A 288,358-nucleotide genomic window follows, 5' to 3' on the forward strand; every position below is an offset into this window, starting at 1 on the left:
GATGGTAGCAATTTGTAATATAGTGGATGCATTTACAGTTTGATGAGGATTTCATAATTCTTGAAAATATTTGGGCAAGTGTTTAACCCTTTTGGAATTGGATTCAATCAATGGATAGGGCCTAAACTTTAATTCAAGATGTCTTACTAAACTAATTTATTGATCCTTAAATATTAGCCCTAGCATTGGTTTTATGGGCTAGCAAATATTGGAAGGTGGGATTCGCAAATAAGAGAAAGGAGCTAATTCAGATGTCAAATATTCAAATATCTAAAAATACAGGCATCCAGACTATCATTTTGTTGGTACCAATAGAAGGGAGACTAGGATGTTGAATATCTAGATGTTCATATATTTGTGCATATGGGGTTTCATTTGTATTATACCTTTACAAATTCTAGATATTAGAGAGTCCAAATGGACAAAACCCTATAAAGTTGAAACCTAGCATGGGAGAACCCTAACAATAAAGTTACACAACATATCCAGAATTTGACAATTTTTGAAAAGAAATACTTGCACCACAAAATAATAAAAATGTAGATCCAAATGACAGGTGGATAGAGTTGTGGTGAATATATGGAGCCCATGTAATATGGCGCCTAGTCTATGCGAGAATGTGTGTTAATATGGCATGCTAACAAGGCATGGTGATGTGGAACAATGGCTCAACACATTGACAAGGCATGATGATGTGGCATTTAGAAGTATGGAAACCTAAAATGGATTGATGAGGAGGTATTCATCATGGAAGGTGATATGGAAATGTTTGGATAGTAGATGTTGCAGATATCCAAGAATTCATCTTTTCAATTAAATGGGATTTTTTAGAAACATGTGGATAGTGATTCTTCCAAACATCTAGGAATCTATTTTTTTATTTAATCAATTTATTGTAAACATGTAGATAGTGTATGTTCTAGAGATGTATGAGAATATGGATATCTGAATGATTGAATTGTTGGTTGGAGCACTAAATAAGATCCAAAAGTTGGATTATCAAAAAATCCATAAATTTGAAGTAATTGAAAATAGTCACATGACAAGAATAAAAGAAAATCCCAAATCCAAATATGACTTAGAAATTGAAGTGTTAGGATTGCATATGTAACATAGTATGTTAATGATAGGTGGGCATATGCTTTCCATGTTTCAACCATATTTCAACTATATAATTTCTAATGTGGCATAAAAATGGTATATCTTATTAGGACTATAACGTTTTTCCTGGAGCTAGGAAGAATATTAATTTTATGTCACTAGAAATATATTGGAGGGTAGAAGAAGATAGTGTCCTTATCAAACAAGTTCAAGATGGTCAAAATAAGAGAAAAATTGGATACTCCATCTCCATAAAGTGACATCAAGTATATTCCATATGTACCCCTTACCCTTAAATAATTTTAGAAGGGATTAGGTATGTTACACTTTAACTCCTCCCTCATGGAATGTCTAGAACATTTCTTCCTCTAATGCCCATGGGAAATAAGTTTCATGACATTGCTATATTTTTCATCTAATGTAGTTGTATCCTTATTAGAGGACTCTATTGACATCTTCTCACTACGTTTTTCCTTTAGCATTATGGTGCCTCTTCATAGAGGAAGCTTCTTTTCATTGCTCATGGCTATTCATAGATGCGGGAACTTTTGATTTTTTCGACAAAATTTGAGGCAATATAACATTTAGCTCATTATGTTTTTCCTTTAGTTAGATCAATTTTCATGTCTTCCCTATAAATTTGAAGCTATACTTTTAGAATTCTCATGGTTTCTACCACATTTTTGGGAGTCTCAACATACCTCTTTTCATTTGATTTATCTTCTGGTCATGCCAAATAATTTATTATCACTAGTCACATTGAATCTTCGCTTCAGTTTCTTCTCTATCTTCTAAAATAAGAATATTATCATATTAGTCCTATTTATCATGATACATTCATTTCATTATCTAATATTTTAATGAATCTCAAACAAATCTATGTTGCCACTTAACTCTAGTTCTTGGCCCATAATAGTCTAGTGTTTGGTTTATGTTAGAAAGTGTAGCAAGAAAGGCTCAATTTGACTTTAGCCTTAGTAAAATTGAGTAAATCGAATTTCCACATCAACAGAACAACTTGGAAGTAATTAAATAGTGTGACATGGCTCTTTTCACTCAATTAGATCAACAAATTCAAATTAGTGGGCTTGGAGTTCAATCATATATGTGTTGATTGCTAAATTTTAGCAATCCAGTTCTGTTATTTTCAGTTGTACTCAGTTAATTGACCTCTGGCAATTAATAGAGTTAGTTTAAGGTCAGTTGTGTAGTGAGACAACAATATAACTCAGAGATTTGTCAGTTAACTGATCAATCAACCCAAAATAGCCTAAACATGCATGGAATTCAAATTTCCCAACTGGAGTGGAGGAGACAAAGGCTAGTGTAGCATTAAGTGTATTCTAGTTGAGTGTACATTTGTTTCATGCAATCACGAGATCAATTCCTTGGGAATTGCACAAGGAAATAGGGACTTCCCTATTGTTTAAGAGGTAGAATTAGCTCAGAATTATGTAGGAAAATAGGAGGTTGGAGGAGGCAGGATCCAGATTTATGAAAGAAAGAAATGAAATACAGATATAAATAAAAACACAGAGATACAATGCAAACAAAACTTCAATTCATTAATAACAAAGTACTGAAAACTATTTACATGCAGAATGGAAATAAACTAGCTTCGATGATGGTAGCTTATCTCTAAGAAGAGATGTGGCGTCTACATGGCTTCTGAACTGTGTTACAATGAGGCTTGTAGGCCTTTTTGTTTTTGAGAAATAAGGGAAAACCCAAAACATCCAAAAACCTAACCCTAGGAGATGAAGCGCCAAAAGTTTTTGGGCCCCATTGGGGTTAGTTGGTACACCAACTTCCCAACATTGTAACTTTGGCATACAATCTTTGTTTGATGTGTATGATAACTCATTATAAATATCTATTATAGGACTACAAATTTATATTACAAATCCTTGCCACATCTTATCGGTTTGCCCGTTTTCCAAAAAAACTTCGTTTAGGGCCTCAAAATGGCTCCAGAAGTTTAGGACCCGAAAAACTGCCAAAAATAGTAAATTGTGATACAATTAAGGAAAATGAAAGAAACAACCTGCAATAAATGGTGTTGTGGGTCCAAGTGAAATAGGTAGGTGGCCACTAATATCCACCTAGATCATCCCTTCCCCCTTAGGAAGCAATGGTCCCCATTTGGTTGAGTGCCTCCATAAGATGGGGAAATTTCTGCTGAACTTGTTCCCTATTGAGCCACTTGCCTTGGTGCAAGATTTTGCCACCTTTAAAAACTCAATATAGTTGCATCCTATATTTGTGAGTCTTCTTGATCTGTGTGTCCATGATCTAATCAGTTTTGGCCTACTCATCGAAGTTCAGGTTGATCTTTGTTAGCATAAACTACTCAGCAATGTCTACTGTGTCCAACAATGGTAGAAAGTATAGTCGAAGGTGGTCCACATTGAATACGGAGTGAAAGCCAAGGAATAGGGGGCTACTAAGCTTTAAAGCGATGTCTCCCATAGCATTGGTAATGGTGTAACACCCATTTTGGAGTGTTCGAAGCTTACGATGGGCTCCAACAAGGCACTCTTTCTACAGATGTAACCAAACTTTGTCACGCACATAGAACCTATGGGGATCTCGATCTTGATCATGTCATTGTTTGTATTTGGAATTGGATTTTTCCAGGATGTCATGAACCTATCGACTAATGTGCAAAATTCACTCAATAAACGTGTGCATTTATCAGCTTCAGACTAAACATGGGCAAATTCTTCCTGTGTAGTTGCAAAAGGTTGTGAAACATCAAGGGGACATAAAGGTTGAAATACTAGGACCACTTCAAAGGGGTTTGTTATAGACATTTTTGTGCCTTACAGCATTGAGCATGAAATGTCCATAATCTAAGGGATCCAAAGTCCCTAAACATGTTGTTCCTACCCCTAGAGGAACAAGGCTAACAAACCACAGCAATTCACAGAAGTTCTCCACCAGAAACTGCTCAAAAACAAGTCAATGCAGGATCATTTCAGTGGCTACACTAGCTGTTTGCGCTGAATGTCAAAGCCAACACTGGCTACCTGCGCTGAATGTCAAAGGGAACACTGGCTACCTGCACTGACCGAGAGTGGACATGTGGCAAGTTCATTTCTCAAGGTGTCAAAACCCAGGAAGCTTCCAAAATAACACTTGCCTCAGGGAATTCGACTGGTGATGAGTAAGAGGTTCCAAATCTCCAAGTGGAAGCAAGAACCTCCAAGTGGAATCAAGAACTGACAGAGGGAGAGGACACTAGTCAGATCTCAAGCTGACTCATCCTCTCTCCAAACATCTATATATGGATCTCTCCTCCATGAGATCTAGAGGCTGGAATTTTGTTATTGCAAAGAATTGTTGTTGGTTTGAGATTGGAATCATTGGGTGCTTAATGCTTTTAAGGGGGTGAAGATAGGAATTCCATTTGCTGGGAAGGAGATGCTGGATTGGAGCCCTTTGGGTTGTATCTCTTCCTGAACCTTGTTATTCATCAATAAAGCTATCTTGGTTCCTCCTATATACTGATGTATTTTTGATGTATGATTGCATTAGTATGTTTAGTTTACTTCTAATCCTGAACTAGTTATGAATATGAATCCATGTCTTGTGTAGTGTTCTCTTCTTGTGATCTTGCAGAAACCTCTTGAAGCTGGGCGAGCGAGAAGGCAAGTAGCTGGGAACTCTCCAAGAGAAGAGAAACCGGATCGAGGGACAAACGGAAGACACCAGTTAGTCCATCCATCTCTCTTCATTCTTAATTCATAAAGGAAGAATGCTAGAATAGCTATCTCTGTTTGTTGCTAAGGCACTGTCACACCTTAGGTGGATAGGATCGTCCTGCATAGGCATTTTTCCCCACAACAAATTGGCGACTCCACTGGGGAGTTCTGTTTAGTCATTTTATTTGTGTTTCTATCGTTGTTTGTTTCATAGACTCAACAGCAACAATCGAACTGCATCTGCTATTCTCAGATGCAAAGTAGACAGTTGCTGCCTTGATCCAACCACTGGATTTGTCTATGATCTGAACAATGGACTCACAAATGATTTGATGATCCTTTGTGATAGATCTTAGTACTCCCTCAAAGCATCCCTTTGATTGTACCTTGCTTGTTGCTTTTATTTGGCTGGAAACCGTAGATTAAATAGCAATCTGTGACCCAGAACCCAGTGAGAAACTCTCGTTTCTCCTTCAGCGCGACAGCTGTGAAGAGGTTCTGCATTTCAACGCAGGTCCCGTGAAGGCTACCTGCACTGAATGTCAAAACCCCTGTGTTGAGGTTGCGCTGAACCAGTTTGGCCTTGTGCAGGTGGGGTTCTCTGCTCTGTTTTGCCTTGTTTTGATCTCTGATTTTTGCAGCCTGTAACCAGCATAGGTACCAGTCTGATAACTCCTTTTCTCTACTTAAATTCCGCTTCCTTTTGTACAAAAAGACTGTGAGTGTTTTTATGTGTTTGTGGCGTCATTTGCAGTTTTCCTTTGCATGAGTGAAATAATCATCCTGTAGCCCTTGATTCAGATCTGTCGATTGTGATCTTAGAAGAGAGTTCATTGGCTGTTTGCAGTTGATTATACATTTGCTTTTGCTTACTGGTTTGAGTTTGTCTCTTTTAAGTGTCGAAACAAGTGTTCATTTCGGAAATCGTTAAGTGTTGTAATCTCTTCTACCCTTTCTGATTTCGAAAAAGTAAACTTGTTTGTATTTGTCATTTAAAAGCAAATTCAAAGTTGTACAAAAAACTTTCTTTGTAGGCATCAATACTAAGAAAGCGGAAAACAAACACCTGCATTGTGCATTTGCATTTTGATAGTTTGCATGCTTGATTTAGGAAAAGTGCATTAGAGTGTGCTGATTGCTCTTTGAGAAAAGATGGTGTCCTTCTTTTCCCTTAGTAGCTAGGATTTTCAAAGTTGAAAAGATATAAAGCTTGCTTATCATCTTTAGACTGCATTTAGGAATTTTATCATACATCTCGTGGTGATCCAGAAAGGCAAACTTCTAAAAAGATCAACTTAAAATAAACTGAATGAACTTAATAACGCTTTGCAACATAACGCACAACATAGAGGTCTAGGCTAGAGACGTGTTCCGGCGTCGTAAAGCCTGGTGACTGTCGATCTCGTTGAAGGTGGGTGATTCCTCCTGAGGGACGATAGCGCCAGTACGGATTGTGCTCCCACGTACCGTCGCGTATATATTGGGAGACCCCTATAGGCATAAAACCATTATCCTTAGGAAGCCGTGTCGGCCGCCCTACTGATCGCAATGCACTGAACACAGCATTCAGGAAGATCGACCGCCCGTACCTTAAAAAGTATTCTGCGGTTTTGCGAAAAGTTTGGCACACCCTCTGCCTAGAACTCCAGAGCAGTTTCTTTTGGCATTTTTCAGACTCTATAACAGAAAAAGTCCATCCGAGCATTTGTCACTTTGGGCTCGTTAAAACATCGAAGGAGACTAGAGTCATCTTTAGCTTTTTCTCGACTCTTTAAAAGTGAAAAAGCAAGTTGTGTCTAAAGCGTCTAAAAAATTCATTCAATTCGGAAACACACTTTCCCCTTTTGTATTTTGGTTGATCAAGTAATCCGCAATCGTGGAAGAAATTCAATTGAAACCCCGTCGTTCGCGGAGGCTTACGAGTCAACCGTCTTTGTCTCCGGAATCGAAAATAGTACGGACAAAGAGAACTCGTTTAACCGGTTCGAAATCTCCTATCAAAGTTAGAACAAGTGTTCCAACAACATCTGAGATTCCGGTTACTGCAAACATTTCTGGAAACCCTGCCTCTACAGAAGAAGTTCAACATCCACAGAGGGACAGTGATACTGATCCTACTGTGAGAATAAACACTTGTGTTACTGAACCAGTTCCATCTGTAACCGGTTCAGAGAGTCTTGTTCCTCAAAAAACTGTCGTTGTCGAATCAACCCCTTCTTCGGCACCAGAAATATTTTACGGACCTGACGGTCTTCCTCTTCCACCTAGTTTGATTGCGATAGAGGAAATTGTAGAAGATCCGCAAGCAAGTACTCCAACACATTTTGGAGTCGGGGTCACTCTATTTCCTTCTACATCTGAAGTTAGTCTATCACCAGTGGAAGTTCCTGTAGAATCGCTAGGCAATCTATTGGATAGACTCAAAATGTCTGAACAACCGTCAACATCTAGGACTGTGTCGAATGACACAGCGACAGCAGAACTCCCTGCCGTCACCCCGACAATGTTTGCCGGCATATCATCTGTCCCGACTAGCTCACAACCGCTAGAAGGAGTCCACCCAGGGACTATTTCGACAGTGTGGTCTGTTCCAGTTTGTTCCTCCGGAATAATATCCGGCAACTCTTATGTTGAGACTCGACAAATTGATCCCTATGGAGGTCAATTTGGGCCATCCAGTCCCTAAGGGCAACCAATCCCCTTGAATTCCGGATTGCCACCGTATGGGGGGCAGTATGCCCTTTCATTACCCCCTCCGGGAGGATATCCATACGGGAGTTCTCAACAGTATTCAGGTTATACTGGAATTACGACAAGTGGTTGGGTACCTATGCTACCCTAGCAACCAAGAGTTGTGTATTCTATGCAACAATGTGTACCTATGTCGAACATCCCGACAACACCAGCTATTGTAACAGTGTCACAAGTTCAAACAATGCCTGTGGTATGTCAGCCTCATATTTCTCAGGTTGTAATGCAACAGCCCCTTGACCCTGTGACACAACCACAATCGCCAACTGGTGGGGCGACACAGGTCCAAACGGGTACAATTACCCCACATCTTGGTCCGCCGGTTAGTATAGCGCAGCAGAACATGGCTTCACAACCGTGGCTGGTGCAATACCAACAACCACAATTCCAGCAAGTGTACCAAGGTTCTGAGCAGCAGATCTTTGCGAACAGTGGACAACCGTATATTCAAAATGGTCAAAACCAACCACTTTACAGTGGTCAAGTCCACCAACCATATCAGTCATACCAGCATCAATTACATTATGCTGGTATGCAAAGACCAACTGCTCAGGCGATTCCATTGTATCCTAGGTATGCTTCACCTAACCTGAATCAACAGTTACCATTCGTGGAAACTTTAGAGTTTCCCGATTTACACCGGTTAACGAACGATCCAATTGCTTACGCCCCTTAGTGGCCAGCGATTCCTCACAAACTTCCATCAGACATTCCTAAATTTAATGGAAATCCAGGCGAAGACCCATCGAATCACGTGATGACTTTTCATCTGTGGTGTTCATCAAACACCCTAAACGATGATTTGATAAGGCTTCGCCTTTTCCAGAGGACGTTAACGGGTCCGGCGGCAAAATGGTATATTGAATTACCTAGAGCCTCGTTCGACAATTTCAGCTCCCTAGCCACGACTTTCTTAACCCATTTTCAATTACCGATAAGGTATGAAACGGGAACTGAAATCTTAACCAACTTCAAACAGACAACAGCCACTCACATATCTGATCATATACATGAGTGGCGTCGTCGTCGTAGGATGGTGAAGACTTACGTTCCCGATCAGCTATTAGCTGAATGGTTTATAAAGTCATTACTTCCTGCCATAACGGAAGATGTGGCCAAGGGGGGAGTCATAACGGAGGAGCAAGTTATTGCTCGTGCACAATATCTAGACTTAGTCTATACTCAGTCTAGCATGCTCTACGACAAAATACCTGACGCCCCTAGACCAGAATTCTCAATTCCTCCTCCTCCTAAATCAAATAGTGACTCTCATGCCGGCGATGGTGTGATTGGCACGGCAAACGCGAAATTGACAAAGGCTTCGTCTAAGAAAGCCTGTAAGACTTCAGATCAAAATGCAAAAGAAGAAATTCTTGCTTCGGAAGTAAATGCCGTATCAGTAGATAAAGGCAAAGAAACCAATCAACCAGGAAACAAGAAGAAACAAAACAAAGGGAAGAAGAAGAAACAGGGTGAGTCATCTCCCGGAAAAACTTCTTCAAACCCTCTTGGGAAAGGGAAACCAAAAAGTCCATGCATGATATGTGACGAGGATCATTGGACAGGTAATTGTCCACACAAAGCTGAGCTTAAAAGGTTCTTCAAAAGTTCGCAAACCTCAGTTGTGTTAACTGATCCGTTTCCCAATCCAGGTCAAAATCTGGTTGATAGTGGAAATGCTTCCCCGTCGCAAGTGCTAATGTTGTCGATCTCCAAGCAACAAAATGATGCTTTGATTTCGACAAGGAACAAAGATTACGGGAATCCGCAGCTATCGAACGACAAAGGTAAAGATCAACCAAGTAGTTCGACAACAACTTCGACAAAAGTTGTACCACCCATCATTCCTGAATTAACAATAAAACCGCCAAAGGGAGTAGTACACAAGTCGACATTTAATCCTCGCGCCAGAGCGGTGCAGCATTATAACATAGTGGAAGATTTGGCCCAATCGCCATCCGCTATGTCGACTCTTGAAGTACTACAAAATTGCCCATCCCAAAGGTAGGCTTTGTTATCAGCCATTGGTGGGGTTGATCCTAAGGATTCCAATCTTGTATCCTTCAACCACAAAGGATACGATCCTCAGTTACCAGCTCAACTAGCTTTCCTTATTCAAGTGAAAGCCCTCAACAAAACTGTTCATCGAACAATTATTGATGAGGGGGCATCTACATGTATTATGTCGATGAGTTGCTGGAAAACTTTAGGGTCTCCAACCTTGTCGCGATCTTCGACGACATTAAAAGCATTCGACGAAAGGACATATACCCCGTACGGTATCCTAAATAACTTAAAGGTTGAACTAGGGGGAAAAACAGTAGAAATAGATGTTGAAGTCATCGATGGGAATCTTGACTACAACATCCTACTAGGAAGACCGTGGATATATGCAATGGCAGCTGTTGTGTCGACTTATTTTAGGAAGATCGCATTCCCTTTTCAAGGAGGGATTACGATCGTCGACCAACAAAACTTCCTCCCTAATGGTTAACAAGTTACAGGAAGCATTCCCATGATCCATGGAAGCAACCATTCGCTTAAAGATATCGGAGTAGGCCTATTGAAAGACCCCACATTAATGGGAACTTTCGCACTTCCACCTCCAATCTATATAGGGGAAATAGTGTTGGTAGCAGCCTGCAACATGATATCTTCCACGAAGATCTCAGAAGACGATATCGACATGGATCATGCAATGGTTTTGCCCCCAAGCCCAATAGAAATATTGTAGCAATCAATGTTTCGGGCATGGGAGGCAAACCCAAATCAACGCTCATCAAGCGTTTGGGTAGATAGGTCTAGAGAATATGGTACCCCATTAGATCCTTGGTCGAAAGTGCATGGGACTGACGAAGGAATCCTACAATCAATGTTGATTGAGGGGGCACCATGGAATGATTGCCACCATCGTTCCCTTCTTCCAGATTATGAAGAAGATACTCAACATGACCTGTATCACCCTTCAGTTTTTGAGTTCCTATTAAATACTGTAAATATGGTGAATTCCGAGCGAAACTTATCCAATATTGAAGAGACTATAGCCATAAATATCTCGACAAAAACAAATGTTGTAGAGAATATTTATGTCGGCAAAGGATGTTCTCCTTCAGAACTGGAAATATATAACGCTCTCTTTCGCGAATTTAGAGATGTCTTTGCTTGGTCATATGATGAAATGCCAGGCATTGACTCGAGTATCGTTGAACATGAAATTAAGATGTATCCTGATGTCAAACCAGTAAGACAACGGCTTCGGTAGGTGCACCCCAAGAAAGCCGCTGCCATTAAGGCAGAAGTTGAAAAGCTTCTCCATGCTGGTTTCATCTACCCAGTTCCTCTAACCGATTGGGTATCGAATATTGTCCCTGTTATGAAGAAACAAGGGACAATTAGAGTGTGTGTCGATTATAGGGATGTAAACCAAGCTTGTCTGAAAGACAACTACCCTACACCCTTCATTGACCAGAATGCGCCGGATGTGAAATTTTTTCATTCATGGATGGACTTTCTGGGTATAATCAAATAAATATCCACCCACAGGACCAGTCAAAGACTGCATTCATTTGTCCGTAGGGCACATTCGCTTATCGAAAATTACCCTTTGGTTTAAAGAACGCAGGGGCGACGTTTCAGAGGGCAATGAATTATGCCTTCCATGACATCAAGAACATCGTTCAACCATACCTCGACGACCTTCCGGCTCATTCGCGAAAGCGGACTGATCATCCGCAGCATTTAAGAGCGATATTTCTACGTTGCCAACACTACAAGATAAGACTCAATCCACACAAATGTGTGTTTTGCGTCAGTTCTGGTCGTTTACTTGGCTTTGTAGTCTCCAAGGATGGGATTCGTCTCAACCCTTGCAAGGTTCAGGCAATCATTAATTTGCCTCCACCTTCAAATTTGCTTCAGATTCAGAAACTCCAAGGGAAAGCAAACTTTCTGAGGAGGTTCATTCCAAATTACGCAGAACTTGCTAAAGGTTATACTCGTCTTTTGAAAAAGGATGTACCTTTCGTCTGGGATCAGGTGGCGCAAGCTTCCTTTGATGCTCTGAAAGATTCTCTAGTAAAAGCATCATTAATGTATGCCCCGGACTATCAAAGAGATTTTAACCTGTATCTGGCTGCAGCAGATACGACCATTGCGATGGTTTTAGTTCAAGAAGTCAATGGAATTGAACATCCTATATATTATTTAAGTAAAAACTTGAATGATACAGAAAGCAAGTATTCTTATGTTGAAAAACTAGCGCTTGCAGCTGTTCAAGCGATTCAAAGATTTCGACATTATGTCCTCTTTCGGAAAACTACCATTTTATCAGATTGCAACCCCATGACTTATATATTGTCGCGACAGTTGCTGGGGTCAAATATTCAAAATGGATAGCGATCCTTCAAGAGTTTGATCTGGAATTTGTAAAATCCAAATCAAAGAAAGCTCTAGTTTTCGCAGAATTATTGTGCGATCTCCCATCGTCGTTCAACGATGAAACATCCGAAGAATCAATCGTGGACGAGAATTTGTTTCTGATATCTGCAAGCAATGAGTGGTATGGAGATATAATAATTTATCTCCAAACCCAGAAATTCAGGCCTGACACCTCACACTCTGAACGAAAACGTATACGATACCAAGCAAAAGACTACATGATCGTCGGTGATACGCTTTACCGTCGTGGTATCGATACAGTTCTGAGGAGGTGCCTAACCCATGAGGAGGCCGAAAAAGCCCTGAATGAGTGTCATTCAGGCGCGTGTGGGGGGCATCAATCTGGATATGCAACAACACAAAAAATCTTACGAGCAGGATACTTCTGGCCAACCATGTTCAAAGATTGCATAACCGCAGTCAGAAGTTGCCATGCTTGTCAAATTTTTAATAGCAAAACCAGAAGACCACCCGCACCTTTGCAGCCAATAGTTGTTGTTGGGCCTTTCACCAAATGGGGCATCGATTTCATGACATGTAACCCCACCTCGACCGGGGGGCATGGGTATATTATAGTCGTCGTTGACTATTTTACCAAATGGGCCGAGGCGATGCCTACATTAGATAACACTGGTGAAATAGCTGCCCTTTTCTTTTTCAATCATGTAGTCGCCAGGTTCGGCGTACCACAGGCTATAGTTACAGATCATGGGTCGCATTTTCGCAATCACATGATGGTTGAATTAGCTGCCAAGCTAGGGCTATCTCACGACAGCTCTACCCCGTATTATCCGCAAGCCAACGGACAAGTTGAAGCAATCAACAAGGTCCTGAAGCGTATGTTGCAAAGGATGATCGGAGTTCACAAAAGAAGGTGGCACCTAATCTTGTACTCATCCTTGTGGGCTTACCGAACATCGGTAAGGAATGCGACTGGGTTCACACCTTTCCAACTGGTGTATGGCCTAGAAGCAGTCTTACCAATCTAGTGTGAAATTTCGTCTCTTAAACTCGCAATTGATCTCCTCCCCGGAACTTCAGAAGAAGAGGCCCGTTTCTTGGAATTAATCCAATTGGATGAAACCCGTCGTGATGCCGCTTTGGCTAACGAAGCCCATAAGAAACGAGTCAAGGCGCAGTTCGACAAAAATGTCAAACCCCGTGTCTTCTCAGAAGGTGACTTGGTCTTGCTTTATGACCAAGAATCCGATAAATTGGGAGCAGGTAAATTTAATTCTTTATGGATGGGCCCCTATATTGTTAAACGAGTGTTAGCAAAAGGAGCCTACGAGTTAATGGATTATGACGGAATTCCACTGGCGCAACCTCGCAATGGGTTGTACCTTAAGCGTTACTATGCTTAAATAGTAACCTGTATGCTTTTGTTGTATTTTGTTTTCGCTAAAGTGTTTGTTTTGGTCGAGTAATCCACCTTTTTACATTTATTGTAGATGTCAAACCTTCTGGAGACATGTGTTGGATATGCCGACGGAGCGAGTCGTAGTTCGCGGAACCTGTCCTCCACAGCCTGGGCCATTTTTGATCCAAGCGGCAAGTTAGTAAGTTTCAGAGGTGTATGTATTGGTCAATCAACGAATAACATCGCTGAGTATAGCGCGTTGATAGAACTACTCTCTGATGCCATCACCCATGGTATACGCCGACTAATCGTCAGGCTAGACTCACAACTCGTAATACTACAACTCAATGGTATATATTCCGTCCACAATCCAGCTATTTATCGTATGTTTCTAAGGGTTAAGATTTTGGAAAGACAGTTTGATTTAATTCAATACCAACATATTTCCAGAAACTTAAACACATTAACCGACTCATTAGCAAACTATGTGTTAGATAGACATTTGTGACATTTATAAAAAGAGACACATCATCAATGTTGTACATATGGATCATATAACTCAACCGAAATAAACCCCGAAAATCAAAATATATATATATATATATAAGTTGTTTATCGTTTACATATAATGTTCTGTAACCAAGACAAAATTGGTCGCATGACCCAAAAAACTCAAAAATTCTAGGGGGCACCCTAGCCTAGTGATGCTCATGATAGCATGTCACGGCCTGTGCAATCATGCGCAAGAGACGAGTCCATCGTCTAGGCATGCCAGTAGTATGCCGCTGCAACTGTAAAGGTAACTCGTCGATCCGCACATCCGGAATGCCAAGAGTAAGGCTCTCAACCTGCTCCTGTACAGCTGTAAGGGTCTCGGTCACATCAAGGTCGCGAAGAATAACCCTCCCAGCAGTCTCCCCTGCTGGGGCAGCGACTGGCGCTCTCGGGCGAACTGCTGGACGAACAGGACCAACATCTGCATGCACACATGAGTTTGATTAAAAGTCTTGATAGAATAAAGCACAAGGACATTATAAATAAAAACAGTAAACAGTGATATGGTCGAAGATTTTACCAATAGCGCCCCATTGTTCGCCATCCGGCAGTACCAAATCCGGATCGCCTTGGAAATCCATACCAACATATGGATACTCGGAATAGACCATCTCTCGACGCTCAAACCACCTGAAGAAGGTATCAGTGAAAGAAATCTGAGATTGACCAGCATGCCTAGACATGTGATCAACCCATCTCTGCATGCGTGGCTCGGTAGGAGAAGGAAAGTCGAGTGCGATATACTGACGCTGCATCAGTGGTATTTTCTCCAAGGCAAAGGCAGTCAAAATAGAACCAAATCCAAATTCTTCAGCTTACCGTCCTTTACGTTGTTCAACTGACTTTTCATCTGAAGAAGTACTGCATCACACCAGTTGAATATTTTCGATTGGAGGCACTCCAAGGCGTGCTGCACATAGGACCTGTTGGCAACATGAAGAGATGCGCTATCGGCCATCCTACCAATAGTATACAGAATGGACCTGAGAGATCTGTCAGCAATCTCACGGATAACGACCTTGCCGTCTCTACTCGGCTGAGATCCTTCCCTGCAATACTGGCAGACATAATCTCTCACGGAGTCATTCCCTCGGGCCGAACCTGACAAAGAAATGGGAGCACCCCGCCTCGACAAGCCAGTCAAGAAGTGAATGTCTACTACGGTCAGGGGGATAGATTTGCCCCTAATCTGAAATAATTGGTTGATAGGATCCCAAGCATCAAGCATATACTGCAGTAAGGAGATCTGTGCCCTCATACTAGAGATACGGAAGAACTTCAGCAGGCCACAGTTCCGCAACGCGTTCACCGTGACAGGGTCATGGAGGGCAATCATGTCCTCTTCTTCATGTTCTCGTTCTCGCCATGTAAGGGTCATTTTGCTCAAAGGTCCCAGCAAAACAAACAAGAGAAAGAGTAAGATCCTGGATTTGATGAGAAACTGGCAAAATTTTCATCAAAAACTGTGCAACAGAACTGTTTTTCTATGCCCAATGCAACTGGCTAGTGTTCCACCTGCGTTGAAGGTCAAACTGCCTTCATGCAGCTTGACATTCAACGCAGGTTTCGAGTGAACTACCTGCGCTGATGGCAGAGCGCCCTAACAAAACCCCAGGGGCTCAGGGGAACAGGAAAACAGGCACAGAACGGAAAAAGGAAACCATGAAAGGAAAGAGCTAGGGTTTAGCTCCTACCTGGTCCAGACAGTGCCGAAAATCGTCCGCAGAATCTCTGGGGAATCAGCTGATGAAAATAAAGGGGGAAGAGGCACCTCCAAAGCTCCAACAAACCAAGTTCAAATGAAATGGTAAAATGAGAGGTAAAAACACTTTTTAATTGCTTTTTACATAGTTCAAAGCGAAATGTTAGGGTTTAATCTCGTTTTCAAGCAAATGTTGTTCATTTCTAACTAGTTTGATGCAGCAATTGAGGATACAGTACTATCTTTGAAAAGGGCAAAGCTAGTTATGGTAAAAAATCAAAAATTTAACCGTATAATATCGAGCAGTTTTAGCACACAGTTCATGCTCGTTAAAAAATAAACGCAAGATCCAAGCAGTTTTAACGCGGACTTCATGCTCGTTAAAAAATAAACATAAGCAATGAGCAAGTGTTTCCCCCAGCGTTTAAGCTCATTTTAAAATAAAAAATGAACCTACCCGGTAAATAACCATTGTGAATGTAACATTATCAGCCATTAAAAGCCTTGGTCGTGTTTGCACCGTCACCTCCACTTTTCATTTGGCCGATCGTTCACCTCCATATGATTGTTTACCCATTTTGAGGAATAGCTGCGAAGAGTGATTTCACTAGCCATCCTTGTGACACTGCCGTGATTGGAAAATTCCAACCTGTACCTGGAATCAGCTGCTAACCCTGTTTATCACTCGTTCCTCAAAAGACGAGTCTTCTTTAAGCTCTTTTCAACTGACTCGTAAAATATGAAAAGATTGCCGAGTCCTTGGCCTTCCAGCTCGTTAAAGGGACAGGAAGAGCTATCCCTCCTCTAGATTTTAATCTTTTTGGACCTGAGGGATTATTGCACAAAAAGATCGAACGCTTGTTTTGTTCGGCTCGTTAAAACTATCGAAAACTCATCCCTTCTGTATTGTTTTATACTTTTTCGGACCTAAGGGATTAGATGACGAAAAAGGACTTTTGGAGTTAACTTTATGTACCTTTTCAGACTCTCTAAAAATGAAAAGGACCGAGTTATCCTTGTCGTTAAACTCGTTAAAATCATTAATAGCGACAAACTTGTCTTTAGACGAGAACGAGTTTCACTATCGCTAGGCTCGTTAAAACATAGCGATGGGCTTGCCCGAAGGGCAGGTTATAGAACAAGCATATGTTATCCTCCTCAAGCTTGACAAAAATAAAGAGGTACTGGTCAGCAATGACTGGGGAAAAATTGGGAGAAACTAAAGAAAACTTTGATGGTAGCAAGTCGCTCTTGAACATGACACTTTTCCTCCGTACCACAATCGGGTTGGGTTGTTTCATTCACCGGTCACATCCATGGTCTCGCCATACCATCCATATTTGGGGTAATGCTACCGATCCATCGCATCAGTGTCGCCACATGTTCAAGAGAAGTCATTCAGAAAAGTCAACCGTGTCCCATCCACTGCCATACATTATCCTTCATCCTTTCATGACCGCCACCCTGAATCATATGTCACAGATCGTTTTCACCTCCATCAAAATCATTAGCTCCGTTCCGTGTCACTAATGTGGGATTCATTAAGGCCCTCCTTTGACGGATCGCTTCTTGTCGACATCAGCTCATTATCCAAGAAGTTGATCTAGGAACAACCCCTTCAGTACTTTGAAGCTTGCATGCCTCAATGGCAAGCTTCTCACTTCTGGCAATAGGTATCCATCAATGGCCTTCGACCGAAAGATTTTGCGTGGTGTTCGACGCCAAGTCCTTTATTCACACCACGTGAATTGTACTGCAGTACCTTGAGGGTCATTATCATTATCGGTGATTCCTCTCGCGCTTGTTAATGGTTTACATCATTGACCGGTAATCAAGCGATGTCTTTCCATGTTTGACTTCAGAACATTTCTCACATGGATCGACTTGTACTTTGAGTGAAGATCGAACGAGTTTGAAGACCCCGGATCTAGTTTCATCCATCCGGGCTGTGATATATATTCAGGAAAGATAAAGACATTGACATGTACATCATTGCAGTAGATAATCATCCTACTCAAAGGATGATAATTTCTTCAAAATTATCAGTCTATCATCAGACGATTGTCTGTTCTATGTACAGAAAAATGAATTTATAAAGTTGAGCATGGGAATGCCCGCCTCAGCTAGATCATGAAAGCAGTATGAAAAATAATGTATTGTAATGTATCTTATTACAGGTCTCCTCCCAGCATTGGATGAACTTCGGATCCCCCTGATAAAGCATTTCACCCGATAAACAGCCTCATACTTTAGGGGGCAACTGTTATAGACATTTTTGTGCCTTACAGCATTGAGCATGAAATGTCCATAATCTAAGGGATCCAAAGTCCCTAAACATGTTGTTCCTACCCCTAGAGGAACAAGGCTAACAAACCACAGCAATTCACAGAAGTTCTCCACCAGAAACTGCTCAAAAACAAGTCAATTCAGGATCATTTCAGTGGCTACACTAGCTGTTTGCGCTGAATGTCAAAGCCAACACTGGCTACCTGTGTTGAATGTCAAAGGGAACACTAGCTACCTGTGCTGAGTGAGAGTGGACATGTGGCAAGTTCATTTCTCAAGGTGTCAAAACCCAGGAAGCTTCCAAAATGACACTTGCCTCAGGGAATTCGACTGGTGATGAGTAAGAGGTTCCAAATCTCCAAGTGGAATCAAGAACTGACAAAGGGAGAGGACACTAGTCAGATCTCAAGCTGACTCATCCTCTCTCCAAACATCTATATATGGATCTCTCCTCCATGAGATCTAGAGGCTGGAATTTTGTTATTGCAAAGAATTGCTGTTGGTTTGAGATTGGAATCATTGGGTGCTTAATGCTTTGAAGGGGGTGAAGATAGGAATTCCATTTGCTGGGAAGGAGATGCTGGATTGGAGCCCTTTGGGTTGTATCTCTTCCTGAACCTTGTTATTCATCAATAAAGCTATCTTGGTTTCTCCTATATACTGATGTATTTTTGATGTATGATTGCATTAGTATGTTTAGTTTACTTCTAATCCTGAACTAGTTATGAATATGAATCCATGTCTTGTGTAGTGTTCTCTTCTTGTGATCTTGCAGAAACCTCTTGAAGCTGGGCGAGCGAGAAGGCAAGTAGCTGGGAACTCTCCAAAAGAAGAGAAACTGGATCGAGGGACAAACGGAAGACACCGGTTAGTCCATCCATCTCTCTTCATTCTTAATTCATAAAGGAAGAATACTAGAATAGCTGTCTCTGTTTGTTGCTAAGGCACTGTCACACCTTAGGTGGATAGGATCATCCTGCATAGGCATTTTTCCCCACAACAAATTGGCGACTCCACTGGGGAGATCTGTTTAGTCATTTTATTTGTGTTTCTATCGTTGTTTGTTTCATAGACTCAACAGCAACAATCGAACTGCATCTGCTATTCTCAGATGCAAAGTAGACAGTTGCTGCCTTGATCCAACCACTGGATTTGTCTATGATCTGAACAATGGACTCACAAATGATTTGATGATCCTTTGTGATAGATCTTAGTACTCCCTCAAAGCATCCCTTTGATTGTACCTTGCTTGTTGCTTTTATTTGCCCTGAAACCGTAGATTAAATAGCAATATGTGACCCAGAACCCAGTGAGAAACTCTCGTTTCTCCTTCAGCGCGACAGCTGTGAAGAGGTTCTGCATTTCAACGTAGGTCCCGTGAAGGCTACCTGCGCTGAATGTCAAAACCCCTGTGTTGAGGTTGCGCTGAACCAGTTTGGCCTTGTGCTTGTGGAGTTCTCTGCTCTGTTTTGCCTTGTTTTGATCTCTGATTTTTGCAGCCTGTAACCAGCATAGGTACCAGTCTGATAACTCCTTTTCTCTACTTAAATTCCGCCTCCTTTTGTACAAAACGACTGTGAGTGTTTTTATGTGTTTGTGGCGTCATTTGCAGTTTTTCTTTGCATGAGTGAAATAATCATCCTGTAGCCCTTGATTCAGATCTGTCGATTGTGATCTTAGAAGAGATTTCATTGGTTGTTTGCAGTTGATTATACATTTGCTTTTGCTTACTGGTTTGAGTTTGTCTCTTTTAAGTGTCGAAACAAGTGTTCATTTCGGAAATCGTTAAGTGTTGTAATCTCTTCTACCCTTTCTGATTTCGAAAAAGTAAACTTGTTTGTATTTGTCATTTAAAAGCAAATTCAAAGTTGTCCAAAAAACTTTCTTTGTAGGCATCAATACTAAGAAAGCGGAAAACAAACACCTGCATTGTGCATTTGCATTTTGATAGTTTGCATGCTTGATTTAGGAAAAGTGCATTAGAGTGTGCTGATTGCTCTTTGAGAAAAGATGGTGTCTTTCTTTTCCCTTAGTAGCTATGATTTTCAAAGTTGAAAAGATATAAAGCTTGCTTATCATCTTTAGACTGCATTTAGGAATTTTATCATACATCTCGTGGTGATCCAGAAAGGCAAACTTCTAAAAAGATCAACTTAAAATAAACTGAATGAACTTAACAACGCTTTGCAACATAACGCACAACATAGAGGTCTAGGCTAGAGACGTGTTCCGGCGTCGTAAAGCCTGGTGACTGTCGATCTCGTTGAAGGTGGGTGATTCCTCTTGAGGGACGATAGCGCCAGTACGGATTGTGCTCCCACGTACCGTCGCGTATATATTGGGAGACCCCTATAGGCATAAAACCTTTATCCTTAGGAAGCCGTGTCGGCCGCCCTACTGATCGCAATGCACTGAACACAGCATTCAGGAAGATCGACCGCCCGTACCTTAAAAAGTATTTTGCGGTTTTGCGAAAAGTTTGGCACACCCTCTGCCTAGAACTCCAGAGCAGTTTCTTTTGGCCTTTTTCAGACTCTATAATAGAAAAAGTCCATCCGAGCATTTGTCACTTTGGGCTCGTTAAAACATCGAAGGAGACTAGAGTCATCTTTAGCTTTTTCTCGACTCTTTAAAAGTGAAAAAGCAAGTTGTGTCTAAAGCGTCTAAAAAATTCATTCAATTCGGAAACACACTTTCCCCTTTTGTATTTTGGTTGATCAAGTAATCCGCAATCGTGGAAGAAAGTCAATTGAAACCCCGTCGTTCGCGGAGGCTTACGAGTCAACCGTCTTTGTCTCCGGAATCGAAAATAGTACGGACAAAGAGAACTCGTTTAACCGGTTCGAAATCTCCTATCAAAGTTAGAACAAGTGTTCCAACAACATCTGAGATTCTGGTTACTGCAAACATTTTTGGAAACCCTGCCTCTACAGAAGAAGTTCAACATCCACAGAGGGACAGTGATACTGATCCTAGTCTGAGAACAAACACTTGTGTTACTGAACCAGTTCCATCTGTAACCAGTTCAGAGAGTCTTGTTCCTCAAACAACTGTCGTTGTCGAATCAACCCCTTCTTCGGCACCAGAAATATTTTACGGACCTGACGGTCTTCCTCTTCGACCTGGTTTGATTGCGATAGAGGAAATTGTAGAAGATCCGCAAGCAAGTACTCCAACACATTTTGGAGTCGGGGTCACTCTATTTCCTTCTACATCTGAAGTTAGTCTATCACCAGTGGAAGTTCCTGTAGAATCGCTAGGCAATCTATTGGATAGACTCAAAATGTCTGAACAACCGTCAACATCTAGGACTGTGTCGAATGACACAGTGACAGCAGAACTCCCTGCCGTCACCCCAACAATGTTTGCCGCCATATCATCTGTCCTGACTAGCTCACAACCGCTAGAAGGAGTCCACCCAGGGACTATTTCGACAGTGTGGTCTGTTCCAGTTTGTTCCTCCGGAATAATATCCGGCAACTCTTATGTTGAGACTCGACAAATTGATCCCTATGGAGGTCAATTTGCGCCATCCAGTCCCCAAGGGCAACCAATCCCCTTGAATTCCGAATTGCCACCGTATGGGGGGCAGTATGCCCTTTCATTACCCCCTCCGGGAGGATATCCATACGGGAGTTCTCAACAGTATTCAGGTTATACTGGAATTACGACAAGTGGTTGGGTACCTATGCTACCCCAGCAACCAATAGTTGTGTATTCTATGCAACAATGTGTACCTATGTCGAACATCCCGACAACACCAGCTATTGTAACAGTGTCACAAGTTCAAACAATTCCTGTGGTATGTCAGCCTCATATTTCTCAGGTTGTAATGCAACAGCCCCTTGACCCTGTGACACAACCACAATCGCCAACTGGTGGGGCGACACAGGTCCAAACGGGTACAATTACCCCACATCTTGGTCCGCCGGTTAGTATAGCGCAGCAGAACATGGCTTCACAACCGTGGCTGGTGCAATACCAACAACCACAATTCCAGCAAGTGTACCAAGGTTCTGAGCAGCAGATCTTTGCGAACAGTGGACAACCGTATATTCAAAACGATCTAAACCAACTGCTTTACAGTGGTCAAGTCCACCAACCATATCAGTCATACCAGCATCAATTACATTATGCTGGTATGCAAAGATCAACTGCTCAGGCGATTCCATCGTATCCTGGGTATGCTTCACCTAACCTGAATCAACAGTTACCATTCGTGGAAACTTTAGAGTTGCCCGATTTACACCGGTTAACGAACGATCCAATTGCTTACGCCCCTTGGTGGCCAGCGATTCCTCACAAACTTCCATCAGACATTCCTAAATTTAATGGAAATCCAGGCGAAGACCCATCGAATCACGTGATGACTTTTCATCTGTGGTGTTCATCAAACACCCTAAACGATGATTCGATAAGGCTTCACCTTTTCCAGAGGATGTTAACGGGTCCGGCGGCAAAATGGTATATTGAATTACCTAGAGCCTCGTTCGACAATTTCAGCTCCCTAGCCACGACTTTCTTAACCCATTTTCAATTACCGATAAGGTATGAAACGGGAACCGAAATCTTAACCAACTTCAAACAGACAACAGCCACTCACATATCTGATCATATACATGAGTGGCGTCGTCGTCGTAGGATGGTGAAGACTTACGTTCCCGATCAGCTATTAGCTGAATGGTTTATAAAGTCATTACTTCCTGCCATAACGGAAGATGTGGCCAAGGGGGGAGTCGTAACGGAGGAGCAAGTTATTGCTCGTGCACAAGATCTAGACTTAGTCTATACTCAGTCTGGCACGCTCTACGACAAAATACCTGACGCCCCTAGATCGGAATTCTCAATTCCTCCTCCTCCTAAATCAAATAGTGACTCTCATGCCGGCGATGGTGTGATTGGCACGACAAACGCGAAATTGACAAAGGCTTCGTCTAAGAAAGCCCGTAAGACTTCAGATCAAAATGCAAAAGAAGAAATTCTTGCTTCGGAAGTAAATGCCGTATCAGCAGATAAAGGCAAAGAAACCAATCAACCAGGAAGCAAGAAGAAACAAAACAAAGGGAAGAAGAAGAAACAGGGTGAGTCATCTCCCAGAAAAACTTCTTCAAACCCTCCTGGGAAAGGGAAACCAAAAAGTCCATGCATGATATGTGACGAGGATCATTGGACAGGCAATTGTCCATACAAAGCTAAGCTTAAAAGGTTCTTCAAAAGTTCGCAAACCTCAGCTGTGTTAATTGATCCGTTTCCCAATCCAGGTCAAAATCTGGTTGATAGTGGGAATGCTTCCCCGTCGCAAGTGCTAATGTTGTCGATCTCCAAGCAACAAAATGATGCTTTGATTTCGACAAGGAACAAAGATTACGGGAATCCGCAGCTATCGAACGACAAAGGTAAATATCAACCAATTAGTTCGACAACAACTTCGACAGAAGTTGTACCACCCATCATTCCTAAATTAACAATAAAACCGCCAAAGGGAGTAGTACACAAGTCGACATTTAATCCTCGCGCCAGAGCGGCGCAGCATTATAACATAGTGGAAGATTTGGCCCAATCGCCATCCGCTATGTCGACTCTTGAAGTACTACAAAATTGCCCATCCCAAAGGTAGGCTTTGTTATCAGCCATTGGTGGGGTTGATCCTAAGGATTCCAATCTTGTATCCTTCGACCACAAAGGATACGATCCTCAGTTACCAGCTCAACTAGCTTTCCTTATTCAAGTGAAAGCCCTCAACAAAACTGTTCACCGAACAATTATTGATGAGGGGGCATCTACATGTATTATGTCGATGAGTTGCTGGAAAACTTTAGGGTCTCCAACCTTGTCGCGATCTTCGACGACATTAAAAGCATTCGACGGAAGGACATATACCCCGTACGGTATCCTAAATAACTTGAAGGTTGAACTAGGGGGAAAAACAGTAGAAATAGATGTTGAAGTCATCGATGGGAATCTTGACTACAACATCCTACTGGGAAGACCATGGATATATGCCATGGCAGCTGTTGTGTCGACTTATTTTAGGAAGATCGCATTCCCTTTTCAAGGAGGGATTACGATCGTCGACCAACAAAACTTCCTCCCTAATGGTTCACAAGTTACAGGAAGCATTCCCATGATCCATGGAAGCAACCATTCGCTTCAAGATATCGGAGTAGGCCTACTGAAAGACCCCACATTAATGGGAACTTTCGCACTTCCACCTCCAATCTATATAGGGGAAATAGCATTGGTAGCAGCCTGCAACATGATATCTTCCACGAAGATCTCAGAAGACGATATCGACATGGATCATGCAATGGTTTTGCCCCCAAGCCCAATAGAAATATTGTAGCAATCAATGTTTCGGGCATGGGAGGCAAACCCAAATCAACGCTCATCAAGCGTTTAGGTAGATAGGTCTAGAGAATATGGTACCCCATTAGATCCTTGGTCGAAAGTGCATGGGACTGACGAAGGAATCCTACAATCAATGTTGATTGAGGGGGCACCATGGAATGATTGCCACCATCGTTCACTTCTTCCAGATTATGAAGAAGATACTCAACATGACCTTTATCACCCTTCAGTTTTTGAGTTCCTATTAAATACTGTAAATACGGTGGATTCCGAGCGAAACTTATCCAATATTGAAGAGACTATAGCCATAAATATCTCGACTAAAACAAATGTTGTAGAGAATATTTATGTCGGCAAAGGATGTTCTCCTTCAGAACTGGAAATATATAACGCTCTCTTTCGCGAATTTAGAGATGTCTTTGCTTGGTCATATGATGAAATGCCAGGCATTGACTCGAGTATCGTTGAACATGAAATTAAGATGTATCCTGATGTCAAACCAGTAAGACAACGGCTTCGGTAGGTGCACCCCAAGAAAGCCGCTGCCATTAAGGCAGAAGTTGAAAAGCTTCTCCATGCTGGTTTCATCTACCCAGTTCCTCTAACCAATTGGGTATCGAATATTGTCCCTGTTATGAAGAAACAAGGGACAATTAGAGTGTGTGTCGGTTATAGGGATGTAAACCAAGCTTGTCCGAAAGACAACTACCCTACACCCTTCCATGACATCAAGAACATCGTTCAAACATACCTCGATGACCTTCCGGCTCATTCGCGAAAGCGGACTGATCATCCGCAGCATTTAAGAGCGATATTTCTACGTTGCCGACACTAGAAGATAAGACTCAATCCACACAAATGTGTGTTTTGCGTCAGTTCTGGTCGTTTACTTGGCTTTGTAGTCTCCAAGGATGGGATTCGTCTCAACCCTTGCAAGGTTCAGGCAATCATTAATTTGCCTCCACCTTCAAATTTGCTTCAGATTCAGAAACTCCAAGGGAAAGCAAACTTTCTGAGGAGGTTCATTCCAAATTACGTAGAACTTGCTAAAGGTTATACTCGTCTTTTGAAAAAGGATGTACCTTTCGTCTGGGATCAGGTGGTGCAAGCTTCCTTTGATGCTCTGAAAGATTCTCTAGTAAAAGCATCATTAATGTATGCCCCGGACTATCAAAGAGATTTTAACCTGTATCTGGCTGCAGCAGATACGACCATTGCGATGGTTTTAGTTCAAGAAGTCAACGGAATTGAACATCCTATATATTATTTAAGTAAAAACTTGAATGATACAGAAAGCAAGTATTCTTATGTTCAAAAACTAGCGCTTGCAGCTGTACAAGCGATTCAAAGATTTCGACATTATGTCCTCTTTCGGAAAACTACCATTTTATCAGATTGCAACCCCATGACTTATATATTGTCGCGACAGTTGCTGGGGGGCAAATATTCAAAATGGATAGCGATCCTTCAAGAGTTTGATCTGGAATTTGTAAAATCGAAATGAAAGAAAGCTCTAGTTTTCGCAGAATTACTGTGCGATCTCCCATCGTCGTTCAACGATGAAACATCCGAAGAATCAATCGTGGACGAGAATTTGTTTCTGATATCTGCAAGCAATGAGTGGTATGGAGATATAATAATTTATCTCCAAACTCAGAAATTCAAGCCTGACACCTCACACTCTGAACGAAAACGTATACGATACCAAGCAAAAGACTACATGATCATCGGTGATACGCTTTACCGTCAGGGTATCGATACAGTTCTTAGGAGGTGCCTAACCCATGAGGAGGCCGAAAAAGCCCTGAATGAGTGTCATTCAGGCGCGTGTGGGGGGCATCAATCTGGATATGCAACAGCACAAAAAATCTTACGAGCAGGATACTTCTGGCCAACCATGTTCAAAGATTGCATAACCGCAGTCAGAAGTTGCCATGCTTGTCAAATTTTTAATAGCAAAACCAGAAGACCACCCGCACCTTTGCAGCCAATAGTTGCTGTTGGGCCTTTCGCTGAATGGGGCATCGATTTCATGACATGTAACCCCACCTCGACCGGGGGGCATGGGTATATTATAGTCGTCGTTGACTATTTTACCAAATGGGCCGAGGCGATGCCTACATTAGATAACACTGGTGAAACAGCTGCCCTTTTCTTTTTCAATCATGTAGTCGCCAGGTTCGGCGTACCACAGGCTATAGTCACAGATCATGGGTCACATTTTCGCAATCACATGATGGTTGAATTAGCTGCCAAGCTAGGGCTATCTCACGACAGCTCTACCCCGTATTATCCGCAAGCCAACGGACAAGTTGAAGCAATCAACAAGGTCCTGAAGCGTATGTTGCAAAGGATGATCGGAGTTCACAAAAGAAGGTGGCACCTAATCTTGTACTCAGCCTTGTGGGCTTACCGAACATTGGTAAGGAATGCGACCGGGTTCACGCCTTTCCAACTGGTGTATGGCCTGGAAGTAGTCTTACCAATCCAGTGTGAAATTTCGTCTCTTAAACTCGCAATTGATCTCCTCCCCGGAACTTCAGAAGAAGAGGCCCGTTTCTTGGAATTAATCCAATTGGATGAAACCCGTCGTGATGCCGCTTTGGCTAACGAAGCTCATAAGAAACGAGTCAAGGCGCAGTTCGACAAAAATGTCAAACCCCGTGTCTTCTCAGAAGGTGACTTGGTCTTGCTTTATGACCAAGAATCCGATAAATTGGGAGCAGGTAAATTTAATTCTTTATGGATGGGCCCCTATATTGTTAAACGAGTGTTAGCAAAAGGAGCCTACGAGTTAATGGATTATGACGGAATTCCACTGGCTCAACCTCGCAATGGGTTGTACCTTAAGCGTTACTATGCTTAAATAGTAACCTGTATGCTTTTGTTGTATTTTGTTTTCGCTAAAGTGTTTGTTTTGGTCGAGTAATCCACCTTTTTACATTTATTGCAGATGTCAAACCTTCTGGAGACATGTGTTGGATATGCCGACGGAGCGAGTCGTAGTTCGCGGAACCTGTCCTCCGCAGCCTGGGCCATTTTTGATCCAAGCGGCAAGTTAGTAAGTTTCAGAGGTGTATGTATTGGTCAATCAACGAATAACATCGCTGAGTATAGCGCGTTGATAGAACTACTCTCTGATGCCATCACCCATGGTATACGCCGACTAATCGTCAGGCTAGACTCACAACTTGTAATACTACAACTCAATGGTATATATTCCGTCCGCAATCCAGCTATTTATCGTATGTTTCTAAGGGTTAAGATTTTGGAAAGACAGTTTGATTTAATTCAATACCAACATATTTCCAGAAACTTAAACACATTAACCGACTCATTAGCAAACTATGTGTTAGATAGACATTTGTGACATTTATAAAAAGAGACACATCATCAATGTTGTACATATGGATCATATAACTCAACCGAAATAAACCCCGAAAATCAAAATATATATATATAAGCTATTTATCGTTTACATATAATGTTCTGTAACCAAGACAAAATTGGTCGCATGACCCAAAAAACTCAAAAATGCTAGGGGGCACCCTAGCCTAGTGATGCTCATGATAGCACGTCACGGCCTGTGCAATCATGCGCAAGAGATGAGTCCATCGTCTAGGCACGCCAGTAGTATGTCGCTGCAACTGTAAAGGTAACTCGTCGATCCGCACATCCGGAATGCCAAGAGTAAGGCTCTCAACCTACTCCTGTACAGCTGTAAGGGTCTCGGTCACATCAAGGTCGCGAAGAATAACCCTACCAGCAGTCTCCCCTGCTGGGGTAGCGACTGGCGCTCTCGGGCGAACTGCTGGACGAACAGGACCAACATCTGCATGCACACATGAGTTTGATTAAAATTCTTGATAGAATAAAGCACAAGGGCATTATAAATAAAAACAGTAAACAGTGATATGGTCAAAGATTTTACCAATAGCGCCCCACTGTTCGCCATCCGGCAGTACCAAATCCGGATCGCCTTGGAAATCCATACCAACATATGGATACTCGGAATAGACCATCTCTCGACGCTCGAACCACCTGAAGAAGGTATCAGTGAAAGAAATCTGAGATTGACCAGCATGCCTAGACATGTGATCAACCCATCTCTGCATGCGTGGCTCGGTAGGAGAAGGAAAGTCGAGTGCGATATACTAAGGCTGCATCAGTCGTATTTTCTCCAAGGCAAAGGCAGTCAAAATAGAACCAAATCCAAAGTTCTTCAGCTTACCGTCCTTTACCTTTTTCAACTGACTTTTCATCTGAAGAAGTACTGCATCACACCAGTTGAATATTTTCGGTTGGAGGCACTCCAAGGCGTGCTGCACATAGGACCTGTTGGCAACATGAAGAGATGCGCTACCGGCCATCCTACCAATAGTATACAGAATGGACCTGAGAGATCTGTCAGCAATCTCACGGATAACGACCTTGCCGTCTCTACTCGGCTGAGATCCTTCCCTGCAATACTGGCGGACATAATCTCTCACGGAGTCATTCCCTCGGGCCGAACCTGACAAAGAAATGGGAGCACCCCGCCTTGACAAGCCAGTCAAGAAGTGAATGTCTACTACGGTCAGGGGGATAGATTTGCCCCTAATCTGAAATACTTGGTTGATAGGATCCCAAGCATCAAGCATATACTGCAGTAAGGAGATCTGTGCCCTCATACTAGAGATACGGAAGAACTTCAGCACGCCACAGTTCCGCAACGCGTTCACCGTGACAGGGTCATGGAGGGCAATCATGTCCTCTTCTTCATGTTCTCGTTCTCGCCATGTAAGGGTCATTTTGCTCAAAGGTCCCTGCAAAATAAACAAGAGAAAGAGTAAGATCCTTGATTTGATGAGAAACTGGCAAAATTTTCATCAAAAACTGTGCAACAGAACTGTTTTTCTATGCCCAATGCAACTGGCTAGTGTTCCACCTGTGTTGAAGGTCAAATTGCCTTCATGCAGCTTGACATTCAACGCAGGTTTCGAGTGAACTACCTACGCTGATGGCAGAGCGCCCTAACAAAACCCCAGGGGCTCAGGGGAACAGGAAAACAGGCACAGAACGGAAAAAGGAAACCATGAAAGGAAAGAGCTAGGGTTTAGCTCCTACTTGGTCCAGACGGTGCCGAAAATCATCCGCAGAATCTCTGGGGACTCAGCTAATGAAAATCAAGGGGGAAGAGGCACCTCCAAAGCTCCAACAAACCAAGTTCAAATGAAATCGTAAAATGAGAGGTAAAAACACTTTTTAATTGCTTTTTACATAGTTCAAAGCGAAATGTTAGGGTTTAATCTCGTTTTCAAGCAAATGTTGTTCATTTCTAACTAGTTTGATGCAGCAATTGAGGATACAGTACTATCTTTGAAAATGGCAAAGCTAGTTATGGTAAAAAATCAAAAATTTAACCGTATAATATCGAGCAGTTTTAGCACATAGTTCATGCTCGTTAAAAAATAAACGCAAGATCCGAGCAGTTTTAACGCGGACTTCATGCTCGTTAAAAAATAAACATAAGCAATGAGCAAGTGTTTCCCCCAGCGTTTAAGCTCATTTTAAAATAAAAAATGAACCTACCCGGTAAATAACCACTATGAATGTAACATTATCCGCCATTAAAAGCCTTGGTCGTGTTTGCACCGTCACCTCCACTTTTCATTTGGCCGATCGTTCACCTCCATATGATTGTTTACCCATTTTGAGGAACAGCTGCGAAGAGTGATTTCACTAGCCATCCTTGTGACACTGTCATGATTGGAAAATTCCAACCTGTACCTGGAATCAGCTGCTAACCCTGTTTATCACTCGTTCCTCAAAAGACGAGTCTTCTTTAAGCTCTTTTCAACTGACTCGTATAATATGAAAAGATTGTCGAGTCCTTGGCCTTCCAGCTCATTAAAGGGACAGGAAGAGCTATCCCTCCTCTAGATTTTAATCTTTTTGGACCTAAGGGATTATTGCACAAAATGATCTAGCGCTTGTTTTGTTCGGCTTGTTAAAACTATCGAAAACTCATCCCTTCTGTATTGTTTTATACTTTTTCGGACCTAAGGGATTAGATGACGAAAAAGGACTTTTGGAGTTAACTTTATGTACCTTTTCAGACTCTCTAAAAATGAAAAGGACCGAGTTATCCTTGTCGTTAAACTCGTTAAAATCATTAATAGCGACAAACTTGTCTTTAGACGAGAACGAGTTTCACTATCGCTAGGCTCGTTAAAACATAGCGATGGGCTTGCCCGATGGGCTTGCCCGATGGGCTTGCCCGAAGGGCAGGTTATAGAACAAGCATATGTTATCCTCCTCAAGCTTGACAAAAATAAAGAGGTACTGGTCAGCAATGACTGGGGAAAAATTGGGAGAAACTAAAGAAAACTTTGATGGTAGCAAGTCGCTCTTGAACATGACACTTTTCCTCCGTACCACAATCGGGTTGGGTTGTTTCATTCACCGGTCACATCCATGGTCTCACCATACCATCCATATTTGGGGTAATGCTACCGATCCATCGCATCAGTGTCGCCACATGTTCAAGAGAAGTCGTTCAGAAAAGTCAACCGTGTCCCATCCACTGCCATACATTATCCTTCATCCTTTCATGACCGCCACCCTGAATCATATGTCACAGATCGTTTTCACCTCCATCAAAATCATTAGCTCCGTTCCGTGTCACTGATGTGGGATTCATTAAGGCCCTCCTTTGACGGATCGTTTCTTGTCGACATCAGCTCATTATCCAAGAAGTTGATCTAGGAACAACCCCTTCAGTACTTTGAAGCTTGCATGCCTCAATGGCAAGCTTCTCACTTCTGGCGACAAGTATACATCAATGGCCTTCGACCGAAAGATTTTGCGTGGTGTTCGACGCCAAGTCCTTTATTCACACCACGTGAATTGTACTGCAGTACCTTGAGGGTCATTATCATTATCGGTGATTCCTCTCGCGCTTGTTAACGGTTTACATCATTGACCGGTAATCAAGCGATGTCTTTCCATGTTCGACTTCAGAACATTTCTCACATGGATCAACTTGTACTTTGAGTGAAGATCAAACGAGTTTGAAGACCCCGGATCTAGTTTCATCCATCCGGGCTGCGATATATATTCAGGAAAGATAAAGACATTGACATGTACATCATTGCAGCAGATAATCATCCTACTCAAAGGATGATAATTTCTTCAAAATTATCAGTCTATCATCAGACGATTGTCTGTTCTATGTATAGAAAAATGAATTTATAAAGCTGAGCATGGGAATGCCCGCCTCAGCTAGATCATGAAAGCAGTATGAAAAATAATGTATTGCATTGTATCTTATTACAGGTCTCCTCCCAGCATTGGATGAACTTCGGATCCCCCTGATAAAGCATTTCACCCGATAAACGGCCTCATACTTTAGGGGGCAACTGTTATAGACATTTTTGTGCCTTACAGCATTGAGCATGAAATGTCCATAATCTAAGGGATCCAAAGTCCCTAAACATGTTGTTCCTACCCCTAGAGGAACAAGGCTAACAAACCACAGCAATTCACAGAAGTTCTCCACCAGAAACTGCTCAAAAACAAGTCAATTCAGGATCATTTCAGTGGCTACACTAGCTGTTTGCGCTGAATGTCAAAGCCAACACTGGCTACCTACGCTGAATGTCAAAGGGAACACTGGCTACCTGCGCTGAGCGAGAGTGGACATGTGGCAAGTTCATTTCTCAAGGTGTCAAAACCCAGGAAGCTTCCAAAATGACACTTGCCTCAGGGAATTCGACTGGTGATGAGTAAGAGGTTCCAAATCTCCAAGTGGAAGCAAGAACCTCCAAGTGGAATCAAGAACTGACAGAGGGAGAGGACACTAGTTAGATCTCAAGCTGACTCATCCTCTCTCCAAACATCTATATATGGATCTCTCCTCCATGAGATCTAGAGGCTAGAATTTTGTTATTGCAAAGAATTGTTGTTGGTTTGAGATTGGAATCATTGGGTGCTTAATTCTTTGAAGGGGGTGAAGATAGGAATTCCATTTGCTGGGAAGGAGATGCTGGATTGGAGCCCTTTGGGTTGTATCTCTTCCTGAACCTTGTTATTCATCAATAAAGCTATCTTGGTTCCTCCTATATACTGATGTATTTTTGATGTATGATTGCATTAGTATGTTTAGTTTACTTCTAATCCTGAACTAGTTATGAATATGAATCCATGTCTTGTGTAGTGTTCTCTTCTTGTGATCTTGCAGAAACCTCTTGAAGCTGGGCGAGCGAGAAGGCAAGTAGCTGGGAACTCTCCAAAAGAAGAGAAACCGGATCGAGGGACAAACGGAAGACACCGGTTAGTCCATCCATCTCTCTTCATTCTTAATTCATAAAGGAATAATGCTAGAATAGCTGTCTCTATTTGTTGCTAAGGCACTGTCACACCTTAGGTGGATAGGATCGTCCTGCATAGGCATTTTTCCCCACAACAGGGTTGTGGCCAATCGATCTATGGAGAGATTTGTTATAGTTTTGTTGCACATAGGGAAGAATCTCATCCCATGTGTGGAGATGCTTAGAGTTGTACATGTGAAGTATGTGCATAATCATCCTGTTGACAACCTCTGTCTAGCAATCGACTTGATGAGCTTGGTTTACAACAATGACCAAAGGCTCAACCAAAATGAGCTTAGGAACCTATTATCGCAATCTGATATAATGGTATATAGGATCCCAAAATGTACCCACACTTGTTCAAAGAAGAGTCTTGCAATTGCCTTGACCGTGATACTCTTCTTGCAAACAGCCAATATCACCATCTTAGAAAATATGTTGACAACCACAAATACATAGTCATTGCCATGGTTGGTAGAAGGAAGGCCATACATATAGTCCATGGATATGGATTCCCAGGGTCGATTAGGAGTAGGCAAAGGAGTATATAAGCCTTGTTTCTTAATAGTTGGCTTGGTAATGGCACATGCATTGCAGGATCTGATGTCTTTTCCAACAACCTATCGGAGATTTGGCCAGTAAAAATACTTTTGTAGTACAACCACAGTTTTCTCCACACCAAAGCATCCTACGACTTGACTGTAGTGTGCCTCCCAAATCAGCTTGGCATGCTCACTTGAAGAAACACAAAGGTGGCCCAAGTAGCATAATAATGCATCCTAGAGGTGGAAGTCTGGAAATTTATTTCCATCCACTAGCATCTGGTATGTGGTGGCGAACTCTAAATCATTTTGATATAGTTGTGGTCATCCAAAGGTCTCGTGGCCACAAGAGTTGAGAAGAGTGGTTAGTGCTACAACCGGTGGACAACTGAGGCAATTTGCAATATAATTAGTGTTTCCCTTCATGTATTTGATGTTTAAATGGAATTGTTGTAGATATGTGGACCACTTTTGATGGTGATCATTCTAAAACTTCCTTGGGTTTGTATAAACGGTAGGGGTCGGTGATCTATGTGGATGATCGTCTCCTTCCCCATAATGTAATATTTCCATTTCTGGAAAGCTTGCACGATGGAATGAAACTTTTTATCATAGGTGGAGTATTTTTGAATTGTGTTGGAACTTTTTTCACTTTGATAGGCCACCAGATGCCCTTTTTGGGTGAGAACTACACCAATAGCATAGTCATAGGTGGTTGTCTCAATTTCAAATGGTTGTTGCAGGTCTGGAAATGTGAGTACTAGTGTGGAGCAGAGGCGGTGCTTCAGCTCAACAAGCGCCTACTTTTGGGACTTAGACTTCAAAAAATTTCCTTTCGCTCTGCCCTTGGTAACTTAACTCAAAGTACAAGTGATATGAGAGAATCCCAACACAAGCCTATGATAAAAATTGGCAAGACCTAAAAAATTGCGAAGCTCTATTAGAGTGATCGGGGTTGGCCAATCTTGAATGAATTGGATCTTAGTTGGATCCACATGCACATCGTTATCATCAATGATGTAACCAAGATATTGGACCTAGACCAAGGAAAAGGTGCATTTATCCAATTTGGCACATAGTTTGTGTCGTTGAAGGATTTGAAGGATCAGTCAAATGTGTCGCAATTTTGCTTCCAAACTCTTGTTGAAGATGAGGATGCCGTCCAAATATACAACCAAAAAGGAGTTGGTAAAGGGCCGAAAGATGCCATCCATCAACCTCATAAAAGTTGCAGGAGTACTTTTCAATCCAAAAGGCATGACCAACCACTCAAAAAGGCCCTCCTTGTATTTGAAGGCAGATTTCCATACATCTGTGGGCTCTATTGGAACCTGGTGATAATCAAATTTCAAATCAATCTTACTGAAATAATTGGCCTCTTTGAGCCGATCAAGAAGGTCATCAATCCATGGGATTGGATGCTTGTTCCTGACAATGATTGTATTTAGTGCCTGATAATCCATGCAGAGTCTCCAAATCCCATCCTTCTTCGATACAAGTACAATCAGACTCCCACAAGGTGAGGAAATTGGTCAAATGTGACATTTTTGCAGCAACTCTTGGATCTTCCACTTGATTTCTTCATTTTAAAGAATAGAGAGAAGATATATTGTCCCATTGAGTAGAGTTTATTTTGGAGTCAAATCAGTCGAATGCTTGACCTATTAGTGTGAAGGTACCCTATGGGTGAGGAGAAGATGTCCTTGTATTCTTCCATGATCTTATCCACCTACTTCTACTGCATGGTGGAACCCTTCGTGAGAGCCACATATGTGGTCATGATATTCCCATTACTTTGAGAATGAATCAAAAAAAAAAAAAAAACACTTAGTCTGGGAGATGATCTTAATGCATTTCTTAGCAAAGATCAAAGAGATGACGGTAGGGGGATCTACCTCTGGTATTATGCATAACTTACTACCCAAAGTAATAATAACAGTGTGATGCCTTGAATCATACACAACATGATGCTTCCACAAGTATGGTTGGCCTAATAATTCATCACAAAATTCAAGAGGAGAAACATCATATAGTGCCTTATTTGTGAAGGGCTTAATGTTGTATGGAAGGCGACATTCTTGGATGATGCAAAGATCTCTTCCTTAGTGAGGCCACCTGATGTTGTATGGTTCTGGATATGGTGTGGCCGGTAGGCCCAACCACTTCATGACCTATGCTGAAATGAGCTTTTTTGGCTCTCTTTTTCAAAAATGAATTGTAGCGATGAACCCTTCACTGACATATGTGAGTGGAAGTGATGCTCCCCCTCCTCTAGATATTCGAGCTAAATCTTTTAGATCTTGGTGGTGGCAACGGTGATGCTAGGTTGGGCATAAATAATCTTCTTCCCTTTGTCATTCCCCTTATCGAGTTATGACTCATAGTCATAACATGCATCTGACTCTGAAGACTTCAGCTTAACCACCGATGATTGCTTGGCTCAACATTCACTTATGTTGTGAGTGGACCTCTTATGGAACTCACACCACTTTCCTGTGTCCTTGTTTGTCTTCGTGGTTTCGTTCTTTTCTTGTGGCTTCGACGGGGTTTCCTGGGTCACCCCGCCTTGGCTTTGTCCTTTGTTCTATGGTTTGGGGGCTCCTTCCCCTTACTTCGGATTCGTAGATCCAAAGTTTTTCTTCTTCTATTTTAATTTATGTTTGATATTGACAACATATCGATAGGAGACACCAAGCGAGGATATTTCCAGGAAATCCATCTTGTCCTAGATGTATTTTGTAGATATTCATAGTACTTGAGTACCAAATACCACTCATAATCCTTGATACCCAAATTCATGAGAAGGGTATGAAAAATATTTGTGAACTTTGGCATGTCTTGGTCCCTTCCCTACTGCAGTGTGGTCCAATTTATGTACTTATCTTCATAGATATCGGCAAGCTATTATTGTTCCTTGATGGAATCTCGGAAAGAATTCCAAGTGTGTATGAATCAAAACAATGAAGGTTCCCTCTCATCCCTCTACTCACAGTATGTTTCCCAGGAGTGCAAAAGAAATAGTTTCCTTATTGGAAAAATCATGAACCGAAAAATATCCTTCCAACAAATTTAACCATTTATATACAACATATGCATCGATCTAGCCTTCAAATATGGGAATATCAAAGTTGAATTGTACCTTAAAAGGAGTGTCACCTCCAGGGTGGGTGTTGGATGAAGATGTGTCACATGTAGGCATATTCCAAAGGATCTGGCCAAAGTTGTCCATCATCTCGTTCCTTTCTCTTTTGAGGGCTTCTTCGAGAAATATTTTGAAAATATCTCTTGCTCCCTTGTCTTTCTTTTCTTCCACCATGGGAGGTCGTTGGGGTCGGCAAGGCCAGTCTTGCAAAGGTTCAACCAGTTCAAGCCCTAACTCCTTATAACTTGACCTCCTTGGGGACATGCACAGAAAAACAGAGAAAGAGAATACCACTAGTCCATATTTATGTAGGAACAATATTAAATATAGATATAAACATAAACACAAAGATACATCGAAAACAGAACTTCTATTCATTAATAACAAAGTACTGAAAATTGTTTACATGAAAAATGGAAATAAACTATCTCAAGTGATGGTAGCTTATATTTGATAAGAGATGTGGTGGCTACATGCCTTTTGAACTGTGTTACAATGAGGCTTGCAACCCTTTTTATTATTAATAAATAAGGGAAAACCCAGAACATCCAAAAACCTAACGCTAGGAGATGAAGTGTCAAAAGTTTGTGGGCACTATTGGGGTTGGTTGGTACACCAACTTATTGGCGTCATAACTTTGGAATACAATGTATGTATGATACCTCATTAGAAATATGTATATAAGGACCTCAACTTTCGACTGTGAACCCCTACCATAGGCTACGGGTTTTCCCATTTCTAAAAAAACGTCATTTAGGGCCTCAAAACGACTCTGGAAGTTCAGGACCCGAAAAACTGCCAAAAATAGTATATTGTGCTATAATTAAGAAAAATTAAAGAAATAGTGATGGGGGTCCAAGTGGAATAGGTGGTTGGCCACCAATATCCACCTAGATCAAGGCAACAATTGGCTAAGTGTTGGTTAGAGGCTCTCATTCATCACAGAGAATAGTTTTACTTTTGCAGGTGGTGCTCAGTGCTGTAGCATGCAAATGTAATCATTTCTCTATTAAACTGATTAATGCAAAGAGGCTTGAGGGGTTTTTTTAGTTGGGTTCCCTTAGAAATCACTTTGTACTTGTTGTTTTTCTTGTTGCATATATATGCACGTTGTTCTAAATTCTAATTTTCATTCCGCATATTAGTAGAGTAGAATTTGTGTCTCCTAATTTCAATTTGATATCTTGAGCAGTTTCAATTTCTATCAAATTTATACACAGTATCATAGCCCTAAAATCACATTAGAACCAATATTTTGAATTTTTCCCTCAAGAATATCAAATTTGCAGCTCCAGTGTAGCAGCCTTTCTTCAAATTCAGGAGAATGCCTTTCAATGGATTGAGATTGGAATATGCCTTGGAGAGTAGATTGAATTTCATAGCCCAGAAGGACCGAACGAAAGCAGTGCTTAATGATAACGGTGTGTTATAATATGTTAAAACTAACATTGTGAAACCCTAGCAATTTGATGCAAAATTATTAGCCCAATGGAAGAAGGATGTTGCAAAGGGTAGGATAATTTTTCTGGAAGGTGTGAGAGACCATGTGATCTCAAATATCCATGGAAAAGAAATGACATATGCTATGTGGATGACATTAACTGAGCTATTTTAAAATAATAGTGACCATATAAAATTGGCCCTGAAAGACAAACTTTTAAACATTAGTATGCAGAAAAATGATACCATCCCACAATATCTCTCCATATTCACTCAAGTTCGAGATGAGATTGGAGGGATTGGGGTGAATGTTGCAGAAGATGATCTGGTGAGCATAGCTCTTTTAGGCCTTCCAAAATCTCGGAACAACGACCAAGACTCTGTGAATGGAAGGGAAAAAATGCCAAATTGGGAAAGGTTTTGGTCTGATTTAGTTCAAGAAGAGATTAGCAGAAATACTAGATATGGAGTATCATCCAAAGCAGAGGATGAAGAGAATTTTTTCTTGGTTGGGAAGGGGAAGAATGGAAAAGGAAAGAAGATCCAAAGCAAACATGAATCCAACAAAAATAATGGAAAGAAGAAAGACTAGAGCAAGATAAAATGTTTCCACTGCCACGAATACGGGCACTATGCAACAAAATGTCCACACAAGAAGTCTAACAAGAATCCTTCAGGAGGAGCCTCAGGATGAAATCTTGGAGAAATTCCACTCTGATGTTTATGGACCCTTGTCCACAACCTCCATAATAAAAAATAAGTACTATGTCATTTTTATTGATGATTCTCTAGAAAATGTTGGATTTTCTTCATAAAGAAAAAGGATGAAGTGTTTCCAAATTTGTAGAATTTAAGGCAATAGTTGAGAAGGAGACTGGGAAGAAGGTGAAGGCCCTTAGGATCGATAATTGAGGTAATTTTGTTTCGAATTCCTTCAAGTATTTATGTTCCAAAGAAGGTATTCAAAGAGAACTGATAGCACCCCATAACCCACAATAGAATGGGGTAGCTAAGAGGAAGAACAAGAACATAGTTGGAGTTGCAAGAGTTATGCTACATGATCAGGGGCTTCCATTGCATCTATGGGTAGAAGCATGTGACAAAAAATTTTACTATAGAACCATAGTCCTCATAGAATACGTGGTATGAACACACTAGAGGAAGGTTTCTTTTGGAGAAATATTGATGTGTCTCATTTTAGAATTTTTGGAGCTTCAGTTTATTTTCATGTCTCCAATTATTCAAGGAGGAAACTTGAGACTACAATAGAGTTGGGAATTTTTGTAGGATACACCGAAACTCCACACAATTACCGGGTGTATTTACCCTCACTGAGGATGACAGTGGTGAGGATAAATGTTAAGTTTGATGAGGATAAGGCTATAAGATGCTCTCTAGAAATAGAGTTGAGTATCCCATGGGAGTAAGAGCTTCTAGCTCCAAAGTAGGAGCCTTGGGATAAGATTCAGGAAGTTATGTAGCATCCACAAATGGACGAGTAGAGAGAAGGCTAAGTGGAGAAACCCACTAAACCATAAACTTCTATAGAAGGGAGAAAAAGAACCAGAGAAGTTGATAGATTGATACAGGATGCATTAGAGCATGTGGGAGGTCCTACATGGCTCTCATGACAGAGCTCATTAAGCCGAAGCCTTCTTCATTTGAGGAAGAAGTTTCTCAACCTCTTTAAGTTGATGCCATGGTCGAAGAATATGAATCCATCATGAAGAAAAGTGTATGGGAAGTGGTTCCAAGGCTAGAAGTGAAATCAGCGGTTGGTTCCAAATGGATCTGTAAAGTGAATCATGCAGTTGATGGGAATATTGAGAAGTACAAGGCCATATTTGTGACCAAAGGATTTTCTCAGACTTGACTATGAGGAAACATTTTCCCCTGTGGCAAGGTTTTCATCCATTAGATCAATTCTTGCATTAGCTATGCAGATGGGGTGGAAGATCCACTAGAAGGATGCGAAGACTTCCTTTCTCAATGGTGTTGTTGAGGAGGAAATTTATATACAGCAACCAAAATCATTTTATACCTATGATCAAGAGTCACTGTGTGTAGACTCAAGAGAGCATTGTATGGTCTCAAATAGGGCCCCCGAGCATGGCACACTTAGATCAACAGTTATCTTTGTGGATTAGGATTCACCAAAAGTGAAGCAGAGGCGAACCTCTATCACATTGTGGTAGATGGTAAGTTTCTTATTCTTGTTTTGTATGTTGATGATTTAATATTGATAGGTGATGAGAAACTGATCCGCTCTTGCTAAGAGGATATTGCAAGGGAATTTGAGATGAAATACATGGGCTTAATGCCTTATGTCCTCGGGCTGGAAGTATGGAAAGGTGATGGTGAATTGTTCTTGTCTCGGTGGAAGTATTCCTTTGAAATACTTCAGAGATTTCACATGGAGAATTATAGGCCTATGGACACACCTCTAGCTACAAATTAGAGGAAGGAGAATTCCACTTCAAGAGAAGAGGTTGATGCTACCATTTACAGGAAGCTTGTGGGGTCTTTGACATATCTTGTGAACATAATACCCAACATGTGCTATCCAATAAACCAACTTAGTCAAGTTATGGTGAGGCCTACCAAGTTGTATTGGAAGGAAACAAAGCATGTGATACAGTACCTCAGAGGCAATACCGAGTATGGATTATGGTACAGGAGGATAGAGAGAGTGATGCTCTAAGGCTTCATCGATACAAATTGGGCAGGGAGTCCATCAGACATGAAAAGTACTTCAGGTGCTATCTCTAGTGTTTTTTCTGCAATTATTTCCTGATACATCAGGAAGCAGGGGTATGTGGCACTCATCTCAGTATAGGCTGAATACATGGCTACAAGTCAAGAAACATGTGAGGCCATATGGATGAGGAAAATACTTGTGGGTATTTTTAGTCAAGAGATGGATCCAACAATGATATATTGTGATAATAGAGTTGAATTAAGCTCTCCAAGAATCTGGTATTTCATGACAGGTCCAAGCACATTGATATCTGGTATCATCGTTTGTAGGACTGTGTGCAGAGGCGAATTATGTTTTTATAGTAAATTTCAACTAAGGAGCAAGATGTTGACATCTTAGCAAAGGCATTGTTAAGAGGTAAATTTGAATTCCACAAGTGCAAGATAAGGGTGGTGAAAAATCCCTTTCCTGCTAAGAGGGAGTGTTATAAAGTGTAGCAAGAAAGGCTCAATATGACTTTAGCCTTAGTCAATTTGAGTAAATCAAATTTCCACATTAGTAGGACAACTTGGAGGTAGTTAACTAGTGTGACATGGATCTTTTCACTTAGTTAGATCAACAAATTCGAGTTAGTGGGTTTGGAGTTCAGTCATGCATGTGTTGATTGCTAAATTTTAGCAATTTAGTTCATTTATTTTTAGTTGTACTCAGTTAACTGACCTCTAACAATTAATAGAGTCAGTTGAAGGTGAGAACAACAATCTAACTTAGATATTTGTCAGTTAACTAATCAATCAACCCAAAACAGCCCAAACATGCATGGAATTCGAATTGCCTAGTTGGAGTGGAGGAGACAAAGGCTAGCGTAAAATTAAGTGTATCCTTGGGAATTGGGCATTGAAAAGGGACTTCTCTATTGTTTAGGAGCTTGAATTAGCTCAAAATTACACAGGGAAATAGGAGCTTGGAGGAGGTGTAAATTGGCTAAGTGTTGGCTAGAGGCTATCATTCAACAGAGAGAACAATTTTCATTTTGAAAGTAGTGCTCAAAGTTGGAGCATACAATTGTAATATTTTCTCTATTCAACTGATTAATGCAAAGAGGCTTGAGGTTTTTTTCCTAGCTGGGTTCCCCTAGAAATCATTGTGTGCTTGTGGTTTTGCTTGTTGCATGTCTATGCATGTTGTTCTAAATTGTGATTTGCATTCCACAGATTAGTAGAGTAGAATTTGTGTCTCGTGATTTCAATTTGATTTCTTGAGTAGTTGCGATTTCTATCAAATTTATACAATTTATGCTTTGACCACACTTTGTCATTTATCCTATGCCCTTTGTTCCTAATTGAGGTTATGGGGTATAAAATATTTTCCTTCACTGGTATAATGATTAGTATTAATACAAAGTTTGTAAAATGTATCCATAATAACAAAACAAAATTAAAATTAACTAATCTATAATTATCATCACTACTAAGTAGTATATATACAAGGCATATATAGTAATATTAATATAAAATAGACCAATTAGAGGAATTATTCACTTTCTCTAAGATGGTTTAAAATTGTTGTATAGCTTAACAAAACATATACAAAAAATCTATAGTATTATAAATTTGTAGCCGTTATATAGGATTATATATCGTGGACTAGTAATGAGCCACAACGATGCTACAGATCCAATATCTCAAATTATGGTCTACTACATATATTTTTGTATGTGCATAACCATACTATTGTAAAGATTTGATATATAAAACTTCACATTGATATAGATCACCAATCTTGAGTTATTGAGAAATTAGCAAATACAAAACTTTTCATAGCAATGCCTACAAGTTCCATAGTCAATCCTATAAAATATGCATCTTCACCTAAAGGTTTAATAAATGATTTATAGGTTTTAAGTACAAACTAAGTATCTACAATTTTTTGTCACCATATTCATCTAATTATAAAGCTCTTGTATACTAAAAATCACCATTACCCAAATCATATATTTTGATTTGTAATTAAATTAAATTATAAAAGATTTGCAGCTACACCTATAAGATATATAACAATAACTACATATTTGATAAATAGCTTAAATCTTTAAAAATACAAATTAAATAACTAGAAAATTTGATGAGCATATTCATCTAATTATCAAGCTCCTACACACCAAGAATCACCACTACTCAAATCATATATTTTGATTTATAATTAAATCAAATTCTATAACATGATATGGTTATAATAAGAGCTTAAAAAAATTTAAAACTCAATAATATAAATGATTCCCATATCCAAATAAATTTCATACACTACTCCAACACATCTCATACAAATTGTTAATTAACAATAACCATCGTATAATAATCAAAAACCACTTAAGCATACATATCTCAGTCATGAGACATGATAAGATGTACACTATTAACATAGATTTAATAACTTATGTGCTTTCAATCATTCTCCAGTATAAAAACTAATAGATTATCAAATGCAAAGTACTATAAATTACCATTTCCATATACTTTGGCTTTACTCCCATCCAAGTATATGCATATTAATTGGTTTAAGAATTACATGTACCCACTTATTTTTTATAACGTTTCCATTGTAGGAATATGTAGAGAAAAATGATGAAGTTTCCTATAATAATATTCAAAGAGGCTATCATAAGTATACTTTCAAGATTTTGTTTTCATACATATGCTCTCATGAATTTATCGCTTCATTCATCACGAAACAGAAAAAAAGTTAAAATATTATTTACTAAGTAAAGGTAATGTTTATATGAAGTTGTAAGTTTATTCAATAAGCTAATTAGGACTAAGTGCCTTTCTACCCATTATAGGAATAGTTAAATTGAATCATTTTATATTTGTCCACTCTCGAGCTAGGCCATGATATCACTATGGTAAAATTCAACATCATTTAATTGTCTTGAAATAAATAAGTAATTATTTTTATGTTTAAATTTTTGTAGAGTTTTTTATTTTGTTGATTGTAGGGTTTCCACAATTTTTGGTATTTTCTTTGTTGGTTTACATAACACCGGAGTGAGCAACTTCTTTGCTATAAAGTCCTATAGCTGCTCTCCTCCCTTGTGCTTATCATGCTTTCCTAGCTAATGCATTGCTTGCTAATTCCTAACAAACTTATAAATTTTCCCATGCTAATTCATGGCCTCAAAATAAGCTTGTAATTTAAAAAAAAAAGTAAGCTTATGGTCGTACATAAAAAGTATGGATTTTTTCATTTTTTCTCTATGCTTTCTTCTCTTCTCTTCCCACAACTCAAAAATGGCTTCCCTCTCCCAATCAAATTTCCTTTTCCTTCATGAGTTAAAGACTAGTTTTCCCATACTAACCTTAACACATTACTTCACAAAATTTGAGAGACAATTGTTCAAGCATATAGGAGGGAGTTTAGGAAAGACCCCATTATTCCTTCTAAACAATTGCTTAATTTCAAGGTTATAATACAAGTGGATGAACATAAAATAAAAAATATATAATTAAAAGATATGAGTATGTAAATATAATATTTTCCCCATAAACCTCCTTACCATATCTCGATCATAGCCTCTCTCTAATTACTTATGCCTTACTTGGCTATTGGATATTTGTATTAATTAAAATTAATACATTTACATTGTCTCCATAATATTAGCGTAATATTAAAATAGTCACACCAATAATAAACCAACCAAACATAAAAGATGTTTACAAGTGGTTCAAAATTGAGATATTACATAGATGAAGAAATTTTTACCACTAAACCATAAAACATTGTTTCTAAAAATGTTTCTAAAAATCTTTGGTGGAAGATACAATTCCCAACATCTTAATAAAAACCAGGAAATAAACATAAAGCAATGTACTTAAATAGCTCCCATAAATGAAGTTTTACCTACACAATTTAAGTGGTTGACGTAATGCACTTTTCAACAACAATTTATTCATTCGTCATTTCTTAACCATAAAAAGGAAAATCTCAATTTCTTTTAATAATAATAATAATGGCTTCATTGATGTGACTAATCTAGCAAGAGTTGCTTAATGATTAGGCTTAGGTTTGGGTGAAATATTTTACAAGTGGAAAGTAGAAAACACGTTTTTTCTTTTAGATGTCAAACTCCTCATTGGATTTAAGTTCATTCATCGCTAAGGTGGTTTAGCATCATGACAAATTGGATTTATTTGATTTCATTAAAATATTCTTCAACAATGATACTTATGTGGAAGATAGTTGGTGAAATAAATATTTTTGATTATCAAGCTTCAACACAAACTTAAGGTTTACTCCACTTAAGCTTTTACATCTTAATGGTGGTCTTAGAAATCGCTGCACAAATGTTTAGGTTCTTCTATGGTTTCTTTATTTAGAGGCATTTTCCATGAAATTGGCATTTGGAGAGTTGGGTTGCAAGCTTAGCCTCCACAACATTTATATCAAATTCTAGCAAGATGTAATGTTGCTTTAGGCTTCAATAACTCTTTTATAATTCTAGTCTCATATTGGGTCAAGACTAGGGTTATTATTTGAGTTCACTATATAACTCTAGTTTCATGTTAGGTCAAGACTAAGATACTATTTAAGATTACTATATGACAATTAATAAATTAAAAGTGCTTAAGCCTTCATCATATAGTGATATGGTAACCTCATTTCTCTAATATATTAAGAGTATTTTGTGATATTAGTGTATCTTTTTCCCTTCCACAAATTATTAAATAATTTATACCCTTAATTTATCTTTCCCTTATAAGAGTCTTTTATCCTTAAACTAATTATAATTTATTTTTTTGATAATTTATCTCATTTTTTTTCTTAAATGAAACTAAAAAACATAAATGTATGATTATGCATCTTTATTATTCTTTTAACTAGTTTTCCTCAATATCAAAATATTTTTCATTATTAAATTATATATCCCTAAGGTGATTAATTTTCATAAATATCTTCATTGGGTAAGTTACTAAAAGGAGTCATCGAAAATCCAGAATAATTTTATTTGTCCAGAATCATTTTGTTTGTCCAAGTGGAAACTTTTTAAATGGAATGGATTCTATCTTAATTACGAAAGAATTAATATACAATGATGATCTTGTATGTGCCTTTTATCTAAAATGATTTCAGAATGGTGCGAAGCGAAAGGTGTATTGATGGACAAAGAAAGATAATTGCAAAAAAAGTTGACATTAAAAAACGACAGTGGCATTGGATTCCAAGTTTTTCACGATTAGAAAAGGTAATACCTCTTTTTCACGATTAGAAAAGGAATACAATGTCCCCATTCCCATCACAAAAGAAACACAAACATCAACGTTGGACCCCAAATTTGTCATCATTACTAAAGGAAATATTTCTTTATTCTCCACTTTTGGATATCCCGATTCCCAAGAACAGAAAAGTTAGCCTTACTAAAGCAAGTTTGAGAGGGGTCCAAGGCTCAGCAATTATTGACCAATGATCAAATCTCACCCAAATTAAATGGTCTTATATTTATTAGTTTAATATACCAACTATTGGTCTGAGATCAACCTCACGTAAATTAAATTGACTTTATATTTACTAGTTTAATGTAGGTCTTTATATTTATGTAGTGTATTCCAATGGTCTTGTTTTGTTTTTTTTGTTTGAGTATATCTTTTGATTAATTTTATTTAAAGTTGATAAAGCTTCATTGAAATTATATATTTAAATTATGTAAATTACAACCTTTTAAAATATAAAGATTAATTTATATATTTAAAAACTACAATTTAAATAACAAAGAAATTAAAATTTTGTTAAAAATTATATTAATATACTTAAAAAAATATAAACAAATAATATATATGCACGCATTTTTTTGAATGAGGGTTTGTTATATCAATTGTAACAGTGGATTATTATTAACTTATTTTTTTACATAATAGCTCATTGACTTGTTGGGAAGCACTTATGATTTAGCCAATTCGAAGACTAAGATTGATTTTCAAAGGTTTCATGAGGACACTTCACACTACCATTTCTAATGGAGGTTGAACAAGGTTTATTGTCAAGCTTAAGAGTTGGGTGTACATTTAGCTAGACATGTAAAATGGACAACGTTTCCATTGCATGAAATGTGATGTTTATGTCACATGAAATGTAACATTATGAGGATTTTGATCATTGGCTTGTGTATGCGGAAATATGTTTGGATAGGCAAGATGAGAGACAAAATGGGTCTATATTGGTGACAATATGCGGATAGGTGACTAAGTTTGAAAAGAGTGGAAGAACCGAAGAGGTGCAACAACTCAGTGCATTAGAACGAGGGCACGCATAATTGGGTCATGTCGGCTTCAGACATGAACGATCTACATCAAGTTAATCAGTTTTGGTTTTGTTGACGGTGTTGGATACCGCCAAGGTTGTAAGGGGATTTCCCCGATGTGAAGTATCAATTAGACCTCACACCGTTTGGTGTAGGAGTCTCATCCGATCATACGGTTCGACCACTGTTGGAAAGGTTTCATAGATATGCCTTGGTTACGATTACACACAAGAGAATGTAACACCTTTTTGGGGCAACAAGTATGTGAGCTTTGTGAGACACCCAATGTAAGGTGCATGAGGGAACATCCATGACTAGTAAAGGGAAAACAAGCCTTCGGTTAGAAAAGTAATAGTACTACCATTAAGGGGGGACCCAAGAAAGAAGAGAAAGACTTGTTGGATACCTGCAGATTAGTCCACGTGATAAACAACAATCGTTAAAACGTAATAGCACCCATTCAATAATAACCATAGCTAAGAAACAAATTAGTTCATTAACTTAGTATGTAATTAAAACAATGTATATCATAAACATAACCAAAATAGTCCAACTACATCCACGATACATATATGAAGAAGTGTTGGCTCATAGAGCTTTCTGATTAAGAGTGAAAGATCCCAGGTACACTACTACATGAATGAAACATTATATCCAACAGCGGAACGTAAAGCCACAACTTACTTCTCCAAAGAATGATCTATCTCCTCTGTGATACAAGAGAAGTCAAAGAAACACTCTAGGAATCCAAGCCCTTTGCTTGAGTTATGAGGAGCTATTTATAACAACCATGACTTTTGAGCTTCCTCGTGACTCTTTGAGTCCTATCACTGTTCATATTCTATACATGATTCATTACATTCCAATGTGACTATTCACATTCCACATGTGTCCTTTGGACTTCATTACATATCATTTATTACATAAGAAAAATTACAAATGAGACAACGACCTAATAAGAAAAAACTGATAATGGGACAAATGCTCATTAAATGGATAAATCATTTGCTTCCTCATGGAGCTCATTTATAATGTAAGTGTGTCATACCTTGAATTCCGTCAAGATGTCTTTAGCCTGAACTAGTATGTCCCCTATATACTGCATCTTCACCTCTAGTGCCTCTGTCAGTATGGTCTTGGAGCTTGACTATACATTATTGTAGATCCATGACAGTTTCATATGAGCTTTGATTGGTGCAAAGGTGTACTATAGAACAATGTATTTGGTAACCTCCAATCCTTCCTGTTTTTTTTCCTACTTGATTTGCTCAATATATTGTTTGATCTCCTGGAACATGACTTCTCTCCCTCTGATTGCTTCAAGTGTTCCTATTGCGAGCATTCCATGCTTTTGTGTTAGAGACTCAAAACCATTATGTAGTCAGTTATAGGTAGTAATAATACTAACCAACTATGTTCCAAGATGCGAGTATTTTTGTAGGTGGAGTCTCAATTGAACTCTGCCCATCTCTGCAGAAACCTTGTCCTTCTTTTCCAGATGTTTTGGAGCATCCAAATACTTGGCAACCCACTCCTGAATTTTCTCGATCGCTTTGTTTGCTACTTTCAGGAGTTTTACACTTATTGTGCTTTCTTCTGGATACCAATGATAGGATCCACCACCTGTTGTATAAGTATCATCTCATCATACATTCGTGCCATGGTGCCCTCCATTGGCCCCAATTATTCCTGCATGGTTGATTTCCATTTTGCGGTGCTTAAAATCTATGATGACAATCATTGATTCTTCACTACAAGATGTTCCACCTATTGCTTCACCGCAATAAGTTCTCTTCTCATCTTGCCATTCTCATTTAACAAATTCTCAGAATTATCCTATGCCATTATAGCGAATGCAACATTTGCTGCCATGACTGCCCTAGGATTCCTTCTGGTGTTGGCAATTATCACCTTCTTTGTAGAAATCGAGACTAGATTTTGAGGATCATTAGGAAATTATCTATGCCTTTGTTGCACGATCCTCTTCTTAAGCTAATCAAACGTTACATTGCATACATCCATGACTTTGTCTGTTAGTGAAGGTGTGATGCCCATCTCCCTAAATGGAATATGACCACCTCTAAGGGGATGTTCTTCTAGAGTATCTGGTTCCTCCTACATTGGTTGGATGGTATCCTCTTCCTCCAACTATTCCTCTTCTATCTCTTGAGTCAACTATTCTTCTTCCAATATCTTTGTTGCTTCTTCCTCTCGGGGCTGCTTGTGTTATTCTTCTACTATCATTCTCCTCTTCTTCTTTAACTTATTGCTTCTCCAACAACTCATCTTGTTGCACCTTTTCCTCTTCTTCTTCTGCTTCTCTCCACTCCTATTATGCTTAAATAGCTCCTGTGTTCAAAGGATCATCTTTCCACTTTATGTTGCTCTCGCTTGCCAAATCATATCTCATCCTCTTCTTGGGAGCTAGTTTCCTTACTTGAGTGGTTATGTGTTCTTCCTCCTGTACCTATAAGTCTTGAGTTGGTGGATCTTGGGGTGAACTAGTTTCCATCCTTAGATGTGCCTTCATGTTTTCATTGTACCAGTTCTATATCTTCTCATCTTCTATTGTAGATATCGAAGAATACCCCATATGGTGACCTATCCTTTCACAATGTTTCCTGCATATTCTCCTCAAATCATATCCATGAAAATACTTGGTGATGAAGTGTAGGCGATCCAGCTCTTGTATATGTGTTGTTTCCGCCTTGTGGCTCTTTAACTCATATAATCAAATCAACAACAAGAAGGTGGGTCAAGGGGCTTTCTTCCTTTTGTGAAGAATTCCTGGCAATCCCTTGTCCAACTGATTTTCCACTTCTTGCATGACCACCTTATTGGTCACATATCGTGACATGAGATGAGGGGATATCTGACAACCAAAACATCTGATGTATGTACCCTCAGGCGCTGCAAACCAATCCGTGATATCTTGTAGTGACTCCTTCACCTAATCATCCATGCAGGGAGGAACAATCTCAAATATCATATGAAAGATAACTGTAAAGAAGTGGTCGACCAATTTGTCATATCCTCCTCGCTTGATTCTGATAAAACTTTGCAGTGAAAGCAAACTAGGAACTTGTTCTTAGGTGTCCAGTTCCAATACATTTTCAGGTTATAATGTGAAGTTAGGTTACACTTTTATGAGAATTGCTCGCAAAAAAATCATACTCATACTTTTTCAACCAAACTAAACCAATTTTTGGCCAAATTATTTTAGATTTTTCGACCGAACTTTTTTCTTTTGTCGAACAATTATATTTAACATTCAGCCAAAAAATTGGTCATTTAAATTAACTCCAACCATGCAAAAAAAAATCGTCGGGGAAAAATCTGATGACTAGTTTTTTTTAGCCGAAAAAACTTTTCAGCTGAACAAATATTTCAACCGAAAAAATGTTTATATAAATGTTGGTCATGAGACCGTTGCATACTTTTCTACAATTTTTCATTAGACAATTGTTTTTCTTTCATTTGCAGTTGCTTTGGCGATGTTGTGGTAGGCATGTTGTTTCACTGGAGGAATTTGTGAATGTTGTGGTAGGCCTGTTTTTTTGGATTGATTTTTTTTTGGGTTCATTGTTTTTGGTTTTTAAATTTTGGTTTTTGTTGATTATTTCTTGGTTGTTGCAAGACTTTTGGGTGTAGGAGGAGTTCATGCACCTTGTTTGCACTGGAGGAATTTTGTCTGTCTCTCATCCGACTACACAGCTAAACAACTAGATATGTCATTGCGTCCTCCTATATCTTCCATCACTAGGCGAAAAGATTTCAGTTTGGTTTACGTATATTAATAGAAATGGCTATCGTTATCACATACACTCTATGTTTCATTTTTACATTTTTACATTCTGTTTTTCATTTTTTATATTAAAATACTCATGGTTCTTTCTTTATTTTATTTCACTTCGTTTTGAGGATGCTTTTTTAATAAACTCCTTTGTCCTCTCTTTCTTCTTGTCTAACTCAATACATTGGGTATAAGTAGCAATCGAAATTATGTTTCAACCATATACTTAAAAGGTTTTACCTTCAAAAAATAGTCAAAGGTTACTGTTGTTATTTGAATTTTCCATCTTCCTCTAATAAATTAAATAGAGGTGAAAGAGGAAATTTCTCTATACATCTGGACTTACAGTTTTCAAATCACCAGATGAAACTGAAGCGATAAAAATGGAGGATGGAATGCAGTGTAATTTAGGATTACCTACAGCATAAATTACAGATTGCAAGCACTTTTAACAAATTTATTGTGACGCCATGATGCATTGTGAACCAAACCGAATTTTAACGTATTATCGACTGAATTGAACCATACCACTGAATTTTCGAATTTTTTTTCCCGATTCGGTGGAATTTGGTAACTATGTTCTAAAGAGTGTCATGGATTCTGGTTCATACCATTTCCTAGTGCTTTCATTGAATAAGATAAGCATTGCCCAAGCAACGGAACAAAGCAAGTTTAAACAAGAAATTATAATGGAAAAAGTTTTGAATCTTAGAACTCTACTTGTAAATTACAGCACCTGGCAAACATAAATGTTTTTAACATTATATTTGACTTGAGATTTTTCTAGAAATGAATTACAAGCAATCCCCCTTTCTCTGATGTCCACAATATAGTCTCTCATGGCCCTCCTAGCTATTCGAGCACGGGAGAAACGATGTACTCTCAACCAGGTTGTAAGTATAACATTGACTAATGCTTCTGTGAATCTTATCACAATTAGCAAGAGGATGTCGTATTCTTGCCCATCATTGCATACTCCAGACTGAGACCTGTAGTTTTCCAAAGCCTCGAAAGTCAGGTTTTTGACTCCTCTCACGTCCTTATCTTTAGTTTTCAGAGTTGTGATAAACATCTCCGTCCACTCATCACCTTCTACTCGGTAGGTTGGAATACAAATGTAACTATTAGGTTTTTCAGGGATTGCACCTTTATCAAGTATTTAATTGACGGAAACAACAATCAATTCGTTGTGGTCACCCTTTTTCAATATCAACTACTAATAGTGTTACGTGTTTCATATTATGTTACAAGTACATTATAACCATAATCACTAAGGCATTGGAATGTGTTATGATAGTTATTATAGATAATAAGGGCATTGAACACGTAATGATGATTACCAACTTGTTTGATCTATGTATTACTAATATACAATACCACATATTACACATAACTAGTATTAGTGCATTGTGAGGTTAGTCTCATTCCCATTAATCTATGTAAGCAAATCAACACAAGTAACCCCTATCATGCTTATTAGTTACAATATATACTTACCATTATCATGCTTATTAGTTACAGTATATACTTACCATTATGTTATAGCATTACTATGGAATGATTTGAGTACTAACACCATAAGTATCTATAGATCAACTTTGTGTTCATAAAGGTTAGACATGTCTATGATTACCATTACTAAGTTGTAACATGTACAAAAGGTGATATAAGTGATATGTATAGGGTAAACCACTTACACCTAAGCTCTAAGCTGAGTTTCTTACAACCTATATCAATATGAAGCAATATGCAAATACTAGTGATTACACTCTTCATGCTATAACTAGTAATAAATACTAAGAAAATGACTGGAATGATAAAGATCAATGAATACAGTAAGCTGAATATGACTTAGTACAACCACTTTAATCATAGTATCCATGTATCATAGGCTACTTGATTTCCATTGCTTGTTAGTTGTGTTTTACTTAAGCTGGTGATCCAAAAATGGATCCTGGATAAACCTCTGAGTCTAAAAGACTTCATATAAGAGGTAAAAGGTGCCAAAAGGCACAAATCCTTTGTAAATCATAGGAAAATGAAAGTCGCAGGCTACTCTCAGAAATAGTCTCTTTGCAGAGATCCCTTCATTCTGAATTCAATGCAACTTGAATGGGCGAAAATGGAATTCAGATTGAGAAGTTATTGCTTAAGGAAGATGCCCTTTGTTCGTTAGAAAAATAGGAAAAATCCTTTAAAAAGGCAAAAAAAAAAAACCCTTCAAAAGAGGAAATCGCATCGAACCAGGGCAAAAGAGTGGATTAAGTGAAAAAGGGAAGCCACCCCCAATTGCCGATCCCTGACATATCGAGTCGGAGGAAGGCACATGTGATATAACATAGGGATCGGGCTGAGCGATATGCCAATCGCCGATATCAGCGGATCGCAATCGGCGTTGGCATCAGTCATGCCATATGGAAAGACCCCGAGCTTATGCGATATGCGATTGTGACTAGTCGCATCGCAAGATCGCATTGGAGCTACACAATGGAGCGAGGCAACACATATATATGTGTGATGCAATAGCGAACCCAACGAGGCTATAAGCGATATTGGATATACTTTGAGATCCGTCAAATGGAAAATTTATATGTATTTTCGCCTTTTCCGTTAAATAAAAAAAATGAAGGGAAAGCGCCAATGCGATGAAAGCGGACCCAAAGGGGTTTATAAAGACCAATGCATATTATTTCAAGTCCGAAACAAGCGAGATTTTGGGAGGACGAAGGCGGTAAGTGGTTTGGGCTGGGCTCCGCCCGAGCCCATACAATGGCTGCCACATGTCTAGGCCGAGGAGAGAGAAAACCACCCTCATCAGGCGGTTAACTCCCATACGAAAGGGCCACCCGAAATGGAACCACAGCCGTTGGATCTGGATCTCCAAGATCAACGGTGGCGACTTGCAATAGCGGATTCAGGCGGACTCGATAGAAATATAAGGTGGAATTCAAGATATTTGAAGTCCGGTAAACGGCAAAGTGGCGGTTTTTCCTATGTTTGAACGCATCTCTCTGTGTAAACAAAGAATGGCCATTTCAGGGATTTCAAAGGCCCAATGCCCTCATCCATTGCAGATTAGGTGGCCACCTCCCCTGAATGCATTATGCAATGATTATTCCACACTACAAGAAGGCATTTTGGCCAACGATGATGCATTTGAAGCCACAGAGACCGAGAGCCAGATGGCAGTCGAAGACACAACGCGCAGGGAAGCCAAAGAGCCATAGAAGGATGTTTGCACACAGAGAAATGGCTGGGGTAGCCAAAAGGCCGGAAGACAGAGAGCCCGAGAGGGAAAATGAATAGGCAATGCTGATTTGGCTTAAAAGCCACAGAATGACAGGGACAAGGGCTGTTGAAGCTAAATGCTGAAAGCAATAGCTAAGGGAGCCTTTGGGGTCACTTGAAGTTTAAGTGAAAAGACAGAGAGCTGAAGGTTGCAGAGGGCCAAGAATCCAAAGCCAAAGGGCCAGAGCCAAATCCAGAGCCGAAGAGCCGGAGCCAGAGCCAAGAGCCAGAGCGAAGAGCCAGAGCCAGAGCCGAAGAGCCAAAGCCAAAGTCGAGAGCCATAAAGCCGAGAGCTTCGAGAGCCATGGATAAAATAGTGTCCAAACCCATCGTTTCTCTGTAAAACGGTGGAGTTGAGCCAAGATCTTGTAGAAAGGACTTTTCCATAATCCCAAAGAGCCTAGTTGAGCTAACTAGAGCTCACAGAGATGTAGCCCAAGAGTTGTGGGTGAACTCCTAATTAAATTGATGTTTCTGTGTGATTGTTTGCATTGTTTACTGTTATATGCATTTATATATCAGTCTAAGCATATCAACTTACAACACAACAATATAAATTAAAACATATAATCAGTTTAAAAAACAAAAAAACAAATACCAGCATACACCTATATTTTCAAGCATTTCTTAATTCCACATTGGTTAATCAATAAGACTTGGGAATATTTAAGCATTGAAAGTGGGAAAGGTTCTTGTAAGTTGGACAAGAAGCCTAAGTGCCCCATTTTTAGATCAGGTGGTATCAGAGCCTGAGATTGATTGACCTCACCTTCAAAGAAGGTTATATCAGCATGCTTGATTAACAGAGCAAAGACTGCTTGTCTAAAAGGTGTTTAAACAGTCAGAGGCTGGTTGTATGCTTGTTTTGCATACTGACTATTGTTTAAGTTTGCAGAGGTGAATAGAAAGCTATAGATAGCTCAGTCCAGCAAGTACAAGAAGAAAGAAGAAGTCATTGGCATAATGACAACTTCTACAAATGAGTCCTCGAATTCTTCTTTCTTCATCACAAGACTCTTTGATGAAGACATGAAGCAAGAATTGTGCACCATGATGGATATGGTGAGAGAAATGTATGAGGATGGAAGGAAGAGCAGCAAACTTAGAGAGCAGTTGAATTCCATGAAGGAAGAGAAGTAGTTTCTTTCTGACAAATTGCAGGAAATGGAAAGGCAACTTCATATTGCAAATATGAACCTGAAAAGGATGCATGAGTTGGAGACACTGCTCTTTGTTGGCCAAGAAGCCTTGGTCAAGTATCAACTTGAAGAAGAGGTAAAGCATTCCAGTTTGTCTTCAAATTCCTCTAAGGATGCTTATATTGGTTCTTTTGAAAAACTTACTAAAGGCATAGGTTCCAAGCTAATGTCCAAGATGGGCTATGAAGGAAGAGGCTTGGGAAAGCATGCACAAGGTATTGGTGAACCAATAATGGTTGAGGAAAGGCCTAAGTATTTGGGTCTTGGCTATGGACAGTCTCATGGTAAGTATTCCAAAGCTTCCATGAAGGCCATTGAAACAGCTCCAAGAAGGGGTTGCATTACAGAGTGTGAAGGTTGTATTAAGGAGGAATGAAATAGCTTGAAACATCATTTGCATGATGCAAGCGTTCAAAATCACACACTTGAACCAGAGAGTTGGGGAGACTCCAACAGCCTTGAAGAGATTGATGGTGTTCCTAAGGGAACCACTTCTTCATTTGCTTCATCTCCTCATGAAGGCAATGAAGGTGAAAGAGAAAGGTATAAATCTGGTTCTAAACATTTTCCTTTTGATTTTACAAAGCATGGTAAATTTCCACATATGTATGGGAAAAGAATTGCATGTTCCTTTTGTGGTTTGAATAACCATCATGTTTTTAGATGTTGGAAGAGAATGGCCACACGTAGGAAACTTCTGAAGGAAAGGAAGCAAGAAGCCAAAGGTCCATTGGACAAGGAAAATCATGATGTCAAGAGGATGCACATGCAGTGCACTTACTGCCATAAGCAAGGACATCTTGCTGCAAAATGTTGGACTCTGAATCCAGCAATGCTTGCACAAAATCTGAAGAAAGTGGAAAGAGAAGATGGCAGAAATGGAAAGGAAGATTCTATCAATGATGTGTCTCAGGATGATTCACATGATGATGCTGATGTGCAGACAAAGGAGTACCTTTGAAATGGATTGGTAAGAAATGTGTAGAGTTCTTATCCGATTAAGATTGCATGTCTATTGATGCATCTACATTATATTTCAATTTAGCTTCGAAAGTACAGTGTGCTTAAGTGAAAGTTGAAGTATGAAATGCATGCATGAGCAGGAGGTGCATGAACACAGGGATATTGATGATTTCCTTGTTTTTGAACATGTATGTGTAATTAACTTGCAGGGTTGATTGCTTTGACATGCATGTGATGCCATGTTGACTTGGAAGAAGTTAACTTGGTCTCCAAATGGAGATAATGATGAAGTGTTTCATCTTTTGAAAAGAGTCCTAATGGTCTTTTTCTACATGCTTGACTTGAAGAGTCATTTGTTTAAAGGCATGTTTTGTGGGCTTGTTATCTAGTCCATCATTTGTATGCAGATGTAAGACATGGAGGTGTTCACAAGCTATGAAATATGTTTCTTTTGTTGAAGCAGGAGTTTAGGCCATCCAATTGTTGTTTTTGTTTCTGTTGTTGTTAACAGATGTTGCTGATAGCTTGTCTAACAGGTACAAATGAAATTTTTGTGGAGCAGATGAACTTCACATTTGTTTTAGCCACCTTCAATCAATGAACAAGGCAAAGAAGTTCAAACCACCTTCTATGACCATTTCAGCAGAAGTTCTACAGGAAGGCAAGGAGGAAGATAGTTCTTCCCAGGAAGACCAGCCCATCCAAGAAGGGAAGTGGTCAGAAACTTTGGTTCAGAGGCACTATGCAAGGCAAGTGTAGGGAGGCTGAGAGAAGAGGGTGAGTCACTCTCATTTACTGCTCAGATCAGTATATCAGTCTTTTGGAGACCAAAAGTTCTCTTAGTGGGAAGGCGTGATCCAAAAATGGATCCTGGATAAACCTCTAAGTCTAAAAGACTTCATATAAGAGGTAAAAGGTGCCAAATGGCACAAATTCTTTGTAAATCAGAGGAAAATGAAAGTCGCAGGCTGCTCTCAGAAATAGTCTCTTTGCAGATATCCCTTCATTCTGAATCCAACACAACTTGAATGGGCGAAAACGAACTTCGGATGTAGAAGTTATCGCTTAAGGAAGATGCCCTTTGTTCCTTAGAAAAAGAGGCAAAATCCTTTAAAAAGGCAAAAAAAAACCCTTCAAAATAGGAAATCACATCGAACCAAGGTAAAAGAGTGGATTAAGTGAAAATGGGAAGCCACCCCCGATCGTTGATCCCCAACATATCGGTTCGGAGGAAGGCACATGTGATATAACATAGGGATCGGGCCGAGCGATACGCTGATCGCCGATCGGTGGATCACAATCAGCATTGGCATCAATCATGCCATATGGAAAGACCCCGGGCTCATGCGATATGCGATTGTGACTAGTCGCATCGCAATATCGCATTGGAGCTACATAATGGAGCGGGGCAACACACACACACACACACACACACACATATATATATATGTGCGATGTGATAGCCGAACCCAACGAGGCTATAGGCGATATTGGATATACTTTGAGATCCCTCAAATGGCAGATTTCTATGTATTTTCACCTTTTTCGTTAAATAAACGAAAAACGAAGGGAAAGCACCAATGCGATGAAAGCAGACTCGAAGGGATTTATAAAAACCACTGCATATTATTTCAAGTCCGAAACAAGTAGGATCTCGAGAGGATGAAGGCGGTAAGTGGTTTGGGTCGGGCTCCACCTGAGCCCATACAATGGCTGCCACGTGTCCAGGCCGAGGAAAGAGAAAACCACCCTCATCAGGCGGTTAACTCCCATATGAAAGGGTCGCTTGAAATGGAACCACAGTCGTTGGATCTGGATCTCCCAGATCAACGGTGGAAACTTGCGATAGCGATTTCAGGCGGACCCGATAGAAATATAAGGTGGAATTCAGGATATTTGAAGTCCGATAAATGGCAAAGTGGTAGTTTTTCTTGTGTTTGAACGCATCTCTCTGTGTAAATAGAGAATGGACGTTTCAGGGATTTCAAAGGCCTGATGCCCTCATCCATTGAAGATTAGGTGGCCACCTCCCCTGAATGTGTTATGAAATGATTATTCCACGCTACAAGCAGTCGTTTTGGCCGACGATGATGCATTTGAAGCCACAGAGGCCAAGAGACAGATGGAAATCGAACAGACAATGCGCAGGGAATCCGAAGAGCCATAGAAGGATGATTGCACACAGAGAAACGGCTGGGGTAGCCAAAAAGCCAGAAGACAAAGAGCCCGAGAGGGAAAATGAACAGGCAACGTCGATATGGCTTAAAAGCCACAGAATGACAAGGACAAGAGTTGCTGAAGGGGTTGCTAAAGCTAAATGCTGAAAGCAGTTGCAGAGTCGAGAGAGCAGAGAGAGTCGAAGAGCTACTGCCAAAGCAGCTGAGGGAGCCTTTGGGGTCACTTGAAGTTAAAGTGAAAATCCAGAGAGCTGAAGTTTGCAGAGGGCCGAGAAGCTAGTGCCGAAGAGCTAGAGCTAAAGCCAGAGCTAGAGCCAAGAGCCAGAGCCAAGATCTAGAGCCAGAGCCAAAGAGCCAGAACCAGAGCCGAGATCCAGAAAGTCGAGAGCTTTAAGAGCCAGGGATAAAATGGTGTCCAAACCCATCGTTTCTATGTAAAATAGTGGAGTTGAGCCAAGAGCTTGTAAAAAGGACTTTGCAATAATCCCAGAGAGCCTAGTTGAGCTGACTAGAGCTCACGGAGATGTAGCCCAAGAGTTATGGGTGAACTCCTAATTAAATTGTTGTTTCTGTGTGATTGTTTATTGCTGCATTGCTTACTGTTATATGCATTTATATATCAGTCTAAGCACATCAACTTACAGCACAACAATAGAAATTAAAGCATATAATCAATTTGAAAAAAAAAAAAAACAAATACCAGCATACACCTATATTTTCAAGCATTTCTTAATTCCGCATTGGTTAATCAATAAGACTTGGGAATATTTAAGCTTTGAAAGTGGGAGAGGTTCTTGTAAGTTGGACAAGAAGCCTAAGTGCACAATTTTTAGATTAGTTGGGAATCGTACTAGTCTCATAGTAAGCTTCTACTTGTTCAGGCTATATTATCATATCAAATATTGAGAAACAATATCCCATATTTCCCTTATTAGTGACTATTGATTTCATGGTAATTATACCCCAGCATAACTAGAGTAATTGAATACAAATCTTGTACATGCTTATACTAAGGATATAGTGATAAACGTCATGGATTTATTGTACTTCATCAACCTGGAAGCTTAAGCTTATTCAGTTAAAGGTCACTCGTTCATAGTTATGGGAATGATTTGACTCATCATGCTCTGTAATACGTGCTTACTTTTATAGGTCTCACTACAACTTGAAAGTTGATTCAAGCATTGGCAATAGCTTAAGAAGTGTATTAATAGTAAACACCTTGCTTGTTTTTAACACAGTACTGACCTTATGATAGCTAAACCATTACCTTTATTTAGATAATGAATAGCCATTATAAGTTGCAAGTCCATAGCTTATCCTTATTCATAGTACTCATCGGATAACCACTACCTAGAACTGAACAATTAAGGCTATAGTAGTGCAATATAAACACCATTGATTGGGTTTAGTACCATTAAGGATATGTCAGTGACTTAGTACCATACCATGTTTTCTAGTTGAATAATGTGATTAGAAACAGGTAGGTGGGATGGCTACTACACAATGGACTCTGTATATATTACACATAGAGTATGTAGTTTCATTGATTACTCTTATATCACTCTTTGTATTCCCCTAATAACCCTATTGAATATGATACTAGTTGTACTGAGCTTACATATAAAACATATAGGGACTAGAATGATACCCATATTAATGTGTTGCGTTACCATAATATCATCATGTTGCTTAATGGCACTCCATATGCTTAATCTACATACTAGTATTTTTCCTAAGCTAACTCCGTCACTTAGCTTCATGCTAATTATTGACACACAATAGTAAGAGTTAATATCAACTAGATCCATGTTCGAAGTGGAACCCTTGTGTATACCTTACCAATACAAAGTAAAGCATAAAAAAATACACTAATATGGATCCTTATCATACTCTAAACTAGTAACACTAAATACATAATCATTGTTATATAATAGACTATGTGTTTACATACAATATTCAACCTCTACTAATCAATGGCTCTTGTTCATCTTATGCAAGTGATGTAATGAAGGTGGGAAACAAGGTGATTATTGGTACTATTCATGATCTTAGTTCTTATACTAGTCTAGATAGGTAGTCATAGGTCCATAAGCTTAGATAAGGGTCTAACACAACTTATTCAACAGGTACTAGTGGAATGTATCACTATCTTATATTCAATCATTATGAGCTTTAAGACTAGTATGATTACAATTTCATATATTTGTATACTATGAATAATACTACTACTTATGGAGTTCTATTACACTATGCTTAACTATGAACACTTAAGCTTGTTTCTCGTTTGTATTGGATTTGTTAACCACGTGTTATCTATGGGAATAGTTCAGGTCATGGATTCTAACCATGTAAGCTTGAATAGACTTTTCACTCTTCATATTAAACACAACTATATTAAACACTATGTTACTTATACTGATACAAGCTTTGAATACACTATTCTATGAGCTTATGTTGTCCTTATAACTAACTTGTATTGATTAGGGAAACTAGATAAGTGTAACCTTCATAATCAGTAGTGGAATCACTTGTATTACGTTAGCTTACTACCATTGTAATTATGAGCTTAGAGATTAGTTCAATAGCCATTGCTTGGATTGTGTTAAGAGGTTTGGATTTTCCATTGCCCGACCGATTGGTGCTAACCCTCATCTCTGGGAAGGCCCTCGGATCATCACCCGAGACATTACATTGATGCATTGGGTATAATATTCGTCAACTCTTATTTTTCCCAGGTCGTTGGATTACCATTAATTTTAGTCTAGGAATAATTTTGTATATGTTATAGATGAAGGTGAAGCATGTTTATGTAACAATTGCATACATAATTGACTTCAATTAATTTAATCTATTTTGAGGTCCCTGAAACTAATTTTAGAGGAATTGTTTTTCTATTTTTATATATTATTTTTCGATTTTTTTATTTTTATTTTTATACATTATTTTTATTAAAGTATGATATATGTTTATTTTATATTACCTGTCATTTTTTTGTCTTTGGGGTTTCATAAATTGATTTTAAATGAACGGTCTTGCTATTTTTATATTTCAAGTTGTATTAATTTTATGCAGTATGATATTTGTTTATTTTATATTACATGTCAATTTTTTTTTGTCTTTGGGGTTTCATAAATTGATTTTAAATGAACGAGCTTGCTATTTTTATATTTCAAGTTGTATTACTTTTATGCAATATGATATTTGTTAATTTTGTATTACTTGTTAACAATTTTTTTAATGTGTATAGAGTTTTACCAATTGAATTTGGATTGCTATTTTTCTTGTTCATAAAATTGAGCGGGATGAATGATATTGTTTATTGATTTTTTAATTTTTTTTATTGTCCATTTTTGCCCATTCCTAAAGTTAAAACATAAAAACTATATATCTAGTTTTTATCACCTATATAATCTTTTTTATTGTTCAGTCCATATTTTGTATATATTCTCGGTCGTCTCACCCTCATCCAAGACTTATATGAGCTTATATGCTCATTCTTATGTGGATTGATTATTTTGGAATATTTATAAAACATGATGGACATAAGTGATTAAATAGTTGACTTTGTTTATGTTCATCAAATTTCTAGAATATTTCAAAATTTCTAATCAAGTTATTCTAAAATGAATTTATATAATTCAAATTGAAAACCTTAACCAAACTCATTAAAACTATTGCTAATTAAGCCTTAACAAAACTAGCTCAACCCAGGACTAAGGATAGGGAGGTAGGTGGCAATCTATGTATTTTACCATTTTGACTTAACATTCATTCATTCATAACATTTAATATAAACTTGTGTTCCACAACTCCATATGAGACATAATGGATTCAGAGATATAACATGTAAAATATCAATTCTAACATAAAGTAAATGGAGTTGCTAACATACCAATCATCCATGTAAAAGATACATTACCTAGTTTAAAAAGAAGTGGGGGTTCCCGTATGTCATTCTAGCACATAGATCCAATACATCCTTACACCCACAACATGAAAACAAGTCGATGATAACAGTATGGGTATGCAAGATTTTATGTTGATAATGAAATATATATATATTGAAATAATCAAGTATCTTGGAATATTACTTAAAAAATAAAATTTAGATAGTTTTTTATAATTAAAAATAATAAAACTAATATAAAGTATTTTTATTTGGTAATCACTTAAGAGGATGCATTAGATTTTTAAGTCACGATCACTTAAGAAGATTATGTTCTACGAAGTATGACAAGACAAAGGAATAAAATAGAGGATTATGAAGTGTCATTAAGTCCCACTTTGATAAGCACCATTGTCACCACTAACTAAAGCCATAACACCATCCACTTACATTAATGAAGTCATGGTACACCATCTAATAGTTGCATTATTCTATCTAAGAACTAAGAAGACATGTGATACATCATAGTTGAGCTTGGATGAGTGTTTGAGAAAAAAAATTAGTGAGTCGTTTGGATTCAAGTGAAGATCATATGTAAGTAAAGAAATTCCAATTATTTCAATAGCATACACCCTTTGGGGTGGCTCTTCAAGTAGTTACCCCTTAGGAGGTAATATATCTCACTTGATATCCTTCCCTATAATGACTAAGCTTCTATATATAGAACTATCAACACGAGAAAAATCAAATATGACTCAAACACATTAGGATGTGATATATGCATCTAAGGAAACCTTGAGAAAGAAGGTAAGAATCCATTTTGCATACCAAACTCAATGCACTCACTTAAGTCCATATATTTATTTCTTCAATTCACATAATAACAACTTGGATATTTGTCATACCCCTATGGTTGCTCCATATAGATCCCATCATCAAGATCTCCACATAGAAAAGAATTTTCCAAGTCCATGTGGTGTACTTGGTGATGGGACAAGAAGATGGATAATCATGAGTGATGGAATAAGAATATGGACAACAATTTAAGGAAATGTATATTACACTATGTTAACTTTACATGCATGGTATTTATATACTAATTTTCTAGTGGATTAAATTAGTGATCATTGCATAATGTGGGAAGGACAAAAATTTACATCATGGGATTGGTTATCGTAGAGCTTATTTGGTGATATCTATAATATTTACAGGAATTTTTGTGGCTTTGGATCCATGAGTGGTCATCCTACTTTAGATGTAATTAGTCCTATTTCACATCTTGAAATAGGGATCAAACAAAATGTTACGGTGAGGGTGTGTTTGCGTCAATCATCATATCCAAGTGTCAGATATAAAATTCTAGGCTAAATCCTTCTTGTGAAGGATATTTAACTTCCATGTGGACATAAATATATATTCTGCTGAAGGGAGAAAATATCTCGAATAAAGAGGAGACATATTTTTCAATTGATGTTTGATGAAGAATAATTTAATGGATAGTACATTCTAAATGAGGATGTTAATGGTGTCTCACTAAATTCTTATTTGTGTTTGGGATCTAGTTACTCATACTTGCTATTGAATTTGAAGGATGCTCGATATGTTTTGCAATATGAAACTTAGAATATAAAATGATGTTTAGTATGAAACTTAGAATATAAAATGATATTTTGAATTTGTGCATGATTAGAGGTTGATATTTATTCTTGAAGAAATTAACCAACCTAATTAAACATTTTGGATTATATTCCTAAGCATTCCAACATGAGACCGCTTGTTAAGACATTTTCCCCAGGGAATTGAATTGTAAGCTGCCATTATTATTCCATTGGGGTAGTTCATCACAATATATATTGTAATATTCCATCATTCCATCACAATATATATTTATTTTTCATCATTCTCCCATAATCTAAGGCATTTTCAAAAAAGAAATATATTATTCATTTTATTGAATTTATTTTTTACAGGGATCAGAAAACCCATTAAACATAGTTGAAAAATGGGCATTATGCATAGAAGTTTCTTTTTATCCCAATCTAAAACAAGCAGTGATTACTTATGTGCTATACAATATTGCGACGAACAAAGTCCTCCAAAGGAAAAGGAATGTACCTAGAAGGACAACAAACAATGAAGCATATTATATTGCACTGATAGAAGGTTTAGGAATAGCTAGGGAGTATGGATCCAATGGAATTGTAGTCTTCACCAATTCTGAACTTGTGTGCAACCAGATGAAAGGCGTGTACCAAGTCAAAAAGGAGAAGTTAAAACAACTGCATGGAGAAGCAAAAATTATTGCTAGTCAATTTCAATCATTTAGCATAAGTCATTGTGCAAATGTTAATAGGATGTCTAGTGATCTATTGTATGGGGCAATGCCAATTCAATATTTGTGTGTGAAAGATGAATTGGTGTCAAGAAGCACTCCATCAAAATTTATTGATGGACATTGTAAGATATCTCTGATATGTGTGTGTTTTTTAGTTATAAATGTGGTGTCTTTAATGGCCATGTGTTTCTTTCAATACTATACTAAGTGTGCCCCCATTGTGTAATCACAACTTGGTGAATTATTATGTGAATTATCGGGACCTGACATGTTTCAAAAAAATTTGTATTTAATTCTCAAGATGTGCACTTTAGCATTTGTATTTTTAGTTTTGAGTATATTTGAAATGAAGAATTTACACCAAATAATTTTGAAGAAACCTTTAGATAGTTACATTTATTTGTCTTATTAATTTTTTGAATTCTTGATATTTTAATATTATTTCTAAATGCATGAGGTAATCATGGGTTTATATATATATATATATATATATATATATATATATATATATATATATGGATCGAGGGTCTGGATCATCACATGAGCAGCCACCACCTCATTGTTCGAGGTATAAACGAGATAGAGCATCGACTGAGTCTCAAGCATCAACTAGAGGGCGACATTCTATGCATGTTAATGAGGTTGGTCATGGGACGAGGAGAGTATCAAATGAATCAAGGGAGGGCCATCATTTGATACATCATGATCGTGGTACATATATATGTTTATGTGAATTTACTCAAATGATATTTGTAGAATCATATGTACTTAAATACTGAATGGATTTTTGTCAATTTAGTTTTATTTATTTATAATAAATTCCATATTTTTTAGGAACATCTCTCCCTAGGTTGATGAAAGTATCAGATCAATCAATGGAGGACCATCGTTCACGTCATCATGGTATATGTGTGTGTGTGTGTGTGTGTGTGTGTGTGTGTGTGTGCATGTGTGTGTGTTTACTTAAACGATAAATTGGTAGAATCATATGTACATACATATTGAATTGATTTTTGCCAATTTAACTTAATTAATTTATAATTTCTATTTTTTTAGAAGCATCTCTAACTAGGTCATCATGTGAGGGTGGCCATGAATCTCAATCAAATCATCATGATCCTCATTTTGGTAAATTGTATAATTTTAAAAAAATTATGTTAAAAAAATATTGTATGTAAATAAATTGCACGTTATATACATGTTTCTCTATTTTGCATGTGTATCAATACATTGACATGTTTTAATATTTATGTAATTATATTGAAGCAGGGGGTGAAAAAGTTTACCAAAGTCAACATTGGCGAAGGAGTGTGACTCAGGAAGAATACCATATGTCGATTACCACCTATCCATCTATTATTCCTAAGGAGCTTCCTTGGGAAACAAACATCCAACAATGTATGTTTTATAGGTGCACAACTTATTATTCAAGATTGCAGAATGATCTTCAGAGCTTGGATCTCCTTACAGAGAGTCGTAAAATCTTAGAAATAGTTTTGCACTCTCTAAGTTAATTTCTTGATATTTACAAGAACCTTATGCCAACAACTGATGACTTTATAGCTATGATGAGGCATAGAAAGGAGACAGTGATGGGTCCCGATAAATGGGTCGAGGTAAATAGGAGGTTTACAAAAGCACAGGCCAAATCTATGTTTAATTTCAAAGAAGGGATGAAAAGAAAGATATTGTTGATTTAAGGCTTCTGCAATCTATATTCTGTGTAGTGTTGTCTTCCGGAGTCATCGCATTCATGTTTGTTGGAATCGACGTTTCGAACCAACCTCTATGGTTGATCATCAAGAGATGATGAACCATAGAGGTTGGTTCGAAATGTCGATTCCAACAAACTTGAATGCGATGACTTTGGAAGACAACACTACACAACAAAGATATTGAAGTTGCAATATTTTAAGCATCCTGAAATAGCCCGTCATTTGTATGATATGTTGCTTGAAGCATATGTCTAGCTGCCATGGAATGACAAGGTTCCACATTATTTTGCTCAATTATTTTATGTAGATTTTTTTTTGGGTATGACACCTAATTATACTGACCTTTCATCAAAATATTATGGTACTAGAAAAGGTTGGATATATGATTGGAAGGGTGCATATAGGGATATTGAATTGCCTCATCCTCTTGCCTCCTTTGGTACCTCAACCTCCACGTCTGGTAACTTTGCAGTCGGAGATGGATTCCACTTCTCAGATTGGTTGAGAAGTAAGGGATACCATTATAGACAACATAAAGACTACATTGGTTGGAATTGATGTTGATCTAGATCGACAAAGAGCATGAGCTGATGCACGTGCTAGTTTTATATATAAATCATATGTGGAGATAGATAATATGAATATTGAAGAGGTTAAAGCGTATGAAAAGGTTTGTCATGATGGTTGGCAAGACCTAATTGGTCATGAGGAATAGGGCATGAGATTGGTATTTGTTAATGTTTAGGGTGGATATTTTAATGTAATGTAATATATGTGTTAATGTTGATTCACATACATTTTGTAATTTTTTTCCAATATAATCTAACATGAATGTATCATATGTTCACCATTTGCAGTTAAGTCATTTGTTGAACGAAAATTTTGATAATATCATGGTGCTAGGTTCAGGTTCAAATGAAGATATGTTGAGAGATGTTAGTTTTTTTAAAGAACATGTTGATACTATTAATTTACTTTTATTATATCGGTATTGTGAAGACATATTTGTAAAATAAATAATTACATATAATTAAATGTTAACAGTTTTCCATTCAATCCGGCATTTTTGACACAACGCCACTCTCTTCATCCTTATTAGGAGATGTGTCAAATATTCACTTGTCACAAGTATTGAATATTTCAATTTTGTTTTGTTATAAATTGAAGCAAGTTTCGTTAAAAAATGATATCTCTATCTCACAGTTTTAAAATTTTCATATCTTAGGTTTATGGACACAGTTTCCCTTCTCCAGGGACATTAGCGATGGATTCATCTATGCAGATAGGATCGTCTTGACAATTTGAAAAAATTCTTAAATGTTTTTAATATTGTGAGTTTATGCATTTTCATGTGCAATTTTAAATTTTTAATATATACATGTACATGTAATGTACAGGGCATACATGATGACACAATGTAGGGGGAACACCACTAGATATTGCATGAAATTTCAGACTTGAGTCAGCTACGAGGATTGGATTGTCTAGACAATTTGAAAAAGTTGTTACAATTTTTTTAGTATTGTGATTTTATGCAATTTTATGTGCAATTTTAAATTTTTAATATATATATATGTACATGTATTGTATAGGACATCCATTAGGGCATAATGCAAGGCGAAAACCACAAGGTATTACATCGAATTTGAAACTTGAGGTAGCTACGGGGATCAATTCGCCTACACAATTTTAAAAAGTTGTTATAATTCTTTTAATATTACAAGTTTATGAATTTTCACGTGCAGTTTTAAATTTTTAATATATACATGTACATGTGTTGTATAGGGCTTCCACGAGGGCGCAATGGAGGGGGAACAGCACAAGGTATTGCATGGAATTTGAAACCTTTTATAATTTTATTTTGATGATAAAATTCTCATTTAATTTTAATACATTAAAATTTAATTTAAAAGTAGATAATCTTATGTATATATGCATATTACACATGTTGTGCAAGGAACCCATGATTTTGATGATAGCATGAGGATGTTGATAGATCGTATATTTAAATGAGATTCTCTTTGATGCATATTTTTATTTGAAAATATTTTTATTATATTTACTTTTATCATGATATAAATTTTTGATATATTTAAAGTAAAACTCTTTATTATGAATTGATCTCTTTAACCCATATTTTTAATTGACAACTTTTTGTTATATTTACTTTTATAATGATATAACTTTTGGACATATTTTAAATAGAATTATTTATTATGAATTGATCTTTAATATGCTAATTTTTGGAGTTTATACATTGTTTTCATTATGACACTAATTTTGCCTATGACATAGGTGTTGTCCTTGATGGCAACTCACTCAGATGACAGATCACAGTTCAGACCTACAGAATAAAGAAAGAGAGGTATACGCAGGTTCCCTATTGACCAAGCCGCATGTACATGCAGGTTAGTAGACCAAAAAGTGTGTATAACGTAAACACGCACTTTCACAGAAGGCAAGGCGCGTACATGTTGGAAAACTAAGTTTTGGTCCGTGGTATTTGATCCATGGTATTTTTGATCCATGGTATTGGTCCAAGGTATCTAGTCCAAAGTGTTGACCCCAGGTATTTGGTCTAAGGTATTGGTCCTAAGTGATTTTGGTCCATGGTATTGAGCAAGGCCTAAGACTATAAATGGAGGAGAAGATCATTAGGCAAATGTACTCAAGTATTGAATATCTGATGAAAAGCAAGATCTGATATACAAATTATTGGGTTGTGGTGCATAGCTGGATCTGAACTGAGGATGAACCTTAGTGCTTGATGAAGGATAAGATCTAATGATGGGTCAAGATCTTAAGGCTTGAAGTGAAGTATCTTTATGTGGTTTTGATCATTTATCTGTATAACTGGCGCATGTTATAGTCTGTAAATATGATGATCTGGGTATAACTGAAGTCTGAAATTGTTGTAAAGTTTAAATCACCATTTACAAATCTGTACACAGGTTCACTTTAGAAAAGGCGTGTATACACGCTGGTTCTGCATAACAATGCAGCATATATGCAAGTTCGCCTTGAGAAAAGTGTGTACACATGCAGGTTCGACAAAAGGAAGTAGTGTATATCTCCCAAAATAAATTTTATCTACTTTTGTTTGTTGTTGCAAGGTTCTGGGTTCTGGCTGGGGTTCTGGTTGCTGTATTTTGGTTGTTGTATTTGTAGGAATTTACAGGGTAAGTTCCTCAGAAAGAACACCAAAAGGACACCGCTCACAACCAGATCTCAAATCAATACACCAGTATTTTTGACGTGGTTAAAACCCTCAAAGTGCAAGGAGGGAAACAGTCCACGGCCTGTCCCAACGTGGGTACTACAGGCAATTTATTAATCAAAGAATGAAAATTTACATAAGCTTCTCTCATGCACGGATTACCCGAACAATGACCCTCCATGCGCTTTAAATAGAACTCATGGACCAATCGGGTGTCAAGCCACGGATCAAGTGTCGGTAATACCGAGGTGAGAGTGAACCGTCGGATCACTACATATCGTGACCGTCGGATTGTAAGTTACAAAATGTACAACGGTAAAGAAACACACTTTACCTAACTCTAACCTAACTCTATACTAGACCAAGTTGAACTTAACTATATCCTATGTGTCGAATATCCTAACATCCCCCCTTAAGAACAACTTGGGATAGGATTGAAGGATTTACAAATATGACACAATAGGAGAAGGAAGGAGGCACTAGAGCCTATCCCCCCTTAGTGACAACTTCCTGAACTCCAAGCATATATCGAAGTTTAGTGAACTTCGCCTCTGTGAGAGCCTTTGTGAAGATGTCTGCAACCTAATCATCTGTTGGACAATATTGCACTTCAAGAACATGGTCATGAATGAGCTTTCTGATGAAGTGCATGTGTAGTTCAATGTGTTTGCTGCGCTGATGCTGGACTGGATCTTTGCATAGCTGAATGGCACTTTGATTATCACACCAAAGTGTGGTTGGATGCTGCTGCTCAAAGCCAAACTCTGATAGGATCTGACGAAGCCACAAGGCTTCCTTACTAGCTTCCACGGCACCACGATACTCTGCTTCTGCTGACGAAAGAGAAATGGCAGCCTGTTTCTTACAAGCCCATGTAATAGGTCCTGAACCAAGAGTGAAGACATAACCGGCAGTAGACTTCCGATCATCAGGGTCACCAGCCCAATCAGAATCAGTGAAACCAACTAACAGAGGAGCTGCTTTGGCACTGTAATGAATCCCAAACTGTACTGTACCTCGAACATAACGAAGTATTCTTTTAGCTGCTTTCCAATGACTTTCACGGGGGTTTTGCATAAAACGAGCAACAAGGCCAACAGCAAAGGAAAGATCAGGACGAGTATGGGTTAAATACAAGAGTTTTCCGACAAGTTGACGGTATAAGGTAGCATCAACTTCAGGAGAAGTACAAGAGACTGAAAGTTTGACTCCAGACTGAAAGGGAGAAGGGGCTGGCTTACAGTCTTCCATGTGAAAATGACGAAGAATATCACAAGCATACTTGGACTGGGAAAGGAAAATACCCTCCTGGGATTGCAAGACTTGAAGACCGAGAAAATAGTGTAAGTGTCCTAAGTCTGTCATTTCAAATTTCTTTTTAAGGCTGGACTTCACATGGTTTATAAGGTTGGGATCACTACCAGTAAGAATAAGATCATCAACATAAAGAACAAGGATGATAAGAGAGTTGCCCACTTTCTTGGTGTAGACAGTATTGTCAGAATGACACCTAGAAAAGCCAGATTCTAAAAGAAAGCTATCCATTTTGGCATACCAAGCTCGAGGAGCTTGCTTGAGGCCATAAAGGGATTTCTTAAGTCGACAAACAAGGCTGGAGTCTGTTTGTATGAAGCCAATGGGTTGTTCCATATAGATTTCTTCCTGCAAGTCCCCATGCAAGAAGGCAGATTTAACATCCATCTGATGGACTTCCCATTTTAAAGAGGCAGCAAGGGAAAGAACAAGGCGGATAGAGTTCATTTTGGCAACAGGGGAGAAGGTTTCAGTGTAGTCAATGCCTTCAACCTGTGAAAAGCCCTTAGCAACGAGACGAGCTTTATGTTTATCAACTTTCCCATCTGGTCCATACTTGGTTCTGTAAACCCATTTACATCTAACAAGTTTGCGTCCCTTTGGTAGAGGAACAAGATCCCATGTATCATTTGTCATCAATGAATGATATTCTTCATTCATAGCTGCTTCCCAATGTGGATGGCCTGAAGCTTCTGCAAAAGTGTCAGGATCATGATTTACTGGAGCTTGAGCCAGTAAAGAAGAGGCTCTTTCAAACTGAGAACGTGTACGTCGCTGATCTGTAGGATCACCGGCAAGATCACCTGCTGCATCCCGAGTAGCACGGACCCATCTTGGAAGTTGAGGATCCTGAGAAGGTGGGGGAGGATTATCATCCTCGCTTTCATCATCTGAAGAAGAAATGTTTTCAAAAGTAGAAGAGATAGGAAGAGGTGGCACATCCGCCGGACTAGGCTCGCAGGCCGATTTATTTTCATCAAATTTTACATCTCTTCTAATGATAACATTTTTGGACTTAAATGGAATAAGTCTATAACCTTTTACATCTTCAGAATATCCAACAAAAGTACATTTCTCACTCTTAGGTTCTAAAGCTTTATGCTTTTCATCTGGAATATGGGCCCATGCTTCACTTCCAAACACACGAAAGTGACTTACATCTGGTTTAATGGAACTCCAAGCTTCTTCTGGAGTGATATTCTCTAGAACCTTAGTAGGAGTGCGATTGATTATATAATTTGCACAATTAATTGCTTCGGCCCAAAAACTAAGACTGAGTCCTTTAGATTGCAGCATACAATTAGCCATTTCCTTTAAGGTGCGATTTTTCCTTTCAGCTACACCATTTTGTTGTGGAGTGTATGGAACAGTATGTTGCATTTGAATTCCATTTTCGGTGCAAAAGTTGATGAATGTGTTTTTAACATATTCTCCACCATTATCAGTTCTTAGCTTAAGAATTTGATGTCCAGATTGTTTTTCAACAAAGGCTTTGAAGGCCAAAAAGGTGTTAAATACTTCGCTCTTGAGTTTTAAGAAGTATACCCAAGTGCGTCTAGAGAAATCATCAATGAAAGTTAAGAAGTACTTGCAGCCAGAGAATGAAGCAACAGGAAGAGGACCACATAAATCACTGTGCACAAGCTGTAAAGGGGCTGAGGCGTGCCAAGAGGCACGTTTGTCAAAACTGTCCCGATGATGTTTTCCGAGTACACATCCGGAACAAACACCATCTCTGCAAGATACCATAGGAAGACCTGTCACCATATTTTCTTTACATAGATGCTGAAGGGAGCGATAGTTTAAGTGACCAAATCGCTCATGCCAAAGTTTGCTCACTTCATCATTATGAGCAACAAATACTGAGGGAAGAGTTGATGACCCAAAGTTGTGAAACTTATACAACCTTTTGGAATCATCAGCAAGACCAGTAGCTAGAATCTGTTTAGGATCTTTTAGATCCTTGATTACAACATCATGAGGTGAAAATTCAACAATTTTACCTTCACCTGAATGAGTTATCTGATAGACAGATAGAAGGTTGCAGGATAAGGTTGGAACACATAATACATCATTAAACTGACCATTGTCTAGATGAACAGTTCCAGTCCCTACAACATTAAGAGATCTATCATCACCAACATATATATTTTTGGTGTTACAATCATTTAAAGAAGAAAACATGGCTTGGTTTTTGGCCATGTGACAAGAGGCTCCAGAATCAATGAGCCACTCATGAGAATGAGAAGAAGAAGAAGATACATTTAATGCATAACCAGACTGAGATGATTGACAATGACATGCAGAAAGTGCCATTCCGGAAGTTGAAGTTGAAGTAGGCTCCACATGGATGTTATGTTTCTTCATTGCGGCTTCCAAGGCTTCCATCTTCTTAAAGCATTTAGATTCTAAGTGGCCATCTCGATTACAAAAGTTACAATGTCTATCAGTCTTCTTCCATTTGTTTTTATTGGTCTTATCATTTTGCTGAAATGATCTTTCATTTTGAGGCTGAGATGGTTTAGGACCATTCTTTTGAGGATATGACTTCTTAGGATTCTTTGAATTTGGTTGCTGTTGGGCGGCTAACGCTTTCGTGGAAGAGTTTCCAAGATTAAGAAGACCAAGGTGTAAGAGTTTTTCTTGTTCTCTTATTAAGGAATCACAAAAGGAGTCAAAGGAAGGGGCCTTGTAGTCTTGTCCTTGACAAATGAAAGCTTCCCTTGTAGAATGGAAAGTGGAAACAAATACAGAGTAGGCTGGTCCCAACTTAGTAAGGATGGAATAAATAAGGTTACCATCTTCTTTCTTAACTTTAACACCTTCCAAGAGATATCTAAGGGTCTTGAATTTGGACAAGAAATCTTCAATGCAAGAAAAATTATTAGGATCCAAAGTAAGCAGCTCATTTTCAAGTTGATGGGCTCTAATTTCATTTTTAATCCCAAAAACTTTAGCGAGTTTTTCTAATGCTTCATGAGGAGTCTCAAGTTCTGCAATGTGGAATCTAAGATCAGGAGAAATAGACATCCCTATCAAACCACGTGCTTGATCTTGTCTATTTTCCCATTTTGCAGCCTTGTCTTCATCTTTTGGTTTCTTCTCTTGGTCTGTGGCTATTCTGAAGAGACCTTTACTTCTAAGTAAATCTTCCATGTAGGCTACCCATTGGAAGTAGTTAGTGCTGTCAAGAATGACTTGGCATGGACTTTCCATTTTAAAAAAAAAAACTGAAGCTGAAGATGCTGAAAGTAAGTGTTCCAATGGATAGATCTCGAAAAAATAGGCGGTTTTAAAAAAAACGGCTCTGAAAAAGGCTTCCGGATGAAGAAGTTATGGCTTTTTGAAAAAACAATTGTTGACATTGCCGGCAAAGTGCGCGAATGTGCGGGAATGAAAAAAATCCGCCCCCACAAAATGGAGACTTGAACCCAAGACCTCTACTCTCTTAAAATAGCTTTGAACCAATTGATCTATACAAAAAATTTGAGAGAGAGAGAGAGAGAGAGAGAGGGGGGGGGGGGGGCCTTGGTTTGCGTGCTTGCCTTGAGAAAGCTCTTTTTCCCTACAAAACACAAAACACAAAACCCAACACGAATATGCAAAGAAAAACGAACCTTGCGGCTCGAAGTTAGCTTTAGCCAAAAAACTAGAAATTTTAAAAAAAAATCTCAAAGTTAGCTTTAGCCGAAAAACTAAATATTTTTCTCAATGTTTCTGATTTTCCGAGATCACACTAAGGTGCAGGGAAAAGAGCATACGCATGAGAAAAATCCTTCCTTTCTGTTTCTGATTTGCCCAGATCGCACAGAGTCGCAGGGCAAAGAGCATACGCAGAAATGAAAGGTATAGATCCGGTTAAAAAAAAAGGCTAAATAAACTGAGACCGAAATAAGCAGAGAGAAAATAACAGTAAACTGCAAAAAAAACACTGTATACCTCCCGATCTGAAAAATGACGCAGCTAGGGCTACCGGAAACCTTTTCGCGTGAAACGAAAGGGGTTCCTCACTGGAACAGATGCTCCGAACGCAACAGAGCAGTCCTCTCGGCCCGAAAGCAGTCAGAAACAGCAGATCTAGGAAACGACAGCCGCATGCAGTTCTACCGGCTTCAGATTTGGATCACCAACGGACGCGGCCCTCAAATAGCTTTGATACCATGTAGGAATTTACAGGGTAAGTTCCTCAGAAAGAACACCAAAAGGACACCGCTCACAACCAGATCTCAAATCAATACACCAGTATTTTTGACGTGGTTAAAACCCTCAAAGTGCAAGGAGGGAAACAGTCCACGGCCTGTCCCAACGTGGGTACTACAGGCAATTTATTAATCAAAGAATGAAAATTTACATAAGCTTCTCTCATGCACGGATTACCCGAACAATGACCCTCCATGCGCTTTAAATAGAACTCATGGACCAATCGGGTGTCAAGCCACGGATCAAGTGTCGATAATACCGAGGTGAGAGTGAACCGTCGGATCACTACATATCGTGACCGTCGGATTGTAAGTTACAAAATGTACAACAGTAAAGAAACACACTTTACCTAACTCTAACCTATCTCTATACTAGACCAAGTTGAACTTAACTATATCCTATGTGTCGGAATATCCTAACAGTATTCTGGTTATAACATTCTAAAGATCTGATCAAAGGGTTGTCAAAGTGATTGATTGATTCAGTTTTGTTTGGTGCAAAAGTATATTGGTTGATGCAGATATATTTGATGATTGAATGATGCTATTGATGGATCCAGTCTGAAAATTTATAAAACATGGTCCCTGGAAGAAAAGAGAAGGTTGGAGCCTTCTGTAGGCCAGCACCTACGTACTAGTAAACATATCAGCTAGTACAAGAGCTAGGGGGTTGTAGCTCCCTTCCAAGAGAAGCTGGAGAATGAGAGAAGGTTGTAACCTTCTACAGGTAGAAGCTTGCGTACTGGTATAAGACTACACCAGTACAACAATTGTAAAAAGAAGTTTCTATTTTTAAAAGGAGATAGATATTATTGCAGCAGGTGGTTTTCACCCACATTGGGTTTCCACCTTATATCTTGTGTTCTTGTGTGTGACTGTCTGTTCTGTTTTTACTGCACCTGGTTACTGTTTATATGGTTCTGATGCACTGATTAAAGATCAACATATGAAGAATTAACTGAATCTTAAGTCTGTAGGATATACGCTAGTTGCCTTAAACACAGTTGTGTATACATGTAAGTTTCATTAACTGAAGTAGCGTATATGAATCTAATTATGGAAATGAAAAATTAATGACTTGATAATACTGATTCACCCCCCCTCTTAGTATTATTTCCAACAATTTGTATCAGAGCAAGTCCTTCAGAAGAAGCTTGATCGCTTGAACGAAGATCCATCATCATGAGTAACCACGAAAAAGAGGGATCCATCAGACCACCAATCTTTGATGGGAGCAACTTTGTTTATTGGAAGGTAAGAACCACTGCCTATCTTCAATCTCTTGGAACAGATGTCTAGGAAATCGTGGAAGGAGGATATACATTTCCATCGGAAATTCCTGCAGATGCGACAAGTAAAAAGCAATATGAAACCAATGCCAAGGTTGTCAATACATTATTGGGGAGTCTATCACAATCATAATTTGTCAAAGTTGTGCAGCTCAAATTCGCCAAAGAAATATGGGACAAGATCGTTCTAAGCTATGAAATAGACACTCAGGTAAAACGTGCAAAACTACAAACTCTTAGAATTCAATATGAAACTCTCAAAATGAATAATGATGAATGTATAGCTAATTACTTCTTATGTATAGATGAGATTGTTAATTGCATGAAGAATTTTGGTGAAGATATAAAAGAAGTCACTTTAGTTGAAAAGGTTTTAAGATCCTTGTCTACTAAGTTTGAATCAAAAGTATCTGCCATAGAAGAAAAGCAGGATCTTCAGAATATTACTATGACACAGCTGCACGGAATCTTAACTGCTTTCTAAATGAGAAAAGGAGGTCCATCAGATATGAGAGAAGTTGCATTCAAAGCTTCAGGAAGAGAAGGACTCAATGAATCGGGACATATTTCAGAAGGAGAGGAAGAAGCAAACTTTGTCAAAAACCTTCAACGGGGTTCCGGAAGATTTAGAGGTAAACTACCTTTCAAATGCTTTGCCTGTGGAAGAGTCGGTTCTTATGCTGCCAAATGTCCTCATAAAGATAAGCTTGATAAAGGTAACAACAAGCAAAATGGAATAGAAAACAAAGTATAAGTAAGAAAAGCTACTATACGCATGAAGATAGCGATGGTTTATCTAACAGTGATGAAGATGAAAATAGTAATGACTATAGACTTTTGATGGCTTTTGAAGATGATAATTTCTTGGATGCTTCAGATGAAGATGATCTCTATGAAGACATCTCTAAACTCAAAATTTGTGTAGAAGAAAAGAGTATGATTATAGATACTTTGACATTCCAACTTGCTGAAAGAGAAAAACACAATGAAAATATGGAATGTGAAATTGTGGGTCTAAGAAAGGATATTGAGAAAACAAAAGCTCTCAATCTTAAATTTGCTAAAGGATCAGAAACATTAAATTAAATTATCAAAGTGCAGTGTTCTCCTCTAATAAAAATAGGTCTTGGATATACTGAAGAAGCATCTCAATCACAGAATTCATCAACCTCCACTAAAAGCTATCTTGATGCAGCAAAGAGCAGTGAACAGTTTGACAAGCGTCAGCGAAGGCATAAAGCAAATCACCAGGTAAATCAAGCTCAATTTACTTCAAGGATGAATAGAAGCTACAACAAACCTCAGGTAAGTTATACTCAATCTGCTTCAAGAATGAATATCAATAGAAACTACAATCACCAAGTCAGTAGATTCAATAATCACACGAACTTCTTTAATGGCCAATGTTTTTCATATCATAACTTTGGAAACAAAGTTGCTCAATGTGTTGCTTACAAGACCATCATGACTAGAGAAGCACGAAATCAAAGGAATGTGACAAGGATCATGAAACGGACTTACAATAACTTTTCTCTTCTTGAAAATGAAATAGAATGCTCTATCTGCAACAACTTCGGTCATAAAGAATTTGAATGCAGGAGTAAATTTCAGCAAACATCTTAGAAGGAGAAAACTTCATTAAGTCCAAAAATATGGAAAAAGAAAGAGCCGCAACCAGAAAGATGTGGTATAGCCTTGTATGCATAAGGACAAGAAAATCAGTGGTATATCAACAGTGGATGCTCAAAACACATGACAGGTAACAAAGAAAAACTTCAATCATATAGTGACTTAGAAAAGGAAAAGAAGGTCTCATTTGGAAGTGACACTCCTGCTGTCATAAAAGGTAAAGGCTCTGTTCTCTTAAAAGAAAACATTAAAGCTGGAAATGTTATGTATGTTCATGGTCTAAAGCATAACCCGTTGAGTGTCATTCAAATGTGTGATCAAAGAAATGAAGTAGTATTTCGATCAAATGGATGTGTTGTTCGTGAGCTTGATACAGGTGAAACCATGATCAAAGGTATACGAACTCCAAATAAATTATACATACTCAAGGGATGACAACAACAGTGCTATCTAAGAAAAAATGATGAACATTGGCTATGGCACAGAAGATTGGGGCATCTAAGCTTCTCTCAAATAAGGAAAGCATGCAAATTCCAAGTTGTTTGTGATCTTCCTGATATCAGCATTCCAGAAAATACAATATGTAAATCATGTCAATTTGTTAAGCAAACCAGGTTGCATTTCCCTAAAAAAGAAGGATCAACTAGTAAGCCTCTTGAACTTGTTCATACTGATTTATGTGGTCCATCAAGGAAAAACTCACCTCGTGGAGAAGAGTACTTTATATTGTTCATTGATGATTTTTCCAGAATGTGTTGGATAGGAATTCTAAAGCATAAAGATGAAGAATTTGAAAAATTCAAAGCCTTCAAAGCTTTGGTTGAGAATGAATTAGATCGTAAAATCAAATGCCTTGGATCTGATCGAGGAGGGGAATTTACCTCAAATGAATTCTTTGACTTTTGTGAAGTACATGGAATAAAATGGGAATTCTCCACTGCAAGGACTCGTCAGCAAAATGGAGTGGTAGAAAGGATGAATAGAACTATTCAACAAATGGCTCGTGCTATGCCAGATGAGTTTGGAACTCCTGCAACCTTCTAGGGTGAAGCTGCATTCGTTGTCGTCACTATTCTCAACAAAACAAACGTTCGGGTAAACAGCACTCAAACTCCTCATGAACTTTAGTATGGTAAGACTCCTACTATAAAATACTTCAAAGTTTTTGGAAGCAAATGTTACATCAAAATCACTGATGAAAAACTTGGTAAGTTTGAACCCAGAGAAGATGAAGGTATTCTCCTTGGTTACTCTTCCCGAAGTAAAGGATATAAATGTTATAATAAAAGACTTGGGAAAATTATTGAAAGTATTGATGTTGTGGTTGATGAAACATGCAAAAATCCAAGGCAAATAAAAACCGAACAGCATGAAGAAGATGAGGATTACCCTTCAACATCAAATCAGACTAATCCTAAAGAATAAACCAATGAAGCACCAAAAGAAGAGATAATGGTAGAAGAAAAGACTTCATCCAAGTATGTTTAGAAAAATCATCCAAAGCCAAGTTTTGGGACAGAAAGAGGCAGGTGTACAGACAAGAAGAACTATTTCAGAAGCTTCAAGCTATCTAGCATTGCTATCCTCCACCGAACCTCAAAATGTAAGTGAAGCATGTAAAGATGAATGTTGGGTCAAAGCCATGAATGAAGAACTTGAGCAAATTGAAAAGAATAATACTTGGGAATTAGTTCCTAGACCTCATGATAAAAATATCATAGGAACTAAATGGATATTCAAAAACAAGCTGAATGAAAATGGAGAAGTTATTAGGAACAAGGCCAGACTTGTTTGTAAATGATATGTTCAACAAGAAGGTATATATTTTGAAGAAACTTTTTCACCTGTTGCTAGACTTGAAGCTATAAGAATGTTCCTTACTCTTTCTAACTTTCAGATATTCAAAGTATACCAAATGGATGTAAAATTTTCCTTTCTTAATGGAGACTTAGAAGAAGAATTCTATATTGAGCAACTAGACGGGTTCATTCTTGGAAATGATGAAAAACTTGTATGCAGACTCAGAAAAGCTCTCTATGGTCTAAAGCAAGCTCCAAGGGCCTGGTACTACTGTCTTGACAAATATCTCCATCAACAAGACTTTTCAAAAGGGTCAGCTGATAACAATCTATATACAAAGATTGACAATAATAAATTGCTAATACTTGTTGTGTATGTTGATGATATCATTTTTGGTAGCAATGAAGAAGCCATGAGTCGAAATTTTGCTTCGGTAATGCAGCAAGAATTTGAAATGTCCCTACTTGGTGAACTTACATATTTTCTTGGTCTACAAGTTCAACAACATAAAGATGGTATTTTTCTGTCACAAACCAAATATATCAAACAGATCTTGAAAAAGTATGGCATGGAAGATTCTAAACCAGTATGCACCCCAATGGTAACATGATGCAGTCTCAGCTCAAATGAAGAATCAGCAGCAGTACATCAACCAACTTACAGATCCATGATTGGCAGTCTACTTTATCTAACAGGTACCCGACTAGACATCATGCATGCAGTAGGAATAGTTGGAAGATTCCAAGAAAATCCAAAGGAATCACACCTTCAGGCAGTCAAAAGTATTTTCAAATATCTTCAAGGTACACAAAATTTTCGTTTATGGTATCCTAGAGATACAGATCTTACACTTCATGCATATATAGATGCAGATTGGGCAGGAAGCATTGATGACAGAAAAAACACTAGTGGTGGTGCATTCTATATGGGTTCCAGATTAGTGTCTTGGTTCAGCAAGAAACAAAGTTCAATTGCATTATCTACAGCTGAAGCAGAATATGTGGCTGTTGCATCTTGCTGCACACAACTCCTTTGGATGATGCAAACATTGCAAGACATTCAGATCACATGTACTCCACCCATTTCCATTCTATGTGATAATACAAGTGTCATCAGTGTTTCAAAAAATCCAGTCATGCATTCCAAGACCAAGAATATACCCATAAAATATCATTTTCTACGTGAACAAGTGCTTGAACAGAAGTTCAAATTGGAGTATGTTCCCTCCAAAGAACATGTTGCTGATATATTCACCAAACCACTACCCAGAGAGACATTTGAATATCTCAAACAGAAGCTAGGAGTAGTTGATGCATCATCCTGCTGTTAAAATTTCTCTGTTTCAGAGAAAAGAGGTTATACGCGACTTTCTTGAAGTGTAGTCGCGTACATATGATTGTTTCTGTGGTTACAGTTACGTATATGTTGATTTGAAGAAAAGAAGTGGACCAAACCCAAGATGAAAGGAGTCTGATATGGATCTCACAGTTATCATCTGGCACCGGTTCAGGGGGAGCATATACTTCTAATAATGCATTGTTGGCATTATCTTGGAAGAACTTGGTATGAATTCACACATTTTTTTTTTATTTAGGTAGAACAGATTCAGGGGGAGAACATGGTTGCTGGTCTGGATGCTGATTGACAGATGCTGCTAGTTGCTAATGACTATCATGGTCTTATATTGGTCTCTGTTATATATGTCATGTATATATTTTAATGTAAAGGTCATGAAACGATCTATTTTGTTATCCCACTATGCATGGGATGGATAATGTAATGTGCTTGTTTTTTAATGTACAAACTTGGTATATCCCCACTTGGTTGGGTGATGGATGTATGTATGAGTCATTGGTGATAGGAAGGTCATTTATGATGTATGTATAGAGTCATGTTCTTCTTTTAGAACATCTTTTTGCAGACCTCACTTATATTCAGGGAGATCATGGAGCTCAATCAGCACACTTCAACATATCGGAAAATTCAGCATGAACTCAGGGGGAGCATAACCCTTTGCCCTTAATGATAAAGGGGGAGAGTGACATGGGGTTGCTATCAAGTCCAAAGGGGGAGATTGTTGGCATTATGACACTGATTTGGCCTATGCCACAGGTGTTATCCTTGATGGCAACTCACTCAGATGACAGATCACAGTTCAGACCTACAGAATAAAGAAAGAGAGGTATACGCAGGTTCCCTATTAACCAAGCCACGTGTACACGTAGGTTAGCAAACAAAAAAGCGTGTATAATGTACACACACACTTTCACAGAAGGCAAGGCGCATACATGTTGGAAAACTAAGTTTTGGTCCGTGGTATTTGGTCCATGGTATTTTTGATCCATGGTATTGGTCCAAGGTATCTAGTCCAAAGTGTTGACCCCAGGTATTTGGTCCAAGGTATTGGTCCTAAGTGATTTTGGTCCATGGCATTGAGCAATGCCTAAGACTATAAAAGGAGGACAAAATCATTAGGCAAATGTACTCAAGTATTGAATATTTGATGAAGAGCAAGATCTGATATACAGATTATTGGGTTGTGGTGCATAGCTGGATTTGAACCGAGGATGAACCTTAGCGCTTGATGAAGTATAAGATCTAATGATGGGTCAAGATCTTAAGGCTTGAAGTGAAGTATCTTTATGTGGTTTTGATCATTTATCTATATAACTGGCGCATGTTGTAGGCTATAAATATGATGATCTGGGTATAACTCAAGTCTGAAATTATTGTAAAGTTTAAAGCATCATTTACAGATCTGTACGCAAGTTCACTTTAGAAAAGGCACGTATACACGCTGGTTCTACATATCAATACAGCATATACGCAGGTTCGCCTTGAGAAAAGTGCGTGCACACGCAGGTTCGAAAAATGGAAGTAGTGTATATCTCTCAAAATAAATTTTATCTACTTTTGTTTGCTATTGCAGTGTTCTGGTTTCTGGCTTGGGTTCTGGTTGCTGTATTTTGGTTACTGTATTCTGGTTACAACATTCTGAAGATCTTATCGAAGGGTTTTCAAAGTGATTGGTTGATTCAGTTTTGGTTGGTGCAAAAGGAGATTGGTTGATGTAGATATATTTGATGATTGAATGATGCTATTGATGGATCCAGTCTGAAAAATTATGAAACATGGTCCCTGGAAGAAAAGAGAAGGTTGGAGCCTTCTGTAGGCCAGCACCTACGTACTAGTAAACATATCAGCTAGTACAAGAGCTAGGGGGTTGTAGCTCCCTTCCAGGAGAAGCTGGAGAACGAGAGAAGTTTGTAGCTTTCTGCAAGTAGAAGCTTGCGTACTGGTATAAGACTGCACCAGTACAAAAATTGTAAAAAGAAGTTTCTAATTTTAAAAGAAGATAGAGACAATTGCAGCAGGTGGTTTTCACCCACATTGGGTTTCCACCTTATATCTTGTGTTCTTGTGTGTGACTATCTATTCTGTTTTTACTACACCTGGTTACTGTTTATATGGTTTTGATGCACTGATTAAAGATCAACATATGAAGAATTAACTGAATCTTAAGTCTACAAGATATATGCTAGCTACCTTAAACACAGTTGTGTATACACACAATTTTCATTAACTAAAGTAGTGTATATGAATCTGATAATGGAAATGAAAAATTATTGAATTGATAATACTAATTCACCCCCCCCCCCCCCCCCCCCCCCCAGTATTATTTCCAACATACATTTTGCATGATGATTCTTATAATGTTAGTAGAAGATAATATGGAATTGGGTTCAAATTCTTAGGTTTTGTGAAGTTGTTTTGTCAAGTTGTTTAATGAATAGTAAAATTGTAAATTACAAAACATGGTACATTTTTCATTCATGAATCTTATCATTGTGTAAATGTCTAAAACAATCATAACTTAAAATTGCATTATAAAACATGGTATACATTTTTCATTCATGAATAGATCATCATCTTGTATAGAAGAGCTACTATGGATGTGGGTTGATACTTAAATTTTAATATAAATTTGTTCAAGGCAAACATACTATAAAATTGCATTATAAAACATGGTACATTTTGCATGATGCATGGTTTGATGCTTAAAGGTTTTACATTTAAGTTCATGAATATGAAGTAATGAAACTAAATTTTCATTTAGTTGGTACATTTTGTATGATGATTCTTATAATGTTAGTAGAATATAATATGGATTTGGGTTGATTCTTATGTTTTGTGAAGTTGTTTCGTGAAGGTGTTTAATGAATAGTAAAATTACAAATTCCAAAACATGTTACATGTTGCATTCATGAATCTTACCGTGTTGTAGATGCCTAAAACAAACATAACTTAAAATTTCCATTATAAAACATGTATGTATACATTTTTCATTCATCAATAGATCATAATCTTGTATAGAAAAGCTACTATGGATGTGGGTTTATACTTAACTTTTAATATAAAGTTGTTCATTATAAAACATGATACATTTGCATGATGCATGGTTTGATGCTTAAAGGTTTTACATTTAAGTTCATGAATATGAAGCAATGAAAGTAAATTTGCATTTTGTTGGTGCATTGTTCATGATGATTCTTATAATGTTAGTAGAAGATAATTAGGATTTGGTTGATTCTTAGGTTTTGTGAAGTTTATCTTAAAGTCTAAGGTGCTGTTTTATTTTTCATGAAATTTGAGAAAGCTTAGATATTGAGAATTAAAAGTTGCAATGTTGAATCTACTGAAGTTGCATTAAGTTCAATGTGGGTCTAACTTTTGTCTTACAGTAAATGAAATTTTCAAATATTAAATACTATGTGTGGAGCATGCATTGTTAGTTTTAATAGGTTTTGTATGCATTGAATGTATAGGACAAACCCAATAAAATGCATTTTTTTGAGCTATCAAGATGTACAAAACAAAAACAAAAAAAAAAAAACATTTGAAATTGATGGTAGTGTGATTTTAATAAAATAAAATGATGACATAAAAAAGAAAAATGTAGTGCAAACATGGTAGGTGTATAATCAACAACAAACAAGAAGATTGTGATATTCTACATCCTTACATTATAATAGTATTTGGGATCTTGAATTTCCTTTTAACTTAAAAACAAAGCCACCATATCAATGAAAACAATTGTGTAATACCTAGCTCTAGCTAGAATGGACAAGTTAAGAGTGCACAAAAAGAAAGGCTAACAATCTACTTGAACTCTTTCTCAAAGATGAATACAAGGAGAAGATGTTGTTGGGTAGTTCAATTAGAAAAATTCTAATGGAATGCCATCCTCAATGATCCGTTCATGGTCAGCTTTTGACATTCTCCATTTTTCAAAATTTGATTTTTTTCTTGATTGAACTTCTATCAACTCTATACATGCTGCACACACAAAGTGACTATATTAACAACTTATGGAATCATTTTGATAGTCTTGAAAGTACATGACTCTCGATTTGATGAGTTTCTTGGAAAAAATATCCTTTCAGTGTAATACACTCTCTTTCACATATAAAATCGCTATCATCATAGTCCTCCAATAACTTCATCTTTTGTTCAGTGCACCGCATCAAATAATACTTAACATTTTATATGTTGTGAATGGGTGCAACTACAACAAAAACATCTCTTACATAATAAAAAAAGCGTAAATTTAGATCATAATTAGCAAGAAATTAATTATCAACATGTACTTGATTTTATTATCTATTTAGATCTATATTTTAATTGTTATCTAGATACTATATATATATATATATATATATATATATATATATATATATATATATATATATATATATATATATATATATATATATATATATATATATATATATATATATATATATATATATATATATATATATATATATATGTATATGTATATATATACATAGATATCCCTTGAAAGCAATTGAAATGTTACCTTCTCTATCAGGATCATAAACTCGATCACCTTCAGATGACACTATAGTCTCCTATGATTCCATCTCTTCGAAGCTTGCAAGCGACATTTTCCCCTTTGTATTAAGTTCTATATGTTGCCAAACTTTCACATGCATATTATTTTCACAAACATCATTGAATTGTGTTTCCTTTATGCAAACAGGACAAAAACAAGATTCTTTTCTTGTATCAAATGCAAATGTATTTCAGTACTCTATTTTTTTAATTGAATGCAATTTTCAAGTCCCTTTTAGTGTTTCAAGTTAATATGTAATTGATATATCTACATCTTGGACACCAATATGCCAAAAAAAACTATAGTAAATTCAAACAGGAATTTAAATATGTTATTTTATATACAAATTATATATCAAAGATAATCATCGATCAAATATTTAAAATAAATAATATTTTTATAATAAATATATATATATATATATATATATATATATATATATATATATATATAGATATGTACATATTGATTGTGACCCAAAGGAACCCAACCACTTGCCTGACATGTAATTGTTAGTTAAAATCTAGGGGCTATGATATGTCCTCCTCCCCGTACCCCAGGTTGCAATAGGGGATTTGAACTAGCATCTCTCGAGTGTCAATGATTTCACATGTCTCAAATTACCAATTGAGTTGACCCCCGGGGACATAAAAATTATCAAATATTAAAACTATATACAAGTCAATATATATGTACATACCTGTGTAACTCTCTTGATGGGTTAGTCTCATGGCTTAGTGTAGAAATGCACCATTGAAAAACTTGTTCAACTAAGACAAGTTAGTTTTCAGAGTGTTCCATTTGATATCTTCGAAGTTCTCATTTTATATATGCCCCTGCGTCATCATGTTCTCATTTTCTATGACCAGTCTCAAAGAAATCCCAACAATGTTTAATGTTGGTTTTCATATGAAGATGACATAACCAAAAGAATGACGATGAAGATTTGAATTGACCTGCGCATCCATCTGACTATATCCAATTTTCATTGAATTTTATTCCACGACCTTTCAATGAGTCATAAATCTTATCAAAGCAATGTTGTACAAAATGTGTATCATGTGTATGATCATCGTTGATATAAAAATGTAATTCTTTAATAACATTTAGATTCTCATTGGTGTTTTCTTTATGATCAACATTTTGTTCAGTATGACTATATAGAACATGGAGAGGCATAGAGACTTGGTAAGAATGATAATATTCAATTTGTATTTCATTTTGTGGAGCAAATGAGTAATTTTATGCAAAATCTCTATTGACAAAATGGTCCCTGGTGGAAAATTTTCACGTGTTGATTTGGGGTAGCATCGGATGTTTTCTAGCCACGAAAATTAGTGGAGAGGCTAAAACACATGAGATATCCAAGACCCAGAAATGGTTTGGGTAGACTTTAACCAGTTTGGGATATATTAAAATAATTAATATTTTTGATGGAGTTCCTAAGTCTAAACTTACGAAAAATAAAATATTAATGTGAATTAATAAAAAATTGGGTTAGAGTGGTCCAAAAGTCATGGATCAAGCCAATCTAATCTTAGTCATTGATTAGAGATTTAATCTCGACCATTGATGGACCAACGAGAAAAGTATAATTGGAGGCTTGAGGGTCAGTTGGAGAACACACCAAGAGAGATCAAGAATTCGATTTTCTAGGGCAAGGTTTGCTGAGGAAATTGAGTGAGTGATCTGAGTTGCAGCTAAGGGGAAGTGAATACATAGCAGAGAGGTAGAGTTCGTACTAAGAGGATCAGTGTAGAACCGGGAGAATTTGATGCATAGCCAGCTAGAGGCCACGCAGAGGTAGCTAGGAGCTACGCAGAGCCAGAGAGGCTAGTGTGTGAGACGCAGAGGGTTTAAGGGATGATGCAAAGGCTCCAAAAGCTGACGTTGAGGCTAGAGAGGATGACACAGGGCCTAGAGGTAGTGCTGGAGGATTTCATGGGACAGACTGGGAGATGGAGAGCCAAATACGGTAGCGCAGTCCCTATCAGAATGATGCAGAGCAATAGAAGCTACATTGTTGTTGTGGGATCGTTCATCCGATGATTTAGCTGAAATATTTGTCTTCGACTGAGAGGTACTACTGTTGAGGGCATTCTCTATTGGGTGAGCCATTTCTGGCACCCAGGTTGTATTCTAAAACTACATAATAATAAAACCCTCTGAATAGCTGCATCGGTTTTCTTGCATTGGGTTTTTCTGAGGACAATAGTCCAAAAACAACGTCATCACTTGTGTGCTTGTTTACTTTCACTTGATGATATGTATGTGTTGATACTATACTTGTATTTATTTTCAATATTTACATGGTAAATAACTTGTTAAGTAATTGAACAAGTAGGAAGAAATAAATCAGATAGTACAGGAAGAATTTCTAACGGGTTAAACTTAGAAATTCCAACATCACGGGATTTTTTTGAATTGCAGGTCCTACCATCGAGCTCTAAGAGAATGCTTAGTGTATTTATAAATTTTTGTCTCAAACTTCTAGCAATTGTACTACTACTTGAACCAATCGATGTATGGATATATTCATATCTCTTCCATTCCACTTTTATGTTGGACAGTGATTGATCCTTCATATCAATAGGATATTTGTCATGAAAAAAGTCAAATTTCCACAATGATCACATCTTTTACCACCAAATCTTTTCTTTTGGTAAAATAATTCATGATTTTCTCTTCTACGTAGAATTTGGGATATGAAATCATGGATAGTGGAAGCAATAGGTGAATTTTTCCAAAAACGTTTATCAAAATTAAGGAAGGTGTCATAATATAATTGAAATACCACATGATAACGACAACAAAAAGTGTCATGTACAATGATAGTTTTAACATACCATTGTTTTTGTTGCACAAAGTACTGATCGAGACATTAATTCCATGATTATCTTCTTTGAACTTATTGAACAACTTTATCTGAGTGGTGTCCAAGATATGTTTTGCATGTTCTTCATACTGATTTCATGTTATTCTTTGCCGCATCACATCCCTTTATTTTGGTGAAACAAGTGAATTTTTCATCCAATATTCATATATTATTTTCTAACATATTCTTCAAGTCTATCTTTGTATGGTTGCCTACAAATAATTGTCCAACAAGCAATCTCATCATTTGCATCTATTTGCAATCGAAATTTCCTATGCTTGTGCAATTTTTTCATAAGGTACCTAATGTTTTTGCCATATATTTTACCAAACAATTTTCTTTAGTACTTGATGAAACTGCTATTATTTGTATCTCTCTATGTGCATCTAGATCACTTTTCTTTCTAGATCTTCCAATTGATTTTAGAGCACTATTTATATTTTGAATCACATTTTCATTCACTTTTTTATCTTTCGTTGATTTTTGAATGCCAATAGTGTTTTAGCTTCTTTTAATTTCTTTGATGTTAAGGGACCTCTCAAAATTTGAGCTTGAACTATCACATTTTCATCTTTGAAGAACTTATAAATAATGAGCTTAACACAATATCTTATAAATTGGTAAGTTTTTTTATCTCCATACGTGCTAGTGTCGAAATTTTCTAACATCTCATCATCGGTAATGATTTCATTCGTACATATGAGAATTTAATCTAAATGAATATAAATATACATTAAATAATTAAATTAAAAAATATAGTTCATGAAATTGAAACTAATAAATATGTATAATTTCAATAGTACATGACATATATATACATACCTAAGGGTGGTTCAACTTCTTGTTAACCTGAATCTCTTTCAATATATTCAACATCATCATCAATCATTGGTTCATTTTCTTCTTCACTTTGTCTATCAACATTTTTAATCTCATCACCAATGTTATGAGCAAAATACCTCTTTGTTTACATTGCAAAATATTTTTTTAATGATTTCATCAAATACAAATTAAATTGCACAGTACACTATTAAATTTTAAATATCATTTATAATATCTACATTTACATACCTGGTTCAACCTCTTGTTGAGAATGATTTCATGTTTCAATATTTAAGTGTTCTTCCTTCTTTCGTTCGTAATAGTTTTTAGAGTATTCTCTACAAGCCTCAATGTCTCTAATTCGATCATATTTTCTCTTGAAATTTCTTTGATTCCCGTGATAATTAAATCTATATATATTTTTAAAATCAAGCCCCAAAAAGTCACTTTCAAAATCAATCCCAAGAAAGTCACTTTCAAAATCCAGCCTAAAAGCCTCACTTTCAAAATCCAGTCAAAAAAAGAATTCTATCCAAAAATTAGATTCAAAGAAGTTTGGTATTCAAAAGTTGCGCAGGCGGAATGTGAGTATGAAAATGATGTTTCAGCTAAGCTTAGTTATGGATTTCGGCCGAAACGGTTACATCAAAGGGTTGCATCATTTCAATTTTGTGGCTGATGTAAAATATGGATAGGTTTTTTGGCCGATTTTTTTTTCCCGTTAAATTTAATGTACGTTCACGGTTTTTTTTTTTCCCGCCGAAAACTTGCAACTCTACAACAACTTGGATCTGTTCAGATTTCTCCAATTTTGGAATGATTAAACTCCATCAATTATAATGAATTTAATTTTGGAACCAACACCAGCATTTGCATAATTGAATCTAATTTAAATAGATATAAATTTTATGGAATTTCATAGATGTTTGCTAATTTTAACTAATTTTCTACTAAAATGTGTGCACAAAATTTATGAAGGTCATTATGACTTAATGAAATCAAAATTTTGTATCTTCCAAAATACACTATGAAAAAATATGGAAAATTTATGGTGCATTACTTTGGTCTGTCTTCTTTAATAATAGTTTTTTATATTTTTAGTTTTTAACTAATATGTTGAGAAACATGGTGTTATGTTAAACATCTTAAAAATATGCAGTTTTTTCGTATGGGTTCAATTCAAAAAATTCTAGTAATTATGATGTGCCTCTGTTGGTTTTGTAAATATACCATACTTAAGTAGAATCTATCCAGATTGTTGCAGCACATTTCTTTTTCAAAAACACAACAAAGAATGCACTAGGGCCAAAAAACATGACTTTTTATGAATCCCTTAATTTTTAAAGAGCACATAGTCAAACAATTGCTAAGTTGACATAACGAATGTGAATAACATAATTCAAAAAAATAAGCAATAGAAAGCTAATAAAATTTCTGACAAGTTCTCTTTTTACTGTAAAATAAAATTCTAAACAAAAAAATTACTTTAGCTTGCCAAAAGTTGAAAAACTTCTGAAAATGATATTTTTTTTCTTAAAAAAGGGCCAAAAGTGTAACCTAACTTCACATTTTCACCCTACATGTGTCAAATCATGGTTTATTATATTTTATTTTGTTGTTCTCTATTTTCTACACAATTTTAATTTGCATGCATACACAATTAACAATAATCTACAAATCCAGAAATATAAAAATAAATAAAACCCTAATAGTGTAGATTTAAAATTTAGTTTTATTAGATAAGTTTTGACAAATTACCTAGTGGAATATCCATGGAAGTTTACAAATCAAAGGAGAGGCTTGTAATCCACTTCAATGATCTCCTAGTGCTCATTCTATCAACATAAACATTAACACTTTCAACAAAAAGTGACATATTTATTTTCTTTCATGAATTACTCATCATATCCCTAAAAATAATGCATGTAGTGTTGACAAATAAAATTAGCATGTTGAATGTGGAAAAATGCACATTCTAGGTCATCACTTGGGAAACCCTTTTATGAGAAAACCTAGCTAGAAGGTGAGGTCACTTTTCTCTCTTTCTCTGAATAGAAAATGATTATGAATACAAAGTAACATGTTCTATGGCCCATGGGCTACTACAATGTGTAAATCCTCTCTGTGTGTTCTATCTCCTATCCCTCTTCACTATTTTTCTTATCTATGGAACAAATTCACTCGGAAATAATGGAACACCCTTTTCCTCCTAGTGGCCTGATTATAACACAACTTGATAGCCTAATAGTGGTTAAGTTTGACTACCTCAACTCTTAACCAAAGTTACAATATGGACGCTTCTAGAGTCTTCTTCATAATAATCATGTATCTAACCTCTTTTCCATGAATAATAGATTCTGACATGGCATGCTCCCTAATTATGGTGGTGAAAACAAGAGGGTCGACTTCTAAATGGCATAGCTTTTGCATACAAGCTCATATTGAGGTTATTATTGCACCTTTGGAAAGGTATTTGTGCGTAGAATATGAAAAAAATATGTGACACTAAAGAAACAAAATTTATCCCCAAAAAATGGCATTTTATTCCTCAAAATTCTCCTAAAAGGTTTCAGACCTTATTTTTCCAAATTGGGTCCTATCAGTAAAAATGGTCCTATGAGATGATTCCTCCACTTTTTCCGCTCTAACAACATCAAGATGGATGAAAAAATATATAATGATCTAATGTATATCACACCTCCCCATTTTGGGAGGCTTTTGTCCCCAAAAACTTCTATTGAATGAGGAGGAATTTTTTTCTCCACCTTCTCTCAGGTTTGACCATTTAGCTTTGCCTAGAAGTTTTCCTTTCATCCCAATCTACCTAAGGTCATGTTTCCATTTTCTTGTATTTATGTACTTATTATACATAATTGTATCTTTTTTCAACTCTGCATGAGCATCTAGTGCCAAATCCTCCATAGAAGGTAGGACCTATTCCTCTTTCCGATCTAACATGCAAGGATCATAGAGCTTTAGATTCTCCACATTCACAACTGAAAAAATGTGCATGTATGGGAGTAGATTGAGTTTATAGGCATTATCTCTAACTTGTTCCAGTATCGCAAAGGGACCATATCAGAGAGCCTTGATTTTCTTACCATGACCTTGTAGCCTCTCTTTATTCAACTGTAACTATATTATGTCTCCCACCTTGAATGACTTCTATGTATTGGGTTGATCATGCCTAGCCTTGTATTTTTCCTGTGAATTTTATAGTGTCTCTTGTACTTGTATATGGATCTACCTAATATTCTCAAAAAAAAGTTCATCCCTCGAACCATCCATTGTACGATCCTCCCTCACTCCTCCCTTCTGCCCATATTCAATATCCAAAGGTGAAGGAAAAAAATATCCGAAAAAAGTTTCAAATGGGGACTTACAAGTAGAAGTGTGGATTGCTTTGTTATAGGAGTTACATATCAACCATATTTTCATCCCAAGTCTTTGAATGCTTCTGATTATAACCCCTCAAAACCTACACCATGTTGAAAAATGCAACAAGAAATTCTCAAAAAAAATTGCCTTGATTAAATTGAGAAAATTCAAATTTCGACATCAAAAGACAACTTGGATGATATTGACTTGTGTGGCATGGCTTGTGTTACCCAGTTTACTCGGTAGATTTGATTTGGAGGAGTTATATTTCATTTTTTCATGTGTGATTGCTAATTTGTAGCAATCAAGGTCAGTTATCTCAAGTTGTTTTCAGTTAAACTAGTTCCAAATTTTGGAGGAACTAGTGGAAGGCCAGTTAAACAATGGGAGTTTAGTCAAACTCAATGATCATCCAGTTAACTTATCAGTTAGCCCAAAATACCCAGTGCATGTAGAGAATTTGAGCTACCCAGTTGAGGTGAATATTCCAAGGCAGTGTAACATCAATTGTAAACTAATCTTGAGTGTACATGTGTTGCATGCAGTCAGATGATCTACCTAAAGGAATTGCTCAATGAAATGGAGGGAATTTCCTAAATAATAGGGGCTAATTTCTCAAGGAACAACAAAAGGAAATAGGAACTCAAGAAGAGGCAAAAACTAAGTTAGGTTCAGAGGCCTTCAGTGAGTAGAGAGATAAGTTGTCCACTTGCAAGTTGAGCTCAGTTGAGCAAAGAAATTGTAATACATCTCTATTCATTTGATTAATGCAAGAGGAATTGGGGTTTTTAGAAAATTTACTTCCCCAGATAAAAATACTTGTTGCATGTGTGTTTTTTCTTCTTGCATGACTGAGATTTTTGTTCTAAATTGTGAATTAATTCCCATGGAGCAGTAGTGTAGGTTTGTGTCTTGTGATTTTGGTTAAAACTTCATGAGAAGTTACAAATATACAGCCTAATTTCTACATGGTATTGGAGTTGGATTCACATTAGAGTAGGAAATTCGAAGTTGCTTCTCAGAGGTTCGAATTTGAAGATCAGTGTAGCAAGATTTCTTCAAATCTAAGAAGGTGGCCTTCAATAGACTGAGGCTAGTGTATGCATTGGAAGGCATATCTAATTTTGTTACATGGAAGGATCGCATGGAGGAAGTATTGGATGACAATGGATTGCTAGAATACATCAAGACAGATGTTAGAAAACCTCAAACATTTGATGTCAGAACCTTGCTCAATGGAAGAAATATGTAGCCAAGGTGAGGAGAATAATCTTGGAGGGATTATGGGATCATATTATCTCGAATATCCATAGAAAAGAAACTTCGTTCGCAATGTGGAAATCACTAACATAATTGTTTGAGAATAGTAGTGACCATAGGAAGCTAGCGCTCAAGGATGAACTTTGAAGTATTAATATGTGGAAGAATGACACAATTTTGTAGTATCTGGGCAAGTTTACATAGTGTCATGATGAACTTGGTGAGGTTGGTGTTAATGTCCTAAAGAATACTTGGTAACCTTAGCCCTTCTGGGTCTTCCCAATAGTTGGCATAACTATTAAGAATCTGTGAATGGAAGAGAGAAACTACCGATTTGGGAGCGCTTATGGTTTGATTTGGTACAAGAGGAAATAAAGTGGAATACTAGAGATGGGACTTCATCCAGGGGTGAGGATGAAGAAAAAATTACATTGGTTGGCAAGGAAAAGAAGGGAAAAGGGAAGAAATCCCAGTCCAAACAAGAATCCAGTCAAAGGGGCAAGAAGAAAGATTTGTCAAAAATTAAATGCTTCCATTGTCATGAATTCAGGAATTATGCCACAAAGTGTCCACACAATAAGACCTCAGGAGGAGTAGTAGGTGAAGCCTTGGCTTCACAGTTTGAAATTGATTTTACCCTCATTACATGCATGGCCAGCATAGTGATGGGGATCGTGTGGTACTTGGACTCAGGTGCATCATTCCATATGAAGGGCAATAGAGATTTTTTCACTAGCCTGGAAGAAAAATATTTTCAAATGCACATCAAGATGGGGGATGACGGAAGGTATAGTGCAACCAGGATTAGTACAATCACCTTTCAAAGGGAGTCAGGCTCCCCCCTTAGGCTCAAGGATGTCACGTTCAGTCCAGGCCTAAAGAGAAATCTCAGGTCTTTTGAAATTTTGGAAGACCGTGGTTATGATGTGATCTTCAGCAAAGGAAAGGAATTCCTGAGATACATAAACACAGGATAGGTGAAGCATATCGAGGTTTGTGTGAAGAACTTGTAAAATCTAGATGTGGAGGATTTTGCTACTTTGAGAACAAAGGAGAGGAAGGTGCAAAGTCACGACATCGGTCAACTTTTGCATAGAAGACTTGGTCATTTGCATCATGGTGATTTGAAGATCATGCAATAGATAACCACAAGCCTCCCCAAAGGAGCACTTGAGCAACAAGATGTATGCAAAGGATGTACTTTGGGGAAGTACACAAAAGATACATTCCATGATCAGGACAACAAAGCACATGCATTCCTTGAAACGATCCACTATGATGTATATGGACCTTTCTCGACAACCTCCACTACCAAGCACAAATATTTTGTCATTTTTATTGATGACTTCTCATGGAAGTGTTCAATCTTCTTCATGTGGAAGAAGGATGAGACATTCTCCAAGTTCGTAGAATTCAAGGCACTGGTTCAGAAAGAAATGGGCAAGAAGGTTCAGCAACACCCCAAAAACCCACAGCAGAATGGGGTGGCTGGGAGAAATAAATGAGCATTGTGGGAGTAGAAAGGGAGATGTTCCATGATCAAGGCCTACCTCTAAATTTGTGGGCTAAGGAATGCAACACGGTAGTCTATTTGCAGAATCAGATTCCTCATCAAATTCTTGGCATGATTACACTAAATGAGGCTTTCTCAAGGAGAAAGTCGGATGTGTCACACTTCAGGATTTTTGGAGCCTCTCTTTACTGCCATGTCTCCAAACAATTAAGAAAGAAGCTAGAGCTGATAACAAAATTGGGGGTATTTGTGGGTTACACAGAAACTCCCCACAACTATCATGTGTAATTGTCATCCCTCATAATGATATTTGTTCGAAGCGATGTAAAATTTGATGAAGACAAAGCCATGCGATGCTTTCTCGGAGGGAGCTTCAGATCCTAGCAGAAGAGGTGCTTTTAGCTCCAAAGGAGGAACCTCAATAAGTTTTGGAGAAGCCACAAGTTGAGGAGCAGATATTGGAGACAACCACTCCAGTATAACCATCCAAAGAAGGAAGGAAAAGTACCAAGGAAGTTGAGAGACTTGTGCATGATGTGAGGGAGAAAGTGGGTGCTCCTTCAAATCAGTGCAGGCAGAGAAGGTCACTAGATCAGTTAAATGGCTACATGACTCTAATGAATGAGTGTGTACAGTTTGAGCCATCCTTTTTCAAGGAAGTAGTAGAGAAACCTGTATGGGTGGAGGAATATGAATACATTGTAAATAACAATGTTTGGGAAGTGGTACCAAGACCAATAGATAAATCAATTGTGGGTTCAAGATGGATCTTCAAGGTAAGAATGCACCAAAAGGAAGCATAGAAAAGTACAAGGCTATATTTGTGGCCAAGGGGTACTCTCAAGTTGAGGGGATTGATTATGAGGAGACCTTTTCTCCTATAGCAAGGTACTCATCCATTATATCAATTATTGCTCAGGATGCACAGATGGGGTGGAAGGTCCACCAAATGGATGTAAAAAATGACATTCCTCAATGAAGTTATTGAGGAGGAGGTGTATATCAAGCAACAAAAAGGCCTCAAGACTTTTGGTCTGGAGTATCATGTGTGTAGACTCAAGTGAGCATTGTATGGTCTCAAGCAAGCACCCGATACTTGGTACCCTAGGATCGTTAGCTATCTCACCGATTTGGGCTTCACCAAAACTGAAGTGGATGCAAACCTCTATCATATCTTGGTAGAAGGAAAATTGTTGATTATTGTCTTATATGTTAGTGACTTGATTTTAACTGGTGATGAGAAGTTTATTAGATTGTGCAAGGAGGACCTTGCAAGAGAGTTTGAAATGAAGAACATGAGTCTCATGCACTACTTCCTTGGATTGGAAGTATGGAAGGTGATGGGGAATTGTTTATCTCTCAGCGAAAGTATGCCAACAGGAGATACTTCAAAATTTCTGCATGGATAGTTGCAAACCCATGGAGACACCTCTAGTGACCAACTGGAGGAAAGAGGATGACACTTCAGGTGAGGAAGTGGATGTTATTGTTTACCAACAATTGGTAGGTTCACTAATGTATCTTGTCAACACATGACCAGATATGTACTATGTAGTCAACTAGCTGAACCAAGCTATGGTTAGGCCAACCAAATTATTTTGGAGGAAAGCTAAGCATGTTCTATCGCACCTCAGACGTACTACCTGGTTTGAACTATTGTATAGACGGATAGAGGGAGTGAAGATGTGTGGCTTCACAGATGCAGATTAGGTGACGAGTCAATCAAACCGAAAGAGAACATCAGATGGAATTTTCAATGTTGGGTCCGCGGGGGTTTTGTGGTACAATAAGAAGCAAAGACATGTGGCACTCAGCTTGGCAGAAGCAGAATACATGGCTACCAATAAAGCAACATGTGAGGTGATTTGGATGAGAAAGATACTTGTTGGATTATTTGGTCAAATGATGGATCCAACTATGATCTACAGTGATAATCAGAGTTGCATCAATATCTTTGAAAGTATTATTTTTCACAATTGATCCAAGCATATAGATATCTGGTATCACCATTTACGGGATTGTGTGTAGAGGCAGATAATGTTGTTGCATTACATTCTAACATAAAAACAAGATGCTAACATTTTGACAAAGTACTTGTCAAGAGGTAAGTTTGAGTTCCATAGGTGCGAGATAGGGTTGATGATAATCCCTTTCTTGTTGAGAGGGAGTGTTGAAAAATGCAGCAAGAAATTCTCAATTTGATTTTGCCTTGATTAAGTTGAAAAAATTCAAATTTTCACATTAGTAGTCAACTTGGATTATGTTAACTTGTGTGACATGGCTTGCGTCACCTAGTTTACTCAGTAAATTTGATTTGCAGGAGTTAGAGTTTAGTTATGAATGTGTGATTGCTAATTTGTAGCAATCAAGGTTAGTTATCTCAGGTTGTTTTCAGTTAAAATGGTTCCAAATTTTGGAGGAACTAGTAGAAGGTCAGTTAAGTAGTGGGACTTCATTCAAACTCAGTGATCATCCAGTTAACTGATAAATTAGCCAAAAATATCTAGTGCATGTAGAGAATGTGAGCTACCCAGTTGAGGTGGAGATTCCAAGGCAATATAACATCATTTTTAGACTAGTATTGAGTGTACAAACGTTGCATGCAGCCATATGATCAACCTAAAGGAATTGCTCAATTCAATTGAAGGATTTTTGTAAATAATATGGGCTAATTCAAAAAGGAACAACACAAGGAAATATGAGCTCATGACAAGGAAAAAATTAACCAAGTCTAGGTCAGAGGCTTTCAGTGAGTAGAGAGAGGTTGCACACTTGCAGGGTGAGATCAGTTGAGAAAAGAAATTGCAATACATCTATATTCATTTGATTAATGCATGAGACATTGGGGTTTTTAGAAAAATTCATTCCCCGGATAAAAATACTTGTTGCATGTGTGTTATTTCTTCTTGCATGTCTGAAGTTTTTGTTCTAAATTGTGAATTAATGTTTGCATAGTAGTAGTGTAGGTTTGTGCCTTGTGATTTTGGTTAAAACTTCATGAGAAGTTGCAAATATATAGCCTAATTTCTAGACACCAAATTATTGTTGACTACTTCTATTTTCCCATTTTCCTAAGGATGGAATTTTGTAGACCTCTTCAACTTCGTGTTCGTATTCTCCCACAATGTAGTCCAAAATTCCCTCAAAAATAACATGTCCCTATCTAAAATGATGCTCCTCAGTATCCCAAAGTGCATCCATGCCTATCCAAAGAACAATTTTATTGCTTATTTCCCATTGATGGTCTTCTTACAAGGCATCAAAACATGCATCTTATTGAACATGTCAACTACCATGAAAAAGTAGTCATGTCCCTTCCTAATTGTTGAAAAACCTCGCACAAAGTCCATGGAAATTCTTTCCCAGGGATGGGTATAGGTAAGGAATGATATAGACCTTGTTTCATGTTAGTAGGGTTCCTTGTATGACAAAGCATGCATCCTCTGATGAACCTAGCTACCTATTCTTGCATCTTGGGCCAATACACATATCTTTTGCAAGCTTGTCAATATCTTCTCTACACCAAAGTGCTTTGCAACATTAGAGGTGTATGCCTCTCTAATTAACCACAAATGTGCCCCTTATGGAACACATAACTCATCCATCCTATAGAGTAACCCATACTAGAGATGATAGTCAATGGTGTTATCACCATCATGCACATGAATCTGGTTTCGCAAATATTGAAACACGTCCTTGAATTCCTCATTCTCTGAATATGCTTCTCCCTATGCCTCATTGGTGAATGGTTCCATGTGCATCAAATTTCCCAAACATGTGATCTTTGATTTGGTTGGCCTTGAAAGAATGACAACCAACTTGCTTATGATTCCATTATTATACTTGATCACTAAATGAAACTGTTATAAAACCCCAATCACTTGTAATGCATGGTATGTTATAACTTACTTTGGGCTTTCAAGTATTATAGTGGTTAGTTATTTTTGTGTATTATTATCTCCTTTCTCATAAAATAGTCCTTCAACTTCTTCACATCTTGCACTATGTAATAAAGCTCCTTATTGTAGGTAGCGTAGTCAAGGACTTCCCCATGAAATACTCAGAATGGTATCATACAAACCTTCTTCCTTGCATTAAGACCACTCCCATAAAATACCCACTTTCATATGTCTCCACTTTAAAGGGCTATTACATGTTTGGTAATTCCAGAAATGATGTTCTTCTTCTTTAGCTCCTCAAAGGCCTTCTAGTAACCCTTTCCCCACTAGGAACTCTTGTCACTTGTTGCTTTAGCATGGAGGGACGTTGCTACCACTAAAAATGAGGCTATGAATTTCATTAGTAGGGACTAACCATTTAACGATGCCCTCCATCTTGGTAGGATCTATCTTTAGCTCTCGTCCACCTATGACATACCCTAGATACACCAAATGTTGTTGTGCAAATTCACACTTCTTGAGATTTTTTAGTAGTCGGTGCTTCTTTAATGACTCTAGCACCTGCATTGAATGTATGATGTACTCCTTTCGAATAGCATTGTATACTAATATATCATCCAAATATAACTTAACAAATGAATCTATAAAAGGCTACAATATTCATTAACATCATAAATGTAGTTGGTGCATTGCATAGGCCAAATGGAATTACCAACCACTCATACAAACCTTGCTTTATTTTGAAGGTGGTTTTCCAAGTATCTTCCTCTTTGACCCAAACCTAGTGATATCCAGATTTTAAGTCCTACTCAGTGAAATATTTCACTTGTTGCAACCAATCCAATAAACCATCTATCCTGGGCAAGGGGTTCCTATTCTTGATTGTGATTTTTTACAATGCCTTGTACTCAATACACATCTTCTAATTCCCATCCTTCTTTTACACAATGATGATGGGTAACCCACATGTGATGTACTTGTTCAAATGACACCCCATTCTAGAAGTTGTTGCAATTGTTTATTCACCTTGTTAGAGCCTAGATCGACCTCAGGCTGAAGGGAGGCAATCTTAGGATAACCACAAACCACACTTAACCTGGTAGCTAGCCCTACCAGGTCAGGAGAGGGTTGTCTCCTTGTCAATCTCTGTCGAGATGACTGAATAAAATATGGATTTTAGCCTAGGTATAGTAGCTCTAGGGTTTTTGGTTGATTTTAAAGGTTTTGTTGGATCAAATGGAGCAAGCAATTTTGGGTCCAGGAAATCAACTCATAAATGCAGGATGTTCAGTGGGGCGAGGTAGGCAGGTGTTTAAACAATTTAAATTTAGAGAGATGGTAGATCTAAGACTAGTGATCAGGAATGCTCTTCAAACAGCTAAAAACATCAAAAAACTAAATGTAATCCGAAGGCAGAGCACTGTTACCAATGTATTCTACCTATCTATCTTGATTCATTTATTTAAGAAGAATGAAATAGATTTTGGCACATATAACACATGAGAGAAACTAATGACAGAAGGAGAAACAATGTAAAGACACATTACCACAATAATCCCACAAAAATTGTTGCAAACCCTGGTTTATTTCCTTGCCAAACTGTTGTAGAGATGTACAATGTAGCTCAAAGCATCCACAAGAGTCCAACCTTTACAAATGACTAAGAAAGTACATAATATAGGCATCAAAACCACCTGTGCTAGTCCTCAAGGGTCGAATACATAAGAAAAGGGGTGGTTTCAACCATATCTAAACTAAGAATAGGAATATAGGCAGTGGAACAGCTTGCCTCTAAAACCATGGAAACTGACACATTCAGTTTTAAACCACTTTTCGTTGATGTATCGACCCCTTCAAGTCATTTTTCATCAAATTTACATCACATTACATCATTTACCATCACAAATTTAACAAGGAGAAGAGAAAAAGTCAACAGTTAGTCGAACTGGGAGAAATTTTGAGTTTTGAGCAAAATTGACAAAAATAGCCCTATGTGCAGCGCCATCAACCCAATGCGTAGTGCCACTTTAAGCATGCTTTTGGAGGCCTTCCACTCCACCAAATCAAGCCCAAGGTAGCTTGTTGGAAGGCTCTATCTGTCTAGTTTCTGAAACATCTTGAATTTCCTAATTTGGAGGTCATTTTCCCCTTCAAAAATGAATTCTCCCAAGATTGCTTCCTATGGGTGCAAAAAGTGGCAGAGAGGGCATTTTTTGAGTGTTTTTTGCCCTTTAGATGACCTAGTTTTATTCCAAATGAGATAAATTTTTCAGGGATTAATGTCCTCTTAATGTTGAATCCAAATATATAAACCATTTCTCCCAAGGATGCACTAATCAAATGCGCAGCGCCATCCACCAGAATTTCCTGTTTTGCAAAATTTAAAAAAAATTGAAATTGACAAAATTTCTTCAAAACTTGCCTAGTTTTGGCTCATAGGTGCTTCATTGGTTACTTTTTTGGGCTAGTGTAACATCAGCCAAGATATTAAGCTTATCCTCCCTCTTTTTTCTTTTTAAGGCCCTCCTTAATCTTGCCTTAAGTTTCTTAATCCTCATGTTGCATATCCTATTCCGAGTCAAATAATGGTAAGCCATATGGCGAAGAATTTTCTTCTCTTTATTGGCCTTCTCTAGCAACTTCTCAAGGTGGATGTTTGCCCTCTCTAACCAAGTTTCTCGGTCATTCTCAATTTCTTGCTCAATGGATTTCATCTTGACCTTTGCCTACTTTGCCTTTTCCTTCTCTTCTCTAATCATTTGCAACTCCATAATAGCTTGCTTGTCAATTAATTGCTTGTTTTCCTGCTCAAGGTAATCAATGATCCACTTTTCCCTTTCCAAATTGTTTGACAAGGCTTGAATGTCAGCCTCTTGTTTCTTGATGATGTCCTTAGTTATCTGTGTGCTTTGAGTATCAACATCAATGACATCAAATTCCTGTGCTTCCTCATGAACAACTAAGTCAAAGTCCCTCTCTTGCTCATCATTAGAATCCTCCTCTTGGATTTTCTCTTTGGCTTTACCTTTGTCTTTGCTGTAATGCCCAACATGTACCTATTTTGCTGAAGAAGAAGGCAAAGCCCCTTCCACACCTTGTGGAGATAGCATTTGCCTGTGGCCTATAGATGAAGGCGAGACCCCTTCCACTCCTTGTGGAGATAGTACTCGCTTGGTAGCTACAAAGAGCATCCTAGTGCCTCTCTTATAAGTCGCAAATACATTTACCCCCACAGTTTCAGTTTCTTGAACCTTTTGTTGTCCTCAAGGCTCATTTTCCCTTTGGGGGACTGATAAAAAGATTTGAGGACCCTTGAACATCTCATGAGAAATGAAGGTTTCCCATGGCATTCCAAACTGATTGAGCTGATGTAAAATAGTAATTTTAATAACAGAGAAATGGTAAATACTGTTGAGCTGCTGTGGATATGTTTTCCTCTTTGCAATAACTGTCATTTTCTCTATGTTTTTGCATATAAAATAAGGAATACTCATCATTTTCACCCTAGTGAAATGCATCAACAATATGATATGGTAGGCATATAGTCTGGAGAACCTACCCTCACAAGTAAAATACTTAATGATGAGCTTCATGAGTGGAGCATACCAATCCTCCAAAAATCTGAAAGGAAACACTCTACTGATTCTGCCATGGTATTTAGCCTTGATGTAAGGCTCATAATACTCCCTGTTAATATGTTGCCTCTTGTTCCATTTCTCCCCTACATCTAGAATTCCTGTGGCCTCTGCAATGATGGTGGATGATAGAGTAAATGTAACCTCGACAAGATGTACCACATTGTTGTCCAAGTTTGTCACAAACAGTCTTGCTAACTCATGGTGAAATTTAACTCTCTCTACCATCTCACAAAAATCAAAACATCACTGATGTCTAAAGCATGAGGTGGCTAATGGGAAAGCAAGTAGTTCACTCATACTGATGGGCTCCTCCTTGATAATATTGCCACCTTTGTGAGGTTTTCTCTGCTGCAAAATCCTTTCCCTAGAGTTGTCACTTAGGGTGTCCTCCTCAAAATCAGGCTCACTGTCCCTCTCCATGTTTGTCTCTTTGGGATGATGTGATGAATGGTGGATTAGTAAATGGGGGAAAGATGAGTATGAAGAGATTTGTAAAAGGAAAAATAGTGACGGGGTGAGTTAAGGGAAGGGATCAAGGGGTAGGTTTAGGATAAATAAATTTCGGAAAAAGAGGCAAGGAATTATAGTTTGCAGTGATGTAAATAGTGTAGAGAAACAAACTAGGGTTTGAATTTTAGGAAGCAAAGAACAATAATTCATGCATGAAAACCCTATCTAAACTCAAGAAGTGATTATACTTACTTGGTAGGAGATAAATGCAGCAATAGAAGTGATGGAGGATGAGTTTTTATGGTTTAAATGCTTGACAGTCCAATGTGCAGTGCAACCAACCCAATGCGCAGCGCTAGTGCAATTTTGTGAAGAAGAAATGGCTTTGATGCGCAGCGCTTGCCCAATGCACAGTGCCAGCCTCCCAATGCACAACGCCAACAAATTTTCACCAATTTTTATTGTTCTCTCTCTTTGCCCAATATTGCTCCAAATCACAATCTTTTGATCTTCCCTTCAAGTTTTCACATTGAAATGACTTACCAAGAGGATTTAGCATTACATTCCTTTTCACTTTAATTTTTATCCATTCAAAACCCACTTTTATAAAGTTTTGTTGACCTTTTCAAATGCTCTGTTTTTCTATTTGAATTTTGACCCTTTTCCTTGGCAATTTGATGAACTGATGTCTTGATGTTTTGGCTTTTGCAGTGGCAAGAGTTGGCAAAGTGACCAGGAGCAACTTATGAGTACTTATTACATATAGAAACAATAAAATTACATCAAATTTCACAAGAATGAAACAATACTCTGTTTTCACCTCAAACTGAGTTTAAGGTGAAAAGCTTATTAAATTTACAAATGTTGAGAATTAAAAGTTATCTAAAGATTTATATCTCCCCCACATGTCTGCATGACCACTATTAATCAAACATTTTGAAAATTTGACTTAGATGGAAACCCTAATACCTAATGATATTGAAAACCATAAGACCTAAGACTTCTTCAAATCAAATGGACAAAAGATAGGAATTAACTCTAAACCATTTAACTAAATTGTGTCTGAAGGAGGTTAGCAGATCTTATGTGATGAGGAGCAAAAACTACAAATAAATCTACCATCAGTTGATCCATGACCTAATGGAGTGCAACTCATCAGAATAGGACACCTAATATGAAATGCAAAAGAGCAATTTGATCACTGATGGCAGTGTGAAAGCACTGACACTAACATTGGCTCCAATGGGGATGGTAGCTCCTTGGAGGTGCCAAGAACCATAGATCTCTACAATAAGTAGACCAGTGCCTCTTCCATTGGGCAAATTGGTCAATAAACCTCAAACCTCAAACTGAAAACTGACTCAAGACTAGACAAACATACTCAAAACTCAAAGACTGATACAAATCACTCAACTTTATAGCCTTCACCTCGGGCCCCAAGCTAAAATGAATTATATCTTTTACACTTGCAATGAAAGGAAAAACGATATATACAATGATCCCCTTATGATTTCAGAAAGTATCTTAGAAGAAGTATCACTTCAGGATCCTACCATTGACTGGTCCTCCCGAACAATCTTGTCCATCCATCTCCTTGAGCAAGAATGCATTTTCTCCTCTATATGCAGCAATCTTGTAAGGTCCCTTCCATAAATTTTCAAACTTACCATGCTTCCCCTTATCTTCATTCCTAGCATCCCACCGTAACACAACATCCTCAAGCTGAAACTTATCAGCTTTTGTTTTCCGATCATAAATCTTTTTGATCTTCTCCTGTAATCTAAAAGTATTTTGGAATACTTCCTCCCTTGTCTGCTGCAAATGGATCATCTGATTTATCCGCCGCTGAAAATCATCTTCCTCACTACTAGCCTCCTGTAAAAGTTTCACAACCAGAACCACAAGAGAAGATGGAAAAACTATATCAATGCCATAAACTAGTTCAAATGGAGACATACCTATGGACTTCTTTTGGCTTACCCTATCAGCCCATAAAGCATTTACCAACTTTTTATGCCATCCTTTCTTCTTGGTTTCCAGCAGCTTCTTGATGATATTTACCAATGACTTATTAGATGATTTGGTGAGATCGTTTCCTTACAGGTAATAGGCTGTAGAGTGTCCCAAAGTAATCTTATATCTACTGCACAAATCAATCATCTTCTTGGACTTGAATGCAGCTGCGTTATCTGTAATGATTTTGTTAGGACAACCAAAACGAGACAAAATGTTTGATTCCAAGAATTGAATGATTACCATGTCAGTGGCTTGTCTGGTCGGAATTGCTTCAATCCATTTTGTAAAGTAATCTGTCACTGTTAAGATCCATTTGTGTTGTGCCAACGAAGTTGGATTGATTTCCCCGATAAAATTGAGGCCCCACTGCTGAAAAGGAGCATTAACTTCAACCGGTTTTAGAGGAAGAGGTAGCAATTTCCTTTTACCTTGAAACACTTGACACTCATGGCAGCTCATGACAGTTTTGTACACATCTGAAAATAAGGTTGGCCAATAATAACCCGCTCTCAATATCTTGTTTGTTGTTGTCTTCCAGAACAAGTGACCACCACAATCACCCTTGTGAAAGTCACTAATCACCTGCTGGGCTTCATCCTCAATTAAACAATTCAGCAAAACACCTCCTGGATCCTTCCAATAAAGAGCGCTATTCAAAATGCAGAATTTAGCAGCTTTAAGTTTCAGAGATCTACCTTTATTCTTCGTCATCCCCGGAGGTGGAGAAAGGTGCTGAAGTACATACACAATATCTGAATACCATGGTGACTGAAGGAATATTTCAGACACTTGAACCAAGGGAGTTTCTTCTTCATCTTCGGACATTGCTGCAATAAGATTTATATCTAAGGCATGCAGATTTGATTCTGCCATTAATCGTGCCAAGCCTTGTCCTTTGATCAGCTTTGTAGCCTTGATCTCCAAATCATACTCTAACATCGCTGCAATCCATTTGCCTCGCCTTCCTTTCAGATCAGTTTGTACCATCACATTCTTTACTGTTGCATTTGGAACATATGCCAAGATGTGCGAGTGCAGAATATACATCTTGAAATCCATCAAATCCTTGACCAAAGCAAGAGCCTATTTCTCAATTATGTTATACCACAAAGCAACATCTCTAATGTTCCAGCTGAAAAATCAATGGGTTTTTCTAGCTAATCTCTTTTTTGCATTAAAACTAATGCCATGGTATGCTCGGATGCAAATGAAAACAAAATGAAATCTTGTGTATAATCTGGACTAATTAAAACTGGAGCTGTAGATAAGGCATAATTTACCAGATTAAATGATTTCATAGCTTCCTCCTTCCATTTTACCACGCTATCCTTCTTTAACATATTAGTGATTTCTCTCAAATGCTCAGCTAGATTAGGCACAAATCTTCGTAAGAAATTCATTTTACCGTTAAATGCTTGGATCTCTTTTTTGCTCCTTGGAAAATCGATCTGCTGAATTGCTTCTACTCTTGATGGATTGATATGGATGCCTTCGTTTGAGATGATATGACCAAACAACTTCCCTTCATCCATGGTGAAGAGGCTTTTCTTCGGATTGAGTGATATCCCAAATTTTCTGCAGCGCTGAAAAACAATCCTCAAATGATGAAGATGCTCATCATCTGAACCTGAAAACACCGTCAAGTCATCTAAATATATTGGCAAAAGCAATATCCATTGCACGCTGAAATGTTGCTCTGGCGTTTTTCACACTGAATGGCATTTTAGCGTAATGGAGTGTTCCCCAAGGGGTAGTGAATGCAGTCTTATCTCTGTCATCTTCATGCACTAGAATTTGATTATACCTGGAATATCCATTGAGCAGCAACATACGAGATGCTCCAACCACTCTCTCGAGTATGTGATCCATCTTTGGCAGCAGGTAATTGCCCTTCAATGACTCTTTATTTAGATTTCTGAAATCAATGCACAATCTAATCTCCTTGGTCTTCTTTCTTACAGGAACAAGATTAGAAATCTAATCAGAAAATTTGATTGGGACAATTATACCAGCCTTATACAATCAGTTTACCTCTTTTTTAATTGAAGGCAGCAACTTGGGATTGATTCTCCTCAGCTTCTGGCATAATGGCTTCGTATTTGGCTTGATGGGAATCATGTGCTGAATTATGTCTTTGTTATACACCTTTAAATCAGAATAATCCCAAGCAAACACATCAACAAATTTGGACAATAATTTGACATATTTTGACTTTACCTCAGGTGATAATGTTTTGGACAATTTCACAAACTTGGGCTTCTCTACTGTTCCAAGATTCACGTCCTCAACACCTTTGTCTGTAGGCACCAAGCTTGGCTTTCTAGCTACGTCATCTTGATCAAAAAGTTCCTCTAAAGGTATGAGACCTTTAGGAATGACATTGTCCTTCAGCTACAACACTTCCATCTGATTCACTTCAATTTCTGGTTCATCATCATCATAATCACAATCTATTGAAGCATCCTTGTATTTTCCTTCATTCTATAAGAAGGCCTCGATCTCCTTATCAACCCAAAACACCTGCCAATATCTCAAGTTGTCTGGGACAGCTGGACGATGCTTGACATGGATCTCAAACTTGTTGTTAGAATTCATTGGAATCTTTAAATTACTTGCAGCAGTGGCAAGAGAATCTGCAATGACATTTTGAGCACGAGGTACTGTTGTCAAGGTATAATCTGGAAACATTCTTAAGATATCTAAAACTGCATTTCGGTAGGCTCGCATCCTTGGATGTTTAGCTTGGTATTCACCCTTGACTTGTTTAATTATGAACTCCGAATCTCCATAAACTGATATCCTTTTTGCATTCAGCTTTTTGAGAATTTTCAATCCTGCAATCAACGCTTCATATTCGGCTTCATTGTTAGAACAATCAAAGGCCAATTTATATCAAAAAACTCTAACATTACAAGGGACTTTATTTGGCTGGAAAACAGGGCTGTGAATCCAAATTCCTATGTGTTATCGGGAAAACTAGTGTCCATTCAGAGCTACTAGTCTCACTAAGACGAGTAGCTATCTTAGAAACAAACAAACTAAAGTTACTTGTGTTTTCCTTTATGAGAGATAGATGAGAGAGAAGCAGAGAGTACCAACCTCAGTCTTTCGCTAGTCTCCTTGCTTGTTTCCTCTCTCCCTTGATAGAGCTTTCGCCACTCCTTTCTCACTTGTCCCACTTCAAAGAACACCTATAGAGTCAAGGCAGCAAAATACCATCAAAGCATAGAGATCTATAACCATAAACAATGTAGGATCAGATGTACATTAACCATATAAATGCATATACAAATACAAGATTCAAAGATATACAAGCATATGGAGGAAAAATCAAATAGCTTTATTGATAGAAGTAGTAGAAGAGAGGATTACAACCAAGCTGTCTAATCTAGCATCATCCTCCCAGCATGAAAGCCCTCTTCACCTCATACAAAGCAAGATCACCCAACAATGTCTTCAAAGAGAAACCAACAGCGCTTCCTTGCAAATTACAAAATTCCAGCCTCTGGATCTCTAGGATGAGGGATCCATATATAGATGTTTACAGGAGAGTGAGTCAGCTTCTGGGATTTTGATTAGTGTCATTTCACTGATAGTTCTTGGTTCCACTTGGAGATTTCATATCTCTTACTCATCCTTGGGCGAATTCAGAGAGGCAAGTGTCATATGAGCAATTTCTAGAAGATTCTCTTGGTTTCCACCTAGCAAACTGCTTCTGCCATTTGTCTGCTCTCACTCATCGCACCCTACGGAAGGGCTTTCCAGTATGCATCGCACCCCTCGTGTGTAATAGGTGAGATGCATCGCACCCTATGCATGGAGCAGTCTGTATGGTCCAGTTTTGACTAGTTCTAAGTAGTTTTTCATGGAGAACTTTTGGGAGATGATGTAATCAGCTGACCTTATTCCTTTAGGGTGTGAAACAACACTTTTAGGGGTTTAGAAGCCCTTGGTTTATGGACATATGTGATTGGGGTTGCAGTGCCCAAATATGTCTATAATAGTTGCCCCCTAAAGCATGAGGTCGTAAATCTTTTGATGTCGGGTGAAATGTTTTATAATGAGGATCCAAGGTTTTTCAAACTGGAAGGTGACCTATAATAAGATACAATACAATACATTATCTTCATAATATTTTCATGATCTACCTGAGGTGGGCATTCCCATGCTCAGCGTTATAAATTCATATTCATGTACATAAGACAGACAATTGTCTGCGTGTCAGACTGATGATTCTGGTAGAGCCATCATGCTTTAGATTGGATGATTATCTGTGCAGCTGTGATGTACATTTGATGTATTTATTTTCTGAAAATATCACAGCCCGGATGGATGAAACTAGATCCGGGGTCTTCAAACTCATTCAATATTCGACCGAAGTACAAGTCGATCCATGTGAAAAGATGTTCTGATGTCGAACATGGAAAGACATCACCAGATTACCAGCCAATGATGTAAGTTGTTAACAGGCGTGAGAGGAATCACTGATAATGATGATGACCCTCAAGGTACTGCAGTACAATTCACATGGTGTGAATACATGAGTTGATGTCAAACACCATGTAAAATCTTTCAGTCGAAGGCCATTGATGTAAACCTGTCGCCGGAAGTGAGAAACTTGCCATTGAGGCATGCAAGCTTCAAAGTACTGAAAGGGTTGTTCCTAAGTCAACTTCTTGGATAATGAGCTGATGTTGACAAGAAGTGACCCGTCATAGGAGGGCCTTAATGAATCCCACATCTACGACATGGAATGGAGCAAATTCGTGGAGGTGAAAACGATCTGATGATATAAGGTTTAGGGTGGCGGTCATGAAAAATGAAGAGTGAAGGTATTGCAGTAGATGAGGCATTAGCTAGGTTGGTGAATTCTCTGAGCAACTTCTCTTGAACATACCGGCAACATTGAAATGGATTGGTAGCGTTAACCCCAAGGTGGATGGTATGGTGGACCAATGATGATATGACTGGTGAACGGAATAACCCAACCCAACTCAATCATGGTGACGAAGTGAAAGTGTCATGTTCAACAGCGACCTACTACCAATGAAGCTATTCAAGTTTTCTTCCCTTTTCCCCAGTCATTGTTGACCAGTACCTCTTTATTTTTGTCAAGCTTGAGGAGGATAACATATGCTTGTTCTATAATTTGGACTTCGGGAAAACCTGTCGATATGTTTTAACGAGCCTAGCGACAGTGAAACTCGCTCTTGTCTGCACAGACAAGTTTGTCACTATTGTTTTAACGAGTTTAATGACAAAGATAACTCAGTCCTTTTTAATTTTAGAGAGTCTCAAAAGGGACGGAAAGGGAACTCCAATAGTCCTTTTTTGCAATGTAATCCCTTAAGTCCGAAAAAGTATAAAATAATACGAATGGGATGACTTTTCTATAGTTGTAACGATCCAAACAAGACAATCGCTCGATCGTTTTGTGTAATAATCCCTCGGGTCCAAAAAGGATTAAAATCTAGAGGAGGGATGGCACTTTTGATCGCTTTAACGAGCTAGAGAGGCCAATTGCTTGGCAATCTTTTCATATTTTACGAGTCAAATGAAAAGAGCTTAAAGGAGACTCATGTTTTGAGGAACGAGTGACTTTTTTGGATAGAAACTGGTTCCAGGTAAGGTTTGGAACTTTTCAATCACGACAGTGTAAAGAAGGTGGCTAATAGAATCACTCGTCACAGCTATTCCTCAAAAGGGGTAAACAATCAAATGGAGGCGTATGATCGGCTAAAAAAGAGTGGAGGTGATGGTAAGAACACGACCAAGGTTCAAACGCTGATAATTATGTGATCGCAAAGATTATTTAATGAAGGTGTGTTCATTTTTTAATGAGCTTAAACTTTGGTGGAACATTTGCTCAATGCTAGGTTTATTTTTTAATGAGCTTGAACTTCGCGTAAAACTGCTCGTGATAATAGTCAGAGACGTTGATTTCACCATTACCACTATGTTCTTTTGACGGTCGTGCTGCCTGTTCAATTACTCCATCAAATTGATTAGAAATGTAAATACATGCTTGAAAAATGAGTTAAACAACAATATTTTACTTGAACTACGTGAATAGTAACATAAAAATAGTTTTTACATCTCATTTTTACCATTTCATTCAAATTTGGGGTTTTTGGAGCTCTGGAGGTGCTTTCCCCCTTGATTTTCACCAGCTGATTCCGGGAGATTCTGTGGACTATTTTTAGCGCCGTCTAGATCAGGTAGGAGCTAACTATGAGCTCTTCAATTGCATTCTTTCCCTTTCTGATTTTGAGCATGTTTTCCTTTTCTTCTGGGCCTCTAGGGTTTGAACAATTCATTCTCTCCCCATCGCACCTCATGTACATCGAAAGGTGCGATGCATACTGAGTTGGCCATTGGCCAGTCAGGATGCATCTCACCTAGTACACAGCTGGGGTGCGATGGACACAAAAAGGAAAGTTTATTCACTGTTTTTCATGGAAATTTTGCCTGTTTATGCCTGAATCAGGATCCTAATTCTTCTCTTGTTTGTTTTTCAGAGATTCATTGGATCAAGATGGTCGTTACATGTCGTGAACGTGAGCATGAAGAAGAGGACATGGTTGCTTTACATGATTCATCTATGGTGACTGCTTTGTGGAACTGTGGTTTGCTCAAATTCTTCCACATATCCAGCATGAGGCAACAAATCAATTTGTTGCAATATTTTCTCGATGCATGGGATCCTACCAACCAAGTGTTCCAGATTCGAGGTAAATCCATCCCTTTGATAGTTGAGGATATCTACTTCTTGACCGGTTTATCGAGGCATGGTGCCCCTCTCTCACTATTAGGATCTGCCCGTGGAGGTGAATCCGTGAGGGATTATATTCGTCGATTTTGTAGAGATGGATCTCAACCGAGCAGGGACAGCAAGATCAGTATTCGAGATGTCACTGACCAGTCCTTGAGGACTATCTTATTCACCTTTGCTAGATTGGCTGGTAGTGCGGCTCTTCATTTGGCCAACAGGTCCTATATGCAGTATGCTCTGGAATGCCTTGAACCAAAGGTATTCAACTGGTGTGATGCAGTACTTCCGGTTATAAAAGAACAGCTTACCAAGGTGAAGAACGGAAGATCTAAGAACTTTGGTTATGGTTCTATTCTGACCACTTTCGCCTTGGAGAAGATCCCACTGATGCAGCCATAGTACATTTCACTCAGACCGCCAGTACCGACGGAACCACGGATGCAAAGATGGGTCGATCTTATGGCCAGACATGCTGGTCAGTCGCAGATTTCATTCTCTGATGCCTTCTTTGAGTGGTTCGACTGTCAGGAGATGGTCTTTGCTGAGTATCCATATGCTGGGATGGATTTCCGGGGTGACCTAGATTTGGTGCTGCCGGCTGGCGAGAAGTGGGGTGTTATAGGTAAAAAGATCTGACCATATCTCTGTTTATTGTTTTTATAATGTTCTTGTGTCTTTTAAATGTTCTCAAGACTAATCAAACCCATATATTCATGCAGATATTGGACCAGTGTGACCAGCAGTGCGCCTGAGGGTAGTAGCTACCGTTCTAGCAGGAGAGGCTGTAGGGAGGGCTGTCCTTCACGATCTGGACATAGCTGAGACCCTTGCAGTATTGCAGGATCAGATCGAGGGTCTCACCCTTGGTATCCAGGATGTGAGGACCAACGAGTTACCTCTGAGATTACAACACCATACTACTGGCGTGTCGAGTCGATGGACTAGGCTCTTATGTATGATCGCATAGGCGGTGACTTGTTATCACCAGCACCATTAGTGTAGGGTGCTTTTCTACATTTTTGAGCTTTTGGGTCATGTGACCGATTTTGTCTTGGACACAGAACATATTTGATAAACTATAAACAGTTATATATATTTTTTATTTTCAGAGCTTTATTTTGGTTAAGTTATATGATCTTGATGCAAATGTTGATTGAAATGCTTTCTTTTATAAATGTTGCAAATGTCTATCTAACACATAATTTGCTAATGAATCAGTTAATGTGTTTAAGTTTCTAGAAATGTGTTGATATTGAATAGAATCAAACTGCCTTTCCAAAATCTTGACCCTTAGGAACATATGATAGATAGCTGGATTCCGAACAGAATATATGCCAGTAAGTTGTAGGATGACAAGTTGTGAGTCTAGCCTGACAAAAAGTCAGCGTATGCCACGTGCAATGGCATCAGAGAGAAGTTCTATCAATGTGCTATACTCAGCGATGTTGTTCATTGATCGACCAATACATACTCCTCTGAAACTCACTAACTCACCGCTTGGATCAAAAATGGCCCAGGCCGCAGAAGATAGGTTCCGCGTACTACGACTAGCTCCGTTGGCATATCCAACAAATGATTCCAATAGGTTCGACATCTACAACAAATGTAAAAGTGGATTACCTAACCAAAACGATCACTCTTGATGAAAACAAAAAATGTAACAAAAGCATATGAAGAGGTTACCACACTTAGTCAAGCATAGTAACGCTTAAGGTACAGCTCGTTTCGGGGTTGTGCCAGTGGAATTCCATCGTAATATACTAGCTCCTAGGCTCCTTTTACTAGCACTCATTTAACAATGTAGGGACCCATCCACAAATATTGGAACTTACCTGCTCCCAATTTATCGGATTCCTGATCGTAAAGCAAGACCAGGTCACCTTCTGAGAAGACACGGGGTTTGACATTTTTGTCAAACTATGCCTTAACTCATTTCTTATGGGCTTCGTTAGCCAAGGCGGCATCATGATGGGTTTCATCCAATTGGATTAGTTCCAAGAAACGAGCCTCTTCCTCTGAAGTTCTGGGGAGAAGGTTGATTGCGAGCTTGAGAGATGAAATATGTTAGCTACCTATACCAATAGGTTTCATATTTCATGATTGGCAAAGAAAGTTCCAAATATGCTCTGCTTTGATGATGCAAAGATCCCATATTTCCAAGAGAAGACAATGTGTGTATATAGCTTGATGTGGACTCAATTTTGATGGATGGTCCAACAGCCTAATCTGGATCATGCCATGTTTCAATTTTCTGTTGTAGAATAGAGAAAGAAGTATGTCCAAACTATTTAATCTTGGCAGACCAGTAGCTTAGGTAGAGAATTAAGGTTCCCAACTGCTTAATCTGGGACCTTGGAAGCAATAAGGGTAGTTCTAGATAGAAAATCAAAAGAAAAAGCCAAGAGAAAAGAAAAGGCAAATAAGGGTCTGCAAGTCTAAGTGCACCCTCCAAGAAGAAACAAAAAATGCTAGGCAAGTAGATGGGTAGGCAGATGGGGTTGCAGAAATGTCATTCCTTACAATTGAATGTGTGCTAACCTATTCACAAAGGAAAATCAATGGATTGAGAAGGTCTTCTTCTCCATCATGTTGCAGCAAAGCAAAGGAGCATGTCTAACTTCCCATTTTCCCCTTTCCCATTCATTACTAACATCCCTTCATCAGTTGTGTTCATGGAAGAATTTGTGGTTTTATGGTGGTTCCTATTCCTTTAAAAGCCACATTTCTTGTCTAAAAATTCTTTTCATTTTGATCTACTCCCTAAACTAAGTGATTTTCAAATAAACTTAGTGGTATCACTCCTCATTCACCTTTTCCATCCATATTAACCCCTAACTTCTATTATCTAAATCCCCTATGTTACCCTTTCCCTACTATTATAACACTATGGTGTATAAACCCCAATCATTGTATAAATATCCCTCCCCTTGGCATTATAGCCATATGTTCACTGTTAGGGATCAAATTGACATCTGGTCAGTTTGAGAACCCTAAGCCTTACCCCTCTTTCCCCTTCAGAAGTCATTTAACCCATTAAACCCTTCATTAGCTAAGAAACCTTGCGATAAACCCCTTTTTACCCCTAACCCGCTTCATTTGCAAAATACATATAAAAACCCACTTTTTCCGTTTACCCAAAGTCTTAGCGCTATGCGCATTTTTGTAAAAAACATTGAAAAAAACCATGTAAACTGCCAAATTCCTAAAGTTCCCGCAGGGCGCAAATCTCAAAAGATATTTTATTTTAATCCCGCCCCCCATCCGTATCGTCCGGCCACCTCAACGATCCGTCGACCGTCGGATCAGGCCCTTCTCATCCGACGGCCCTCGTGCATATCGGACCGGTCCCGACGTCCGAAAGATACCTTCCGATATCTGTTAGAGGGTGACGTTAGGCCTCTGCCACGCGTCACCCCCACATCGTATCGGAGGTACCTCTGACATTTCCGCTTCCGTATGGAAGGCGATGCGATATGAAACCGCTAACCACTTCCGGTTTCGGTTAATCCGCCCTCCCTACATCACTGCCAGCATCACTGCTACGTCAGGGCCACGTCGGTACGCCCCGTCCGCCATTGCTCCACCTGTCTGCCACCTCACCATCCCCGTGGACCTCTCTTATGCCGCCACATCACCCAATGATGTCATGCTGACGTCATCCGACCTTGACCCCACCTGATGACGTCATGCTGACGTCATCCAAAAAAGGCACCAATTTTCCAAAAAATCCATATTTTGGCCAAATTTCGCGTTTTTTGCACTTTTTTGCCAAAAACGTTGTTGTTTTCCCTGCATGGTTTTTACGTCCAACCGCGCACCAACCTGCTGAACTCGACCTGGAGGCTGCTGGCGCGCCATTTCCACCTGCATTCGTGTCCATTGTTCTCTGTATACCAGGTATTTATCCTTGTGAATCCCTCCTGCACCTGGTTTCGTCTGTAAATTGCCAAGAAAGCTTAAAACACTGAGAAACTTATAATTCACCGGCAAATCCCCTGTGCCTAGTCCCCATTTACACTCTAAGGTCGAAATTCACCGGTTGAGCCTTGTTTGCCCGAGTTTTTACCAATAACTACATTCTGTTCGCGCAAATCGCGAACTGGTAACCCAAACTGTACCAATTTGCTGAGAAAAAGAGTTTAAGACCAGACATTTGTCTTATCCATACTTTAAGCAGTATTTCAATTGCTGCAATTGACCATTTACCCTCTGTCCCTCAGTAATTTACCTTTCTGTTCAAAGAAAACTCTTTGGTGTTGCTCTGCACAGTAACACCAGTTTATAAACAACAGAAATCCTAAAAGTAGCCATGGATGCACCAGTAGCTCCTGTAGCATTGAACATTGCTCCTTTAAACGCTCCCCAGAGAGAATTGGAATGGAAACCTCTAGCAGACCTGGATTATCAGATATCCGAAGAAATGTTGATGCACAGCAAGTTTCACATTCACCTATTGAATGAGTTGAAGATTAAACATGAGGCTGGAACAGATGTATTAGGTATTTGGGACTCTTTTCTCCCTATCTTCAAGCTCCCACAGGTCAACCAGTTTCCTGAGCTAATCCACCTATGTGCTGACTGTTATGATGCCACTCAGAGGGCTGTGATTGACCCTTCAGGCTCAATTGTTTTCTATGTCACCCCTGAAGCCATCAGAGAGATGCTGCAATTCAAAACTCAGAAGAAATTGGTTCCTTTGTCACTGATTGATCTGATTAAGCAAGGAGCCAAGTTGACAGATGCTCAGGTCACCAAGCTAAATCAACTATACATTGACTCTGATACTGTGATGTACCCTCCTATCTCCCATGTATACCTCAATCAACTGGGCAGAGACCTAGTAGATATGATCAGTCCCATTCTGGGCTACAATTCAATTGAGTTTGTTGATGAAACTGTGCTGGTAATGATGCTTATGTTTGCCCCTGGCAAGTCTCCAATCTGCTATGACTATGCCACCTACATATCAGACAAAATACATGAGCAATTGATGAACTTGGCAAGAGAAAGGGTGTTCAGATACACCTCCTACATCTACCATTTGATTTTGTACAATCAACATGAGAAATTTCATTTTGCTATGAAAAGAGTGGATGCACAAGGAAACCTAAGGTCAGTGGTTTATTGGTCCTCTGCTTTCCACTGCCTGTCTAATTCTCCATACACTTATTGTGAGTTCATTGACCTTTTCATACATCCAGCCATGTCCCTGCTTATGAGCTCACCTCCTCCAAGACTGACTGATGACATGCAAAGAATTCTTCAATTATCTAAGGCATACAGCATTGGGGACTGGTACTTCTACCAGAACCACACAGTCATCAGGATATATGGGTGTGAGTTGCCCCCATACAGATTGCCCAAATATGTGCCCATGAGATTATTTGCCCTTGAATATTTCAGGCAGTTTGGGAATGCTGATGTGCTACATTTTTCAGGCAAAGGCAAGAAAGCACAACTCAAGGTCAGGAACCAATTAGGCCACTTTATCTATAACAAGAGGGAGGAAGGTTGGCGAGAAGCAGACAGAATGCTTGAATCCCTTGGCCTTCAGACCAGTTTCCTTTGGAAACCTTATGACCCCAATCACTTCATAACTTTAAGAAGGGTCAAGTATAGGCTGTCCGGTTATGATCATGTAAGGATTCCTCACATAGAAAAATATGCAAATCAAGTAAAATGGAGGAGAGGAACCTTAGAGGAGGCTGTCACACAAGAAGAGTTAAATGAAAGAGCAGTAAGAAATCTGAGGAAGATGGCTGACCTTGAGCTTTGTTCACAGGTGTTTACTCTTCCAAGCACTCAAGTGGGAGCAGCTGCCTCTTCCTCCACAGCAAATCAGCAAGCAGTTAAAGCTACTGGGCAGACTTCTAGCAAAGGCAAGGAAAAAGAGATGGAAACCGAACAGCCACCTCATGAGGAGGTGCAGCAGCAACAGCAACAAGAGGGGCAGCAAGAGAAAGAGCAGCCATTACAGCAAGAAAAGGCATCTGAAGCCCCAATTTCCACTGAGCAGCAGGCTCAGGACACAGTGCCTCCTAGGCCAGAAACGACAGTGGAGGCCTCAGTCCTCCAAACCCCACAAAAAGAAGACATAAGCAGAAAGAGGGACAGAGAGACTCCCCTAACCACATCAATAAGTCATGGGGAGAAAAGGCACAGAATGAATCCCCTTTCAGAGGAAGAAATGCCTATAGGGCAATCGTTGGGCATGGGCCCACCTAGTATGGAGGCATCTGCAAGTTCCTTCCAGCAGGAACAAGAGAGGACAGTGGGAGGAGAAGTCAGCTCCTCAAGCCAGCAGAGAGAAGGTGAACTGGGAATCAAGCAGCAGTTCATTGACATAAAGAAGAGGAATGAGCCCATAAAAATACAGCTATATAATCATTTGTTGAAAATGGCTCCCACTAACCAGCAAAGACTAATGTCTGCATATGATGTCCAGGAGGGCAAGATGATAATGAGTCACTTTATGCCAGCTGTATTGCAGCCACAGTCAGCTGCAGATTACATCAGGACCAACCTCGAGGTCCTTGCCAAGGACATCCACCCGATGGATCAGATCGAATTACATAAGCAAACGGGTGAGATGGTATATGCTAGCTTGGCAGATAAGACATTGGTGAACTACAGGCTAGAAAATAGCCTAAATAATACAGCTGCCCAGCTTGAGTTGGAAAGGGCATCCTCTCAAGCAAAAGATAACAGAATCAAAGCCTTGGAGGAGATAATCATAGAACTTGGGCATGATCCCAAGGACACCAAAGCCATTCAAGCACTGTTGAAATTGAGGGATGCAGACATGGCAGCCCTTAGGAAGATGGTCAAAGTCCCAGCAACCATTCATCCACAAACAGAGGAAGTTGCTCAGCTGAGGCATGATCAAGATGCAGCAGCTATGCTGGTGTCCCTATACAAACAGCTGATCCAAACACAAGAAAAATTGGGAGAATCAGAGGCTGCACAGGCTGCACTGCAGGCAGCATTACAACAAAAAGAAGGAGGTCAAACATCTCATCCTCCTCCAGAAATAATTAATCTTGAGGAGCCTCCTCAAACTACTGCTCCTCCCACTCAGCAAACAGACTAGGCAGCACCTCCTACATCAGCACCAGCGCCAACAATAGAGCAGGCTCCAAGCCTGGACATGCAGAAGCTCAAGAATGAAATCCAAGCCCTGGAAGCCCAAATGGCAGAGTTAAAAGAGGCCAGGGAGAATTTGGTCAAATTGAATGAAAAATATGACAAATCCAAGCAGACTGTAGCAGAAAAGGGCAGGGAAATAAAGGCCCTTAAGGATAAGATAAAAGAGCTGGAGAAGGAGCTCACACTTGATAAAGTGACAGCTGAGCTTAAGACAGTCCTATGGGCCAACATTGGCCAATCCATAACTGATCAATGGCAATACATTGAGACCATTCATGAGCAAATAGAGCTCATAGGAAAAGCACACAGAGAAATCTAGAGATCAAGGGCCTCTCTAGGCAATATGCCTGAGGTTGCCAATAGAATGATCAATGTGCTTAATAATAGAACAAGTGCTCAGTTAGCAACTATGGGAATCTCCAACAGGACTGAGACTATTCTGTTAATAAAGAGGGTCCTGACACTGAGAAGCCTAGTGCAGACACTAGAGAGAAGGACCCAGGACATGCAGACAGAGGTCAATAGATTCATGGAAAAATTTGTGGCATTGCAAAACAGAGGTCTCCCTGGCTTACTGAACAGCGTAAGAAGGCTACTTACACATGAGCAGTATGCCAAGAGGGTCAACACATTCGCCACAAATCAGATCACTGAAAGGCCCAGCACCTCAGAGGAAACAGGGCCAGCTACAGGACAAAGTCTCTACAACAGGGTAGAGAATTTATTCTTTATAATGAATGAAATTAAACATCTGTTTGAAGTTGTAGGAATTTACAAGGTAAGTTCCTCAGAAAGAATACCAAAAGGACACCGCTCACAACCAGATCTCAAATCAATACACCAGTATTTTTGACGTGGTTAAAACCCTCAGAGTGCAAGGAGGGAAACAGTCCACGGCCTGTCCCAACGTGGGTACTACAGGCAATTTATTAATCAAAGAATGAAAATTTACATAAGCTTCTCTCATGCACGGATTACCCGAACAATGACCCTCCATGCGCTTTAAATAGAACTCATGGACCAATCGGGTGTCAAGCCACGGATCAAGTGTCGATAATACCGAGGTGAGAGTGAACCGTCGGATCACTACATATCGTGACCGTCGGATTGTAAGTTACAAAATGTACAACGGTAAAGAAACACACTTTACCTAACTCTATACCTAACTCTAAACTAGACCAAGTTGAACTTAACTATATCCTATGTGTCGGAATATCCTAACATCCCCCCTTAAGAACAACTTGGGATAGGATTGAAGGATTTACAAATATGACACAATAGGAGAAGGAAGGAGGCACTAGAGCCTATCCCCCCTTAGTGACAACTTCCTGAACTCCAAGCATATATCGAAGTTTAGTGAACTTCGCCTCTGTGAGAGCCTTTGTGAAGATGTCTGCAACCTGATCATCTGTTGGACAATATTGCACTTCAAGAACATGGTCATGAATGAGCTTTCTGATGAAGTGCATGTGTAGTTCAATGTGTTTGCTGCGCTGATGCTGGACTGGATCTTTGCATAGCTGAATGGCACTTTGATTATCACACCAAAGTGTGGTTGGATGCTGCTGCTCAAAGCCAAACTCTGATAGGATCTGACGAAGCCACAAGGCTTCCTTACTAGCTTCCACGGCACCACGATACTCTGCTTCTGCTGACGAAAGAGAAATGGCAGCCTGTTTCTTACAAGCCCATGTAATAGGTCCTGAACCAAGAGTGAAGACATAACCGGCAGTAGACTTCCGATCATCAGGGTCACCAGCCCAATCAGAATCAGTGAAACCAACTAACAGAGGAGCTGCTTTGGCACTGTAATGAATCCCAAACTGTACTGTACCTCGAACATAACGAAGTATTCTTTTAGCTGCTTTCCAATGACTTTCACAGGGGTTTTGCATAAAACGAGCAACAAGGCCAACAGCAAAGGAAAGATCAGGACGAGTATGGGTTAAATACAAGAGTTTTCCTACAAGTTGACGGTATAAGGTAGCATCAACTTCAGGAGAAGTACAAGAGACTGAAAGTTTGACTCCAGACTGAAAGGGAGAAGGGGCTGGCTTACAGTCTTCCATGTGAAAATGACGAAGAATATCACAAGCATACTTGGACTGGGAAAGGGAAATACCCTCCTTGGATTGCAAGACTTGAAGACCGAGAAAATAGTGTAAGTGTCCTAAGTCTGTCATTTCAAATTTCTTTTTAAGGCTAGACTTCACATGGTTTATAAGGTTGGGATCACTACCAGTAAGGATAAGATCATCAACATAAAGAACAAGGATGATAAGAGAGTTGCCCACTTTCTTGGTGTAGACAGTATTGTCAGAATGACACCTAGAAAAGCCAGATTCTAAAAGAAAGCTATCCATTTTGGCATACCAAGCCCGAGGAGCTTGCTTGAGACCATAAAGGGATTTCTTAAGTCGACAAACAAGGCTGGAGTCTGTTTGTATGAAGCCAATGGGTTGTTCCATATAGATTTCTTCCTGCAAGTCCCCATGCAAGAAGGCAGATTTAACATCCATCTGATGGACTTCCCATTTTAAAGAGGCAGCAAGGGAAAGAACAAGGCGGATAGAGTTCATTTTGGCAACAGGGGAGAAGGTTTCAGTGTAGTCAATGCCTTCAACCTGTGAAAAGCCCTTAGCAACAAGACGAGCTTTATGTTTATCAACTTTCCCATCTGGTCCATACTTGGTTCTGTAAACCCATTTACATCTAACAAGTTTGCGTCCCTTTGGTAGAGGAACAAGATCCCATGTATCATTTGTCATCAATGAATGATATTCTTCATTCATAGCTGCTTCCCAATGTGGATGGCCTGAAGCTTCTGCAAAAGTGTCAGGATCATGATTTACTGGAGCTTGAGCCAGTAAAGAAGAGGCTCTTTCAAACTGAGAACGTGTACGTCGCTGATCTGTAGGATCACCGGCAAGATCACCTGCTGCATCCCGAGTAGCACGGACCCATCTTGGAAGTTGAGGATCCTGAGAAGGTGGGGGAGGATTATCATCCTCACTTTCATCATCTGAAGAAGAAATGTTTTCAAAAGTAGAAGAGATAGGAAGAGGTGGCACATCCGCCGGACTAGGCTCGCAGGCCGATTTATTTTCATCAAATTTTACATCTCTTCTAATGATAACATTTTTGGACTTAAATGGAATAAGTCTATAACCTTTTACATCTTCAGAATATCCAACAAAAGTACATTTCTCACTCTTAGGTTCTAAAGCTTTATGCTTTTCATCTGGAATATGGGCCCATGCTTCACTTCCAAACACACGAAAGTGACTTACATCTGGTTTAATGGAACTCCAAGCTTCTTCTGGAGTGATATTCTCTAGAACCTTAGTAGGAGTGCGATTGATTATATAATTTGCACAATTAATTGCTTCGGCCCAAAAACTAAGACTGAGTCCTTTAGATTGCAGCATACAATTAGCCATTTCCTTTAAGGTGCGATTTTTCCTTTCAGCTACACCATTTTGTTGTGGAGTGTATGGAACAGTATGTTGCATTTGAATTCCATTTTCGGTGCAAAAGTTGATGAATGTGTTTTTAACATATTCTCCACCATTATCAGTTCTTAGCTTAAGAATTTGATGTCCAGATTGTTTTTCAACAAAGGCTTTGAAGGCCAAAAAAGTGTTAAATACTTCGCTCTTGAGTTTTAAGAAGTATACCCAAGTGCGTCTGGAGAAATCATCAATGAAAGTTAAGAAGTACTTGCAGCCAGAGAATGAAGCAACAGGAAGAGGACCACATAAATCACTGTGCACAAGCTGTAAAGGGGCTGAGGCGTGCCAAGAGGCACGTTTGTCAAAACTGTCCCGATGATGTTTTCCGAGTACACATCCGGAACAAACACCATCTCTGCAAGATACCATAGGAAGACCTGTCACCATATTTTCTTTACATAGATGCTGAAGGGAGCGATAGTTTAAGTGACCAAATCGCTCATGCCAAAGTTTGCTCACTTCATCATTATGAGCAACAAATACTGAGGGAAGATTTGATGACCCAAAGTTGTGAAACTTATACAACCTTTTGGAATCATCAGCAAGACCAGTAGCTAGAATCTGTTTAGGATCTTTTAGATCCTTGATTACAACATCATGAGGTGAAAATTCAACAATTTTACCTTCACCTGAATGAGTTATCTGATAGACAGATAGAAGGTTGCAGGATAAGGTTGGAACACATAATACATCATTAAACTGACCATTGTCTAGATGAACAGTTCCAGTCCCTACAACATTAAGAGATCTATCATCACCAATATATATATTTTTGGTGTTACAATCATTTAAAGAAGAAAACATGGCTTGGTTTTTGGCCATGTGACAAGAGGCTCCAGAATCAATGAGCCACTCATGAGAATGAGAAGAAGAAGAAGATACATTTAATGCATAACCAGACTGAGATGATTGACAATGACATGCAGAAAGTGCCATTCCGGAAGTTGAAGTTGAAGTAGGCTCCACATGGATGTTATGTTTCTTCATTGCGGCTTCCAAGGCTTCCATCTTCTTAAAGCATTTAGATTCTAAGTGGCCATCTCGATTACAAAAGTTACAATGTCTATCAGTCTTCTTCCATTTGTTTTTATTGGTCTTATCATTTTGCTGAAATGATCTTTCATTTTGAGGCTGAGATGGTTTAGGACCATTCTTTTGAGGATATGACTTCTTAGGATTCTTTGAATTTGGTTGCTGCTGGGCGGCTAACGCTTTCGTGGAAGAGTTTCCAAGATTAAGAAGACCAAGGTGTAAGAGTTTTTCTTGTTCTCTTATTAAGGAATCACAAAAGGAGTCAAAGGAAGGGGCCTTGTAGTCTTGTCCTTGACAAATGAAAGCTTCCCTTGTAGAATGGAAAGTGGAAACAAATACAGAGTAGGCTGGTCCCAACTTAGTAAGGATGGAATAAATAAGGTTACCATCTTCTTTCTTAACTTTAACACCTTCCAAGAGATATCTAAGGGTCTTGAATTTGGACAAGAAATCTTCAATGCAAGAAAAATTATTAGGATCCAAAGTAAGCAGCTCATTTTCAAGTTGATGGGCTCTAATTTCATTTTTAATTCCAAAAACTTTAGCAAGTTTTTCTAATGCTTCATGAGGAGTCTCAAGTTCTGCAATGTGGAATCTAAGATCAGGAGAAACAGACATCCCTATCAAACCACGTGCTTGATCTTGTCTATTTTCCCATTTTGCCACCTTGTCTTCATCTTTTGGTTTCTTCTCTTGGTCTGTGGCTATTCTGTAGAGACCTTTACTTCTAAGTAAATCTCCCATGTAGGCTACCCATTGGAAGTAGTTAGTGCTGTCAAGAATGACTTGGCATGGACTTTCCATTTTTGAAAAAAACTGAAGCTGAAGATGCTGAAAGTAAGTGGTCCAATGGATAGATCTCGAAAAAATAGGCGGTTTTAAAAAAAACGGCTCTGAAAAAGGCTTCCGGATGAAGAAGTTATGGCTTTTTAAAAAAAAATTGTTGACGTTGCCGGCAAAGTGCGCGAATGTGCGGGAATGAAAAAATCCGCCCCCACAAAATGGAGACTTGAACCCAAGACCTCTACTCTCTTAAAATAGCTTTGAACCAATTGATCTATACAAAAAATTTGAGAGAGAGAGAGAGAGAGAGAGGGGGGGGGGGCCTTGATTTGCGTGCTTGCCTTGAGAAAGCTCTTTTTCCCTACAAAACACAAAACACAAAACCCAACACGAATATGCAAAGAAAAACGAACCTTGCGGCTCGAAGTTAGCTTTAGCCAAAAAACTAGAAATTTTTAAAAAAATCTCAAAGTTAGCTTTAGCCGAAAAACTAAATATTTTTCTCAATGTTTCTGATTTTCCGAGATCACACTAAGGTGCAGGGAAAAGAGCATACGCATGAGAAAAATCCTTCCTTTCTGTTTCTGATTTGCCCAGATCGCACAGAGTCGCAGGGCAAAGAGCATACGCAGAAATGAAAGGTATAGATCCGGTTAAAAAAAAAGGCTAAATAAACCGAAACCGAAATAAGCAGAGAGAAAATAACAGTAAACTGCAAAAAACACTGTATACCTCCCGATCTGAAAAATGACGCAGCTAGGGCTACCGGAAACCTTTTCGCGTGAAACGAAAGGGGTTCCTCACTGAAACAGATGCTCCGAACGCAACAGAGCAGTCCTCTCGGCCCGAAAGCAGTCAGAAACAGCAGATCTAGGAAACAACAGCCGCATGCAGTTCTACCGGCTTCAGATTTGGATCACCAACGGACGCGGCCCTCAAATAGCTTTGATACCATGTAGGAATTTACAGGGTAAGTTCCTCAGAAAGAATACCAAAAGGACACCGCTCACAACCAGATCTCAAATCAATACACCAGTATTTTTGACGTGGTTAAAACCCTCAGAGTGCAAGGAGGGAAACAGTCCACGGCCTGTCCCAACGTGGGTACTACAGGCAATTTATTAATCAAAGAATGAAAATTTACATAAGCTTCTCTCATGCACGGATTACCCGAACAATGACCCTCCATGCGCTTTAAATAGAACTCATGGACCAATCGGGTGTCAAGCCACGGATCAAGTGTCGATAATACCGAGGTGAGAGTGAACCGTCGGATCACTACATATCATGACCGTCGGATTGTAAGTTACAATATGTACAATGGTAAAGAAACACACTTTACCTAACTCTATACCTAACTCTAAACTAGACCAAGTTGAACTTAACTATATCCTATGTGTCGGAATATCCTAACAGAAGTGCCTCCAAACTTCTACAAATACACAGAGGTAGATGAGACTTTGGATGCAATTCTTAGACATCAATTGCCCACACAGGAATACTGGACCAAAATGATACAGCTGATATTGTAAGCCAGAGCCTGTAAATCAAATTTTTTTGTTCAAATTCATAAGTGGTCATGCACAGGAAAACTTAGTAAAATCAGCATGCATGAAAAGGGAAGGGCTGAGCCAACTCAGCAGATCATATTCGGCCAACAAAGCAAGATTGACAGCTAACAGGTAACAGGGCCGAAAAGCTACAGCACGACAGCCATAAAGGCACATTTCCAGCATTAAAGCAGAACGTTCAGACCGACTCAGCGGCCTCCAAAGGTCAAAGTATCTCCTGACAGATATAAAGAGCATTTATTTTGTATTCAATGATGTAATAACTTTCTTATCTACTATCTTGAAAAGTTGGTGAATGTATTCATTTCTCAGATGACTCAACGCTTCAGATATTTTGTATGAGCGTTTGTATATATTCCCCCTCGCATAAGTTTGCAGGGGTTGTTGTTGATTTCTCTTCAAGAGTTCTTTTGCTGTAAATTTTCAGAGTTTAATACAAAGGCCGATGGAATTTCCAAAGTCTGTGTTGTCTGAGGGGTTGTAATGCGATTGCTGTGTGCTACAGGATTCCTGCGTGTTTTCATGGCTCAATAAGTTTCCTTAAACTTTCGTTATGTTTGTTTCTGTTATTTTCTCATAACTCATCCATGTTCTAGATCTCACAATTAATGGCAGAGAAAAAGACTAATTCCAGGATTTATTCATAGAATACCCTGAATTCAATCTATGCTATTATAAATGTTTCTCTCAGTTATGGTCATAAAGGTGTAATTCTTAATTGCTGCACCTCTACACTGTATCTTTCACAGTGATTATTGTTTTAGGAATTCAAATCTGCTCCTTTACAATACATCTCTTTCTCACGACCAAGCTTAGTGGAAAATTCTTAATTGCTTTTCACTGGTTAAACACACTTCATCATTATAATATCAAGTTTGTTTCATGAGATATTCAAAAGGCCCTGCAGTTTCAGCAATCCCAATCTTCCTCTCAAACAACCAGTAACCAAAGACTCCATTGCCCAATGGACTAGAATTATCTGAAGGTTTCCACCTTAGGTACAGAAGACATCCTTCAACCAAAACATAAAACCAAAACCTGAACATCACAGCTAGCCTAAAATACTATCAGAACAGAGACAAATCATAAAGAGAGAGCCCTCTCTGATTACAGTTTGGCTAGGAGCTGTAATCCAAAGATTGGTTAGTGGTTACCCCGGCCGTATTCCCTTGGGAGTCAAAGGGAACAACCTGGGTGTTAAAAAAATCTCACATTGAATTGGTAAGATGGCTTCCAGGCCATACACCAGCTGAAAGGGTGTAAACCCGGTTGCATTTCTTACCGAGGTTCTGTATGCCCACAAGGCTGAGTATAGGATTAGGTGCCAACTCCGTTTGTGGACTCCAATCATCCTTTGCAGCATGTGCTTTAGGACTTTGTTGATGGCCTCAACTTGTCTGTTAGCTTGCGGATAATATGGAGTAGAACTATCGTGGGACAATCCTAGTTTGGTAGCCAATTCGACCATCATGTGATTGAGAAAGTACAATCCATGATCTATTACTATAGCTTGTGGAATACCAAACCTAGAGACTACATGATTGAAAAATAAAAGAGCAATCGTTTCGCCACTGTTGTTTAATGCAGGCATCGCCTCAGCCCATTTTGTAAAATAGTCAACTGCGACTATGATATACCCATGCCCCCTGGCCGAGGTGGGGTTACATGTCATGAAATATATGCCCCATTTGGTCAATGGCCCAACAGCAACTACTGGTTGCAAAGGTGCAGGTGGTATTCTGGTTTTGCGGTCGAAGATTTGACAAGCATGGCAACTTCTGATTGCGGTTATGCGATCTTTGAACATTGTTGGCCAAAAGTAACCAGCTCGTAAAATCTTTTGTACTGTAGCATAACCAGATTGATGCCCCCCACACATGCCTGAATGACAATCATTCAGGACTTTTTCGGCCTCCTCATGGGTGAGGCACCTTTGTAGAACTGTATCGATACTGCGACAGTAAAGCGTATCACCAATGATCATGTAGTCTTTTGCTTGGTATCGAGTACGTCGTTGTTCAGAGCGAGAGGTATTAGGCATGTATGTTTGGGTTTGGAGATAGATGATTATATCTCCATACCACGGATCGCTTGACGATATCAGAAACAAAGATTCATCCATGATTATTGCTTTGGATGTTGAATCGTTGGACAACGATGGGAAGTCGCATAGTAACTCCGCGAAAACTAGAGATTTCTTTGATTTGGATTTTATGAATTCCAGATCAAACTCTTGCAAAATAGCTATCCATTTCGAATATTTTCCCCCAAGTAACTGACGTGACAGGAAGTAAGTCATGAGGTTGCAATTTGACAAAATGGTAGTTTTGCGAAAGAGGATATAGTGTCGAAATCTCTGTACTGCTTGAACAGCTACAAGAGCCAGCTTTTCAACATAGGAGTACTTGCTTTCTGTATCATTTAAGTTTCAGCTTAAATAATAGACAGGATGTTCGATTCCATTTTCTTCTTGAACTAAAACCATTGCAATGGTTGTATCTACGGCAGCTAGATACAGGTTAAAGTCTTTTTGATAATCAGGAGTGTACATTAATGATTCTTTTAAAAGGGATTCCTTTAGAGCATCAAAGGAAGCTTGTGCAACCTGATCCCAGTTGAAGGGTACTTCTTTTTTCAAAAGACGCGTATAACCTTTAGCAAGTTCAGCATAATTTGGAATGAACCTCCTCAGAAAGTTTGCTTTCCCTTGGAGTTTCTGAATCTGAAGCAAATTTGAAGGTGGAGGCATATCGATGATTGCCTGAACCTTACATGGGTCAAGTCGAATTCCGTCCTTAGAAACCACGAAGCCAAGTAAATGACTAGAACCGACACAAAACACACACTTGTGTGGATTGAGTCGTATCTTGTAGTGTTGGCAACGTAGAAATATAGCTCTCAAATGCCGCGGATGATCAGTCCACTTTCGCGAATGAGCCGGAAGATCGTCGAGATATGGTTGAACGATGTTCTTGATGTCATGGAAGGCATAATTCATAGCCCTCTGAAAGGTTGCCCCTGCGTTCTTTAAACTGAAAGGTAATTTGTGATACGTGAATGTGCCCCACGGACATATAAATGCAGTCTTTGACTGGTCCTGTGGGCGAATGTTTATTTGATTATACCCAGAAAATCCATCCATAAATGAAAAGATTTCGCATCTGGCACATTCATCAATTATCTGGTCGATGAAGGGTGTAGGGTAGTTGTCCTTTGGACAAGCTTGATTTACATCCCTATAATCAACGCACACTCTAATCGTTCCTTGTTTCTTCATCACAGGAACAATATTCGATACCCAATCAGTTAGAGGAACCGGGTAAATGAAACCAGCATGTAAAAGTTTTTCAACTTCTGCCTTGATGGCAGCATCTTTTTTCGGGTGCACCTGCCGACGCCGTTGTCGTATGGATTTGACATCTGGATACATCTTGATTTTGTGTTCAACTATGCTTGAGTCAATTCCTGGCATTTCTTTGTATGACCATGCAAATACATCTCTGAATTCACGAAAGAGAGCGCAATATATTTCCAGTTCCGAAGAAGAACAAGATTTGCCGACATGAATATTCTCTACAACATTAGGTTTGATCGAGATATTTATGGTGATAGTTTCTTCAAGATTGGACAGATTTCGCTCAGAATCCACCTTATTTACAGTATCTGATAGAAAATCAAAAACTGAAGGATGATCAAGGTCATTGGAATAATCTTCATTGTAATCCCGAAGATGGGAATGATGGTGGTAATCTTCCCATGGTGCCTCTCCTATCATCATTGACTGAATAATTCCTTCGTCTGTAGAATGTACATGTGACCAAGGATCTGAAGAGGTGCCATATTCCTTTGACCTATCTACCCAAACACTCGATGAGCATTGATTTGGGTTTGCCGCCCAAGCCGAGAAAATTGATTACTACAAAATCTATATTGGGCTTGGAGGCAAAACCTGTTGATGATCCATACTAAAAGAATGTTAGGAAATCTTCTGAATGGAAGATATCATATTGCATGTTCCTACTATTGACACTTCCGCCAGATTACTCGGAGGCGGTAGGGAAAAAGTACCCGTCAAGGTACGGTCTTTCAGTAAGCCTACTCCGACATTTTGAAGCAAATGAGAGCTTCCATGGATCATCAGAATGCTTCCTGTAACTTGTGAACTGTTGGGGAGAAAGGTTTGTTGATCAACGATTGTAATTCCTCCTTGGAAAGGAAATGCAATATTTCTAAAGTAAGCTGATACAACAGCAACCATGGCATAGATCCAGGGCCTTCCTAGTAAGATATTGTAATCAAGGTTTCCATCGATAACTTCGACATCAATTTCTATTGTCTTGCCCCCCAGTTCAACTTGTAAGTTACTTAAAATCCCGTATGGGGTGTATGTTCATCCATCGAATGCTTTTAATGTCGTTGATGATCTTGACAAGGGTGGTGATCCTAAAGTTTTCCAGCAACTCATTGACATAATGCAGGTAGATGCCCCCTCATCAATAATTGTTTGATGAACAATTTTGTTGAGGGCTTTCACTTGGATGAGGAAAGCAAGTTAATCAAGTAACTGAGGTTAAAATCCTTTATGATTAAAGGCCACAAGATTGGAATCTGCTAGGTCAATTCCACCTATTGCTGATAATAGAGCCTGCTTTTGGGAGGGGCAATTTTGCAGTACTTCAAGTGTCGACATAGTGGACGGCGATTGGGCCAGATCCTCTACTATATTATAATTCTATGCTGCTCGAGCACAAGGATTAAATGTTGATTTGTCAACTACTCCCTTTGGCGTCTTTATTGTTAGCTCAGGAATGATGGGTGGAACAACTTCGGTTGAAGTTGTTGTCGAACTACTAGGTTGATCTGCAGCCTTGTTTTTTAACAGCTGTGGATTCCCATAATCTTTATTCCTTGTTGATATCAAAGCATCATTTTGTTGTTTCAAAATGGACAACATAAGCACTTGGGATGGGGAAGCATTGTTGCTAGCAAACAGATTGGTTTCTGGGTTTGGAAACGGATCAGTCAATACCGCTGAGGTTTTTGAATTTTTAAAAAACTTCTTAACCTTAGCCTTATATGGACAATCTCTTGTCTAATGGTCCTCATCGCATATGAGACATGGCTGATTAGGTTTCTTTTGCCCATAAGGGTTTGCAAAAGATTTTTTAGGAGACGAATCATCCCATTTCTTCTTTTTTCCTTTCCCTTTTTTTCTTGCCCCCTGGTTGCTTTGGTTCTTTGCCTTTGTCAGTCGACATGGCATTAACCTCTGAGGCAAGAATTTCTTCATTCGCATTGTGACCAGAAATCGTACAGGCTTTCTTAGATGTAGCCTTTGCGATTTTTGTGCTAGTAGTACCTATCACGCCATCGCCAGCATGAGAGTCTTTGTTTGATTTAGGAGGAGGAGGAACGGAAAACTCTGGTCTAGGAGCATCAGGTATTTTGTCGTAGAGTGTGCCAGACTGAGTATAAATCAAGTCTAGATATTGCGCACGAGCAATGACTTGCTCTTCAGTGACAAATCCCCCCTTAGCCACATCTTCTATAATAGAAGGTAATAATGACTTAATAAACCATTCAGCTAGTAGTTGATCAGGAACATATGTTTTTACCATTCGATGACAACGTCACCACTCATGAATATGATCAGATATGTGAGTGGCTGTCGTCTGCTTAAAATTGGTAAGAAGCTCTGTTCCTGTTTCGTACCTTATGGGTAACTGAAAATGGGTTAAAAAGGTTGTGGCAAGGGCGCTGAAGTTATCGAATGAAGCTCTAGGAAATTCGATGTACCATTTTGCTGCCGGACCAGTTAACGTTCGCTGAAAGAGGCGAAGCCTAATCGAATCATCATTGAGAGTGTTGGACGAACACCACAAATGAAAGGTCATCACATGATTCGACGATCTTCACCTAGATTTCCATTGAATTTAGGAATATCTGACGGAAGCTTATGAGGAATCGCTGACCACCAAGGGGCGTAAGCAATTGGATCATTGGTTAGCTGATTCAGATCTGGTAATTCCAACGTTGTGACGAAAGGCAACTATTGATTCAGGTTTGGCGAAGCATACCCAGGATAAGATGGGATCGCCTGAGCAGTGGGTCTTTGCATACCAGTATAATGTATTTGATGCTGATAATTTTGATAAGGTTGATGGGAAAAATCATTATGATATGATTGATGGTGACCATTTTGAATATATGGCTGCCCATTACCCGCAAAGCTTTGTTGCTCAGGTCCTTAGTAAGATTGTTGGAATTGTGGTTGTTGATATTGCACCAGCCATGGTTGTGAAGCCATTTGCTGTTGTCCAATACTGGATGTTTGACCAAGATGAGGGGTGATAGTACCCGTTTGAGCCTAAGTCGCTTCAATTAAGGAGCCACTAATCAGTGATTGTGATTGAGTTGTTGAGACAAGAGGCTGTTGTATTACGACCTGAGAGACTTGAGTTTGACATACAACAGGTAGTGCTTGTACTTGCGACACCGTTACAATAGCTAATGTAGTGGGAATATTCGACACAGGTAGATTTGGTTGCATTGAATATACAACTCTTGGCTATTGAGGCAGTATTGGCACCCAACCACTGGATGCAATTCTAGCTTGACCTGAATTCTGTTGTGAACTCTCATATGGTTGTTCTCCTGGAGGAAACAATGAAAAGGCATACTGACCCCCATATGGCAGCAATCCAGTGTTCAAAGGAAAAATTGGTCCTTGTAGACTAGACTGCCCAAATTGATACTGTTGTGGAGGATCAATTTGCTGAGACTCAACATAAGAAATTCCAGATATTATTCTGGACAAACAAATGGGAACAGACCATATTGTCGAAACAGTCCCTAGGTGGACTCCATCTAGCAGTTGAGAGCTAGTTGGGACAGATGGTATACCAGTGAACATTGTCAGAGTAGTGGCAGGAGGTTTTGCTACTGCTGTATCGGATGACACAGTCCTAGATGTCGATGGTTGTTCAGACATATTGAGTCTATCCAAAAGACTTCCTAGTGATTCTACAAGAACTTGCGATGAAGGTTGACTATCTTCTGAATTAGAAGGATATAGGTGGATCCCAGTTCCAAAATGCAGTGGGGTACTGGATGGAATATCCTCCACAATCTCTTCTATTGCAATCAGTCCAGGTGGAAGAGGCAGACCGTCAGGTCTGTAAAATATTTCTAGTGCCAAAGAAGGTACACACTCTACAGCGACAGATGTTGGAGGGTTAACACCTTCCGAATCAGTCCTAGATGGAGCTGGTTCAGGAATAGATGTGTTTACCGTTACAGTAGGATCAGTTCTAGTGTCCTCTTGTAACTGTGGAACTTCTTCTGTAGAGGCAGGGATACCAGAAATAGTTGGAGTAACTGGAGTTTTTGAGGATGTTGAAACACAAGTTTCAAACAAACCAGGAGACTTTGACCCAGTTAAATGAGATCGCTTGGCCCGGAATGGTTTCGTTTCCGGAGTCAAAGATGGTTGACTCGTTAGTCTCCGTGAACGACGGGGTTTTGATTGACTTTCTTCCACGATTGCAGATTACTTGATCAACTCAAAATAAAAAAGGGGAAAATGTTATTCCGAATTAAATGAATTTTATGATGCTTTGACACAACTTGCTTTTTCAATTTTTAAGAGTCGAGGAAAAGCTAAAGATGACTCTAGTCACCTTTGATTTTTAATGAGCCTGAAGTGACAAGTGCTCAGATGGACCTTTTATTTTAAGGAGTCTGAAAAGGAACAAAAGTGACTACTCTGGAAATCTAGATAGAGGGATTACCAAACCAATGGAAAAACTGCAGAATACTTTTTACGATATGACAGTCAATCTTCTGAATGCTATGTTCAGTGCATTGCGATTGATAGGGTGGCAGACACGGCTTCCTATGGATAAAGGATGTAGCCTATTGTGGTCTCCCAATATATACTCGATGGTATGTGGGAGCACAAGTCGGTACTGGCACTTGTCGTCTCAAAGAGGAGGAATCACCCAACCTATGATTAAAGCGATAGTTACCAGGCTTTACGACGTCGGAATATGTTTCTAGCATAGACTTCTAAATGTTGTGCGTTAGGTTCCAAAGTGTTTTTATGTTCATTGAAGTTTATTTTACAGTTGATCTTTCTTAAGAAGTTTCCCTTAAAGTTCACTGCGTGATGTAGATATACAATTCCTAAATGTGCAATCTAAGATGATAAACAGTCATTTACTTTCTTTTTGCAATGAAAATCCTAGCTACTAAAGAAAGAGAGATGAAATTCTTTCAACATAGAGCAAAGAGCACACACTAGATGCACATTTCCTAAATAAACTTCAGCATGCAGTCTTAATGCAAATGCACATGCATGTATTTTTTTTCAGTTTCCTTAATGTGAGAATGACAAAAACAAAACTAAGTATAGATCTGAACTATCTTCTTTCAAAGCGACAATACTAACAATTTTCTCTTCAAAAAATGAAAGGAAGACTACGACGACACTTTGCGATTTTGAATTAAAACTGCTTTCGACACTTGAAATATAATTTCAAATCAAATACGATGGAAAAAGTGTAATCAACTATCTAAAAGAGGAATGCATTGCGACACTCTTTTTCTTGACTGAAAACGACACTTGCGACACTTCCAAATCAAAAAACTATAGTTCAATTAAGCTACAATTTGCAAAGGAGAACTATAAATGATGAAAAATACATAAAAAACATTCATAATTCCTTCTGATGGAGGCTGAATAATGCAAAGGAAGATGGTTTCAATAGAGATATACTGATCATAGACAGCAAAACTACTGAATAAAGCTAAAGACAATGAAGAAAAAACCAAAATCTAGAGGCAGAAATAGTCTTAGTCAATCATCACACATGTAACATAGGGAAACAGGGATGCATCTCACCTACAACACATGGGAGGTGCGATGCATCCAGATTGCAAAGAAGAGATAGTGCGATGATCCAGGGACAAGACTATGCTTGGTTTTCACTCACAGTTTGCAGCTAAGTTCAAGGATTTAGGCTGAGCTAATGATTGTCAGTAAACACAAAGTATAGGGGCTAATCTAAGGAGGTTATTTTTGCTACCACCAGGGCACTTAGGATGTTTGCAAGCTAGATGTTTAGTTCATAAACCAACCTGGAGATTGACTGAAGCAGCGTTGATCTACTTTGCAGTTGCATAGCAAAAGCAGTTCGAAAGATAGTTGGCTTGACTTTAGGCTTCGTCTGTGGTTTATAAAGCAAACAACAGTAACAAAACAAACAAACTATTTTCTCCCCAGTGGAGTCGCCATTTTGTTATCGGGAAAACTAGCATCCATTCAAAGCTGCTAATCCCACTAAGACAGGTAGCTATCTTAGAAACAAACAAACTAAAGTTACTTGTGTTTTCCTTTATGATAGATAGATGAGAGAGAAGCGGAGAGTACCAACCTCAGTCTTTCGCTAGTCTCCTTGCTTGTTTCCTCTCTCCCTTGATAGAGCTTTTGCCACTCCTTTCTCACTTGTCCCACTTCAAAGAACACCTGTAGAGTCAAGACAGCAAAATACCATCAAAGCATAGAGATCTATAACCATAAAAAATGTAGGATCAGATGTACATTAACCATATAAATGCATATACAAATACAAGATTCAAAGATATACAAGCATATGGAGGAAAACTCAAATATCTTTATTGATAGAAGTAGTAGAAGAGAGGATTACAACCAAGCTGTCTGATCCAGCATCATCCTCCCAGCATGAAAGCCCTCTTCACCTCATACAAAGCAAGATCACCCAACAATGTCTTCAAAGAGAAACCAACAGCACTTCCTTGCAAATTACAAAATTCCAGCCTCTGGATCTCTAGGATGAGGGATCCATATATAGATGTTTACAGGAGAGTGAGTCAGCTTTTGGGATTTTGATTAGTGTCATTTCACTGATAGTTCTTGGTTCCACTTGGAGATTTCAGATCTCTTACTCATCCTTGGGCGAATTCAGAGAGGCAAGTGTCATATGAGCAGTTTCTAGAAGATTCTCTGGGTTTCCACCTAGCAAACTGCTTCTGCCATTTTTCTGCTCTCGCTCATCACACCCTACAGAAGGGCTTTCCAGTATGCATCACACCCCCCATGTGTAATAGGTGAGATGCATCGCACCCTATGCATGGAGCAGTCTGTATGGTCCAGTTTTGACCAGTTCTAAGTAGTTTTTCATGGAGAACTTCTGGGAGATGATGTAATCAACTGAACTTGTTCCTTTAGGGTATGAAAAAACACTTTTAGGGGTTTATAAGCCCTTGGTTTATGGACATATGTGATTGGGGTTGCAGTGCCCAAATATGTCCATAACACTATGCCGGCACCATCCTTACCCACAGCTCCATAAAAATCCATGCTCCATAGGCTTGCTTCTTCTTCCAAGTGTTGAAAATTTGTTTCAATCTCTTGCTTACTTTGACTGGTCTCTTCATTTTTCTGTTGTTTGCTGTCTTTTTGTTGCTACCGGTATGAGGACTGCTTAGAGGTACTTGCAATTTTGTGTCTCTCTTTATCCAAGACCGCTCTAAGATTTTCTGAAATCTCTGGCACATCTTCTATTTCAACTAACTGACTATCAATATCATTCAAACCAATATCTGAATATAAAACAAATTACACTAAATCTGTATGTACAGAATTAATTGGATGATTCAGTGGTTTCTCCTTACTTGTAATCATGTACTTCATCTTTTTCTCCCTGTATAATTTTCTCAATTGGCCAAACACGGGAATATTAGCATAGGAGAAATCTAGTTGTAAAGTCCCTTTAAGCTTTGCACCCCATGACCTGGACAAAAGCATACCGAATCATGGTGGGATGTTCACAACAACTACATCCATGAGAACATTCTTGGTTGGAATTTGGTCTAAGGACACCACTAAGTCTTTGATGAGACCAATACAGCGGACCCTACCAGAATCAAATGAATACAAGTCATGGTACTTTCGAGTGATGTCAAGGCCCAACTTCTCCATAATGGCTTTTGGCATGAGATTATGGGAAGCTCCGGAATCAAACATGGCATTGTGAAGGACAAACTCATGTAGTCTAAGGCTGATATAAAATGGAGGGACATCACTATCTTCAGACTGACCTTCTAAGGCAGGGCCAAAAATGAGCTCAGGGTGATCGTCTTCTACATTAACCATATCAGACAAAGGGTCTATGTGCAAAATTTTGGACACTTGATGTTTATAGGTGCTGTTCTTCATCAATTCAGTCAAAGGAATTGAAACTTTTAATTTAGAAATCTCATTCTCTAAACTAAAAGCTGAAACTTTATCTACCTCTTTGACTGGTTGGTCCTTCTTTTCGGCTTTATTTTTCGCTGCACTTTGCTGATTGCCTTTCTCATTTGCTATGCTGTTTGTAGAAGGTCCTTTGCTGGAAGTAGGATTAACAGGCTCTTTTCCTTTCTTCTGAACATTTGCGGAGTCATTTTTGGATTGGGCCTCCTTTCTCTTTTGAACTGGACTGATTGGCACATCTCTGCTTCTCAATGAGTATTGTTTCTGTTGTGCTGTCAATGCATTCATGTATCCTCGCTGATAATCATCCGACTCATCCTCCAATACTGCTTCATTTGCTAGTATGTAGTCTTCATCTTTCTGAGCATCTGGGACCTCTGAATACTCTTCATCTTCTGTGAGAAAAATAGGCAAACCATCAGCAGTAAAGAAATGATTCGCTTCTACCACCAGATCATCATCATCATCCTCATCCTCAATTCCATGCACGTAGTTTTGCTACAAAGGAGTTCTGACTTGCTGCTGTTGTGCTGATTGGTCTTGTGCCTTTTGCTCCCTTTGTTTTATCCTGAATTGAGGTTGCTGCTGTCCTCTGAAGTTGGGATTTCTGATCGTTGTTTCAGGCTTGTCTGCAATGGTGAACCGGTCAAACATTTTCTCAATTTTCTGGAGTATTTTATCTACCTTAACATCTGAAGAAGAAGCTTCTTCCTTTATGGTTACCTTCTTTTCAGTCCTCATCCTTGCTCTCTTAGCCAGTAAATTTGCCTCTACACTCACTGCATTCTTCTGCATGTCCTCAAGTGTGGCAGGATCCCTTTCCCTCAACTGATATGTGATATCAACATCGAAGCCATCAGGAAATTTGATTAACGCTAACCCCATCGGTGGCTTAATGTCTGCTGGAATTGAATTATAAACTGTGTTGAACCTTACACAGTAATCTTGGACACTTTCTCCCACATTCCTTTTTATATTCTCATACTCGGATAGAATTTGGAGAGGATTTTTCTTTACCTCCCATTGGTCCAGGAATTGTCTATGAAGAACTGGCAAAGTATTGATTGATCCCACTAGTAATGCTCTGAACCACTTTCGGACCTCGTCTCCAAAACTCTGCATAGATAATCTCATGGACACATTTTTGACATCTACCTCATGAAGATCGAAGAAGTCGTTCATCCTATCAACATGCTGCTGCACAATGATACTTTGAGTAGCATCAAAAAGAGGGATTATACATTGGTAGTCAGCTAGCATATCATCGAGGTTTTGAGGTAGAACGAGAGGTGCATATTGAGCAGCCATGACTCAAGGTGGATTTGAGGCTGATGTAACTGGAAGCACTAAGACAACCATGGGAGTTGATACAACAGAAGTGATGGGTGTTTGAGGAGTAACAATGGGCTGATGAGGGAGTGTCGGTATGAATGGAGATGATGGATTAGTCTCTGAAATATGAGGAAATGATAATGACGTAAAGGATGTCGAAGCCGAATCAAAGATTGCCGGAATTCTATCTGCAGTGAGGGAGGATGACTGAGGAGAGTTTTCAGGATTTCGGTCAGCTATCAACCTGGCCCGTTGGATTTCAAGCTCTCTGGTGAATTCAGGATCGGAAACTATATCAAGCAGTTCACTATCAAATGTAGTTTTGAACAAAGAGAGACCAAAGCACTCGTCGAAAGGAAGATCTTCAAGGAATAGCCACTCCACAGGGCATGAATGGGATCTGAAAACCGGTCTAGGACTAGATACACTTTCTTGCCTGAGTATCTGAGGGATAAGATTAGGATTTTCAAAAATGGGAGGAGGATCGGGATCAGGATTAGACCTGGTATATCTTCTTGAAGCCAGTGTGTTCAAAATTCTCAGGATTGGTGAAATTACTTCACAACTTTTCACTATTCAGCCTAGTGAATTCTAAACTTATCATCCAAAGTTCATAATTTCTCAATTGTACTGGGGTGATTTAGCTTTCATTCCCTAGTATGGTAGCCACTATGTTAGAGCCTAGATCGACCTCAAGCTAAAGGGAGGCAATCTTAGGATAACCACAAACCACGCTTAACCTGGTAGCTAGCCCTACCTGGTCAGGAGAGGGCTCTCTCCTTATCAATCTCTGTCGAGAGGACTGAATCAAATATGGATTTCAGGCTAGGTATGGTAGCTCTAGGGTTTTGGTTGATTTTAAAGGTTTTGCTAGATCAAATGGAGCAGGCAGTTTTGGGTCCGGGAAATCAACTCAGAAATGCAAGATGTTCTATGGGGCGAGGTAGGCAGGTGTTAAACACTTGAAATTTAGTGAGATGGTAGATCTAAGACTCGTGAGGGGTTGAAGAGGGTAAGAAAATATCAAGAATCCTCTTCAAATAGCTGAAAACATCAAAAAACTAAATGTAATCCCAAGGCAGAGCATTATTACCAATGTATTCTACCTATCTATCTTGATTCATTTAGTTAAGAAGAATGAAATAGATTTTGGCACATATAACACATGAGAGAAACTAATGACAAAAGGAAAAACAATGCAAAGACACATTACCACAATAATCCCACAAAAATTGTTGCAAACCCTGGTTTATTTCCTTGCCAAACTGCTGTAGAGATGTACAATGTAGCTCAAAGCATCCACAAGAGCCCAACCTTTACAAATGACTAAGAAAGTACATAATATAGGCATCAAAACCACCTATGCTAGTCATCAAGGGTCCAATCCATAAGAAAATGGGTGGTTTCAACCATATCTAAACTAAGAACAAGAATATAGGCAATGGAACAGCTTGCCTTTAAAACCAAGGAAACTGATACATTCAGTTTTAAACCACTTTTCATTGATGTATCCACCCCTTCAAGTCATTTTTCATCAAATTTACATCATTTACCATCACAAATTTAACAAGGAGAAGATAAAAAGTCAACTGGTAGTCAAACTAGGAGAAATTTTGAGTTTTGAGCAAAATTGACAAAATTAGCCCTATGCGCAGTGCCATCAACCCAATATGCAGCGCTGCTTTAAGCATGCTTTTGGAGGCCTTCCACTCCACCAAATCAAGCCCAAGATATCTTGTTGGAAAGATCTGTCTTTCTCGTTTCTGAAACATCTTGAATGTCTTGATTTGGAGGTCGTTTGCCCCTTCAAACATGAATTCTCCCAAGACGGCTTCCTGTGGGTGCAAAAAGTGGCAAAGAGGGCATTTTTTGAGTTTTTTTGCCCTTTAGGTGACCTAGTTTTGTTCCAAATGAGATGAATTTTTCAGGGATTAATGTCCTCTTCATGCTGAATCCAAAACTATAAACCATTTCTCCCAAGAATGCACCAATAAAATGCGCAACGCCAGTGGCGCTGCGCATCCACCAGAATTTCCTGTTTTGCAAAACTTTAAAAAAAAATGAAATTGACAAAATTTCTTCAAAACTTGCCCAGTTTTGGCTCATAGGTGCTTCATTGGTTACTTTGTTGGGCTAGTGTAACATCAGCCAAGATATTAAGCTTATCCTTCCTCTTTTTTCTTTTTAAGGCCCTCCTTAATCTTGCCTTAAGTTGCTTAATCCTCATGTTGCATATCCTATTCCGGGTCAAATAATGGTAAGCCATATGGCGAAGCATTTTCTTCTCTTTATTGGCCTTCTCTAGAAACTTCTCAAGGTGGATGTTCACCCTCTCTAACCAAGTTTCTCGATCATTCTCAATTTCTTTCTCAATGGAGGTCATCTTGACCTTTGCCTTCTTTGCCTTTTGCTTCTCTTCTCTAATCATTTGCAACTCCATAATAGCTTTCTTGTGAGATAATTGTTTGTTTTCCTGCTCAAGGTAATTAGTGATCCACTTTTCCCTTTCCAAATTTATTGACAAGGCTTGAATGTCAGCCTCTTGTTTCTTGATGATGTCCTTAGTTATCTGTGTGCTTTGAGTCTTAACATCAATGACATCAATTTCCTGTGCTTCCTCATGAACAATTAAGTCAAAGTCCCTCTCTCGCTCATCATTAGGATCATCCTCTTGCATTTTCTCTTTGGATTTACCTTTGTCTTTGTTGTATTGCCCAACATGTGCTTGTTTTGCTAAAGAAGAAGGTAAAGCCCCTTCCACTCCTTGTGGAGATAGAATTTGCCTGTGGCCTGTAGATGAAGGCGAGACCCCTTCCACTCCTTGTGGAGATAGTACTTGCTTGGTAGCTGCAAAGAGCATCCTAGTGCCTCTCTTATAAGTCACAAACATAGGTACCCCCATAGTTTTAGTTTCTTGAACCTCTTGCTATCCTGAAGGCTCATTTTCCCTTTGGGGGATTGATAAAAAGATTTGAGGACCCTTGAACATCTCATGAGAAATGAAGGTTTCCCATGGAATTCCCAACTGATTGAGATGATGTAAAACAATAATTTTAATAACAGAGAAATGGTAAATACTATTGAGCTGCTGTGGATATGTTTTCCTCTTTGCAATAACTGTCATTTGCTCTATGTTTTTGCATATATAATAAGGAATACTCATCATTTTCACCCTAGTGAAATGCATCAACAATCTGATATGGTAGGAATATAGTCTGAAGAACCTACCCTCACAAGTAATATACTTAATGATGAGCTTCATGAGTGGAGCATACTGATCCTCCAAAAATCTGAAAGGAAACACTCTACTGATTCTGCCATGGTATTTAGCCTTGATGTAAGGCTCATAATGCTCCCTATTAATATGTTGCCTATTGTTCCATTTCTCCCCTACATCCGGAATTCATGTGGCCTCTGCAGTGATGGTGGATGATAGAGTAAATGTAACCCCGGCAAGACGTACCACATTGTTGTCCAAGTTTGTCACAAATAGTCTTGCTAACTCATGGTGAAATTTAACTCTCTCTACCATCTCACAAAAATCAAAACATGACTGATGTCTAAAGCATGAGGTGGCTAATGGGCAAGCAAGTAGTTCACTCATACTGATGGGCTCCTCCCTGATAATCTTGCCACCTTTGTGAGGTTTTCTCTGCTGCAAAATCCTTTCCCTAGAGCTATCACTTAGGGTGTCCTCCTCAAAATTAGGCTCACTGTCCCTCTCCATGCTTGTCTCTTTGGGATGATGTGATGAATGGTGGATTAGTAGAGGGGGGAAAAGATTAGTATGAAGAGATTTGTAAAAGGAAAAATAGTGACGGGGTGAGGTAAGTGAAGGGATCAAGGGGTAGGTTTAGGATAAATAAAGTTTGGAAAAGAGGCAAGGAATTATAGTTTGCAGTGGTGTAAAATAGTGTAGAGAGACAAACTAGGGTTTGAATTTTAGGAAGCAAAAAACAATAAGTCATGCATGAAAACCCTATCTAAACTCAAGAAGTGATTATACTTACTTGGTAGGAGATAAATGCAACAATAGAAGTGATGGAGGATGAGTTTTTATGGTTTAAAGGCTTGACAGTTCAATGCGCAGTGCAACCAACCCAATGTGCAGTGCCTTCCCAATGCACAGTGCCAGTGCAATTTTGTGAAGGAGAAATGGCTCTGATGCGCAGCGCCTGCCCAATGCACAGCACCAGCAATTTTTCACCAATTTTTATTGTTCTCTCTCTTTTGCCCAATATTGCTCCAAATCGCAATTTTTTGATCTTCCCTTCAAGTTTTCACAATGAAATGACTTACCAAGAGGATTTAGCATTATATTCCTTTTCACTTTAATTTTTATCCATTCAAAACCCACTTTTATAAAGTTTTGATGACCTTTTCAAATGCTCTGTTTTTCTGTTTGAAGTTTGACCCTTTTCCCTGGCAATTTGATGAACTGATGTCTTGATGTTTTGGCTTTTGCAGTGGCAGGAGTTGGCAAAGTGACCAGGAGCAGCTGATGAGTACTTATTACATATAGAAACTATAATATTACATCAAATTTTACAATAATGAAACAATACTCTTTTTTCACCTCAAAGTGAGTTTAAGGTGAAAAACTTATTAAATTTACAAATGCTGAGAATTAAAAGTTATCTGAAGATTTATATCTCCCCCACATGTCTGCATGACCACTATTAATCAGAAATTTTGAAAATTTGACTTAGATGGAAACCCTAATACCTAATGATATTGAAAACCCTAAGACCTAATACTTCTTCAAATCAAATGGACGAAAGATATGAATTAACTCTAAACCATTTAACTGACTTGTGTCTGAAGGAGGTCAGCAGATCTTATGTGATGAGGAGCAAAAACTGGAAATAAATCTACCATCAGTTAATCCATGACCTAATGGAGTGAAACTCATCCGAATGGGACACCTAATATGAAATTCAAAAGATCAATTTGATCACTGATGGCAGTGTGAAAGCACTGACACTAACACACCTCACTTGCTTCTATAAAAAATTACCTATACAAACCAATGTTTGGCAATGGGGAGTTTGGAATTAACTAGATCTCTTGCTCCACTTTCCTCTTAGGTGGTAAGTCTTTAGGCTCCCATAACACATCCCTATATGCATGTACCAACTCTTCCAGTTGTTTTTTCTATTTCTTAGTACAACCCACCAAGGATTCATTGCCTCTTACAAACTCTTCTATACATTTATTTTCTCTTAAAAATAGTAAAATGTAATTCTTTCTAGAACTGGTCAATTTCTTGGCTTGCTTGGCACTTACAAATGAAATTTTCAACTTGCCTTTGTGTGTGTTAATGGTGAAAAAATTTCCATCCTTGATGAGCCAATATTGGCTGGATCTCCACATGAATATTGTATCTTGCATGTACATTTAGGGACTTCCAAACATAACTCCACATACATCAAGGGGAACTGCATCTAATTCTACTTCATTGATAAAATCAAAACTGATGGAAAATCTAATTTTTCATTGTTTTGTTAACTTCAAATATACATCCTTATTTATCCATCCCAACAGATATGGGCTCAGATGATCAAAAAATTTGAATCCAAATTTGTTTAGATAATCTACTACAATGAGATTCACCCTCAATCCTTAGTCAAACAGAGCATCGATCTTCATATTCTTGACATGTATGTTTATATGGAAGAGTTGGTCATTTATTTTTCTCCCTATTGTTGAAGGCTACTGAAATTCACCTCCATCTTCACTAACGTACATATAATATTCTCATCCTCATATGAGTATCTTTCAACTTATTTTCTCGAATTAGTCCCCATGAGATTCTTCTTTTTATTTTCTTTCTTTTTGTTCTTTGAGTTAAGCTCTGGATGTAACTTCCAACACTTCTCCTTTGTATGGCCATCAATGTTTCATTGGTCATAGTGGTTTTTTGAATATTTGAACTAGTTTTTTGTGGTCGTTGTCCTTTTATCTTTCCCCCTTTCCACTTCTTCTTCCCCTCCTTAGAAGCATCATGTTGCTCCTTATGCTTCAATCCATTTGATTGCCCTTTTTTTAGGCCTTTGTTCTCAAGGTACTGTGTTTGTACACAAACCTCATTCACCTACTTTGGCTTAGATAACATCACTTGCTTCCATAGATGGTTGTGTCAACCCTCCCAAATAATTTAGGAGTGCATTTGGGTTCTTACGGGAGATACACAACATTATGGCCATATTTCTCAATTTTGCCATGTATGACTGTATGCTTTGCCCTGGCTTCTGCCTGAAGTAGTGCCACTCAATCCACTAGTCCTTTACATACCTAATAGGGTAAAATTATGCATTTATGAAGGTTTTGAAGTCATCCCACTTAGTCACTGGAGGATCTCCCTCCAACCTCAACATCTTTGTGTGGCTTTCCTACCAAGTTACGGCATTGTTGTCTAGGTAAATCCTCTCTACAGACAAAGACGATCCCTCTAGCCCAATGAGTGGGACTGGAAACTGTAACACCCTCCTCCCACATCTACCTAAGCAACCGGCCAGCCGGGGTAAACATGCGACGAGAGGCCACTATGATAAGATTCAACATCCTTGGTGATTTTAAGGAAATGGAATCAATGCAACATCACATACAGCCATCCAAAATCATCCAAATAACCTTTAGGAGACAAGTGAGCCACTCAGACTGCCTATCCCTGGGTCCTACTACTGTTTGAGAGACTTAAGGGTAGGGTAACACTCCCTAAACACTGCCCAGGCGAGTTAGTCTCAGCACTACTACTAACATTTTGAGATTTGAGCCACCTTTTTTGGCCCAAAGCCCGGGACACTGCCCAGAATGGAATGGTCACTTAGAATTAGTAAGGATTCAAGGAAACAATGATGTAAAGGCAATAATATGAACAAGATCATCATCAGACCCCTACTAGCCATGACAGGCATTTCGTCAAACATATCATCAACATGTAAAATACTATTGTACATAGCAGAATTAAGTGTAGGGATCTCATACTTATCTGAGAATCATTGTGAACCATTGTTCCCTCATGCCATTTGTTGCATTATACTCCATTAACTCATAAACACATTATCCATTCATATACAAGTAAAAACATGTTGAGAGCCATACATAGCTACTGTCATGAAATGTGCATATAACCAACATAATAGGAACATAAATACAATAAACATATTAGCCATCAAATCCATAAATACATCAATACCTTTACACATGAAAATCGAGGGAATGGATTTCTCATTAATGAATGAAATGAACCAACCGGAGATGGGACTACCACATTAGACCCGACCGTAGAATGGCTGAGCCAAATCTCTCTTCAGCCATTCATCTCCATGCCATATTCCAAGCGTGAATGTGGGATATCATAGAACACATCAATCAAAACTCATCCAAGGCTTCCAGAGGCCATCCACCTCAACCCATCAAAGAGTGATTCCACTTCATGGTCGTACATCACCAAAACCATCACCATATTGGTCTCCATCCAAGCCTTCCAGGGCTTCCAGGGCTTCCAGAATTAGTAACTCAACCCACAGCTTATGCAGGGCTTCCAAGCATTTGTCCAACCAAGGCTTCCAGAGCTAGTAACTCAACCCACAACTTATACAGGGCTTCCAGAGCGTTTGTCCAACCAAGGTTTCCAGGACTAGTAACTCAACCCACCAAGGGCTTCCAGAGCATTTGTCCAACCAGGGCTTCCATGACTAGTAACTCAACTCAAGCTGTTACAGGGCTTCCAGAGCGTTTGTTCAACCAGGGCTTCTAAGACTAGTAACTCAACCCAAGCCATTACAAGTCTTCTAGAGCATTTGTTCAACCAGGGCTTCCACGACTAATAACGCAACCCAAGCTAAGGAAACATGAGAACCAACCAAAATAAAGCAATGAAAGTAAACCCACAATCACCATGGCTATCGAGGAAATGGCAAGGCTAGGCAATCCATTGTCGATCAAGGCAATCCTCCATGCCAATGATTGATCACAACCAAGAAACCACATGCATGTCCCATGCATGCCAAAACTAGGGAAGAAACCATACATGCAACTCGATACCTGCAAGAAAATCTCATGTAGTTGCTGATGTCGATGCCCTCTTTCGCTTTCCTTCTCTTCCTTTGCCTTCTTGCTCCAAGAATCCAAGTATGCCACACCCTCCAAGAGTGCTCCAAGAAACCTCTAAGTAGCCAAGAGTATGAGAGAGAGAGAGAATAATGAGAGATCTCCAAATTGAACTGACAAAAGCTTACCAACTGATCCTCATAAACCTTTTTATGAATGAGGCCTCTATTTTCTTCATTTTCCATTATTTTCCTTCATTTTCCTCCTCACATGCAACATGTGACCTTTCACCTTCTTCTTCTCCTAATTTCCATTATTTTAATAAATAAATGTGCCAAAATGGCTTTTAATTCCTTAGCCATTGCCTTTGCCAATTTCCGTAGCCATAAACAATCAAATGAAAACTCCCTAGGATGTCTTGCCCAACATTCATCTTGGAATACGTGTCCCTATCATCCGCGGTTATTTTTTTAACATTTATTACATGGAATTTTCACCAGGGCTATTACGGAACCCACCCCCTTGGGGGAACACCATCCTTGGTGTTTAATCACACATATACCTCAGTAGCCTGCTGAAAGAAGACATACTGCTCATGGAGCTTTATAACCCAAATTGATGCAGTATTTACAATGAAATATTTGCTCAAGACATAACATCATAACGACATGACAACATACTGCATAGTGGAGCTTTATAACACAGCTCATTACGGTATTTACAATGATAATTTTGCTTAAGAAAACCCATATGACATCATAACATCATGAAAACATAACCACATGATAGCATAATAACATTACACCCATACTACATAGTGGAGCTTTATAACATAGCTCGTTATGGTATTTACATCCATACATGGGTGTACATATAACAACATCATCAAAATATATATACCAAAACATATGCCAAATCATATACCAAACATATATCAATCATACACTAATCATCATATAGCATATATCAAAACATCATATAGCATGTATCAACCAACATAAAGCATATATCAAATCATCATAAAGCATATATCAACCATCATAAAGCATATATCAATCACCATAAAGCATATACTAAACCAACATAAATCAAATACTAAACCATCATAAAGCAACTACCAAACCACCATAAGCAACCACCAAACCACCATATCAAGTTGCTAATTCTTGTAGTTGATTTCAACTACCCAATCGGACATGTTCATGATTCTTGTACTATGCACATAATTTCCATCAGTTTTAAAATAAATTAAAATAAATTCACATCATACCTCATTGGTAGCTCGTCAATAAGGTACATTTGCAATCATGTTCGCTTCTTGTCACAATAAGTCAAACTAGCATATTTGACCAAATCAACATGTATAAAAATATCACATTAGGTTAGCTCAAAACATAACCATCAAAATCATAAATGACATATAACCATCATAAATCAAAATCATAGATCACATGTAATCATCATAGACCATAATCATAAATCACATGCATACTAAAACCAAAATACAATACCAATACTTATCCTTTCATCAATCCTTAGCTTCTACCTTCGTCTTTATTCTGTACGCACTCCGGATCAGTTGCTACACCCGACAAACACCCAGTGCCTTCTCCTCAACCATGTGCATAGACACATAGTGTGCAACACACACATACAACCAAACCATGCAATACATGCATCTACACCTGACATACAACACATACACCTACACCCAGTATATACAATACAATGCATCCATATATACCTGATGTGCAATACCACCCAATACATGTACCTACATAGAGTACAACACGAGTACACACGTTGCAATGCCACGACTACATGATGCACATACATAATACCGTATGCCCATAACACAGCATGGATGACATGCACACAATACCACATGTACACCAGTACCATATGTACAACATGTACACAGTACCACCGATACACTGCACCACCTACACAACATGTGCATAATGCCACATGTACACTACACCAATATACAATGCATACACAATACCACACGTACACAGTACCACACACATGACATGTACGTGACACCACATGTACATAGCACCACATGCACCACATGTACATAGCACCACATGCACACAGTGCCACATGTACAATATGTACACAGCACCATACGCACATGACACCCCTTATACAATCATGCACACCACACCATATGTACATAGTACCAATGTACCACATGCACACAACACCACTTGTACATAGCACTGCATATCCAACACGTACATAGCATCATCTGTACATAGGACTGCATATCCAACGTGCGCATAGCACCATATGCACACAACACCACATATCCATCATGCACACAGTACAGTATGTACACAATACCACATATCCAACATGTACATAGCACCATTTATACCTAGTATTGAATATGTAACATTCATACAACACTATATATACCATCTTGTACATAGCACTGCATAAACAACATGTACACACGTTATATATACACAACATTGCATGTGCACACATCATATATGAAACATGTACAACATATATAGTATATGCACAATAGTAGTACCACACATCCAAAACCATATTGTCCTTACCAAGAAACCTTGCTTCCCGTGTCTTATCCATGCTTACCCTAGCATGTTGCAAACCACACTACTTTCACTTTGCTGATGTATCCTTCAACATTACCTATCATAACATAAACATAGGCATAACACAAGTATACAATACCAAATCATATCCACATGATATTGACCTTGTATATTTGTGGTGACTACTCTTCCCAATTGATTTCTCATGAACCAAGAATCTCTTCATGCCATTCACCTGCATAAGAAATCATTCCGCCACAAGAATGATCCTAACAACCCTGTCAAACAACGACATAGATACATATATATCTATATATCTATATCTATATCTATATATATCTATATCTATATATATATATATATATATATATATATATATATATATATATATATATATATATATATATATATATATATATATATATATATAGATATATATATAATCATTAGCTTAAAAAAAAATCATCATCCTATCAAACAACGACATATATACATGCATACAGGTATACATATATAAACATCAACATAATCATGATCATAACAACATTGATAGATAACATAAGGTCGAGGTTAAGAGAAATTCCTTTATTCATGCAACACATGTGTAACATTGAGAACAAGAGTTCCCAACATAGCCAAGGCATATGACACCTCAGATCCGTTTACTTTACCTTTTCATGTTACCTTCCTCATGACTATACTGCTACCATCCATTTACCACAATGGACCTAGCCAGTTCAACCGATAGTCATAGTCTTACCTTTCACTACACTTACCCATGGACAGAGCTTCATCTGAGTTGTACATCACCTATCGAGTACCACATAGCTCTCCTCAAGCTACATTAACTCTTCCTCTTTCCCAACCAATTCCCAAGACTCAAAACAAAAAAGGCAAGACAAGAAACAAACAAGAAGAAGACCATAAAAACCAATAACAACATGACTCCACAAACAAAGTGGCATAGCTATGCACTAGACACAATCAAAATTGCAAATCAAGCGCAACAATCACAAAAGACCAAAAGCACAAGACTAACAACAAACACCCTGACTCAATCCCCATGGTTCCCAAGGAAAACTCAACCTGAGTCTTCTTCAAGATTTCATGGAAATTTCCTTTGCCATGCAATCCCCTGCATCATATTGCCATAAACACATAATTGTAAGTGCATATATAACATAACAATACACTAGTTACCTTATCTTGTTGTGCCAAGCATATTTCTTGCAACTGAACACATCCACGCCATCTCTCAAGGGACTCCAATCCTTTAACAGATCCACCTGTAGCTAAAGACTAGCTAATATACCTGTCAAGTACATGTTCATGAATATAGCACATATCCACATAATGTCAGACAAAATCAAGGTTAAGAAGACTTCTTGTGTGCAAAGAACTCATTCGTTTGGAATTAGGGTTTCCAAACATAGTCAAAGGAATTCTTTCCCCATTCCTTTCTTTCACCTTTTTACCTTGTTGGAATTGAGGCTTACTATGTGATGTCACACCACCCAACTATTAGTTATATAGGCACATCAACTATTACCTTGTCATGCTAATACCAAGCATGTTTCTTGCAACTTCTCACACATGTCAACCACATGTTCCAAATATCAAGACAATCATATTTATCAATTTGAAATCAACATTTAGCAAGATTGACAATCATGTCATAATCCATAGTCAACCCATAGTCATCAGACATAATGCTACAACTATCACCTACTACACTTAAGTACATATCAACTATCTCGACACCCATGTGTTAGTACAATCATCTTAAAACAAGATCATTGAAACACACACTTATATTATGCAATTCATAAAACATTCAAACAACTTAAAAGCATACCATGTTAAATAAATCAACTAGATGACATAATAGGCACCAAACACTCAAACACCAAATGGATGTCATAATCAAACAATCAAGCACAAGGTAGATGCCATACACAAGTTCATACCTTAATGTATCTCAGAGGGGGAAATCTTTTCTACACAATCAATCCATATTAGCACGATATATCTTCACAATATATTAACCCGAACATAAATAAGATCATGATATCCAAAAATTCATTAACTAATATGTTTACATCATAACTCATACACAATTATCAGTTATGCATAGCAATCACCTATGTACGATCAGTCTAGATTAGTACAACACAATGCAACATGATAAATCGACTCATACCTGAATGTCGTAACCCTAACCATCTGCATAGGTCAAACCAGGTTAACACAATACATATAACATCAAGATCTTCAATGAAATGAGCATAACCATCACGCATATGACCAATCCAAATTACCACATCAAGATTTCAATAAAATAACCCTAATAATCAAGTTAATAGCATATAAAAACAATAAGCTATATATCATGCTCATCAACAATATATAACATAATCATCAAGTTATCTAACATGAACAACAAAAGCAATGCATACAACCATAGGTTACTATCATTCATTACTATCTGACACATGTGCATATAAATACACTAACCATCTAACATATATCATGAATGTAACCATAACATTAAATACATGTTCATAAACCTAATGTATATAACCCTAATGCATATAATAATCCTTAACTTACGTACCTGCATGCCAAACATACCATACCTGTATGACGATCTTCTCTTATCCCAAAGTCTAATGCCGCAATATCATTATAATGATCTGCATCTCCTGCACTATCTCAGCCAACACATTATCATCATAACAACCAACAACATCATGATGGCCTAAATTGCATACAATGACTTCACAAGGCATGTTTGACCTACTATACATGCATAATCATAACCAAGACCATACATGCATAACAACTGCATATACACATAAAAAATGAGTACCAAACCATATACACATCATTCCAGCTGGAGTCCAGTCATCAATGCATGACCATATCAACTACACAAACCATGACCTCATGCATGACAACAACCATTACTCCATTGTACACATTGCCACATGCAACCAACAATATGCATAAGCAATGCCAAATCAAATACACCTACGCATAAATGTATGTAGTCGAACATAAGTGATCAAATCTTGTAATCAACCTACAAGATTGATACATGTAATTAAAATATTCAAAAATGTAACCTAACATACAAGGATGTAAGTAGGTATCATGAAATCAACATGTAAGCGACATATAATCCATACACAGTCAATCACATACTTATTTCAAATACATTTCATGAAATCAATATCAAATTCTCCATGACAACCATACTACAACCATAATCAATCATCAAGCTAATGCAACAAGCACATGAAATGCAAGTATAAAAGACACACATGCAACTGACATGCATGCATGACCAACACAAATTCAACCCATTCAGTCTGAGAGTTGAACTTTGCTCTAATACCACTCTGTAACACCCTCCTCCCAAATCTACCCAAGCAACCGGCCAACCGGGGTAAACATGTGACAAGAGGAAACTATGATAAGATTCAACCTCCTTGGTGACTTTAAGGAAATGGAATCAATGGAACATCACATATAGTCATCCAACATCATCCAAATAATCTTCAGGAGACAAGTGAGCCACTCAGACTCCCTATCCCTAGGTCCCACTGATGTTTGAGAGACTTAAGGGCAGGGTAACACTCCCTAAACACTTCCCAAGCGAGTTCGTTTCAGGACTAATGCTCCCCAGACACTACCCAAGTGCTTTGTAATGCTTCCCAGACACTATCCAAGCAACTTAGTCTCAGCATTACTACTAGCATTCTGAGATTCGAGCCACCTTTTAAGGCCCAGAGCCCGAGACACTGCCTAGAATGGAATGATCACTTAGAATTAGTAAGGATGCAAGGAAACAATGATGTAAAAGCAATAATATGAACAAGATCATCACCATACCCCTACTAGCCATGACAGACATTTCATCAAACATATCATCAACATGTAACCTATTATTGTACATAATAGAATTAAGTGTAGGGATCTCATACTTATCTAAGAATTGTTGTGAACCATTGTTCCCTCATGCGATTTTTTGCATTATCCTCCATTAACTCATAAACACATTATCCATTCATATACAAGTAAAAACATGTTGAGAGCCATACATAGTTGTTGTCATGAATAGTGCATATAAGCAACATAATAGGAACAGAAATACAATAAACATATTAGCCATCAAATCCATAAATTCATCAGTACCTTTACACATGAAAATCAAGGGAATGAATTTCTCATTAATGAATGAAATGAACCAACTGGAGATGGGACTACCACATTCCACCCGACCATAGAATGACTGAGCCAAATCTCTCTTCAGCCATTCACCCCCGTGCCATATTCCAAGAATGAATGTGGGATCTCATAGAACACATCAATCAAAACTCATCCAGGGCTTCCAGAGGCCATCCACCTCAACCCATCAAAGAGTGATTCCACCTCATGGTTAGACATCACCAAAAACATCATCAGATTGGTCTCCATCCAAACCTTCCAGAGCTTTCAAAGTGTTTGTCCAACCAAGGCTTCCAGAACTAGTAACTCAACCCACAGCTTATGGAGGGCTTCCAGAGTGTTTTTCCAACCAAGGCTTCCAGAACTAGTAACTCAACCCACAAGTTATGCAGGGCTTCTAGATTGTTTGTCCAACCAAGGCTTCCAGGACTAGTAACTCAACCCACCAAGGGCTTCCAGAGTGTTTGTACAACAAGGGCTTCCTAGACTAGTAACTCAACCCAAGTTATTATAGGGCTTCCAGAGCGTTTGTTCAACCAAGGCCTCCAGGACTAGTAACTCAACCCAAGCCATTACAGGGCTTCCAGAGCGTTTGTTCAACCAAGGCTTCCAGGAATAATAACTCAACCCAAGCTAAGGAAACATGAGAACCAACCAAAACAAAGCAATGAAAGTAAACCCACAATCACCATGGCTATCCAGGAAATGGCAAGGCTAGGAAATCCACTGTCAATCCAGGCAATCCTCCATGCCAATGACGGATCACAACCAAGAAACCACATGCATGTGCCATGCATGCCAAAACTAGGGAAGAAACCATACATGCAACTTGATACCTGCAAGAAAATCTGATGTAGTTGTTGATTCCGATGCCCTCTTGCGCCTTCCTACTTTTCCTTTGCCTTCATCCTCCAAAAATCCAAGTATGCCACACCCTCCAAGAGTGCTCCAAGAAAACTCTAAGTAGCCAAGAGTATGAGAGAGAGAGAGAATAATGAGAGAGCTCCAAATTGAACTAACAAAAGCTTACCAATTGATCCTCATAAGCCTTTTTATGAATGAGGCCTCTATTTTCTTCATTTTCCATTATTTTCCTTCATTTTCCTCCTCACATGCAACCTATGACCTTTCACCTTCTTTTTCTCCTAATTTCCATTATTTTAATAAATAAATGTGCCAAAATTCCTTTTAATGCCTTAGCCATTGCCTTTGCCAATTTCCTTAGCCATAAACAATCAAATGAACACCCCCAGGATGTCTTGCACAACATTCAGCTTGGAATACATGTCCCAGTCATCCGTGGTTAATTTTTTAACATTTATTACATGGAATTTTCATCAGGATTATTATAGCAACCTACATGAAAATCTACAAGACACTTTACTAAATTACAATCGAAATGAAAGAAGAGGAAGATGGACTACCTCATTCTAATGCTATAATTTCCTCCTTTGTTGAAGATCTCAAAGCACTTGCACTTCAGGCTCAGTCCTACTGCTCACAGCGTTTGAATGCCTGCACAAGTGATCAAAGACACAACAAAGCATATGAATACAAATAGCATAATCAAAAGTAATCCACTTAATAGATCAAGGATAATTAAGATAAATGATGCATTAACACACACATTTATGGAAAGTGAACCAGAAATTGTATATATTAATAGAATAAAGGAGGCAGCATACAACCAAGCCTTGATGTCAATAGTCTCTCCTTGAGTGAATGTCCAAGTCCAAGCTCAAACTCTCGAAGCCAAATGAGTAGCATGTAGGCACTATCTCAGCATAAGGGTGCAAATAGCCAAAGATCAACCATTTGGGAATGGGAAAACATGAATACATAGGAAGGGAAAGGGATTTAGGATCTCTCCAAAGATAGGAGAAGGCCCTCATCTCAAGGAGGTAGCTCATAGGGATAAGACCGAAGGGCTAAGTTGAGAGAAATCAACCTCATCCACACCGAACAACCTCCAGCTTGTCGTTCTGGAAGCCTCTATATCATGAAGCTTCTTGTCCTCTTTGGGAAAAATTTCCTTTTAAGGATCATCGTGGGTATTTGAGCCAAAAGAGCATTGGCAATGTAAGGCTAGTGAAGTGCAGCTAGCAACCAATGTGGGTTGCCAATGTTAGGGAGCGATGATCCTCAAATTAGGGTTTTAGAGCCCTTTTCTTCAGGGGAAGCTCAAGGCATTTTTCACTCAGCATTTTAGGGAGGATCTAAGCTACATATCGGGCTGAGTACACTACATTATTTCCAGGTTTCGAGAAATTTGGGGTATCTCACAGGGAAGTGCGGGAGGTGTGAAAAAATACTGTGTAACAGATGCCCCCTAAAGCATGAAGGCATAACAGGGAGTGATGGATGAGATGCTTTACGAGCTTTTGCAAGGATGAGAACAAACATTGTCAGGAGACCTGCAAATCAAGGACACATATACATATACATATCTGATATCAAAACATGAATCCACAGTATGGATGTAGCCATCTAGATAGTAAGGACTATGAAAAATATCCACAGCATGGGCGCAGCCATCCGAATGAGAAGGATCATCTGTAAATCTAAGATCCAAGGTATGGACGCAGCCACCCGATATGGAAGGATCATCATAAATATAAAGTCCCATGGTTGTGACGGATCATCATAAATATAAAGTCCCATGGTATGGTCACAACCTTTTGTATAGAAGAAACATGTGTACAATCATGAACAATACATAACTCCATGCAGCCTGAGTCATATTAGACAAAACTCAGGGTCTTGCACTCCATCCCAACTCGATCAAAGTATGAATTCTAACATGCAAATGAATGTGTCGAAGTTGAAAATCCTAGAAAACAACCCAATTACCGGCCAATGATGTGGACCATTAATAGGTACTAGAGAAACCATGAATAATGACAATGGTTCTCAAGGTACTACAGTACAATACGTGAATGTGAAAATGAAGTTGAAGTCGAACACTTGTGGAATCATCTAATTGAAGGCCAATGATGAAAACCTATCATCAGATGCGAAGAACTTGCCATTAAGGCATGCAAACTCTAAGGTACTGAAAGGGAGTCTCTAGGCCATCTTCCTGGATAATGAGCTGAAGTCGACAGGATGTGGCCCATCGAAGGAGGGCCATGATGATTCCCCCATCATCAACATAAAACAAGGAATAAAGTGGAATGAAATGAGTGCGATCCAAGGCTGTAGCAAAGAGTCAGACAATATTTAGGTAATATACTGCAGATAGGACTTCTCTTGAACATCGGTGATACGATTCTAGAGTGTGGCAGCATTTGACTCAACATAAGACCAAAGTTCATGATGACGAAATGGAATAGTCCGATGAGAGGAAAAATGGATCACCCAAACCCAGAAGGACAAGTGATTGAGTGAGGATATCCCAAACCTGACACGAGAAACAGATGAGTGTCATGTTCAAGAGCAACATGCTACCTATACAAGGGATGTTTCACTTTCATTTTCCCCCACTATTTCTAGCACCCCTGTTATTTTTAGTCACAAGCTTGAAGGGGATAGCATATGCTTGTCATATAGATTCATTCTTCGAATGAGTCCATCCTAGTAAGTTTTACAAGTCCTAAGAAGGAGAAACTCGGTCTCTTCATGGTGACAAATATTTCTTCGTAAAGATTTTTAACGAGCCTGATGGAAGGATAACTTGGTATCTTTTTTATATTTAGAGAGTTTGAAAAAGAGATGAAAAAGAAAACTCCATCATGTCCCTTTTCGTAATTTGTCCCTCGAACCCGAAATGGTAGAAAACAATATTTGAGAGAACCTCTTGACCATATCGACCAAGGTGTACCTTTTTCGTAAATAGTTAATCTCAGCATGAAAAAGGGGTAAATTTATATTGAGACGACATCAATTCATTTAATTTAACGGGTTTGAAAAGACAAGTACTCGGCGATATTTTCATATTTTGAGAGTCAGAAAAGAGCTTAAACATGACTCTAAGGGGGTTCCTTTTTCATTTATTTTTCATGGGTCCGAAAAAGAGATAAAACAAAAATTCATTGAATCAATAAAAAATGATCATTGAATCCACCCAAAAGGACCTGTAACTTCACAAAGACAACCACACATCACTAATATCGATAAAAATAATAAAATATTGGCAAAAAAAAGAGTTTAAAACTTATAAATAGACCAAAAGTGAAAACATTTTTACCATTTCACTTGGAGTAACTTGGAGATTTCATTTTACCCCATTTTCTTCAATTTTTCAGGCAAGCAGTGTGAGAGATCCAAGGCATCATTTCACGAATCATCAACTGCAGGTAAGAGCTCTGCCTTTTCTCTTCCATTTCATTGTGTTTTCATGATTTTTCATTAGGTTTTTTCTTTCCAGAAGGGAGGATTTCAATTTTTTATAGTGAGGGCGATCATTACAGGTTTCCTCATTAGACTTGCGATGGTCACCCTTGAGCCCAAAAGGTTCTTGCGCTACCAACACGAGTTTAATAAAAACAAACCTAATGATCGCAAGGTGGAAAAGTTGAAGAAAAAATTCCCCTTAGAGCAATTTTTTTTATTTTTTATCCATTTAAAAGCATCTAATCAATGTTTAATGGTTGTTTTGTAGGAGATTTTGACAACATGGTCACTGAATGGAAGGAGAGATGCCATGAGGTAGAAGATCACCAGGTTGTCCAAGATCCAAAATGCATGAGTGCTTTGAGGAACTATGAGCTACTGAAATTCTTCTGAACCATGGGACTCAGAGCTCAAAAGAAGCTGCTACACTACTTGATCAGTCTATGGGATGTTGATCAAGAGATCTTCATTATTGGAGACCAAGAACTGGAGTTGGAAGTAGCGAACATCTACTTCATTACTGGATTGTCTAGAAGAGGGGAAAGGGTTCAACTCTTCAGATCTCGTCGTGGAGGTGAGAGCACCAATGCCCTAATCAGGAGGCATTGCCTGGGTGTAGAGACAACAGTGAGCGGGAAGGTGAAGATACTGACTATTGACAATCTTCTCATGAGGATGATTCTACACACCATGGCTCATATAGCCGGGTCACAGGCTTTACATGAGATTTCAAAATCTCAATTCCATTATGCGTAGATTTCCTTACTCCAATAGTATTCAACTAGTGTAAAATTTCCTTTACTCCAATAGTATTCAACTAGTGTGATGGGTTGTTGGCCAATATGAAGAGGCAACTAACCAAAGGTAAGCAGGGAAACCTGAAGCAGTTCAGCTTCAGTTCGATTTTGGTCACTTTCTTTCGATAGTGTGTGCCCATATTTTAATATCAGTGGAAATAGGTGTCAGATCCTGCTCCATAAGATCCGAGGTTAGTCATATGGAGTCAAATCATGCCTCGAGGAGGAGGGGGCTAGTGGATGCATTTTGTTCTGCAGTTTTTTAGTTGGTTGCGTCATCAATTGATCGTTGTGGATGACTATGCCTATGCAGGCACAGATTTCATATGGGATCCAAATCTACCTCTTCCAGTGGGTGAACAGTGGATTGATGCAGGTAAAACTTGTTTTTTGGATTTTTCAAATTTTATGAGTTTTTTGTTAAAGTGTATCTGAGATTTAACTTGTGATAAATGTGCAGATGCTGGACTAGAAATGCCTCCTATCATGTCACCAACAGCATGGAGAGTAGCACGTCAGATAGAAGATGCTCCGTATGAGGAAGGAGCAAATCCCATGGTGGAGATGGAATGAAATTTGTAAGTGATCACCCGAGGGATTCCAGAATATGCAACTATAGATGACGTGCCACTGCGATATGAGAGGCATACAATAGGAGTGTCTGCGAGACTGCATTAGTTATTAAGATGAGTGATTAGAGTGGTCTCATGTTATCGCGAGCATCATGTAGGCGAATAACCTTTCTAGATGTTTTTGCACTGTTGTAGGCTTTGGAATCCATGTGTCTCGGAACACTTTATTTTTTGCGATTTTGATGGAAAAAATTTGATAGACACAATATATATATATATATATATATATATATATATACATATGCATGTTTTATTTTCTATTTATGTGTCCATGTACCATGATGACATAATCAGTTTTATAAATTACGCAAATGTCTATCAAGAACATAATTTTCTAATGCATCTGTTAATGTATTCAAGTTACGTGGAATGTGTTAATATGTGATAAAATCAAAATTTCTTTCTAGTAATAGAACACGTAGATACATACGCAAAATTTGTGAATTTCTTACTGAGTAATGATTATTCAATTGTAGCACAACAATTTGTTAATCTAATATAACAACTAAATTCCTAATGCCAAGAGCAACTTCTTCTGATAACAGTTCAATGACTACATTGTATTCGGAAATATTATTAGTTGTTCTTCCCAGGAAAATACCTTGTAAATAGATGAACTCGCCAATAGGGGCAAAGAGTGCCCAAGCTGCAGAAGACAAATTTTGTGTGCTATGATAAGCACCATCAGAAAAACCAACATAATGGTTTGAAGACATCTGTAAACTGAGTGGAACACAAGGTAAGCAAAAAAACATGTTTGCAAAGTAAACAATCACACCAAAAAATCAAAACTGCACACCAATGAATTTACACACTGATGTACAAAAGTGATTACACGGAACTCAAGCATAATACTCTTTTAGATATAACCCATTTCGGGGCTGTGATAATGCATTACCTTCATAATCAACTAGCTCATAAGCACCCTCTTTCAAGACGTGTTTTACAATATATGGCCCATGCCACATAGGTTCAAACTTCCCAACTCCCAACTTATCGTTGGCTTGATCATACAAGAGGACCAAGTCGCCTTCAACAAAAATGCGTGGAGAAACAGTTTGATAAAAATAGGTTTTAACTCACTTTTTTTGTGCTTCAATCACCATCACAGCTATACGATGGGTCTCATTGAGCCTCTCGGCATAAAGTAACCACTCCTCTTTAAGCGAGGTATCAGGAAGTAGTTTGATAGCTAATTTCAACGAAGGGACTTCACACTCAATCAGGAGTGTAGCCTCTAAACCATAAACTGATTGTAATGTAGTGAAACCAGTGGTTGTCTTAGCCAAATTCCAGTAAGCACAAAGAGCCAATAATAGCATGAATGCCAATCCTTTTTATGCTTCCCAATGGTCCACTGAAGCATAGTAATAAAAACTTTGTTAATTTCTTCAACTTGGCCATTGGCTTGTGGATAGTAAGTAGTTGAGCTATCATGGTGAAGACCCAAATGAGTAGTTACCTTTGCCATCATGTACTAACGAAAATGTGATCTGTGATTAGTGACATTGGCTTGAGGGATGCCAAAATTGGCTATGATATGGTTAAAGAGGAACTTCGCAGCAGTGATACCATCAGCATTATATGTGGGCATTGCCTCAGCCCATTTAGTGAAGTAGTTGATGAAAACGATGATATATCCATGCCCCCCGGTCAAGCAAGGATTACATGTCATGAAATCTATGCTTCATTTAGAAAATGGTTCAACGGTAATGACTAGGTGTAAGGGTGTTGGCGGAGCTCACTATTTGCGGTTGTAAATATGACATTCATGGCACTACTGAATGGCCAGAATACAATCCTTGAAAATTGAAGGCCAGAAATAACTGGTGCGAAGGATCTTCTGAGCATTGGCATAGCTTGACATGTGACCACCACATGCCCTAGAGTGGCATTCACTCAAGACTTTTTCATCCAATTCAAGTGTTAGACATATGCGAAGAACAGAATCAACACTAACTCTATATAATGTATCACCAATAATCCGATAAGGTTGAGAATGATGCCAAATGTGGCGCCAGTTAGATCAAGACAACTCAGATTGAAAGGTTTTGGTCTAAAGATAAAATATGATATCTCCATACCATGGGTAGAGTGCTAATTACAAACAAAGGTTCATCAGGAATCTACTCAGTAAAATCAGTGGAAGTGTTTGCTAAAGGAAGGGCGTAAATCAATTTGGAAAAAATGAGTGATTTCTTTGATTTGGTGGCAGTAAACTCCAAATCAAACTATTGCAGGATAACAATCCATTTAGAGTATTTTCCCCCAAGCAATTGACGAGTCAAAATATAAGTCGTGGGGTTGCAGTAAGAAATCACTGTGGTCTTCCGTAGAAGAATGTAATGACGAAATCGTTGAACAACATGTATTGCTGCCAAGGCAAGTTTCTCAACATGAGCATATCGAGTTTCAGTGTCAATGAGATTTTGACTTAAATAATAAACCATGTGTTCATTACCATAATCACCATCCTGGACCAATACCATAGCAATGGTACTATTGGTTGCGGCCAAGTAGAGGAAATAATCGTGTCGATAGTTGGGGGGATGCAATAAAGGAGCATTGATGAGCATGTTCTTTAGGGCATCGAAGAATTGTTGGGAAATTTCATCCCAAAGGAATGGGATCCCCTTTTTGAGAAAGCGAGTAAATCCTTTTGTGAGTTCAGCCTAGTTAGGGACAAAGCGATGAAGAAAATTATTCTTTCCTTGCAAACTTTCCAATTGAAGCAGTGACGTAGGAGGGGGTAAATTTACAATAGCCTCAACTTTTAGAGGATCTATTCGGATACATTCTTGAGATACAACAAAATCTAAAAGTTGACCATATTCTACGCAGAAGACACACTTATGCAGTTTAAGACGAATATTATAGTGTTGACAATGCAAAAAGATGGCTCTAAGGTGGTCTGGATGGTTACAACGCTTAGCGGAATGAGTTGGTAAGTCATCTAGATAAGGTTGAACAATGTGCATAATATCATGAAAAGCATATGGCATTTCTCTTTGAAAGGTAGCACCAGCGTTTTTCAAGCTGAAAGGGAGTTACTTATAGGAAAAAGTCCCCCATAAACAGATGAAGTTTGTCTTGTGTTGATAAGCAAGTAATATATTGATCTAGTTATAACCAGAAAAACCATCCATAAAAGAGAAAATCTCACTCCTGACACACTCACCAATGATTTGATCAATAAACAAAGTGGGATAGTTATCTTTCGGGCATGCACGATTGATGTCACGGTAATCAACACAAACTCAAATTGTGCCATACTTTTTAGTAACATGTACAATGTTAAAAACTCAATATGTCAATGGAATAGGGTAAATAAAACCAGAGTTTATAAGTTTTTCAACGTCTTCCTTAATAGCAGAAGCCTTCCTAGGATGCTCAGGATGGAGTCTGGTGAATGGGCTTCACATCAGGATACGTGAGTATTTCATGCATCACAGTAACTGGATCAATACCAGGCATTTCCTCATATGACCAAGCAAAGACATCATGAAATTGTTTGAAAAGATCGATGTAAACCTTGATCTCATCAGGAGAACAGGAAACCCCAAGGTGGATGTTCTCAACAATTCCAGGTTTAATGGAAATGTCAAGTGGCCTGGTTACAGTAATATTTCCCATATTACCTTCAGACAAGACTTCGTGCACCAAAATAGGTGTTTGAAGGGGATGCGTCGGGTTATGAGAAATGAAAGCTTCAAGACATGAATGAATCTCACTTAAAATTGGAAGAAACGAGGAACGATGATGAATATCGTTCCAAGGAGTTTCGTCAAGAGACATAACCTCAACAATACTCTCGTCAATGGGGAATATCTTGTTAAAAGTATCTGGGGAATCCCAACAACCAAGCCAAGGAGATTGTCAATAGGTATCTAGGTTCATACTAAGAATAGCATGACTTCCTGAAGCAGTCGTTAAAGCCGAGACAATTTCATGATAAGCTTTTTCCAAAGGGCTTAGTGGCATATCGTCACCAAATGAATCAATCTGATCTGGAGAAGGAATAATCCATGGATCTGTAGAAACAGAGATCATATTGATCGAGGTGACATGCGGAGGTGGGAGAGAAAAAGTCCCCATTAAATCTGAATCTTTGAAAAGACCTGTCCCCACGCTTTCATATGGAATATCGATATTTCCTACATACAGGACATTGTCGTTTGAGGAACCAGAAGAGAAAAAAGATAATTGATCGATGGTGACAATTTTTCCTTCATGAGGAAAACGGAGCACCTGGAACAAAAAGGAAACCACACAAAACATGGCATGGGTCAACCTTCACCTAGGTATAAATTTGTAATTCAGATTTGCGTCTACAACTTCCACTTCTAGCTCGATAGTCTTCCCTTCCAAAGTGATGAGAAAACTTGTGAGAATACCATAAGGGCAGGAGCCTCTACCATCAAAGGCTTCCAATGTGTTTGGGTAGTGGTTAATAGGTGGAGAGCCAATAGCTTTCCAACATGAAAAAGACATGATGCAGGTGGAAGCACCTTCATCAATAATAGTCTAATGGATCGTCTTTCCTTTTATAATAACTTGAATAAAAAAGGCAATCTGATGAGGAAGACGAGGAACATGGTTTTCGAGATCAAAGGTAATCAAACTAGAATCAGCAGGATCAATGGCTCCTATAGTAGACAATAATGACTTCCATTGCATTGGACATGTTTGGAGAACTTCCAAAGAAGACATCACCGAAGGCACTTGAGCTAGATCTTCAACAATACTGTAATGTTGAACAACTCTAGAGTTCAGATTATAGGATGATTTTCAAAGCACACCTTTGGGAGGTTTTCAGAGAATGAATTCATTATTAGGTCTCTCAATATGGAGAGGATCAAAACTAGGTGGAGTAGAAGTAGAAGGTACATTAGTGGCTTCTTTCTCCATCGTCTACTTTTGAGGGGTTTGATAATCTTTTGATCGAGTAACGACAGAGATAAGAAATGAACCCATCATCATGTAAACTTGAGAACCAGATGAGGCAAAGGATTGTGGTTGGTCTACCAACTAAGTCTGCTAAGATGGAAATGGCTCTTTCAAAATAGCCAGAGTCCCTTTTAATAAACAACTAACTTCAGTGCATCGGGGACAATCCTTGGTATAATGGTCTTCCTCACAAATGAGGCAAGAATATTTCTGCTTTTTTTTTAGGCATCATCTGCAGATGACTTCAGAGGATCCTGTTTCGAGGTATCAGATTTTTCTTTGCCTTTACTCTTGTCATTAATTTTCGAGGCTTTATATACCATGGTAGAATGGATTGAATTGACCTCAGAGGTTTTACCAGGATTCGATAGATTTTTAGAAGGGTGACTAGAACCAGTGTCTGAAATAGAATTTTTCTTCGAAGAAGTTTTGGTCAAAGTTAGAGATGCTAATAAAATTATACCATCAACAGGTGGTACATTGGGAGACTTTGAAGATGTCGAATCCGAATATGGTCTTGGAGCATCAGGCAACATTTCATATAGTGTGCCAGACTAGGAATAGACTAAGTCCAAATATTGGGCACGAGAAATAGCTTGGTCCTCGGTAACGCATCCACCCATCACTATATCTTTAGAAATTTTGTTTACAAATGATTTGGTGAACCATTCAGTTAACAACTCATCAGGAATTTCAAATTTGATCAGGTGACGCTGATGTATCCATTCATGGATGTGTTTGAAAATATGGGTTGTGGTATCTTGCTTCAGAGAGGTAAGAAAATGAGTACTAGTTTCATACCGAACCAGCGACTGGAAGTGGGTGAAGAAGGCCATATCTAAAGAATTAAAGTGTGCATAGGTACCTCAAGGCAACTCGACATACCACTTTGCGGCAACGCCAGTCAAGGTTCGTTGAAAGAGGCAGAGAGGAATAGAATTGTCAACGTAAGAATTAGAAGAACACCATAAGTGATATGTCATCACATGGTCTTGAGGGTCCTATTTAGGTTTTCCTTCAAACTTGGGGTAATCGCTCAGAATTTTAGTAGTAACTGGAGACCAGTAAGGTGAATGAAGAATGTGATCATTAGTATTCCTTGAGACATTGGGCAGTTCCAAGGTAGCTAAAAATGGCAATTGCAGATTAAAAGGCATATAAGGCCTTTGAGGAGGCCCAACCTACAGGTTCTAACCTTGTTGGTAGGAATTTTTCCCCCAAAGCAGAGGATTTTGACCATTAGGGATTTGATTTTTCCCCTAATGAGGGGTACCTTGACCATAAGGTGGATTCTTTCCAGGGTAGGGTTGATACTGACCTGCTAGACGCTGTTGATAACTAATATGTGCGGCATATGGATTGTAAGGTTGCTGCACCTTCTGACCCTGGATATGAAGTGATTGGCCCTGCTGTTGTAGGGGTTGACCTTGTTGATATATCAGTTGAGCTTGCTACTGAAAGGGTTGACCTTGCTGCTGCAAAGGTTGGCCTTGCAAATACAAGGGTCGGTTGGGTTGTTAAACAAACTGTGTTTGTTGTTGTAAAGGTTTTTGATACTACTGCAAAGGTTGCCCCTACTGTTGTAACGATTGTTGGACAATTCCTTGAGGAATTCCCTGTGGGTATTGGTAAGTTGCAAATGGGATTTTACCATATGCACCGAGAATAGCAGCTTGACCAGGTTGCACATGAGGACTTGCTTGTGGAATATAGGGTGGATTTTGCAGTTCTTGTGAACCATATGGAACATAATACTGTTGGAGTGGTATCTAGGCCGTGTAAGGTTGTTGATACTGGATATTACTTGCCCCGAATGAACCAACAGGATAAGGAATACCACTAGGATTAGGTTGACTGACTCCAACCATGTGAGGTTGTGATCCACTCACATAGGTTAAACCTGACACAAGAGGAATGTTTGGGTTTTCTCCCCCAAGTTTTGAATAATGGGGTGGTACAATTTGTCCACTTTATAGAGGGACTGAGGAACTTACAGACGCATGAACTGAAACAATCAATTGTATCGGAATGGAAGGTTGAAAAGACGATAAAATTTGTGATGGAATCATCGGTTGAATGGGAACTGAAGTAACAACAGTTTGTACAAGTATTTGAGAGGTGACGTTAGGCATAAACAAACCAAAAGTAGGCATAGCATTTGACAACCAAGTAGGATTTTGTTACAAAGAGGAACCATTGGGAGTTCTTGAAACTAATTAAGCCAAGGTTGTATAACCATGTGGAAGCATAGGTCCACTATTTTCAGGAAGTTTTTGAGATGAAAAATCTTCTCGTTTAAGAAAAGCTTTCAGGAGGAAAGTCATATTCAAGCTCTTCATCAACAAGAGGAGTGTGAGTAGCGGAGACTTTTTGAGTACCTCGAGGAGAGGTTGGAATCTCACCTTCTGAATCCATGGGTGGAAATAGCTAGCGAGGAGGAATCCGAGATGTACGAGGAGATAACTCCAAAGGAACACCATGTTAATCATATGGACTATAAGGATGTTGAGGAGATATCACAAAAGGATCAAATAACAAATTCGGAGGGTATAAGACAAACCTCTATGGACTCTTAGGGGTTTTTGGATCAGACTCCTGAAGTGACAAAGAATCTGGAGGTGGTGGATGAGAAGTAAGGGGTTGGATGCTTGGGACAATCCCAAGTTCAAAGCCTTCAGCTTCAAGTGACTATGAATGTTCCGAATGAAATCCTTGTGATGAACCTTCATTATCAGACAATGAAGGGGAACTGTTGGTTGAACTCAATGGTTTAGCCACGGTGACTTTCTCTTAAGATAAGAAGAAGAAGAGATGATTCATTGAGGGTTGATTAAATTTAAAATTTACAAGGTATTACTCAACATGGGGCAAAGAAGCAACTACATGGGTTCGACATGTTATCGTTGGCAATTAATTTTATGAAACAAAAAAAAATCAAAATGGATAATATTCGGCAAGAGGGTTTACCATGTAACCATATACCATTATATACACCTTAGCTTAAACCAAGGACTTAACGTACGATGGCCGATCTCCCCGAATGTTGTGTTCAATCTATCATGTTTACAAGGTGGCTAACTCAGTTACTTGTGGCTAAAGGATAGAAACCTAATGGGGTCTCCCAATATATAATTGACATACGGGGAGCACAAGTCTGTGTTAGCGTTGTCTAATGTAGAACCGTTCGATGAGAGCATCCCTATATACTTATCATACTGAAGTGCCTCCTATATACCTGAAATTATTGGAGAACCTTCTATATACTTACATACTGGGATGAGATTTTACCCCTGGGATACACTGCAGGCAGTTAATGACAGATGTTGTGTTTAAAGATGCTGGAACATGTCTCTAGCCTAGACCTCTAGATATTTGTGTTAGGTGACAAATGCTCCTTAGGTTAATTGAGGTAAATTTTAAGTTTATCTTGGATTAAGTTTCAATTTGATGGCTCAATGATGTCACCTAAATTCCTATAATGAAACTAAATGATAAAAATGAAATCTTTTCATTTGATGAAGGCTAAACTAACGAAGGAAGAGAGACAACCAAATAATGCATCAAACAAGCAAAATGCATCAAAACACAATTCTTTCCAATGCAAAATGTAAAAATGAAATCTAATATTTCATTTCACTAACAAATGCAATGCCAAGATGCAATCCTATAAGAAATGAAAATCACTTTCCTTTCACTAAGATGCACTAATGATTTTCTTTCACTTTGATTCAATCAATGCAAACTAATGCAATGAGAAAAGGAAAAATGCAATCTAACTCAATGAAAATGAAAATTTCTTTCACTTTATGGTTTCGAATGCAAAAAATGTCTCAAAAATACTTAAATGAAGAGATATTTCACTTTTTCTTTCCGAAACATAAGAATGAAAACAAGTACTCTCTTTCAGTCCAACCAAAGCAAAAAATTTGTAATCTATGCTTGACAATGGAACTAAATCAATCCTTAAAGAATCAATATGACTCGACATAAAAACAAATTCACATCAAAGAATCAAAAGCAACTTGAAAAAGATGTCTTGATTGTAGGAAGAGTCCTGAATGGAAGCAATCAATCTCAGGAAAGAAGACCAAACAATGAGTGGAGGGTGACCTAGAAGCCCTAGAAACCCTAGAAAGAAATGAAGCCTCAAACACACATTAACAAATTCAAGAGACAATTGTAGTCATACAAGCATAACAACCAAGACAAATACATTGTAGACACACTAGAAAATCATTGACAGAGGCCAAAAACACTGAAAACAAGAAGAAACCCTAATTTTTCTTCTATCCTCTGGGATCAGCATGCATGTTATAGCTAAATGGGAGATGCAAGGGTAATTAGCACGACTGTAATTAAAAAAACAGCGATGACAACACGACTATTGAAGAAAAACACGTGATGGGCGAGAAAAATAGGGAAAAATAAAAAATATTCAAGACCATAACAAATTGAATGTCCTCAAGCAATAACCAATGAATGCAAATAACTAGAGTGAAGTAGGCAAGACAAGAAACTGACGATTGGTCAAACTCATCAAAGAATCTGATTGAAGGAATGGATGGAAAGGGTTATAGATTCCTTATTGGAGTCACCATTTTGTTGTCTAGGCAAATCCTCTCTGTAGACATAGATGATCCCTCTAGCCCAATGAGTGGTACTAGCAACCTACGTAACAACCTACAAGACACTTTCCTAAATTACAATCGAAATGAGAGAAGAGGAATATGGCCTACCTCATTCTGATGTTATAACGTCCTCCTTTGTTGAAGATCTCAAACCACTTGTGCTTTGGGCTCAGTCCTACTGCTCACAATGTTTGAATGCCTGCACAAGAGATTAAAGACACAACAAAGCATACGAATACAAATAGCATAATAGAAAGTAATCCACTTAACAGATCAAGGAGCATTAAGATAAATGATGCATTAACACACACATGTATGGAAAGTGAATCAGCAGTTGTATATATTAATAGAATAAAGGAGGAAGCATACAACAAAGCCTTGATGTCAATCAGCTCTCCTTGAATGAATGTCCAAGTCCAAGCTCAAACTCTCCAAGCACTCCTTCTCCAAGCCAAATGAGTAGCATGTAAGCATTATCTTAGCATAAGGGTGCAAATAGACAAAGACCAACCATTTGGGAATGGGAAAAGATGAATATATAGGCAGGGAAAAGGAGTTAGGATCTCTTCAAAGATATTTCTAATTGTTGCAACCAGTGATTTAACTTCATAGTATTGATCTCACTTTGATATAGCCAAATATGAACATGTGCTTCCATTTTGAACAGGGACAGAGAATGATTCACGACACTCAAACTGGGTTGATCTTTTTCGGGTCCTTCCTTCATTTGTTTCAACATTTCTTCCCAATCTCCTAATCTCCCATCTAATTTATCCTCTGCAATAGAACCCCCATTTTCTCCAAAGAGCCCAAGCTTATTGCTTAGGGTAGACATGAGAATATTTACATACGGTTTATATCCATGACTTGTGCATCTAGCCGCAAAAACCTCTCCTCTATAGGATTAGGAGGGTTATTCATAGATTCATCATCCATGACTAGGGTTTTATGACTTTTGAATTAGTTGATTAGATCCCCTACAAATATCTACAATGTACATAAAGAATATATGCTTTGATACCAATATGATCTATAAAATGTTGTGGATATTCCTATTGGTTGTACTATTTTAAGTTGTTAATGACCCAACACTTAATGTCATCTGGGGCTTGTAAGCTTAAAGGCATAGAACTAAAAATGCCAAAATATCCTGAGAATCTTGCAAAACTACTCCTTACTCTAAATTTTGCATTTGGGTGAAAGCATGAAGATGGGTTACACTTTTTGGCCCAATGTGGTGATGAAATTTCAAAAAAATTCTCTTTTATTGAATTGAATCCCTCAAAATTCATACAAGCATTGTGATTTTTGATTTGAAGTAAAAAAATAATTGATGGAGAATTATGTTGTTGTCCTATAGTTATTTTTTGCAAAAACTTTTAGTGTTGTACAATTTGTCAATTTTACATTAAATGCAATGCTTGTCCTTGCAAATTTTCGCACATCTTAAGAGGTATGCATGTGTTCGCATAGCATAACTTAGTCTAAATATATATATATATATATATATATATATATATATATATATATATATATATATATATATATATATATATATATATATATATATATATATAGATATAGATATATAGATATAGATATAAGCGTGATCTAAATGGAGAGAACTAAGTTTTTCATATCAAAAAATTATTTTTTATGCAAAATTACATTTTTTATTTTTTTCTGAAGTTGGCGAAGTAAAATTTCAATTGAATTTCGCAGACACGTGTTTGTGTAAGATTTTTTTCAATCGTTTAAAACAATTGAAAAACCAAGAGTACCCTTTTCAAGAGACTCATAAACAAAGATAGTGGCATTTTTTGAAATTTTTTCATTGTGTATATTTTATGTTATTGATTTTTAATTCAACCCCTTTGAAACTGTCCAAACAATTTTCAAGCATTATGTTCAAAAAATAATAGATGAAAAATACCATATGAATATGAAAGTGTCATACCCTTATGCCATTGGATAGAGGATTCTTTCACGAAACTAACATGATCAATAGTGCCACTTAAGGACAAATTCTTCCCTAAATTCGCTAGGGTACAAAATGTAGTTACAGAGAAATCTGCAAAAGAGGTGCTTCAACTATGATTTTTAGGACCTCATTAGCTCAATCGAGTGCTTGAGTTCTAAATTCAAATATATTTATTAATAATTAAGGAAACCCTCGACAGCGCCGTGAACATGGTTAAGCAGTGGCATAATCGAGCTTATAGCTTGGTCGAGCCATTTAAAAATAATTGCACACCAAGTTTTAGTAATGGCATTTATGTTACATGCTTTGAACTAGGAGCTTGATCAAGATCCTAACTCTTGATTGATATCCTAACTTCAGTTACATACGTGCTCGATCGAGGGTTTTTTTAAATGCTTGATCAAGTTATGTTTAAGCCCCTTAAGAAGCTCGGTTTAGGGCTTAAAAATTGCTCAATCGAGTGCTTTAAATGGCTAGATCAAGCTTCCTTTTCTCACAAAAACGTGCCCTCTCTTTTCCAAAAAGTGTAACCAAAATCCTTGCATAGACCCATTAGCCATATTCTAAGTTCTTGGAAACAATACATAAAACTTCCAAATCAGTGATTGCACTAAACTTAGCAACTTTATTAAAATAAACTAATAAGTAATCAACTAGGGTTTTGTTCACTTCACTCTTTAAACCACTGAACAAATCAAACTTGTAGACTATGTAATGAACTAAAGTGCTCATATAAACACACACAATCCCTAAACCAATGCCAAACAGGTCTCTCAAAGTTAAGTCAATCACTATTGAGATTCCTACACTATGCTTTGTTCACTATTCCAATATGTCCATGTACTAGAAAAGTAAAAGTGCGGCATCAACTTGTCTCTAGTGTATCAATCAACTACTGCAAACATCTATGGTGCACATGCAAGAAATAATCACACTCTATCTTATCTTTTCTTCAAACTCGGAAAGGCACTCAATCAATAAATCTAGGATACTTTGTTTCTAATGCAATAAGCTCACAGGGAAGAAGAAACTCTACAGATATGAGAATGAAAATTTATGTTCAATAACCAATAATGAAATCAAAACTTCAGATAGTCAAACTTCTCCCAACAAGATACCCTGCACTCAACAACTATCAGTACCACAAGTGTTTACTCTACCCATACACCAATTGCTTGTCCAAACATACACACTGTGGGAATAAAAACAAAAAATGAGAAATATTTATAGTTAATCAATCAACTCCAAGTATTGTCACTCTGAATGGTATCTTTATAGATCAAAAATGCTCAAACACTTACGTTATGCAAACAAAGGTTTCAATAGGTCTTTACAGCTCAACAAGAAAAACATGGGTTATTTTATTGAATATGCTTCAGATCTCACAAAGAAAAATCGAGATTCAATCTATTGTGAACCAAAAATATTGCAAGCTCTATTATTACACACTGTAGCTATCATACATAAATCAGTTTGTTATTGAAGTGATCTAGGGTTTTAGTAGCCTCATATCTGCTACATTCACACATAGACAAGGGCTTTTAAAGAAGTAAAAATACCTTTAGCTCTTAAGTCTACAATGACTCAAGAGCTTCAGATGAGATCCTCTTTCATATTAATAATGAACCATTATTCCTCTTAGAAAATTTTAACTCTGAAATCTACTAATACCCAAAAAACAAAGTCACATTAAATCTCTATTTCCACCGAGAATATACAAAATAAGATTGTACCAAAGATCTAATTTTTGCAACCTAGTTTATATGGAAGAAACAAAGGTATTGCATGTGCTTATGGTTATATCCCTTTCAAATTTAAGAATCGAATAACCACAACCCAAAATATGAACCAGATCTTTAAAACGGACAAAGCATAAAGGTAAACTGAACGATAGTACATATAAATGAAAACACACAGTTGATGTAATGATCTGGATTTATGCAGAATAAAATTGAATACAGATATAACCAAAAATACAAATTTATAGTGAAGACAAAACTTTAATTCATTAATAACAAAGTATTGAAAATTGTTACATGAAGAATGGAAATAGACTAGTTCGAGCGATGATAGCTTATCTCTGAGAACAGATATGGTGACTACATGCTTTCTGAACTATGTTACAATGAGGCTTGAGGGACTATTTATTATTGAGAAATAATGAAAAACCCTAAACATCAAAAAACCTAACCCTAGCAAATGAAGCGCCAAAAGTATGTGGGCTCCATTGGGGTAAATTGGCACATCAACTTCTTGAGGTCGTAACTTTAGCATACGATCTTCGTTTGATGCATACAATACCTCGTTAGAAAGATCTATATAAGGAATACAACTTTAAATTTCAAACCCTTAATAAAAAGTACATGTTTTCTCGTTTTCCAAAAAAAATATTGTTTATGGCCTCAAAACAGCTTTGAAAGTTCAAGACCCGAAAAACTGTTAAAAATATTAAATTGTGCTACAATTAAAGAAATTAAAAGAAATAGTTGTGTGGGTCCAAGTGGAATAGGCAGGTGGCCACCCATATCCACCTAGATCAATCCTCCCCCCTTAGGAAGCAATGGTCCCCATTGCGTTGAGTACATCCATGAGGTGGGGAAACTTCTATTGAACTTGGTCCCTGGTGAGCCACTTGCCTTGGTGCAAGAGCTAGTCAGCTTTGAGAACCCGATATAGTTGGATGTTCTATTGGTGAGTATTCTTGATCTGTGTGTCCATGATCTGATAAATTGTGGCTTGTTCCATGCAATCTAGGTTTAGCTCTGTTGGTATGTGTTGTTCTACAATGTCTTATGTGACAAGTAATGATGGAAAATATGGTCGAAGGCGTTCCACATTGAACCCTTGGTGCAGGCCAAGGAATGGGGGAGTGATGAGCTTAAAATCATTGTCTCCCACAACCTTGGTGATGGTGTAAGGCCCATATCTGAGTAGTTTTAGCTTCCGATAGGATTCGGTAAGGCGTTATTTCTGCAAATGCAACCAAACTTTGTCACCCACCTGAAACATATGTGGCACCCAATGTTGATTATGTCATTGCTTGTACTTCGCATTACACTTCTGTAATATGTCGTGAACCTACTGGAAAATGTGTCAAATGCATTCAATAAACTTGGTTTCTTTATCAGCCTTGGACTATACATGTGTGGAGTTTGTCTGTGCAGTCACATGAAGCATGGGAACATTAATAAGAAACAATGGTTTAAATCCCAACCCCACTTGAAAGGGATTGTGACCAGTCGATCTATGGAAAGCTCTGTTATAGCTGTGTTTCACATAGGGAATATCTCATCCTAGGTCTATGGAAGCTTGGAGTTGTACATGTGAAGTATGTGCACTATCATCTTGTTGACTACCTCTATCTGGAAATCAATTTGGAGATGGAATGAAGTCAACTTAGTGAACGTGGTGTCCAATAGTGTCCAGAGGCTCGATCATAATTTTTTGAGGAACCTTCTATCTTGACATGATATAATGGTCTGCAAGATCCCAAATTTTACCCACACTCCTTAAAACAAAGGCTTTTGCAGTGTCCTCTGCTTCGATACTCTTCTTGTAGGCCGCCAATATAGCCATCTTAGAAAATTTGTCCATGACCACAAATACACAATCATTACCATGCTTGGTAGAAGTGAGGTTAGATATATAGTCCATGGATATGGATTCCCAGGGCTAGCTTGGAGTAGGTGGAGTAATGTACAGGCCTTTCTTCTTGATGGTTTCCTTTTCGATGGCACAAGTAGTGTAGGATCTGATATATTTTCGAACATCCTTTCAAAGTTTTGGCCAATAAAAATATTTTTGTAGTACGACCACAATTTTTTCCACACCAAAGTGCCCTATGACCCTATTGTAGTGTGCCTCCTAATCAGCTTGGCACGCTCACTTGAAGGAACACAAAGGTGGCCTAGGTAGAATAATAATGCATCCTAGAGATGGAAATCTAGAACTATCTTACCATCCACTAGCATCTAGTATGTGGTGGTTAACTGTGGATTATTTTTGTACAATTGCGTCCATCCAAAGGTTTTGTAGCCACAAGAGTTGAGAACAGTAGTCAGTGATTTCACTAGGGGCTGACTAAAGCAATATGAAACATGATTGGTGCTTCCCTTTTTGTATTTAATTTTCAAGTGGAATTGTTGCAAATATGTAGACCACTTCTAATAGAAATTGTTCTGCAACTTTCCCTGTGTATGTATAAACTGAAGAGGTCAGTGATCAAGGTGGATGACCATCTCCTTCCCTAAGATGTAATGTTTCCATTGTCATCAAGCATGCACGATATAATACATCTCTTTATCAAAGGTGGGGTACTTCTAAATTGTATCAAAAAGTGTCTCACTATGATAGGCCATTGGATGCTCATGTTGGGTGAGGACTACACCAACAGAATTTTCGAAGGCATCTATCTCAATTTCAAATGGCTACATCAAGTTTGGCAATGTGATTACAGGTGCAGAGAAGATGGTGCTTCAGCTCAGGGAATGCCTTCTGTTGGGACTCGAGCCAAGAAAACTTTGCTTTCACTTTTCCCATGGTAATTTGACTCAAAATCCAAGTGATATGGGAGAATCCCAACATGAACCTCCAATAAACATTTGCAAGGCCCAGAAAGTTGTGAAGCTCTATTAGAGTAGTTAGGGTTGACCAATCCCCAATAACTTGAATCTTAACTAGATCCACATCCATGCCTTTCTCATCTATGATGTAACTGATATTTGGACCTAGCACATGCCAAAGGTGCATTTCTCCAAGTTGGCACACAGTTTGTGTTGCCACAAGGTTTGAAGGACCTGCAAAATGCGTTGCAAGTGCTCTTCCCAACTCTTGTTGAAGACGAGGATGTTTTCCAAATAAACAACCACAAACGAGTTGGTGAAGTGTTGCAATATGTCATCCATCAACCTCACAAAACTAGTAGGGGAATTTTTCAACCCCAAGGACATGACCAACCATTCAAAAAGGCCTTCCTTGGATTTGAAAGTTGTCTTCCATACATCTGTGGGCTTTATTGGAAACTAGCGATAGCTAGACTTCAGATTGATCTTGCTAAAATACTTGGCCCCCTTGAGGTTGTCCAGAAGGTCATCAATCCATGGGATTGGATACCTGTTCCTAACAGTGATTTTGTTTAGTGCCTGATAATCAATGAAGAGCCTCCAAGTCCCATCCTTCTTTTGTACAAGTACAATCGGGATTCCACAGGGTGAGGGACTTGGTCGGATGTGCCATTTTTTCATAAACTCTTGGATTTTCCACTTAATCACTTCATTTTCTAGAATGGAGTGGCAGTATATTGTCCCATTGGGTAGAGGTGATTCAGGAGTCATATCAATCAAATGCTTGAACTGACAGTGCAAGTGTATCCCTGTGGGTGAGAAGAAGATGTCCCTGATTATTCCATGACTTTATCCACCGACTTCTACTACATGGAGGAACCCTTCTCAGGGGCCATGGATGTGGCCACAATCTTCCCCTTACCTTCAAAGATATTCAAAAAGAAAACAAATTTCCCAGTCTAGGAGATGATCTTATGGCATTGCTTAGCAGATGTAAAAGAGATGGTGATAGGAAAGGATACATCTAGTATTCTTTATAACTTGTTGCTCAAAGTAATAATAATAGTCTGAAGCCTAGAATCATACACAGCATGATGCTTCCCCAAGTATGGTTGGCCTAATAATACATCACAAACTTCATGAGGAGCAACGTCACATTTTTTTTCATCCATGAAGGGTTTTATGCTATAGGGAAGGCGACACTATTAGCCAAAGTGAAGATCTTATCCTTGGTGGAGAAATCTGATGGTGTATGGTTGTGGGTGTGGTGTGGTTGGCAGGACCAACCACTTAATGACTTCTATTGAGATGAGGTTATTTTTCCTCCCATTATCGAAAATGAACTACAATAGTGACCCCTTCACCCATATATGTGAGAGGAAGAGATGCACCCATTCCTTTGGGTCATCGGACTCAATCTTCTGGACCTTGGGGGTGGAAATGGTGGTGTTGGGCTCAGCATAAATAATCTACTTCACTTTTTCATTCCCTTTGTCAGGGTCTAACTCTAAGTTGGAATATGCATCTAACTCTAAAGCCTTCAACTCGACCTCTAGTGACTGCTTGGCACGACACTCAATTGTGTTGTGAGTGGGGCTCTTATGGAACTCACACCACTTCCTTATGTCCTTCTTTGTCTTTGTGGTGTTGTTCTTTACTTATGGCTTTGCTGGGTTGTCCTAGGTCACCCTGCCTTGTCTTTTCCCTTGTTCTATGGTTTGGGGGTTCTTTTTCCCTGCTTCATATTCAGAGATCCAAAGTCTCGCTTCTTATGTTTAATTTTTTGTTTAATATTTATCGCATATTGGTATGCTGCACCAAGCAAGGATATGTATGGGAACTCCATTTCTTCCTAAATGTATTTGTACAAACATTTGTGGTACTTGAGCACTAAATGTCACTCAGAGTCTTTGATACCTAAATTTCTACATAAAGTATGAAAAATATTTGTGAACTCATGCACATCTTGGGCCCTTTATTGTCGTAGTGTGCTTCATTGTATGTATTTGTCCTCATAGCTTCCCACGAGGTAATATTGTTCCTTGAAAGCATCTCGAAAAGAGTACTAAGCGGGTGTAGTTGTGAACAAAGAGGGTTCATCAGCCATTTTTTTATAGTAAGTTTTCCACCATTTGTTGACATGGGGAGCAGTATTAAGCAGTGCAAATGTAATATTCTCCCTATCTAAGAAATTGTGGACTAAAAAATAATCCTCTAGCAGATTCAACCATTTATCTACAAAATTTGCATCTATTTGACCTTTGAATATAGATCTATTGAAGTTCACTTGTACCTTGAAATTGGCGACACCTCCGAAGTGACTGTTGAATGAAGATGCATTGTCGTTGGGCATCCGCTGAATGATCTGGGCAAAGTTTTCCATCATCTCATTCCTTTGCCACTCGAGGGCCTCTTCAAGTAGTAGTTTGATAAAATATCTTGCTCCCTCGTCTTTCTTTTCTTCCGCCATGCCAAGGTCGTCAGTGTCGTTATGGATAGTCTTGCAAGGGTTCAACCAGTTCAAGTCTTAACTCCTTATACCTCGACCTCGTTGGGGACATGCACATAAAAATAAAGAAAGAGTAGACTACTCTAATACCATTGATCCATATTTATGAAAGAATGAAATGGAATAAAAATATATCTAGAAACACAAAGTTACAATGAAAACAAAAATTTAATTCATTAATAACAAAGTACTGAAAATTGTTACATGTAGAATTGAAATAGGCTAGCTCGAGCAATGGTAATTTATCTCTTACAAGAGATGTGGTGGTGACATGCCTTCTGAAGTATGTTACAGTGAGGCTTAAGGGCCTATTTATTATTGATAAATAATGAAAAACCCTAAAATTATCAAAACATAACCCTAGGAGATGAAGCACCAAAAGTTTGTGGGCCTCATTGGGGTAACTTGGTACATCAACTTCTCGGGGTCATAACTTTGGCATATTATATTCATTTGACCGATATGATACCTCGTTATAAGGATCTATCTGAGGACTACAACTTTTCACTACAAATCCCTATTATATGTTGCAAGTTTGCATGTTTTACAAAAAAACATTGTTTAGGACCTCAAAACAGATCCGGAAGTTCAGGACCCGAAAAACTACCAAAAAACGTATATTACGCTGCAATTAAGGAAACTAAAAGAAACAATGGTGGGGTTCCAAGTGGAATAGGTGGGTGGCCACCAATATCCACCCAGATCATGTAAACACACTACAATGAATCCAATGAAGCAAACAAGCCACACAATACTAACCTAATGGAGGTGTGTCAAGTTGGGTTGGTTGGGCCTTCACCAACCAACTCACACTTTCTTAAAATGAAACTAAATTACAGAAAAATAAAAAATAGATTATTGAAAAAAATGACAAGAATGGAGAAGAACCTAGCATTTATCTTATATTATTGAATTTCTATCTTTCAGTACATAATGAGCTCAGTGATACAGACCCAACTAATAAGGAGCGATACTAGATCTCAAACTAACAGCATAACACTACCATAACATCAATAACATATCTTTGAACCATGAATAAATTTATATAGTAGATTACATTACAAATATGGATATAATAGAGCCAATCATGTACAAAGAAAAATGAGAAATAGATCGCAACAACCTACCATCGATAGAAATCAGGTAAGGCCATTATTTAACCAAAAATATTTGGTCCATTGTGTAATCATTTCTTTTGTAAATGATTGATTATTCTTTGGCTTATATGTTGATTGCAAGGAGAGGGTTGGTGTGATCCATCCTTCAATATCACATTGTATGATATTTTCACAAATACTCGAACTGACAGTTGGTCACTAACCCTTGTGGCTAGCTCCAATAATCAATGATCTATGTGCCCTTCCATGGGGTGAAAGAAGTTTGTAACTGGTGTAGGAATCTTGTTATGAGTGCAGGAAGCCAAGATGAGTACAGGATTTGTGCTCACTTTGGTCAATGACTTATAAATGTTATAAAACTTGAAGAACACAATAAGTGAGGGCATTTTGATCAAATTATAAATTTACCTACCAAATTTTAAACAATAAGCAACTTATACTCAAATCCTCAAGATTACATCAAAAAGAGGATGGAGTTACTAGAAAAGGGCTTCAAGACTAGTAAAACAGGGGAGTGGTGAGGGTGTTATATGGACAAAAATAAGACATTTTAGGAGCCTAACATCCCCCCCAACTTGACTCCTTTGTGTGCACCCACAAAAACAAGGGTGTTGGGTCCCTATAATACTAGTGATTCCCCCATTACTATTGTATTTGTATCCCTTATTAATATCATTGTGCCCCTATTGTCCCCATATTGTTATTACTGTGCCCCATAGAATCTCTCTATTGATATTTTTGTGCCTTTATATTATTATTGTTAGGTCGGCTTGGTTATAATATGACCCCTTAGACTCCTATATATAGAAAGGAGGTTTTGTCATTTGAATCATCCAAGAATTGTTCATTTGTGTAATGTAAAGGAGGTTGCCCCCTCGAAGAGGCTGAATTCTAAGGCGTTGATCTATCTTTTCTATCTTTTTGTGAGTTGGTTTCATAACATTTGGTATCAAAGCTTTGGATTCTAGGGTTTCGCTACTCCCAACAGGTCATCATGGAATTTTCACTATAATGTTTTTCTGCGATGCTTCAGACGCTAAAAAACAAACCCATTTGGGCCGAAATCGTTCTGAACCTTGGGTCCAAAATTTAGAGCTTTTCGCACTATATTTGCAAAGATATGATCTGAGGAAGTTGGCCTTTTTGCAGACTCCTGAATTACATTCCAAACAAGTGACCTAGGGAAAATTATCATAACTTTTGTTTTGAGAATCAGATTGAAATTTTGTCACAAGTTACAGAAAGAGGACGAACTTTAGTTTCCTGTGTATATTTTTTAGACCCGAAGGTTAAAACAGTGACACGTGGAACTTCATACAAGTTCGCTCTTCTGAAAAGGTATATAATCAGGTCATCTTGGGAGATTGTGCATAACTCTTTCTTGGAGAATCTAAATTTGATCAGACTAGTGGCATTGGAAAGAGGACACAGAGGGCTACTGCAGGTCGCAATTTTAGAACTAGATGATCCGAAATTACAGAGATACATCAGATTCAATATCGAGCTCCTACAAAGTGAAAAAAAGGCGTGTAATTTTTTTAATTTTGCATTAGATTGGTTTGAAAAATTAGTTTGATGGAATTCAAAGGGAATAGTGAAGAATTATTATCATTAATTAATTCCCCAAAGAAAGAAAATGGAAACACCTAGTAAGCAACCTAAAAGCTCTAGCATGACTCGTGAAGAAAAGGAAGAAATGCAACATGATATATCAAAATTACAAGAATTTCACTCTCACTAAAGGTAAATGAAGCCAAGATGAATTGCATGGAAGCTAAGATGAATGGCATGGATGCCAAGATGGAAGCTAAGATGAATGGCATGGATGATAAGATGGAAGAATTAAAGATAAATTTGAATAAGTTGGTACAAGAAATGGTCACTAATGGTGAAAGGGTAGTAAAGGAAACATATGATGAGAATAAAAGAAATGTTAATAATGATTTCATAGACTCTAATGTTGGATTGAAGATCCACCATATTCCGAAAATCGATATGAGGAAGTTTTATGGCAAGGATCCTGCAGCATGGATACTACATATGGAGAAATTTTTCAATCTACATAATGTGAAAAACACACAAAAGGTACGTATTGCAACTTTATATTTGGAACCAAATCAGTTTGTATGGTATCGATGGATTTGCTCTCGTAAACAAATTGTCACTTGGACATTTTTTATGGAAGAAATGATAGCACATTATGAGGATACAAAAGGCAACACTTTTTTTAGCCAATTAATAAGTCTCAAACAAAAGGGTTCAATGATGGAGCACATTGAGGGCTTCCAAAAATTGAACATAAGGGTAAAAGATATTCCAGAGGAGAATAGGATTGATGTGTTGATAGGGACTTTAAAGGATAATATCCAACATGAGGTTCACCTTTGGGAACCTAATCCATTGGAGAAGGCATTCAGGTTATCAAGAAAAATGGAAAGCAAAATAATGGAAACTAGGAAGCCTACCACTCACAACTATAAAGATGGAAGTGTTGTTGCCCCTAGCCTTCCACAACCTATAAGGTTGACACAAGAACAATTGGAAGAAAAAAGAGCAAAGGGCTTTGTTACAGTCGTGATAGAAAATACACTAAAGGTCATAAGTGTGCTGAGAAGAAATTATTCTACATAGATTGTGAAGAGGAGGAAGAAAAGGAACAAGAAATGTCAAAAGAAGAGGATATACTCCAAAAACAAACCCTAGATAAAGAGGAAATAAATCTAACCATATCTTGTAATGCATTGGGTGGAATTACCACTCCTCAAGTTACTATCAAGATAGAAGGACATATCAAGAAGAAAAAGGTAATAGTGTTGATTGATTCAGGAAGTACCCACAATTTTATTCATTGTAAGATAGCAAAAGAATTGAATTGCTTCCTATATCTAGCACCAGAGTGTCAAGTGATGGTTGCAAGTGGAGGAACCATAAATTTCTCTGGAAAGTTCCATAATATCAAGCTATCCATGGCAGAATATGTATTGAATAGCCCAATGCTTTCCATTCCAATGGGAGGTGCTGATGTTGTACTCGGAGTCCAATGGCTACAATCCTTGGGTACAATAGCTTTTAATTTTCAAGAACTTTTCATGAAATTTTCTGCGGAAGGAGAGGAAGTTGAATTAAGGGGTATTGCAAGGAAACTAGGAAAGATAATCAGCTCTAATGGTATGACAAAGCTTCTAAAAAAGTAACAACAAGGTGTAATTGCACAATTATGTTCGCTACATGTTTCCACATCGAAATCACCTATTTCTCCATATCTACGAAAAGTCTTGGACAATCATTCCAAGGTATTTGAGACTCCCAAAGTTCTCCCACCTATTTGTGATCAAGATCATGCTATTCATTTGATTCTAGGAAGTGTTCCTCCAAAAATCAGGCTGTACAGATATCCCTATGCCCAAAAGAGTGAAATTGAACGTATGGTCATAGAAATGTTAGAGGCTAGTATAATTCAACCTAGTCAAAGTTCTTTTTCTGCTCTAGTAGTATTGGTGCACAAGAAGGATGGATCATGGCACATGTGTCCAGATTATAGGGAGCTCAACAAGCTCACTATTAAAGATAAATTTCCCATTCCTATCATTGATAAATTATTGGATGAATTATATGGATCAATTTACTTCACCAAGTTGGATCTTCATTCAAGATATCATCAAATCAGAATGAAGACTGAAGACATTCCGAAAACAGCATTTAAAACTCATGAGGGTCATTATGAATTTTTGGTCATGCCTTTTGGCCTTACCAATGCACCTTCTACATTTCAAGGTTTGATGAATTCCATTTTCAAACCCTTAGAAAATTTGTGTTAGTATTGTTTGATGATATACTAATCTACAGTAAGTCTTGTAAGGATCATGTTGAACATGTTGACAGGGTGCTACAACTATTGGAGGAGAAACAATTATATGCAAAAAGCTCCAAATGTTTCCTTGGAGTACAAGAGGTGGAATATCTGGGTCATATTGTATCTCATGAAGGTGTTAAGGTAGACCCTAGCAAAATTAAAGCCATTACGGAATGGAAAATCCCCACATCCATAAAGCATCTGCGAGGATTTCTCAGGTTGACAGGGTATTATCGCAAATTTGTTAAGAATTATGGGAGAATAGCAACACCTTTAACAACATTATTGAATAAAGATGCATTTTCATGGACTCCAAAAGCAACAAAGGCCTTCGAACATCTTAAAGAGGCAATGTGCCAAGCACCGGTCTTAGCTACACCAGACTTCACAAAAACCTTTATTGTGGAATGTGATGCTTCAAGAAATGGAATTGGTGTTGTTTTAATGCAAGATGAAAGACCCATTGCTTTCGAAAGTTGTCCAATCAAGGGAAAGTATTTACACAAAGCTATTTATGAGATGGAAATGTTGGCAATACTACATGCACTTAAGAAATGGCAACCCTACCTAATGGGAAGACACTTCAAGGTAAAAACGGATCATGATAGCCTTAAATACTTTTTAGAACAAAGATTATCCTTTGAAGAGCAACAAAAATGGGTCACAAAGATGTTGGGTTATGACTTTGAAATCATCTACAAAAAAGGGAAGCAAAATGTTGTGGCAGATGTACTCTCAAGAAAGGATGAGGATGTGGAAGCATTGTTGTGTGCCATTTCTATTATCCAACCAGATTGGATAAACGAAGCAAGGGAAGAATGGAAGAATGACGAAGAAGTGTGGGCACTTATTTGAAAGTTACAACAAGATTCCAGTACATCTAATACATTTAGCTGGAAAAATGATTCGTTATGGTACAAAGATAGCTTATACCTCTGTAAGAATTCCCAACTCAAACAAAAGATTCTTATGGAATTGCACACTTCTCCCCTAGGAGGGCACTCAGGAATTTTAAAAACTTACCACAGGGTTAAGAAGGAATTTTTTTGGGATGGACTTAAATCGGATATTCAAAAGTTTGTGGCAGAATCTTTGGTTTTCCAACAAAATAAAGTTGAAACAATTAAGACCCCAGGTCTATTAAAACCTTTATCCATTCCAAGCCAACATTGGGAGGAGGTTTCAATGGATTTTATCACAAGTTCACCTAAGTTTGAAGGAAAGAGTGTCATCATCGTGGTAGTTGACAGAGTTACCAAGTATGCACACTTTTGTGCATTATCACATCCATTTAAAGCCACTACATTTATGGAAACAATTCAAAAGCTACATGGAAACCCAAATATTATTGTAAGTGACAGAGATCCCATTTTCACTGGAAATTTTTGGAGAGAATTATTTTCTTGTCTTTGTACTCAGTTAGCTCATAGCTCATCTTATCATCCTCAATCTGATGGGCAAACTGAGACAGAAAACAAATGTTTGGAAGGATATTTTCGTTGCTTTGTATCTGATAAACAGACACAATGCGTCAAATGGTTGCCTCTGGCTGAATGGTGGTATAACACTTCCTTCCATACTGCAGCAAAAATGACCCCATTTATGGCACATTATGGATATCAGCCACCATCCATCACATCATATTTAAGAGAAAATTCTAAGGTTCAAGCAGTGGAACATCACATCGAGCATCAACAACAAGTTCTCCAACTCTTAAAGGATAACCTTGTGTTGGCGCAGAATAGAATGAAACAACAGGAATATCAACATCACAATGAAAGAATTTTTAATGTAGGTGACTGGGTATTCCTACAGCTACAACCATATAAACAAATGTCCCTCAAGCAAGCTAAGATGGATAATAAAATATCACCAAAGTATTATGGTCCGTACAAGGTGTTGCAAAATATTTGTACTATGGCATACAAATTAGAGCTTCCTGCAACTTCTCGAGTACACGCAGTTTTCCATGTTTCATGTTTAAAGAAGGTTATAGGCGAAAAGCTCCCAGTTCAAATAATATTGCCAAAACTTGACGAGGAAGGAAAAATTATATTGGAACCAGAAGCAGTCACAGAAACAAGAACTCGACAGCTACGAAATCGATCAATTTCGGAGTATCTCATCAAGTGGAAGAACTTATCTGCTGAAGATTCCACATGGGAGGATGAGAATTTTATATAGAAGCATCCAGAACTACTCAAGCATTGAGGACAACACTTTTTTGAAGGAGAGGGGCATGTTGGGTCCCTATAATACTAGTGATTCCCCCATTACTATTGTAGTTGTATCCCTTATTAATATTATTGTGCCCCTATTGTGCCCCTATTGTTATTATTGTGCCCCATAGAATCCCTATATTGTTATTTTGTGCCTTTATATTATTATTGTTAGGTCGTCTTGGTTATATTGTGACCCCTTAGACTCCTATATATAGAAAGGAGGTTTTGTCATTTGAATCATCCAATAATTGTTCATTTGTGTAATGTAAAGGAGGTTTCCCCCTCGAAGAGGCTGAATTCTAAGGCGTTGATCTATCTTTTCTATATTTTTGTGAGCCGGTTTCATAACAAAGGGTGTGCCAAATCCCTCTACAAAAAACCAAAATTTTGAAACCCCAAATCAATCACCTTTTGATTTAGATATTGATTTTTGGTCCTATGCCCTAAACCTTATTCAATTGCCTCTTGAGCCTCCTAACTTTAGTTTTTAGGTATTCTAAATGCGTCCTTCATTTCTATCTTTTTCTTTTAAGTCCTTTGTCTCCTTTACCAATTCTTCATTCCTATCCCTAAATATAGAGTTATGAGACTTCAAGTAATGGTCCAAGACTTCAATTTATTAACCTTTATTCTTCAAATCTCAGATCCTCTTCTCATCCTTAGATTTTCTCAATAAAAATTTAAGGGATACTGACTCTTTTTGTTCCTTAGGAATTTCACACCTATAACTTCTACCAAAATCATTGAGAGCAACTGTCGCATCTACCAAAATAAAGAATTTTCCTTGTTTAGGAATAGGTTCCTTACCAAATATTGATCCTTAATCATTGATTGTTCTTCATTACAGTCATCACTTGGTAATGACACTTGAGCATTTTTAGCTGGTAAGGACATTTTTAGCATGAAAAGAATGTATATCCATTTATCAACGAATTAATTTCAAGGAACCCCCTTCTTCCAGTCAACTTTGTAGTTTGATTCCACGAGGACTCACTGCCAAGCTCCTCGTTCCACCTCAGCCTTCCTAAGCCATTATTCACCTTGTTATGCAACCAGCTCACAAAATAGAAGAATAAGTAGATGAACAACTTCAAAATTATCCTCTTCGAGGAGGCAACCTCCTTTACATTACATAAATGAAATATTTTTCGATGATTCAATTGACAAAACCTCCTTTCTATTTATAGGAGTATAAGGGGTCACAATATAATCATCGTTGACATAACAATAATAATGTAAGGGCACAGCAATAACAATAGTGGGCTTCTATGGGGCACAATAATAATAATATGGGTACTACCTGGGTACAACAATCAAAATAAAGGGCTACAATGACAATAACAATGAGGGAATAGAGTAGTATTATAGGGACCTAACATGCCCCTCTCCTTCAAAAAAGTGTTGTCCTCAATGCTTGAGTAGTTCTAGATGCTTCTGTATAAAATACTCATCCACCCATGTGGAAACTTCAACAGGTAAGTTCTTCCACTTGATGAGATACTCTGAAATTGATCGATTTCATAGTTGTTGAATTCTTGTTTTTGTGACGTATTCAGGTTCCAATATGATTTTTCATTCCTCATCAAGTTCTACCAATATTGTTTGAACTGGGAGCTTATCACCTATAACCTTCTTTAAGCATGAAACATGGAAAACTGGGTGCACTCGGAAAGATTCAGGAAGCTCCAATTTGTATGCCATAGTACCAATATTTTGCAACACCTTGTAAGGACCATAATGCTTTGGTGATAATTTATTATCCTTCTTAGCTTGCTTGAGGGACATTTGTTTGTATGGTTGTAGTCGTAAAAATACCCAGCTCCTATATCAAAACTTCTTTCACTACAATGTCGATCTCTCTATTGTTTCATTCGATTATACGCCAAAGTGAGGTTATCCTTTAAGAGTTGGAGAAATTTTTGTTGATGTTGTATTTTTTTTCCACTACTTGGACCTTAGAATTTTCTCTTAAACGTGATGTGATGGATGGTGAATGATATCCATAAAATGCCATAAATGGGGTCATTTTTACTGTAGTATGGAAGGAAGTGTTATACCACCATTCTACGAGAGGAAACCACTTGACCCATTGTGTTTTTTTATCGAATACAAAGAAACAAAGATATCCCTCTAAACATTTGTTCACAATGTCAGTTTTTCAATCAGGTTGAGGATGATAAGATGAGCTATGAGCTAATTGAGTACCCAGACAAGAAAATAGTTTCCTCCAGAAATTTCTAGTGAAAATGGGATCTTTGCCGCTTACAATAATCCTTGGGTTTCCATGTAGCTTTTGAAGTGTTTCCATAAATGCGGTAGCAATTGTACTGGATTTAAATGCATGAGATAATGCACAAAAGTGTGCATACTTTGTAAGTCTATCAACTACCACTATGATGATGTTATTTCCTTTGGACTTGGGCAAACCTGTGATAAAATCCATTGAAATCTCCTCCCAATGTTGACTTGGAATGGATAAAGGTTGTAATAGACCCGGAGTCTTAATTGTCTCAACTTTATTTTGTTGGCAAACCAGACACTCCACCACAAAATCTTGAATATCAGATTTAAGGCCATCCCAGAAAAATTATTTCTTAACCATGTGGTAAGTTTTTAAAAATCCAGAGTGCCCTCCTGAGGGAGAGGTGTGCAATTCTATAAGAATAGTTTGTTTGAGTTGGGAATTCTTACAAAGGTATAAGCAATATTTGTACCATAATGAATCATTTTTCCAGCTAAATGTATTAGATGTACTGGAATCTTGCTACAACATTTGAATGAGTTCCCACACTTCTTCATCATTCTTCCATTCATCCCTTGCTTCAGTTATCCAATTTGGTTGGATAATAGAAATGGCACAAAGCAATTCTTCCACATTCTCATCCTTTCTTGAGAGTGCATCTGCAACAAAATTTTGCTTCCCTTTTTTTTAGATGATTTCAAAGTCATAACCCAACATTTTTGTGACCCATTTTTTCTACTCTTCAGAAGATAATCATTGTTCTGAAAATTATTTAAGACTATCATGATCCATGTTTACCTTGAAGTGTCTTCCTATTAGGTAAGATCACCATTTCTTAAGTGCATGTAGTATTACGAACACTTCCTTATCATAAATATCTTTGTGTAAATACTTTGCTTTGATTGGATGACTTTCAAAATTAATGGGTCTTCTTTCCTACATTAAAACAACACCAATTCCATTTCTCGAGGCATCAGACTCTACAATAAATGTTTTTGTGAAGTTTGGCATAGCTAAGACCGATGCTTGGCACATTTCCTCTTTAAGATGTTTAAAGACCTTAGTTTCTTCTAGAGTCCAAGAAATTACATCTTTATTTAGTAATGTTGTTAGAGGTGCAGTTATGCTCCCATAATTATTAATGAACTTGAGATAATACCCTGTCAACTTGAGAAATCCTCGCAGATGCTTTATGGATGTGGGGATTTTCCATTCCTTAATGGACTTAATTTTGTTAGGGTATACCTTAACACCCTCATGGAATACAATATGAGCTATATATTCCACTTCATGTACTCCAAAGAAACATTTGGATGTTTTTTCATATAATTGTTTCTCCTCCAGTAGTTTGAGCACCCTGTCAACATGTTGAACATGATCCTTCGAAGCCTTGTTGTAGATTATTATATCATCAAAAGATACTAACACAAATTTTCTAAGGAAGGGTTTGAAAATTGAATTCATCAAACCTTGAAATGTAGAAGGTGCATTGGTAAGGCCAAAAGGCATGACCAAAAATTCATGATGACCCTCATGAGTTCTAAATTTTTTTTTGGAATGTCTTCGGTCTTCATTCTTATTTGATGATATCCTAAATGAAGATCAAACTTGGTGAAATAAATTTCTCCATGTAATTCATCAATGACAAGAATGGGAAATTTATCTTTAATAGTGAGCTTGTTGAGCTCCCTATAATCCGGAGACATGTGCCATGATCCATCCTTCTTATGCACCAATACTACTGCAGCGGAGAAAGAACTTTGACTAGGTTTAATTATACCAACCTCTACCATTTTTGCAACCATATGTTCAATTTTACTCTTTTGGGAATAGGGATATCTGTAAGGCCTGATGTTTGGAGGAATACTTCCTAGAATCAAATGAATAGCATGATCATGATCACGAATAGGTGGGAGGCCTTTGGGAGTCTCAAATACCTTGGAATGATTGTCAAATAATTTTTGGAGATCTAGAGAAATAGATGATTTTGTTGTTTGAACCTCTAGACTTGAACATAATTATGCAATTACGCCCTGTTTCTCTTTCTTTAGAATCTTTTTCATGCCATTAGAGTTGATTATGTTTCCTAGTTTCCCTGCGATACCCCTTAATTCAACTTCCTTTCCTCCCAAAAAAAAAAAATAAAGGAAAGTTCTTCAAAATTAAAAGTTATTATACCCAAAGATTGTAACCATTGGACTCCTAGTACAACATCAACACCACCCATTGGAATGGAAAGAATTGGACTATTCAATACATATTCACCCATGGATAGCTTGATATTGTGGCACTTTCCAGAGAAATTTATGGTTCCTCCATTTGCAACCATCACTTGACACTTTGGTGTCGGATATAGGAAGCAATTCAACTACTTGTCTATCTTACAATGAATAAAATTATGGATACTACCTGAATCAATCAACACTATTACATTTTTCTTCTTGATATGTCCTTCTACATTGAGAGTTTGAGGAGTGCTAGTTCTTGCCCATGCATTACAAGACATGGTTGGATTCATTTATTCTTTCTCTTGGGTTGGTTCCTGGTGTATATCCTCCTCTTTTGATGTTTCTTATTCCTTTCTTCCTCCTCTTCACAATCTATGTAGAATCATTTCTTCTCAGCACACTTATGACCTTTAATGTATTTTCTATCACAAATGTAACAAATCCATTTTGTTTTTTTTCCTTTAATTGTTGTGGTGTCAACCTTGTAGGTTGTGGAAGACTAGGACCAGCAACACTTCCATCTTTATAGTTGTGAGTGGTAGACTTCATTATTGCCATAATTTTTCTTTCAACTTTTCTTGCCACCTTGAATGCCTTCTCCAATGAATCAGGTTCCCAAAAGTGAGCCTCATGTTGGATGTTATCTTTTAAAGTCCCTATGAAGACATCAATCCTATACTCCTCTGGAATATCGGTTACCCTAATATTTAATTTTTGGAAGTCTTCAATGTGCTCCACCATTCAACCCCTTTTTTTGAGATTTATCAATAGGCTAAAGAAGGTGTTTCTCTTTGTATATTCATAATGTGCTATCATTTCCTCCGTAAAAATTGACCAAGTGACAAGTGGTTTATGAGAACAAATCCACTTATACCATACAAATTGATTGGGTTCTAAATATCAAGATGTAATACGTACCTTTTGTGAGGGTTACACGTCATGTAGATCAAAATATTGCTCCATCTGTAGTATCCAAGTTACCGGATCTTTGCCATCAAAATTCCTTATATCTATATTTTGAATGTGGTGCTTCTTAAACCCCACATTGGAGTCTCTAAAATCATAATTGATATTCCTTTTGTATTCATCATGATTTTAATGGATTGCCTTGTCACCATTGGGATGCCTTTCTTCTAGCAACTTTGTCAAACCTTCCTTCAACCCCTCTATCTTGACATTCATCATTGCTTCCATATATGATTTTAAACCATCATTCAAAACTCCCATGTCCCTTTTTATACCATATATATTAACATCCACCATGGCTTCCAATTCATTTTTTGTTATTTTTTGTGAGTGAAATTTGTTGCATTTGGTCTCGCAATTTTGATATATCATGTTTCATTTCTTCCTCTTCTTCATATGTCATAGTAGAGCTTGCAGGTTGCTTACTAGGTGTTTCCATTTTCTTTATTTCGGGCATCAATTAATGATAATTATGCTTCATTATTCCCTTCGAAACTCTTCAAACTAATTTTTCAAACAAAACTTATGCAAATTTTAAAAACTACACACCTTTGTTTTTCACTTTGTAGGAGCTTGATATTGAATCTGTTGTGTCACTATAATTTCGTATCTTCAAGGTCTGAAATTTCTACCTGTGCTATCCCTCTGAGTCCTATTTCCAAGCTCACAAGTAGGATCGATATTGGATTCTCCAAGGAAGAGTTATGCTTAATATCACACGATGACCTGATTATAGACTGGTTCAGTAGAGAGAACTTGTATGAAGTACCACGTCTCATTTTTTCAACCTTCAGCACTGAAAATGATACTTAAAAAACTAAAGTATGTCATGTTTCTATAAGTTTTTATGAAATTTGAATCTGATGCTTAGAGATAACTTTATGATTATTTTCCCAAGGTCACATGTTTGAGATGGAATTTGGGAGCCTATAAAAAACCTAAATTCCTTGGATCATATCTCTGAAAAAAAGCGAGAAAAGATCTAAAGTTTGGACACGAGGTTCATCAATATTTCATCTCAAATGGGTTTTAATTTCAGCTTCTGAAACTTCGTAGAAAACAAGGTACATAGAAAAATCCATGATGACATGTTTGAAGTAGCAAAACCCTAGAATCCAAAGCTTTGATACCAAATGTTATGCAACCAGCTCACAAAATAGAAGAAGAAGTAAATCAACGACTTCAAAATTAGCCTCTTCGAGGGGGAAACCTACTTTAAATTACATAAATGGATTTTATGATTCAAATTAAAAAATATTCTTCCCATATATAGGAGTCTAAGGTGTCACAGTATAATCAAAGTCGAAATAACAATAATAATGTAAGGGCACAACAATAACAATAGTGGGCTTCTATGGGGAACAATAATAATAATATGGATACTACATGGGCACAAAAATAACAATAATGGGCTACACTAACAATAACAATGAGGGAATAGACTAGTATTATAGGGACCTAACACACCTACACAAGGAAGCTCTGTCACTTGAGAAATTAAATGTACAGAGACTTCAAACACAAGTGCTCCAATAGTAGTTATATTTCCATTGAACCTCTCTGCAAAATCTCTGATAATAGCTATATTGAACACATCAAATTTATTTAAAAAGGGAAGCCATCCTGCATCGTGTAAAATTGGGAGGCTAGAATCATATTCAAGGGTCCCTTTGATTTCCTTTACTAACTAGGGCTCTATTATTACAAGTGCCATAACACTTTCCTATGTTATCACCACAATTAAAAATAAGCACACATTGCCACAATTAATCATAGTCCTTCAATTATAACTCTTCATGCTTTGCAACCCTTCAAATGACCAGAAACACTAGGATTAGGAACAATTTTGCACTCCAAATACAAAGTCCAGGTAGAAAACACAGTTCGACAATACAAATCATGTTGAATTTTCCCGTTCTCATAAAACCACAATCACCCACTTGTTAAAATCAACCATCTCCTAGGACTTTAAAATCAACAACAAAGATATAATAGGCATGAATATATGATGGTGGCATGGATGACAGTTATGGAAAATGAATTTGAACAGAAGTCTCAAAAAGAAAAAAGCAATAATTATTATGAGGAATGCAACGATATTTTCGATGGAAGGTGGAAACTGTAATAAAATCGGGGGTAATCGAGGCTTCAATCATGGTATAGTACTCAGGATGTCATATAATTATGATAAACAAAATGGATGGGGAATAAGTCATTATCGTAGCATCACATACCTTAATGAATGTAGTGCATGAAGACCGAGTAGCTGCTATAATTAAAAATAGAAAGGTGGGATAGGTTTATGATAAATTAAATATGTCCGCCAATTATGTGTTATCAAGAGTCTATATTAAAGATAAGTCATAAATACCAAAAGTAAAGAGCGTAAATTTCCTATTTCCTCTTTTTTTTTTCTTTTTTCTTTTTTCTTTTTTAATTCAAGGGATAAAATCATTGTATATACAAAAAATAAAAACATCAAGTTATCCCTGAGACCAATTGATTTGCAGCAAAGAATAATTGATCAATGCACTACAGAAGAATTGTTCAAAAGAAGTTGACAACTGATTGGCTAGCCTGAAAGAATAGTCATATTCCTATGTTGGATCATGACCAATATTAGACTAAGTTCTTTACTGCAACTCAATAATTTAATGCCAAGGTGATGGGCCTCAAAATTAGACATAAATTGAGGCCCATCTGACCATCCTTCAGCACATTAAACCTCTCTTTTTGGATTGAATGACATATTTTTTTACTTTAATATGTTCATTAGGAAGGTATGGAGATAATTTCACATTATGTGCCTAACATTATTTATTTTTCTAGAATATTGTGAAAATATTGGGCAGATTATGAAGACTTGGAGGATGAGATAATCTAGGGACTTGCTCCCTACTATAGGATGGAACAAGATTGGATAATAAATGAATAGGATATGATGAATTTATTAAATAGATTTTGGAGCTCCAAAGATTGAGAAAATCTAGGAATGTGCTCCCTATCATTTAATGCAAATTCCTAGTGTTGGGAACTAGATCCACTTTTTGAGAGATTTTGGAGGGGAAAGTTTTCTCCTTTCAAGGAGAATTCTTCCTCATCACTTTGCATAAGTAAAATTTCGAATTTTTCTCTAGAGGTATGTATTTCTTAGTCTTCTTGTGGAGAAAACTTGTTATTTCCTAGTCTTCTAACAGGGATGTACTTGGATTGATTCAAATAATGAAGTTTGGTGCCATTTTCAACTTCTAAAGCTTAGTTTCCTTCATAGGAATCTGAGTATCCTTGGGTTTGGCCACCCCAAGAGCCTCAGAGCCCTATTGTACAAATTTTTTATTTCCTTTGAATGTCTTTTTCTCTTGCATCTCTTATTTTTGAATTTATTATTCATGCTTGTTTTGTTGAGGGTTATATTGCTTAAATGATTGAAGTGAGATTTTTTTCAGGTTATTTCCAGAGTCACAAGAATACTTCATCCTTACAACATCTTTCAAAATTCATATTCATCATCGAGTTACTCATATCGGTTTAGTAGTTCACAAATCTAGAATTTATGGAAGTCTCTTGTACCAAAACAATAGCAATTTTATGTTATTTGTTACTACATGTTAACGAGCCTATTTTGAGTCGATTCCACTTGGATTAAGTCCTAAAAAAATCAATTTAATAAAAAAATTACTTAATATCATTTGCACTTGATTAGGCTAGGCATTTAGTAGGTTAACTAGCTCACTAATTCTTGAATTTCTATTTTTTTATAGTAGTAATTTTCTGTTATTTTTTAGCACATGGTAATAGGGGTATTTTTGAGTGATTCCACTTGGAATGGAGTCCTAGGACATCCTACTTGATAATAAAGAATTCCTATCTCATTTTAATTTGATTTTCTTGGGAATTTGACAAGTTATCTTGAGAAGTAGCAATCGTGTAGAAATCATGTCAATATTGTAGCAATCTTGTAGGAGTCTTGTAGCATCCTGTACCACCATGTAAACTTGACCAGAATTGCTCCAAAAGTTTGCTTTTTGTCTCTTTGGCTTGAATAATGACCCCTAGGCTCTGAATCCATGATTGAGTAAGACCCAAGACCATTTTTAACTTGCATTGGGGTAGTCAAGGGGACACAAGGAAGGTGAAGCATCACCTCTTGGTTATATATACACCCTCATTGTATGAGCAAAGGAATTTTCACCTTGGCTCCTCCAGCAAGGCATTAGAGAGACAAACTAGTTCTTTTCAGGAGCAAGCAGTGGCTCCAATGCTCCACTACTGGAGCTAGTGGTGTTCATTATATACATGTGTCTTGGAACTTTTGCTTAATATCATAAGCCTTATGGCCAATAAGGTCTTCATGCATGGATTATGGATATTTGTAAGGCTATGTTTTGAATGTGTGTCATTCATGTTTGTTTTCATTTGTGCTAAATTTGTTGAACTATTTCTATTATTTTGGTACTTATCATATTGAGAATGTGATGTAATGGTTATTATCATTGTCACGTCTTCGTGGACTATTCTGCTAGATATTAGATAAATCTTCGTTGTCTTATTGGTTGTAATGACCATCGCATCTATGGAATATTTTTCTTTATATTGAACGGATTCTTCTTGTTTATGTCTATCTCTACTAGGGTGGTACTAATACCTCTCTCTTGTATGCTCACTTCTCACCCCCTTCCGCAGTAAAATAACTTTGACACACATATGATCGAACACTCACCAGGAACACCTCCCTTTCTTTTTGAAGGCACATCTTCACTCCTCTCTCTTGATGATAGTTAGAGCCAAGGCATATATTTAAGACAACCGACAACCGGGCCATATTTCGGATGGCTCCTATCCCAAACGGTGTGAAGTTTAATTGGGACTTCACATTAGGGAGACCCCTTGGTTGACGAATTTCAAAAACTGTCAACAATGACGCTAGAAGGAGGGCCAGATGAAAATTTTTTCCCATTGATTATGTTTTGAACCTCTTATCTAAAATGGCTCATCCTCAAATCTTACTCCTAGGGTATTTTTCCAATTTATCCATTTGCCAATTTTCAATCCCTGATGAGCCTCTATATCACTTTTCTCAATTAACGTCTGATGGTGAGGATGGAACATACATAACCGACCACATCTCTAATTTTCTTAAATTTTGTGAATATTATGAAATTGATAATGAATAGTTTTCTTGTGTGCTTTTCTTCCTCACCCTTGAATTTCTTGTTAATTGATGGTGCCATAACTTGCCAACTACTTCCATCCATTCTTTTCATCATTTCCTCAGGGAGCTTCATCAAGCCTTTGATAGGTATGATTACCGATGTGTTTGTAAAATAATGAAGCCTAATGAATCAGTTGAGAATTTTTTTGATCAATTCCTTAACCTATGTTACAAATTTACTAAAGTGTTAGGATATTCCGACACATAGGATATAGTTAAGATCAACTTGGTCTAGTTTAGAGTTAGGTATAGAGTTAGGTAAAGTGTCTTTCTTTACCGTTGTACATATTGTAACTTACAATCCGACGGTCACGATATGTAGTGATCCGACGGTTCACTCTCACCTCGGTATTATCGACACTTGATCCGTGGCTTGACACCCGATTGGTCCATGAGTTCTATTTAAAGCGCATGGAGGGTCATTGTTCGGGTAATCCGTGCATGAGAGAAGCTTATGTAAATTTTCATTCTTTGATTAATAAATTGTCTGTACCCACGTTGGGACAGGCCGTGGACTGTTTCCCTCCTTGCACTCTGAGGGTTTTAACCACGTCAAAAATACTGGTGTATTGATTTGAGATCTGGTTGTGAGCGGTGTCCTTTTGGTATTCTTTCTGAGGAACTTACCCTGTAAATTCCTACATGGTATCAGAGCTATTTGAGCGCCGCGTCCGTTGGTGATCCAAATCTGAAGCCGGTAGAACTGCATGCGGCTGTCGTTTCCTAGATCTGCTGTTTCTGACTGCTTTCGGGCCGAGAGGACTGCTCTGTTGCGTTCGGAGCATCTGTTTCAGTGAGGAACCCCTTTCGTTTCACGCGAAAAGGTTTCCGGTAGCCCTAGCTGCGTCATTTTTCAGATCGGGAGGTATACAGTGTTTTTTTGCAGTTTACTGTCATTTTCTCTCTGCTTATTTCGGTTTCGGTTTATTTAGCCCTTTTTTTCCCCGGATCTATACCTTTCATTTCTGCGTATGCTCTTTGCCCTGCGACTCTGTGCAATCTGGGCAAATCAGAAACAGAAAGAAAGGATTTTTCTCATGCGTATGCTCTTTTCCCTGCACCTTAGTGTGATCTTGGAAAATCAGAAACATTGAGAAAAATATTTAGTTTTTCGGTTAAAAGCTAACTTTGAGATTTTTTTTTAAAATTCTAGTTTTTTGGCTAAAGCTAACTTCGAGCCGTAAGATTCGTTTTTCTTTGCATATTCGTGTTGGGTTTTGTGTTTTGTGTTTTGTAGGGGAAAAGAGCCTTCCCAAGGCAAGCACGCAAATCGAGGCCCCCCCCCCCCCCCCCCCTCTCTCTCTCTCTCTCTCTCTCTCTCTCTCTCTCTCAAATATTTTGTATAGATCAATTGGTTCAAAGACTTTTTAAGAGAGTAGAGGTCTTGGGTTCAAGTCTCCATTTTGTGGGGGCGGATTTTTTCATTCCCGCACATTCGCGCACTTTGCCGGCAACGTCAACAATTTATTTTCAAAAAGCCATAACTTCTTCATTCGGAAGCCTTTTTCAGAGCCGTTTTTTTTAAAACCGCCTATTTTTTCGAGATCTATCCATTGGACCACTTACTTTCAGCATCTTCACCTTCAGTTTTTTTTCAAAAAAATGGAAAGTCCATGCCAAGTCATTCTTGACAGCACTAACTACTTCCAATGGGTAGCCTACATGGGAGATTTACTTAGAAGTAAAGGTCTCTTCAGAATAGCCACAGACCAAGAGAAGAAACCCAAAGATGAAGACAAGGCCGAAAAATGGGAAAATAGACAAGATCAAGCACGTGGTTTGATAGGAATGTCTGTTTCTCCTGATCTTAGATTCCACATTGCAGAAATTGAAACTCCTCATGAAGCATTAGAAAAACTTGCTAAAGTTTTTGGGATTAAAAATGAAATTAGAGCCCATCAACTTGAGAATGAGTTGCTTACTTTGGATCCTAATAATTTTTCTTGCATTGAAGATTTCTTGTCCAAATTCAAGACCCTTAGATATCTCTTGGAAGGTGTTAAAGTTAAGAAAGAAGATGGTAACCTTATTTATTCCATCCTTACTAAGTTGGGACCAGCCTACTCTGTATTTGTTTCCACTTTCCATTTTACAAGGGAAGCTTTCATTTGTCAAGGCAAAGACTACAAACCCCCTTCCTTTGAGTCCTTTTGTGATTCCTTAATAAGAGAACAAGAAAAACTCTTACACCTTGGTCTTCTTAATCTTGGAAACTCTTCCTCGAAAGCGTTAGCCGCCCAGCAGCAACCAAATTCAAAGAATCCTAAGAAGTCTTATCCTCAAAGGAATGGTCCTAAACCAACTCAGCCTCAAGATGAAAGATCATTTTAGCAAAATGACAAGACCAATAAAAACAAATGGAAGAGGACTGACAGACATTGTAACTTTTGTAATCGAGATGGCCACTTAGAATCTAAATGCTTTAAGAAGATGGAAGCCGCAATGAAGAAACATAACATCCATGTGGAGCCTACTTCAACTTCAACTTCCGGAATGGCACTTTCTGCATGTCGTTTTCAATCATCTCAGTCTGGTTATGCTTTAAATGTATCTTCTTCTTCTTCTCATTCTCATGAGTGGCTCATTGATTCTGGAGCCTCTTATCACATGGCCAAAAACCAAGCCATGTTTTCTTCTTTAAAAGATTGTAACACCAAAAATATATATGTTGGTGATGATAGATCTCTTAGTGTTGTAGGGACTGGAACTGTTCATCTAGACAATGGTCAGTTTAATGATGTATTATGTGTTCCAACCTTATCCTCCAACCTTCTATCTGTCTATCAGATAACTCATTCAGGTGAAGGCAAAATTGTTGAATTTTCACCTCATGATGTTGTAATCAAGGATCTAAAATATCCTAAACAGATTCTAGCTACTGGTCTTGCTGATGATTCCACAAGGTTGTATAAGTTTCACAACTTTGGGTCATCAAATCTCCCCTCAGCATTTGTTGCTCATAATGATGAAGTGAGCAAACTTTGGCATGAGCGATTTGGTCACTTAAACTATCGCTCCCTTCAGCATCTATGTAAAGAAAATATGGTGACAGGTCTTCCTATGATATCTTGCAGAGATGGTGTTTGTTCCGGATGTGTACTCGGAAAACATCATCGGGACAGTTTTGACAAACGTGCCTCTTGGCACGCCTCAGCCCCTTTACAGCTTGTGCACAGTGATTTATGTGGTCCTCTTCCTGTTGCTTCATTCTCTGGTTGCAAGTACTTCTTAACCTTCATTGATGATTTCTCCGACGCACTTGGGTATACTTCTTAAAACTCAAGAGCGAAGTATTTAACACTTTTTTGGCCTTCAAAGCCTTTGTTGAAAAACAATCTGGACATCAAATTCTTAAGCTACGAACTGATAATGGTGGAGAATATGTTAAAAACACATTCATCAACTTTTGCACTGAAAATGGAATTCAAATGCAACATACTGTTCCATACACTCCACAACAAAATGGTGTAGCTGAAAGGAAAAATCGCACCTTAAAGGAAATGGCTAATTGTATGCTGCAATCTAAAGGACTCAGTCTTAGTTTTTGGGCCGAAGCAATTAATTGTGCAAATTATATAATCAATCGCACTCCTACTAAGGTTCTAGAGAATATCACTCCAGAAGAAGCTTGGAGTTCCATTAAACCAGATGTAAGTCACTTTCGTGTGTTTGGAAGTGAAGCATGGGCCCATATTCCAGATGAAAAGCATAAAGCTTTAGAACCTAAGAGTGAGAAATGCACTTTTGTTGGATATTCTGAAGATGTAAAAGGTTATAGACTTATTCCATTTAAGTCCAAAAATGTTATCATTAGAAGAGATGTAAAATTTGATGAAAATAAATCGGCCTGCGAGCCTAGTCCGGTGGATGTGCCACCTCTTCCTATCTCTTCTACTTTTGAAAACATTTCTTCTTCAGATGATGAAAGTGAGGATGACAATCCTCCCCCACCTCCTCAGGATCCTCAACTTCCAAGATGGGTCCGTGCTACTCGAGATGCAGCAGGTGATCTTGCCGGTGATCCTACAGATCAGCGATGTACACGTTCTCAGTTTGAAAGAGCCTCTTCTTTACTGGCTCAAGCTCCAGTAAATCATGATCCTGACACTTTTGCAGAAGCTTCAGGCCATCCACATTGGGAAGCAGCTATGAATGAAGAATATCATTCATTGATGACAAATGATACATGGGATCTTGTTCCTCTACCAACGGGACGAAAACTTGTAAGATGTAAATGGGTTTACAGAACCAAGTATGGACCAGATGGCAAAATTGATAAACATAAAGCTCGTCTTGTTGCTAAGGGCTTTTCACAGGTTGAAGGAATTGACTACACTGAAACCTTCGCCCCTGTTGCCAAAATGAACTCTATCCGCCTTGTTCTTTCCCTTGCTGCCTCTTTAAAATGGGAAGTCCATCAAATGGATGTTAAATCTGCCTTCTTGCATGGGGACTTGCAGGAAGAAATCTATATGGAACAACCCATTGGCTTCATACAAACAGACTCAAGCCTTGTGTGTCGACTTAAGAAATCCCTTTATGGTCTCAAGCAGGCTCCTCGGGCTTGGTATGCCAAAATGGATAGCTTTCTTTTAGAATCTGGCTTTTCTAGGTGTCATTCTGACAATACTGTCTACACCAAGAAAGTGGGTGACTCTCTTATCATCCTTGTTCTTTATGTTGATGATCTTATCCTTACTGGTAGTGATCCCAACCTTATAAACCATGTGAAGTCTATCCTTAAAAAGAAATTTGAAATGACAGACTTAGGACACTTACACTATTTTCTCGGTCTTCAAGTCTTGCAATCCAAGGAGGGTATTTCCCTTTCCCAGTCCAAGTATGCTTGTGATATTCTTCGTCATTTTCACATGGAAGACTGTAAGCCAGCCCCTTCTCCCTTTCAGTCTGGAGTCAAACTTTCAGTCTCTTGTTCTTCTCCTGAAGTTGATGCTACCTTATACCGTCAACTTGTAGGAAAACTCTTGTACTTAACCCATACTCGTCCTGATCTTTCCTTTGCTGTTGGCCTTGTTGCTCGTTTTATGCAAAACCCCCGTGAAAGTCACTGGAAAGCAGCCAAAAGAATACTTCGTTATGTTCGAGGTACAGTACAGTTTGGGATTCATTACAGTGCCAAAGCAGCTCCTCTGTTAGTTGGTTTCACTGATTCTGATTGGGCTGGTGACCCTGATGATCGGAAGTCTACTGCCGGTTATGTCTTCACTCTTGGTTCAGGACCTATTACATGGGCTTGTAAGAAACAGGCTGCCATTTCTCTTTCGTCAGCAGAAGCAGAGTATCGTGGTGCCGTGGAAGCTAGTAAGGAAGCCTTGTGGCTTCGTCAGATCCTATCAGAGTTTGGCTTTGAGCAGCAGCATCCAACCTCCCTTTGGTGTGATAATCAAAGTGCCATTCAGCTATGCAAAGATCCAGTCCAGCATCAGCGCATCAAACACATCGAACTACACATGCACTTCATCAGAAAACTCATTCATGACCATGCTCTTGAAGTACAATATTGTCCAACAGATGATCAGATTGCAGACATCTTCACAAAGGCTCTCACAGAGGCGAAGTTCACTAAACTTCGATATATGCTTAGAGTTCAGGAAGTTGTCACTAAGGGGGGATAGGCTCTAGTGCCTCCTTCCTTCTCCTATTGTGTCATATTTGTAAATCCTTCAATCCTATCCCAAGTTGTTCTTAAGGGGGGATGTTAGGATATTCCGACACATAGGATATAGTTAAGATCAACTTGGTCTAGTTTAGAGTTAGGTATAGAGTTAGGTAAAGTGTCTTTCTTTACCGTTGTACATATTGTAACTTACAATCCGACGGTCACGATATGTAGTGATCCGACGGTTCACTCTCACCTCGGTATTATCGACACTTGATCCGTGGCTTGACACCCGGTTGGTCCATGAGTTCTATTTAAAGCGCATGGAGGGTCATTGTTCGGGTAATCCGTGCATGAGAGAAGCTTATGTAAATTTTCATTCTTTGATTAATAAATTGTCTGTACCCACGTTGGGACAGGCCGTGGACTGTTTCCCTCCTTGCACTCTGAGGGTTTTAACCACGTCAAAAATACTGGTGTATTGATTTGAGATCTGGTTGTGAGCGGTGTCCTTTTGGTATTCTTTCTGAGGAACTTACCCTGTAAATTCCTACATAAAGGAGATATGGATCAAGATTTCATGAAACAAGAGTTTGAGTGCTTGGTTCTTATCTCTTTGCACGGTGAATCCAGACCACCTAATGTTTCTTCATCCCCAACTATTCTAAACCAAGAGACACCCCAATTTTAGAGGAGGAACCTATTATTCCTTTTTTTCTTTTTCCTCCTCCTTTTTTAGGTATGATGCGGGTGCCTCCTTGCAATGATCATAAAGTTGGGAAATCTGCACATCAAATTCCTAATCCATCTTCTTATCCTCCTTCCACTCTTGATGACTCATTAGGGGAATTTTGAGGTCTAAAATGTGCCTCCTAAGGAAATTATAAAATAATATTTTATTACATCATCAAATTTTAGAGGGAAAAAAAGAAAAAACTATAATTTCAACTCGTATTTTTAACTTATCTCCCTATGGGTTTAAACAAATTTCGAGCGGAAACACTTGTTGAATGCAAAATTTTATTCCTTATCGAAGTATTATGAATGTTTCATACTTTCAATGCACCCTACTACCCGAAAAATGAGAAATACATAAAAAAACCTGATTGTGATCGCTTTTTTCATGTATTTCTCATTTTTCGTGTAGCAGGGTCCATTGAAAGCATGCAACATGGGTGGTACTCCTTGGATGAGGAATTAAATTTTTCTTCCAACAAGTACTCCCGCAAAAAATTTGAGTAAAACCTTAGGGAGATAAGTTGAAAATACAAGTTGTAAAAGAAGTTTTATTATTTTATTGTTTTTTAATCTTTTTACTTTTTTAGTCCAAAAATGGTGAATCATCCCCCATGGTTGACATAATAATCTTGAATCCTATTGGATCTTATAAAGTTTATTTTGTTTGTACATTTTTCTTAGGAGGCCCATTTTAGACCTAAAAAATCTCATAATGCAAATCCAATAGAGGAAATCCCGAAATGGCTCATGAAGTCTACTGTGAAAACCAATTGTTCTATTCCTCAAGATAGTATTAACACTCATAACTCTAGTCTTCAATCTGATTCGGATTTCTGTCATCCGATATAATCTACATGTCATGACGCGTTGTATTGTGATCCTCTTGGTCAATCTGATTGATCAATTAATTTTCCGCACTCTCCTAACTTTAAGTTTGTTGGCCCAAATTCTAATCGAGTTCAAGATAGTCACATTGCAGAGGTAGAGGAGTAGGAAGGTGAATATCCATTCAGTATTTCTTCTCTTTTTCAAAATCCTCATGTGAAGATGGTGTCTCCTCAATCTCGGTAATGAATCAAATGATATCAGTTTGTTTAGATTCGTAGTATTGGGCAACAATCATGTTGATGATGATAATGTTTTTGATGCATCTGACAATGAATGCCCAAGTGCACCAGTTGATCTTTCGGTTTCTCATGAAATTTTTAATTTGAAATATTTAGATCTGGGATTTGTTCGGTCAAAAAAAATTCTCTCATCAAAACTTCCTCTCCATCCCACTATCCCTTGTGCTCTCATGTTTGCAATGCATCTACATGCGATGAAGATACTCCACGCTTTTCAAGTGTTTCACCGCATGAGTTCACTTCTCAATTAACACAAGGTAGTGAGGTTGTCCATGATGAAAGAGAAAATAATTAGATCATTGAGTATCATTTCTATCTTGTATCATCTCTTTTTTTGCATGAAGACAACTCTTCAAATCAGCTTGCTCATGAAATTTCTCAATCTCTATATTTTTTATGAGAATAATCTTTCGGCTTAAGTAATCTAGTTGTCGAAGTTGTAAAATATGATCAAATCAGTGATAGAGATGGTTGTCATCCGATTAATAGTGATATCATCCAAATCAATGAAAGCATCTATCCTTGCACCATGCATGATTTGGTTCAATCTTCTTAATGTGATTTTACAATCCTTGAAGGTTTCAGGACTTGCCAGAGAGTCGAGGCACTTCAACTTCCATTGATGGTTATGTTAGGATCTCGCAACTTTTCTAAGATCCCTGAATTGAATCAGATTGAATCAGATCTTGTTTTCTTTTCAAAACTCTTCTTTCTTCATGATTTCACTCGATGTAAATTATTTCTCGAAATAGATTTGGCATTGCGGAAATGATCTTTTGAACCTTCAAGATTCTATTTCTGATCGGATTCAAGATGATTCCTATTCATGCAAATATCCTGTATCAAACTCAAGTTTGGAATGTGTATCTGTCATAGAATCTTGGAACTGTGAAGTTGATTATTCTAAAGATTATCTTTTTCCAAAGGGGTCATACCTATCACACACTTCTTAAAACAATCAACTCTTGATCCTTCTTGTGAATATCCTGATGCTAATTTTTTCTTCATCGCACATGAAATCATCATGAGTTTCAGTGAATGCATGGATTGTTTAATGAATAAAATTCTTCTTCACTTGTTTTACCTTGATTGGTTTCATGCGTTTGTTATACTATCATTCCTTTTTACTTCTTTCGACGATTACGATGCTAGTGCAGTGTGTAACCAGTCACAAGAAAATGGTTTGTTACACTCGTCACGTGAATAAGATGATTCTATTATGAAGATCAGTTGTAGAACTGTTCAAATTGATTTATCTTTGGTAATTACAAACTTGGAATCTAATTCTTTAATCAGCCCATATAATCGTGATTTTTTTTCTAATGACTGTCATTCCACTTACTATTTTCCCATTAATACATCCAATGATAGTTGTTTTACATCCTTTTATTTTTATGGTTTAACATCTCACTATCTGAGTACTTGTCAAGCGGTTGAGGAACCTCTACACTCGTGCATGGTTATGTCAAGTCCTCCCTATCTTGACACACCTAATGAATGTAATCAAATATATTTATCCTCACAATATTCTCATCATAATCCTGTGCCTTTAATTGAAAAGTCATCTTTTCAAATATTTCAGGGTTTTCAAGAGGATTTTCACTAATTTTATCATCCAATCGTTGAATGGTTGGAGCAATCTTACTTGGCAGGATTCGTTGCAAATAACAAGTTTTGATCTTTTCGTGTGCTTGCTAAGGATTTCAGTGTAGTTGAAGACACATTCACAAGAAGCTTCCAAGGGTTGTTGAATGATGGTTCTTATAAAAAAGGTAAGGATATGAACTGGTTAGAAGTAGTGGCTATGGCCTATCTTTCTATTGACAGGAAATACCATCAAATTTCTGTGCAAGTTATTCAAGTTCTTATATGTTCTGTTGTACATTGTTTTATATCTCTTTTAATTGCTTATATCTTTGTGAATGCAGGTTGGAAACACTTATGGTGGCTTTGTTGGAATTTTCATTATATGAGACCCCAACCTTCTAGATGATTAGGTTAGGAGTAGGTTTAGTTTCATAGTAGTTTACCTGCACATCCACCCTGCATCGTTTCCTGTAGTTTTTCTTGTATTTTTTGGCTTTGGTTTCGCATCACATTTTGGTTCAACCAATTTTTGTCTTGTCTTATGTTTTTTCTTCTTTGAGACCTTGCATAAAGATGCTTTGTTGGCTCAGAAGGGAATGTGGAAAAACACAAAAGGACTTTGGAAAACTGCAAAATTTGGATAACTCTCTATCCTTCTTCCTTGACTTGGTTACATATTTTGGTCAATGATGATCTCACGAAAAATATGATCCTTGTGTTAAGAAATCCTTGTGTCGAACCATGATCTCCATGTATATTCTGGAAACCTCATCCCTACACTCGATTTTTATGTTTCGGTGTTTTTAGGTTGATCCAATCAAGTAGAGAAGGAAAAGGGGAAAATCTAAACGAGTAAACCAATATCAGAGGTATTATATGTGTTTCTCTAAAGGGACAATCTCCCCTACTCTAAATAAGTTGGGATCCCTCTTTTGCCCATAAATAAACAAATGTCAATGCACAATCCTCTCTAAATAAATAAATAAATGCAAAGGAATAGAAAGGCTTCCTACACATAGAGGTGAAGCAATCAACTCCGTCGGGGTACTATCCAGTTTCGATGGCAGTGAAGAAATGTTTTGTTTCTGAAGTGACGATGTCCAGGGTACTGTCTAAGCCTGCTGGCAGTGGAGAAACACTAGAGATGAAAAACTATACTCTGAAAATCTAAAGCTTGTGAACTTCATTACCCTATCTGGATTCGAAACATTGTGTGATCATTGATATTATGTTTGTGTTTAACCGAGTAAAGAAATGAAGGGGACTATCTTTATGCACGAGGTAACTGGGAAAGCCATGGTAATATGAATGATGAATCAATACTTCCTGAAGAACTAGACCCTGCATGAAAAAAAATTACCAAGGCAGAGAATTTGCAGTTATACCAGTGTGTTGACAAGTGTTGTTGCTACAACAAATGCCCTCTAAAATTTTCCTACACTTGAATTTTGGAGACTACTCTGGATCTTATGATCAAGCTTTCCATTGTCACTTCTTGGTCAATGATGCTTTCGGACTTCCTTCTTGGATTGGAAGTCTCAAAGTCACTTTCTCACACATGCTCTATCTGCAACAAGTGCATGAGTGCATTATTTTATGAAATCTTGAATGAGCATAGTATGGTCCATCAAGATTGTGCCTATGCGATATGAAATCTATGTCGACAGTCAGTGCGCACTTACATCGACATTTTCTCACTTATAACTGCATTTGTATTTCTATTTCGATGAGTTTTTCAAACTGTCACTTCCACACAAATTTGTTTTTGTGAGTATAATTTTCATGTTTTCGGTTTTCGCTTTCGCTTTCTTTCACTCTAATTAGTGTCCTTTTCATGTTATATTTTCTTTGGCATGTGATATTTTCACTATCATTCACATATCGCAAGTGCCATTCGGACTGTAGAAATCATCGTCTTTTCATATGTTAAGTGTCACATGGTGTAAATGACCTTGTTTTGGTAGTTTAAAGAGGTTATATTTGTAAAAATGAGTTGATCTTACCATGTATACATCCGTCACACTCATTTCCAAAGTGTTAAGCATTGTCTCACAAGTGTCGTCATTGTCATCCTGGAGTGTATCTTTCGTGTCGCACTTGTCGTAAGTTGTCACACTAAGAGAAGTATGTGATCATGTGTTCTGGATGATATATGTTGTGTTGCCAAATTTTCAAGTGTGTGATCAAGGTCAAGTCCTATCATTGTTCACATCAGTTTTACTGATCCCACAATTGGCCAAATTTATGAAAATACCCAGCAACTTAGCCTCATCTGGCCTTCCCGAACTGCACATTGGGCAATCCCAACCCTCAAGTTGTAACCTTACCTGTTCACACTATACAATGCACATTTCTTGCCTCCCAGGACTGTGCACTATGCATCTTCAATGCTCAAGCTCAAGTATTGGCCTCCAAAATTATGTAATCCAACCCTCTAACCTAGCCCCAACTATTCATTGCACAATCTCTGAGCTCAATATCAAACCCTGAGCTCTTGAACTACACAACTACGCAATCACCAGGCCTACTCTTCCTCCCAGAACTACGCAAGTGGCTGAATCAGTGAAAATTCCCTCAACCTAGCTCACTGACTCCCAAAACTGTGCAATTTCTCTCTCCTACCCATTTAGTATTGCGTATTGTGCAGTCTCAAGGCTTAAGCCTCAACCCTAAGCTCTTAAAGTCCACAATTGTGAAATCACCTAGGCTCCTCTTTCCTCTTGAACTACACAATTTATCAATCATCTGGGCTCCTCTATCCTCTGGAACAACACAATAGCATGATTTAGTGCCCATCCCCTTGGCCTGTCACACTGAGCTCCCAAATTGCACAATTTTCATCCTCGATCCAGCCTGAACTGCACATTGCATAGTATCAAGGCTCAAGTCTAACACTTGATTGCTTGAGCTGCACAGTTTGATAGTCATTGAGCCTCTCCCTCAGTCTACCACCCGGTTCTGGCTAAGTCAATGGATTATCATGCAGCATCTTATACTTGAGGTTTATCAGACTGATGTTGTCTATTCATGAGTGGATTATAGATGCAGGTACTCTATCATTCTATGGCAAGATGATGGAGAAGAATATGGAGAAGGAGGACATGCTAGAAGGAACGTATGGAGTTGAAGAGATAAGATTATCATTAGGTGAGAAGGCGAAGGAACACAAGACTATAACAGAAGATGAAAGATCAAGATCATATGGAAGACTCCTTATTTTCAAGTCATGAGGAGGAGGAAGAAGAAGAACATGCACTAGTACCTTTTCGAGAAGACACAAAGAAATCAATGGCCAGGAATGGCTTCGAACTTCCATGTCATCATGCAATCCATGTCATCAGTTACATGTCATGTCATGATATGAGTCATCATGTGCCACATCATTTGTGGATTATGTAATTCTACATTGGAAAATGTATTCTAAAGTGGAATTCGAAAGGATACATTTAGAATATGAAGATTTATGTAAAGTTGAAAAGTCATAGGAAGTCAAACAATCATGGGGGTAGTAAAAGGGTCACAAGGAAGGTGACGCATCACCTCTTGGTTATATATACACCCTCATTTTATGAGCAAAGGAATTTTCACCTTGGCTCCTCTTGCAAGGCATTAGAGAGACAAACTAGTTTTTTGAGGAGCAAGGAGTGGCTCCAATGTTCCACTACTAGAGCTAGTGGTGTTCATTGTATACATGTGTCTTAGAAATTTTTATAAATATCAGAATCCTTATGGCAAGCACATTCTTCATGCATGGATTATGGATATTTGTAAAAATATTCTATTCATGCTCTTATTTCATGTTTTCTTTCATATGTGCTAAAGTAGTTGAACTATTTCGGTTATTTTGGTACTTATCATATTGAGAATGTGTTGTAATGGTTATTATCATTGTCACATCCTCATGGACTATTCCACGTTATATTAGACAGATCTTCCTTGTTGTATTGGTTATAATGATTGTTGCATCTATGTGGACTATTTTGCTTGATGTTGAACAAATTCTTCTTGTTTATGTGTGTCTCTACTAGGGTGGTACTATTACCTCTCTCTTAAAGGCTCATTTCTCCTCCCCTTCCACAGTAAAATAACTTTGACACACATACGACCGAACACTCATCAAGCACACCTCCATTTCTTTTCGAAGGCACATTTTCACTCCTGTCTATTGCTGACAATTAGAGCCAAGGCGTATCTTTAAGGCAACTAGCAACTGGGCCATATTCTGGATGGGACTCCTATCCCAAACTGTGTGAGGTTTAATTGGAACGTCACATCGGGGAGACCTCTAGGTTGACCAATGTCTAGCACCACTAACATAACTTTAAAGAATGGGGAGGAATGAAAGTAGGAAAATATTAGATGGGACGATAAAAATAGGGACAGGGGTTAAATTTGCAGGGAATAAAGAAGTGGGAAATAGAGCCAAATAGAGTCACCAAGTTATGAAAGTAATAATCCCTCTATTTGTAGTAATTTTGTAACCTATAAGAGGAAAATTAGTTGCAGCAGGAGCATGGTTCTAGTTGGATAGAGATAAGGAAAACTAACTGCATCAAACATGGTAAGGAAAATAATCTCTGCAGATGACTTTTTTCTACCACCAAACTATCTCCAGAAATATGTCTCTTCACAGTGAAAATGCTAGATTACATAAACATTCTATCAACCTCTCCCATTTTATTAGAAATTTAAGAAGATAATTCTCTACCAATGCCCTGGTTTTCAAGCATCCCTCTACATAACCCCACCAGCAAGCTAGTTTTCATGATTACACTTTTTTTTTTTTTTTTCATTTTCTTTTTTTTCTCTTATTCTTTTTTTTTTCCTTTCATTTTTTTCAAATGAAAATAAAATATCAAAAAGTACTCATAGTAGGCCAAAGGTCCTCCTTTCCTACCAGTTCCAAATTTGGTCGTTGCTTAATATATGTGATGAATTCCTCCTTAGTAATGCTTTGTTGATACACTCAGAGTCTATGCCCATTTACTAGGATTGTAGTCTCACACTCATCAATGGTCTTCACTTCAACAGTTTCATTCTTGAAAGTTATAATTAGCTCGTAAGGTCCCAACTATCCTGTGTGGAATTTCCCCTTGAAAATTTTAAATTTAGAGTCATAAAGGAGCACCCAATCACGTGGCTAGAATTGTTTCTTATTGGTCAATTTATCATGTTATCTTCTGCACTATTGTTGAATCAAAATGGTCTGTTGAAAAACACCCCTCCTCATCTCATCAAGTTCACTCAGTTGTAAGAGACATTGTTGTTTTGCTTCCAAGAGATCTATCCCAAGCTATATTTCAGTTCTAAAAGTATTTATCAAGAACTCTATTGGTAATAGTACCTATTTTCCATATACAATCTCATAGGGTATATGACTAGTGTTGTTTCTCGAATTGGTTATGTATGCCCACAAGGCCTTGGGTAGCCTATATGCTCAATCCTTTCTATAAATGTTCATTGTCTTTGTCAGGATGGACTCTATCACTTCGTTTGTGGATTCCACTTGGCCATTGGCCTATGGATTATATGGAGACGACTTTCAGTGCTTGATCTTGTATTGATATATAATAATCTTCACCATATTAGAGATAAATTTTGATCCATGGTCAGTAAAAACCTCTCTAGGAACACCAAATCTAGTAAATATTTCATCAAATAAAAAATCAATAGCATAATTTTCAATAGAAAAAGGAACAACTCTAGCCTTTACTCGCTTGATCACAAAATCAATACAAACTATACCTCGTTTTTAAAGATGTAGGTGCAATAAGTCCAACGAAATCAATAATCCATTTCATCAACTTTATCATAACCTGCAAAGGGCTCTATCATACCCAGCAGACACAAAGGCATCTCATCAGCTTGTACCGGTCAACCCATTCGCTGACAACTATCGCATCGGCTGACAAATTACTTAGAATCCTTGAAAACGGAAGGCCAAAAGTAGCTTGCATGAAGCACTTTATATGTTGTTCTTTTGTAGGTGAAATTCCCCCACCAAGGTTCATTGTGGGTTGCTCTTAGGATTTTAAACACATCTTTTGCTCTTACACATCTGTGGATGATCAAATCAAGCCCAGTGTAAAAGAGCTCTCCCTGAATCCGGGAATATGAAGCATTTTTTTTTACAATTCTCTATCGCTCTCTACCATATAGGTAAGGTGGTGTTTTCCTTGTAATAATATAGTTTTCTATATCTACAAATTAAGGTGAGTTAGTTAATACAACCAATAAATGTTCATCAAGAAACAATCATCTGCAAGAATAACTTGACCAGGATTGTCTAATCTAGAAAATAATCAAGCACAACATCAGATTTTCTAGGTCTATCAATAATCGCAATATTAAATTCATGTAGTAATAACAACCACCTGGTAACCCTACCACTAGTTAAAGGTTTATTCATCAGATATTTTATTGCTGAGTGATTAGTATGAACAAATACTTCATAACTTGTTATATAGTGTCTGAATTTATTAATAGCAAAGATTACAGCTCAAAATTCATTTTCAGTTACTGTATAATTTAATTCAGCAGGTGACAAATTTTGACTTGCAAAATATATAACATAAGATGATTGATTTTCTTCCTATCCTAAGACTGTGCCAAAAGCAATATTTGAGGCATCAAAGGAGATATGAAAAGAGAGGGACCAATTAGATCCCCTCAAGAAGGGTGAATTTACTACCTTCTCCTTTAATTCCTCAAAGGCGCACTGGAAAGACTCAGTCTAAGAGAAATCAACATCTTTAGCTAATAATTGAAAAAAAGAGGTGAAGCTATCCTAGAAAAATTCTTAATAAATCTCTGGTAATATCCCACATGACCAAGAAAACCCCTCACTTCCCTTTGATATTTGGGCACTAGCAGTTGGATAATGATCTCAACCTTTGCAAGGTCCACCTGTATACCCTCATAGGAAATCAAGTGTCGAAGAACTATCCCTACTTTACTTATCAATCTACATTTGACTTCCTGGGACCTAACTAGTACTTTCTCTAAATTCTGAAGGGCATCTAAAAATAATTACCAAATATGGAGAAATCATCCATGTAGTTCTCCACGTAATAGAGATCAATAAAGATAGCTAATATTGTTTGTTGAAAGGTAGCAGGGGCATTTCATAATCCAAAGGGAAGAACCCGATAAGAGTTCCCCATGGACATGTGAAAGTGATGCTTTTCGGATCTTCAGGCATAATCTGTATCTAGTTGTACCCACTAAATTCATCCAAAAATGAGAAGTACTTCTTCCCTGCTAGGGAATCCAATACCTTATTGATAAAGGGGAGTGGAGAGTAATATTTGAGAGTGGATTTATTTAATTCTCAATAATTAACGAAAATTCATCATCTCCCATATTCTTTCGAGACAACTACCAATGGGGAGACCCATCAGCTGTCTGAAATCGAGTAAATAAAGTCGACATTTAGGAGCTTTTGAAGCTCTTCTTTAACAATGTCTCAAAGCCTAGAGCTCATTATACGCTAAGGTTTTCAGACAGGTCGAGTTCCTTCTTAAATATAAATATGGTGAGTGCAAGTAACTGGAGGGATATCCATCATGTCGTCATAGCTCCAGGTGAATGCACCTAGATGATCTCACAGCATATTGTTGGGTGCAGGAATTGCACTTAAGCGAACTCCTCAACACTTAATTTTCAACCTGGGGTTTTTGTAATCTTAGAGACGAAGCATAGGTAATGCCAGAAGTGGTATGAACTTTTCCTATTCCTAACCCTACTTCTTAAAGGAAATGCTTGCAGAATCAGACAAGAAAATAATCGTAAAGGCAATTAACACCAAGGCAACTCCAGTGCTGGAATGTAAAAGACAATTTGCAAGTAAATCAAGTAAAGGAATTTTCACACGACTGAAACAATCTTAAATGTTGAAATGAAATGCTATGTTCATCTTTAGATGGATGGCTAACAGTCTGACAAGTGGGCCCTTGCAGAGTTCTGTCTTCCTCCTGATCTTCCTTCCACACAAACAACCTGTTCTTGCACTGTTGCAATCTGCTTGCACTAGTGCAGGTACAGTGTCTCTGTGTAAAAGTATATTTGACCTTCCTTACTGAAGACTTATGTCTTAGTGAAGGTGCTCTAAGCCTCAGGGCTTAGAGCACTCTGTTTCTATGACAAGAGACCAGCTCTTGCACCGAGGCAGAGTTTCCTTCACCTAGTTTCCAAATTACTTTCGAAAGGACTGAAAGATGTGTTGAAAAAGAATTGCAACTGTAAATGAAATCCTGAAGTAAATTATCTGTGGAAAAGAAAATGCTTTAATTCATTAAACCTTGCAAAGGAAATAAACTTCATGAAATAAAATAAATTCAAAGGAATCAAACAGTAGTCTAAGTGATTTGCATGTGTCAATTAACTTTGGTAATCCACTCAAAATGCTTATGTTCTTTGCAAGTATAACATGTTCATGATAAGTTTATGCAACTGCTTTCAGATCCTCTAAAGATGTACCTTTAATGCTAAAGACAGTTACTAAAGTTAATGATTCATTCACTTGCAAAATAACTGGAAATAATATGTGGGTAAGTAATTCAATGTTCGCTGCAAAACGAATGACTGAACCAAAGTGCAGGCAACCACATGCACTGGTGCAGGAAAGAGTTCCTTGCACGATCCGATCGAAAGTGAGTTAAGACAAGGATTGAGAGTAAAGAAAATGCGAGAAAGGAATTTCATAAATGAAATAAACTCAGCTAACTCTCAAACCACAGATCTGTTTCACACTTTAACTACAAAATAAATTTACATCAGAATCTCATAAATAAATATTAAAACTGTAACATCACACAGCTGCAAAGGAAATATTCACACTGTCTTTCTGAGTAACAAAAGTACGAGGGGTAAACGAGCTAGGTTGGTTGGGCCCTAGCCAACCAACTCGTTCCCCTTCTAAGGAACGAAAAAGCTCAGCACTTCAAATATACATCAAAGATAAATTAGACGTTGTGTATGAAAATCATGGCAGTTCTCTTGTATTACTCGATTCGGCAAATGTACATAACAGAGCAAGTCTAGCCCCAGAGCTGAGGCGATAACCAGATTACATAGAAATGAAATTACAGTCGATGGTTCGCTAGCTAATCCTACCTATGATCTATATCTTATACATCCTTTCGGCCCTAGCCGTTTTCACTAATTACAGACATTTTCTTATTCAGGCCTTTCGACCGAACAGACTAGAAACCAAAATTACAAAATCGGCCAGCAGTTATAATGCACATGTATCTCGCTTGGCCATAACCTAACTTTGGAAAACATTCCCTGATTGCGTGCCACCTGTTATCCTTCTTCAGTTCATCAGCAACTAAACTTGGAGTCAAGGATCGAGACCCATCCTCATGGAAGATTTGGCTCTCGGAAATCTCGGACAGTCTTCATGGCGGTGCAGGAATCTACCTGCACTAGTCATACTCATTCATAATTAATACTAAGTTCCACGATTACTCTAGGAAATTAACATGAGTTACAAGAGGTATGTAAATAGGCATGAAATCCATATAAAAATTATTAATAAAGCGCTGTAATAAATCTTAATGTAAAATATGAGCATGTGCAGGAATGGGTAGCTATCTTGGACTAGTGCAGGAAAGAGGGGTCTTTATTGAGATAAAACAGAGGCTAATATTTATGGAAATGGGGTAGAAATAGGACAATTTGGGACACCAACACATATCTATCAATTTCTCTCATTGAGATGGTTTGAGTTTAGGGTCAATATATAGAGATTTTCCCAAACTCACCTCAATAAGTGCAGGATCAGGGTCATGAGTATCTATGGTGGCAACTAAGCACTATAGAGGTGACAGGGATTATAGGTCACAATTCTCTTGGAAACTTGGACTAAAAACATGATGAAATAGTCTAGTGTTATGCATAGTATCCAAGTTGACAAGAAAATCATGGGTCTAGCTCTTCGTATTACTCTCCTTATATTGATGTACTTGATCTATGACAGAGAGTGACTGATTTTCCTTGTCACTACTTCTATCATATAAACACAGCGTATAACGAAGCTCTTGTATGGATCTAGCAGGTGGGTATTAGGTAACCTTCTTCCTTAAGTCCCCATGTGAAATGAACATATCGTCAAAGTGACAGCCTATATAATCTTTAGTCATGGCCAGTCATGCCCATCCCAAAATCAAAGGGTGTACCCAAATAGGATTCTTGGTTTGAACAACAATAAAGTTTGTGGGGTACCCCCATTAATTAATCGAGATGATCACATCATCTAATACTCTTTCATGCTTAATTTAAAATTGATTAGAAAGTTCAAGAATGGCCAGAGTAGGACGGATATGAGTCAGCCCAAGCTGCTCCATGGTTTGTTGGGTCATCACATTGATGACCACTCCAAGGTCAATTAGGACATTTAGGAAAAGGATGCAACCTATCTGGACAGAGACGATTGGGTTCCAAGGTTAATATATTTATCAATACAAGTGTGCCCTATCATTAACTTAGTCGCCTTGTCAAAGAATTGGATAGTTTGGGGCTCAATTATTTTCCTACCTATTTTCTTAAGACAAAGTTCCCGAGTAGTTTTTGCATACATTGGAACCTCTTTCAAAGCATGCAACAAAGGAGATTTTATGCAAATTTTCCTCATCTCTAAAGCTAGGTCAAACTCTGGAGTAGGGTCAACTTTCTCCAAAGCCAACCTCTTTAGATAAGGAGGTTGGTTTGAAGAAGAAGCTAAATATTATGAGCATATAGGGGAAGGATGTGGAGCAACATCATAATTTAAATTATCAAGAGTCTCCTTCTCAGGTTTCTCCTCGATGATAATTGTTGATTGTTTTTGCTTTTGTTTCTATGGCTCTACAACCTTTCCTGATCTTAGTTGTAGGTCATGGAACCCAACTAGCATGATCTAATAAGTGCGGAAATGGTGTGGCTCAGTAAAAAGAATTTTTTGTACTGCCTTATTATTCGGGTTGGGCATTGGTTGTGTCGGTAACCGAGGAAACCTAAATGGTGGTGGAAAAGGTAGTGGGGTTGGCATGGGTTACAGTTGTTGAGGCAGAGAAGCTAGTAATGAAGGTTTTTTTATTGGATAAGATGTATATAGTCCATGATATCATGGGTGTGATGGCATAGGGTATGAAAAATGAGGTTGTGAGAGCCCCCTCCATCCTTGTTTCCAAGGAGGAGATTGCCCAAATTGTTGATGACACCATTGTTGCCATGATGGAGAATAATTCAATTTTAATAAGAGTGTTGTGTTGGACCATGAAAAACCAAGAAAATGAGGTGCAAGTTCAGTATTCATACATGTACTTGCCTATTGCCAATATTTTTACACTCCCATAGCATGCAACGGTTCAGATATCGAATGATCCTCTTGCGTAGCCACCTTGAAGCCTGGTATAGAAGGTAACTCCTCTGTAGGATGTTTACCTACACAAATAACACAACATTTAGCAACATGAACATTTGCAAGGAATTAATGCAATGGATGTTTCTTCCTATACTTTGGATAAAAAATAGAGAATGTAACTTCTTATTCTAATTTTCTTTCAATTTTGGAAGTATTTTACTGCATACTAAGTTTATTTAATATTTCAATTCTCATATCATCTATTTTATGTTCAAGTTCAAGTAATCTAGCATTAGTTGATCCAGATTTAGTATTTCTAAAATAATTTCCTCTTACTCCCCTCCAGATTTGGATTAGTTGTGCACTACAAGGAAAATGCCTTTTAGCGGAGGTTATAATGGAGTTTTTTAAGTTAAAAAATTGGCAAAATTTGACAAAAAAACCTCTACTACAACATCTGTTTGTGGTAGCGGATGTTTTAGCATAGTTGAAAATGGAAAATCATCACAACTAAAAAAAAATGGGTGGTGGGATGTTTTAGCGGATTTTTTTTTAGCGGTGTGCTTACTAGAAACATTGCACCGTTGCACTACTAAGATAAAATCATCAATGTCATAAATTTAAATAAAAGCATCGAACTAGAAACAAACATTTGGAGCACCAGTGCTTTAATAATAATAAAAAATTGGCTCGTACAATCTATGATGCCATGCACCGGGGCGTTGTATGCAAAAAACACTAGTGCCTAAAAAGTATACTGCCCAAGTGCTTATGTCTTCCAAAAACGGCCCGGGTTGTACTTTTTAGGAAGGGCATTAGGGCAGGCAAAAATATATTTCATCCTTAGTGCCTTGATCTTCTCCATTGCACCAAGTACTTATGCATAACAATGCACCGATGCTAATGAATTGTATAAACAACATCAATGCTTCAAAAGTATAACTCATGATGCCTATGTGTTTGCAAAAACATCTGTATTTTACTTTCCACAAAAGGAATTGGGGTAGGCAAAAAAATTCTTACAATATCGATGCTTTTACGTAATCTAACACACTAGTGCGTTAAAGGTAACAATGCATCGATGCATTAAAGGTAACAATGCATTGGTGCGTTAAAGGAGAATCACATCAGTGCATGAAATGTATATCTTTTTAGTGTGTCTTTGTTTTACAAATGCACTGGGATACCATTTTTTATTATTTTAAATATCATTGTTGAAAAACTCATTTGAAGTGTTGCACATTAATATACGATATCCCAATATCAATTTTCTCTTTTTTAGAAACATTCACCTGTGACAATGCAATTATTGTGATCTTTTAAATCTATTATTCATCGAAAAATCAACATATATCTTATAATAATATTTAGATAAATTAAAGTTTGATTAGTGCATTTGTATATGTTGTTTGGATTAATTTGTTATATCATCATATTCCACATCTCTTCATTATAATCTTTAATCATCCATATATTTAATCAATGGCATAACATTTCATAGCGACATTGGACAACACAATAGAATAAATTAAAATGTGTTTTATTATATATGAATAAGAGGCTCTTTGTCATACAAAATGGGATAGTTATTGGTAACCCCTTGTCTTTCAATTGGGAAACTATGTCCATTACATTAAACAAAATGTTTGATTTTCACAGACAATTATTTCAAAAAATAAAATAACTTGCATTGATATCCAAATAAGTCATCATTCTTCATTGGAATTGTCGTCAATGCTTGAGCTACTTCCATGAATTAGGTTATTTGGAAAAATGTTTTGTTGATTGCATCAGTTTTTTTCCTCTTCTTCAAGTTCCATCTACAAACATAAAAATAAAGTGAAATGAGTGTATCTACATTAGTGAGAATAATGGAAATTGAAATAAATAATATACATCAATGTAAATCAAAAAGAAATGTATCATGGAAAGAAGTGAGTCTTGAATTTTACAAATTTTTTCAAAACCAAATATCATGCCATGTTTCAATAGCTATTTTTTTGGCATAGTTCCATACTTTGTTTCTTGCAAGTTTTATATCCCATAATAAATCACAGATTTAATATAGGATTTTTTGCTCTATTAATTATCAACTTAGATAAGTAAAACAACATAGATATCTACAAATCCCACAATAATTTTTTGATATGCCAACATATATATACTCACAACCCATATTTAACTTGATGTCAATCAATTCTTCTTATGGCTCTTCTTTGTATATTAGCACCTATTTGAAGACATTCAAGGATGGTTGTTGTAAAACAACTTAAAATATACAAAAATGAAACCTTAAGTTGTTATAAGGAGGTATTAAATTACATAAAAACAGCAGTCGAAAGCATTAGGGTTTCGTTGTGGGAAGTTGTAGGCTTGGGACTGATAAACAATTTCTGCCCCTCAGTGGACGTGAATGATAATCTGGGGTCAGAGACAACATGCCTATAGTGGGTGCACAAAGCTACCATATCTCCAAAGAAACATGGTCTACCTGGATGTGGGTATGCAGGGGACCCAGAAACTTTTGATGACAGAAAACAAGGTCGAGTTGTGATTCTCTCACAAGGGGTTTCAATTGCGATCCTTCTCCACTTGGCAGCCCATGCACCCCCACTCTGGTCTGCTGGTGTCGTCTCTCTCCTACTGGAGTGGACACATGTGATTCCTCAGACAAACCACTTGTGGTCGGGATGGGAGTTGTTGTGGGCGACGTTGGTTGCTGCACTTAAGAAGAAAATGGTCGATGGGTGAAAACAACCTCCCTTTTTGAGCATACAATGTGGCCATTACTTCCCTTATGTCGTCGTGGACCCGTTCGTTCACCCTACACCCTGCCCAAATTTGTCAAATGCCCTGCTTAAATATTTTGTTGTGATGGAGGGGCTTCTGAAACCCTCATACTTTCTGGTTGCCTCTGCACTGGAGAGGAGTCCATCACAGTTGGGCGCCCAGTCTTCTGATGAAATAGGGGAGATTTGGTTGTGTATTTGGGACCACCACACCTTTCTCCACACCATCAAGGCAGGACAGACATAAGCACTGCGAACTTGCACAGAAGGGTCGAACATTTTTTTGTCCTACTACATCATCTAAAACAAATAGGGCATGGAGACAAATGGAACATCTGAAGCAGAACTGCCCGGCGGCGACAAGGAAGATATCAACTCCAAGCAACTAGTAACTACTACATGCTTTCAAATTTTCCTAAAAAACCTTATCGGGAGTTCATTATTAATTTGGTTGAATACAAAAGACAAAGTAATGCATATGAAGCAATACATCACACAAAAAAATGGATACCCTGTGCATATGAAAAACTTGTTATATGGGGGTAGAATAATGCAGGATAACCAGCTCCTGATGGATTATCACATCCTACCAGTTTCCACCATAACCCTTAACTTGAGACTTAGAGGAGGAGCTGCGGCACCCAGTAAAATTAAAAGTGCAGGTGGGGGTATTGGGTGCAGCACATCAAAAGGCACATAATCAAAACAAAAGCATACAAATGGGGGACTATCCTTCAAGAACATATTACAAGGAAAAAAAGCAGCCACGAAACCAACCAAACAAGTAGGAATTTCACCAAGCCCATACATAGTTGAGCAACTGAACTACACCCCAGAACTAACCAGAGACACTCCATAAACAGATGAGCATTGTTCCTCATTTGAATCACAAGCCATTATGTGCCAATTCAACTGCTTCTGGCCAAAACCAGTAGAACTTTTTCACTGGTTTAGGACCAACATAAGCACTGCGAATCGGCACAGAAGGGTTGAACATTGTTTTGTCCTGCTACATCATCTGAAACAAACAGAGCATGGAGACAAATGGAACATCTGAAGCAGAATAGCCGGGCGGAAACAAGGAAGATATCGGCTCCAAGAAACTAGTAATTACTACCTACTTTCAAATTTTCCTAAAAAACCTTTTCGAGAGTTCGTTATTAATTTGGGTGAATACAATAGACAGAGTAATGCATATGAAGCAATACATCACACAAAAAAAGGGATACCCTGTGCATATGAAAAACTTGTTATATGGGGGCAGAATAATGCAGGATAACCATCTACTAATGGATTATCACATTCTACCAGTTTCCACCATAACCCTTAACCTAAGACTTAGAGGAGGAGCTGTGGCGCCTAGTAAAATCAAAAGTGCAGGTGGGGGTATTAGGTGAAGCACATAAAAAGGCACATAATCAAAACAAAAGCATACAAATGGGGGACTATCCTTCAACAACATATTGCAAGGAAAAAAAGCAGCCATGGAACCAACTAAACAAGTAGGAAATTCACCAACCCCATACATAGTGGAGCAACTGAACTACACCCTAAAACTAAACATAGACACTCCAGAAACAAATGAGCATTGTGCCTCATTTGAATCACAAGCCATTATTTGCCAATTCAACTACTTCTGGCCAAAACCAGTAGAACTTTTTCACTAGATTTTAACTAACTAGTCATTAGATTGTGAAATTCATCTCTGCTACAAAGGGTTCTTTATTGTAAATTTCCCGACATCTGAGGCTAGAGACACAATCTTTCAGGAAGGACCATGGTTCTGGGGATCAACGGGCCTCTTCACCACTTCTTGGTTTCCTGATTTTGATGCTAATACCATGGTCGTCTCTATGATTTCGGTTTGGGTTTAGCTACACAATCTTCACCTCCATTTCTAGGACAACTGGGTCCTAGCAGGCATAGGAAACAACATTGGGAAGTACATCAAGACTGATACCCAACAAGTGGAGGAAAGGGTCTACACCTTTGCATGTATATTTCTAGAAGTATGCCTCAACAAAGGCCTACTGGACAGCATTCACCTGATCCACAACAAGCAGATTTGGACACAGATTTTAGATTATGAGAACACAACTTTCAGGTGTAGAAATTGCAAGCAAACAGGGCACCTTCATAATACGTGTCCAGAAGCTAAAAAAACACCCGAAGAAAGAAGAAGTTTGGGAAACAGTCTAAAGGTTGGAAATATCCCCCACCAGAATCTAAAGAGGAGGAGGGCGATGTTGATGATGAACCCCCACCCAAGGGGAATAACCAGACACCAATGGAACCAAAAACATAGGAGGAAACCCCACAAGACCCAACTGAAACTCAGAACCATCCGGTGTAATCAGACATGATACCAGAAGAAAGGGACACCAGTGGGAACAAGCGTATTCACTCATCAAACAATTTAGACTCAGACAAGGACAACGCCAGACAGGATGTTGGGAATCAGCTTGCACTTGTCTCTTATGTGTCGTCTCAAGGGGAATGGCGAAAGGTCGAGAAAAAGAAGGGGAGAAAAGCCTAGTTTTTCCCATCATGTACATTATTTTGCTTACTGTATGTTTCTGATTATCATCAGTCATTGACTAGATGATGTTATGTTTCTTAGTCGATGCAACATGTAATTTTGTTTTCATTAATAAAATTACGCCTTTTTCCCAGGGAAAAAAAGAAGGAGATATTAACAATTACTCACAAACTTTGATACCAACCCTTTCCTTCCTTGTTGTCTTGTTTTATGTGTTGAATGAGTTCCATTTTATTTTCTTTTCTACAAGAAAATACTTGAAAAATAATATTTAATGGTAAATTATTTGTTTATATGTACCTAATAGAAAAAACCAATTATTACATACATTTGAAGCATGTTGTTGTTGAGATGGCTCCTCTTGTGATGTAACTATGTCCATTTCTTTAACCATCTCCTTGTACACTTTTTTGGACATTCCTACTGACATGTTTCAGATATCAGCTCGTTGATCCTTTGTGATTTTCATAATCTTCCTGAAAAAGTAATAAACTATTTTTATATTGATATATGAAAACTAAATATAACAAAATTGATATTAATAAATGAATTCTTTGCAGTAATATATACATATAATTCTAGAAAAGAATTTTAATTAGGAATATTGCTTTTTGAATTATTCTTTTTTGTTGTTGTAAATTTTTTCTATTGCAAGTTTGATAGGTCTCATTGACCATTGCTTTAGATACACTTCTTGTAGTTTAAATATAACTTGGTTCTTGGAATCATTGGATTGATTTTTGCATTGTAAATGGAAAGTGTGTATATACATTCATTCCACTATATCCCTCATAGTTTTGTAAAGGTTTCCCACCTTTCAGTAACCTCCAACACCACTCTAGATGAGCTAAGGACAAATTCATTGTCATTTACAAGTTCTATAATATTTATTTTCTTATAACGACATACTTTTCCCTCGTTTTTGGTCCCTGTAGAACATTAAACATATGTGAATGAATAAATTGTTTAAAAATTGTTATCTAATATTCTTAAGTATATTATTAATGAAAATTCAAAAAAAAAACTCATATTGAATAGTATTTTTTCATTCACCTGATTCATCCTTCTACAATTTTTCTATCCGACTTTTAGTGCATTATATTACACAAGGCGTGCCAACAAATAGAAGTTGTTTTTTTTTAAATGGACAAGGTCAACATGGGTTGGATCTGCTTTAGTAAGTGGTTCCATTTCTTTATATGTCAAATGCCTTATATATAGTAACACAAACTCAATAAATCTAAAATGCCTAAAATGAAAAGCCCTAGTTGTGAAGTGGTGGGGGGAGTTAAACCCTAAGGTGAAAAGTTGTAATCACATAAGCAAGAAGAAGTAAGGGTTTAAGGTAAGTATTGAATTTTTTGTTTTTCTCTAAATTTTAATTAAATCTAAATAGACATAGAGATTGCAAAAAAAATTATTAGTAAAACCAATAGTAAAATTTTTACTATGTAGGCTTTTTATTTTTTTCTAAATTTTAATTAAATCTAACAGAAATTTGTAAAAAAAATTATTAGTAAAATCAACAGTAAAATTTAAATATTTTACTATGCAAGGTTTTGACTGAATCACCATACCTTTCAAATTTTGATCTTCTAAACAGTTTGGTTGTTCCAAAGTATTATGTTGCTCCATGATGCTCCCAGTATGTCTCCCTTGCAAATCTCTCCCTATAAATTTTGGAAAAGATAATGAAATAGTGAATAGCTTCATGATGATGATGATGGTTAACATCCGCTGAGACCAAATAATGGTCTATGAAAATAGATTTTAAAAAATAAATTACAACTCATTTTTCAATTTGAAAAAAGTAAAATCGTGCCCCCGCTTTTTTTCAGTTTCTCGAAACATCAGTGTGTTTCATAGTAAAAATCACTAGTAGTTTAATAGTAACACCCAGTGATTAAGATAACTTATTGGTGCACTAAATTTTTTAATGCACCAATATGATAGAATTCCTTTTTTTATTTTTGAAATCCTGGAAACTGGTGCAGTTATTATTTTAACGCATTAGTGCGGTTATTATTTAAATGCATCAGTCCGTTTAGTTTTACAAGAGCACCAATATGTTTTAAAAGTTATCCAAATTTTATTTTCACATAAATGGAATATCCATCGCAAATTGTCCTTTAGGATGTATCCACATGTGTTACATTAGATCATAGTATACATTTTCCGCTTAAAGATGCCTTATTCTTGAAAAATGGTTTGAAAACTATATTGAAATTTAGATTGTTGCTATATGGTTCTTGAAATTAATTGTAGCTATGTACACAAATTTATTACTGATTTTTCTCATTGTAGGGAGAAAATCTCATAATATGAAGTGGTGAATTCTTCAAATTCCAGCTCGTTCCATATTTATCAAAGTCCTTCATAGAGTTCTCCCTATCCATCTCCAGTAAATTTAGTTTTTATTTATATTTTGATTATCTAATTGAATTTTTTTTTATCCATGTCTATTTTAATAAAAATGTATCCAAATTTATAGGATCTTGATTCATAATCAAGTTTAGATGCAGAAAATATTCCACCAGTTCAAAAACATTGAAATCTCTTATCAGGAGTAGCATACTGTAAGCAGTTGGTAGATGAAGATGGACTATCACTTTACCCTACCAATTGTAGCATGCCATCTTTCAGCCACAATCATGGGTCATCAATGGTAATAACTGTTCCATAGAATGTAATTTCAACAAACCAATTGTGTTGTGATTGCTAATATCATTGATGTACTAATGTTCAATATTTTTTCAAATTAGGATTCTAGTGATGATGAGCGACCCACCTACCATCTTCCGATGCACCCCACTGCAATGTCAAATCGATTTAGGGTTCATAAAGAGAAAAACTTGGAGAGGAAGCATACTGAGAATAAATGAATCAACCACCTATTCAATTCCTACGACGTCTAAATTCACCATTTAGAAATGACTACAAAAATAGTAGTTCTTCATCACAAGTTGGCAGTGGAGACAATCAAATAAAGGTTGGTATTGATGATTACTTATGGGATACGAATTCAATGGAGAAAATATTGTTAGATTCATTCCACAATGATGGGATGATGCTCATATCACTGATACCTTTTTTGAAAGCCTGAAATTTTCTTCCACCACCCATTACTTTGGACCTGGCGGCCATTCAAATTATACCCAACTCAAGACAACGATGTTACTTTATAACTTGAAAGAAAATATTGGCATGTCGAATGCATGTTTCTTGGAAATATTGAGGTAATTGACCATGACCAAGTCCCTTATATTTTGAGAAATCTTGTTGCAAAATCAACATTAAAAATGGCTGATTTTATGAATGTTATATATTGACATATACATTTATATTTCCCACCAATTTCAGGTTAATAAAATATAAGGTTATTTCAAATGATAATGTCTTTGCCAGTAGCTACGAAGAGGCAAAACAGTTTATGAAATGTTGGGTGTTGAGTACATATCATATCATGCATGTCCAAATGATTGTATTCTATATAGAGGAGAATATGCAAACAAAGAGATATGTCTGAAATGTGGCCATGACAAGTACCATAAATAAATAAAAAGGGTAAATCACATGGTCCTCCTCAATATATTTAGGAACATGCCTAAAATCCCAATTTCTCAAAGGCTCTTTCATTGAAAATAATTATCTATGTTGCAAGGATGGCATGCCTCACACAAAAGTGAGTCGGGAGTTATGTGAATCCAATAGCCATGAAGCATATAGAGAATACATGGCCCAAAAAATTTAAAGATGAAGCAAAAAGTCCACGACTTAGCATATCCATGGATTGCGTCCCTCCAAAACACAAACTATTATATTTGGCATGTAGTAGTAATCAATATCAATATTTCCCCATGGTTACCTGTGAAGAATGAACATATTATGTTGGCTCTCATAGTCCCTGGTAGAAGACAAGTGAAGAATATGGATGTCTACTTACAACCATTAGTAGATGAATTGAAGAAATTATGGGAAGGGATACATGTATACTATGTATCAAGGCCCATCACAACAAAGAGGAGTTTTAGGTTGTATGGCATATGTTCTTACACCACACATTATTATTCAGGCTTAGGAGTTTGCTCTAGTAAATTACATGTTTATTGATCTTGACACCTAATCTGAAAGGATTCAGATTTTTGTATAAATTATAAATAGCTTCAATAAAGCATTAGAGAAAACCAAGAGACCTTGTAATTGGAATCCCAAGATTCTCTCCACTCATATATATATTCATGAATTGAGTAATTCACTAAACAATTCAATTCGTGGAGTTACCTCCTCGCCTGACATGGTATCAAAACCAACCCCCATTTTTAGCATTATGTTTTCCTAATAACTCCTGCATTCTCTACCATTATCCTTTATCCCTCTACCAGAATTTGAAGCGTTGAGTTCTACATGTATTTTCTCTTACTAATCTTTGTGAAATGAACCTTCTCCTGTAAACTATGGAAACTATGTGTTAAAGCAGATTGTTGAAATGTTTGAAGTCGATTGTTGTTCTGAGTAATGTGTTGAACAAGTGTTTAATAATCTTGAAGAACGTGTTGAACTCCTAGTGCATTGTTCATTTCCGCTGGGTTGGTTGATTGATGGACCATGTACGCCTATTGTAAAGTTGTTGCAACAGCCTTGTACCATGCACCAAAAATCCTTCCAATTTGCACAACAATTAGTTGATTAATGCTCGTGTTTGAGCCATGCTAGAGTGATGGGCAAGTGATATTCGTCAAACTTTGGGCATGGTGTTGCGTTCTGCGTTGACTATATTCAAATATTTTTGGCGTTTGGTAAGTCATTTTTTAATGATCGATATCCACTAATAGCACATACATTGAAGTGTTTGATGGTCGACAGCATAAGTTTTTTGATGGTCGATGGTATGGTGTCTGGTTGAATGCATATATTCTTTGGTATTTAAAAAAAATAAAAATGTGATTGAATTCTTTAAGGACCGAATACCGTGACTGAAGTGTTTGACAAGTGATTAAACAAATTTTTGAAGGGCTGTGGGATAGCATATGTGTGTGTGTGTGTTAACTAATGCATTGATTTATTGCTTTTGGGTGGTGATATATAATAACATATAAGTGAATCAAATCTCTTTTAATGGTTAAATTTCTTATGGTTATATGAATGGTGAAATGTTTATATGAATGGTGAAAGACCACACGTATATGAATATGTGTTGGTTATGTTTTTAATGGAAGAACATATAAAATAAAGTTTGGATACGGTTTGTACATTCAAAACCCTTAAGACCATAATATGTGATATATATATGAGTTTTTTAAAAGGGCTTGTGTTGAGATTTTGAAATTATTATATGCATTAGAAGTTGGATGGTTTTTTAGGTGAAAGGCATATCAATTTTACTGTAGAGACATTTCAAATTTGTGGTTATTCAGGGTACATATCAAATTTTACGATGTATTCACTAATATCCATTGTAGGAGTTGTTCTCCTTGGCATAGAGAACTATCATGAGTGGTCTAAGAAGATAAATCACACCTTGATTTTCAATGAGTTGTGGAAAGGAGTTTGTGAAGGAGATGGAGACAATGCACCGAAAAATCCTACTTCATATAAGGAGCTTTCCATTTGGGAAAATAAGAACAGCAAGGCTTATGCCTTGATTGCAACATCAGTAAATGAAGAGGTGAGTCATCATATTTCTCCATTTCCAAATTCCTTTGAAGCCTTAAAGAATTTGAGGGAATTATATGACTCTCACTCTAAACTTGAAGTTGTTCAATTGATAATTAAGTTGTTCAGTCTTGAGTTGAAAAATGATGACCCTGTTTCCTTGGCATCAGAAGTAAGATCCATTATGCATGACATAAAATCCATTGGTGTTGAGATAGATATTCCTCTCATAGATTATTTCAAGGCACTATATCCCACATATTCAGATTATCTTGAGTCATTGCAAGAAAGTGGCAACCTTAAGGCAATTACCCTTGACTCCCTTGAGAAGAATTTTGCTGAGAGAGAGAAGGATTTGGGAAGAAGACAACTCCTCAGTATTTTGATGAAACTTTGTGCCTTGTATAGAAAGATAAGAATCATGCACAAGATTCTTCTAGAGGAAGAGGTAGACGAAGAGTAAGAGGAAGCAATAATTTTAGAGGCAGGGGGTAGACATTTCCAAGGAGAAAGGTCTGATATTCATTACATACGATGCAATAGATATGGACATGATGCTTCCACATGTAAGCTACCTTGGATCAGAATTGAGCAGGAAAGAAATGAAGGAAAAGGTAAAACACCTTAAAAAGGAAAAGGTAAATCACCTGAGTCCGCTCATTATGTTGTGGCACATTGCAACATTAGAGTAATTGAAGACTTATTAAATGCTTCACTTGCTTCATGGAAGGCTAATTGGTTGCCTAATTCAGGAGAAACTTGCCACATGAATTTCAGGAGAGATGTATTTGAATAATTCACTAGAAATGTTTATGGAATAGTATACTTTGCAGACAAGTCAAAACTCAAACCATCAGGGCTTGGCACCATTAGGCTCAAACTACCTGGTCTTCTAGAATTTATTCTACATGATGTTCTATATGTCCCGGAGTTGTTCGCCAGCAAGGACACTTCATTCATATATTTGATGGAAAATTTGAGGTCAGGAAAGAATCATATCACTCACTTGTCATGACAAGGATAGAAGAATAAAGACTTCTAAAGTTGCAAGGAACCTCTTCTCGTGCGCAGAACTTTTCATAAAGTTCTCATTATGATGAAGGTACATTTCCATCAAGTCTTTTATGGCATGCTAGATTTGGACACTTGAACTATGACAACCTTTGTTTATTGAAGTAAAATGGTGTTATTGGTTTACCTACAATTCCTAGGAAACTTAAGCAATGTGACGCTTGTATCCTAGGAAAGCACATCATATAGCATTTTCATGTTTCTCATTCCAGACCACATAGAAAAGTTGAACTCATTCATTCTAATTTATGTGTCCCAATGCCTATTCCTTCTGCAAATGGTAGTCAATATATGATGGCATTTATTGATGACTACACCATAATGTGTTGGGTTTATTGATTGAAGCACAAATCTGAAGCTTTTGAAACATTCAAGAAATTTCATGCATGGATTGAAAATGATGCACAATCTCATATTGGCTCTATTTGCACTAATAATGGAAAAGAGTACACTTCAAATGAATTTGAAAACTATCTTTGCCAGCATGGAATCAAACATCAAACAATTGTGCCTTAGAATCCCCAACAGAATGGATTCGCTAAAAGAATGAATAGGACAATCTTAAATATGGTACATTCCATGATGTTTTTCAAGAATGTTAAATTGATGTTTTGGGTTGATGCAGTTCTATGTGTTGTGTATATAAAGAATAGGTGTCCATCTAATTTTATCAAAAACAAGACTCCCTATGAAATGTGGTATGGCCACATTCCTTTGGTGAGGCATCTCAGGCTTTTTGGTTCCACCTGTTATGCCTTGATACCTAAGGAAAAATAAACAAACTCAGTGCAAGAAGTCGCAAGTGTATCTTCTTGGGGTACTCAAATACCTCTAAAGCATACCATCTCTATGATGAAGTCAATAAGAAGTTTATAATATCTAGAGATGTGATCTTTCTTAAATCTTCCAAGACTGACAATGTTGTTGAGTGACAACTTGGTCACTTGGATAGATTCGGACATGAAAATTCCTTTCAATAGTTTGATAATGAGATTCCATATCTTGAAGGGGGGATTCCTATACTAGATCAATCTATGGAATATTCTTATGAAGCACTCTCTCCCCCAAATGAAGCTCCAACCACTGATGACACTTTGAGTGATGTGATTGACAAAATTGGGAGACTAAATTTTGATTCAGACCCATCTCAGTCAACTGAGAAGCCTGGGACATCTCAGAAAGTACCTCCAAAATTTCTAACAAAGACACTTGAAAGTGTTCATCCTGATGAGGCTGGAAAGACAGGAATTAGAAGCTCAAACACACAAAATGGAGGAAATGTAGATAATCTTGATTCACCATTTGATATGGATGTTTCTTATGATTGTGAATTGAATTTGTCTACATATTTTGAACCAAATTCCTTCAAAGAAGCCATTTCTCATGATAAATGGAAAGAAGTGATGCAGAAATAATATGATGCTTTGATAAAAAATGGCACCTGGAAGTTGGTTGATACTCCATTACGAACCAAACCGATAGGCTACAATTGGGTCTTCAAGAATAAGTATAAAACAGATGGCTCACTTGAAAAGCACAACGCTAGGCTTGTGGCAAAAGGTTTTGCATAGAAGGAACGGGTAGACTATGACGAGATTTTTCCCCCACAACAAAATGGGCTACCGTCTAGACAATCTTTGCCTTGGCAGCTCACAACGGTTGGAAAGTCCATCAAATGGATGTAAAAAATAGTTTTATGAATAGAGATCTAAAAGAGAATGTGTTTATGTTCCAACCAAAAGGATTTGTTTTGAAGGGTCAAGAACACAAAGTATGCAAGCTCATAAAATCCGTGTATGGCCTCAAGCAAGCATCATGAGCCTGGTACGAGAAGTTAACTAAGCATCTTCTAAAACTCAATTTCAAACATTATGATCTTGATGACGCAACTTTGTTTGTCAAGAAAGTTGGAAAAAAAAGTTGTATATCTTGTGGTGTATGTAGATGATATTTTGATGACAATGAACATTGAGAGCTGCATTTCATCCATAAATAATTAAGTGAGGAAAGGTTTTGAAATGGCATATTTAGGCTATGTTCACTACTATCTTACTGAAGTAACTCAACATCCGAAGTTTATATTCCTCTCTTAGAAGAAGTACATTGGAGATCTATTAAATATGTTTGGCATGATTGAGTGAAATCCTTTGACTACTCCATTGGAACAGAACTTAAAGCTCACATCCACTAAAGGCAAAGAATTTGAGGATGCAACAAAGTATAGACAGCTCGTAGGAAGTCTCAACTACCTGAATACTACCAAACCAGACATTTCATTTGTTGTTGGAATCCTCTCCGGGTTTATGCAAAAGCCTTGTGAGGGTCATTGGTTTGCTACAAAGAATTCTAAAGTACATGAAGGGAACTCAAGACTTTGGACTCAAGTATACATAGGTGGGTGACTTCAGCTTGATTGGATACTCTAATTCAGATTTTGATTGAGAGAAAGAAATTGGGGTATCTACTTCAGGTTATGTTATGAGTCTTGGATTAGGAGTTGTCTCCTAGAGGTCATGCAAACAATCAGTTCTAGAAAATTCCAAAACTGAAGCAGAATATTATGTGGCAATAGTTTAAGCAATGAAGGAAATTAGGTGGCTTAGTAGGAGAAACTAGTGCACTCAACTCCTCTTTTGATTAATAACACTTCTGTAATAAAGTTGGCCAAGAACCCAAAGTTCCATGATCGAAGGAAACACATAAATACACAATATTATCTTATTCGACATCATGTTGAGGCCAAGACAATCCACCTACGATATTGTTCCACAAATGAGCAGATTGCGGACTTCTTCACCAAAATGCTTGGAAGGGGAAAGTTTGAAATATTCAGATAGATGCTTTGACTCACCAACATCCCTTTAGATTAAGGGGGCGAATTTTGACACCTAATCCAAAAGGATTGGGATTATTGTAAATATTGTAAATAGTTTCAGTTATGCATTAGAGAAAACCAAGAGACCTTGGAATTGGAATCCCAAGAGTCTCTCCACTCATGTATATATTCATGAACTAAGTAATCCACTAAACAATTCAATTTGTGGAGTTACCTCCTACTAGACTAAAAATTAATTTTTTTATATATGTAAAAATATTGTTTCACATATTAATTTAATTCACTACAATTGTTCTTATCTTCATGATCGCTAATGTTCCATGTATATAATAATTTTGCGAGTATTGTAACAAAAGGGTATCATGGAGGTAAATTTTTGTGGGCCTTCTCTGAAGGCTAGGCGGTCCAATCACCTATGAAATCCAGTGTATGACTGCTCCAGGGTATTCCTCCCAGAAGAACACCCTTACAGAAGGGCATCATTTACTTTCAATGGTAAACCAGAGAGAACCCAAAGGCCTGCAATAATGACACTAGCTAAATGGCTTAGAGCATATGAGAGAGAGAAGGAGAAGGAGATTACATAAATGTTTGATTCAAATGGGGAGCCTATGTTTGATGATCTAGAATTCTTCAACACCTATGTTGAGAAATTTCCCATTGGGATGAAAAGGAAATTTGTCTTTTATGAGCTCCCATATTGTGAACATCTTAAGATTTCCCACTTACTAGATCCCATGCATATATTTAAAAATGTTTCATCCTCTTTATGGAGGCACATATCTTCGAAATAAAATGACACATTGGTTGTTAGGAGATATTTTATTTCTTAAAAAAAGTAAAAAGAAACATTGGTGAAGACAAGAAAGTAGAGGAGTGGTTGGTCCTTCTTGGTCTTTCAAAGAAGGTGATATCCCATGGATTTTAAAGAAAGATGATTTTTCTTTGGCAAAGGAAGTTATAATGGGTGTGAGGGTGCCTTCTTTATATGTGTTTTCACTATGGCATTGCTTCACTATGGAAGACCATTTGTCAAGGTTGAAATCACATGACCATTTGAACCTTATAAGAGTACGTATGTCAAAAACATGATTTTATTATTTGTTATTATTTTTATGCCATGAGATAAATTATAATTAATTTTTGTATGTTTTTACTTTGTAGTGTCATTATCCTTTGCTCATGTGTGGGTGTGTGAACCATGAATTCCCCCAAGACCTATGACATGCCATATCTAAATTATCTACATTTGTACGTTGGATCACATCAAAGGAGATTCATATGGCTAGCATTCCATGGTGGCATCAAGAGATAGTTGAGATTGTTTGTATGTTTGAGAAGGAACTATTGATGAGTTTCATGGACTTGTAGGTTCATATTCTAATTCACCTAATATATGAGGTTGAATTAGTTGGGTTGGTTTCTTGTTGTTGGATGTTATTCTTAGAGAGGTACATGAAGAAATTGAAAGGTTTTGTTTGACAAAGGGAAAAACTAAAGGGGTCTATGGTAGAGGGGTAATATTGTATAAGTTTTTTTATTATGCCATTGAGCAAATCAAGTAGATCGTCAACACACTAGGTACGTGATTAGGAATGGAGAAACGGTGAAGACAAAAGAGAACGGAAGATTCTCAAAATGAATGAAAAAGGTGTGTGATAAAGAGTTTGTGACTTATCATTTTTCAAATTTATACACAGTAACTATTCACACTGAACTTCATAATATATATTTTGATCTCATACATACTATATATGTTGATTTTATTTCATCAGCGAACTCAGAAATTGAAGCTATTAACAAATTCATTATTTACAATTCAGAAGCAACACAGCCATGTTTTTCATTGTATGAATAAAAGAGGAGGAAATGGGACAGTGACATGAAAGAATTCAAACAGTTGAATGTTAGAAGTGTGCCTTATCCTGGTCATTTAAAAGAAAATACGCCAATGATATGCCCCAACAGTTGGGTTGTTGACCATGTCAGAGAGATATACGATGCATCTAGTCATTACCCATGTGTTGAAGAGGATGCACTAAACATAGGGATTGGGTGCAGCAACTCGGTAATAATTTCTTTCTGTACTTTTTTAACTTCATAATTCACCTTTGAGTTGTAACATCAATATTTTATATTTTAATTATGTTCGAGTTATTAGACACATGACAGTGCGATTTTTTCACTTTTTTGTAGGTGCATTTGTTCCCATCTATATGGGCATATGGACATCAGTTTTTAGTGAAGGATGCCAATGATGGACACATGACACAACACTATGGATTAGAAGTCAAGCTCGACCAATCTAGTCATGCTAACCACCACGATGAAAACCTAATATAGGGGATGTTAGGTTGCATCAGAAAGATACAAGAGATTATTGAAGTGGACTTCTCTTCATTCCAATGTATTATTTTAAGGTGCAAATGGTGGGACACCTTTGATCAGAATAATGTAAAGGAAGATCGCGATAGTGGGTTGATATCTATCAACTCTAGAAATATGTAGGATGAAGTTAGGGATCCTTATGTTTTACCAAAAAAATGCAACCAAGTGTTTTTTTACCCATATGTGTTGAATAGGGATTGGTGGTTCGTTTCAAGACAAGACCCTAGAACAAAACATACTTTTGAGAACAACAACATTATCATGCCGAGGGAGGAAGATAATAAGGGTGATGACAACGAAGAGTGATATGTACTCGTGTTATTTCATCATTTATACTATTATTGTATGTTAATTTTTTCTTTATTTCGCTAATTATATTGTTTTTTATTCGTCTTCTTGGAATTTTATATAATTGGTAAGATTCACAAATGTTTTTACATGTTTTTTTTTTCCAATGGAAATGTTTTTACACTTAAAACTAAGTATTTCCAATTGTGTAATTTATAATTTAAAAATTAAAATTTTAACATATTTGTTTAATTCTAAGTTTGTGATAAGTTTAATTTGGATTTTGTGATAATTTGGTTTTCAACTTAATTGTTTGTTAGTTTACATATTTTTATCATTGCTTTTGGAAATATTTAAATTATGCCCCTAATGTTGACTAAAACCACAATTAATGAAGTAATTTAAAATTTTGATAGCAATCAACTTACGAAATAATGACAAAAACAACAAATATAGGAAGATTTGCATCCATAAAATTTTAGGGCCAATAGAATGCTTATGATTGGAGATCATAATTTTTTTATAATAACAATTTTTAGGGTAGAAGAGTCTATTCAAAAAGAGTAAATAGTACAATGGAAAATAACATTTATTCATATGTAATTGTTTTTTGAAAAGGAATTTAGTTAGAATGAATATGTATGAACTATTTATACAATAGAAAAATATTTATGGTAATTTTACAATTATAGTTTCAACCATATTAAACTTTATAATTTATAAAATATATTTGCATTTTTTATTTAAAGTAACTCTTTTTGCATGTAATTTCATATATATTTTTTATATATAAGTTCACCAATTTATAATCTATAATAAATATATATATCATTGTTGGCAAGAAAATTTCCCTAAGGCAAGGGTTGAAAACCTCAACAGATCAGGATAAGATAATCAACAAAAATCACTCAGACAAGCATGCTAAACATATGAACTACCAAACATGGACTTGGAAACATACCTGGAGGTCCTACGTTTGAAGACGTTCCTGTAGAGTCCAAACCCTCTACTTCCTCCAAGATGTGAAAACCTGCAAATCAATCACATAAGAATATACATAATAGATAATGCATTGTGCATACATAGTAATATGTTAAAGCATCATATTTTTTTTCCCTGGGGAAAAATCGAAATTTTCTATTAATTTGGAAAATTACATGTTGTAAATGTCAGTGACATATGTTGTATTTTGTGGCCATAACCTTCAAAATATATAGGTCTGTACATAAATTACCCACTAAGGGTATATAGTCACATTTTTGTAAATGTTTATACAAAAATACAAAAAATTATATAGTGCATAGATAGTTCATATGTACTGCAAAAAATACTGTAAAATTAGGGCCTATCGGCCCTCTGTTGTAGCTGATCGATGTAGGGCCTGTGATAATACTGAAAAAACTATGCCTCCTTCTATTCTTGTATTAACCATTGACCTTTGGGTTGGTTCGAGGCCTCTTTGGAAAGCTGATCTGCAATCTGGTTGCGCTCCCTGTAAATGTGGAGACAAGAAATATGTTCAAAATGAGATTTTAATTGCAAGGAATCATCCAAAATGTTTCTGAGAGAATGCACATGACATGCAGATGTGCAATTGAACCAATTTATGATGATTTTGGAATCCCCGAAAATCTGAATTTGTCTATAGTCTTATGCAAAGGAAAAATATAATAAGTGTCTGAGCGAGATGAGTTCTGTGAAGTTGTTTGTGCCAGTACCCAACCCCATGCAATTACAAAAAAAATGGTTGACTGATAGGTGAAGTAATATACCCCCCCACATTCCTAGTCTTGAGTAGATTCATCAAAATAGGCCCAAGGTTGATTATGGTTGATAGCTTCAGGTGTTATAGTACGAACAGGTGGAGGGTGGTCATCATCGGGCACCTCATTAAAGTTATTGATGATCCGAGCAATAACTAATGGCAACCAAATTTGCATGGAGGAGAGGGATTTTGACCATATGTTTCGAATGATGGTGCAAAACAAGAAGATATGCTCATTTGATTCCTCAGCCTATTGGCAGATGACACACCGGGTCAGACCATAGTGGGATCGCTTCATCAAGTTTATGCTAGTGGGTGTTTTATTCATAATGACATTCCACATAAAGAGGTAGGTTCGTGGGGGCGCCTTAAGTTTCCAAAGAGATCTCCACCACCCCTCAAGAACAGGTGTCTTGTGCACAGCGTGAATTATGGGGTATCCTTCCTTGGGGGAGTATACTCCATGTGTTATAGCTACCCACATGAGCTCATCTTCATCATTTGATATGCAAACATGAGATTCAAACAATGCATTGATGTAACCCTCCCATTCTTGAAGTCACTGGTTAGGGATATCAAGTGTGGCCGCTGATTTCCAAGCCCGCATGAAAATATTGGAGTTCTCCAAATCTGCCATATGTGCTATAGAGTTTATGCCCCTATCCTTTCAGAATTCAATAAGGTCCGGTGGGAGGCGCAACATATTTCCACAGCCAGTCCATGGATTTGTGCCAATGCGAACTGATGTTCCAACTTTAATGTGCAAAGTGAGGCCATTCTTGGTGGTAGGAAGAGTGTGTAATACATCCCTCCAGGTAACTGAAATACCATGTCTATGCCAAGAAGGGAGTCAAATCCATTCCATAATGTGAAGCAGCCAATTGTATTTATTAAGAATCACATCAGTCCACGGGCTTCTGGATTTAAGTAGGAGACATCCCAATTTGGCAGCTAGAGAATGTGTGAAGGTTGGAATATCTTTGAGACCCCATCCCCCACATTTCTTGGGCAATGCAATATGAATCCATCTCACCCAGGTGAATGGATTCCCCTCCTTGTGCCCATTCCATAGGAATTTGCAACAGATTTTTTTTATTCTCAAAAGAATACCTTGAGGAACCCATGCTAATGACATCCAGTAAACTGGAGTGGCTTCCAATATAGATTTAATAAGCACCAACCTCCCTGCTCTGGCTAAAAATAATTGATTCTAATTTAAAAGACTTTTATCCACCTTAGTCACCTGCCAGATCCAGTCTGTTATTTTGTACCCATGGGATTTAATGTGGAACCCTAGGTATTTAAGTCCATCTTCCAATTGGTGACTTTGAAAAGGAAACTTCATATATGCAAATCGGGTTTCCTGTAGAGAGCATGCCGAGAAAGTAATGGTAGACTTTGGCTTGTTTATTTTCATCCCAGTGGCAATAGTAAATAGTAACATGATATCACAGAAAGTAGTGAAGTCCTGGATACCACTGCTCAGGAAGATAAGCATATCATCTATGAATAGAAGATGAGATATTGTACATTGATCAGTGGTCTTAAGTCCCTGTAGACACCCTTCTCTTATTTTGTGCAAAATCAATCTGCTTAGGCCTTCCATAACAAGAAAAAAAATTAAAGGAGAGAGAGGGAAACCTTGTCTAAGACCCCTCTTAGCATGGAAGAAATTGGAGGCAAACCCATTGATAAGAACACTAAAAGAGATAGAGGAAATACAGCACATGATCCATTGAATGAAAGTGATAGGGAAACTTAGATGAGTGAGAAGCATTCTTAGATAGAGCAAGCTGACTTGCTCAAAGGCCTTGGAGAGGTTGATTTTGAGAATGGCTCCTTTTAGATGCTTCAATTTGATGGAGTGGAGTGCTTCCTGAGCAGTACCAATGGCTTCATGAATTTCTCGGTTGTGTAGGAAGGAAAATTGTTCAGATGAGATATTGGCAGAGAGAATAGGGTTGATATGATTGGCAATGATTTTGGCTATAATCTTGTATAAACAATTGCAGAGGGAGGTGGGCCAAAAGTCATTGAAATATTGAGGATGTTAAAGCATAATATATAAATATATAAACCATCATTCATAAGATGACAACATATATCAGGAACAAAACAAGAGATTCTTTATTGATTAACAACAATAATTACAAGAAAGATACAACATGATCCAGGCCAAAGGCATTGACGAAGTCTTCCTATGAATCTGTCTAGTCTGAGCCATGAATACAACCTCTCTAATAGGTGCAAGCAGATTCTAGATAAGGATGATGAGCATCTATACAAAGGAAACCAGGGTTTCTTAGAGACTAGGAGTGTAAGAGGCATGAGAAAATCATACTTGATCTGGGAGAAATAGAGTATAATGTTGATATAATTCTTCTTGTATCAATTAGGCCTACCCAAGGGGTGTATATATACCACCTCAAATTAGTTATTTCAGTTAGGCCATGGGCTCCTGTAGGTGGGCTCTTAGTAAAACTCGTAAACTCCACCCAAAAAATAGCATTTTATTTTATTTTTTCATATTTTAAAATGTGTACGCGAGTATGATGTTATGGTACCCACATATGTATGTGGTTAATTATGGGCATAGTTACGTATGGAATTTGAGATACTATTTTTTAATATAAAGTCAAGTCTGCATATGGAAAGGAACTACCCAGGGCCATAAAAGAGCTTCAGGTCTACAGAGTGTTAAACGGTGCTATAATAGATGTCCCCTAATATATGAGGTCATAAAGGGAACATGATGGCTGAAATATATTAAGCATAGAGAGAGGAGTCACCCAAAAACCCAAGAGGAGATCACCAGATTCTAGCTCATTGAATACCTATGGAAGGAGTCAGAAAGAAAACTCATGTCTGAGGCGGGCATACCCATGCTCAGAAGTAGTAAATCATGTCTACTAGTCAAGTATAAAGTGGATCCAGAATGTATACATAAGTGTACAGAAGGAGTTGAAGAATACATAGTGGATCATCATATCATAGCTGCAAAAGAACACAATGGAGCTATGTCTCAATATCACATATAGAAGAATATCTTATCAATGATGCTAGAAGATTGTCTGATCAATGATGTTACATAATTGATCCTCATAAAAGTACCAAGTCATATAGGTGGAATAGTGGTACTGCATAAACTTAGGTGCCAACATATAAGATGTTGTTGTGAAAGATTGCAACATATAAAGTTGAGAGGTGTCACTGGCAAAAAACTGAAGGATTTGTCAAGTGAACCAAGATGTTGACACAACCCAAGGTCTTCACTGATCGCAAATGGTACATTTCTACACTATGGGAATAAATGAGTTGAAGTTGACCATGTGAGAAATCGTTTGATTACCGGTCATTGATGTATACCATTAACAAACGCAAGACAACTCATTAATAATGATAATGAGTGTCAAGATACCTAGTGCAATCTAACAAGTGTGAATAGATGTGTTGAAGTTGAACATTTGAAATAATCTATCAATCAAGATACATTGATGTATTCTCACTGTTGATAACAAATGATTTTTCCACTGATGACTACAAACCCTAAGGTATTGAAAAGAGAAACCTAGACCTTGTTCCCAGATAAATGAGTTGGATTCGATGGGAAAAGATCCACTAGTCGGAAGAAATTAAGGCATCCCACATCAACCAGCATGAGTGTAACCAGCAGGCCAATAATTTGGAAGAACTCGGATGAAGAGAGATGAAGTAACCATTCCAAAGTACATTTCTAGCGTACACAAGATGTGGCTAGTGCACGAAAAAAATCCTCTGAGCCAGCCAATAATGAAAGATGACATAGAGGTGAGGAATCCACCAATAAGTTAAAATGGAAACCAAGGTATTGCACGTATCCCAATGTGTGCTAATGTAAGCTAACATTGAATGCAAGGGAAACCACTCATTCAAATACCCATAATGTTGATCAATGTTGAGCATAAGGTCACCTATCAATGATGTAAGTAGCACCAGGGTGCATCTCTAGGTCTACTCCCAAAAAAAAAATTCAGATTCGATAAGAGCAAAAACGCCAATAAGAATTCAATGGGAACCTTATTAACCAACACGAGTAAAGGGCCATGTCACTAATGTGATGATGAGAATAAATTGACAGACCAGGTATGGCCGGAAGAAATGAGTCAAGAGACACCACAGAATGGCCGACAATAAGTTTACTTCCCTTGAAAAAAACACGGCTTGATGTGACTTTATGGTAGCATAAAATAACTTTGTATAAGTTTGCAATGCATTATGCATCAATAAATTCTCCATATGATTGGAAGAGATAACCAAATGGTGGAGCACTAACTCAAGAACAAGGTTATGGCTTCCCTAAAGTCAAATTGAGTCCCATCCCGATGGAGGAAAGATTCATTTTATGTGCTTTGTTCAAGGGAGACATGACTGACTCTTTCTTCCATCAAATGATGAAGAAACTATCTTGTTCCCGCTCTTTTTTTGGAATATTAATTTTTTTTGTCTTTTTCATATTTAAAGCCTAAAAAGGAATGAAAAAATTGCTATGGTGTAGTGGAGAGAATGAGTGTCAATGGAAAGTGTATTGGTTCCTAGGACATGAACACTCCTATTCTCAATGCAAGGTGGTGGATGCTACTCATCCACACTCAGGGGATGTTCCCTCCAAGGAAAAGGGTGTCAAGTTGCAAAGGCTAATGAATGCATGGTTCATACTTACAGAAAAGTCGTGGTCAAAAGTGGCTTATACATGAGTCCAAATGAATTCGGCTTAAGGCTAAAAGAGGTGCAAGTGGTCAATATGAAATGCAGTAATACAACTCAACATAGGGGAGCATATAAGGTATAAATCTAGAATAATAGTGAAGAAGAAGAAGAATGAGGCTTCAACGCATAGTCATGGTGGGACTAAAGAGGACTCCCGAGCCTACTCAATATTTGCAGAATGGGAAACATATGCTAGCGAGGTTCTAACTAGGAATCCCATGGAAGAAAGGATTTACCACTATGTTATGATTTTAAAAGACGACGAGTGAAAAAGGTTTAAAAATCGCAACATAATGGGGTCAACCCTGTGGCTAAATATCACAGAATGAGGTCAAGATGCATAATGCAATGAAAAAGTGATATGTCTTAACCTATATGCCAGTTTAGAATATGATACCTGCCACGATAGGTCAGCAATCATGGAGTCAAAGCAACAGAAAAAATATCACTAAGTGATAAAAAGTCTTCATCACCCTGAAAAGAACCTTTCCCAACACTCCAAGCAAAGGTAAAAAGTTCATAAAATAAAATAATAAAGTTTAAAAAATGAACTTTTGAAAAGTGGGTTTTAAATTTTGACTATAAAATAGAGTTTTAGACATACCCAATTTCATTTTCACCATCCAAGTGTTGAGAAGAGGGCTTTTGGAGCAAATTTGGGCAAAATCGATCCAACCAATTCCACCAACGAATCCGACAAACATAAGATCCAGGTAATTCATGGCCTCAACCTCGTTCATTTGATCGAAAATTTCATAGATTAGATCGAAGTTTTCAGAGAAATTTTTAAGTTTCAAAATCTTTATGTGTGTACACGGGTATGTTATGTTAAAGCTGCATATAGGAAGCCCTATACGTGAGTTAATGGAAGGAAATTTTCATATATGTGTGACTATCGTTTACAAAAGTTGCGTACATACAGAGTAAGATTTTAAAAAATGAATTCTAATGGATGAAATCCCTCAAATTTTCAGGATGTCGATCATTTGGAGGGAGAGAGAGCACACTGATGTGGATAATGAGGTTTTGAATGATCAAGAATCGTTGGATGGATTAAAAAACTGTGGATTTCTCAAATTCTTCATGATGCCCAATATGAGAGCTTAAACTCGATTATTGGAAATGTTGATTCATTACTGGGACCAGATGTTGAGGTATAAAGAGGTGTCTTTTTAACTCCTATTTATCCTACATTAATTATCAATCCAGGTACGATTTTTTATTTCAAGAGTGTACTCAGTCTGAGGTGGGCAATTTGTGTCAAGAGTAATGTTCTCTAATTTGCAGTACAGTGCTAAATACAAGAGTAAACAGATGCTTGAAATGAAATCTAATTGCAATCAAAATAAACTTAATGCTCTGGAACTTAAATCATGCACTCAAAAAACTACAGCAATTTATCAGTCAAGGATGCAGTAGTGATAATTCTTTCCTCTGTCAACTGATATAAATGAAATCAAATATAAACAAGATCCCCAATATGAGAACTTAGGCAGCGATAGCCAATGTCCTTTACAGTTGTTGATCTTACACTCCACACTAAAGAAATTAATCTGGAAAGGGAAACTAAATTAACTCAATTGATGCTACTAAAGAAAATGGAAAATACGCTTACACTAACCAAATACTCACAAGAAAGAAATGAACAGCAAAGCTATCTTAATCGAAATGAACATCACAGCTGTTTTAATGGAAATGAACAGCAAAGCTATTTTAATGGAAAGGAACGACAATCTATAATGAACAGCGAGGTTTTATGACTGCAATGGATAACAATGTAAATTGTCAAGAATAATAATCTTGTTATGATGGAAAGGAACAACAATGCGATTCAATCATAGCTTATGTGATAAAGCGATTCCATAAAATGTTAGAGCAGTAAACTGTAAAGCAATGCGATTCAAGGAAACAGAAAGTAAATCAAACCATCACATGACTAGAATTGTAAAGTAATGATACAAATAGAAAGTGGATCCACCAGGGTCGGGCCCTTAGCCGCTAGTGAAGCATCGCCAAGCTACTTTAGTACAAAGGAATGGAATAGCAACCGACTTATATATTGATCATGTGAAAATGTTTACAAGCAATCGTACTATGTTTTGATGAACGAGAGTCGATGATCAAAGTAGTAACACAACAATAAGTTCTACAATATGATAATCCACCCTCGGGCTACAAGCGTTGTCCCTTTTTATAACGGCCGGGCGGATATATCAAGAGTACAGATAAGTTTTGAAGCAGCGATTCGCTCTATCTTTGATCGCCACTTTATCATTTTGTCTTCTTCCACTGATGTCGTGCTTTCCCTTTCTTCTCCTAGACTATGCGCTCCTATCTTGATCTCCTTGTCTAGATACGGCTTCCCGGGGAAGGGACAGTAGTTGCTTCTACTTTTTCTTTTCCTCCTGAATAGTGGTTTTCCATTTCCTTCATTTTCTGTATAGAAAAAGACAATAATCAGTTATTTTGTATTAATCACAAATCTCCTTAATTCTACCATAATTCTTTAACATATTACCATTTTAGAATGTAAAGGAGTTATGATTCAAAGGAAAAGATAAAGAAATAAAGGGCGAATACATACCTTTTCCATCGCTCAACACACCCCCCTGCTTACCCTTTTTCATGCCCTCATGAAAACCATGTAATTTACATGCAAGGCAGTTAAGGAATAGGCTGGAGAGGGATTTTCATGAAGTGGTCTAAAACCATGATGTGTAGCTAAAACTTCAAAAATATGTCCTATATGCCCTTCAGGTAATTCATTAATGGCCTTATATTCTGATGCAGGATACCAAATAATAGGGCTTCGAAATCTACAACCTAGCCAATACGGTCCTTCCCTCAAGATAAGGTTGCTATATGTGACCAGGCGGTCAGCAACTAACTTAAAATTTTTGTAATTGAATGGCTCTCTGTCCTGAATATTTCGATTGGAGGTCTTCCATCAGAGTTTAGCTGTTGCTACGGCATGGTCTTTGATAGACAGGAAATATTCTACCCCTTGCTGGACAATGTTCTTGTGGATGGGCCCCAATGTTTGGATCACACCCTCCTTTTTCATTAGGCTTTTATGCTTAGTCCATAGTTGTAATGGGTTTTTCGGTTCACCCCTAACCCAAAGGTCTAACCCATTTTCTTGTCTCTGAAAGGTGTTATGGGCCTTGAGCCACTTTAACTGGTTGGCAGCAAACAAAATGAATGCTTGAAACTAGATATCTCCCACAAAAGGACTGGGATTTTTCTCCATTTCCTCTTCCAAGATAAAATTATGCAAATAAAATTCACAGAGTAAATGCTGAACTTTGACTCCATAATGTTTACAACAATTTATAAAATCATCCACAGTTTTTAATTCTATAGGCTTTCCTGCCTTAACAGCTTTAATTTTTAATTGCAAATATCTTTCTAATAAAAACAAAGCATAATTATTGGCAGGGGCCCTACATGCTAGGACATCTGTATATAGAGAACAGAGAATATCCATTTGACTCCTGACTATGTTTAGTCTATTTGTTACCTTTTCGACTTTTTCCTCTGCCCTCCGACATTTATCGAAGGCCTCGCTCTCCGATGCATTGATGTTCTTTAATTGCTGTTGTAGCTCTTGGTATTTCTTCTTAGGAACAGTTTCTTCTTCGAGCTTTTCTATAGTTTGCTGAGCCTATGCCAGATCCTCTTGGAGTTTTACTACCCTAGGGTCATTTTCCATCGAAACACTTTTCGGTTGAAGATCTACTTGTATCTTCTTATTGCGACATCCAGTTCCTACAGTGTTTGTCTCTTTATCATAAATTATCTAGTCAGTCGTGACGCTAGAGGACAGTGCCTCTGTCTGGACGTCCTTATCACAAACTGGTGTATCTTCTATTTGGGTCGCTGCGTCTGTAACAGCCGCATGCTGTTCCTTGCTGTCCTGAAGGGATATGGGCTTGGCTTGAGTCCTCGTGGCCTTTACTTTATGGGGTTTCGTTCGGGTGGCTGCATCTCTTGTTCTTGGGGTTCTTTTTGAGATCTTCCCCATTTTTAGGGTCCTTATCTGCTGTCTGAGTTGTTTTATTACATTTAGTAGCCTTTGTTGTTCCTTTCGCAGCCTCTTGATTTCATTCATCTTCTTCTTCTTTTTCCTAGGAGGAACAGTTATTTCCTTGACTGGACTTGGCTGCTCAGCTGGGTTTTGTTCTTCAAGGACTGTGCCCTCGCCCTGGCTTGTTTCCATATTTTTTGTTTGGAACACTTCTTTAGTGTTCTCGTCATCCTGATTAGGTCCTTTAGGGGAGGTAACCCTGGTTTGATCTACCACTTCCCGAGTGACTTCTGCTACTTCTTCTTCCTCGTCATTCATTTCCTTAGATGCACTCTTACTGTGAGCAGAGTGTTCCTGTGATTGTGCTTCTTCTTCTTCCTCATCGTTCATCTCCTCGGATGCACTCTTACTGTGAGCAGAGTGTTCCTGTGATTGTCTTGCCTCAATATTGAGGTTGAGTGGGCTCTGGGGTTGAATATACTCACCCATATTGGCCAAAATTTGGGCCAATTCACCTTCTTGCAATGGACTTTGTAGTGGACTTACACTAGAGCACTCCATTTCTTCCTCCAATTCCTCTTCCAATTCTTCTTCCACGTTTTCCCTTCCTTCGAGTTGTGGGGGTTGCTCATCCTCGGAGCCCTGTATTTCTAAGGGTTGGCTACTGTTACCTTGGAGATTTCCCAACATTCCCCTGCTTCTCCTCAATCTGGAGGGTTGTCTGCATTTCTGCGGTCTAGTTGATGTGCTGGTGGTTCTTTTTCTTTTCGGGGTTGGTAAGGCCAATCCCCCGTCTATTGAAAATACCAATTCTTCCCAACTAGTCTGCTGCTGAGCAAGACTATAACTGACTATTAATCGAATTAAACCATGATGACTTACTACCATTTCTGTATGACGTGATTTCCTTATGCTCCGAGCAGCGTCATGCAATAAAAAATTTAAATATGCAGGCAAATTTACAGCACATTTCTGTCTTAATACTGCTAATAATTTGAGATGGCGTGGTCTTACCACATCCTTTCTCCCATCGCATGTGATGTAGCTTTGCACTATTCTGGCTAATTCTGCCCATGGTTCTCCCAGGGTTTCAGGCAGGACTCCTTTTCCTTTGACGGTAAGGTTCTGTCCTTCGTCTCGAAAGATAGTTATGGCGTCTTGAAGTCTCACTTTTTTCTAGGTCCATATTGGTCCAACAGCTGGTAGTCCAGATACTTCAGCAATTACCGCATCTGTTACTGTTATTTGCTTTCCCCTTACCATGGAACGATCTTCCTGCAAATTCTGCAGAAATTCGATGGCCACCGTTTCATGGGACTGTTGTAGTCAGGTAAGGTAGGCAATCCATCCTGCTTTCTCTAGAATTTCTCGTGCAGCGTTGGAAACTGTTAGCACTTGCGGTTCGCTGCGTACTGATCGACCTCCCATTTCGTCTAAGCTCTACACACTGTTAGTTCTACACAGCAATACACAGAAATGACAATGGAACAGCAAAGTTGTGCATATCGAAAAATATTAATACCGTTAAAGTTGCTATTTCCGAGATTTGATGAGATCGTAGTATCTTCAAATACGAAGTTGACACGTATGCCATTGTATTTTGGAAATCACCCATGCCCCCTTGAAATATAATAGGTCGTCCTCGACTGGGAAATGGAGGAGCGGTGTACTTGGACAACAGTCGTACAGTAGAAAAAGGAAAGTTGTACGTATCCATGATATGATCGCAAAAAGTAGCAAATTGCTGAAATCAAAGCTTATGATGAAAATCGTGAGTAGATACGGAAACGCTATGAAATGATGCGAAAAAACGAAAAAGGGACAGCTGAGGTAAGTAAAAGTGCTTATGCGGTCATTACTCACTTGAACCATTATGATTGGTTTTTAAACAATATTTCATGTGTAAGAGGTTCGGAAGGGTTTAGAAGCATAATCTCATTTGAAATTAAGATGGCGATATAAGAAAAGGGTTTATAGTTGCTATTGATGTGTAAAAAATATGACTCCAATACCATCAGTAGAGCTCTGTTGCCCACAGGTGTTTATAACCTTGACAAATTTGCTTTTTACCCTTCGAACCATAATCATTTATGTATGCCTAGGAAAATGCTTTGTGCTGTTAGGATGGAGGTCATTGTGTTGGCTTGGTAACCAGATGAATCACAATGCCATTCACCAGGAAGGAGTGAAAGGTGGGTAGGCCGGCTCGTAATGAGACCTCTTGTTCCAAGGAATTTTTATTTTTCTGATGTGCCTCTTGGATCATATCCCTGGTGTGGTGGCCATAGCGGGAATGCCACTTTACTACTTCCTTATGATCATGGTAGGCTGGCTCTTGATGAGACCCCTTATCCTTCATCTGACAGATCATATAATTGTTAGTAAACATATAGAGATATTTTTGCTTTCCTTTTTTCTTTTTTTAATAGCACTTCCTATTTATACATAGAGGACGGCTCAACACTCCTTAAGAGTAGGGATGGTGGAAGAAGTCTGAACATCTCAATAGAGGAAAATATGCCCTTATTCTTATTCAGAAATAATAATCAAAGAGAATTATGAAGATTGGGGGGAGAACCAACATGATAAAAATAACCAATCAAATTAGTCTTAGTGAAAATAAAGACAGAAAAGTAATATAGATAGTTGTGTCCTTTCCTTTTTTCTCTTAACAATACAAAGCAATTTCTTTAAAGATTACGATTTTTCTTTAATTTGTTGATTTCAGTAATATCTAATTTTTGTATCCTTGCATGAATTTGTATCTTTGTCGTGAAAGGATTATGAAGAGTGAAACATTATTCCCAAAAAAATCGTAAAAAAATAAAATGTTGTTCCTTAAGAGAAACAGTGAAAAATGCACTAAAAAAATGTTGTTCCTTAGATGGAACAGTTGTTGTTCCTTAAGAGGAACAACAAAAGCATCTGCTCGCAAAACTGCGGTTCCTTTGAGAGGAACAATAGACAAAAGAAAAATATGCATGCAAAACTGTTGTTCCTTTAAAAGGAATAGCAGTTGTTCCTTAAGCGGAACAGTAAATAAAGCAAGCGCAAAATAAAATGTTGATCCTTTGGTGGAACAGCCTAAAAAAACAATCCAAGTCGAAACTACTGTTCCTTAGAAGGAACAGCAGAAGGTAAAAAAAATGGCGGAAAAGTTGTTTTTTTTAAAGGAACAGCAAAAAGGAATCAGGCGGAAGTGTTGTTCCTTAAGAGGAATGGTTTTTGTTCCTTTTAGAGGAACAACAATTGTTCCTTAATAGGAACAGCAAAAAATAATCGGCGAGAGTGTTGTTCCTTTAAGAGGAACAGCAAAAAAAATAAAGACGCAAAAGTGTTGTTCCTGAAGAGGAACGACTGTTGTTCCTTAAGATGAACAGCAAAAACAAAAACATAGAGATGTTGTTCCTTTAGAGAAACGAATGTTGTTCCTTAAGAGGAATAGCATGAAAAATAAAAATACAGAGATGTTGTTCCTTTAGAGGAATGGTTGTTGTTCCTTAAGAGGAACGGCTGCTGTTCCTTAAGAGGAACAACATGAAAAATAAAGGCACGCAAAAGTTGCTATCCCTTAAGAGGAACGGCTGTTGTTCCTTAAGAGGAACGGCAGCTATTCCTTAAGAGGAACAGCATGAAAAATAAATTCATACAAAATTGTTGTTCCTTAAGAGGAACAGTTGTTGTTCCTTAAGAGGAACAGCATCTGTTCCTTAAGAGGAACAACACGAAAAATAAAGGCACACAAAATTTCTATTCCTTAATAGGAACGGCTGTTGTTCCTTAAGAGGAACAGAAGTTGTTACTTTAAGAGGGACAGCAGTAAAAATTTGTACAAAAACAGTTTATACAAGTGAAATCAAAAAAACTTATGTACAAAATTCAGAAACAAAGGAATTGTTTAGTGAATTAATGTTGAGGAGTGATCTTCCTCAGCGAGAATCTACATAGTGGAATCTCCCCGTAATTGCTAGTAAAAGGATTTCCGAGTAAGCGGTTTATGGTAAAGTCGCACTCGATGATTGTTTGCTTTAAAGGAATGTCCATATCCATCAATGGTAGTCAATGTAATGGTGCCATTGTCGTGCACTTTCTGTATCTCATAAGGTCCAAGCCATCGTGTCTAGAACTTTCCTGGGAAATCCTGAAACCTGGAATCGTATAGGAGTGCCCAATCTCCTTCGTGGAAGATTTTCTTTTTGATAAGGGCATCATGCCATTTTGCTCTCTAATGTTGAATTAATGCAATGCGTTGAAGAGCCGAGAGCCTAATTTCATCTAACTCATTGATTTGTTGTAATCTGTTAATTTGGGCCTCATTTAAATCCAAACCCACCTCCTGCGTTGTTCTTAATGTTTGAATTTCAAATTCTATTGGGAAGATGGGTTCTTTTCCAAATACTAATTGATATGGTGAATAGCCGGTGGTATTTCTCCACGTTGTTTGGTATGCCCACAAGGCCTCTGGTAATCTTGGAGCCCAATCACGCCTGTGTGATGCAACTGTTTTTGTCAGTATTGCTTCTATCACTTTATTCGTGCTCTCTACTTGGCCATTTGCCTGTGGGTGATACGGGGTGGTAATTTTGTGCCGAATGTGGTAATTTTTTAATGTTGCAGCGATTTTATTACCTACAAATTGTGGTCCTCCATCCGTGATTATGTCCCTCAGGAGGCCATATCGCATAAATATTTGGAAAAGGAAATGTATTACAGAATCCTCTGTAGCTCTTGGAAGTGCCTCTGCTTCCACCCATTTGGTAACATACTCTGTTGCTACTAGAATGTATGTTTTCTGATTTGATGATGGGTTAATCGGACCAATAAAATCGAGCGCCCAACGCTTAAATGGCTCGATTACTAACTATGGATTTAAAGGCATTTCGTCAGACTGTCCAGGGCGTCCCGCTTTTTGCAACTATCATAGGCTTGCACAAATTTCTTAGCATCTTTAAAGATTGTAGGCCAGTAATAGTCTGTTTATAAAACCTTGTGACCAGTCCTACGGTCTGCGAAATGTCTGCCACACAGCCCATCGTGGCATGCCTTCAGAATGTCAAATATTTCGTCTTCTCGGAGGCATTGTCTGATGTGCATATCTGCCCCTGTATGAAATAGGTAGCCCCCAATCCAAGAGAATTAGGTATTGCGTTGCACTATCTGTTTCCTTTCATTGGGCGTTAAATGCTTGGGTAATTTACCTACTGCTAAATAATTTGCAACATCAGCATACCATGGTGTCCTGACGGTAACAGCAAACATATGTTCATATGGGAATTGATCTTCGACTGCTGCTGCATCTGTTGGCTTTGGCATTCGTGAAAGAAAATCAGCTACAGGATTCTCTTTTCTAGGTCGATCCTTTATTGAGATGTCAAATTCCTGCAATAAAATCAACCATCTTGTTACTCTACCATTTGTAATAGGTTTATTTGCTAAATATTTTATGGCAGTGATTTGTATATAAAACTACCGAATACCCAGTTATATAATGTCTAAACTTATTTACAACATGTATTACAGCTAAAAAATATTTTTCAGTCACAGTATAGTTTAATTCAGCAAGAGATAGATTCTTGCTAATATAATAAATTGCATATGGTTTTTTATCTTCTTCTTGCCCAAGGACTGCTCCGATAGCTGTGTCTGAAACATCAGATGAAATTTGGAATGGCAAATCCCAATTTAGGCCCCTTAGCACTGGGGTTGTTAATACAAGTTTTTTTAGATCCTCGAAAGTGCGGTCACACTTATCTGTCCAAATAAAATCAACGTTCCCAGTTAGTGTGTATAGAGGTGCAGCTATTTGAGAAAAATGCTCTATGAATCTCCTATAATAACCAGAAAAACCCAGAAAACTGCGTACCTTTGTTTGTGTGGTAGGAGTAGGTATTAACAAAATTATCTGAATTTTAGCCAGATCTACCTGTATTCCAGTTGCTGAGATATAATGACCTAAGATGAGTCCCTCGGTCATCATCATATGACACTTTTCATGGCTCAAGCAAAGCCTGGTGGCAATACATCTTTGCAGCACCTTTTCCAATGTGTCTAGTGCTGGCTCGAAATCATCTCCATACAGTGTGAAATCATCCATATATACTTCAAGCCCTTCATTTATTAAATTTGAAAAGATGCTGAGGATGGCCCTCCGAAATATGGCAGGGGCATTGCATAGGCCAAAGGGTAGGACTCTGTAAGCAAATGTTCCCCAAGGACAGGTAAAAGTAGTTTTATCCTGGTCTTCAGGGGCAATCTGAATTTGATTGTATCCACTGAAGCCATCTAGGAAAGAAAAGAATTTCTTTCCTGCTAATGTATCTAATCCCTAATCAAAGAATGGAAGGGGAAAGTGGTCTTTCTGGGTTGCTTTGTTCAATTCTCTGTAATCTACACATATTCTCCACTTTCCATTCTTCTTTGGCACCACCACTAGTGGAGAGACCCACTTGCTGTCAGATATTGGGTAAATAAAGTTTACATCTAAAAGTTTTTGTAATTCATCTTTCACAATATCCTTAAGATGAGGGTTTAGCCTCTCTGTTGGGGTTGGCGAACAGGTCTAGCATCCTTTTCTGTATAAATGTGGTGTGTACATAGCTGGGGATCAATTCCTTTCATGTCTGGATAATCCCATGCAAAAGCTTCCTTATATTTCCTCAGTAGTTGGACCAACTTTTCTTCTTGTTCAGTAGTTAGATTTTTGTTAATGTTCAAAGTTTTTCCTGGTTCAATCTCTATAGTTTTGCTATTGTAGACAGAGGTAGTAGGTATTGATTGATCATGAGTATCTTTTAGGGGATCTTCTTCTACATCATTATCAAATGCTGCCTCAATCATGTGACATTGCAAATGGGATCTAGTCTCAGGTTGGTTAATAAAATTGTTAATGATGTCGTCCTCTGTTTGGTCTTTAAAATGGAGGGCATCTTCTATAGTTAATGGTGATCTAATGTTTTCTGTGAGATATGATACAGGTTGTTTGTTAGTTTTCATTATTGTTATGCTTGGCTATGCTGGAGGGTATAAAGCTAAATTCTTGACATTACTCCCTCTAGTTATAGTCATACTGCCTTGTCGGCAGCCAATGTAAGCATCAGCAGTTGCTAGCCAAGGTCTACCTAAGATTAAAGGGTGTCCATCTAGGTGGTTTTTGGGATTAATTATCAGAAAGTCTGTAGGGTATTCCCAGGAATCTACAGAGACCATTACATCATGTAATGTGCCTTCTGGTCTGACTACCGATCGGTCAGCCAACTCCAATAAGGTTGTGGTTGGATCTAATGATGTAATACCAAGCTTTTGACAAGTGGTGGTTGTTAGGATATTGATTGCAGCTCCTAAATCAACTAAGGCATTTGGAAAGGAGTGCCCATTGATTTGCACCGTAACTATAGGGTTCCCTGGGTCTTCATATTTTACGGGTGCCTCTCTTCCTGATAGTAAGTCAGATAGGGTGTCGACTACTTGGACGGTTGGATTAGTTGTTATTCTCCTCTTTGGCTTTTTGATACATAATTCTTTGATGGTTTTTGCATAAATCGGGATATCTTGAATGGCCTGGAGGAGTGGTATCTTTATACACAAATTTTTCAGTTCTCCCAGAATGTCAAAATCAGGGTGTTCTATTGGTCGCGGTATGATTAGTCGTTCTGGGAATGGTGGAGAAGAGGTGGTTGCTTGTTCATGGGTTTGTTGTCTAACCACATTCTCTTCTTGTAGTGTGTGTTCTAAAGGTAACGAATTTTCAATTTGAACATTTTTATCCCCCTGAGATTCTATTATATGCCCAGATCTTAATTGTAAGTCATTGCATTCCCTTAACTCGGTTTCTGGTTCTGGTTCTTCAATAAGTTTCACAGATTGAACCGGCCTGTTGTTGGGGTTCGGGTTGGGTTGGGCTGGGAGCTGCGATCTTAAATTGGTCTGGGGTTTTGTTGCAATGCATATGGTGCTGGCAGTGTGGGTTGAGATAGGGGGATCGTTCCCACTGGCTGATTTGTGGGTCTTTGCCAAGTCGACTGCCAGTTTTGACTCTGAGAGGTGGAGGGTGACCACTGCGATGAGTATGCGCTATTTTTCCAAAATGGTGGATAGTAAGGGAAATTTGGCCAATTGGGTTGGTTTGTTTGATTTGGCCAAGATGGCATAGGAGATGGCTGTTGTGGCCAACTGGGAAAGGGTGGTTGATTCTGCCACATTCCATTATATTGTTGAGCATTATATTGAGGAGACTGAAAAGAAGAGGATGGATCAATAGGCATACCTGTTTGTCATGGCTGCCATTGACGGCGCTGATTGAGTAGGTACACTGGTTCTGTTTCTTCTTCCGCTTCCTTATAGACTGCTTTTAGACCCGGGAGTGAGGGACAGTTTTCTGTGGAGTGGTCTTTTGTGCAAATGGCGCAGACTTGGACTGTATCTAGTGGGCACTCTTTATGGTTGTGTTTCTTTCTGCATCGAGGGCAGAATATTGCCAAATTTTGCTCTGCTTCTGCTTGCTTTTGTTTCGCCTGCATAATGTCGAGTTGTGTTGTCAGAGTCCCTAGAATATCGGTTTTGAAGTCTTCCAGTAGATTCCCAATTTCTGCGCGGGTTACACCTCCACTGTAGATCTTGTTGTCCCTTGTGATTGTGTCACGTTCTGCTGGTTTTAGCCTTGTACTACCTCTTGAACTCCTGATACATAAATCAATGATGTTAGCAAAATTTTCCTGATATATGTCACCTTTTCCCATAATGTTTAATGTTTCAACCCATTGTTCTTTCATACCTTTAATTAATGTAGTTTTCAACACATTGTCAGGCAAGGGTAAAGATGCATAAGGAGATCTCTGGAGATTGTACTGAAAACATTCTACATATTCCTCCAGTGTCTCACTAGGTCTGGTTGTCATTTGAAATATTTCATCCTTTAATTTTTTAGACCTACAATAATCGTGATATTTCTTTAGAAAAGCACCTTTCATCTGATCCCAGTCATTTATAACACCTCCACCTAACCCCATAAACCATCGTAAAGCTGCTCCTTTTAATGTGGAGGGAAATATTTTTAGTTTTTGTGGATCAGTGGTATAGTCATACCCCTAGCATAATACATTGAATTTGAACAGAAATGCATTTGGATCTTCCGATGTTAAGCCATGGAATGTAGGAATATGCTGGAGAGGAATGGCCTTCATAGGTGCATTGACTGCAGTGTCCACAATGGGATATTGGAGTGTGGAAGTTTGAGGTGCTTGCTGGTTCTGGGCCATTTGATCAAATATGTGTCAATATCCTTCTGGGATTTCTAGGGAGTTATTCCTAGGCTGACTAGAAGGAATAGGAATGACCTTGACAGCACTTCCTTGGTCTGGAATAATGAGTGTTCCTTGCTGAACTATTATCTGGGGGGATTTTGGTTCTTCAGCTTCGTTTTGGATGATCTTGACAGCACTTCCCTTATCTGGGCTGCTTAGTGTTTGAACTACTCCAAGAGGGGATCTTGGTTCTTCTATTTCCCCTGTTTCTCCTCCTCCTTCACAGAGATTGCTAAAGTTCCCTTCTTGGAAAGAGTTTGGGTGAGAATTCTCAATTTCTTGAAAATCTTGCTCAGTTTCTTCTGTTTTGCTGTGTACCTCAGCAAAGGCTACAAAGGGTGAACCTGTGGCCCAAAAGGAACTAGTAGGTTGTCTAGAGGCAATTTTCCTAGGACCTACTGATGGCTGAGATTTAGCTTTCTTAATGATATCGTCTATAAAAGTAGATCGACCAAGGGTCACCGGCCCCTTAGCTTTATCAAGTTTGGGTAGCGGTTTTGGATTCTTTTTAGGCTTTTTCTGCTTAGTCATGCACACAACTCAAATGCTTATTTCTACCCAAAGTAATCAACAAATCTGCAGGAAAGAGGGCGGGGGAGCAGGGTTGTTACATGCTTTGTACGCAGGTTCTTACCTTCCATTTTTAATACCCAATTCTCTCCTAGCAGGCACGTATCAAATGCACACTACTCTTCTTAAAAAAAAACAAATGGATACACTCTCCCCGACAATGGCGCCAAAATGTTGAGGTATAAAGAGGTGTCTTTTTAACTCCTATTTATCCTACATTAATTATCAATCCAGGTACGCTTTTTTATTTCAAGAGTGTACTTAGTCTAAGGTGGGCAATTTGTCTCAAGAGTAATGTTCTCTAATTTGCAGTACAGTGCTAAATACAAGAGTAAATAGATGCTTGAAATGAAATCTAATTGCAATCAAAAGAAACTTAATGCTCTGGAACTTAAATCATTCACTCAGAAAACTATAGCAATTTGTCAGTCAAGGACGCAGTAGTGATAACTCTTTCCTCTGTCAACTAATATAAATGAAATCAAATATCAACAAGATCCCCAATCTGAGAACTTAGGCAACGATAGCCAATGTCCTTTACAGTTGTTGATCTTACACTCCACACTAAAGCAATTAATTTGGAAAGGGAAACTGAATTAACTCAATTGATGCTACTAACGAAAATGGAAAATACGCTTACACTAACCAAATACTCATAAGAAAGAAATGAATAGCAAAGCTATCTTAATCGAAATGAATAGCACAACTGTTTTAATGGAAATGAACAGCAAAGCTATTTTAATGGAAAGGAACGACAATCTGTAATGAACAGCGAGGTTTTATGACTGCAATGAATAACAATGTAAATTGTCAAGAATAATAATCTCGTTATGATGGAAAGGAACAGCAACGTGATTCAATCACAGCTTATGCAATAAAGCGATTCCATAAAATGTTAGAACAGTAAACTGTAAAGACAAGAAACTGTAAAGCAATGTGATTCAAGGAAACAGAAAGTAAATCAAACCATCACATGACTGGAATTGTAAAGTAATGATACAAATAGCAAGTGGATCCACCAGGGCTGGGCCCTTAGCCACTAGTGAAGCACCGCCAGGCTACTTCAGTACAAAGGAATGGAACAGCAACCGACTTATATATTGATCATGTGAAAATGTTTATAGGCAATCGTACTCTGTTTTGATGAACGAGAGTCGATGATCAAAGTAGTAACACAACAATAAGTTCTGCAATATGATAATCCACCCTTGGGCTACAAGCGTTGTCCCTTTTTATAACGGCCAGGTGGATATATCAAGAGTACAGATAATTTTTGATGCAGTGATCCCTCAGGATCAAAAGATCCTGTGGGATTCGCTCTATCTTTGATCGCCAGTTTATCATTTTGTCTTCTTGCACTGATGTTGCTCTTTCCCTTTCTTCTCCTGGACTATGCGCTCCAATCTTGATCTCCTTTTCTGGATACAACTTCCTGGGGAAGGGACAGCAGTTGCTTCTACTTTGTCTTTTCCTCCCGAATAGTGGTTTTCTGTTTCCTTCATTTTCTGTATAGAAAAAGACAATAATCAGTTATTTTGTATTAATCACAAATCTCCTTAATTCTAACATAATTCTTTAACATATTATCATTTTAGAATGTAAAGGAGTTATGATTCAAAGGAAAAGATAAAGAAATAAAGGGCGAATACATACCTTTTCCATCACTCAACACCAGAGAAAGATCAATTCATCATGATCAAGTGCCTTTAAAGATCGAATTATAGGATATATACTTCATTATAGGACTCTCCTAAATGGGAGAAGCATTATATATTAAAGGCAAGGCCCGTGGAGGCCTTAATTTTGTTGATTACATTGTTTTTTATTGTGCACAAGATACTGACAAAGTCAGTTTAGAAGTCCCAATAAAACATATCATAAGCCTGTCGATCAAGATAACCCTTTTTACCATTTCTAGGATAGCAGGTTCAGCTTCATTGCATCAAGCCTAAAGACCAACTATGTTTTTGGCAGTAGAATTCCTAAAACCAATAGTATATGATTGGTGCACAATGCTCCTAGTCAATATGAAGAAACAACTGACATCAGTAAGACAAGGGAAGACAAAGAACTTTGATTATGGCACCATCCTCTACTCATTTTTCTTTGAGCATATTCTTGCGCTATGACCCACAGTAGCATATTACACCAGTAGTCCTAGAGATACAAGGATGGACAGATGGGTAGATTTGATCAAGCGACTTGGCAAAGGTGAAGTCACTCTAGTGGCCTTTATCAATGAGTTCTTCCGCTAGTGGGAGAATCAAGTCATGGCCATAGAGGATTAACTGTATGCTAGAGTAGACTTCCGAGAGGACCCATAGTTAGTGCTACCAGAAGGAGCAGCATGGCGAAATATTGGTAATTTTTTTTATTTTAACATATTTGATTATTTTTAATATAAGCTCAAGAAATTTGAAGTCTTTTTTCGTGAAACAAAAATCCTTACAAGATTAAATGATCATGATGTATATGTGGAACAATGAGACCTGAGGGTCTACCGAGGCACAGGTGTTGCGGTAGAGACGCAAAGATATTAGCAGTTGAGTCTGAGAGAGTTCTCCATATTGTACAGAGGAACTTGGAGGGTCTGACTCGCTAGGTTCCAACGACAACAATAGAGGATCTACCTGAGGCTATATAGAGACAAGCGTTTAGAGTACCATGAGAGTGGGTGCAACTTTTCCATCGAGTGGCTACTTCCAATGTCTTCTACCGAAATGCTCATCTAGGGCAGGGCCCACAAACTTAGATTTTAGATGACTAGTCTTTTTTATATGGAAATGATCAGGCTTAGGCCCTAATTTTGGGGAAATTTGTCCACATTTTGTAATATTTTGAGAAACTTATTGTTGGGTTGTGTTATATTCTTTCCATGACTAGCTACCCTAGTTAACCAGGGGGTTAGGGGGGGTGGAGCCCCCCTTTTGTTGCGCCGATTGCACAACAGGGGGGTCACAGGGGGGCCGCAACCCCCCCTATCCAGGGGATTTGAGGGGGGTGGGTAGCCCCCCTCTACGGGGTCCAGGGCAGTGCCCCAGGGAAACTTTTTTGGGACCTTATATTAGGTGGGCGGACCTACCTATGGTTTTGTGCATGGTTTTCGCACATGGTTTTGGACGCAATGGTTTTTCGGTCCATGGTATTGGATGCTTCAGCATGTATATATATGTATTGTAACATTGAAAGGAACATAATGAAAAATCAAGCTAGTAGTACCGGTTTTGGGATCCAGGGGAAAATATCTGTGTATATGTGTTTTATGTGTTATGCTCTCGAATTGTTTATTTTCTGTGTTTTAGAATTCGTATGCAAGTAATTTCAGTGCGGGGTTAAAACCTACACTTATATATCTATATATAGATATTTTGTGATGACTTGATCATGTATACGAATGATTATTTGATGTTTCTATTTTAATGTGATGAATGATTAATATGCCAATCCAATGCTTGGTTAGCTATAGAATCAGCAAATGCATTATCTGATCATGGAATGTGAATGAAAGTAATGAAATTAAATGATATTTGCAATAATCTCACTCTCAGATATTGACGATGTAATAAAGGATCCCTCACACAATAAACATTATTTAATTGAGACACAACCAATTGTGAGTCCAAATAAACCACTAATGATTCAATACCATAAGATATTGCCTCAGAAAGTAAATTAATAACGACATTGTACTCAGCCATATTATTAGAAGCAGGACCAATACACATGCCTCTTGTGACCAACAATTGACTAGATGGATAATGTATTACCCAAGCAATGGAAGCTAAATTCTAAGTATGTCTACTAGCACCATCTGTGAATCCTAAGTACACCAAATCATCCATCGAAACCTACCAAAGTAGATCGAAAACACCATCATCACCATGACACCTATAGATAAAAACTAAAACTATGTACAATATTTACAAAACAAATCAAATTCTAGGCAAGAGCCTAGGCATAGTAATTCTTGAGATAGAGCCCATGTCTTGGCTCCAACATCACATTCCCTTCAAAGTTAATCAATTCATAAGCACCCCCCTTCAATACCCTTTTAACAATGAAAGGACCATACCACATAGGTTTGAATTTTCCTACCCCCAAGGTGTCTTTATATTGGTCATAGACTAAGATAAGGTTGCCTTTAAAGAAAACCCTGGGTCATACAGACTTGTCATATTGAGATTTGACTCTTTTATTATTAGCTTCATTCATGGTGGTGGCATCAGGATGATGCTCATCAAGATGTTCCAAATGAATAAGGCACTCTTCAAGACTTGAGGTGTTAGGAATCTCACATTCTATAAGAAAGATCAATTCCAAACCATAAACCAACTGAAAAGGAGTGAAACCTATAGCAGCCTTAACAGACATTCGGTATTACCATAGTGCATGAAACAACACGATATTCCAATTGGATTTTGCTTAATTTTCCTTTGCATAATAGTCTTAAGGGACTTGTTAACGACTTTAACTTGTCCATTAGCTTGAGGATAATAAGGATACAAATTCTCCTGCAAAAATCCTAGTTTCGAAGCCAAATCAGCCATCATCTTATTCTGAAAGTGACTACCATGGTCAATGACAATCTCTTTACGGATACCAAATCTCGAAATTACTTTCTTAAAGAAGAATAAATCTATTGTCTCACCATCATTATTAAAAGTGGACATAGCTTCGACCCACTTTGTAAAGTAGTCTACTACTATGATAATGTACTTGTGTCCCTTTGTTGAAGTCAAGTTACAGGTACTAAAGACAATTCTCCACTTAGTAAATGGGTTGACAGTGATGAAAAGAAAAAGAGGAGCTAGATGAGTGTGCATTTTTGAGTATAAACTTGACAAGGATGGAATTTTTTAACCACCTCAATACAATATTTGAAAATTGAAGGCCAAAAATACCCTACACACAAGATTTTTTGAGTTGTAGCAAGCCCAAATAAATGACCTCCACAAGCCCCATTGTGGCAATCATTCAATACTGACTCAACTTCTTCTAAGGTCAAACATCATCTAAGAATTGGATCAACCCCACAATGTTACAAAGTATCACCAATAATCAGATAATTCTTAGCCAAGAAACGTAATTTTCGACGTTTATCCTTAGAAAAAGACTAAGGGAACTTCGAAGTCTAGAGATATACAATGATGTCTCCATACCAAGGATCTTGTGAGGAGATAAGAAAAATATGTTCATCTGGAAATGATTCTTCATAAGGACCATCTCCTTCACAAGGCAATTCTGAAATCAATTCTGCAAAAACCAAAGACTTCTTCGATTTAGCTGACATAAATTTGAGATAAAATTCTTGAAAAATAACAATCCATTTATTGTATTTTCCCCCAATGACTCGCTTACTGAGGAAAAATTGAAATGGATTCATGATATCTAAAACAAAGGTTTTTCTCAGCAAAATCTAATGATGGAGTCGTTGAACAACATGAACTGCTACTAAAGCCAATTTCTTGATATGATAATGTCAGAGTTAAGGACTGACTAAGCCATGGATTAGATAATAAATCAAATGCTCTATAAGGACTTCACCTTCCTAAACCAGAACCATACCAATATTTGATTACTCCACCACAGGGTAAAAAATAAAATCCCTGTTATAATCAGCTGGACTCAAAGAGGAGAAGAGGTCAATTCCTTTTTCAAGGCATTGAATGAGCATTGAGAAAATTCATCCCAAACAAATGGAACTCCTTTCTTAAGTAAATGCATAAATCCTTTTGTGATCTCAACGTAGTTCATGATAAATCTCCTTAAAATTTTGGCTTTTCCTTGGAGACTTTGAAGTTGACGAATATTAGACAAGGGAGGCAACTGAAGTATTTCCTTAACCTTGAAAGGATCAACACGAATCCCTTCAATATAAATGAGGAATCCCAACAATCAACTAGATGTAACCGTGAAAATGCAATTATTAGGGTTTAACTAGATTTTATAATAACAACATCTCTCAAAAACTAGATGTTTTGGATGTTCCATTCTCTTTCGAGAGCGAGTAGCTAAATCATCCAAATAAGCTTCAATTATATGTTTGATGTCATGGAAAGCATATGACATAGCCCGTTGAAAGGTAGCCCCAACATTTTTAAGGCCAAAAGGCATTTTCCTATATGCAAACGTACCCTAGGGGAAAATAAATGTTGTCTTATGTTGATCTTCAGGACGAATTTTTATTTGATTATATCCAAAAAATCCATCCATGAAAGAAAATATTTCATTCCCAACACACTCATCAATGATCTGATCTATAAATGGACTAGGGAAATTGTCTTTTGGACAGGATTTTTTCAAATCCCTGAAATCAATGCATACATGAATTGTTCCTTGTTTTTCCTCCACAGGGACTGGATTTGAAACCCATTCAGTTAAAGGAATGGGGTAGATGAAACATGCATTAAGCAACTTATCTGCTTCTACCTTGATTGCCACAACTTTCCTAGGGTTGACCGGTCAAAGATTTTGATGCACAGGCTTTTCATTTTTGTAAGTCTTGATCTCATGTTGAACAATACTATGATGAATCTATGGAATTTCCTCATAATACAAAGTGAATACATCTCTAAACTCCTTAAAGAGATCGGTGTAAATTTTGATTTCTTCAGGGAACACTCAGCTCTAATGAAAATATTTTTGATAATGTTGGGATTCTCGAAAATGTTCACCGGAATAGATTTTGAAATATTATCCATGTTACCTTTGGAAAAAATATGTGTTGCAGCCAAGGGGTTTAAAATTTTATGAGCACTTCCTTGAGAAAGAGGACTAGACAAACTTGGTTCTTCTTTACGCAAATCAGGGAGAAAATAGGACCGATGATGCAAATCATCCCACAATCTCTCTACACCAGTCATTGCTTCTAGGATTACCTCCTCAGATGGTAAAACAATATCAAGGCAATCCATATCCAAAGTGGAACCAATTGTCCAGACGGGTTCCACATAATCATCCATATCATCTGTTGAAATAGGGAGAGGATAAGAATCTACAAGACTAATAATAAATTGATATGAAAATTCTACTTTAGATATAGGAAAATCCATTCCACCCACTTTCCCTTATGCTAATGTGGTTGTAGGAGGGGAAAAGGGCCAATGATAGGAAAAATAATGAGTTCTAAAAGAACATTATTGAGGGACCATCCTGGAGGATGAAATGGCATTAATATGAGCAACAAGAGGTGGAAGATCAAAAGTACCCATCAAATAGGAATACATTCCAACTCCTAAATTCTAAATGGGTTGCTTGTTATACTTCACCAAGGGGATAGTGGAGTCATCATATGCATTAGTGTCATTAAGAGAATATGATAACTCATCAATCGTAACAATTCTCCCTTCACAATGAAAACATAGGATGTGGAATAGAGATGAGACTATGGCATCCATTGCATAAACCTAGTTTCAACCCAACAAAACATTATAATCAAGATTAGCATCGATTATATCTACTTCCTCGTTGATAACCTTGCCCCCTACACAAATAGGGAAGGTGGGTATGATCCCATGGGGCCTATGAGAATGACCATCAAATGTGGTTAAGAGAGTGGGAGAGGGAACAGCTTTAGGGTACCCAATAGATTTCCAACATCACATAGACATGACACGTGGAAGCCCCTTCATCAACTATAGTTCGAAATATGGTTGTCTTATGATACATAGATTTAATATGAAGAGCCATATGATGAGGGAGTCTCCTTTTAGCATTTGACATATAAAACGTAATCACTAGAGAGTTTTTCGAGTCAACTACTCTGATCGCAGTGAGAAAAGTAGTCCTTTGCGTAGGACATGACTAGAGTACCTCCAATGCCGAAATACCATAGGAGATTTGAGATAAATCTTCAACAATGGAATACTTCTAAGCATCCCTAGTATTTGGACTATAAGTTGATTGTTCTGAGGATCCTTTCAACATCTGAGGTATATGTTCAACTGGAGGCCTCTCTATATGAAGAGTTCTTGATTATCAGAACTAGTTTTAGCCTTAGAATATTATGGCTCTCCATAATCAAGAGCTCTAGTTGAAATATCAACATGAGACTTAACCATATACACATTCTATGTAGATTCCCCTTCCTGGTTTCCCCCTGTAGGGGTTCCAGTATTAGCATTTGCAATAGCAAGTAAATGCTTCTCTTGGGGAAAAGGGTTACTAAGCATAGTGTGGGAACTAGAAGAACCTTTCTAGGCTAACAAGCACTAAGCATCCTCAATCTTGGGGAAAAGATGAGTAAGAAGATCACCACTGCATAACATGCATAGGAATTTAACCTTCTTTCTAGGCTATTTTTTCCCTCACCCGTGCCTTCACTAGGTTTATTCACATTTCCCTTCCCTCCCTTATCTTTTTTCTTTCCACACCCCTTCTTCTTCCCTTAAAATTGTTGATTTCCTTTGGGATTTGAGGACTGAACAACATTCACCGCTAAAGGTCGAGAAGGAGGAGACATTGACGACGCAGTTTGTGTCACAAAAGCAAATTGTAATGATAACTATTGTAATTGATTGAACAAACTAGATGTATTAATATCGATCTATCCTACAACTCTATTAGCATGGGAGACTACTTTCAATTTGGCGAGATCGATTTTCGATCTAGGAGCATCAAGAAAAATCTTATAGAGGACTCCAAACTAGGAATAAATAAGCTCTAATTGTTAGGCTCTAAAATTATATAGCATGTTCTTTAGTGAACACTCTTAAAAGTGACATGTCCTTAGATATCTCTAGCTGTAATGATTTCAAAAACCATTGTAGAAGAAATTCATCGGGGATATAATACTTGATCAACCTCTTCCTTCTGCACCACTCTTGAATGTGGTCAGAAATATGGGTAGCCTTGTCCTGCTCAAAATTGGCCAAAAGTTCAGTTCTGGCATCATAACAGATAGGAAACTGAAAATGGTTGAGAAACTTTGTAGCTAACTCACCAAACATAGAAAATGGCCCCCCTTTTAACTCAATATACCATTTCGCTACATTTCCAGTTAAGGTGCATTGAAAGAGTCTCAACCTAATTGAATCATCAATCAAAAAATTTGATTAGCACCATAAGTAGAACGTGGTTACATGGTCTATTGAATCCTCACTAGAATTCCATTCAAATTTTGGTATATCAAATGGAATTTTAGTAGGGACCAGAGGCAAAGCCGGGTTGTAACAGATTATATCATTATTCAATTTCGAAAGATATGGAAAATTAAGAGTTGCTAGAAATGGTAAGTGCGGAGGAACAGCATAATTCCAAGCTCCAAGAGTGGAATTCCCAACATTCGAAAAGAGTATCCTGGATTTTAAGAGGCACTAGACTACCAAGTATTACTTGTAGAATTGATTGAACCATAAGGAAAACCTTGTATTCCAGGGGTATACAGAGTGTATCCACCCCCATGGCAGGATTATTATTCATAGGGAAATTTCCTCGTGGAGGAATATTATATGAAGGGGAGAGCCCCTAGTAAGGATTCCAAGCACTAGCCAAAGGAGGAAAAACCTGTGAAGTACCAGCAGTAGGGAAGGGCATACTCCCCTGTTGACCAAATAAATGAGAGAGATTCCTAGACCCAAAACCACTAACAGGAGGATATATCAGGCCCTGGCTCCCTTGAAAAGGATTAATGTTTTGAGCATGGACAAATAAAGGCATTGATCCTACATTCAAAGATAGATTGGAAGGAGGAACATGTCCACTTCCAAATGAAAAACCTTCTAAAGATGTTGAACCACTAGTTGTTGAAGTCATAGATACAGAAGCAACAGAGGGTAAGGTTGATGAGACTGAAGGAATCCCACTGGATGGAATTCCAAAAGGATAAACACCAATGAAAGAAGCATATGGTTGGGTGCCCCCACTTGAACGTGGAATGGAGGTAGAACCAACAATTACCGTACAAGTTGTAATAATAGAGATAACAATAGTACCTCCTCCTACAATTGAAGGAGTATGTACACCAGTCGTATTGGCAACCATACTTGCACAACTAACATTGTCCATTAAGAAGAAAGAAGGAGAGTGAATAGGGATATACATACTATGAGTCAGAGTACCCACATATGATACAATGTAAGGCATATGAGAAGGAAGAGTTTATGTAGGAGTCGTAGGGGAATCAAAAGCATCTTCAACTTCTACTTTGTCTTTCGATTGGAAGAGTACACTAGTGAGCATCAGAGCATTTCCACCCGGATTATGGACTAGACTAGGCTCACCCTGTCAAATAAGAGCCCTCAGAGAAGGATCTATCTCTGTTGCATTAGCTGGTACTATTTTAAAAGAACCAATCAAATTAATCCTACGCCTTCTAGGTGAAGGCTTATCACTCACAGGTGAAAGCCCACGAAGCCTTCTAGACCGATGAACCAGTCGATCAACCACTTTTATATAGAAAGAACATTTAAAAACTGAAATAACCTATGGAAAGCTAGGAGCATAGAGCACTCTCTAAAAATATCCTAAGCATACAACCAAGCAAGAAACTTCCAAGTATTTTTGAATCAGGTGATTAGGACCAGACACCAAAATACAAGAAAGTGAAGATAAGGACCTCTGGGAGGTAGTTTGGGATGATGAGGGACCAAGCCTACCAGCAAAGGTATCAAAAGTAGTTACGCTGAGCTCCAGACAATAGCCTTTGCTGATGTAAGTACCCAAGCTTTGCAAGGGCACCCTCCAAAAGTACTATGAAAGTGATGCAACGTTTGCCTCGAGTACCATGGGCATTCCCCACCCCCCCCCCCACCCCGCATTCACCTGTGTAGTCCCTAGGAAAGGCAACTAATGTCACCATCTCATGATCATAATATGGGAGGAATATTCATGGAGGTGTGATCCAACAAGTAGGAGAGGGGGTATCTCTCTTTCCTTATCTTCACACGTCCTCATGCTTGACTCCTATGTTAGAGGATCTTTCTCAGACAGCTTAACGACACTGGATTTCCACTCATTAATAAACTTCTATACTTTCAATTTAAGTGGCCTTGGAGATTTTACTCTCCACAAACCTATTCCAAGGCCCTAAATTCCCTAGACTAGTTGATGTTCCTAAGACAAAAATAAAAGTGTATTTCATTTTAATTTTAAGCGCTCATTTTAATTGGTTGTTATTTAAGACAAGGGAAGCAGAAGTGCAACTGATGATGTTTTGAAGCAAAATAAATCAATAGAAAACGTAGGATACATGAGAATGCAACACTTATTTTTCTTCAATGAAATAGATTTCTACAAGGGTTCTACGAGAAGCTTAATAAATCAAAAACTCTTTTTCTTTTTCTTTTAAGCACTCACACATTCAAAACCTATAAAAAAAGACTAAATGATGTCTAAAATTCACCTACCCTAATGCACACTAGAATGTAAATGCAAGATTCAAGAAAAGGCTCAAAGATGAGAAAATGTGATCACAAAGACAAGGGCCAATTTAACAAACAAGGAGAAGAAAATCCCAAAAGAAAAAGCACTCCTCAAGACAAAAAGACTCTTAACTTTTCAAACAAGATTTCACACATTTGCAAAAACTCAAAAGACTATAAAGCCAAAAACAAAAGAAAATAAACACAAAGCAAATGTTTTTCTTTTTCTTTTCAAATATTTAAAGAAACAAATTCAAGACCAAATACATGAAAAAGGACTCAAATACCACTAGTCACCAACAACCACAAAGACAAAAAACTTGAGCAAGATACGAAACTTAATCAAGTTCAAATGATTTGGTCAGAAAGATACAACAAACTCTAAAAATCATAAAGATTCCAAAGGACCGAAATATCTCATCATCCAAGAATCAAAAGCCCTTTTCGAAAAAAATGAAGAGAAAGCAAAAAGAATCCAACTTTTAGGTTACAAGAGAAGCAAATCAAAGACTGAGTTATCAATGAGCAACAAGACCTATTCCAGAAGCACAAAACAGCCAGACACTTCACCAAGAAGATCTGGAACTCAACTTTAAACACAAAAAGATTCAAAGACTACAAACCCTAGGTTGACATAAGCATTTCTCAAGCAAGATGAAAGACACCAACAACAACAAACATCAAGGTGATTACAGGCCTTATAAACATCAATAAATCATAAAGAAACTTGGTCAAGACCTCAGCAAAAGAAATAAATGATTTTAATTATTTTTTCAGATATGTATGTGACTATTTAAATATAGTCCCACATGTATATGTGACTGTTTCTAAATAAACACACGTATACGTTTGTTTCTTTGTAAGAAATTTTGTATATACGCTTCCGTTTATAAGAAAAAACGTGTATAAATAGAAAATTAAGAAAAAAATAAAAAGAAAGCCTAGACCTAAAAGATTAGGTTGACTAACCAAATTAATTTAGACTCATGAAGGTTGGAAAAAACCAAGAAACAACAAACTAAATCCATATCAAAGCAAAACAACCCTTCTATGAAATACTTGATGGTATTCCCCAGCGAAGTCACTAATTCTATGGGCAAGAAAAGTTCCCTAAGGTAAGGGTTGAAAACCTCAATAGAGAAGGATAAGATAATCAACAAAAAGCGCTCAGAAAAGCATGCCAAATATAAGAACTAACAACATGGACTTGGAAACATAACTAGAGGTCCTACGTTTGAAGATGTCCCCATAGAGTCCAAACCCTCTGCTTCCTCCAAGATGTGCAGAACTGTAAATCAATCACAGAAGCATATACATAATAGATAATTAAGTGTGCATACAGTAATATGTTAGATCATCATCAGGAACAAAACATGAGCTTCTTTATTGATTAACAGCAATAAGTACAGGAAAGATACAACCTGATCCAAGCCAAAGGCATTGACGAATCCTTCCTATGAATCTGTCCAGTTTGATCCATGAATACAACCTCTCTAATAGGTGCAATTAGATGCTAGATAAGGATGGTGAGCATATATACAAAGGAAACAAGGGTTTCTTAGAGACTAGAAGTGTAGGAGGCATGGGAAAAGCATACTTGATCTAGGAGAAATAGAGTATAATGTCAATCGCCTTCTTCTTGTATGAATTAGGCCTACTCAAGGGGTGTATATATACCACCTCAAATTGGTTATTTCAGTTAGGCCATGGGCTCCTGTAGGTGTGATCTTAGTAAAACCCGTAATCCCACCCAAAAAATAGATTTTTTATTTTATTTTTTCATATTTTAAAAAGTGTATGCGAGGTGTTATTATACAGATTTAGCACCGAGGCATTATGAGAGTAGAACACTGGACTAGGAAAAATGATTTTTACGAATGAAATTTTTTTAAACTTAATCCTTTTTACAGTGCTATCAAGTAGTATAAGCACTGATGTGCATTATGTACTGAGCATATTGTTATCCTTTTATTTTTATAAAAAATGACTTTGCCACGGTGCACCATATGTTATTAAGAACCAGTGCATATAGGTATAGTAACATAGTGATGCGTTATTGTATTAGAGACACACCTTTAAAAAGCTTATGCTAAAACATCCACCTACCCAACTCTGCAAGTGACCTCTCCTACAAACAGATTTTTCAGATATTTTTATAGGGGTTTCCACAAAAACCTTTGCTAGAGAGTACTTTCCTTGTAGTGGCATGAATATTTCCTACACAAGTCACAAATATGATCAAATTTTAGTTGAGAAATATCTCCATGTCCTAATCAATTCAAGGTGTTCATTGATTCATCCAAAATCTCACGTAGAAATAAGGTCCTAAAAGTACCAAGATCTAATCTATGCTTGGATATTTGGAGAATATAAAGGAACCTCTCGAGATAATCCTCTAAACTTTCATCTTCTTGTTGCATTATTGTAAAAATTTCATCCTACATTTCATGAGTTTCACAATACTCTTGACACTTACCTAGAAAAAATATCTTCATCTGATCCCAAGTGTGTATAGTGTTCCCCCCAACCCCATAAACTAGCACAAGCTCAAGTACTTAAGGGTAGTGGGGAACAATTTTAGTGCCTAGGAATTTAAACAATAATCATAGCTCCTACATAGTATATCAAACTCAAAAAGAAAATCATCAGGGTATTCATGTACCTTACCATAGAAGTGAGGGAGTACCTATGGTGGGATATTCTTCATTTGCAAAATTGCATCGAGATCTATTGTTTGGAATCCAACGGTGAGTTCTCCCTTGTCATTCTCAACATTGTTTTCTCCAACCCCTTCACCAATACCACCCTCATGATCTACCGTCTTCTTTCCTCCAAGAAAATTATTATCTGTGATATGTGAAGGTTGACTATGTTTTGAATTTGATCCCCTTGCTGCAAAAGTCACCTTCTTCCCACCATTGGTTGATATACTCCTGAACCATTGCCTCTAGAGTCCAGATATATGATACCATCTTTGTTTTCTTGTGTGTGCCTAGAGTTGTTACCTGCAACATGCCCAATATTTTTGGGTTGTGTTATATTCTTTCCACGGTTTTGGACCCTATATTAGGTTGGGCGAACCTACCTATGGTTTTTTTTTTCGATCCATGGTTTTGGACGCAATGGTTTTCGGTCCATGGTATTGGATGCTTCGGCATGTATAAATATGTATTGTAACATTGAAAGGAATATAATAAAAAATCAAGCTGGTAGTCCCGGTTTTGGGATCCAGGGGAAAATCTCTGTGTATATGTGTTTTATGTGTTATGCTCTCGCATTGTTTATTTTTTTGTGATTTAGAATTCGTATGCAGGTAATTTCTGTATGGGGTTAAAACCTACATTTGGTATCAGAACTGTTTTGGCTTCAAGGGGACGCCTTTGTTGCTGAGGGGTTTCGCTCAGGCCTGTGGTAGACCCTGTTCAGTGGGAGATCTATGAGATCGATTCTGGTGGTGAAAGAAGATGGCGAGCAGCGGAAAGATAGAGATCGAGAAGTTCAATGGTCAGAGTTTTAAGTTGTGGAAACTCAAGATGGAGGATCTGTTGGTGGATAAAGATCAGTGGATCACGGTAGATCTAGGTACTAAACCAACGGGAGTGACCGATGAAGAATGGAAGAAGTTGGATCGGAAGGCAAAGAGCACAATACGATTGTGTGTCTCAGATTCAGTATTTCTGAATGTATCAGGGGAAGCTACGGCGAAGACTTTGTGGGACAAGTTAGGGACTTTGTACCAATCTAAGTCTCTGGTGAATAAACTGTTCCTGCGGAAAAAGCTGTATAACCTGAGGATGAAAGATGGAGACTCAGTGACAGAGCATCTAAACGCATTTAATACTGTGTTAAGTCAGTTAGCATTTGTTGATATTAAAATTTCAGATGAAGATAAGTGCATCAATTTGTTGTGTTCTCTACCAGATTCGTGGGATAGTCTGGTTATTGCAATAGGTAGCAATGTAACTGCTTTGCAGTTTGATGAAATAGTCTCAACCTTGCTGACGGAGGAGATGAGACGGAAAAATATGGAGAGCCAGAATGGTGATGCCTTGTCTGTACGAGGACGGTCCCAGAATAGAAACAAAAATAAGTCATCGAGTGGGAGATCTAAATCTCCAGGAAAACCTATAAAGGTGGTGTGCTGGAAATGCGGAAAGGAAGGGCACTTCAAAAGGGACTGTAAATCTAAAGCTCCTGATAAAGGAAAGGGATCTGATGATGCTCCTTCTGCAGAGGCGAAAACCACCTCAGATGAAGGTGGGGATGTGTACTTGGCTTCTTCAAGTACACATGTAGATCATGAGGCATGGTTGATTGACTCAGGTGCATCCTTTCACTTCACTCCCCATAGAGAGTGGTTCTGCGAGTATGAGAAATACGATGGTGGTGATGTCTTCTTAGGAGATGATAGGAAGGCTAGAATCATTGATCGCGGAAAAGTAAAGTTGAAGTTGCAAGGTGGAAGGGTTAGAACACTTCCGGGTGTTCTGCATATTCCTGCATTGGCCAGAAATCTGATTTCTGTAAGCAAGTTGGATGATGCAGGTGTAAAAACAGTGTTCGAGAAGGATACCTGCAAGATGGTTTGGGGAGCACTGGTATTGATGCGGGGAGTTCGGACTGGAACTCTGTACAAGCTGCAAGGTAGCACTGTTGTTGATGGGTGCAACAGTTCTGTGGTTCCTGAAAGTGGAGCTGAAAATCTAGTGGTCTCTGGAGAGAAGACCATGCTGTGGCATCAAAGGCTTGGAAATATTCAAGAGAAGGGCCTTCGAATACTTCATGGTAAAGGTATGGTAGAAGGTATGAGTAATAGATCTCTAGATTTTGATTTCTGTGAAAATTGTGTATATGGGAAGCAGAATCGGGTGAGTTTCCCCTTTGGTGCTAAGAGGGTGAAACAGATATTAGAGCTTGTGCACAGTGATGTGTTTGGATCTGTGAAGGTTCCATCACTGGGTAAGTCTGTGTACTATGTATCATTTATAGATGACTTCTCAAGGAATACATGGATATATTTCCTTAAGAAGAAATCTGAAGTCTTTGACAGGTTTAAAGAATTTAAGGCTCTGGTGGAAAATCAGACAGAGAAGAAGATAAAGGTGCTGAGGACAGATAATGGTGGAGAGTTTTGCAGCAAGGAATTTGAAGAATTATGTAAGAAGTGTGGTATAGCACGACAGAAGACTACTCCATATACACCTCAGCAAAATGGAGTTGCAGAAAGAATGAACAAGACATTGATGGAAAGGGCAAGAAGCATGCTCAGTGGTGCCAGGTTAGGACAGGAATTCTGGGCAGAGGTGGTGGATAATGCATGTTACTTGGTCAACAAGTCACCTTCATCAGTGTTGGAGGATAAGACTCCACCTTCATCAGTGTTGGAGGATAAGACTCCACAAGAAGTATGGACTGGTAAGAAACCCTCTCTTTCACATCTGAGGGTATTTGGATGTGATGCATATGTACATGTTCCAAAGGAGAAACGAACCAAGTTGGATAGTAAATCTGAAAAGTGCATCTTTATTGGGTATAAGGATGGTTTAAAGGGTTATAAGCTTTGGAACCCAGTAACAAGGAAGGTTGTTTACAGCCGAGATGTGGTGTTCAGAGAAGTGAAAGATGTTATTAAACATGAAGTCCAACCAAAGGAACCTGAGAAGATAGAGTTTGAGCTAAAGGAGGAAGAATCAGACTCTACAACAAAGGAGGAATCAAAAGATGAAGAGCCACAAACTCTGGCTCTGAGAAGATCAATTCGAGAAAGAAGGCAGCCAGAAAGAAATAGTCCATCTGCTTTCTGTTCAAATTTTGCTTTGTCTGTTACTGATGATGATCCCAGAACTGTGAAGGAAGCAGTGGATTCAGAGGATGAAAAACTCTGGAAAGACGCCATGGTTGATGAAATGGCATCTTTGCACAAAAATGAGGCTTGGGATCTGGTGGAGTTTCCGGCTGGAAGGAAACCCTTTGGCAGCAAATGGGTGTTCAAAAAGAAGACAAATGCATAAGGGAAGGTGGAGAAATACAAAGCTCGGTTGGTAGCAAAAGGTTATTCCCAGGTGCCGGGAATTTACTTTGGTGATATTTTTTCTCCTGTCGCCAAGGTAACTTCTATTAGGTTACTTTTATCTGTTGCTGCTGCTTTTTATTTTGAGGTAGAACAGATGGATGTGAAGACAACATTTCTTCACGGGGATTTGGAAGAGGAAATCTACATGAAGCAACCTGAAGGCTTTGCGGTGAAGGGTAAGAAAGAACTGGTATGCAAGTTAAAGAAGTCTCTGTATGGGTTAAAACAGTCACCAAGGATGTGGTATCAGAAATTTGATACGTTTATACGGGGACTTGGCTTCACCAGAAGCAAAGCAGATCACTCTGTGTATTTTAAATTAATTGGTGACCATGTTATTTATCTGGTCTTGTATGTGGACGATATGTTGCTGGTTGGAAATGACAAAGAAATTATCCAGGATTTGAAGACCCAATTGTCCTCCAAATTCGACATGAAAGATCTTGGTGCTGCAAACTATATTTTGGGCATGGAAATTAAAAGAGATCGGGCAAAGAGGAAGCTCTGGTTAAACCAGAGCAAGTATATCAAGACAATACTGCAGAGGTTTAATATGCAGGATAGTAAACTTGGTGAAGGTTCCTATTCCTGTAGGTGTGAGGTTATCTGCTGAACAGTGTCCCAAGACACAAGAAGAGGAAGAGGACATGTCCCGTGTTCCATATGCGAGTGCAGTCGGTAGCCTGATGTATGCAATGGTCTATACTCGACCATACATTGCACATGCAGTGGGAGTATTGAGCAGGTTTATGTCAAAACCAGGGAAGGAGCACTGGACAGCAGTGAAGCAGGTTTTCAGGTATTTGCGTGGCACTAGTGATTATGGTTTGTGCTACCAAGGAAGACCAGGATTGGACAGAGTGTTGGATATTCGTGGCTTTGTTGATGAAGACTGGGCTAGAGATCTGGATCAGAGAAGATCTACAAGTGGGTATGTGTTTAACCTATTTGGAGGTGCAGTCAGTTGGATGAGTAAGAAACAATATGTAGTGGCACTATCAACTACAAAGGTAGAATACATGGCAGCCACTCATGCAAGCAAGGAAGCAGTTTGGTTGCAGAGATTGTGTTCAAGTGTGGGGTTAGTACAAGGACCTACAAGAATAGACTGTGATAGCCAAAGTGCAATTTTCTTGGCAAAGAACCCTGCTTATCATTCAAAGACAAAGCACATTGATGTTTAGTATCACTTTGTGAGGGATATGATAGAAGACAAAAAGGTGTTGCTTGTAAACGTGGACACTTTGAAGAATGCTACAGATGCATTGACAAAATCTATGAGCTCTGAGAAGTTCTCTTGGTGTAGAGAAACAATAGGCATTTCAGGGCTAGAAAAATGACTAAGCTCTCTTGTGGCCCCCTGTGGAAAGAAAACAACAAGTGGGAGATTGTTGGGTTGTGTTATATTCTTTCCACGGCTAACCTATGTAGTGAACCGGGGGGTTAGAGGGGGGTCGGAGCCCCCCCTTCATTACGTCGATTGTGCAGTGGGGAGGTTACAGGGGGGGGCGGCAGCCCCCCCTGTCTGGGGGGTTTGAGGGGGGCAGGTAGCCCCCCTCTACGGGGTCCGGGGCAGCGCCCCGGGAAAATTTTTTTTGGACCCTATATTAGGTTGGGCGAACCTACCTATGGTTTTCGGTCCATGGTTTTGGACGCGATGGTTTTCAGTCCATGGTTTTGGACGCGATGGTTTTCGGTCCATGGTATTGGATGCTTCGGCATGTATAAATATGTATTGTAACATTGAAAGGAATATAATAAAAAATCAAGCTGGTAGTCCCGGTTTTGGGATCCAGGGGAAAATCTCTGTGTATATGTGTTTTATGTGTTATGCTCTCGCATTGTTTATTTTTCTGTGATTTAGAATTCGTATGCAGGTAATTTCTGTAAGGGGTTAAAACCTACAAATATGATAAATAAAACATTCTGAATTATCAATCCTACCATTACCTTTCCTAGGCTTAGGACATCTATCCCTCTTAGTCATTCATGTCTAAAAAATAAAAACAAAATAAAAAACCAAATGAGTTGTGGAAACTACTTGTTGGACTAAAACAAATTCAAATCAAATCAATGTTGCAGTTATTTCAAAAAAATCATATTTATAGCAATCCCCTTAAAAATAAAACTCACCCTCCTATTGTTGTTGTGACAAACACTCTCCAAAATTTTACCTACACTTGAATTTTGGAGCCTACTATGGATCTTTTGATCAATCATTTTGTGGTCATCTTAAGTGATCAAAGTCACTTGCTCACAGATGCTCACTTCGCAACAATTTCATGAGCACATTCTTTTATGCAAGCTTGAACAAGCATACGAAAGTCCATCAAGACAGTGCATGTGCAATGTTCAACCCATGTCGACAGTCAGTGCATACTGTCGTTGACAGTATCTCACTTTGGGATGTGTTTGTACTTCTATTTTGGTGAGTTTTTCAAACTACTTATTTTTCGCACCTTCGCTTTTGGGAGTTTCGTTTCCATGCTTTCAACTATCGCTTTCACTTTATTTCACTTTAATTAGTGTTTTTTTCATGTTATCTTCACTCTGGCATGTGTCACTTTCATTTTCATTCGTGTATCACAAGTGCCATTCGCGCTTTTCTCTTCATATAGTAAATGTCGTATTTTAGCATGTGGACTGTTGCACAATGCGTGAAAGCTATTTTTGGTGGTTTCAAGGGGTAACCTTTATGTCAATGAGTTGTTCTTACCATGTAAACATGTATTGCACTAATTTCAAAGTTTCAAGTACTATCACACAAGTGTCATCACAGTCGTCGCAAAGTGTATCTTTGGTGTTGCACTTGGTGTAGTTCGCCGCAAAGTTGTTGCATTAAGGTAAGGATGTTGTTCATGTCTTCTAAGTGTTCCATCATGTGTCATCAAGTGATCTAAGTGTGTGGTCATTTTCAGAGTCATGCTTTTTCCTATCTTCCTCTCATTGATCTGACACTTAGTCAAATTGGGAAAACACTCTGACCAAACCACTATGCCTCCTTTAGCCAGCCTGAACTATGCCTCGCATAGTATCATCCCTCAAGCAGTAGCCTTGTCTCTTGGCACTGCGCAATGTGCAATTTCTACCTCCCATAATTGTGCATTGTGCATTCTTAGTGCTCAATACCAACCCCTTAGCTCCAGAACTACACAATATTTCCCTCCAATCAGACATGAACTACGCATTGGGCAAACTCAATGTTAGAGCCCTCATATTGGCTCTTTGAATCCCTCAACTATGTATTCACTCATCATAGGCCTTCATAATTGCGCATTGGCGTAGTCTCAAGCTCCAAGCCTCTAGATTGAGCCCTTGAGTTCCTACACTATGCAATCCCTCTGCCCAGGCCTCCAAAACTATGCATTACACAATATCAAGGCTCAAGCCTCTAGCTTGATTCCTTGAGTCCTTCAACTATGCAATCCTTTGACCTTGGCCATTCGTAACTATGAATTGTACAATCTCAAGCCTCAGTCCCAAACCTTGGCCTCTGGAACTGTGCAATCCCTGAGTTAGTCACTCAACCAGTCACCAGTTCTAGCCCCAAATGTTATTTCATGAAGCATATTAGGCTAGGGTTTTATCAAATTGATGTCGTCTTGTCATGGATGGATTACAGTCGCAAGTATTCTATTGTCATGACAGGATGATGATGAAGGAGATGGAGAAGGATACCATGCTAGAAGACACCTAAGGAGTTGAGGAGATAATATGATCATCATGTAATAAGACAAAGGCATTCTAGATTATAACAGAAGATGCAAGATCACGACCACATTGAATACTCCTTATATTCAAGTCATAAGGAGGAGGAAGAAGAAGAACATGCACCATCTTTTCAATAAGACACAAACAAAGAAACAACAAAAAGTGACTTCACGTTGCCATGTCATCATGCAGTGCATGTCATCATTGTCATGTCATGTCATGTCATGAGCCATCATGTGCCACATAATTCGTGGATTATGTAATTCTATATTGGAAAATGTAATGTAAAGTGGAAGTCCAAGAGTAATATATGTAATTTGAAGAGTCATGCAGGAAATCGAAAAGTCATGAGACTTCAAACAGTCATGAAGGTAGTCCAAGAGTAATAAGGAAGGTGAAGGGTCACCCCACTTGTTATATATACACCCTTAGTTTTCATGCAAAATAATTTTCACTTTGGCTTCTCCCATAAGGCTTCAAAGAGACAGAGTCAGTATACTTTTGGGGAGTAAGTCGCAGCTCTAACACTCCACTATTGGAGCTTTCGTTTTATCCATGTATCTTGGAACTTCTACTTAATACTTGAAGATTGATGACCAACATGTTTTCATGAATGGATTGTGAATATTTGTATGATTATTTTGTGAATGTTTATGATTCATGCTTTCTTTCAGCTGTATTAAAGTAGTTCAAATATTTCAGTTATTTTAGTGCTTATCTAATTGAAAATGTGTTGTAATGGTTTTAATAATCATCGCATCTATGTGGATTGTTCTGGTTGATGTTAGGTGATCCTATTTTTGGTTGTGTGTGCCTATACTAGGGAGGTAATATTACCTCTCTCTTAGAGGCTCACTTTTCCTCCCCCCTACAGTAGAAAAACCTTGATACCCCTGCAAACAAACATTCACCAGCCACACTTACTTACTTTTTGCAAAAGCACATATTCGCTTCTCTCTCTTGCTGACAACTTAGGCTAAGGAAAATCTATAAGAATATATGGCAGTCGGATCGATCCTCCGGGCAGGGCTCCTATTCTAAATTGTGTGAAGTCTAATTGTGACTTCACATTGAGGATACACCCTTGGTTGATGAATTTTGAGCACCCTTAACGAAATGGCACAAGAAGGAGGCCATATGACAAGCTGTACCCATTATGTCTATTATGAATCTCTTATCTTAAATGGCTCATCCTGAAATCATACTCTTGGGCTGTTTTCTAACCTATCGCCTGGTAAAATTGTAATCCTCGATCAGCCTCTTTATCACTTGTCTCAAATGAAGTTTTATGGTGAGGATGGAACGTCTATAACCAAGAACATTTCTAATTTTCTTAAATTTTGTGAATATTACGAAACCAATGATGAATATTTTTCTTGTGTGGCTTTCTTCCTCACCCTTTAAGGTCGTGTTAATCGATGGTTTCATACCTTACCATGTGCTTCTATCCATTATTTTCATCATTTCCTCAAGGAGATTTATCAAGCCTTTGGTAGGTATGATTACCGAGACATTTATAAAAGAATTAGTCAGCTAAGAATGAAGCCTAATGAATTAATTGAGGATTTCTCTGATCGATTCCTTCACCTTTGTTATGAATTCCCTGGAGAAGACACAGATTGGGATTTATTTAAGCACAGGTTTCAACATTCGGTTGATATTTCTTTGCACGATGAACCTAAACCTCTTGATGTTTCCACTCTTGTAAATCATGAGACACCTTCAATTTCAGAGGAGGAATTTACAACTCGTTTTGTTCCATGTCCTCCTCCCTTTCCAATTCCGATGAGGGTGCCTTTGTGCGATGACAATAAAGTTGGGAAATTTGCACATCAAATTCCTAATCCATCTTCTCATCCTCCTTACACTATTCATGATTAAAATTCAATAGAGGAAATCCCATAATGGTCATGAAGCCTAGGGTGAAGATTAATCCTTTCCTTCCTAAAGATGACATTAGCGCTCATAACCTTAATCTTAAATTTGGTTCCATCGAAAGTGTTACTTCTTCAAGGGACATTTATCATCCTCTATCATCTACATGCCACGACTCTTCATACCATGATTAACAACAGTAAGTACAAGAAAGATATGACATGATCCAGGCCAAAGGCACCAACGAAGCTTTCCTCTGGATTTGTCCAGCGCGAGCCACAATCATTTCATAAAAATAAGCATCATGGTGATAACCATATAAAAAACTTAAACATAATCTAAAATATACATTCAAATTCACTAACATCATCTAATTATATACACCTCTCGCACATATAAACATCATTAATGATGCTTCGTTCATAATTACTATTAATAAATAAACTTTAATTTATAAAATTTATAAAATCAAATTAATTGTAATGATATTTTTATAATCCAATATTTTATGAACATTTTTTTTAATTATAGTTGATTTTATAAACCAATTAGTTATATATTTTAATTTTATTATAAATTTTTTAAATTTTTTATTTAATGTTTACATGTTGCAATATATGTTTTGAAAATAAATTGCAAAGATTAATTAGATATTGTCTAACTCTTGTATTATAAGTATAGGTCACAAATTTTTGATTTCTACACCTGAATATGACTAGAAAGGTAATTTTGTTTAGAGATTTGTACAATTTAATTGTGTGTAAAATTGATTTTGTTTTGTAGTGACTATTTTTTAGACATGTTTTATAAATATTTCCTTTTTATTTCTATGTTTTCTATATGCAGGGACCATGTTTCTCGCGGCCCTTGTTTGAATAAGAATTTAATTAGATTGAATACGTATGAACTTTATCTACAATATAAAATATTTATGGCAATTTTACAATTACAGTTTCACCCATATTAAACTTTGTAATTTATAAAAATATCTTTGCATTTTTTATTTAAAGTAAGTTGTTTTGCATGTAATTTCATATATACAATTTTTATATAAGTTCACCACTACATAATTTATAATTAGTATCATTTCATAAAAATAAACAGCATGATGATAACCATCTAACAAACATAAGCATCATCTAAAATACACATTCAAATTCACTAACATCATCTAATTATATATACATCTAGCACATATAAACGTCATTAGCTAGCGCAAAAATCTAATAATCTAACAGGGCATCATCATCATGATCACATCTAACAAAGCACAAGCAACATCATCACCACACACATCCTCAAATATGCATCTCATGTCAAATAACTGATGTAACATACACATCTATCTGCAAGCACATTAAATGAACATATCTAACATGACCTAACAATATACACATCAACACCAACATATAAATTAAGTACATCAACATGAACAAAAAAAATGCACCATATATATATATATATATATATATATATATATATATATATCTACACACAAACAAGTCAAATAACCACATCAAGTCAAATAAGTGTTATAAAATATCTAATACAACAGTACTAATGTTGCCTTGGTCTGTAGCAGAAGATGATGGATGGTCAACTACCTCAAGAGTCAAAGGAAGAGTTGGAGGGGAAGGTGGATGGTTTGTTCTCTGAGGAGAAACATGAGGCAGTGGATGATCATAAGGTGAATGACAAGGAGGTGGGGTACTACCAAAAGGCCAATCACCGCCCCAATAATCATTCAATGGGGCAGTATGTCTTGGTGAAGTAGATTGTGTATCTACTGCATAGCCATCCCAAGGAGGTGGAGTACTACCAAAAGGATTACAACCCTCATTATCATGACCTAATGGGGTAGTAATAGGTGAAGACTATGTATATGTTGCATGGTTTGTATCCCTCCTCAATGATAGTATAAACTCGGTCGCTCCAATGATATGACACATAAGACCCATCATATCGTGTGGCATGTCTATCCAGAGCTCCAAGAATATAGGATTTTCCCTGGTGTCTTGAGTCATCGCAGGGCAGACCCTCGCCTCGCCTCAACCAAAAGCCTAGAAATTCGGTCACCCAACTCAATCCTTAATCCAATATCAGGCCTGTGGCATGGTCGCATGCCCATGTGTATACGCATCCAATCAAGAAGGCCCTCACCCTCTGCAGCCTCAGTCATCTTTGCATTTGTATCCAGTGGGGGAGGAGGCATGTCCCCAACGACTACGCCAATGTCTACAAGATATATCGTACACAACAATAATTATACAATTTCGTTAAATAATTTATAAAGCGGGTTAAAGAACATGCTAGAATATTTTTTTTCTAATTAATTAAGACAATAAAATGAAAATATATTAATTTAAAGAAAACACTAATAGAACCTCTATCATTTGTTGGCTCATCTTGTGTGAAGAGGATGTTGGGACATTGTCGCCAATCCATCCCGTGTAAGGACAAGGCACCAAGATGAACATATGGACGACCTCACTGGCTAGTAGCCTCAGTGCGTCAATGGAAATCATCATCGAGTACTCCAGTTGGCCCCTCTTAGGCATCATCTCACCCCACATGCACATCTGCACCTCAATCATTGGCCTAGGAGAGTGATGGTCAAAAGTATACCTCGTCTCCCAAAACCTCTCAAAAAATAGTAAAAAAATATTTGAAGCAAAAGGGAAGTTCACCCTTCCATGTGTCATAGCACGACATTTATCTAAATCTATAGAAAATTGTCGCAAAACAAATGGCAAACCATATGATACATTGTGGAATCTACACCAAAGAATCAACATAAAACCAAATAGGGCAACTAAGGCGCTTCCCATCACTAGTAGAGTCTGCAATGGTACTTAGTAGTAGTGAGAGGCACGTTTCCTCCTACTCCAAAAGAAGTGATTAATAGCTTTCCACCAGACACCTGAAAAAATGTTGGAGAAACTGCATTATCACGAACATATCTCTCAGACTAGACAAGTTGACTCTCTGTTGCAACACCATGGGGGGCATCAGGGAACTAGGAAAAATCCTTCCCTCCTTGATAGGCCAGTTATAAAATAAATTTCCTCCTCAATGGGCTAATACCACATGTCAGGACTAACATGAAAAGCTTGTCGGTGGACATCCCACTGATGAATCAGTTGTGTCAACTGCCCAGAGTGCCTCTTAAGGGATGTAGCCTCTTCATAGTACCTAATGAGACCTACATTCATCAAGAGGCATTGGGTCATTGCGTTAATAAAGTGAGGGTACAAATCTCTCTCCCTCTCTCGTGCCTCCCACTCTCATACCATATTGTACTAGTCAACTCTTTTCTTTTGATATTGTTTCTCCTCTCTCCTCTGATGTCCTTGCATGATTGACATTTAAAATACATCATCCTCATACATAAAACATATTTTTTGTTTATTAAATGAAAAATGTGTTTATAAATATGGACATATAACGTTTAGTTAAAAAAAACAAAGTTTCAACCTCTATGCGCCAAAAAAAGAGGAATGCACTGTATACAATGCACCAAAAACGGTGTGCACCTCAACTTGATGCACCGCTTTCAGTTCGCATACATACATAACATTAGTTAATTTTATTTTTCAATGCAGTGCATCGACATAACATTTCACATCGGTGCATTAATTTTACATCGATGCACCGCACTATAACGTTCTAGTTACTGAATGCATCGAGCTATAATTTTTTAATATTATGTGGTGCATATGGTAAACATAAAGGCACTAGGAAGTTACTTTACTAGATGCACCGCTGTAAAAATTATAATTTTTAAATCCCTGCGTCATGGAACTTCACAGCTTAGTGTGTTTCCATTTAACAAACACACTGAATCGCTAACCGTGTGTTGACGTTATGCACCAACTTGCGGTGCACCCTGTAAATTTACAAGGTGCACCATGAATCGTGCCAACTGAATGTCTCAAACGCACCACGTAGTAAACAAATAAAAACAAAAATAAAAAATAAAAAATAAAAAAGCAATGCATTTTTAAACTTAATTTTCAATTCTACTTCACTGAAAAATTAAGGTAGGGAGAAACATAGACATTACTTGGAAATTTGCTCGTCGAGGAGGCATGGTTGTCACATGAAGGAAAAAAACAAATTTGACCACCGCTTGACAAGATTTGAAAGACACACAGTGAGAAACAGACGGAAGGATGGCAAGCCAGGGAAGAACTAATGGCAGGGCACTTCACAGAGGACAAAGTTGCACCAGTACTTGAGATCTCTACAACACTACAAACAGTAAAAATGAATTTTATGGCCAGTAAGTTTTTTTTTATTTAACCTTGTTATGGCACGCTCGAGTAACCAATGCACTGATGCGGAGTATTTACAAAGTGAACCATGATTTTTTAAATTAAAAACCCTACCGCAATGCACCATGTTATTTACGCACCGGGGCATGTGGAAACAAGTATAAAATTGGTGCTTCGTGGGAGTATAGCACCGAAATTGTGAAAATGAATTTTATGACTGACATCTGTTAGGATATTCCGACACATAGGAAATAGTTAAGTATAACTTGGTCTAGTGTAGAGTTAGGTATAGTGTGTTTCTTTACTATGTACTTTTGTAACGTACAATCCGACGGTCACGATATGTAGTGATCTGACGGTTCATTCTCTCCTGGGTATTACCGACACTTGATCCGTGGCTTAACACCTGATTGGTCCATGATCTCTATTTAAAGAGCATGGAGGGTCATTTGTAGGGTAACCGTTCATGAGAGAAGCTTATGTAAATTTTCATTCTTTTATTAATAAATTGCCTGAAGTGGCCGCGTTGGCTCAAGCCATGGACTGTTTCCCTCTTTGAGGGTTTTAACCACGTCAACAATATTGGTGTATTGATCTGTGATCTATTTGTGAGCGGTGTCCTTTGGTGTTCTGTCTGAGGAACTTACCCTGTAAATTCCTACATGGTATCAGAGCTATTTGAGGGCTGCATCCGTTGGTGATCCAAATCTAAAGCCGGTAGAACTGCATCCAATTTCCGTTTCCTAGATCTACTATTTCTGACTGCTTTCGGGCCAAGAGGACTACTCTATTGTGTTAGGAGCATCTGTTCCAGTGAGGAACCCCTTTCGTTTCACGCGAAAAGGGTTCTGGTAGCCCTAGCTACGTCATTTTTAAGATTTGGAGGTATACAGTGTTTATTTACAGTTTCAAGTCATTTTCTCTCTGTATATTTCGGTTTATTTAGCTCTTTGCTTTTTTTAATTACTGGATCTATACCTTTCATTTATTCGTATGCTCTTTGCCCTACGACTCTGTGCGATCTGGGCAATTCAGAAACAGAAAGGAAGGATTTTTCTCATGCGTATGCTCTTTTCTGCCACGCCTTAGTGTGATCTCGGAAAATCAGAAACATTGAGGAAAATATTTAATTTTCGGCTAAAGCTAACTTCAGGCCGTAAGGTTTTTTTTTTTTGCATGTTCGTGTTGGGTTTTTTGTTTTTTGTTTTGTAGGGAAAAAATAGCTTTCTCAAGTACGTACGCAGCCCAAAGCTTCAGTGACTAAAAAAAAAACCCCTTCCTCTTTTCCAAAAATTGTTAACCTTTTAATCTAGCTCACTTGGTCCAAAGCTACTTTATGAGAGTAGAGGTCTTGAGTTCAAGTCTTCTTTTTGTTGAGCTAATTAGATTAAGTTTGGAAAGGGGGCAGATTTTTTTTTAATAATAACATTATCATTCATTTCCGCACATTCCCGCACTTCGTCGGCATCTTCAACAACTTTTCTTCAAAAAGCCATAACTTCTTCATCCAAAAGCCATTTTCAAAGCTGTTTTTTTGAACTAGCCTAATTTTTCGAGATCTTTCCATTGGAACACTTAGTTTCATCATATATAGCTTCAGTTTCTGTTAAAATGGAAAGTCCATGCCAAGTTATTCTTGACAGCACCAACTACTTCCAATGGTGGTCCTACATTGTGGATTTACTTAGAAGTAAAGGTCTTTACAGAATAGCCTCAAGCCAAGAAACCAAAACGAAAGATGAAGATAAGGCAGCCAAATGGGAAAATAGACAACATCAAGCACATGGGTTGATAGGGATGTCTATTTCTCCAGACCTTAGATTCCATATCGCAGAACTTGATACTCCTGATGATGCAATGAAACAGATCACTAAATTTTTTGGAATTAAAAATGAACTTAGAGCCCATCAACTCGAAAATGAGTTGCTTACATTGGATCCCAATAATTTTTCTTCCATTGAAGATATTTTGTCCAAGTTCAAGACCCTTAGACTTCTCTTGGAAGGTGTTAAGGTTAAGAAAGAAGATAGTAACCTTATCTATTCCATTCTTACTAAGTTGGGACCAGCCTACTCTGTGTTTGTTTCCACCTTCCATTCTATAATAGAAGCCTCCATTTCTGAAGAACAAGCCTACAAGTCCCCTTCCTTTGATTCCTTTTGTGATTCTTTAATAAGAGAACAAGAAAAACTCTTACACCTTGGTCTTCTTAATCTTGGAAACTCTTCTAAGAAAGCCTTAGCCACCCAGCAACAACCAAATTCAAAAAATCCTAAGAAGCCATATCCTAAAAAGAATGGTCCTAAACCAAACAAGGGTCCTAAGCAATTTCAACCTCAAAATGAAAAATCATTTCAACAAAATGATAAGGCAAATAAAAACAAAGGGAAGAATACTGATAGACATTGCCACTTTTGTAATCGAGATGGCCACTTAGAATCCAAATGCTTTAAGAAAATGGAAGCCTTGGAAGCAGCAATGAAGAAGCATAACATCCATTTGGAACACTCTTCAACTTCAACTTAATCTTTAGGAATAGCACTTTCTGCATGTGGTTGTCAAGCATCTCGGTCTGGCTATGCACTAAATGTATCTTCTTCTTCTCATTCTCATGAGTGGCTCATTGATTTTGGAGCTTCTTATCACATGGCCAAAAACAAAGCCATGTTTTCTTCTTTAAATGATCGTAACACCAAAAATATGTATGTTGGTGATGATAGATCTCTTAGTGTTGTAGGGACTGGAACTGTTCATATAGACAATGGTCAATTTAATGATGTACTATGTGTTCCAACCTTATCTTGCAACCTTCTATCTGTATATCAGATAACTCATTCAGGTGAAGGTAAAATTGTTGAATTTTCACCTCATGATGTTGTAATTAAGGACCTAAGAGAGCCTAGACAGATTTTAGCTACTAGCATTGCTGATGATTCTACAAGGTTGTATAAGTTTAACAACTTTGGGTCATCAAATCTTCCCTCGGTATTTGTTGCTCATAATGATGAAGTCAACAAACTTTGGCATGAGCAATTTGGTCACTTAAACTATCGCTCCCTTTAGAATCTATGTAAATAAAATATGGTGACAGGTCTTCCAATGGTATCTTGCAGAGATGGTGTTTGTTCCGGATGTGTACTCGGAAAACATCATCGAGATAGTTTTGAAAAATGTGCCTCTTGGCATGCCTCAGCCCCTTTATAGCTTGTGCATAGTGATTTATGTTGTCCACTTCCAGTTGTTTCATTCTCTGGCTACAAGTATTTCTTAACTTTCATCGATGATTTCTCCAAACTCACTTGGGTATACTTCTTAAAACTCAAGAGTGAAGTATTTAACATGTTTTGGCCTTTAAGGCCTTTGTTGAAAAACAATCTAGACATCAAATTCTTAAGCTAAGATCTGATAATGGCGGAGAATATGTTAACAACAAATTCATCAACTTTTGCACTAAGAATGGAATTCAAATGCAACATACTATTCCATATACTCCACAACAAAATGATGTAGCTAAAATGAAGAATCGCACCTTAAAGGAAATGGCTAATTGTATGCTTCAATCTAAAGGACTTAGTCTTAATTTTTGGGCAGAAGCAATTAACTGTGAAAATTACATAATAAATCGCACTCCTACTAAGGTTGTAAAGAATATCACTCCAAAAGAAGCATGGAGCTCAATTAAACCAGCTGTAAGTCACTTTCGTGTTTTTGGAAGTGAAGCATGGGCCCATATTCTAGATGAGAAACGTAAAGCTTTAGAACCTAAGAGTGAAAAATGTATTTTTGTTGGATATTCTGAAGATGTCAAAGGATATGTACTTATTCCACTTAAGTCCAAAAATGTTATCATTAGAAGAAATATAAAGTTTGCTAAAAATATATCAGCCTACGAGCCTAGTTCGGTGGATGTGCCACCTCTCTCTATCTCTTCTACTTTTGAAAATATTTCTTCTTCAGATGATGAAAGCGAGGACGACAATCCTCCCCCACATTCTCAGGATCCTTCTTCAGCTCCTCAGCTTCCAAAATGGGTCTGTGCTACTCAGGATGCAGTAGGCGCTCTTGCTGGTGATCCTACAGATCAGCGATGTACACGTTCTCAATTCGATAGAGCCTCTTCTTTACTGGCTCAAGCTTCAACGAATTATGATCTTGACACCTTTGCAAAAGCTTCAGGCCATCCAGATTGGGACGCAGTTATGAATGAAGAATATCGCTTATTATTAGCAAATGATACATGGGATCTTGTTCCTCTACCAAAGGGACTAAAACTTGTTAGATGCAAATGGGTTTACAAAACCAAGTATGGACCAAATGGGAAAGTTGATAAACATAAAGCTCGTCTTGTTGCTAAGGGTTTTCCACAAGTTGAAGGCATTGACTATACTAAAACCTTCTCCCCTATTGCCAAAATGAACTCTATCTGCCTTGTTCTTTCCCTTGCTGCCTCTTTCAAATGGGAATTCCATCATATGGATGTTAAATCTGCCTTCTTGCATGGGGACTTGCATGAAGAAATCTATATGGAACAACCTACTGGCTTTATACAAACAAACTCTAGCCTTGTATGTCAACTTAAGAAATCCCTTTATGGTCTCAAGCAAGCTCCTCAGGCTTGGTATGCCAAAATGGATAGCTTTCTTTCAGAAACTGGCTTTTCTAAGTGTCATTCTCACAATACTGTCTACACCAATAAAGTGGGCAAGTCTCTTATCATTCCTGTTCTTTATGTTGATGATCTTATCTCACTGGTAGTGATCCCAACCTTATAAACCATGCGAAGTCTAGCCTTAAAAAGAAGTTTGAAATGACAGACTTAGGACACTTGCATTATTTTCTCAGTCTTCAAGTCTTGCAATCCAAGGAAGGTATTTCCCTTTCCCAGTCCAAGTATGCCTATGATCTTCTACGCCATTTTCACATGGAAGAATGTAAGCTAGCCCCTTCTCCCTTTCAGTCTGGAGCCAAACTTTCAGTCACTTGTACTTCCCCTGAAGTTGATGCTACCTTATACCGTCAACTTGTAGGAAAACTTTTGTATCTGACCCATACTCATCCTGATCTTTCCTTTGTTGTTGGCCTTATTTCTTGGTTTATGCAAAACCCACATGAAAGCCATTGGAAAGTAGCTAAAAGAATACTTCGTTATGTTCGAGGTACAATCCAGTTTGGGATTCATTACGGTGCAGAAGCATCTCCTCTATTGGTTGGTTTCACTGATTCTGATTGGGCTGGTGACCCTAATGATCGAAAGTCTACTGCAGGTTATGTGTTCACTCTTGGTTCAGGACCTATTACATGGGCTTGCAAGAAACAAAGTTCCATTTCTCTTTCTTCAGCAGAAGCATAGTATTGTGGTGCCGTAGAAGCTAGTAAGGAAGCCTTGTGGCTTCGTCAGATCCTGTCAGAGTTTGGCTTTCAGCAGTAGCATCCGACTACACTTTGGTGTGATAATCAAAGTGCCATTCAACTATGCAAAGATCCAGTCCAACATCAGCGTAGCAAACACATTGAACTGCACATGCACTTCATCAGAAAGCTCATTCACGACCATGTTCTTGAAGTGCAATATTGTTCAACAGATGATCAAGTTGCAGACATCTTTACAAAGGCTCTCACAAAGGCGAAGTTTACTAAACTTCAATTTATGGTTGGAGTTCAGGAAGTTGTCACTAAGGGGGGATAGGATCTAATGCCTCCTTCCTTCTCCTATTGTGTCATATTTGTACATCTTTCAATCCTATCCCAAGTTGTTCTTAAGGGGGGATGTTAGGATATTCCAACACATAAGAAATAGTTAAGTATAACTTGGTCTAGTGTAGAGTTAGGTAAAGTGTGTTTCTTTACTATGTACTTTTGTAACTTACAATCCGACGGTCATGATATGTAGTGATCCGATGGTTCATTCTCTCCTTGGTATTACCCACACTTGATTCATGGCTTAACACCGATTGGTCCATGATCTCTATTTAAAGAGCATGGAGGGTGATTTGTAGGGTAACCGTTCATGAGAGAAGCTTATGTAAATTTTCATTCTTTTATTAATAAATTGTCTGAAATGGTTGTGTTGTCTCAGGCCATGGACTGTTTCCCTCTTTGAGGGTTTTAACCGCGTCAACAATACTGGTGTATTGATCTATGATTTGTTTGTGAGCGGTGTCCTTTGGTGTTCTGTTTGAGGAACTTACACTGTAAATTCCTACAACATTTTTTTAAATTTAACCTTTCTTCAATACTATCGAGTTATATATGCATTGATGCCTCATTTTCACCTAGCACACTACTATGTTTAAATTAAAGACCATGCAACAATGCACCATATGGTAGACACACTGGAGTGTTCCAAAAAGGTCAAAGTATCAGGTATTTGTGGGAGTATAGCACTGGAATAGTGAAAATGAATTTTACGAACGACATTTTTTAAATTGACACTAGCTAGGTGCTATCAAGTAATAGACATGTTAGTGCTTCAGAGTTACTTAGTGCACCGTTAGTTTTTTATTTTAAAAAACATAACCTTCAAACGGTGCACCATTGTCTATTAAGCATCGAGATGTACAATTCTATTAATGAAATTAGTGCTTATTATATGAGTAGAACACTGATGTTTTTTAAATTAAAAATATTTCCCCAGTGCATCGTGTTTTTACACACCAGGGCTTTTGTAAAAATGGAAAGCATCAATGCTTTATGTGAGTATAGCACAAAAATGGTGAAAATGAATTTTACGACTGACATTTTTTAAAAATTTAACCCTTGTCTAGTGTTATCAAATAGTATACGCATCGATGCACCTTATATATGTAGCACACTATTGTTTTTATTTGTATAAAAAATAACCCTATAACGGTGCACCATTTTATATTAAGCATTGGATCCCAGTTC

Source organism: Pinus tabuliformis, chromosome J (genome assembly GCF_031772625.1).
Source record: "Pinus tabuliformis cultivar Carrire ecotype Pingquan chromosome J, CPIR1, whole genome shotgun sequence".
NCBI classification, from domain to species: domain Eukaryota; kingdom Viridiplantae; phylum Streptophyta; class Pinopsida; order Pinales; family Pinaceae; genus Pinus; species Pinus tabuliformis.